We start from the raw sequence: 286,266 nt of genomic DNA, 5'->3' as shown, positions 1-286,266 counted from the left end.
GCTCCTGTTTTAAAATAACATCTTTTTTCGTGCATGAAAACATTTGCATATGAGGTATATACCCGGCAGTAGCAATGGGGATTTGCATATAGAAGAGCAATTACACAGCATATTACATTTGTATTTTTACCAAAAAAAAGCCACAAAGAGAAAAGTAGAGCAGATAGTGTTTATAATACAACTGAACTAATAGGAAAATGATCTAATAGGTTTGACAAAGACTACAACCCTGAATCAGATCATCAATCTGTTGAGCTTCATTTCTAACCTCTCCCTCTCTATTTCTTCTTCTTCTTTAATTAAAATGTAATAGTGAGACCAGATGTGAACAGCTGTGGGCCGTAGTCTCTGGAGATGCTAAAGCCTTAGACTGACTGAGAGCAGAACTGGCAGACGATCATTACCGCCAGAATATTATTGTCAGGTTTTTACAGCTTGTGGCTCTGATCCCTAATAAATCTTGTTGGATTTCTTATGGATGAGCTCATATAAAATTTGGCCCCCAGCTTTAATTAAGTCATGAAGTCTTAATGATTCAACCAAAAAAGGGTGACGTGAATGATAAATTTTCTTTATAGAAGTGATATATATTAGAGAACAGCGACCACAAAGCACAGATATACAATGACCAGTGACTCTGTCCATCAGGGACAGTGAGACCACGTTCCAGTCTCAGTTTCTTGGTCTGTCTCCAAACCTTCTTGGAACGCTCGAACGCATCTTGCTGCTCTGAGCGATGTGTGAATTTAATCAGCGAGCAGTTTGCTCTCTTTATGGGACTGGCTTCCCCTGTTTAGTCTGTCTATTCCTGCCACTGTCACTCTCACGCTTTCTATCCATCATCCACTTCCCTCGAGTCATGTTCGAGGAAATATTATCTTCTGTTACCTCGTCTCACTTTTATACATTTCACTCAAAACAATCTGTATGTCTCTCTCACACACACACACACACAGATGCACACACACAAACAGATTGGTTAATTAAGCAGCAGCAGCGTGAGGCACCTGTTTCTCCTGCTCTTCACACAGTGATGCTGACGGTCACCCTTATTATCACCATGGCAGCAGGACTTTATTGTTTTACACCGTCAATCCTTTATCTGTGTTTGTGTTTGTTTGTGTGTGTGTGTGTGTGTGTGTGTGTGTGTGTGTGTGTGTGTGTGTGTGTGTGTGTGTGTGTGCATGGTGGGGAAGGTCCTCATGGCTTGGCTGTATTCTACAGTGCATGTGTCTCCAGTATGTTAGTGATGCTACTGGAGACCCAGCTCTGTTGGAATAACAGCCAGGACCCAATGCAACTGCTACCAGCCTCCCTCTGGCCATACTGCACGTGTTTGTGTGTGTGTGTGTGTGTGTGTGTGTGTGTTGTGTGTGTGTGTGTGTGTGTGTGTGTGTGTGTGTGTGTGTGTGTGTGTGTGTGTGTGTGTGTGTGTGTGTGTGTGTGTGTGTGTGCGCCCATGCCTCTACCTTAGTTGTTTGACATGTATCCTTCACGTTCCCTTCAGCGACTGACTGGAAAAAAATCAATCAGCACCACTGATTCACTTATTCAAATGTTAAAGTGTAAACAGTGCGTCCCATGTGCACTTAAACATGCACAGGTGAACATAAAGCAAGTAACGGAGAGAGTGGGCTCGCGGTTTGCTTTAATGCACCGAGGGGGTCGTCGGAACATGTAAACAGTTGGTTCTACATAAAGATCTATGGGCATGAAGGAGGATGCTTTTAATTCTTCCTGGAGTGGGATGCCATTACCCTTCTCCCTCTTGCTGTTAGATCAAGGTCGAAGCTCTTGAAATGCAGATTGGCTTGATTCTCGGCATTAGACGGCTCCGTGAACAAGGCAGCTGATAAGAAATATGGGTGTTACCCTGAAGGCTCCAATTAGCTCCTCAGACTAATCCTCCCAGTCGAGTCTTTAGCTAAGCTAGGTCTTTATCTAATGGGGCCAATTTAGAATATTAGTATTGAGCTAGCCGGCTAATCTAATATCTGGCTTTCAGATGAATGATTTGCCTTCATCACATTTATGAGTGATATCAAGCACCAGGTAGCCTGGGGGGTTAATTGGTGAAATGGTGACATATACGTGTAAAATACCGTTGCAAGGTCAAACAAAAAACCTTGTTCCAGAAGCTTTATGTACATATGTGAGCAATGTCACGTTACTTAGGAATACTCTGACCCAGCCATTCAGAGCTAAGGAGACATATTATGCCTTTTGCTCGTTTTTTCTTTTTGTGTATATTTAAAACGTAAAAAGTAAAAAAGCCATGATCGGGGTAGCTTCTCTTATTCACAGAAAACACTGCTCCTGAGGTTCCTCAACAGAAGTCCAGCCGATACTTCAGGGGAATCATGATGTCACATGGCATCACCATGTCCAACACTTGCATAATACACGCCTAGAGGCTAATCTGGCACGCCCGCTAACAAAGCCAAGTAAAACAAGAGCGGAGGCAGATATCTCCTAAGCACACAGGAAGCGGTTGACCCCCAGACTCAGTGGGCCATCTGGCCAATCGGAGCAGACTGGGCTTTATCAGAAGCGGGGAATATGAGCATAATATTTCTCCTTTAAGAGGGATTCATCTGTTTTAAAATGAGGAACAAAACTTATATCCTGTCCTCCTGCTCAAAATTATGAAATTTACCCACAACTCACATCTGGGACAGTGACTAATAGGACGTGTCAAGACTCAAATCTCTCACCATATGTTGAGGTTTTCCCACTGCATCATATTTAGACTGACTTCTTGAAGACTAATGCACATCTCATAGCATTAAAAATGGGCCTTGTTAAATGATAAGAATGTGGAATAATTTGTGGAGACACTTGAATTGTGTTCACAGAATCTTGTTGGTGGTTTCTAAAGTGAATATCTGCGAAGAAAGGTGTTGAGTGCCAAATAATTATTTCACATGTGGCTGTGTCAAAGTGGTTGATTGATTTTTATTGTTGGTGGAGGAAGAAGCTCAGTGGAAGGACATAAATTGATATGGTTTACTTTAATGATGATTATAGTTTTTATCTTTTCCGCAGGAGACAGATGGGAGTGCACAAGAGAAATAAATTGTTGTGTCGCACTTTATTCTCATAATTATGGCTGCTGTTCCAAAGACAGGATCTATAAGTCATGTGTGTCACATGGGCTCATCAACATCAGATCTAAATAAACCAGTCATTTGTCTTTTCCAGCGAGACCATCCACCAAAACTGTCAAATAACAGCTGTTCTCCAATGATGGCCTAATGGGAGTAGGAATGAAAACGGGGAACTTCTTTCTGAAGCAAAATTGAAGTATTTCTTAGCACAGAGTCCACATACTGAAAATACTTGGGATCAAACTATCCCCAAGACAACTTAGATCCATATTCTTGATATATGTCTGCAATCTATCTGCTTATATCTATCTGTTTCTCTATAGTGTAATTTTTATATCGTTGTTTCTGTCTACTCTTTGTTACAAGTCTATCTTTCATCGAGGAGCAATCCCGCCTCTCTTGCTCCACCTTAGGGTTCTTCCTTTTTAATGCCTCCGTGCCTCCAGAGACATTATGTTTTCAAATGATCACAAGACTCACAGATTAGATTTGGGAGGTCAAAGGTCATGGCCTTGTTTTTACAAAAACTTATATTTAGCTTAATAATAAATGTAAAACAGAAAAAAAGTCAGATTGTCTTTATATACTGTAGCTTGGCTATATATATATATATATCCTGGATCCAACAAAGGTCCCTTTTATCTTCAGTTGAGGTATATAAAAGTATATTTAAGATTTTACTGTATTTAACTCTTCATCTCTTACTGACTGTTCAATTGTTTTCTGGTTGTGCTGTGACCTCGCTTCATCACCACCTACTCCTCTTTTTTCTTTTTCGTCTCTCAGCCACATTTGCAGCACCGCTTTCTTGCTTCTTACATCATGCATATTCCATATCTCGCTGCTGTGCTCCTCAGGGGCTCAAATGTGCTTCCCGCTGAACCTTTTGCTGTTGCTGCAGCTTCCAGATTCATATAAAGAGCCCCTCAGAGAGAAGATCCTACATCAACAAATACAACTGTCTAACTGTTTGTGCAATTATGCTTTCACCATTAGAGAGCACCAAAACAAACGGTATGCGAGTTGGCTAAAGCAGAGCTGGGTCAAACAGCTGTGTTAATTTAGTTTGAATGAGTTCAAAACCCTATACGCCATATAGGCATGTGTACATGAGACAGTATTGGGAAAGTTGTCGTTCATACAAGCAGAGAGCACAGCAGACTAAAGTAAACCTAAACCTGAAGGAATGTACAAATATTATCTGGCCTAGTTCTGCTAAGTAGGAAATTATCTCGACATTGTAGCGAGCTGATTTGTCTTTATCCTGCCAGCCACAGCTCTGTCCATGTAGACTTAATTAAACTTTTCAGTGAGTTGTCCTCCTGGAGTTATGCTCCAAATGTCTGCCTCCCTCTCTATTAACTCTGATTTATGGCCGCTGCAGTTCAGGGAAAAGACACAAGGAAAGGGTGAAATCTTGCCCTGTAATTCTTTTTCCACCTTCACCTACATTTATTAGCAGTTCAGCGTTACATTTTTCTTGTTGATTAGTGTTCTTGGCATTTTTGTTTAGTTTTTCTCCACCAGCGGCAAACAAGCGTCACCCAAACATTTTGAAATGCCCTCCTGAGGAGCTAATGGAGCGCAGAAAGGAGGACACACTTCATGTACCTTCAGTTAAAAACTTGCAGGAAGTTAAAACTCACAAAGAAAGTTGTGTGAGGAGGAAACAGAAATAGAAAATAGTTTGAATTGTCCTCTGGATAGCTGCCTATGAGTAACTCATACCCCATTGTCCACAATGACAGTTTTATGTGGTCATTGTGATGTGAACAATGTCGAATGATAAACAGAAGAGCCACTGATTTTGATTATGAGCAATTATTAACTGGCTACACCAGCAGCTGCATCTTAATGGAGTCACATGCTTTTACATGCTGTTATATAGTTTTTTTGTGTAATAGTAAAATGTCCAAAGTTAAAAAGCTCAAAGTCTAAAATAAACAAAGCTCCTCCCGTCTAACAAAGCAGGTAAAGCGAGAGCGGAGGCAAACATTCCTACACACACTGGAAGTAGTTGACCAATCACAACGGAGAGGGCCAGTGGGCCAATCACAGCAGACTGGGCTTTACCGGTAGGGGGGCCTTGAAGAGACAGGAGCTAAAAGTGTTTCAGACAGAGGCTGAAAAGAGGAGCTGCAGCAATGAGGAAAACTGATGTGTTTTCTGAACATTAGAGCGTCAAACCCAAATTAAGATTATGAACCCAAGTCTGTCTTCTTCAAAAGAGACAGAGGAAATATGTATGTGAGGGGCGTCTGTGTTTAGTTATGCTGATCAGTGGTGAGAAAGGCTGTAGACAAAGACAACAGCAAATGCTTCACCCTGAGGGAAGGAGGAGTGGGAGAGGAACGGGAGGAGATTTTGAGGTTCAAGTAAGTCACGATGATCCAGGGAGGAAAAGTTAGAGAGGTGTGGAAGGAAGCTGGGAGGAAATGGGGTAAAACCATAATGAACTGGTTTAACTTCTACTGCTATGTCGCATGTGAAACAAGACAACGCAATTAACCCTGCGTCACATGAGTGCACTGCTGTAAAATATTGTGAGTGACAGTAATGGAATGAGTCGAATGAATGTATCTCTGAAATGAAATCGCAAATAATTACATCAGAATAATGAGCGCACACTATTATGTTAATGGACCTTCGCGTTGTCCCGTCATGCTGTTGTGATTCCTCTTCGTGATCAGGGAGGACGTATCTCGTATTAAAATATGTTCTCTGTCGTGGCTTTTCCAAATCAATTTGGATAAAAGCTTTGGCCAAATTCACATTAAAAGGCATTAGAGAAAAAAACGACAGTATCTATTAGTGTAATGAAATCATTTCACCGTTTTCATTCAAAACCTGCAGACCGTCATGCTTCAGTTTTGAAATAATTGAAGGATTATGTTTTCCTCTGGGCAGTCCTTCCTGCTGCGGTGACCCTTAAAACCCCCACTGCATGATCTCTGAAATACATTGTGTGCGTTTTTGTTCTTGAAAAGCTCATACTTTTGAGAAACTGCATCACCTGATAGCTACTAAATGAAAGTTAATTAGAGAAGATAACACGGTAAAAAGTACAAATTAATCCGTAATTATAATGAAATTGCGTAAAAGCAAAAATACGGAAAGGAACTGATTATTTTATGAGCAAAAAAATAAAATGTGTTTGAGTGTGTGCGTCAGGACCTGTTGAGTGGGTGTTGGGTGAGAGAGAGAGAGAGAGAGGCGATAGTAGGAGGAGCAGGTAAATTAATATAACAGCTGGTTTGAGGTTTATGGTGAGAAATGATTTGCAAAAGGTCATAAGACAGCATCTGACTTATACAAAGGTATACATCTTATTGCCAGTAATGCACGTGCACAGGCATGAAGAAAAGGGCAGAAGGTTTCTGTGTCTGACAGGAGAGTGGGGTGAGGCACAGACAGTCTGTGTTTGTCTGCTGCTTCCGGTCAAATATTACTTGTGAGGATTTGTGCAATCATTTCAAGATCCATGGCTTAGGATGCAACACACTCACTCAAACACACACACACGCACACACACACACACACACTGGATGAGCTCCAGATTCATTACAACAGCACTCTGGCGGGCTGATTGAGTGATCAAAGTTAATCACATTTAATCATCTCTAATCATATGTAATAACCAACACTGAGTGCTCAGGCATGACAACCCTCCACTGTCTCTCCACCGCTCCCTTTTCTTCTTCTCTCCTCCTCCACTCCTTGATCCACCCCCCAACGCAACCACGCAAACACCACCCGCCTTCTCCTTCACCATCTCTTCCCCCCACTGAACCCAACATGAACTTCAGTGAGAGGTGGAGGAGAACAGGATACGAGGAGGGTGTCAAAAAGAGGAGGAGGAGGACAAATTAAAGCAGAGGCCGACAGATGGTCAACCTCAGTGGAACATCGAGCAGCTCTTCCTCTTCCTTCCGGCTCCGCTGTGTAACTCTGACAGCTTTGTCGGAAACGACTAAAGGAGGATGATCTGGCAGTAGCAGACATTATTTTCAACACTATCATCTTCTCTCCAATTTATATTCAGTACAAAGTTTTAAAAGCTGCAGAGTCTTAAGCCTCCTCGTTTTCTTCCAGTGTTTTTTCACGCTTTGATCAGATTTCCGAAGACCCACTGGGATGCGTCTTTAAACTGCAGTTACATGTTATCATAATGCAGTGTGATAACTGGAGCTGGTGGGGATTTAAGCACACAGTGCGTAAATAGTCTTACTGTGTGAATTTATATAGCTGTCACATTGGATGTTATGAGCACTCATCTGATAATAAAGCTGTGGTTGTAAGATGAAACAGCTCTGTACGAGGGTTGGGAGATTGGACGAATATATCATCGATCGTCGGTTGCAGATTGTTTTGGCAATTTTTTTTTGATAAATATTAGGCTGTCTCCTCGAGAATTGATTCAACTCTAACCTAACCTAGGAACTGGCACTTCTTATATATATCATTATATGTATCTATTCATTCATTCATTCATTCATTCAGTCCATCCTGACACTGCTCACAGACACACAAACAGTGTCATCGAACACATCTGTAAACTCAGACTGGGTAAAAATAACATAATTTTGTTTTCACAAACACAAATTACATACGTAATTATTTACATGCAGAGGGAGGAAGTGAGATCTTATCACACATAGTCCAAGGAGTCAGCTTGAAGAAGCATTCAATACCAGGTAGGAACACACAAGCTGTCCACTCGGATCTCCCAGGATGGATGTCGATACCAGGTCTAAAAATCCCCCAAATCACAAAGTATTGTGCTCAGAAGAATGATGTATTCACAAATACTCGTGCACATGCATCGTGTTCGAATCTTTTGCCATCACTGAACTCCTTCAGGTTGGATGTTTTGTCAGATTTAAAGCCCAAATAAGCCAAAATAGGTAATTTTGCATTCTTTGTGGCAACAACCTCTTCTATCATTGCATTTGCTGATACTGGCGACATGGGTACACACACATGCACAAATATAACGTGAGTCGATGGTTGTTTGGCTGACCGTGGCCGACTGGAGCATTTTAACGGATCGCCCAACCCTATTCTGTTCACCTGTTTTTAGTGTCTGTAGTGTAGAAAGTAAAAATGTAAAAACAAAAACCCTGAGGCACAAGCTCAATCTTCCATGACCTTAAAATGTAACATCCCCTGTTATCTCAGATCCCCTCTGTTGTTTTCCTATTCCTCCATGTCTCTGCCCATGTCTCCAGACACAATCTTTATTAAAGCAGAAAGCTGCTTTTAGAGGAACGAAGCGAAAACAAACGTCTCTCACCTTGCAGCTATATTGTCCCTTTTAAAACATTAGTATGCTTCAAATGAAGTGTCTGTCGGCTGGTCAAACAGCCTCTGAGACACCCTCGCCTTACACCATACACTTTTTGACAGCAGAATTGAGGGTCTGGGTTTTTTTCTTTCTGTCTTTTTTGCAATTTCCTCTTTTTGGAAACTGAGCGATCAGCTGGGCGTGTAAAGTGATGAACGGAGATAGATCTTTTTAGTTTCTGCTTTCCCTGACTACAACATTATTTCCATTTGTAGTTTGGTCATGTCTCACCTCTCTCTATGATGGCAGGCTTAAGACCCCCACCTTCAAGCCTGGCCATTCAGAAAAGCTATAAAGACTTTAGATGGGTTCAGACTACGAACAAACAAACGCCCAGTCTTTACTGTGAAGAGGGGTCACTTCTGTCTGGTTTATTTCAGCTGAGATGAGGTACTCCATGTCTGTCTTACTGATCTGTAGATGTGCGGATTTTTGAAGTGGAAAGTCAAAAAAGATGAATGAAGAATTGTAAATTTTGATTAGACGAGCAGAGGCAGACTGTAATTAAGATAACCACCATGTTTCCAAGCACCTCTCTCCAAGTTAAGTGCCTTAATCAAATCTTTAAAAGGAGCATCAGTGAGGGAAGGAAATCAAATATGTGAAACATGAGATATTTGCCAGTATATGTGCTCTTTCATTTCCCAGTTTGGGATCAATAAAGTCCATCTATCCATCCATCCACCCACCGACCTACCTACCTACCCACCCAACCACCCACGCATCCATTTTCGTCTACTGAACAATGTAAATTAATTGTTAAGTGTTTGGTTTTCACGTTGCCAAAATGAAACAAAAGCACAGAGTGTCCTGAAGAGCAAAACTAACTCCCCTAATCCCAGACACGTCTGAGCTCAGTTCATTTTCAAGTGCCTCGCTCATTTCTCCAACAGGCACAGATTTGCTGTGCATGTGCAGAGTGTGTCACAGTTTAAATATTGTTTCAGAGGCCTTTGCTGCCTGCCAAGCTTAATATCTGGGGAAGAGTTGTCGCAACATAAACCTTGTACCCACAAAAAAAACAAAAATAACCGCAAAGGCCTCAGGTTTCTGGAGCCGTGCGTTGAGATCATAAGCAAACAACCAAACAGACATCAGGGCATCTGTTTGTCTCCCTCCCCAGGATGCTTTGCTGCGGTTGGCGGCGGTTGTTGACGCTCGCTCGCTGCGAGTGGCCCTTCGAGACAGCATTCAGGAGCTGCTATCCAGCACGGTATTTGAGCACAAACACACACAAAATGTACACAAATAGTAGAACATGATTGGAATTTTTCCTGATTTTCCTGTCAGCGTTTTCAGCGTAGTGGAGCTAAGTGTCTCTTTCCTGACATGGGAGCAGGAACACAGACCCGGGCCTTTTTGTAAATGGATGAGGCTCATCACTCACTTCATTAGTTAGGATCTGATTAATACTACAAATGAATGTGCACGTAAATGTGTGTGTGTGTGTGTGTGTGTGTGTGTGTGTTTTATTCTAGGAGTGTGTATGTGTCTACATGCTGGAGGGAGACTCGAGGCTGCTGTCTGACGACCCGCCACATGAACTGCCTCTGGAGGGAAAGATCAGGTGTGTGCTGCTCATGTGCTTGTGTGTCTGTGTGTGTGTGTCTCCATGCAGCGAGCAGCAGATGTTTTGTCTCTGTGAATCACCGCTGTGCGCTGATTTGCTCCGACGTCGCTGAGGGCGGCGACACCCTGAAAAGCAATAGAACGAGGGCGAGACGAAGAGAGGGGGAAACACACACACACACACACACACACACACACACACACACACACACACACACACAGCTCTTTTCTCTGCGTGAAAAGCAGGTGGCACCTGAATGAATATGAGCTGCTTAGACCCCAAATCACACCATCAACACAAAAGCGTCACAGAGGGAGATGTCATCATCGAGACACAACACGGGCCCTCGCCGCTTCTTTTATCCTCTTCATCTCTCATCTCTATTGCTTTCTCATTAGAACTCTCCCTTCATCTCACTTTTTCTTTTTTTTCCCCACCTCTCATTACACATCCCCCCTCTGTCTCTCTGACAAGCTCTCCCCTTCCGCTGTCATCTGCTATTCCACCTTGCCACCTCACTGCATCAGCCTGTCTTTGCCCTTTTTCCCCTCTCTGCCCGGTCTCTCCCCGAAGAGCGATGAAGCACTAAGCCGGTTGTGTTTTGGTCTCTCTACTCTCCCCCCCCTCCGCCTCCCCTCACCGCCGCTCCTCTCCCTCTCTCACCTTCAAGCCCTCTCCCCGCGGAGGCGTTGCAGGGCTAATAGCCGAGGTGACAGCGTCCGCGGTCCCTCGGTAAGACATGACGAACCTCTCCGCTCTTAAGTGCTCTCCGAAGCTCCACAACCCTGCGTGCGACTGCGCCTGCTGCCCCGGCACTGGCAAAAACCAATACTACATTATTGATGAAACTGTCTGTTTGTCAGACAAGAACCTCTTTTCCAACACCTCATTGCCACACAAACACAGGATCGCACACACTTACATGCTTATGCACAAGCATGCAAGGACACAAGATAAACATACAACCCAGTGCACTCAATCTCACACACACACACACACACACACACAAAGCACATATTCGCTAACACACTGTCAGTGCAGCATGCAGTCTTGAGGTAGTGGGGATATTAAAAGAGCTACAGGGCACTTTGTTACTTTCTCCCTCCAGTTCACCTGCTTATATAAGCCTGTTATCGAGACCAACACACACACAAAAGCACAAACATGCACACACTCCATGAACCCGTCTGAGAGGCAGAAGGCCGTGTTGGTTGAGCCCATTTTCTATTACATACAAACCCATTAACTGGACCTTGACACGCACAGACACACAAAAGGTGCACAAACAAGATCTGCAAAGAAATCCCTCTCGATTGTTTATCCTCGAAACTGTGTGTTTTACAAGATAAGTGAAATTTTATATATCGCAGTAGGTAGATGCACAGCTCAAGGTTGAAGAGATTCACAATATAGAGATTCACAATATAGAGATTCACAATATAGAGATTCACAATGCTGCTGCACAACTACTGCAATCCTTTTTTAGTGGGAGTAAATTTTATTTCCATGAAACATAGTTTTGTGAAAAGGACGACTCACATTTTGACAAATTAATTTATTATTGGCAAGTTGCAGATGAATGATGATTGATTTTGTACAATTATCATTTGGACCGCAAGTTATATATGCTTATACATATACATATTTAGGACTAAACTCTTATTTAAATGTACAATAAATCATCTATAAAACTCAGATCAAAAATATTTCATAAATCAGTAACTGGCCTGACATTGAACATGTCCTGAGGAAACACACAATCCATCATTAATGGATGGTCTACAATTCAATCTAAATTGAACATATTTATATAATTATGTCACAGCCACATATTCATTTTTAGGTAGGGTTGGTAATTTGTTTCTGAAACACTTTTTATTTAATTTTCTAATAACAGTAATAGACATGACCAATCAGGGCATAGCTGTCTTTGGTACCCTGCTGGTGCTTTCACTGCGGATGTCCAGAGTCTTCACAGTCAACACCGCTGAAGCAGAGACGATAGCCAGAAGTAAGCGAGCGAGTCACGGAAGGGTCGTCTACTAGCAGTTGTCACGGTGCACATTCATGTGTTTTGGGGGCGTAGCTTTGACGAGAGGGTCAATGGGAGGAGGTGGGACGTGTCGGATGCATTTTAGTGTAGTCTGCTCTTGTTAGCGTTTCCAGGATTATCAACCCTATTATTAACTAAAAACACGACCTGCTAATGCAAAATGTGTTGACATTGGTAGAGAAGCACGTAGACGCTGGACGGATGTTGTGGACTGTGGGAGGAAGCTGGAGTACCTGGAGAAAAACCACACAGACACAGGGAGAACATGCAAACTCCCCACACACAGACACTGGCCAAACTGGGATTCGAACCAGGAACTTTCTTGTTGTGAGTTGACAGTGCACCACTGTGCTGCCTAATATCAAATCCACAGCTGCAAAATGTATTTACACATCATGCAACTGAAGTATGCAGGCTCTACCACAATGCTTTCCACACTGTGTTTCACTTGTGAGCCATGTATGTTAAATAGTGTACACAGAGGTACTATTACTCCCTTACTACAGAGTTGTGTATTCTTACAGTACATACATGACCAGGCAAACACAGACCAGGAGCTGCTATAGTGAAGCTTATGAGCTCTGTCATGTGCAGAACCGTAGAGAGAAAATGGTAAAGCAGTTATGAAGGGTGGATTTCAGAGTACAGGTTCAGGAATGAGCATCACCCACATCTATTAATCGTCAGCTGATCTGTATGAGCACCACCTACTCACATATCCACGGACATCGCTGTGGTCTGTTGTCCATCTCCCAGTCTGTGCTGCTGCAGCTGCTGACTGCTGCCACAGGCCTCCAACTCCACACTGTAAACACGGCGTGTGCCACCACTCCAGCTCCCTCTCACTGCCTCTGAGGGTTTCATGTTTCTCTTTTTACATGCTCAGAATAAATTGGCTTCATGATCACGCAGTAAAGCTGATTTGAACAGACATTAGGTAAATGTCAGCTCTATTTCCCACAATGATAAACTACAATGAGAATGAGATAAATGGACATTTTTACATCGAGGCAAAACACAGACGTTTAGCCACTGCTGTGTGCGTGTGTGTGTGTGTGTGTGAAACTATTTTCCTTCTTTTTCTCATTTATTTCCATATTCATGCAAGTTTCACTGTGTGTGTTTACTGGACTGTGACACGTGTTTTTGCATTTGTGTGTGTGTGTGTGTGTGTGTGTGTCATTGGCAGTGGCAAGTCAAGAGTAAACAAGTTCTTGTCTTATATTTTAGCATAAGAAAGCTGCCCTTTGTATCAACTGTAACACAAACGCAGACTTACACCTTTGCCACCATGACACCTGGCTTCACACCTGGCCAGCACTAACACACACAGACACACACACTCACACACAGACACACACAGACAGACACACACACACACACACACACACAGACATATACAGACAGACAGACACACACACTCACACACAAACACATACAGACAGACAGACACACACACTCACACACAGACACATGCAGACAGACAGACACACACACTCACACACAAATGGTCGTATTGATTTCATATAATGTCACAATGAATAATAGAACCATTCATACATTAATTTTTTTTTGTTTTGGTCAGTATCAATGAACACAACGTGTCTGTTTTTGTAATGTTGCTGATTGTTTTTCCATTTGCGCAGATTGTCTTCCAAATCCGCTCTTCCTGTTTGTCTCCCCACTGTCTGAAACCACTGTCTCTCTCTCTGCTCCTGGCTCTGACCAACGTGCTGTAGGTAACAGTCCCTCCCGAACCAGGGTCATGCTCAACATGTGTGTTTGTGTGTGTCTGTCTTAGGAGTATCGCAGACCAGCTGAAGCGATGTCAGTGTGCCGGCCTTCCTCCATCTGAACTGCCAGAGAAATACAGAATCTGCCTCGCAGCACCGTTAGCGGCACACAGAAGAGGTGTGTGTGTGTGTGTGTGTGTGTGTGTGTGTGTGTGTGTGTGTGTGTGTGTGTGTGTGTGAATGGTGCTTGTGGACACACAAATGGAGCAGCATCTGAGTGTGTGTGCGTGCATTTTTGCCTGCCTGTGCGAGCATCGTTCTGTGCATACAGAGGAGCAGAGAGATGTGAGAACAGAGAGAGGGAAGTAGTGAACATGAGATGATGATGGCTGAGGAAGAGGTATGGAGCTGTGTGGGCAGCAAAATTGGACGAGAGAAAAAGCGATGAAAGTTGTAGAACAAGAAAAAAACACCCAGGAGCTCGAGTAGAATTAATAGACTCCACACTCTTTAAATTAAAGAGCGAGAAAATGAGAAAATAACCTTGAGGAATGTAATCACACAAACATCTGAGAACAAGAGCAAATGCCTGAATCATAATAGCTCAATAAATACCAATGAACAATCAATATTGTTGTGGAAATAAGAGTCCAATGTGGCCTAATCATCATTCTGCGTGTTCTGTACAAACAAACACAACAAGCCTGAGTTATTAGACTTATTTCGGCCACGTGGATCTGCTGCTGGTGTCTGCTCCACATCGACCTGACTCGCAAATGAAAGGAGATGAAAGAGAAGAAGAAACTGTGTTATGCAAGGACATAAATTGTTTATTTCTCCATGTTCATTTCCTTTATACACTTCCGTTAGTGTTAGAACATGGAGGGAGATAATAATAATATGAAGAGCACGACAAGGACATGAGGATAAAATTTAAAAAACGGTCTGTTTTGTGTTATGTATTATGAATGCTTGTCCTCCTTCTTTCTCTCTCTCGCTCTCTCTCTTTCTGTCTCTATCTCTCTGTGTCTCTGTCTCTCAGCTGTTGTGATTCCTATCTTGAACCAGGAGCGGGACAAGGCCATCGCTGTCGTTTTGGTGAGACCTTGATTAAAAGGACATTTACTGGGGTTTCAATGCAATAATAAACTGATGTACTGATCAAGTCATAGCTTTGTCTATTCATGAAAATAAACAACATGGGTTCAGTCGATTTACGTCACAGAGACGACAACATCCTGGAAGAGTCATGCTCACGCACTGGATTGGACTGATGTGTGTTTGTGTGTTGCAGGTTGGCTGTAATCCACTGACTGATCAGGATGAACTGCATCTTAACATTCTGGAAAAACACGTAAGCATTCCTATTTCATGTCTTTGTCGTAAATATAAAACAAATGAAACAACTTGGCAACAAGGCCCATATACGACCATCACCATGGTGCTTTACATGTGTTACAGCAGAGGTAATGCACAGCCTGTATGAAGGCAGATCTTTGCCAATAATACGAACAGATGTAGACACAGAAAAAGCCTCTAAAGGAAGCCGCACCTAAATTTACTTAAAGAGTGCAGATCTCCACCAAGGCCCGACCGTCCCCTTATTACACCTCGTTTAAATTCACTAGGTGCAGATTTTCAAGCTCACAAAACGTCTGTCTACTGGTTGTTCTATGTATCTCTGCTAAAAGTGTGTGTGTGTTGTGATCACACACACAAGCTCAGCAGGGATTCCTGTGTGATATTTACATCACCTTTCCATTGGTTTTTGTAAGCTAAAGAAATATTGTCCTCAACTGACTTTGGTGCTCGTCTGTGTCTCCGCGACATCACAGGCCTCGGTGGCGTGCGTGCGAGTCCAGGCCGTTCAGACGTCCTACCAGAGGCCTCCCCTCAGCCCCTCACCCATACAGTCCCACAATGCACTGCTGCATCTCAACATCTCAGAGCAGGACTACTGCGAGCTGGACCGCAACATTCTGCAACTCTGCGGTAATGTCGGCACGCACGCACACACACACGCACACATATACCCTCATATACTCACACGCATATACACACACACAATTTCTGTCTCTCTGCTCACACACACACACACATATGCTTTTACACACACACACACTCTGACACTGTCCACACACTCACACTGGTGTATGAGAAGTGAGGTATGTTAATAGAGAAGCCCATCTGGACAAAAAGCTCTATGAATTTAGATGGACTCTGTCACTGGCACAGGGAATATGTGACATCTCTTGTGTGAAAACAGAAAGCTTTGTAAATACACTGTCTAAAATCTCATGCTTAATGAAAGTGGACTCGCTAATGCTGCTGCTGCTGCTCCACACACACACACACATCCATCTTGTTTACTCCCTGGTAATTGTCAACAAATATGAGTTGCCTGTAGTCCCCTTAGGTTTTTTTTCCGGCCTTTCTTCTTCTTCTTCTTCCCCGTCCAGCACTTTCTTTTTGTCTTCATCTGCAGTCCAGGCATCCCTCCATCTCTTGTCTTGTCTTCATGATTAGTCCCTCTGTTAGCTGGTTGGCGTTCACCCTTCCTCGACCTCGCTGTCTCAGTGCATCCCTCCGCGGATTGCTTTCTGTCCACTCGCGTACATGTTCTGCATTCCCGTCCTTCCCCGACGCCAATCTGCCCTTGCTCCTCTCTGTTTTTTTCTCTCCCATCACGGCCTCTCTCTCACTCCCTTTTCACTTTCAGGCGAGCTCTATGACCTTGACGCAGCCTCTCTCCAGCTCAAAGTCATCAATTATGTAAGTGGTCGAGATCACTCACACACTCCCACATGGTACACATGCACAGTTAAAAATGTACAGCACATGCAAAACATGAAATCCTTACAGCGACTACCCCTCTCTCCCTGTCAGTGCCCATACCTCAGGCTCTTCATCACACAATTACTTCATCAGCATGCCCCCTCCATGTGCATAATATACGTTCCCTGAGAGCGGGGGAAGATATCAGGCTTCAGTTACAGTTTGTGCAGAAACCTGACAACAATTTTAAATATATGAAATGATTCATAGATAAAGACAAAGATATGGAGGAGGGAGAGGTGAAGGTTATACTGCATCAGAGATACAAAGCCTCTTTCAGAGCTTCAGAAAAGCCAAATGAATGTATGCAAAACACTTGTGGTTCGTTTCTCAGACAACTGAGCATAAAGGACTTGATGTCTTGTCTGATTGTTAACTTTAGATCATTATCCTAAACTGTAGGACATTGTCTTTCAACGTTCTCTCTCCTCATTTCATATTAGTTGCAGCCTTAATACTTAATACTACTATTTTTGGAGATTCAGATATTCACAATATTTTTAAAACCCCTCCTCAACCCTTCCTCTCCAAGCGTGTTGAATCTACGGTGGCCTTCAGGCAATATGAAAATATGAAAGGTCCTCTCTAAAGCTAGTAATTGGTTTGTCGGTCTCTGGGCTACTGTAGAAACATGGTCATGCAACATGGCAGCCTCCATGGAATAGAGGCAATTCTTGAAGTAGAAATAAAAAGGCTAATTTGAAAGTAATACATACACAATGATTGTACACTATTGAAATCAGACAATATGGCTAAAATATAGATGTTGTATTCCAATTGTACCATAGATCCTTATAAAGCCTAAACACTGGAGTTTTTCTTTCTTTTTCTTTCAAAAACAGAAAGTCTGAAAATAATGTGTCAGTGTTTATAAAACAATTTGCAGCTAAAGCACTTAACCTGTTCAAATTTTTTGACTCTGATGCATAATCAGCATCTCATTTTCAGCCTTCCACCCATTTTCTTCAGAATTTTCTATTATGTCTTCTGTCAGTTTAATAAGAGAAACTCATTTAGTTTTAACTGCTGTGCTCTTGTAGCAGAAAATTATATTCATTTTGGCTGCATGAAAAAAAAGATTGTGATAATAAATTATTTTTATCCAATGCGGTCTTTTTAAAAATCTATTTATTTCACTGTAAAAATGGTCAAATCTGAGACGGGTGAGGGATTATTATCATCTACCTGCAACTGTTCTACCTTGATGGCTGCAGGAACGTCTCTGTGCGGTCAAACAGCGCTGCTGCAGTGCGGCCGGCCTGTACAACACTACGTCAGCTTTTGACGCCTCCATCATGCATTTGAAGGAAGGGAGAGGCTGTAAAAGCCTGCGGGGGTTTTAATATGTGTTTTGAGTGCGACATGATTTTCTTTCGCCTGTTTATTGTTACAGTTGTAGAGGAAGGAAGGTAGAGAGAGGAGCGGGAAATTGTTGCTTCTGAAGAATCGTCATTTTGGTGGGAAGTGCTCGGGGCAGCTCTTATGAGATTAGCAGTATTTGGGAAAAAGGGGGCGGAGGGTCTTATTATTATATGTGGGTGCAGCATCATAATTTACGTGTGTGACTGAGGGGCGAGTGTGTGTTGGCACCAGCTGTTGTTTATTCCTGTCCTGGTTGTTCTCCATCCAGCTCTGTGGATTACACAGAAGAATATTGTGTCAGGAAACGCTGCGCTTACGTATAACTGTGCGTGGGTTCGTGAGCGTGCATGTACGCTTGTGTATATTGCGTGCGTACTGACATTATTTGTGTCAGCGTGTATAAAGGTGGGCTTGTTTGCACCTCGGGAGTCTATTTCAGGCTATGAATGTGAATGAAATGTTTCCCATCAGAGACAACAGCAGGATATTGGTTGCAACTCCTCAGGACACAGAGCACGGCAGCAGAAACATTCAGATACTCACACACACTTACACACACACACACAGACAGCAAAACGGGACTTTCAATGTCTATGCAGGGATTTAGAGACTTACAATTTCAACGGAAAACGTTAATCTTGTGCTTAAATCAATGCATGATAATGTATTTAAGGTTATCTGCAAGGAAATGAATGTTTTGATGAGATGATCACTTATTAAATACAAGATATCATGAGTAAAAGTTGATGCATTTGGTGTATTGATTATTAATATCAAGATTATTCTCATAAAATTAAAATGAAATGACCCAGGATACACCCACGTATTAAGCAAGGTAGTCCTATTTGTTGAAAAGTATATGAATGAATATATAAATGTAGAGAAGTTGACTGACAATATGTGTAAAAGATAATAATATGTGTATATGCTCAGTTTTATATATATTCCTTCACTCAAACAATTTTAGTCACAATAAAACCAGACAGATTTTAACGGAGATAGTATTGAATTCTTGTCCCTCGCTAACTCCAGTCATTTTCCATTGTCCACTGATCTCTAATCTCTGCTTCACACCTTAGCTACGCTCCATAGAACCTTAAATTAAGGCTTTAAAAACAATCTGAGAGAGATTTTTGTGATTATATATCAAGACTCATGTTGTGTTTGGCTTCTCCCTTCAGCTGCAGGAGCAGACTCACTCGCAGTGTTGTTGTCTACTACTGGTGTCCGAGGACAACCACCAGCTGTTTTGCCAGGTACGCACACACAGACTACACACACACAGACTACACACACACAGACTACACACACACAGACACTCGGTTTGTCATGAAAATCACCCCACGAGTACAGGCTCACATATATCAATACCAGCTATGATCACTAGGGGAGCAAATCAAAACACCCTTTGTCATTAAAACAGACATCATGGGGTCCAGTTTTTTTTGTTTTTCAAGAAAATTGCATCAGGCACATCAACAGGCTATTGATTGCAATGGGACAGAGACTTGGTCCCCTGCGCATGAGTCATATGTCAGTTTGAGGTCTCCACCAGGATAGAAACTCGTACACACTCACACACACATTAGCAGTGACTCATTCACCAAAGAGTATTTGGACATGAACATTTGAATAAACAATAACCTTTGACCTTTGTGACCCTGTAGGTGGTTGGAGACAAAGTCCTGGAAGAGGAGATCAGCTTCCCGGTGAGGTCAAAAAACATAATCATTACCAGTAAAAAATGTACAGATGAGTTTATTTAGGCATTTCATGTATTTGCCAGTTGGTGCTCCTTTTTTATTTATTATAGAATTATTTGTTGACTTTCAATGAGTTAGTATAATAAAGTATATTCAGAAAGGTTTGTCGCAATTTTAATCAGGCATACATGCATTGAAACTCATCTTGTAAGTTTCTTTGACGGACATGAGTGAATAAACCTCCCACATTAAATCTTTTATAATCCCTGGCAGTGGTTATAATTAAGAAATTTGGCCAATAATAGTATTCGTTTCCTCTGGGTTGCTATCAGTCTCCTGTCCTTGGTTGTTCTGCACACGTCGCATTTTTAACAGGCTTTCCATTATGGAGTGAATGGACTGCGTACCCCAGCATAAATGATCTGTGAAATCTTGATAATAGTCGGTGTAGAGAGATATTAGAACACAAAAAAATGCACCCTGGATAGACCATTTGTGCTGATTTAACAAGGGAGCTAATGGACTTCTGTCTGAATAAACAACCTTTGTTTATATATTTTACCACTATAAAATGCTCCAGTTTCTCCATTTCGCTCGTTCTCTCTGCCTCCCACCCTCATTACACTCATTTTCAATCACCCCGTCTTTATCTGTCTCTCCTTTTGTCTTGTCTTTTCAGCTCATGTTTGGACGTTTCGGTCAGGTTGTTGAAAAGAAGAAGTCAATTACGCTTCAGGACATCAGTGCAGTAAGAACACGTCTGCCTGTCTGTCTTTCTGTCTGTTTGTCTGTTCGTCTATTAAGCAACCAACCAACCTACTAACCTACCTACGCGCCTACCTACTAACCAAACAACTACCTACTTACCTACCTACCTACCTACCTACCTACCTACCTACCTACCTACCTACCTACCTACCAACCAAACAACTACCTATCTGCCTGCATGCCTGCCTGCCTGCCTTCCAACCAACCAACCAACCAAACAACTAACCTACCTACCTACACACTAATAACCTACCAACCAACCAAGCGAACAACCTAACTACCTATACCTACCTACAGACCGACTGACCTACGTACCTATCTATCTATCTGATCGTATGTTTTTGTGTGACTTTCTCTCAGGAGGAGCGTCGGCAGCTGTCCAGTATGTTAGGCTGTGAGATCTCCTCCATGCTGTGCGTCCCAGTGGTCAGCAGGGCCACTGGTCAGGTGGTGGCGCTAGCATGCACCTTCAACAAGCAGGGTGGCCAGAGGTATGTATGTAAAAGCATTTCATGAAGACTTCAAGAGACACTCAGTGAAATCCTGTTTTTAACTTCGGAGCTGTTCACAAATCACTGTAACTCAGTCACTAATGGCTTATTGCTAAAGCATTTTAAAAATGCAGGGTTGTCAGTCTGAAGATGATTAGGCTTTTCCTAAATCCTGAAGCACTGACTCATGGAAGATACAAAGATTTATGTGACAGCGGCTCACAGTAACGTCAGGATGGGTAGCCTTTGGGTTTGGGTTTGTAGCAGTGGAGAGTGTCCTGCTACTGTGTCCAGTAAAATCTGCCACTAAGCAGCCGAAGGTGCTGCATGGCCCTCGTCAACAGATACCATCACGTTGGAGACAAATCACCCAGTCTGTCTTTGTGTGTGTGTGTGTGTGTGTGTGTGTGTGTGTGTGTGTGTGTGTGTGTGTGTGTGTGTGTGTGTGTGTGTGTGTGTGTGTGTGTGTGTGTGTGTGTGTGTGTGTGTGTGTGTGACCATGCAGATGGCTATGTAATGATCTAGAGTCAGGTCATAAGTCCAACAGCAGCGGGTGATGAGGCTGCACACAGTATATGTGTGTGTGAGGACCAGTTTAAGTAAAGACCTAATGAGACATTTTGGCTCATCCTCACTTTTTCAAAGAGCTGTCTGAGAGTTTAGGGGTTAGTGTTAAGTTAAAAAGTTATGGTTAGGGTTAGGTTTAGGCATTTAATTGTGATGGTTAAGATTAGGGGCAAGGGAATGTATGTATGCCAAAGAGTGTCCTCATGTAGTCAGGACCAGTAGACCTCATGGGGACCAAAGCCAGGTCCTAATGAAGAAAAATGTAATTTCTGTGCTCCTGGTTAAGGTTAGTGGTAAGATGTGAACAGTGGTTAGGTTAAGTTTAGTGTTAGGCATGAATATGGAGAAGGATAGCTGTGAAAACCTGTGTGTGTGTGTGTGTGTGGGTGTGTGGGTGTGGGTGTGGGTGTGGGTTAGTGTTAGGGGTATGTGTGTGTGTGTGTACTTGTTGCCAGGAGCTATTCTGCTATCTCCTCTCTACAGAAGTCTATAAAAACACACCCCAGCTGTGTGTGTGTGTGTGTGTGTGTGTGTGTGTGTGTGTGTGTGTGTGTTTGTTTAAAATACAGTTTGGACGTTAAACGTCTTTTTAAAATGTCTCTATCTATCTCCCTCCTTGTAAAGCAACATGTATGTCTCTACTTATGGTAAAGAGATGGTATATTAGCCTTTCCTATACTATTTTTAAACATATTTTACACAACCCCTCTCCCCTGCGTGCTCTCCCTCTCCTCTCTGAAGAGATAGATGACAAGGGATCATGTCCTATAATTTCCCGCTGCGCCAGTGGCACTGATGAGAGAGCTGGCATCTCATTACCATAGTAACAACAGCGGGATTATGTTTGCAACTGTGCATAAAACGTGATAAATACATCCCGTGCTTCGAGCTCAGCCATCCAGACTTTGGCAGAGACATCCTGTACATCTTAACGATGCATCCCCTTCCTCGTATAGATTGCATATTCGTATGCGGAGTTAGCCTCTTAGCCGAGGACACAGGTGCATGACGACATATTCTGACACCAGTAGCACGTCCATAACTCAGTTTGGGTGCCAGCAGATGTGAACGCTACACACACATCATCACTGACATAACTGAATCTTGTTTTACGCAGAGCAGGTGGAAAATGTGTGATGATCGTATAAAAACAGCAATCTAAGCCTCAGAATAAAACGTTTATATGTTCCAAACAATCTGCTGCCCTGCCTGAGTCATGTACGATCAAACATGGTACACAGTTTCTCTCTGACAGGCATTTTCACTAATACATGTTTTTTTGTCAACATTTGTGAGTGCTTCAAGTCTTAGTGGGCTGCGTTTTTATTGTAGCCGCAAAAACGGAGACAATTTTCTTTTGTGACACCAAAAAACTCCCTGGTACCACCGAAAAAGAATCAACACTCTGACTTACGGCTCTGAAGACTATCTCTCTGTATTAAGTCAGCCATTAATGATCTGCACCACTTACGGGAACTTCAATCCCCCTTGAACTGAGCCTCCCAGGCCTTTTCCTGCGCTCGGTACAAATCCTGCCTCCTGCCTCCTGCGCTGGGATTCCTGGGAGTCTGTGAGCTCAGGGCCTGACAGCAACACAGTAATATGCCACTGCCCTCTATAGGCAAAGAGAGGGAATAGCAGGCACTTATCAGTGTGGTCACTGCAGATAATTTCCTTCATCTGTCTTCATCTGTCTTCATCTGTCTTCATCTGTCTGCTTAATGCTGTCAAATTCACACATCATTTCATTTGAAAGGAGAGAGACAGCTGCATTCTAAAACTGCAGTAAACAGTTTTACTGCAGTTTTTAATGAATGAAAATCCTTTTTAGTTATTTTGTAATATATTTATATATATATATATATGTATATATAATATTTATATTCTTTATATACTATAAACAAATTACCGCAACTGTCATATAAATATAGTTCATAAAAATGATAATATTTTCCTCTGACATGTAGAAAAGTAAAGTAGAAATATAGATTATGATAATAAGATCTTTAATGAGTGACAGTTTTCTAATGATTATTTTCTATAACTTACTGCCCTGAACCTAAAGATATTCAGTTTAGAATGTGAGATAAGAAGAAGCAGAAAATCATCATTATTAAGGAGCAGTAACATGAGGGATGGATGAATGATTGTGTTCATTAAAATAAATTTCAGCTCCACTTTCTTAAATGCTTTAGAAATGTATTAATGACAACGGAAGATGGCACAAACTATGTATACCCTTAATATGATGTTTGGTAATCAGAAGTCTATTAACCTTGTCTTAGATCATATTCACCCTTTGACTGTGTGTGTGTGTGTGTGTGTGTGTGTGTGTGTGTGTGTGTGTGTGTGTGTGTGCGTGTGCGTGTGTGTTCCTGCGTGCAGACACACAGAGGCAGACGAGCATGCCATCCAGCACTGTTTCTGCTACACTTCAACGGTTCTCACTTCAACTTTGGCCTTTCAGAAAGAACAGAAACTCAAAACGGAGTGTCAGGTACTGTACATGCTCCCTCACACATACACACACACACACACATACAAACACTATATGCATACATGAATATGCACCTGAATCAGAGCTTTCTTTCTCTCTGCTTCTGGACATAGGCACTCCTACAAGTGGCCAAGAATCTCTTCACACACTTGGGTAGGTTTTCCCCTCCTCCCCCTCTCTCGCTCTTTCTTCCCTTCATCCTCGGTCACTGTGGAAGGAAGAGCGCCGGATGATTTGCGTTAATGGACAATATTTAAGTGATCACCAAATGAAACGAATGGCGCTCGTAATTGAATGAGATATTACCGACACTAAAGGTGATTACACCCAGGATCATAACCGTAAAATCAAAAGGGCATAAAAGATGATGGTTCCACCTCTCCGTCCTGTAATTACATTGAGGCATTTAGATTCTTATCTAACTGTACGCACCAACGGCAGAGTAAGTTGCCGATGATTCCTCATGATCGCTGCTGCTAAAAATTGATCCACCGGTAGATTACAAAAGCTCTTAGCGGCTCGTACAGCTGAATAACCGATGCCCGTGGTGTAATCTCTGTTTGTTTTTATCTGAGCTTTGCTGTATTCCTTTCATTTCCTCACTCACCCTCTCCTCCTCATCTCTCTCTCTCTCTCCCTCTCTCCTTCTCTCCATTTTCTCAGATGATGTGTCAGTGCTGTTACAGGAAATTATAGTGGAGGCCAGGAACCTCAGTGATGCAGAGATGTAAGCCGTCTGATTCATCTTCAAAGGGACATTTCAGTGTGTGTGTGAGTGTGCATGTGTAAAGTGTGAATGTCTTTATCTCCATTTGCTAAGGCTATCTTGGCAATTTGTTCTTAACCGACTTGCCTCGTTTAATAAAAGTTAGTTAACGACGTTGAATGAGATAAACCTCTCTCTGCTCGGCTCGGTTCTCCATCACCACTCTGTCGCTCTCCCTCAGCTGCTCCGTGTTCCTGCTGGATCGAGTCAGTCATGAGCTGGTGGCAAAGGTGTTTGACGGAGGCGTGGTTAGCGATGAGGAGGTACGACGTGCTGCTTTTCTCTCTATATTGTAGTGGTGGATCATGCATATTTCATGATGCAGCGCAGGTAATGGAAGTGACACAGAGTAGGGGTAGTGGGTATCCAGACTCGAACACATTACAATTGTACAGTCAGTAACTGAAACCTTTAAGGCACCAGGACAGCCTCTCGCGTCGTCTTTTTTTCCTCTCTGTCTCTTGTGTCAACCATAGATGAATCAAAAATGGCAAAAAAAGAAAGAGATGATAGTTATTGATGTCGCTTAATGACATTAGTAATTATGTGAGTAAGTTACACAGTGTAGAAATACAGATACAATACTGGTAAAAAAAAAAGACATACAGGAATATGTGTGAACAGTGTTGTTTGTTTTCAGCCATGATTTCACACCTCTAATAATTTTTTTTTAATTGTAATGTATTTTAAGCTCAGTAGGTAGACAGTTCCAAAGTTTTGCTCCTTTAACAGAAAATACAGATCATCAAAATGTTGTTTTTTCACATTGCAATGGGACAGTTCCCATTTTTTGCAGAGCTCCACTCAGTAATCAGTAATGGAGCATGGCCATGCAAGCATTTAAGGAGTAGCTTTAGGTTGGAGAAGCTTATGAAGCTTTCAAAGCTGAACATGTAATGTGTTCCTGTGTGTGTATGTGTGCGAGTGCAGAAGGAGTTTCGTATCCCAGCCGATCAGGGTATCGCGGGCCACGTGGCGACCACTGGTCAGATCCTGAACATTAAGGACGCCTACTCCCACCCTCTCTTCTACCGAGGCGTGGACGACAGCACCGGCTTCAAGACTCGCAACATCCTCTGTTTCCCCATCAAAGATGAGAACAACGGTAAGAATACATTTAAGGGTTCAAAGATCTGTACAGGAGACAAGCCAAGACAACACATACAGTCTATATAAAGATTGTATTATATTTATCTCTGGGTTTATATATGATTATTCTTGTGTTTTTATTAGTGATTATAATCATTACCCAAACATTTTTAAATATATGAATGTAAATTATTCTGTCTGTATAACACTACACTTCTAAATTAGCTCTATATATATACCATAGACTGTATATAAAGATGGACGACATGACTGCTCCTCAAAAGTGAAGCCAAAGCCTCTTGATCGCCCTCTGTTGGCTGCTATAGTATAGGTCATAAGACCCACCTACCCCATGTTAGTGGAAGGGACATGGACCAAAATTAAAACACAGAACACTGTGATTTTAGGTTGCTCTGATCACACCTGTCTATGTCTAGCTGCTCATTTTTTCCCCAGTAAGTCTGGTTTTAATGAGTTGTTTGATGCTATAAAAACAAGGTGAAACATTATGATTGACAGCTGAGACTGACTCATGATTGGTCAAACGCGTGTATCACCCAGCGGCACCTCGTAACCTTCCCCGATCCCCACTGCAGAGACTCCAAATGACCTTCTCGGCACAACATGGCAGCGTTCGTATCTGGGATATTTTGGCTTCATTTCTGGATAGTGGGAGGAAGTGGAGACACATTGTCCATCTTTATATACCGTCTATGAAATAACACAAATAGGAGCCTTCTAGATGCTCGTCTGTTGACCTCTGCTGTACATATCTACTCCCCCTGTTCTCCTCTAAAATCTCAGCTACATTTCCTTAAAGCTGCTCTCATAGAATAGCACAATTAAGGCTTGTTACATCGTCTCAAATATTGGTGATGTGGATGTGTTCTATACTTAGAAATGAGAGAAAACTGGCTCCTCAAACTTTACTGTATCTCGTGTGTGTGATTTGTCTCCATGTAGAAAACTGTGTGAAGCTCAGAATATGAGTTAAAATGTATCCTTTCTTCTTTTTATGTGCAATTAGGTTCAGCTCCAGTGTGAAATTAATTTAGGTCAGCAGACCTTTTTGATTCAGCATCTGTTCTCCACCTCGGACTGTTGCGTTCTTCGCCTCATTTTTTCGTCCTTGACTTTCATGTCCTCATTTTTCCTCATTATCATCTTTCTCTCCCTTGAACTCCTTTTCCTCGCCCCTTCCCTTTAATTACTTTACGTTTGACTTTCTTTAAATCCTCGATCCTGCAGAGGTGATCGGTGTGGCTGAGCTGGTGAATAAAATGAACGGGCCGTGGTTCAACCGCTTCGACGAGGATCTGGCCACGGCGTTCTCCATCTACTGTGGCATCAGCATAGCTCATGTAAGTCTTGACTCTATATCCAGTGGATGATTTTATGAGGGGGGAGCCATCCCCTTTCGACCAAGATGACCAAAAAATTTAAAACTTAATAACCTGACAAAACCGCCGCCACCGCCATCCTCAACGAGAGAGAGTGCTGTGTTTGCAGATAGAGAGTTTGTGTTCAGGTAGGCAGTTAAATCTGCTAACTAATCTCTAGGGATCTATAGTTTATTCCTAAAGGTTGAAGCTGCCTGCTCCTGTAAGATTTACGTTGGCGGGACTCAAAGCAGGAGACCAGGGCAGAGACGTGGTTAGAGGCACAGGGTTATTACCAACCACTGTGGTCAAGAATAACAGGAGGACAATGATCTCTCCCCCTCTCTCTTGAATTATTTTGCACACCAGTGGGGTCTTGTAAGTAAAAAAAGCCAGGCTTGACGTGTGTGAGAAACTCATGGTATAAACTCAAACAGTATACGGTATGTATTATACCAGCGGGGCTTATGGGTGACCATCCCCCCTGGTATGAAAAACATACCGTATACTCTCTATAAAATTTTAATTTTCTGCTTTGCTGTGTTGAATGGCCACAGACGTCTGGTCAGGAACGAGGCGTTAACATTTTCTGCAGCATATTTATTGACCACAGCAGTCAACACACTCCATTAGTCCACTTAGATTAGAGTATGATTTTATATAAAGAAGGAAATATGCCAAACTATAATACACATATGACAAATAAACTGCACCATTACTGGAGAAACATTATCAGTTACAAATTAATTAACAGTTTAAACTTCTCACTTTGCCTCCATTACAATCTCTCATTATCTCTTCCAGCAGCAGCAGCAGTGAATAAGTGTGACACATTAAAAAGGGAATAAAAGCAGCTTCTCTGCAGCTGCACATTCATCTTCAAACACACTGACTCATTTTAAACAGTCCTAAGTCATTAACTCAGCTTGATTTTAAACACAGCTCACAGATGGAATATGATGTACAGCATATTAAAGTCATCCTCCATGCAGCTTCAGAGTCATCAACTAAATTTAGCTGCACAGAGACAAATAACCAGAAGCACTTGCAGTGCAGAGGCTCTTACTCCTTAAAACAATGTGGTAGGTCTGTTAGTGCTGTTAAGGGATCAGTCCTGTCTACCTTAATGTGATCAGTTCATCCATCTATTATCTATACTGCTTGTACTTTGAGGGGAGGCTCGCAGGGGGGGCTGGGGTCAATCCCGGCTAAGAGCAAGAGGCATGGTGCAGCCTGGACAGGTGGCTTTTATGACGGAGAATGACTGCGAGTCATTGTCGAGCAGTGTTTATGCCTCAGTGCCGGAAAGAACATTATGTTTTCGAGTTGTCCATCTGTTCATCTCATTCTTGTGAACACATTATCTCAAGAACGTCTTCAGAGAATTTCTTCAAATTTGGTGCAAATGTTAAATTGGACTCACAGATGAACTGATTTTAGTGGTTAAAGGTCAAAGGTCAAGGTCACGGTGACCTCGGGTTCATGGGATATATCAGGAAAACCCATCGGGAATTTACTTACATCTGGCACAAATGTTAAGTTGGACTCGAAGATGAACTGATTTACAGATTAACTGATTAGATTTCAGTGGTCAAATATCATAGTGACCTCATATGAGTCTGGGGAAAAAAGTATGTTGACTGAAACTGCACAGGTTGACAGAGGCACACAGCCACAGGATGGTAATTCTAGTTTAAAAAATGCAATGATATATCTTTTTCATCCTTTTACCAGAGCAAAGTGGAAACATGGATTCAAATGGATTTACGATGCATTGATTTCCCTTGTCTCCAACAATATTTTTAACACAAAACCCCAAAAAAGGAATGAAGATACTTTGTCTTAACAGTTTTATTGTTATATACACAGCTGTGATGATATTTTATTCAGCGTGTCCAATTCACCTTCAAATTAAGTAGCGCCTTTATCTTCTGACCTTTGAATGACTGCAGGTACTCGATTGTTTATCCACAAACTATAAAGATTTTTGATTGGAAAAATAATTGGCTTCTAGGCAGCTCATTAATTATTGAAACATGACCCAATGTATTATTTATCAATGATTGCTCTGTATCATGCTGTGTACAGTGTGATGTGGGCTGTAAAATGCACTTCCCCTTATGGACAGAACTGTTAGCGTTCACTTTGAGTTTTATTGTTTCATACACGAGACAAAGCTTTGAAAGTGGCAAAATTAAAACATACTTGTTAATCATAAATCTCTTGTTTGCCATTTGATAGTGAACACACAAACACTCACATACAGACACACTATAGTGTTTGCAAATTTCAAAATGAAGAACAAAAGAAGAGGGGAAGACATTTTTAGACTATTTTCATTCCCCTTCTTACTTCTGCTGCTGCTGTGACCAATCTGTACATCACACTGTATTGCATCCAACTACTGTATATGTGACAATTATAGTCAAACTGTTGATTTTGCTATAATTTGGTGTTTGTTTCTCTAGTCTCTGCTGTACAAGAGGGTCGGTGAAGCTCAGTTCAGGTCCCACCTGGCCAATGAAATGATGATGTACCACATGAAGGTAAATATCGCCCTCACACGTCGCACTCGCTCTTTTCCGCATGGACACAGTCTATTTTGTGACACAGTCGTCATTATTTCAGTATGACTCAGTATGTGTGCTTCGCAGGTATCAGAGGAAGAAGTGACTAAGCTGCTGGTGACGGGGGTCGATCCGGTGATAGAAATCCACCCCTGCTTCGCCGAGTTCACATACACGCCGCGCTCCCTGCCTGATGACACCACACCCATGGTAAGAGGAGAGGGTGGAAGCAGAGAGACACAGTGTGGAGGAGGCAGATACACAGAAAGGAAATGTAACAGACTTTGTTGTGTGTGTCTGCAGTGTGTCCTCAGCATGTTTGAAGACATGGGTTTCATCAACACGTTCAAGATTGACCGGCACACGCTCGCCAGGTCTGAAAATCAATATATATATATACCAAATATATGAGCCTGTGTTTATGTGTGTATTCTCTGAGTACTTTATGTAGTAATTGTACAGTTTGGTTGCTATAGACAACTTTTCTTAATATGAGAATACTTTTGTGTTTGTAACTGCTTTATTGTGAGTTTACCAGAATTATTCATATTTTCAACACCTTGGAAAGACTTCTGTAAACAGCTGCAAAAAGACTATATTGAAAGGATTTTTAGAATAATAGGAATATAAGTTCTATTCTTTTGCAATTTTTTCCATTCTCTAAACTAGGCAATGGGTGGGTTGAGTTGGGAAATTCCCTGGTGCTACTGCATAAGTCAGCAGTGCAGCAAATTTGGTTGGAACAGTTAGAATAAAGTCATAATTGATATAATTAGTCAACCATAGGACCATAATTAAACTGCTGCTTTGGCATCAGGTTCTGTCTAATGGTGAAGAGAGGCTACAGAGACCCTCCCTACCACAACTGGATGCACGCCTTCTCTGTCTCACACTTCTGCTACCTGCTCTACAAAAACCTAGGGCTGTCCAACTACCTCGAGTGAGTGCGACCACATTTCTTTAACAGTTAAAAAATGAAATGTCAGCTTTGTTTATGTGACTCAAGTGACTGCTGTCCTCTTCCTTTTCAGGGATATAGAGATTTTAGCTCTCTTTGTCTCCTGTATGTGCCATGACATGGACCACCGTGGTACCAACAATTCTTTCCAAGTCGCCTCGGTGAGAAAACGAATGATGTCTCTGTTTAGTAGTGGGTGTGAGATGAAGCAGGACATGATGTAAACATGATACAAGCTGAAACTAGGTTGTAGAAAAGGAAGAACATGGCATTGAATAAAAGCATTAATAATCTGAAACACACAAAGTGAAGCAATGCTCCAAACATAGACTATAAATTAGGGGAGATATAAGATGAGTCTTTCACAGTCAGACATATAGGTATTGGTGTTTATTTGAACTGATATGCGTCGATATAAAAACCTTTATTTTACAGTATAAACAATGCAGAAAAGATGTGCTTATTTTTTTAATTCAATTTCTGTGTATTTGGTTGTATTTGTCTTTTCTTTTTACTTGTAGTTATTTATAATAAATAAGGTATGGTTAAACTATAAAATATCAAGCCTCAATTACAGTTCTTTGTCATAAGGGTTTGATGACGACATCTTTGGAATTATTTGCATTTTTTTAAATATATATAAATATACTTATATAATTTGTTTTACTCCCTGTCTGTATCAGCATCATATCATATCAAAATCTATATCACTCTGGTTCTGCTAAAAATAGACTTTGATATGTTCAGGATGAAGCGTGTGAATAAGAGCCAGGTTCTGGATGTGTTTCGGTGATATCAGAGTGTGAGGTTGTTTCTCTGTGACTGTGGATTTGGCCCAGTGAGACACTAGATGTTATAGTGATTAGGAGCACGCCGCTCTGTTCCACTCTGATCATGCAGAACCCTCCAGCACCGAACTGACACTCACATTATCAACTATGCAACAACAGTCACTGTTTCATTTGATCAATGCGATGTGTACACTAAAGGATTGTGTTTCTTTCGTCTGTGTGTGTGTGTGTCTACCTGCAGCAATCTGTGCTGGCTGCGCTCTACAGCTCAGAGGGATCTGTGATGGAGGTAAAGTCACGTGGGAAGGATGTGGGAGAGCTGATAGAAAACTGTCAAAGCTTTAACAGTGTTTTCATCGTGTACTTGTGTCTGTGAAAATCCTTACTACATTCTGTTAGACTGTGATCCCTGTAGAAACTGTGCAGACTGAACTGTCTTGTCGGTTTTACTGATTTGTTCCCTCATAGTTAACAAACTTCACTCTCGGGGAGCTACTGATACTGTGTTCTAATGCGACATCTAGTGGTCAAAGTCAAACTTGAATTATTTGCAGCAGTGGGAGGCATGTAAATTGACTTTGCTTTTTTCATTACAACATGACTCAACATCACTTTGGAAGTAACCATTTTCCCATCATGCTTTATTCACCATGACAGAGACATCACTTTGCCCAGGCCATCGCCATTCTGAACACTCACGGCTGCAACATCTTCGAGAAGTTCTCCAGGAAGGTGAGATATTGCATCTGACATCTGCACATTACAAATATCTCTGAGTCCTCTCTCTCGTTTGGATTCGATTTTCTGCTTTCACTTACAAGCACAAGTTATTTTAATGTTGTTTTTTTCTTCTTCTTTTTCAGGACTACCAGCGCATGCTAGATCTGATGAGGGACATCATTCTGGCGACAGACCTGGCTCACCACCTTCGCATTTTCAAGGACTTGCAGAAGATGGCTGATGGTACGCCACAGTAGTTCAGTATGCACAGTCACATCTCTACTTTTCCTTTTTGCTCACAGCAGTGAACAGCAAATCCAGGCTTTGTTCAGACGCTTGGTCCAGAGCGGTGACAGTAAAGCAGTGTTTTCTGTTTTCCTTGGATTACAAAGGGCTGATTTCACAAGAGAAAGCATTCAACAAACATTCTATTTAAAAGATGTATTATTATATATTTAGAAGGTCACCATTTGTCTTGATTTGTGAACCCATGTACTGTCATTGACATCCATTCTTAAGCTAAGCAACCATTGTTGATTGTCCTTTGCAGTCTGGCTCATTTCTTGGCACCGCACAAAAGCCACTTTCTGACTCTATATACCTTCATTACATGAGTCATTATGCAGCGATGTGAGTGAAGCTCTCAGTATTCATCACTGACATTCTTAAACATCCTCCACTTTTATTGGACTATTTACCCTTTTGAGCCGACAGTTGCTTACTGCTCTCTTATGCAACGTAATTGGCTGCTGCCTCCAGTGCTTTTTTTTACGCCTGAATGCAGCCAATTATAAGTTACCCTGAGTGGAGTGTGTAAGTGTCAATCACGGACTGACGGGGTGGTAATATACAATGTCAAGGTGCCATTTAAACATAATGTTGTGTTGCAGAGCTTACACAATTTCCTAATATCCCATTATGGCTTTTAATTATCAATATCTATCAAGACATATATGCTTTGAGTACAGGACAATTAGTATTGATCAGTTAAATACAAAATTATACTTTCCTTTCCGTCTGATTTACTTTGCATGACGATGCAAATGCAGCTTGAATAGAGTCATTTGTGTGTGTGTGTGTGTGTGTGTGTTTGTGTGTGTGTGTGTGTGTGTTTCAGACGGATACAATCCCAAAAGCCAAACCCACCGCTCTATGCTGCTGTGCCTGTTGATGACGTCATGTGACCTGTCAGACCAAACCAAGGGCTGGAAAACCACGCGCAAGATCGCTGTCAGTTGACGTCCTTACACCTCTGTCGATACTGCTTATTTGCAAGTGTAACCACAAATTATGCAAACGGTTTTTAGTTATGACAAATAGACTAATCCATCACCATATTAGGGAATAGCAGCTTTACATCCAAGCAGTAACAAAACAGGATATGAATCAGCCCACAGATATTTTGGTTACAGTAATATACTCTATACACTTGTTAATGGCCTCATATCAGGTTCTGTACCTTTTGGTTTATTCAATTCTGCAAATGTGTCCCATTGTTAGAAAACGTATTCATTTAATGTGAATTATTTGTCAATTATTAATATTAATACTGATTGATTATTTAATTGAAATCAGTAATTAGTGTGGTACATAGACTGCATATAAAGATCGACGACACGGCAGCTCCCCAAAAGTGAAGCCAAACCGTCTCGATCGCCCCCTGGTGGCTGGCTGCAGCATGGGTCATAAATCCCACCTCCCCCATGTTATTGGATGGGACATGTACCAAACTAAAAACAGATCAAATAATGTTTCCCTCAAAGATGGTTTCTGCCATGTGAGGTACTTTTTATCACACTAATGAATGTTCCAATATTAATTTTTCCGGTAAGTTTGGTTTTTATCAGTAGTTTGATGCTATGTAGACTTGTAGAAATAGAAGTAGATGCGTTGTCCATATTTATTTACAGTCTAAGATATGGAAGAAGATGCAGAAGTGTAGTTGTTTTATTTTTTGTGATAGTGCAAGGACAATAAAGACGATGAGATGCAGAGCTGTGCAGTAGAAAACAACATTTCAGTCTATATTCCACAACACTCTCTTATGTGAAACTGCAGTCCATTATAGGATTATTTTTAATCTTGGTCTGCCCCCTTTTTCACCCTTAGCCCCTGACCCTTGTCCTAAGTCCAACACCCAAATCTGCAAATATCTTACACCTGCAGCAAATGCCCTTGTAATCCTTGCCCCCAAAAATGGAAAATGCATGTCTGTTGATTTCCAGGGAGGAAATTATTCTGCAATGTCTGGTTTGTATTTGTCCCAATGGGGATTAATGAAAAACAGCAATTGCACAAGATATTGAATAGTTATAAATGGAAATGACATTTTGTCTTAGAGCACAGCATGTCTGTGGTTCAGCATAATCCAGTTACAGTTATGTTTACAAATCTTCTCTCCTAAAGCTCAAACACTCAGATATACACATGTACCAGCTTTGAATTACATATGGTTTTATTTATATTGTGTTGTTACACAGGAGATTCGTGCTCATTTTAAATTTTAATTTAAAATCTATACTTTTAAACTGAGTACTTGTTCATATTAGAGCTTATACTTCAGTCATTAAGGAAAAATAAACTGTAGTCACTTCATATTTGCTGTTTTATTGCGTGACATTAAATAAATGTCAGTTTTATTTCATGTGGAACTTAATCAGTGTCACTATGAATATGAAGCCGTATGAACAGTAACAATTATCTGTTCCTCTGTGTCCACAGGAGCTGATTTATAAAGAGTTCTTCTCTCAAGGAGACCTGGTATGTGTCTGTGTTTTCTGCCTGTTAAATGACATGTGAAATTATTCAGCAAGTGGCCACAGTGTGTGTCATTTTACACAATAGTGGGCTCATTACTCATGTCTGCGTGTGCGTGTGTGTCTAAAGGAAAAAGCCATGGGGAACAGGCCGAGCGAGATGATGGACAGAGAAAAGGCGTACATCCCAGAACTACAGATCAGCTTCATGGAACATATCGCCATGCCCATCTACAAGTGCGTATATATGAGAACATCACATCCTTCCTACACTCATCACTTCAGTCATATAACTTTCTCTTAGTGTAAAGACAGACATGTGTCACCACATTACAAGTATTGAACACTGGGAGAGAAATATAATTTCAAAGGTGCTGGCAAACAGACGATAGTCAAGCAGAAATCTCCTCCCTATATTATATTGTATTGTATTATATATTATGTCATATTGTATTTAGTGTAAAAATGTAAACTATATTTTGTACAGTACAGTTTGTTTTTAATTAATTGTAACTCTTAATCAATATCTTTATATCACAATGGATCAATTTTACTGTGCGTAGTCAGATAGGAGGAACTCATAGTGAATTTTCACCCAGTTCTGCAGTTTTCCTCAGCTCTATGGAGCATTTTAGTGCCTTTCAGCTCAATGTTTTTGATTGACTGTTTTGGTTCACTTCCTCCATCATCATCATCATCATCATCATCAAGTTGTTTTAAGCAGCTGTTTTAGTAAAAAAGATTCAAGAGCACATCGCAGACTCAGCACCAGCTGACAGACAGGCACAGTTAGCAACCTTCTAGCAAACACACTGGAGCATCTAGCAGCTTAACAGCCAGATATGTCCCTCGTGAGCTGGTGGAGGGGAAAACAGATATAACTAGAACGGCACTCAGTGGAGCACATACCTCTGCCAAGGTTCAACAGTCCCCTTAAATTCAATCATCGAGCAGACTGTCCCATAAATATGCCTGATTTTGAAGATCCATGATTCCCTAGCAAATTGGTGAAAATGTAAAAAAAAAAAAAGCCTCTATCTTAGGATATTAAAGAAAGTAGAAAATATAATTCCTGGATCCGTGCAAAATTTTAATTGGTTCATTATTGGCCCATGTCCCATCCGAAGGATTTGCATAATAAACAAAAAGACGGGGGGGAAAAACATAACCTCCTTAAAGAAGTTAATAAGAATGAATATTTCAGTTTTGTTCATTAGGCAAACACATTTTCCATTTCAACTTTACATGGTGATTATGTGACAAAGTTGTGGTTACAGCGTGTTCAACTGCCCTCTAGTGGCCAAACATACCATTATGATTGGTTTTTAATTCCAAAATTAAATGCTGTGTAAAAAGAAGATGATGAAGAAGAAGAAGTTGAACAGTAGTTGAAAAGAAAACATGCAATAATATAAAAATAGTATGTTATTAAATTATAATTTACACATTTTAATCTGGGACTAATGCACAGTCGTCATACGGAAGCCTCTTGTACAAAGTCCTAAATAACAAATAACTGCGTTGTATTTTTTAATGGCTGTCCTCTGTCCTCTCAGGTTGCTGTCCGAACTGCTTCCTGGAGCCACCGAGCTGTACGAGCGAGTGGCAGCAAATCGGGAGCAGTGGACCAAAGTGTCCCACAAGTTCACCATCCGTGGGTTGCCAAGCAACAACAGCCTAGACTTCCTGGACCAGGAGTACGAGCTGCTCCAGTCCCAGGGTGCTTTCGGGAGCGACGACCACTGCTTCAATGGTTGCCTTGACGACGCAGAGGGAGGGAGGTGCCAGTGATGACGGCGGGCTGCCGGCTGTTTCCTGGAGTTTTCTGCGGTCCAATAAGAGGCTGAGGATACCTTTTGAGCGACCTGAGAGGGAAGGGGTCTCTCTGCTGTCAATCTCTTGATTAGCAGGCCGCGCAGAACGGACACGACAAAGCTTCAAACCAACTGAATCCGACGAGTGATTTGAGACGAGTGGATCCACCTGAGCCGACTCAGTGATTTAGATGCTACATGTTGCTTTTGTCTCCAGTTCAGGAAAGAAGAAGGTGGTGACTTGATACTTTTCAGCAGCTAAACTGGAAAAATAAGTTTATACCACAAGATCGTTCACACATTCTGATCCTGATTAAGATTGTAGAAACACACACACACACACACACACACACATACACACACACGTACATGCACATGGTGTTTAGACACACAAAGACGGAGGAAACACAATTCATTGTTCTGGAAAAGGACTACGTCAACATGTACCAGTGAGACAAAGTGCTATACTTTCTGTAAAATGGTTCACAGTATCTTATATTGATTTCAAATGGCTCAGCTTTGTTCACACACAAGCAGCTGCCGACGTCCCTCACCTGATGCTTATGAATGCATGCTGTATGGACACCTCACGTATTTTTCCTTTAAACCTGCGTCAGTGTTGATTTCTCCATGGCTAGGAAATGAATGCAGTCCATTTTTTTATACCATCAGAGCAGAGTTTTGTATTCAAAGTATATTTAATTAATCCATGATCGTCAAGTTGTACAAGGGAGATTTTGTTCATTTCCTCAGAAACTATTTTAGCTCTCACATGTACTGATTCGCTTCTAACCCTTTTTTTTTGATCGCTCAAGGGACAATTCGACAATCACTGATCAATAACCGATCCCTGGCCATAGCAGCTCCATCCATGCATAAGACTTTAACAACATATGCCCTGTGCATATTCATTCCGTCAGCATTTACACCGCAAAACAAAGGCCACTTGACCTTATACCCTGAATTTATTCCTCTCATCATCATTTCCACTCCCTTGCACGTTTTATTTTCACTTTCTTTAATTTTTTTAAGTGACAGATTTCCTAATTAAACAACTTGTGAGAGAGAGCAAACTGAAGCCCTTTAAAAGATCCATCTCATCCATCAGTGTAAATGTGCCAGAGTAGAGCGTGTTCTCCGGAGTGTGTCATATATGGATCTGCCTTATTGCGCATCTTTGCTGCCTTTCTTAGAGCTTTTAATATATAAAAATTGAAATTTAAGCGTCTGTTTAGTATGTATGTTGTATGTTTGTTATAGACATAGTTTAGAGTATCGGAGTGCGGACTGAATGATCGCCATTGCTCAGAAGATGTATATTTGTGAAATAACTGTGTGAAGACCTCAGATTTTATGTCTTTTCACTTCTTTCTATTCTAAGTTATGTATACAGCCACTAGTGGATATTTGGCAGATACAACAGCATTTTCTTTCAGTTGTCAGTGCACATAAATTTGTTTTTTAAGAAGGAACTAGAGATGTAGCCGTCATAGAAATTACTCTTTCCTGAAAGCACCGACCGGTCGCGAATTGCTGCTGCACTCCAAAGGAAATGTCCGGAAACTTAAAGTTCTCAGATTGTGCCTCGTAGGAAACCTGACACTTTGGGCTGTGGGGGTTTTGTGTTACAATATGCCATATTCAGTTTTACCTCACAATGCTTTTAAATAGGAAATGCTGCAGAGTCAGGGAAAGATAAGAGTTACACGAAGAGAGATCTCTGTAATGGACGCCACTGTATGTAGGCAGTGTGTGGACGGGGTGACAGTTACTGAGCGAAAGGGTGGATGTGGATGTGTGGGTGAGAAAATAAGAGAGAGAGAGAGAGCTGGAGGCAGTTGGTTTAAGATCAGGAGAGAAGTGTTTAGTGTAACCACTCGTTACAAAGCTGCTGTTGACAGAGATGAGGCAAACCTCAAGTGATCCACTAGAATTTCTTAAAATATCTCCCCTTTTATGCAGCCCCTGATTAGTGCGAGTGAAGGTAGATGAAAGCAAAAAAATTGCAATCATGGTATTTAAATATATAATTTTTTCTTTGAGAGTGTCTCATGAGGATGAATTAGGGAGGAAGGTTAATTGGTGAGTAAAGTGGTTTGATGTATGGGTTCTACCTACACTGTGAAACCCATTAGCAAGACTGGATGAAATTGATTGATCTGCTGTGGTTTGATACATGGATTGAATATTTTTACTATAAAGTTTTTGAAGGCCAGATTTGTTTGTAAAATAGCCACTTTCTCTTTCTCCTAAGACAAAGTAGTAGGGCCATGTTGAAGGGGAAAAATGTCATTATATTTTTAGAATAAAGTCGTAATTTAAATGAGAAGAAATTCCGTATATTACAAACTAAAGTTGTAAGTTAATAAGAAAAAGTCATAATATTATAAAAAAATATTTTATGAGAAACAAATCAAAATACCATGGGAATAAAGTTGTAATTTAACGAGAAAAGTCATAATATTACAAGAACAAAGTTGTTATTTAATGAGAAAACATCATATTACAAGAATAAAGTCATACTTTAATGAGAAAAAAAGTCATAATATTATGACTTCATTCTTGCAACATTCTGACCTTATTCTTGTTATAGAACAACTTTATTCTCATAATAAAAGGACTTAATTCTGGAGATCTAAGCATGTTTTCCCCTCTTTAAATGAACCTAATACATTGTATTCTCAAGTATTTTCTCTCTCATGTGTGATTTTCCCATTTCTGTTCTTTTTTAACCACTGTTTCATATGTACCTGCCTTTTTCATGTGCAATATGAAGTATCTGCCTCTGTGATGTTGCATAGATTCCTATGTAAATACCTATGCCTCTTGTTAAATTATTCCTTTAGGTTTGGGTTCTCAAACTGCATTTAAGAGTTAGATGATGATGTCTCCATTCAAAATGCTTCTATCGATGCTTTGAGAGTCCAGACCTGTGTCCGTTTTCTATACTGAGTGTGTATCTGTCCCTCCATGTTTGTTTTTGAAAGTCAGGGCTCAATGTGCCAAGCAAACATTTTCTACTTCCTGGCCAAGCTGCAACGGAAAAACAGACGCACACTAAATTAGATTATTTTTTTATTTTGAATGTTGGCGTGTTGACGAGGGCTATATCCATATAAAACTTTTCTGATTCATCATGACCAGGTCTGAAATATGCAGCTCATCCAGGAAGTACGAACCCAAATCTATTTCCCATCATCACAGAGCAGCGGGAATCAAACCTGTGATGTAACGTCATCCAAACGATCACCTGTGACGTCATTGTTAAAAGTGGCAAACGTATATTTGCTGTAAATATCAAAGAGAAAATGTTACTTGATTGTCTTTCATTATTACGATGGGAAGTATTTCATTTCTGTAATGTATTTAAAGTGGTTGCATCCTGTTCTCTCTTTTATTTTCCATGCCATGTTTGAACAACCCCGAGCGTTAGACATTTAGACAGAGGGAAGGAAAGAAAGGTATATGTGTATTTAGGATATACATATGATATTCTACCACGGATCCCAAACGTAATCTGACATGTATAAATAATGCTTATACTGAGAACTAAACGCGGTCATCTGTTGATTTGTTTGAGTTCTGAGTGCTGGTGGTCTTTTCTTGTTCAGGTCTAATGAACGAGGACATTTTCTGGCAAGAAGACAAATGGGTGATATTTTGATTTTTTTTTCTTGTCTTTCTTGGAATAAATCTGGTGAAAGGCTTCTCGGTTGATGTCTCTAAAAAATGCACAACACACCGCACAGTACTGTAGCTTCACCGTACTCTCTAATGTTACTTCACCATGAAAGTGTACCTGGCTGTGTTTGGCTCAGGTGACATTAGGCCTCAGTGACACTGATCTTCTCGTCACAGGGACCTGTTTGTTGATCCTGTCGACCCACACTGATACTGTATTATCATGGCCAGATTAACACACTGGAGGCTGTCGGAGGTGAAAATCTATTACAGTCCACTTCTTATCAGTCAGCATTAGCTCCTCTCCCACACTAATTAAGATAAGACAAACCTTAGTAAAAACAAAAACAAAAAGCATTTGTGTGTAAGAAATGTAAACCATGAAAGTCATCAAAGGAAAGAAATTCAATCTGAGATCCTGGATAAAGTTTTGATTAAAGACATTCCGGTATGTAGAGCCACTAATTGATTCTATATGGAACCACAGTTTGAGAAAGGGGGACATTAGTGTGACATCTCATAAATGTCCACTGGGCCAGAGCCTCTGTATGAAAACTGAGAACTGGTCATATTTCCTGTTTTAAAGTCATAGAGCTAATTTAATACACACAGTTATCATAAATGACTACAAAGAGACGATCAATGACCATAAAGAGACACACGACAATCACAAATACACAATATAACATTTTGTAGTTATTTTTTGGTCTCAGGCTTCTATATGTGGCGGGTCGGGGGACTTTTACCTCCTCTAGTCCACGGGCACATTCTCTCATTATTAATTCATGATCAATTTATAACTTTTACTAGTAAAGTCAGTCACGAATCTGTGTTCTTCTTCTACATCCCTGAAAAATAACAACCAACATATTTCGTTCAGGAGTTGTACGTATGTCCACTGGTCGCTGGACTTGTTGGCCTTGATGAACTGAATGAAGCCTCTTTGATGAAAGATGAAACGTCCTCAAGAAACACATGTCCAGTTATCTATGTACAACACGTGTACAACTCCTGAAGATGCCCTGATCTGATGATGACTGAGAACCTTCACAGATAACCAACATAGGTCTAACAGCCTCAGGAGGTCAGTTGGAGCGCTGATTAAATAAATGCTCTAACAATCAAAACTATCTGCTTAATAGTTGTTATAAAGATATCATAATGTTAGTAATGGAAGGCCACAAAGTACATTTACTTATCTACTTTGCTTAAGTACAATTTTGAGGTACTTGTATTTGAATAGTTTCTTATAATGCTTCTTAATATTCACAGTTTGGAGCCAAATACTGTACTTTTTAGTCCACCGCATTTGTCATTTATCACCGCTCAATTTACAAGATACTTTACAGATTAATATTTTGCCATACAAAACATAGGAAGAGGTTATAAAATACGATGTTGTATTCTAAATGAATGGCCCATCCCAAATGACAAGTAAAGCTGAAAATCTGTTTTAATAAAGGTTTATGGCATATTTCTAGCAAAAATACCAAATATTTGATGATTACTGCTTCTCAAAGGTGAGTGTTTACTGCTTTCCCTCGTGTGTTCTTTAATCATTATAAATTATGAGGTTTGGAGCATAGGTTGGACAAAAGAAACACTACTAGTGAGGTGGAGGTGGAGCAGATTTTCAATTATTCTCTACAGAATTGTGATTCGTTATTTTCTTTATGGAATAATCTGCTGATTATGGTTGATTTGTGGAACAGTGGAACCAGTCCCTTCTCCAGTGAGTACCTTTACTTTTCATTATTTAAGTAGGCCTACATATTCCTGATCATACTTATGTGTTGTCACTTGCGTACTTTTTTTATTAACGACGTGTTTTGAAAGCGTGAATCAGTAGTAGTAGTAGTAGTAGTAGTACATTAGTGATGTATTATTTCGATACTGTGGTACTAATGGTTTTCGTTCAGGTGCCAGAGAAGTTGACAAGTAGTTCAGATTGTTGATTTCTCGCGTGAGTTGGGCTACGTGAGCTCTGCGCAATGAGAAGTGCAGCGCCTCCGCCATTGCTGCATGAACAAGTCTCGGATTTGGCGTCGGGCTGTCAACAATAAACTTGCGGCGCCGGGACGCGGAGCTACGAGGTCGAGTGAAAGCTCGTCGGCTGCTCCACAAACCAGTCGCCACCCCCGTCCCTCCCCGGAGAACACGTTCATGTGAATACAGAGCCCACGGACGAGGCAACCATGTCCAATCTCAGCAAAGGCGGCACCAAGAAGGACACCAAGATGAGGATACGGGCCTTTCCTGTAAGTGCACGCCGCCGTCGGTGCGCTGCCTGCCCGTCAGGCGGCGACTCGACCACCGTGGTCTGGGCTGCCGGCTACATGCTAGCATGCTAACCAGCTGGGCAGCAGAAATGACTTGTCTCTACGTAAACAAAGTGCAGCCGTCAAATGTCCGGTCGCCCTCCCTGTGAGGTGGTCGGCGGGGAAGTTTATCTGTGAACCCCAGAGATGAGTTTTAAATTCAACTTTCACTGTCTTTCACGTTTTAAAACCTCTCAAATCCCCCAAACCGTCGCTTGCAGATGGGCTCTGTCGACATGTAGCCGAGGCTAGCGTTAGCCATGGCTCTTGACACTTGTTGTTTTGGCTGCTAATAGCTTTCTTTACCACATGCACCCTATGTTGCTGTGTCCGAGCTTTACATTCGACTGACATCTCTGTAGGAAGACCATCGCTGCATTTCCAGATGCTTGCTAGAATAAGCAGCGACGTTGCCACAGCTGTAAATGGATGCTAACAAAAATCATCCCAGCTAACCCTGGTTTTTGCTTTGCATTAATGCCCCTGCCTCTGATGGTTCCCAGTCCTGTTTTTGTTTTCAATTCTTTGGTAAAAACCCGTGATGGAGGACTCGTCTCCTCGTCTACCTGACACTCCCTTTGTCTGCTAGTCACTGAAAGACCTCATTTACGAACTGACCTCATTCTGCTTTAAATGAAATGTCAGCCAGTCTGTGACTGTGCATGATCCACATCCTTTGTATGTGAGCATGTTTGTGTCAATACAGTGAGACTTCATTCGTGTGACCCAGTCTTGACAGAGACATAGATGCCATCAGGCCTCTTGACATGCATGTGTATGGACATGTCTGTGGAGAGGGAGCACAAACCGCTCCTCCTCACCAGAGGAGAAGTTCTCTCTCCTGCGTCTGGCTGCTGTGGAGCCCACAAACATGCTGAGGAGAAATACTTAGGTGTAAAGCTTTTGGGGTTTGTTTTTATAATGAGGCCCCTTCCCATACCATTTTCCCTTCCTGATACAGAGTCCTACACCTGTACTCAGTGTATTGGCCGATACAGAGTACCGATCTGATAAAAAAAATCATACATATAATGTATTTTAAAAGTTGTATGCTGCTAGCCCTGTATTGCTGTCATTGTTGTGCGGCCTGGCTCAGGGTAAACCATTTGAAAAACAAATGCATACAGAGAAAGAGTGCCATTTTGTTGTCTAGTTTGACAATGATCAATGAATAAATCTAGGTATACACAACAATTGCTTCCTTTAAATAGCTCGAAACTTAAGTCTTTGCCACGGTACACGTCGCTGTTTTACTTGTGGGACTTTACAGCGTGAAATATTACCAAACTGCCAATATTATAGCTTGTTCTGGTTAAAATATTTGAAATCATTTCTTTGTCACCGCCCTAAACACAATACTTTTCAGTGGCAGTTATGAAGTGGCAAAGAAGAAGTGATTTCCGGCAAAAGTAAATTGCTGTTTTATCTGGGTGGAACTAAAGATGTGGTATTGGATTGTTACATAGATTTCCATACTCGTATTGGAGACATTTCCAATGCTGATATCGGTATTTGAACATCACTAGATGCGTTCCAGCTCAGTGCAGTGCAGAATTACATGTTTGTCACTGTGTGTGGGTGACTAAAACATCATCTCGCCTGCTCTTCCTTATTGTGATGAATCAAACACATTTCCAGCCCGCACCACACAAACTGAAGCTCCCAGTGTTTAAAAGGTATTTCGAAAGGTGTTATTGTGCAGTTTGTCACATCAGTTGGAGCTACTGTGACGCTCCAACTGATGTGACAAAGTGCACAATAACACCCACAACCCTCCTTAGTTTGGGGGTTCCTTGTCTTCCTCAAGCACACTTGAGTAGGACATTGTAGAAATTAAACATCTGACTTCTAACCCTTCTGGGATTGACTGCCTTACTTTATGCCAATAATTAAATGGGTTAATTTGGTTTTAAGGAAGATGTCTAAGGTTAAGTGACAGTAATTCAATAAGAAGACATGATTGATTCTGTTAAACTTGAACCAAACTTACCACAAATAGTGGAGTAACCTACCAGGGATAACAAGGCATCGCAAAACTTTTAAGAATTTTAAAAGTGCCTCTTAACCCACAGTGTTATGCTGTAACTCTATTGTTACCTCTCATCAAAGGCTGTAGTACTGAGGGAAAGCACATTTGTGACATTGAAGTTCAGTCTTTTTTTACTACGTGTTATTTAAATACAACTACTGTCTCCTAGGGGTTGTTTCAAATGAGCTGCGATGGTAACTGCTCTCTGCTGAGCTGTTAGCATCGCTGTAACATTAGGACTTTTTGATGTAAGGCAGTATTTTACCTCCTGACTGATTCTTCCAGACCTTTCTGTTAGGTTTAGTAAAGATCCTGTATTATTTGCTATAATAAGCAGATGCTTCTCCAGGGGAGGAATTTCAGCCTGGGGCAAAAGGGCCCTTTAACAGCACAATAAGTTCACAGACAGCAAAGATGTGGGAGCTTATTAGAGGCAGGGGGAGTATAACACAGATATATTAATGTGGTACATTCTCAATAATAAAGTAAATGAATAAAGAGTGTGAATTGATGTATATGCAATATCACAGCCCATACAAACAGGTTGTGGTTATTAATTGGACTAATCAGGTAATCTAATTATTCTGCATCTCATTCCCTGGCCCACATTTCTAACTCAAAAAAATCTGAGGTAAAAACTGCTCACAAGTTGGAGACTTCTGTGTAGAGAGGTTTGTTTTATGAAAAACGAGTATTGCTTCAAATAATCAAACGTGATAATCATTTTACTATTGGCTGTCGTTTGCAGATGACAATGGATGAGAAGTATGTCAACAACATCTGGGACCTTCTGAAGAACGCCATTCAGGAGATCCAGAGGAAGAATAACAGCGGCCTGAGCTTTGAGGAGTTGTACAGGAACGCCTACACAATGGTGCTCCACAAGCACGGCGAGAAACTGTACACGGGCCTGCGGGAGGTCGTCACCGAACACCTTATCAACAAAGTAAGACTAACTGAGATTATGGGATAACACGGTTGCAGAACTTTAAGTACATTTTGGCAGCACCGGTTACCCACTTGTCTCCGTACAAGTGGGCTCCGTAGTAAACACACAAGTTATTCCTTAGCCATACGAGCCCTTAGTATTTAGAAATGCACATATCAAAATATCTCAATATCCTTAACAAGCAAATGTGTGGTTTTCAGTGAAGAAATAAAAAGATCCAGAAAGGTCCACCAGTGAGGCTTGGTTAATAATCATCAAAGTCATTAGTTGACAGAATTATTGAATAAATACAATTGATTAATGTTTCTGTTTTTGTGTTAAAAAGTCTTTATGACTGATCTGTGACTAAAGTTTGTAATATGTAATTACTGATACCAGTGTTTCCTATTAATTATCTTGACTGTTACGGCCCACCATAGTCTAATTTGTCCCACCACAGTTTCATATTTCATGATAACACAAGAGTTCTCTCATTTGGTGTGTGCAGCTCAATTTGCTGCGTGCTCACTCGCACTGTCGCACTAGGGCGCCTGATCACGCTATGGTCCATAACGTTTTTAGCATTCACGCAGACAGTCAGGCCTTATAGTTTCAGCTGCAGTTCTGGTATGTAGAGCAGTTCTTTCTCTCACGTGAGATCTTATCTTTCACTCTTAAGTCTCTGTGTAGCTGTCACTCTGAATCTGTTGTGTGTGAGAGTGACCTACGTGCACAGCCATAAATTGAATTAATTCTGCGGCAAACACTGTTGGTATAAGGTAGTTAAGATAGTATTGCTAAAATCAAGAATTAGGTCTGCACTGAAAGTATAGATTTTACAATTTATAAATTCTCTCCAATTACTATGATTATAATCACTGATCATTCAAAATGTAATGAGACCTATTGATTGAATTCTGAATTTAAGCGAATTGCTTGAAAACCTTTTCGATAGGATTTTTCTTTTTTAACAATCTGCTACAAGTTCCGTTTTAAGATTCACATAATGATTTGTCCTGTCTCTCATCCTGGTCAAACAAAGGTAACAGCTCAAAATATGGGCTGTTTGCTGGGAATTTATTTTCAGAGCTTGTTACTCGAGTCTTATCTCGTGGGGGTTTGCAAAATTCTTTGAGGATCACCTAGGCCTTGGTTTGACAGATTTAACATTTCTGACCTGAGTTTGTATATACAGTGTCCTTGAGTGGTAATTTAGATCTAGATTTGAGCTGTACAAGGTTACTCCTTCATACAGCTTTAGCCTTGTGTCTTACAGGAGCGCGTATGTGTGTGTTTTTGAATGACGCCTTTACAGAAGGCAGTTTTCTCCAAGTGGGCATTTAGTTGACTTATTTAACTGAAGAGATACGTTGAAAATGAAATAATAGTCTTGCCAAATGTCAGTGAATTCCATTATTCTAAGAAGTATTCAAGGGACAGCAATACAATGCTGACCCTGTAACTATAAGATTAGTATTTTTGGTTTTTTTTCCCAAGTTTAGTTTTTCCTAAGCTGTCACGTATTTGTTGCTGCACATCATTAGCATCAAAGTTTGACCATGTGATATTTGTAGTGGTTGCTTCTGTGCAGATACTCATTGAATGATATTTCAGCAGGCGGCTGTTGTGTATCAGCCAAATGGTTTAACAGCTTAATGAAATGTACATTCTCAACTTGACAGGCTTAGTAAATTAGCAGCGAGGGACTGTCAACAAGAAGCAGATCAAAGAAGGGACACCTGACACTGGAGTGTGTTTTTATTTGCTAATAACGATCCAAATATCACTTCCATTGAAAGAGAGTGGTAGTGGTAACATGCAGCCTAGAAAGTTACAAACACATCTCAGACACTTCAACCAGACACAAACTTTGAAGACAACTCAAACATGACAGTTTTCTTTTGCTTCACAGCCGTTAGATCTTACAGTACCGTACTTTAAGGTTATTCTACTTCTCAGTTGGTTTTATGTTTGGCCTAATGACTTCTGTCGTGAATAATTGCTGACAGAAGGATTTGCAGTGGAGAACTGACTTTGAACAATGATATTATTTGAGTCTCAGCTCAGTTTTCCACACCAGCACTGAACAGCCGGACAGGACACTAGGTGAATTTTGAAGCCAACATAAAATCCTGCTCACAACAGTTTAACTACGGCCAAAGTTTTCGCTAAAAATATATATTTTTTTATAATTGCGTCATAAAAACCATGAGTCTGCATTTTGAGTGTTTGAGTTAGGAATGTTCAGATTAATGGGTCCGTCTTCAACATTCTATGTTGATGTGTAAAGTAACAATATGGTGAGTCTGTGAGGGCTTGATCCATTGTAACATGAGGAGCAGTTGATAATTCATCATCTCTGTTCAGAGACGATGAGAAAAGCAAAAAAGAAGGTCGGTGTGCCCTTAAGAATCTTACTCTACAGAGACTTTAGTTTTCTTTGCTGAGTCACACTGCAGTGTGACTTTTATCAAGCTGTTTGTTGTGTGCCTGACTAGAAGAGAGACAGCTTGAGTTAGAGGCAATTCTTCTGTTCACCAATACATTTTAAGTTGTTTGTTCATGGTCAGGCATTTTGTTGATACTTTAACTGCAGACCTGCACTGTAAGATTCCCCCCCTCTTATGTGCATGTGTGTTTGTCTGTTTCACTCACAGGTAAGAGAAGATGTCCTCAACTCCCTAAACAATAACTTCCTCCAAACCCTAAATCAGGCCTGGAATGACCATCAGACAGCGATGGTGATGATCAGAGACATCCTGATGTATATGGTGAGTAGCTGATGTTTCCCAAGATTCTCACAACACATTTAGGCCACACCCACACTACCATATTTTAGTTTGACATGGCATCACTGTTGCTGCATTTTAGTCTGGAGAGGCAGAAGCAGAGATGTTTGCAAACATTGACACATTTGAAGTCACTTCCTGATTGGTTCTAATCAGTCTTGACACGTTTCCAACACTTTATTTCAAGCCTTTTTCAGACATGACCTCCGGGTAAAATCTGGAAAATTGGCTACGGCGTTTACCCATAGTTCGCCTTTCAGAAATTTTTGCTTCTGCCACGTTTTAGAAGCGTCATCAACCCCCCACTCGCTCGCGGTGAATCCTGCTGTGTTCACACATCGACTTATTCGGATTTCTACAGACTTGATACTTGGAGGCCAGGCGGATAAAGTCTGCAGAAACTATGTTGTCACACGATATTTGCATTCACGCATGCATCTCCTCCAGAGAAAATACGGAGGATCTGCGGATTCCAGTGCATGTCTGAAAGCAGCTTCAGTAACTTACTTTTCACCAATGTTGTTCCTTGTAGTAGTAGTATTTTCTGTAACTAAGCAACCAACTGCAGAGTAGAATATCAACTTGTTGTGTACTGTTTACTTGAACATGAAGCGTTACACAGCTCACTGAAAGTATTCTTCATCAGACTAAGTAATATCACACATCGGTAATATATAATATCAGAATTATTATTGACACTATTGACATTATTGCAGGCTACGTCATTAGAGTTATGCATAAATGTACAGTGTTGTTTTCTTTAACGAGTGTGATTACCACAGAAAAAATTTACAATTTTGTAAAGACGCAAAATCTTTTAGTTATTGCTGATGGGTTGATGTATTCTTTGGAAATGTGATTTTGTTATAACAATTGAACTTTGTAATTTCTACATGTTTGTAATGTTTATACAAAAGAGAGGTATATGAAAGTGGGTCAGGAAGTAACACTGAAATCAATTCAACTACTGCTCAGTTATAATCGTGCAGTTCATGAGGAAGTCATGACACAAACCTAACCAGATGAAAAATGTTGATGATACAATGAGAGAAAAAAATGTTTGACAAGTGATGATTCTCTCTTTTTTGGTGTTTGTCTCACAGGACCGGGTTTATGTGCAGCAGAACAACGTAGAGAACGTCTACAACCTGGGTCTTATCATCTTTAGGGATCAGGTGGTTCGCTACGGCTGCATCAGAGACCACCTCCGACAGACCCTCCTGGACATGATCGCTCGCGAGAGGAAGGGGGAGGTGGTGGACAGGTAGGCAAAATTTCCACCCAGGATTGATTGCATGGAGAAGTAAGAAAAGGGTTTTTAAATTAACATCCATCATAGTCAAATACTGTAATTAAGGAAAATTATATATCTTCATGTGTCACTGGAATTGGACAGGATGCATGATTTTAAAGAGCTGCCTGATAGATTTGTCACAACTACAACAGCCAGGATGTTAATACAGTGGAAACCACTTATAGTGATCATGGATATAGTAATCAACCGTTTATATGGATCAAAAAGCTTGGGACAGAATCGATCCTATACAAATGCTGTTTAAATAATTCAATTATAGTGATCAAGTAATCCGCCTACAGTGTTCATTTTGGGTCTTTTTATACATGTTTGGAATGTAAAAAAGTTATTACTTGGTTATTAAGTTATATATTAATTTACTGTTACTATGCGTCTCTATAATTCGCGCTGCACACTGCCAACCGAATCGAGCCAAACCAAGCGCGCTCTGCCATCTCCTCTGGCTCTCCATACATTTTCTCAGTTTACAAATTCCAGTCAGAATTTTCATGTGTGTCCGATCTCAATGTGTGTGTCTGTGAGGGAGAGGGAGAGAGAGAGAGAGGGAGAGAGAGAGGGAGAGAGAGAGAGGGAGAGAGGGAGGAGGGGAGAGAGAGGGAGGGAGAGAGAGAGAGAGAGGGAGGAGAGAGAGGAGAGGGAGGAGAGAGAGAGAGGAGAGGGAGGAGAGAGAGAGAGAGAGAGAGAGAGAGAGAGAGAGAGAGAGAGAGAGAGAGAGTTCCAGGACCATCCAACAGAAGCCACGCAATTAGTTTATAGTGATCAACCGCTTCTATATGATCATTTTGGCCCATGACACATATGATCATTATAATGGGTCCACTGTAATTACTTTAACATGAGCATCCACAAATGTTCTCTGTTTAATATTGAAGCGTTTCTGTAGTGTCTTGCGTTACTGATTGTGCTGACAACATTTGGTCTGTCTCTCTTTTCTCCAGGGGGGCCATTAGAAATGCCTGCCAAATGTTGATGATCCTCGGCCTTGAAGGGAGATCTGTTTATGAAGAAGACTTTGAGGCACCGTTCTTAGAAATGTCTGCAGAATTCTTTCAGGTTTGTGAGAGAATTTTCCCCACGGCTGATCATTGTTTATTATTTATTTGGATCCCTGTTAGTTGTTGGCTTGGCTACACCTTCCCCTTCTGGGATCCGTATAAAAAATACAATGTCAGTGAAGATCATTTTCAAAACAACTTTTTCTTGGTCTATTTAGATGGAGAGCCAAAAGTTCCTAGCAGAAAACAGTGCCAGTGTGTACATAAAGAAGGTGGAAGCCAGGATTAATGAGGAGATCGAGCGGGTGATGCACTGCCTGGATAAGTCCACGGAGGAGCCAATTGTCAAGGTGGTGGAGAGGGAGCTCATCTCCAAACACATGAAAACTATTGTGGAGATGGAGAACTCAGGCCTGGTCCACATGCTTAAGAATGGCAAAACAGACGGTAAGCGCTCCGTCGTATGCAACTTATACTACAGGTTTTGGTGGAAGTTGGTCATCTATCAGCGATAATTAAATACTCAAAGTAGCAGTATATTTCACTCACACAAAACAGAAAAATGGTGGATCAGTAATGCCCTTACAATGTTTTCCCCTTTCTCGCATCAGAAAGTGTGCTCATATTGTTCAGGAGAACTCAATTCACTTACACGTGCAAATGAACCGTCTCTCAAGCAGATCTCAACTGAGCAGTCATTTTCAGCCGCTAGACAGAGTTTTGTGATGTGTGTCTGTGTACTCATGAATATCCATCCACAGACCTGGCCTGCATGTACAAGCTGTTCAGCAGAGTTCCCAATGGGCTGAAGACCATGTGTGAATGTATGAGCTCGTATCTGCGGGAGCAAGGCAAGGCGCTCGTGTCGGAGGAGGGAGAGGGAAAGAACCCTGTGGACTACATCCAGGTAAGATGCTCTGTTAGCAGGAGACCTTGCAGTGCAGGTGTATGGGTTATTGTAAAAAGCAGGAAAATGAAAATTATCGCTTTACTTGCTTCAACGAGATAGGTCAGGTCAGAAGGAGCATGCAGTCTGTTGAAGCACAGCTGTAATGTGTTTTCAGTCAATGAGAGAGAAAAAGACAGTGGTCCTAACATCTAGCCTTGTTAGAGATCATGCAGTAATTTCCACTGGCTAAGCAGGCATTAGCACCATTGCGTGCCAAGCCTTGATCATAATGCACTTCCCATCAGACCCCCTGAGACTGTGGCCACAAACCATGATGGTCTATGCCTTCATCTGCACTTTGTTGTTGTACTGTGCTAAATAACGTGGGAGGTTATTAAGCGCATAGAGAGAATGCACTATGTTTGAAAGACTCTGTTTTAAGCTCCTGTGTGGAATATTTTCTGTGGTTTGCAGTTTTACTCCTACATTCCTGCTGTTACTCTGATCCAACAGCCTCTGTGCTTTTTATTCTATTAGATCGACCCTTCTCCACTTTATCTACTGTTGGAGCTTTAATTGCTCCTGGAGCTTTAATTGCTGTGTTAAGCTACTACTAATACAAACTTTGGCTGTATCATCCTTGTCTCCTTACTACAGGGTTTGCTGGACCTGAAGTCCCGTTTCGACCGTTTCCTCCAGGAGTCCTTCAATAACGATCGGCTCTTCAAGCAAACTATTGCTGGGGACTTTGAGTACTTCCTTAACCTCAACTCTCGCTCGCCCGAATACCTCTCACTCTTCATTGATGACAAACTGAAGAAAGGCGTCAAAGGGGTAAGTGATCTATACTTGCCTTATATTTTTATGAACTTCTTATTTAGGATTTGATGCCAACACTGAAAAATAGCACCATTTCAAATTTGTATGCCAAACTAAAAAACTTCCTAAAGAAATTCCCTTATTACTAGAGCCTGGCCAAAACATCAATTGGCTTAAAATATCGGATGATAAGTCTTTTTCAGACACATTGGTATCTCTGTTTATTTTTGCCAATATGCAACAATATGAAAACTTTTATATTACAGAATAAACAATGCAGAAAAGCTGTGCATTTATGTTTACATTTTCCTTAAATGTATGTTTGTTTTCTTAATACAAGGTGTATATATTTGGTTATATATGTGTTTTCTTTTTATTTATAGTTATTGATAATTAATTTATGTATATCTTAACAGGATTTAAGTGGTCTATTATCCTGTTCATTGAAATGTGGTGGAGCTGGATCTACTTTGAGTAACTGCTGCAGCACCAGCTGAAGTCATGTACATTTTTGTTCCAATGCTGTTAAGAATATTTGATGCAAAACACAAGACTAAGATCAAATTCAAATCATTGTATTTGTGTATTTCAGTTTAGTAGCTTGTTTTGCCTATCAATGCTGATCAGGAGAGCTGCTGCTAACCTCACCTGCTGCGTCCTCTGCTCACATGACGGATGTATCATGGTCCCTGTGTCACTTTCTGTGTTTGTTTTCTTTCTTCATCCAGCTGACAGAGCAGGAGGTGGAGTCTATACTAGACAAGGCCATGGTGCTTTTCCGCTTCATGCAGGAGAAGGATGTGTTTGAGAGATACTACAAGCAGCACCTGGCCCGCAGGCTGCTCACCAACAAGAGCGTCTCTGATGACTCTGAGAAAAACATGATCTCAAAGCTCAAGGTGAGCACGAGATTTGAGTCAAAGTTTTTCATGGAATGAAAAACCTTAAGCCTATAGATGCAGAGAAGTGGTTATCAAGCTTACATTTTTTATTTGTATCTACGGTAAAGCTCCATATTAAGCATTTAATGTTTATTTGATGTAAAGGTACATGACAAAGGAAATTTAAATAGTAGTTATGTATAATTAGGCTGTGTCCACTTACCACTGTTACAAATTGACAGATTTGTTGACCACCAGTTTTTGATTCACCTTCCTCTGGTCTAATTGCTCAGACCGAGTGCGGCTGTCAGTTCACCTCTAAACTGGAGGGCATGTTCCGGGACATGAGCATCTCTAACACCACCATGGATGAGTTCAGACAACATCTACAGACAACCGGGGTGAGAAGACACAACACGCCACATCTCATTCTGTCAAATTAGAGAGCCCACTTGTTATCTGTAATCATTACATGGCTGCTCTAATGATTGATCATTGCTGTGTTGCTCAGATACACGAAAACAATTATTCAGCTAACTCTCTGTAACCTGGGGAAACACGGTGCTAATTTCCAGTTGTGCTGTGCTGTCACGTGGCTTTTTGACACTAGAATTAGACTCTGGAATAATCTGTCACTGTGTCTAATTGTTATTGTGATTTGCTGAGGTTCAGTTCAGTGACTATGTTTCAAGAATACTTTTCAGCCACAGCTACATCTACAAATTCTATTGTAATTCGTCTTAGCGTGCTCACTCAAACATAAAGAAAAATATACTTCGTTCTTCATATGCTTGTAAATACATGCATACAATAATAGGAAATGCATAAATAAATCTGAGATCCAAAAAGGAATAGAATAACAAATCCTAAATCAAATGATAAAACCTCCACACACGCAAGGACAATTAGTGCAATTTAAGTTTTTAATCTCACTTTGTTTTGCCTCCAGCTCTTCTTGTTTTGGTGGAGTCGTTTGATTTGTTTTTATTCCAATGGCTTTAGCGCATGCTTTTGCTATTTTGCCAAACTTGCTGGTTCCTATTTCTGTTTTCTTGGTGTTTTAGGATGTTTTGTTTATTTTCTGTACTCGGCTATGTTGTGAATGAGGTCTGTACCTCGATTTATTCCCAAGTTAAAATAAAGGGTGAATGAATAAAACTTATAGTTAACATATTGGCACCTGTGGGGTGATTATCAGCAGCAGCAGAGACCCACTAGATAATGTGTATAATAAAAAAGACATCTGCTTTACTGCCCTGTTTTAAAAGCCCACTGAGTAGCCTGTAGTGTTAAATCTAGAGCCTTCGGGAGATGGACAGGTTTTGCATAAGTACTATCCCAGACACTATTCCAGTTTGTTAGTCTTAATACTTTTGATGCCTCTGCACTGGCGACAGCCAGGAGCTGGAGGCATAATGTTTTGGTATGTCTGTCAGTCCCATTACTGTGAACACGATATCTCAAGAATGCTTTGAGGGAATTTCCTTAAATTTGGTACAAATATTCACTTGGACATAAGGATGAACTGATTCGATTTTGGTGGTCAAAGCTCAAGGTCACAGTGACCTCACAAAATACATTTTTCATTTACATTTTTTCACATGGCCTTGCATTGTTTTGAACTCTATATATCAGGAATGCCCAAAGGGAATTCTTTTACATTTGGCACAAACATTCACTTGAGCTTTTTTTTCCATCTTGGTAGCCAAGATCAAAGGTCAAGGTCACAGTGGCCTCACAAAGTATGTTTATGTTATTCTTGAACATGATACCTTAAGATCAGTGTAAGGAAATGTCTTCAAATTTGGTACAAACTTTCACTTGGACTCAAAGATGAACTGATTAGATTTTGGGGCCTGGAGGTATGGAGGTTGAATGTGATATCTCAAGACTGCCTGAGGGAATTTCGTCAACTTTAATCAGTTGTCACTTGGACTCAAAGATAAAGTGATTACGGTTTCAGTTGTAACCTTTCAGTGACCTCTATGATTCTGTAAAAAATAATGTTGAAATATGTACACAGAAACTGCACTGGTTGGTGGAGGCATAAAACCGCTGTGTGGTAATTCTAGTTATAAGCATCTTATTGCCCTGTATAGATCTAGACAGTGTAGACAAAAGATCTACAGGCATTTTAAAATGTCACATAAATGTCTAACATAGTTTTTCCGTATTTATCAAAATTATTCTTTCATGAAATTACAAGATTCAATACTCATTAGTTGTTGTCTGTCTTAAGTGTTGTTGTTTTTTTATTCTACTCACAGTAGTACAAATCATAAATTTACAATAGCTTCAAGCTGCATGCATTACATCACCAATGACTGAAATCTGACTGTGTGTCCTGTGTTTTTCTAACGTAAGGTGTCACTTGGAGGAGTCGATCTCACTGTGAGAGTCCTGACCACGGGATACTGGCCGACACAATCAGCAACACCCAAGTGCAGTATCCCTCCTTCGCCGAGACATGCGTTTGAAGTCTTTAGGAGGTTGGTCTGTTATTATACTTATTACACAGAATAAGAGGTTTATTGTTTATATTTGCATATTGTTTAATATTAGCATGTGTCTGTGTGAAAAGAAAGAATATTCAAGAGCCACATTATGGCCCCGTTCAGACCTGGTTTTAACATCCATCCTGAGAGATCTGATCACAAGGGGACAATGTTAACTTGTCTGGTCAAACCTGTCAAGACTAGAAAAGCGCTATATAAATACAGACCATTTACAAGCAAGAGATAAGGAGAGCGATGTCAGGAGGGGCAGACTGGCTCAATGCACAGCGTGCAGCTCTGCTATGGAATAAGATTTTACCCATTTGAAAAGAAAATAGAAGTCATGTAGTGTTAATACCTGGTCTGAACAAAGTCTATGTTTTGTTTGAAGCTGACCACAGCAACAATACTTATCAGTTCTTGAAGATGTGATCTTATGTCTATTTCACGAAAATGAATACATTGGTGCTATGCCATGTTGTCATGGTGTAAAGAACGAACACTTCAGTTGGATTAATTGTAACACCTTGACTATTCTTAGAGACTAACCTAGAGTGACTCAACCCTGTTTGCAGGTTTTATCTTGGTAAGCACAGCGGAAGACAACTCACACTGCAGCACCATATGGGCTCTGCAGACCTAAACGCCACCTTCTACGGCCCCATCAAAAAGGTACATGCTTCAAAATAAGAATATTATGACCTATTTACAGTGTCACATGAATGCGCAATAGAAAACAACAAGGTGATCTTGTTTTCATCCTTTGTCAATACTGAAGTTTTATTTTTTGAAGTTCAGACATGCAACTGTGTCTAAGCAGTGTTGAGTGTTTGAGAAATACTTAACTTTTAAATGTACTGCTGGAAACACTGTTACATTGAAGTAAAAAATAATAAAGTGAAGTATTGTGAGAAATAATTAAAAGAATAACAACTCATTATTTTCAAGGAGAATGTAAACTGCTCAGCACTGGTAGGCTGCCCTGTGCTGATTTTTCATTTTTAAGTTGTGATAACTTTTTCTTTTGAACATCTATATGTTGAGGTTTTCCAGTAACAGAAAACAAAATGTCTCGTGGAAAGAAATTCTGAACCATGTTTTTAGATTTTGGTCTTTCGTTCTGACTTGGTCCCAGGAGGATGGGTCAGAGGTCGGAGTGGGAGGAGCTCAGGTGACGGGCTCCAACACTAGGAAGCACATCCTGCAGGTCTCCACCTTCCAGATGACCATCCTCATGCTTTTCAATAACAGAGAGAAGTCCACCTTTGAGGTACAGTATTTAGTAACATGTGTCACAGAAACTAGGTTCTATGCCCAAAACAACAAACGACTTTGTGTTGATTGACTGGATGATTTCACTTGGACAAAGTACTTGTCATTTGAGTTTCTCTGTGTGTCACATCTATGGTATTGTGGTCTGGTCTCATAGCCCTGAACTTAATTCCTCCACCTGTAGGAGATCCAGCAGGAGACGGACATCCCAGAGAGGGAGCTGGTGCGAGCGCTGCAGTCGCTGGCCTGTGGGAAACCCACTCAGAGAGTTCTTACCAAGGAGCCCAAGTCCAAGGAGATCGAGAATGGCCACGCGTTTACAGTCAATGACCAGTTTACCTCCAAACTGCACCGTGTCAAGATCCAGACAGGTTCATAAGATGCTTTCTGATTAGAATCAAAAAAGCATTATTTTACATCACTGGTAATGATGTTCCGATACCGATATTGGCATCGGAAATGCCTCCAACACTGCTGAAAATGCCAAGTCAGGCACAGGAGAGTTTGCAAAACTACACAACAATCTGATATATTACGTTTTTTAAAGTTTAGAAGTTTCACCCAGATAAAACAGCAATTTTCTCAACAGAAGTCAAGCTGTACTGCCAATAGCAAGTACTATTTTTAGAACAGCAGAAAAAGAGTTAATTTCTGGTTGTGCAGTGTCAGCTATTTGACAACTTTTCATGCTGGAAAGCCCCACAAGTAAAACAATGTTTCCAATTACAACACTAGTGCAACACTAGTGACAGCAATCATCACTTCCCTACTGGGTTAGTAGCACACAGCTGTTAAAATACAAAATATCGGGTTTTTTAAAATACACTGGTGTCAGATCAGTACTCGATATCAGTCCAGGTGTCAGAATCGGTGTCAATTACAAGAAAATGGTATCGGAACATCTCTAATTACCGATGCATTGTTCTCTATACTTGAATATTATTATACGACATAACTGTATGCTTGACTCAGTCTGTTTAACACTGTCTGATTGGTTACTCCAGAGACTTACTTCCAGAGATTAGTTACTCTGGAAATAGAGGATAATTGTTTTTAGTGTCATTTCTCCTTGCCATTTGCATTCACCTTCCACTCCTGTTCACCTTCCAGTGGCTGCTAAACAGGGCGAGTCAGACCCAGAGAGGAAGGAGACGCGACAGAAAGTGGACGACGACAGGAAGCACGAGATCGAAGCTGCCATTGTTCGCATCATGAAGTCGAGAAAGAAGATGCAGCACAATATCCTAGTAGCAGAGGTCAGTCAGTTGAAACTCAGCTGTTAAAAGGAAAACTTAACCTGATTGTAAAGCCAGAAGCTGAAATAGGCTTTAGTCCATTTTACATATTTCTCAGTACACAGCTCATAAGGCTCTCCTCAGTTAGCCTCCTAGTGTTGAATGATGTGATGTACAAGGAGGGAGGCCAAAAGTTCGATGGAGCTTGAGGTCAATTGAAACGGAGTCTTTAGCTGTTTTCAGACATGAACTATGGAAAATGTCCAGGTACTTTTGCAGCAGGAGATTGTGTGGGTCAGACACTTTCTCAAAACTTGTTTTATTCCAAGTTGACATTTTAATGGCGTCTTCTCCATGTATAACACCTCTTTTTCATTCTGAGATATTTGTACTCTTCCAGTTTCCCGCCCATCGCATGTCACAAACATCTTCGCCAGCCCCTGTTTTACAAAGCAGCTTTAATCGTAACAAACCAAATTAACGCAATAAAAATTCCCAACCCATTTATTTCCTTTGACCACAACCTGCCGCCAGCACTGGGCAGTGCAGTGTAGAGCAATGTAGTAAATGAACAGACAATGAAAGCATAAGATATAAATCAAGGTGATGATGATGATGTTTGGATAAGAAGAGATTGTAACATTCTAACCACTGTGTTTTGTGTCTCTGTAGGTCACACAGCAGTTGCGATCACGATTCCTCCCTAGTCCTGTAGTCATCAAGAAGAGGATTGAAGGACTCATTGAGAGGGAATATTTGGCACGAACACCGGAGGACCGTAAAGTGTACACTTATGTAGCGTAAAACAAGTGAATTCAATGAAAGCTAACATGGAGTTGAGAGTTTTTTGTGGACTGCTATGCTTTGAATGAACTTGGAAGTGCTTTCATCATTGATTCTGGGAAACACTGGGAAGCTTAACTTTTCTTCCATAAATTGTGTAAAAAAAAAAAAAAGACAAACTAAATCATTCATGAGATGGGGGAGTTTTCTAGCAATATTAGATTTCTTCTGCTGAGAGAAATGAAAGGAGGGGATCTAGTTTTGTATAAAAGTCATGTTTCTTGTGGCCTTTGGCGAGAATTGGGTGAGCCTGTTTGCCATTTAACCACGTGCTGTCGAGAACAAGCGTCGACATGTTAAAGCAAACGTGTGGCTACATGGAGACCAAGAAAACATTTGAATTCACTCCCCTGTTTTAAATGTCGATGTCAGTGTGTTATGTTTGTGTTTTGTGGCACAACGATGGCTGTACAGGTTGACAGACACTCTTGGCCTTTTTCTTTCCCGAGGATTTTAAGTTTAAAGAAGAGGACAAAGTGTTAGCTGGTACAGACCTGGTTTACAACAGCAGTGAAAACATTTTGAGCACTTGAGAAATCGTGAAGAGTGCTTCGTTTATGTTGCAAATACGTCTGGGTTTTTTTGAGGTTGTTTTAATTACCGCACCTCACTTCGCTGAAATATTTAATGCCATTTTCAATATTTGTGCCAGGTCTGTACTGGTGGTTTCGGAGATCAAGAGCTGTAGCTTCACAGAAAAATCTCCATAAATGCCGTCTGGTCTCTCATGACACATTTTTCACTTCGGGCCTGCTCTGTGATCGGCCAAAAAATGAAAACGATCTCCTCTCTTTGAATGGAAGGTTCCTCGTGGTGCAGGTTTCAAAGAGGATTTTTTTCATTCTCGACTGCATTGTGAACAGGTGGAACGAGTTCAGCACCGTGTTCTAATGTGTACAAATTGTAAAATAATTATTGTACTCACTGCTAAGGTGGATTGTACAGGGCCTTGTTTTCATCATATTAAATGTAGAATTAAAATAAATGATGGGTTTTTCTGTTTCTTGTTAAACATGTTTCATCAGCAGACCTGCCCCTTTAACCATGATTAAAGCTTAATGTTGTTGGCAAGCCACAGTCAAAAATTTGGATTTAAGTGTAATGTTTTTCATTGCAACCTAATATTCATAAAATAACACTCACTTAATCTTTTAAGTTTTGTTGAAACAGTTCAAAATTGTAGATGTAACTGTAAGTTCATTGTGGAGGCTGTGGTTGTGGCGCTATTGAATCATACACATTGTGTTTATATTTATTTGTTGGTATAAAATGAGCCAAAACAAATATCCCACACCACAAACTACAATAGTTTTTGAAAGAAAAAACTAAGAGAAGTAAATAAATGTAAACACTGTTGCTTTTAGAAGAAGTAGGATGAAATAAGATGGAAAAGTCCACTTTAAACATTTATTTGAATATTTCACAATGTCATGGCTATTTTATATTTTATGTTGTAACATATTGTTTTGTCATATGCTGACCACCCTCTATATTTGAAGGTGTATTCTAGGGCTGCAATGCACCAGCATAACTTCAATATTTTTTTATTATATTCAATTTTTTTTATCTTGATATACTTTTTTATCTTGATGTACAGTTTTTTATTATCTCTACATACTTTTAAAATCTTTACATACTTTTTGAAATTCTTGATAAACTTTTTCATCTTGATATACTTTTTCATCTTGATGTACATTTTTTAAATTATCTTTACATACTTTTTTTATAATCTTTACATAATTTTCTATATCTTGATATATCTTTTTTATCTTGATATACAGATTTTTATTATCTTGACATGCTTTATTATCTTGATTTACTTTATTATCTTGATTTACTTTATTATCTTGATTTACTTTATTATCTCTTGTCAGAGCGTGGTGTGCTTCTGTAACATGGAGCAGTGGATGAGTGTTTAATGCTCTTAACGACCCCAGTGTTTAATGGACAGGCTCCACTCTGCACTGGTAAATCGTCCTGCTCCGTCTGCTCCCCTTTGTCCTCATGTCGTTAGACGCCTGCCATCTGCTCCATGTTATTATTATAGGCGGATTTAGATGTAAAGTAGCTGCTGCTCCCTTTCGCCCACATTCAGCCCAGGAGCTGGTGCTGGACATGTTGCACCAGGTTCGGTTTGTTTGACTGTTTATTTCTCACAGAGCTGAACTTCGCCTCATTCTTAACTCCACGGTGTACGGTTGCCTGGTGACGTCAGCGTCCCAGCACAGAGTTCCTTTTTCTTTTCATCATCAGCAGCAGTGTTAGCTTTAGCATTAGCAGCCTGCGGAGAGACATCAGCCAGGATGCTTTTCACTCTCAGCCCGGACTGCTGCTCAGGACTCCGCCTGAACTTTGCGCCCGGATCCCTCCGCCGCATGTGAGGGTGTGAACCGGGCGATGCTCCGAGGAGCCGCGGTGCTGAGGAGAAGCCGACGATGAGAACGTGGACTCCGGAGCTGAGACTGACGAGTGAGTGAGTCAACAACCGTTAGCTCCGAGGCTAATGCTAGCTAACGCTGTTTTATCTCGCCCACAATGGAAATTAATTCATCCTAAGAAAGAAACACGAGGAGAAGTCATGTTTTAAACCAGCAGCGCAACTTCCTCCTCTAACTTTTCACCACTTCGCTGCAGTGTCTTGTTGCCGCTCCTCTCTTTTATGTTGTTTTCTCATAAATTAGTTCTTACGCTGACGTTAGCCAACAACAGATGTGTTGTCATGGTGACCGCAGGCAAAGGGGGCAGGCGCCACAAGATGGAGACAGATTCTTTCCTGCAGCCAAACGTGTCTGTGAGCTCATCTCTCATGTGCTTCTCATTTTGTGTCCCGTTCAGATCAGACTGCAGCGGGATGTCGTCATCTGCCAGTAAGTTCCATCTCCGCTCTCATTCACTTTTATACCCTCACCAAGTCTGGGCACTCACTACAAACAAAATGTAAAATATAAATGGTCCAAAACTGATTTCTAAGAACTCATGTTACCAAAAACCCCACATCCTACACTTCCCACAATGCAATTCAATACCTATCTCACTCGGTAGAGCCCATGCCTCCACCATGGCCCAACGGTCCTTTTAAATTCAATCAATGATTTGTCCTAAAGTCTAAAGTGCACACAACATACACAACAACTGGCCATGTGGCCCACAGTAGACCACAGTGAATTGTGGGATAACCACAGCTCTGGGTACAGCATCAATGAAGTGTTAGGCAGCTTATCAACTGTGGGCTAAGTTCACTGTGTTGGGATTTCTACCTTCATCAAGGAGGTAATGTTTTCATTAGCGTTTGTTTGTCTGTTAGTTGGAAAAAGCAAAAACTACACGAGGGATTTCCACGAAACCCGATGTGCCATGGTCAGAGAAGAATCCATCTATTTTTGGAGTGGATCCAGGAATTCTTTTTTTTTACATTTTCACAGATTTCCCAGGAGAGAATTCCTAGATCTTGATGAAAATCAGGCATTTTTAGCGACCTTGTGGTGTAATATGGTGCAGCTTGATTTCATTTAAGGGGACTGTTGGGCCTCGGCATAGGTATGCGCTCATCTGAGTGTTCAGACATGGGACACTTGTATACCCCCTGTCAGTTTGTGGATGTGGCACAGACAGTCTTAATGTTAAAAAATGTCTCTTAGCCCGAGCTGAGGTTATCCTGAATACATGATTCATTTTCTTCAGGTACAGTCACATTATCCCTCTTTTCGATGTAGCTGCTCCACTTTCAGCCCCGAAAAATATTTGCTGTCACCTCCAATGTGGGTTATTAACAGATGGTTTGCAGAGAGATCACCGAAAACAGCCTTGGAGACTAAGGCTAGAATGTGTAGTTTTATTAATGGGCCTGAAAGAGGTGATAAACCACACTAGAATAATGAAGAATCTATTTCCAAACACAGTGTTGTTTTAACTGATTAGTAAAAGTTGAACAAAGATGAGCGATGAAGTGAAGACTCCACCTGAAGCAACTGAATATCAAACTAAAATATAAAACACATTCTTGAATGTGTCTAATGTGACCGTACCTTTACAACGAAACCATAAAAGAGGGTTTCTTCTTTCTTGTCATATTCCCCATGAAAAGGAAACTGATCTTTATGTGTAAAATTAGTACAATGCTTTCAATACAATTAGGACAATTATTAAAATCAGTGCCCCTTCAACTAACTTTTGTTTTGTCTTCTGCTAAAACTCCTTCGCTACCTGGTTTTTAACATTTGCATTTGTGTGTGTGTTACAGTTGAGCTCACGACCAGGCGGGTCAGGCCACAGCGGCAGCAGCAGCTCCTGCTAATGAATTTGCATCTTCTAGCCAACCCCGGAGACTCTCTGCTGCTGCAGCACACACTGGACCGCCTGCTGCGCTGGCTCTGCCCAAGCCTCCGCATCTTCCATGTGTCAGAGAGGGCCGCACCATTCAGAAGTTACACCCGCCTCTGTCCCGTGGCAGGTGAGGATCCCCTGAGTGGTTTTTATTCTCTCAGGTCGCAGGTCCTTCAGTTGCAGGGATGCAAAGCCCTGATGCTTGTACATTGAATCTAATTGCACATCCTCTGTGTTTTTTCTCGGGAAACAGAAACAATTATAATTTCCATGTGTGTAAATGCGACATGTTTACAGACTCACCATTTAAACTTTCCCTTAAGTGTGGAACTTTGAACTGAATACAGCATGCATGGTGTAAACATGCCATCCCACAATAAGCTTCCCATGCCTGAATTGCATCTGTTTTGATTTAAGGTTGATTGAGAATAAAACTTTGCCCAAACTGTTCCAGGCTACCCGTCCATGGCCATCACTTTCTTCCTCCATGAGGCCTACGGCGAGGAGCGAATCCTCAAAGTGCTGGACTTCTTCCAAAGGCCTCCGTGGCAGTACCATCACACAGAGAGCTGCGGCAACCGAACCGGGGGGATTCACATCACCTCCACCAGCTCCCCCGCCAACGCCCTGCTACAGCCCTACCTCCTGCCCAGCAGAGACTTCTATAGTTTGGGTGCGGGGATGCCTGTGTGGGGGGTTCGACCGGTGCACTGCGGGGGAGAAATACTGCGTGTGACACTGTACAGTGGATATGACAACTATGAGGACGCTGTGCGGCTGTACGAGACAGTGCTGCAGCGGCAGGCAGAGGAGCAGAAGGCCGGCTTCTGCTGGTTCACGCTCCACACAGGTAAATCTACAAGTTCGTTTTTTGCGGTGCTTATTCTCTAATGAAAATCAGAAACCGATGTTTTATTGTTAAGTCTTGAGAGTGAGCTTCTCTTTATTGTAACAGGTAAAGAAACAGACCTTAAAGTGAAACACAAGCTGCGTCCCGAATCAGGGCCCTCACTTCAGAGGACGTGGCCGATGCGTCCCATGACGGATTTGGTCTTTATGGGCTGTGTAGGCAGCGAAGGCCAAACCAAAATGAGATAGTCTGGTCTACTGAGGATTTCCATGATCGTCATCACCAGCTCGTTCAACCCTGCTGTCGTCTAGCAACAGAGCTGTAGTGGGACGTGAAGAGAAAGCTTTAATGCCTCTTGGTTTTTTAACATGTGTACTGTTAGCTGTTGAGTTGAAGTATGATACTTAAGCACCAGATGTCTCGTCGCTTCCGGCGCCATTATGTCTTCGAAGAAACTGTTCGTCATTGAGGAAGAATTAACCCTGGGAAAGGTTGACCTGTGGAAGCCTTTGTTTCTCGGGGACGGAAGGATGCGCTTGTCGGCTGCATTTGTCAGCGGGACGAAAACGGGACAGCCTAGTCACACCACTGTGACGCGTTCAAATGCAGAATCAGAGGATGCGGCCCCTGAATTGAGACACAGCTAAAATCATTTTTTTTGCAATTTCTAGCTACTTGTTTGCAGAATAATTATCGAATAATATTGATGACAAAACATGTACATTTTACAACTTCTCAAATCAACATAAAACAGAATGGAATCAAATTAGGCCACCTTCAGAGTTTGTGTATTTAAAAAGTAAGACAAATCTCTAGATATATAAACTGTGACATTTAAACAGTAATATGTGTCCCTGAACACCTCCTCCAGTTTTGTTGTGTCTATTGTCTATTTTTGCCGGTTGCTCTCATCCCTCCTCTTCACACAGAGCCAGGGTTGTGCCTGCAGCTGGCATTAAAGCAGTTGTCACCGGGGGTGCGGGTGGAGCCGTGCATCTCCGCCGTGCTGCAGTTCAGTGTGGATGAAATTGGACAGCTGGTCCCACTGCTGCCTAACCCCTGCACACCCATCAGCAACACACGCTGGCAAACTGAAGACCTAGATGGCAACAAGGTTCTTTTCCAGGTAAGTGAAGCCACATCACTCATTTCAACCTGCAGATATAATTGTGGACATAAAGTGGAAACTCAGAATATGTAAATATTATTTTCTTTCTCTGGTACTGTACCTCAAAACTTTTTGATTGGTACCAATGTTAGATTTAGCTTTAATTTGACATTACTTCAACTTGATGAGACGACTCTCATATCCACTTTACATGTGGCTTTGTCCGTTGCCACTATAACTTCTGGTGCAAATTACACGTGACGCTGCTAGCCAGTTAGCCAGTCAGCAGTTTTTTTCCTTCCACTGTTTGTATTGTTCATTCGTAATGGACGTTTATTAATTGTTGTTTGCAGTGTTAAGTGAATAAAACTTAAATACATGACCTCATCTGTGAGCACGATTCGTGTTCAGGTGATTTTCATCGGCAACTCCCATGATCCCACGCTGCTTCATGATGCCAAAGTTACATATTGTACATATTGTACATTTAAGCCGAATTCATGCTATTCACACCACAGAATATCCAGTGATGTTGGAGTTGACGTCCCAAAAGAAATCATATCTAACTTTCAACTGGTATTAAAATCAACTTTTGTGAACAACCCCATTAGATAAAGCAGAATCAATTCAACAACAGAAAAGGGAAAATACATTCTCCCATTGATAGTGAAATAACTGAGGCATGTGGTTAGTGTCTTTCACAGAATAATCTCAAAGCTGTCAGAAAGCCATATGTTGTATGTTAATGCTGTCAAAGTCAATTAACATGCTTTAATCTCTAGTCCGGGTGTAAATCATAATCCCTCTCCGCCTGTCTTCCTGTGCTGCAGGTGAAAATGCCAGCTCAGCCTCAGCGACCTCTGACCTGTGCTTTCCCCCCGACCTGCCCCAGCGTATCCCCTCGGGGAATCCAGCTCAGGAGCTCGACACAGGGCCACAGCCTGTCGCCCTGCAGCCTCACCACCCCCCTGCCCTGGCAAACGCACAGGCAAGGTAAGAACACAAGAAACCAAAGTGTTTGTGGGGTGAAGACGCTCTACTCTGCTCCATCTACAGGGTGTTAAATCTGCTGAGTATATTAAACTGGGCTCAGACTACAGGAGATTAAAAAAAACTGATTTGAAATCGGGTTGCATCACGAACATTAGTAGAATTTTCTGAAAATGTTCTTCTCTCTTAAACATGGCCACACAACAAGATAAGAAAACAATGGCTCCTCGCGTCTCTCATGTGAAAGCAGATGTAAACAAAACAGAGAGTGGCGTAGAGCGACTATTTGCTGTAATGTTCCTTTACTAACAAAAGGAGAAAACTAGACAGTCAGACAGACGCGGTCCACACAGGTTATCTATTCAGGTGAGATTTTAACTGTCAGTTATTTCTGTCAACAGTAGCATGCTAGCTGATGTTCGCCTTGGAATGTGTACTGTTGCTTGGCAGCACTGTCAGCTGCTCCAGTCTCTCTGTCTCTCATTGGCTGTTGTACTCGTCTCATGATAGACTGATGTAATTATCCAGATTTTAAATCCTAAATATTGCATCGTATAGAATAAATATCCTTAACATGTTTGATAATTATTGGCACAGCCTTGATGATTCTGCAGGCAGTTGGGGATGTTTAAGAATGGCTCAGTAACCCGTCACTCTCTGATCATCTCGGCCAAACATCGGTAGGTTCCTCCTCCTGATTCTCGGGGGGTGGAATCTGGAGTAAATCAGCCCAAACTTCCTGTAGTCTGAGCCGAGCTTTAGTTGGTACTTTCTTGTCATAAATCCAGGAGCCTGAGGCATGAGCCAGCTGGAGACGACACTATCACTGGTGCCGAGACAAGTCTCTAAATTACCAAAGCTCTGAGTCAGTCTGTGGCTCCCAGAAGCCACAGAGTTAAATATAATGATTTTTTTCAACTTATGTTCCTTAATTTCACAGTCAGCCAGTGTATGAGGAGATCATCTTTATGTGGGAGGCTGCTGAATGAAAGACTGGAATCATAACGGGACAAAATGATTGAGACGTGGAACATTTGGAAGTTTAAACTCTTAATGTTTGAAATGATAATGATGGGGAGTTTCAAGCCAAGTGGTTAAATTAGCCATTTAGCTTCACTGCCATGCAGTTAAAGTGGGTCAGTCGTCTGCAGTGAGGTTATGTAACTTTTTCCTGCTCAAGACTCATCTCATCTCCACAATAGTTAGGGAGCTGTTGAGTCATCTTGTAATTCACTACAGAAATCAGATGATATTAAAAATGTTTCATTTATTTTAATTAAAACATACCACACACATATTTAATTCGAGGAAACCTTTTTTCTACCGCCAACTTGAATTGACACAACTCAAAGAGACCACACACAATACTTACAGATGTTAAATTACATTGGAGCACATTGCATTTATGATGATGCTGCTTGTTGTGTCTGGCTGCTCTTAGGTCACAGGCCTCTCCTGGACAAGCATCATGGAGGAGGAGGAGGAGGAGGAGGTGGAGCAGAGAGCCTGGGATCAGGTAGTTGCTGCAGCACCCCTCCAGGCAGCTCCTGTTACTCATCCCAGCACAGCAGCCCCGCCCCGCCCTCCTCCTCCAATCAACCTGACTCTCCTCAGCGCCCCTCCATCACCCACTCGCTCTCCCATCTTCTCCTGGAAGAGGACGAGGAGGAGCCAGAGACCAACGTAGACACGGGAGTTCCCATCTCACCTTGCTCTGATGCGACGGTCAAAACCATCACTCGCTCCGCCTCCGTAGACCTTTTAATGACTTTTCACTCGGACAGACCTGCAGCCGTTGGGGCTTCCGCTGTCGAGAGTCTTGCCAGGGAGTTGAGGGAGTGTCTGCCACAGACACTCACACTGCCTCGGGGCCCCTCCAGGACGAGGGGCTCTGCTGGTTTTACAAATGGAGGCAGGGAGGGTTGTAACAGCAGGACTGGCGAAGTAGGACAGAGTCCCTTCAAAGGGCCTGTGGTTGAGAATAGGACTACTGCTGCACTGCTATCAGCACGCACAAACAATGAGGAGCCAGTAGATGAGTTCTTCATCTAAACTCCTGCCCCTGTGCCACATGCTGTGCTAATAATCACAGTGCTATTACAAACATATCACATGGAGAAGATGAGAAGAGGATCTGAAGTTTAACAGGAGGACATGTCGTGTTCTGGAAACCAAAGTTCAGCTGCACGAGTATCTTTCCACTCCAGAGTCTTTATGTATAAACTCTTTAAATGGTTTGACTCGTCCCACATGTACAGTAACAAGATGAGTGCTATAAAGGTAATAAGACTGTTAAATATCTTATTACCTTATATTTTACCTTGTTGAAGATTGTTAATTGTCCATATTACTTTTATGTAGATCATACAAACGATCTGTGCAGCTATTGCTCTAACATGTAGCCCGGTGAATAGTTAACATGAAGGTTATGTTTTGAATGTGTTACCGTCAGCGTTGTAATGCCAGTTTAGTTCTTTGTGACATTTCTCAGATAGGCAATTTTTTATTTTTAGATTACCTTTAAAACAGATAATGATCTTATTGTGTAGGAGCTCTTTGTTGATGAGGATTAGAAATCGGATTTAATCTGATTACTCTTCACACTGCAGCACTGTCAGTCTGTCACAGAACAGAACTTTACCTTTTACCTTTAACCCAGTGGCTTTTCATTGCATTTGTTTAAATGCACATCAAATGATCATTGTTCTCGTATTTGTGTTGTAAAGTAGACATGATGGGCCAAATTATTGTTGGGAAGTACATTTAATTTTCACAGATTATAATGTTTTCCTCCGCCCACTGCTGACAGGGATTTTTAAATGACCAGACAAAAGAACATTTTGATATTAACCATTATTATGTAAGGTGTCTGAAATGTGTGCTCAGCCTGAAGCCTGAGAAATGTTAATTACTGTAAGTCTGCAGTAAACGGAGGGATCAGCAGAGTTTATCCTAAGTGAAAACTTAAGATGCAAGTATTGGACTGATCGCACACACACAACAGATGGCAGCAGAAGACACAAACACTTTGCACAGTGCACAGCATCATTGCAGTGATTAATGCTGTTTAGAGACTAGTCTAATTAAAGATTACATTCTATTAGGTCTGGGGGGGAAGTTAAATAATTTCTCTCTACTTTGGTTTCGTCTCCTACACACATTATGTTAAAACTTTCCCTGTTGACTTAATCTGTGGATTGTGGCCAGTGTCTGAATCAAATGCACATGAGTGAATATTGTACAGTATGAGCTGCTACTGGTCAATATGATATATGACAGTGGATGTGCAGGGCAGCTCCAACATGTGAATTTGTTTACAGTTAATGGGTTTTACTGGAAAAAGGGAAGAATGCTGAGTAAGGAAGAATCAACTGTGACAATGTTCAGAGTCTCAAATGTTCAGTGATGCAGAGAAATTATTTTGGACCAAGAATAAAAGGCAGTTAAAGAAAATGGCTTCGTGTTGTTAAATTATAAAGAAACAGATGTTGCCATGTGATGGAAAGGTTAAAGAATCAGTAATAATGTAACAGTTTTTTTAGAATTCAGTAGCTGTGGGTACAGTGAGTTAGTTGGTGATCTACATTTATAGTGCAGTGGTTTAAAAATCACGTATCAAAAGGTTGGACTTTGAATGCTGGATGTTTTGGACAAAATTCTCATCTCATTTAAGCATCACACTGTTGAAACCATAGACTGAATATAAAGATGGACGACGCCTCCCAAAAGTGAAGCCAAACTGTCTGGGTAGCCACCCGGTGGCTGGCTGCAGTAGAGGTCATATATCCTGCCTCTTCGATTATAGCAGATGGTACATGGACCAAACTAAAAAGTCAAAGTACATGTCAAATAACTTTAGTTAGATGGTGTGTTCCATTTTAGGTGGTTCTGATCACACTGGTGTTAGTTCAAGTGTTCAAGTCTCTAATAAGTTTTGTTTTAATTAGTTATTCAAGAAAAATGATTTGAAACGTCATGATTGACATAAGAGGGACTTCGCTGACGTGGCTCCACCCCCAAACGCTACTGCACAGACTGGCTTCAAATCACGTCCTTGGCGCAAGATGGTGGCATTTGTATCCGGGATATTTTGGCTTCATTTCTGGATAGCGGGAAGAGGCGGAGACAAGTCGTCCATCTTTAAGTCTATGATAGAAACTGTTGTCAGCTTTGTGATAATATTTATGTCTACCTGCCATCACACTTGACTCAACTACGTGTTCTCCTACACTTACCTACACTTATATAATGAATTCATCATCATGCACACAATCACAGGCTTGAGTGAATTATTTCTACAATTTCTTACATATGTTAGTGACACTGGACAAGATGGTTTAAGCACAGGTCTGTTAGTTTCTCTGTCAGTGTGTAAATACTACAGGTGGAAAACGTATGGATTTAAAGGATGAAGTGTCTGTGTAATGTCCCCACATACAACAGTTGTTGATCTGCATGCACAGTCCTGCTATTGTCTAAACTGTATTAAAAAGCTATAATTGCACATCCATATACAGTAATAATAATTCTCGGCAGTGTAAATAGTGTATGTGCTTCAAAATATACAAATCAACGCCTACCCTTTGAGATATGACCTTTTGAGCCAGGCTCCTTTTACAACATATAAACTCAATGTGGGTTTTAGACACCAAAAAAACAAACAGTACCACCTTTTTGTATTTTTACAGTATACATCAACAAATTGCACTTTATCTCAAGCTTACAGCTCCACCTGCTGGTCAAAGAATGTTATTGCTCTGAGGCGTGTTGCTGCAGCCAGTCCAGCTCAGGTCCTGAGCCCACTGACCCTCCCTGGTGACTCGCACCTTGACCGGGTCAAACCTCCAGAAGCGCTGCTCCCTGAACAGATAGAGGCGCCCACCCGGACGTGTCAACGCCCCATTGGTCCCCTGTGGCACCCCAGTCCAGTCCGCCAGCCTGCGGGGGTAGTAGGGCTCCTGGCGCAGGGTTTGCAGGTTGAGCACAGAGTAGCGGGAGCCCTTGAAGAGGACCATGTGACCCAGAGGTGCGTAGAAGAAGGCACAGTCCGGGTGGCGGGGCAGCCCCAGCTCACTGCTCTTCTTGGGGAAGCCAGGGTCCAGACCGCTGCCTGTGTAGCGCCACATCCGCTTCCCTGCAGAGCATGAGAGGAGGAGGATTTATAACAGGACCAAACAGTTCAACAATAAATGTTTTATAATGAAAAATATAATTATAGCAGCTCATGCATCAAATTCATTCAGTATTCAACATTTAATAATACTACTATTAATAATAATAATAAAACTAGCACTTATCATAACTTGGTTACAAATTTACAAAATACATGGGAATAAACCAACACAGAACAAAAATAAAACTAGGGCTACGTTGTAGCACTAACGGGCCCGAGCACAGGCATTTTGAAGCCTGTTGCGGTTACTGGAGAGAGCGATCAATGACCAAGCGCACGTCTCTGCATTGCATGCGTTTTGCGCACTGCGGCAAGGACAAACGCTTCACTTCCTGCCTCCGTCACGCGATTGCCTGCTAATTGCTCATTACGGTCCATTACGTTACCTTACGTCACGTAACGTAACGTAAAGTAACGTAACTAAAAGTACGAAAGTAGCTCAAAGTACGAAAGTAACTAAAAGTACGAAAGTAACTAAAAAGTAACTAAAAGTACAAAAGTAACTAAAAGTACAAAAGTAACTAAAAGTACGAAAGTAACTAAAAAGTAACTAAAAGTACGAAAGTAACTAAAAGTACAAAAGTAACTAAAAAGTAACTAAAAGTACAAAAGTAACTAAAAGTACGAAAGTAACTAAAAAGTAACTAAAAGTACAAAAGTAACTAAAAGTACGAAAGTAACTAAAAAGTATAAAAGTAACTAAAAGTACGAAAGTAACTAAAAAGTAACTAAAAGTACAAAAGTAACTAAAAGTACAAAAGTAACTAAAATACTAAAGTACAAAAGTAACTAAAAGTACGAAAGTAACTAAAAGTAACTAAAAGTACAAAAGTAACTAAAAGTACAAAAGTAACTAAAAGTAACTAAAAGCAAGAAAGTAACTAAAAGTAACTAAAAGTACGAAAGTAACGAAAAGTAACAAAGTAACGAAAAGTACGAAAGTAACGAAAAGTTACGAAAAGTAACAAAGTAACGAAAAGTAACAAAGTAACGAAAAGTAACGAAAAGTAACAAAGTAACGAAAAGTAACAAAGTAACGAAAAATGTAACGAAAAGTAACGAAAAGTAACAAAGTAACGAAGTAACAAAGTAACTAAAAGTAACGAAAAGTAACAAAGTAACGAAAAGTTAAACGAAAAGTAACGAAAAGTAACTAAAGTAACTAAAAGTAACGAAAAGTTACGTAAAGTAACGTAACGTAGGTGGCGCTATGACCCTGAACTAATATTAATATATGGATGTGTTCAGGTCAGGATTGCAATCATAGGTCAGTAGTTCGGAGCCGGTTCGATAATGCAGAGTGGATTTACAAAGTACTTCCTGTTTCATGGCGAATCAGTAGGTGGCGCTATGACACTGAGGAAATATTGACACATAGAGCTGTTCAGGCTTGGTCTCTGATCATGAGACATCAGTTTGGCGGTGATAGGACAATGCACACTGGAGTTATGACAACATCGTCTCCTTTGGCGAAGGATGAACCTTCGCCGCACCTCAATGTTTACACGGTTTGAGGAAATGTTCTGACCATGATCCAATGACTTGACTGAGCTATTTTGAGCTGTATATTGTAAAGCAGCCAGGAGCAGTTCATCAAAGTAAAAACATGTCACTTCCTGTAGCCAGCAGGTGGCGCTGTGATTTTAAGTCAAGATTTCTGTGTAGATGTCATCAGGCTGGGACTCTTGTCTTACATGTCTAGTTTGGAACTCGATTGGAACAAAAATGTCAGAGATACAGAACCTCATGTTTTGATGGCGTGTAATCAAACTTTGATGCCACGCCACGGTCACACCGTGTGACGAAAACGCAGAATTCGTGGTAGTTTATATCTCCATCTTATTGAGATGACATTCACCTCAATTTGAAGTTGATCTGATGAAATCCCTGGGACAAGTTCGTCAAAGTAAAAATGTGGGAAATGGCCAAATTGACCACTAAATCCAAAATGGTCGACTTCCTGTTGCCTTTTTCATAATGCACTGAGAGACTTTTTTGTGCATCTGGTTATGATACACAACTGTCCTCATTTTCGTGAGGATCGGTGAAAGCTAACTGAGGGGCTTTTCCGTAGGCGGCGCTGTTTTGCCACGCCCATTTCAAATTACTCCAGAATATAATTAATTTTGGGGATTTTGAATTTCCTGCAAACTTTGGTCGGAATTTGAGCATGTCTAGGCCCTGAAAAAGCCCAAAAAGGGAAATAATAATAAGAAAAATCCTTACAATTTCAATAGGGCCTCCCACCGTTCGGTGCTCGGGCCCTAATAACCCAAAAAACAACATCCATTAACTCAAAACACGCAGCACAAATTCACTTTGTCATTTTCCCCTTTTATGACACTTACACCAAGATCAGTTATTTTAAAAATAAAAATGACCCTGACAAAGGACAGATGGCTCAGTGTTTTGAGAAATGCAGTCTGCTGCTTGAGACAGTAACTTGTCAGCAGTGTGTCCTTCAACTCTCAGACAACACATGATGGAGGGGAAGCTGGAGATGATTTATGGAGAGTAAACAATGCCTCAGGAGAGGCTTTTACATTTAGCAGATAAGTGAATTCAGAAAACCGCTTTTGGTTTTCAATGGGAAAGTTAATCTTGGTGAAACCTTCAGTATTAGCCTTTAGCACAAAGGTGAAACTCCTTAAACAATTACAGCTGAGGCTGAGGTGCAGTATAATGTCTTTAAATAGCTCTTTCCTACTCAAAAAGCCACAGTAAGAATCTATTTTGGGCTTTAACAAATGCATGGAGTTTGGTTAGAGAGGATGTCTTTAAAAGGAAGTGTGAGTGGCATCAATGAGCTCAGTGAAGCAGCACCTTTGAAAAAATACCACTTGGAGTCCAGTGGGGAGAAGGCAGCGGCCTCGATGGCGGGAGGGAGGTCAGGCCAGCGCTGACGGAGGGGCAGCGGGCTGCTCACGCTGCCTTCAGCCGACACCGTCCAGTACACGCCGGCCCGAAACACCAGCACCGTGCCATTCTGGTCTGGATGCACATACAAAATATCACAAAGGTTAAATTAATGTGTAGATTGACTGTGTAGCAGATTTGATAAAAAATTATCTTCTTTGAGGTCAACCAGGCTTTTTAATGAGATTTCAACTGCATCTCATTGTTTTCATCATCACGATCCCCTCTGCCAAGGAGGTTTTATTTTCGTCTGTGTTTGTTTGTGATTTAGCAGGCTTACGCAAACAATACTCGACTGATTTCTGGGAAATTCTGTGGAAGGGTGCGGCATGACCCAAGGAAGAATCCATTACATTTTGGTGTGGATCCAGATCAAGGGGTGGATCCAAGAATTTCTTTTTTACTTTCTGTAACATTGCGAGATCGGGCGTTTTCAACATTTTGGTTGATTTCTCAGAGAATAATTCATGGATCTTTAGGGGACTGACATTTATGATTGTGCGCAATTAGCAAAAATGCTGATCTAGTGAATTTATACCTGGTTTCATCAGCCCTGGGCCTTGATGGAGGTATGGACTCAACTGAGTGACAATCTAATTTTACAATGCAGTTGAGAAAATGTTCAAAATGGCTTCGTACACCAGTTTTTAAAAGATTCACAGAATTCTCTGTTTCTGCAGGTTTTACTTTTGTTTTTCAGATGTGGTTTTACATCAGTCAGCGCAGCCATGAAGGATGTGGTTGAATCTTCTTTTCTTATGTATAATCCTCTAGTCAAACATAATACATAGTGTAAGAGGAGAACTTGTTCGGACGCTTGTTCTGGGCTCCAACAATAAAACATGTCTAATGTGTAGTTTTCTTTGAGCACTGTGTCCCATTTATTTACATCATAACTGTTAATGTTGTTCATCATCATCATGTTTGTTGTTTTCACCTTCACACATAAGAGGCAGTCCAGTTTCTATTAGCTAATTCAATTCAACACCATGTAACCACACAGGCCTGCTACGTCTCACCTGGAGCTTTCCTATAGACACTTCCTTTGATGATGCTCCACTCAGTGTTCAAATACATTATTACATATGGTCACAAGGCTGCTGAATAAACATAAAATAAAACAAACAAAAACTATATTATTATTATAACACCAATGATGTTTAATCTGGAAGCGTACCCATGGTGATGGCATCGAAGACGCCCTGGCAGTAGAGAGGCTGCTCTGTGGTCTTGTGCCTGTTGTGAAGCTCGGTGAACTCCCACTGCTGCAGGGCGGCGTGCAGGACCTGACCCGGCAGCCTCACCGGGCGCTCACCTGACGGCTTACCTGAGGGGAAAACAAAGAAACCCAACGATGAAACGAAAAGGCCTCAGACAAGTCAAACAGGAGTGGTGTTATCATAGCGGTTGTTATTTAAACAAATAGACAGTCCTGTATGCAAAAAGCAATCGAAGTATTTACTTAACTGATCAGCATGGGAATAAATTACAAGACAAACAGTGGAGACTTCTGCCTAAGCAGGAAAATGTGAACATTTAAATGGAGCTTTTCAGGATGTGGCTGTGCTGGTGCAAACTGATGGTTGACGACAAACAGTGCAGGAAATTAACAAAGGATTCGGAGCGAGCACACACAGGAACCTTAAACCTGTTAAAACTTCAAGCACCACAACAGCATTGCGCTCATGTATTTACGGATTTATATGTCGGTTTCGGACAGAATCCTGGCACATGAGACGAGAAGAATGAAACACAGTCAAAAGCAGAACAAAAGGAAAAGCAGGAAACTCTGATGCATAGGAAGACGCGTTGTTTCGTGAGTCAAGGAGCTGAACAAACATTTGTGTAGGAGGTGGATAAAATCAGCTCACCCAAGAAGCAGAGGAAAACTGGCTATACAGACCACAGTGTGTGTGTGTGTGTGTGTGTGTGTGTGTGTGTGTGTGTGTGTGTGTGTGTGTGTGTGTGTGTGTGTGTGCGCGTGTGTAGAGAAGCAGTTAGATAAGAGCTTAATGTTTGACTTCTCTCAAACAAAACCTCCCTCCTTATTCTCTGTTTACATTCAGTTTACATTCACCAGTGATACAGGAGGCTGCCTGTGTGTCTTTCAGTTGGTATTTGGAATGTGTCGGGTGTTAATATCTATGATCAAGTGGCGAAATTTGGTACGGATCTGGATAATCTCAAAACGTGTATCTGCAATATGGTTGTTTCAGCCTTGGCAGGGTTATGCACTCTCCAAGTGTCCTTAAAGGTAAAGTGTACTACTGTAAGTTACAGTGTACTACTGTTCTTGTACCTAAGGGTCTTAACACTTCCACAACACTAAACTCCCTGAACATACTTCGTTTTATAAGGTAGAGAAATATCTATAAGCCAGAAACTCTTCATGCGTGTTCTGTAACGTGTTGAGCTTCCAGGCTTTTCATGTTTCTCATTACTGAGCAAATCAGATCATGTCTGGAGGCAGACATGTTCCAGCTGCCTCAGATCACAATGCCAACACTAGGGATGGTTCTCACACACGACGCACGCACGCACGCACGCACGCACGCACGCACGCACGCACACACACACACACACACACACACACACACACACACACCTGCCTACAGCTCATATCTTTGAGCAGATGTAGTGTTTTCGCGGTGCCTGCAGTTCTGTCAGCCGTGGTTCTTGTCCATGTCTGTCTCTGGAACTGTTTGACATTTACACGGGAGCAGCTGAAGAAGCGCCTGCCGCGAGGGGAAATCAGGTCGATAAGCGAACAGGAGAAAAGCAGGCCGCACTCTGCTTAACTCCACCTGAGCGTCATCAGCTGAAGAATCCTGGATGAACTTTTTGTGAAGCAATCAAAACAAGTTGTCAGGTTCAGCAAGCAAAACACAAAAGCGTTTTTAATTGCTGCTCTGTAGTGCCAGATACTTTAAATCCCCCCTAACCCTAACCCGTTTAACTGAACTGAAAAATAAGATGTGTGTGTTAGAAGTGGCTCGGCTGAGACAGCGGGGGGGTCAGTCCAGCTCTGAGGACACAAGGCTGACAAATACCATTTTAGGAAGCTGAGGCCAGGAAGTTTCCGGAGGCTGAGCGGGTGGGGCTCCTCAGAAATCTGACAGAAAAGACGAGACCTGTCCACAAGCTCCTGTCGAGCTGGATATCAGGTTTTGAGTTGAATCATCCAGATGATCTTGAGACTGTCCTGCAGCCATAGAAACGTTCTCAGAGAAGACACAGACCGTCCCTCTGCTGCACCTGTACAGCTGCACCTCACGGTCACGGCAGGGAAAGTACTTCATGCATTGTGGTCGCACACTAGAATCGAAGCTATGCACCGTCACAGAGGATGTCAGGTGGTTAAGAAGCTACTTACAGTGCAAACAGATTCAAAAGACATGTTCTTGTGCAACTGCATGAGAGAAAAACACGAGCAATAGGAGAGCTTAACTGAGGCACATGTGGAAACCTGCCTCACACATGCCAGAAAATAACACACACACACACACACACACACACACTCACACTCACACACTCACACACTCACAGTCAACAGAAACTGTTGCATTTGTCATCACACAAAGACGTGTGGAACGCTCCCACACTCTGCAACAGTCATCTGACACAAGGCACCCCCAGGTAAACACTGTACGTGTAGCACTGAGACAACAGATAATAATTATATTAAAGATAGGCTACTGTGTGTAGGTGTGTGTGTGTGTGTGTGTGTGTGTGTGTGTGTGTGTGTGTGTGTGTGTGTGTGTGTGTGTGTGTGTGTGTGTGTGTTATTTTCATGGTCAAACCCACTTCTCCCAGCAGCTACAGAACTGAAACTGATAAATCTTCTGCTGTCGAGGAAAAACTCAACAAACACTCTTTGTGATTTCATGTTTTCACAGAGGCCCTGACGTGTAAAACACAACAGCAAGTAGGAAGACACAAAACAGTACGTCCGTCCAATCAGAGACGAGCGTTGTCGATAGCAGGAGCCTACCTCTTTGCTGTTGTTTTGTGATTTGTTGTGCTTTCTTATTTGCCGTTATGAAATGCAGTTCAGGGCCACTGATGTTTTTCAATTTTTTTCAAGAAAACAATGAAACTAAAAGTGACTGCAGAATGATTTCTGTTCTTTGCTATGGACTTTGAATCACATTCATAACCATGAGCTTTATTTCACAGGAGCTTTGAATGTGTTGCTGGAAAGACGTCGGCTTTATTTTACTCATGTCCAGGTTTTAAAGATGTGTTTTAGCTCTCGACAGACTCTGCCATTCTACTTATTCTCCTTCTGTGTGTGCAGCTGTGGCCTTTGGACGCTTCCTCTCAGGCCTTTTCACAGCTCGGTGCCATGACTGTGGATTTAATGGGCCACAGAGCAGAGGAGAGGTTACTGTACTTCTGTGTTTCTTCAAAGACTGGTCTGGATTCATAACAAGTTACTATTTCATGTAATTGGTTCTGTGTATTCTGATAATAGCTCTAAACTGCAGCCTCTTTTCACCATCTTTAAATGGTCCTGGGTCAGACAGGGAGGCGTTTGTCATCTGTCCACCACTCAGACTTTAAATATGTCTGTGGAGGTGTGATGTTTAACACTCGTCCTGACCTCAGGAACCACACACTTTCCATTTCACAAAGGAAACAGTCTCCTTGGATCTGGAGAAGAGTTTAAAGTAATCCATTTTGAACTCTGCTGGTCCAGGAGTGTGTAACACACTAGGACGCATGTGGTTTGTACAGATCACCATGAAAGGTACCGTCCACTCACCGTACAGCTGCTGCACCGCGATGATGTCGTCCCAGCTCGGCACCAGATTGCGTCCGAGTTTCCTGTAGTACGGTGACATCAGAGCGTGTCGCACCGGGGAGTGCTCCAGCCCCAGGGTGTGTCCGATCTCGTGGGCGGTCACCATGAACAGGTTGTGTCCCTTGTGTCCGTTCAGCGTCCACCTTTCTGCCATGTCAAAATGAGCTTCACCACGGCGGGGCAGGAAGGCGTGAGCCAGCGTTCCACCTGAGGGTCGGAGCGGAGGACCAAATAGGCATGGAGCAATTCAGGTTGTAGCACAGCATGTAATCAAAGTATTGCTTTAATCTGATAATTCATAGTAATCAGATTACTGTGTGTACACAAACAGAAGCTTTATTTATTCAGGAAGTCTCAAGGTTCAAGATCTGAGAACAAATTACACACACAAGGTCACAACTGATCTTGTGTCACACAACAATCGTCACACTCACATCTATCTATCTAAAATCAACACGACCGGAGAGATTGATCTGTGATGATGTGAATCTGTGTGTGGTGTGTGTGACCCTGACCTGGTCCATCGAAGGCGTTGCTGGCCCCGTCGTTGTGGTCGCCCTCGTAAAACGCCAGCCGGATGTCTGCGGGTCCCTCGGGGGCCTCCTGGAAGACCAGGCCCGACACGTTGCTCCACAGCTGGAACGCTGCGCGCACCACCAGCTGCACAGAGCCCAGAGACAGATGGCGAGGCCAGTTCACGATCTGATAGGTCAGGTGGCGCTTGTACCACTTCTCCACTGCAGGTCACACACACACAGATATGAGACATGAAGGTCAACATCTTAGTTATCACAAACTGTCAATCAAAACTGTCAGAGGAACTGCAAATACACTGAAATCACCAGAAACTTACAAGAAAAACCCTGCAGCAATATTCCAACTATTCATCTATGAAACATAATGTATTTATTGTATTTATTATATAATAATAATAATCAAAATGAAGTAGTACGTAAAAACTGATCGATGAAGGATAAACCCAAAGTACTGGACTTGTCTAATGTTCAGCTGAAGATAATATGAGGTTTTCACAGTGAGTTCATCCATCCTGCAGGTTACAAAGTTGTAAACATGTCATTTCCTCGATGTTGGTGAGTGAGTGCGTGAGTCATGGCAGAGGTAGTAACCCAAAGAGGGAACCGTAAAGAAGCCTTTGAGCTGCGTGTTATTTCAATCAACTTATTAACCAATAGGTGGAAACAGTGAACTGAATTAAATGATTTAATCGGTCTAAACTACTTCAGAAAATTTACGTTTATAGGTTATTGTCAATTTGTCAGGTAATAAAAATCTTTGTTGTAATGTGTCAAAACAAACAATTCAGTTGTAAGTTATAGAATTTTTTGCCATTTTCTTTCATTTTATGGGTGCAACAAATTGCCAAGAGAGTAATGTGCAAAATAAAATATGATTGGTTGCAGGCCTGGGTTTTTTATGCAGCCTGGTTTGAATCCATGCTCGGTATTTATATCGTGTTTGTCACATAAATTATCATTTTGTTATCGTTTGTTCTCCAAACAGTTGTGGTCTTTATTACCCACTGGAGTAGTTATGTGTTTACTTCTTACATATCCTGTCTTATAAGTCCAAACAGCAGATGAAGTAGACCCTCATTACATCCATCAGGCCCGAGCCAAATGACAGGACGTCACCCATGTTAGTGCGCAGCTGGGTAAACTATACAGCCATCTGAGTACATGCTTGACTAAACTGTTTATTTCAAAATGTGTGTGCGGTTTCTCAGCTTAGTCGTAATCACGTGTCGCAAACTTCAGAATCTCACATTTGTTTTCGGGGACAGAGCGAAGAGGGGGAATTAAACTCAAACGTTTTAATTTTACACGACTCTAATCTCTTCATATATATATATACACACGATTACACAATGCTGCAATCAGGAAACAACGACAAACACACACACAGGCGGTGAAACAGGCGGCACACATCCACAACAAGCAGACAGGCGGAGAGGCCGCCTCGCAGGAAACAATCATTAGATAATATGGAGCTTTAAGGAGACGCAGCTGTAGAGGCTGGAGTGTGAGAGGAGAGGTCTGAGCTGGTGGAAGAGTTGGTAAAAACATTTTAAATAATAAGGATTTCAGAACTCTGTGTAGAGTTCAATCATCTCTGCAAGTGTCTCAGATTTCTTAACTCAAAAACTAAAAAAAAGATTGTTCCAACATGTTTAGGTAATAAACATATTCTATAACGTATCCTTTAAATTTTCCACATTGACAACAGATTGATAAAGAAATAATGAGACTATTTAGAAAAGACTGCTTATTTGCATACAGAGGTAAAATCTTGACTAGATATATTTAATTTTAATACCGCAATATAAACAATATGAAAAAGACAGGGGAAATGGACGATATAGAGTGCATGTGCTTATAGGATGTAGCCATACACTGTTTATAAAAATGGACGACATGTCTCCACTTCCTCACACTATCCAGAAATGAAGCCAAAATACTGTACGCTGCCATCTTGTGCATTTGGAGTCAGAGTCTGTTCAGTAGGATGAACAGACTCTGGGGATGGAGCCGCGGAATCGAGGTCCCACCGGTATATGCTCCACCAATCGTGAGTCAGTCTCAGCTGCCACTCAGGACGTTTCACTACAAATCTATGGCATAACACACATGATTACAACCAAATTTACCTTTAGACGTACGTCAGTGTGACAAGAAATACGTAAAATTTAAAAAAGCCATCATCACGAACATGTATAACATGTACTTTGACATTTTTGGTGTTGACGTTTGGTCCGTCCCGTCTGCTAACATTGAGGAGACAGGGTTTTTGACCGATACACATACACAAAGTAACACAACGTTAGAACCTCCTTCACTGCAGTAACAACTCAAAAACATAACTTAAAAAGGGTTCTGCACTGTAAAAAGCATTGTACGGGTCAGATGGTTTAAGATAGTGAGATACAGAATAACAGCTACAAAAACTTAGAGGACACAAATGCAGTTACATTTTTATACAAGAGCTTCGTGGATTTACACATACTTTCACATTTGAGGTTTCACCATAAAGTGGCAACATAAATCACGCAAATTCACAGTTGTCCAAATATTTAAACTGCAGTCGATGTGTGTCGGACCCGACGTGGAGGCCAAATGTGAGTGGGAGGTCTGCACAGGTCTGCGTTACCGTCTACAGCCTCAGTCTGACTGCACTTTAGTCACATTTGAGCTGTTTCAATGCCGTTTGTTTTCAGCGAAATAATTATAAAGCAAACAGTCATGTGGAAGATTAGAGCGATAAACAGGAGGTATGTGCAACATATTGTGAAAAACCAAAAGACCTCAATGGCACCGCAGGGACAGGAAAATATCTGTGTATCTGGAGCCATTAAGACGTGGGTCTGGCATGAGTGTGTGTTTCTGTGTGAGTAAACACAAACAGAATTCGTGCCTCAGCAGCAGCTTGAGTTATATAAACGTGATCTTTGGTATTTTTCTTTATCAGGAATATTAGACGGTAACAGAGACCTTGATCATTAAAGTTGTAGTAGAGGGAATAACAGTCATTTCACTGATTTACATTAGTTCAACAAAGTAATAGTAACTGTAGCAGTGATGTCTGTCAGTACAACCTGCAGTCTCCAGTAAAAGTCTGATTTTAGATTTAATTGAATATTGATCAGGTTCCTCTGCTGAACTCAAAGAGAAGCTTGAACACGCTCCCTCACCAAGCTCCATGTGTCATTCCCAGATGAACCACTGTATCGGGCCTGTGGTCACATGGTGTGAGCAGATCTGTATTCTCAGCAGGGCCGAGCTCAGGCGCCTTCTCTCCGTCCCAGACCGCCCACCACAGAGTAATGGGTCCCCAAGGACGACAGGGGAAGCCAGGAAGTCCAATACACAAGACATTCCACGACTTCCCTTGTGGAAGCAATTAACAAGATGTCCTCTATAGCAACAGTGTAGGGAGGGTGGCTTATCACAGACACGAGGAAGTGACTGAGATCAGCTGATATAGCTGCAGTTTTTGTTTGTGGAGGTGCAGGGAGATTTTTGTTTCTGGTGTCGAGGAGGACGTTTGACACACACACACACACACCCACACAGATATGTCTCTGTCTGCTAAGGTTACTTTGAACAATGTCTGCGTGTGTTCGATTTTAGCCACCAGAGCTCTCTCAATCAAAAGAACAACAAAGATCTGGTTTGATGATTGTGAAGCAGCGTGGGATCATGGGAGTTGTTGTTTTCACCAACAATGCTGAGGAAAATCTACGTGACACGACTCAGGCGCAAATCATGTTCACGAATTAGGTATTTTATTGAAGTTTTTCCACGTTACTCAGCAAACAGCAGTGAATAGTCATGATCCATTACATGAGACCAGTACAAACAGTGGAAGTTAAAAGCAGCTAACTGGCTAGCAGTGTGTTTTTACTTCATCATACATTGTATGCCGCAGAAGTTATAGGAGAGACAAAGCCAAAGGTAAAGCAGATATGACGCAATTAAAAGGAGGCTGAAATGAAACATGGACGACCAGCTCCTCCTCATGAGCGACAGCTACCTCCAATAGTTTGTTAAGTAGACTGTAAACATAGATGGTCAACAAGTCTCCATTTCATCCCATTATCCAATTTTGAAGAAATTGTACTTTCTTGATTCTTGTTGTGAGGCGCATTTGGATAAAAGTATCAGCTAAATGAAATGTAATGTAATGTAATAATCCAGATGGGAAGCCAAAATATCCCTGATATGAATACTACCACCTTACACATTTGGAGGAATCTTTGAGGAAACTTTTATTTGAGTACTGTGACTTTTTACTTTGGTCCATGTCCCATCCACTTATATGGAGGAGGCGGGGTGTATGACCTCTACTGCAGCAAGCTACTTGATGGAAATCGAGACAAATTGGCTTCAATTTTAGGGAGCTGTCATGTCGTCCATCTTTACATACAGTTTAGGGTTTGAAGACCTAAAAGTCAGAACCTAAATTTTATAGCAGCCCAGTTGTTTCAGTGTGGCCCAAAGTGGTGCCGAGACTGACAGACCAACATTTTGATAGTAAAGTATTTATAGTAAATCATCATGTTAGAAGCTGGAACTGAGGAATTTAGAAAACAAATCAGTTATCGCAATAGGTGCCAGTTACGTTTTGATTATCAAACTGGCCAATCATTGCAGCTCTGCCGAGCAAACACAAGGAGCTCTTTTCTATGTTCACGCTGCCCAAATTGTGTAGAATTACAATAAATGGTCCAATGTGATGTAAAATGGCAATTAGGTGGTTAACAGCTTGCAGGACAGGGCACAGATCCACAACAGCACACCTCTGAAACAAACAAACACACACACACACACACACACACACACACACACACACACACACACACACACACACACACACACACACACACACACACACACACACACACACACACACACACACACACACACACACCTATCATGCTTACAGCACTTATCTCGGACGAGGGCGGTGGAATGTCAGTTCTGTAAATATCAGTGGGAACCGACCATTAGATTCAACCACAAGTCAAGGATTGTTTTCAGTTTCCATGAAGCACGGGGGCAGCCATGTTAACACCAAAGTACATCACACCACAGCTGAGAGCGAATACACAGGCTCCATTTAGCAGCCGCTGTCAGTGTCAAGGACAAACTGCTCAGACAATTCAGCATTAATCATGAGACAGGTTTGCCTCAGAGCAGAAATAAAAGTGGTGAAACTATATGGATACGTGGACTGATCACCTGATGGATAAATAAATTACTGACACAAAGTCTTGTTTAGTGTTTAGCGTCTGTCAAGGCCGCACATCGATACTTTAGTTATTTGCGTTGGCACGCACCCCCGCCAAAAAAAGGTACAAGCATGAACATGAACACTCTTTTTAGAGTTTTCTTTGCTTATTCTGCAAACCCATCATCTCATTAGTTCAAAGTTCACACAATAAATATTTAATATTTACCATTAAATTTAACTTTCTGTGTTTTAAATAATTAACGGCTTCACATTTGCTTACCGCTTAATCTTTAGGATCACAGAGGGCTGGAGCCAATCCCAGCCGACATTGGCAAGATTAACCAGCCTATCACAGGTGACTATTCTGACAAACAACACCATCAGGCAATCAGGAGTTTCCAGTTATCCTAACCGGCGTGGCTTTGCACGGTGAGAGGAAAGTGGCAGAGGCACGGGGAGAACGTGCAGAAGCTGAGGAGTTCAAACCCTGCACCCCCTTATGCCACAGTGCTAACCGCTGTACCACTGTGCTGCCCCCAATAAAACATGAGACATGGGTCTCTGCTACATGACATCACATAAGATTAATAACAAATATCAAGTGAAAACCAAATTTTGTGGTACCACCCAACCAAATTTCCCCATGACAATAAAACATGACTAAAACCTCTCTGAGACCTATTCTCAATGTAGTTATACGTTCAATATAAACTTCCATCATTGATTAACGCAGCTTGAATTAGGCAAGAAGACTCTACTGCCATGCTGCTGACGACAGTGGATGAGGAATTAAAGAATCAACAAAGTTATTATGAATGTCTGTGTCTAATTTCATTAAATCCTTCGAGTTGTTGTCAGGACATTTTATTCACAACCACAAATGTAAACTTAAAAAGGTTAAAGGAAAGGCATTTGAAGACGTCAGTTCAGAGAAAAGGATCATCTTTGCAAAATGTCTTGATAGTCCATCTAATACTTGTCGAGATACAGTATATCTGTGAGGAACCAGAAGACAGACATTGCCCTGACTGGTACAATCTGGCTGAAATGAAAGGCTACCTAGAAGAAATGCAGGTTTTCTGACTCAGACTCTCTCAAATGTCCCTAACCCTAAACATGAAAGTCTTCAGTTAGCGTCTTCAGGCCTCAGGCAGAAACATATCAGCGGCTTCTCCAGGACAAAGCAACCTGATGTTTGTGTTCAAACACAGCAGTACAACACAGTTAAGTTATCACACTGCTGAACTACACCAGTGGACGCGTGAAGCCTGTTCTTAAAGAGGTTTGAACAGAGGGTGTGAATGTATCGTCCATTAACGCGGCTCTTTGTGTAATAATACTGCCGCCTGTCAAGTGAGTCATGTCTGGGACTGAAATAATGACAGCGAGTTGTTTTCTTTCTCCAGAACAGGCAGTAATCCTGCCAGACAGTCAGTCACTCAGCAAGAAGCCCCCGCTCATTCAGCCGCTGGAGATATCTGGCCACGGAGATACAGCCAGACGGCCGGCTCGGCAAACAGTGTCATACAGTCAGACTATTATGGATGTGTTTACCAGAGGGAACATGTCAGGTACTGACATGAAGAGGAGCGGCAAACGTCAGCCACAACTGCATTCCCTGAACATTAGCCAACCCCGTCAGTGACAGGGAGGAATGTGGAGGCTTCACACACCATGAGGCTGCTGGAGGCACAAGTAGAGAGGGAGGGAGTGGAAATCAGACCACCTTCTCCTGGTGCCGTATGTACACATACTACACTCAGCCTCTATCACTACAGTAGGATACTAATAGATCCGGAGCTACACGTAAAACTAGACACTTTCCACCAGGTTCCACTGAAATCTGTTGAGATGTGTTCAGTCACAACAGCAGCGTGGCTCTGATGATGGTCGATGATCCACTTTACTTCACTGTTGACCCTTTTCCACCAAAGTGAACCGGGTGCCAGTGCTGGTTCAGAGCTGGTTCAACTTGTGAACGTTTAAAGAGACAGTTGGCTTTCTCATGGGCTACAGCCGCCTTAGAGCCACGTTTTACGTCAATGTCTACTTTACTTCCCAGTAACACAGCATAAACAATGGGGGACTTCAGCGATGGTTTTCAAGTGTTGTTCCTGGCTGTGCAAACTTACATTGGCAATCCAAACATCACGGATTCACAGCGGCATGATTGCCCAGGATAGCAATTACATTCAAGCGGAAAGGTAATAATCTAATATATTTTGATTCTTATTAACACCGAACGTGAGATGCGAGTCATTACAGCCTTTTCCCATATGAAGAAGGCAGCAGGAGATTGTCAGGTAACCCTCCAGAGGGTTCAGGTGAGGGGTGGGGTCAGGGTAGAGCATGCAGGATAAATGCGGGACTTGTGCTCAATTACAGTTCTTCATGGAGTCGGCAAGAAATCTGGCTGAGCTCTAAAACACTTCAAATCCTGCTGTCGTTAGCAAAGTCCAATTGCAGGGATCTGCTCAATGATAAATGTTTTTTTACTACTGTGTTTGTTCGATTAGAAAATGATGATAATCCCTGATATCTGGTAGAAACCTCAAGATTTTTTCTAGTGAGTTGAATTAGACGAGCATTTAAGTCCTGAGCTAAATATAACAAATGTTATATTGTGCAAAACCGAGGTTGAAATCTTAACGTGTGTAATTGAGGCTGGAGGCATGTGCAACATCAGACACTCCACCAGCTTTAATGACACCCTGAGCTCCATCTACTGCTTGAGTTTACAAAGGTGGACACTCCCTGTTAACTGTTCTCTCTTTATGACCTCTCGTCAATGACTTTCATCTGTTCCTTTACAAAGGCGTTAGGATGCCATTCACACTCGAAGGCACAAACTCAAAAACCCACATACAAACATGGCGCCTCACAGACACAGTACCTTGTGTGGCATAGCGCTTCCTGCGGCTCTGAGGCCGCCCCGCTGCGGCCCTCTTTCCGGTAAAGATGGCGTTCACTCTCTTAGCCCAGATATGCTGGCTGCCCTCGTCCGACATCCCACAGCGGGGCTCTTTCATCTGCCTCAGGGTGGCGCTGTCAAGTTCACCCGTGACGGGAAGCCGGGACAACCACTGGAAGTCGCTGCAGAGAGATGAAACATTTGTTTGTGACGCTCTTGCTGATCAAGCATTTGGCTTTTTAATCACGACATCAAGGAATTTAAAATACTTCTTGTGACTTAACAATATGATGTTTTACTGTGTTTCTAAGCAATTAAAGATCTATTGTATGTTGATGTTTGAGTTCTCAGCCCGTTGTGCCAGATGCTTGAAAGCTGATCAGGGATTCAAGCGAGTTTAGGTTTAATTTCTGGATCGTAGGAGGAAGTGGAAAAACGTTGTCCATCTTTTGATACAGTTTATGTTCACAATGAAGAGGAGGAAGAATAATAGCTTGGACTTTCATGGTATCAATTATTCAAAACTATTTATAATTAAAATTTTCGGTGTATGAGCTTCAGGGCCATCTAGCTGAGAGGTTGCGGATTGTAACCAAATCAACACCCCTCCTCTCTCCAAGCGTGCACGAGAACAGACGGTGGTCTTCAGGTAATGTAAAAACATGAAGACCCTTTGTTTAGAGCCAGGGATGGTGGTGCAACATGGAGGCCTCTGTGGAGGAGGACCTGGGGATATAAAGGACAGCCTCCACCTCCTGCTCTTTACCTACCAGTTAATTACCAGTGACATGCATCAATACATCAATCAGAGCACACTTCAATTCAAAGAGCGTTCTAAATGGGCATGAGCGGCTTGATACGAAAGATGAGGATTCTGACTAACTGTATGCTTACTAACCCAACACTCAGTCTACGTTTCCAGCTAGAGCAAAGCTTTTCCAATCAGTTTTCATTACAGTACAGTCAGTATATGGGCCAGAGGGCGAGGTTCTTTAAATTCCTGCATGGTTCAGAGAGGGTTCAGGAGAGCTTTTCCAGTGCAGAGGTGAGGGTGTGTTTTACTGCTCTGCACTGATGTACAGCCCAGAGGCACAGCGAGCAGCACCCCCTCCCACCTGGTGAACACAATCAACCAGCTAACTCTACCCGGCAGAGTGTAAAAAGTTCTAAAATCATATCACACTTCTGTAGGACCTTGGATGACATCTTTGAGAAAAGCTTAACAAGGAGAAGAAAATCCCCTACCGGATGGCTGACCGCACCTCCACCGCATTGTGGAGGTGGTGGTCCTGGTGCAGGTAGCCGAACTTCTCCAGAAAAACCTGCAAATCAAATCATACTTGTGAAGTTTCCTCTTCGTAAAAAAACCCTACATTTTAAAGTTGATAAAGTCACATTTTGGACAAATAGCTGTAGATTTCCCAGACCAGCAATCAATCTCACATGATTCTCATAAAAACACATTTGGGTAAATCCCCACAGAGGCAAAACTCCCAGTGAGAATAAAAAGAAAAATGATTAAGGTGTGAAGACAATTTTCCATTTTCCATCTGCATCTGCTGCAGGTTGCCAAGAAAGGATGCATTCATGTAGACCACCCATAGGACAAAGACACCCCTGGGGTGTCCCTGAAAATTCATAGTTATTATTCCACAAGAATTTCATGTAAACATACGAGTAAAGAGTAGTTCTGAAGTTCAGAGGAACACCTATAAAATGCAGCAAAGCAAGAAATGAGCCAAAGGGGGAGATTACAACAGATGTTGTTGCATTGTGGTGTAAGATTAGTTATGTTGATGGTTTAATATTGCAATCTTTATGTGAATGGAGCAGGTTTCGTGTTCAGACAACAGAAGGAGCAGCTATGATTACAGATGTGGTGAAGGTGGGATGGAAATTAAAATTGAGGAGAGAACAGCTGTGTTTCCGCAAACAGGAATGTGCAACAAAATAATGTCCCTTTGTCCCGATACTCATGCTGAAATCTGCCAGAGGGTTTTAATTTATTCATCTAACAACAAGAGTGAAGCTGTGGGAACACATGTAATAGACTGATGCTGCAGTTTGAGGTCCTTATACAGGTTTGAAGAAGGAAATGTGGAGCCTATGGAGGACGTGCAAAGCTATCTGTCCAATTAAATTAGTGCAGTCGTCAATATGTGCGGCGATTACACTGTAAACTGAAAATACTAAAAATAGTAGTTTTTCTTATTAAAGTGGGTTTGGTCCCTTGTTTGTGTCTATATGCAGCTATAAGACTGACATGGGATAAACATGGCCGCTACAGTAACTGTTAACCGAGACAATAAAGAGACCACACAGCATTTAGTCTGTGCCTATAAATACATTTATTTCACATTTGCTCAGGTTCTGACAGTTTCTTTAATAAAAATTTTATGTCAAAATCAGTCGTCAGGGGAATTCCTCTAATAGCTCATCAGTAACTTAATTTGATAGAAAAAAGGTAATGTTGTAATGGCGTCATTTTAAAGGGACAATCCATTATTTGAGGTCCCACACTCACTTTATTTCCACATATAGAAATATATAAAAAGGTTCCAAAGTTAACCATTATTTCTTTAAAATGTGTATTTCTGTTGGAGTTTTAGACGACTCATCGTCATGTATGATTTTCCCAACTTGTCTTTGTCTGTCAATGAATTCTGAAAAATAAATGTATAATATACATTATATTAACAAATATTTATGTATAGGAAATTTACTTTTAAATGCATAGCCCATAAAGGATATAAACTTTTATATTCTCCTTATGTAAAGATGTGTGGTAGATTGAGTTTTCCTGATGAGATAGGGGTGGCAATCATGTTTTATCATTATGGGCTGTGCATGTAAAAGTCTATATTAATTCGTTTTTGTAGAAGTCATTGACAAAGATGTGTAGAGATTATCAATAACACTGAAAACTAGTCTGAAAGTCTAAAAACAAACTCACACAAAAAAATGTAGTTTTCTTTTTTCTTTTTCATTTCTCGTTGTTTTTCTGTGGGGTCTCAAACCAAATGCCTACTAGGTCATTAAAAAGACTTCGTGATTTTTATACATTGTATTAAATCTGAAGCACAGAAAGAAAAGAAATACGAACTGGCTGTTTTAGAATTTAGGAGCATTGCACGAAGAGTAAAGTCATCAGCAAAACAAAGTAGGACACAATCTATTGTGAGGTCTTGAGCATTTTTTTTATTTATCAATTATTTTACCAGGAAGGTCCCATTGAGATGCATCTCTTCTGCCAGGGAGTCCTGCTCAAGATGGGCAATAATCAAAACGTTTGAAATATAAATACAGCAGTGTCAGATCACACACAATAACATTCTATAGCAGATTAAAAACAAAGAACATACAAACACACAGGAAACTGGTGTGAGTGAACAAGAAAATAAACATGTTGAAAAGTGCTTTTAAGACCAAGTCCAGGTCACATCTCTTTACAAGAGCTTGTTTTCCTCAATCATAATCTGCTTAGTTTCAACATAATAAAACCTCTGTGCTAATACAGGCCGCTTTTTAACCATGTAACTCCTGTGGCAGTGTTTTTACCTCCGGGTCTGGGAGCAGCGGGGATGCCCCGGCAGTGTGAGCCGTGATGAGGGCGCTCACAGCCAGGATCCAGGCTGCCCTCATGTCCCGTCCAGCTCCGCACCGCCGCTCCGGAGCTCCGCGTCTCATCGCGGGGCGAACACGCTCTCAGCAGCCCGCTCCCAGCACCGCTCCGCATTTCTGCTCCGCTCCGGGTGTTTTCCTCATCGCTGCCTCTCCTCGCTGTCAGTGAGCATGCTGCTGCTCGTCTACACCTCCATCCCTGCCGGGCAGTGGCGGGGCAGAGGCAGCCAGCCGGAGTGTTGGGCCGGGGGAGAGGGGCAGGGCCAGCACCGCCCCTCTCCCCCCGTCTGAACGGCTCAGCTCAGGGCTGAACACCAGAGGAGAGCAGCTTCCCTCACTGAACATTACTGGACCTCGAGGGTGGAACTCAAATACACAAGTGATGGGAATAAAGTCACAGAAAGCAGGAAGAAAAGATCACAGTTTTTAATTTCAGTTTTGGGAAAGAAAAACAAAAAGAAATGAAAAACAGAACCCAAGTAAAATATTTTATTCGTTCATACAAAACAATGGTACGAAGTCTATCTCACAAAACATTTGCAGCTAGAATCTGAGAAAATTAAAAAGGATGTACAAAGAAATAAGACACAAAAAAAAAAGAAAAAGAAAAATGACCACATGCTGAAAGGAGCCAATCAGCCCCAGAGTCTCTCCTCATCAGCGCCACACGTCTGAGGATTGCAGTTGGGATTCACCAGCCACACAAATCAGAATATCTGATCAAGCATTCCCGAACTTAACCCTCCCTCTTTCACTGGAGAACTGAAGGGCTGGAATGGTTTCCATCTGTTCAACACTTAGTATGGCCGCTCTCTCCTGTCGTCTCTGCGGTCACCTCTGCGGGGACAAAGGCAGAGGTCTGTCAGTGGCTGTATTTCTAAGAGTCACACATGCACTGTTGTCATTGAATAAACAGTAAAAAAAAAATATGAGTTAAATAGGATGGCACTCCCCCTTCATCCAACCACCCCTGCCCATTCCAAATCTGTAATTGGATACTTTTTTTAGGAAAGCACATCATCCTTTTACTAACGTAGCATTTCACCTTTAGTGAGTAGTTATATATCAAATGCTGCAAAAATGACAAAGACCTTTAAGGAGCACGAAAACGCAGAGTGAAGGATGTTTGGTGAGGGTGCAGCAGGAATATTAGACAACACTTTTTACATATTTGATTTATTGGTCAAACCTTAGTCATATTTATGAGTCTGGTGCTGGGACTCCACACTATACAGTTTGGAATTTGGTCTCTAGAGCATGAAGTTTAAGCAACATGATTAAATATACTTAGAACAAATACACACTAAATGCAATAGAGCAGCTTTTCAGCTTTGTTTCTGTAGTCAGTGGCAACCAGCATCAATATTATGCATTTTCCTTTCATACAGTTGTATAATGGCATAGAATTAAAGTTAATACTTATTCTACTGGCCAAAGTGATTAAGTATGATTGAAAAGCTTGTAGGATGTAGATAAATCAATTTAATCAAATCTTTAATTTCTTCTCAATGTTATTTAAACATTTACTATTAATTAAACATAATTGATGAGACATGGGAAGACAAAATGGATGGATTAAAGCAATCAAAAATTAATAAATTAAGTTAATATCTTTGCTTGCTCATTGACTAGGAGTTTCCGATCAGTGGCACTGCTACGACAGGTACAATGATGCTAACTGAAACTAGATCACATCCTGCACTCCAAATATTTTGTAAATACAATTTAGGAAATTTGACACCTTCTTTGTACCTTTTTCAGGCAAGTAATCTTAATGATTCAAGTCCTTTAAAAGCCTGCAGGTAATGAGTATAAAAGTTCAATTATTTTATAGCTCCTGCAATAACAGCTCACTACAAAGATACAATACACGCTGTATGCAAATTCAGCATTTGTTCACTCATATCAGGCAAACTACACCCTCTTCTGGTCACAGTCAAACTACAACAAAGGCAAAAAAGGTCAAACAGGCTCAGACATGCTGAAGGTCGAGCTTGTATGTGAAATGTGAAAAATGTGACAAACCTTCCCCCCATCTTGTAGCCGCCACCTCCGCCGAATCCTCCACCACCTCCATAGCCTCCACGGTCTCCTCCACGGTCTCCCCCACGGAACCCTCCACGCCCTCTGAAGCCGCCGCCGCCTCTGTCACCACCATAACCTCCACGGCTTCCACGCTCACCACGGTCTACAAAACAAACAAAAAAAAAGGGAGGATTGTCATTAAACAAGGGAATATGTATCAGGGTTGTCGCTATCCATTTTTGGCATATTGAAATGTTTGATGGAATTTCTTCAGTATATTTTCAATCTTATGTTTTCAGGATGAACAGCTTCTGCAAATAATTAAAAACTCACCCCCTTCAAAACCTCCATCTCCTGGTTTAGGTGCACCGCACTTGTTGCACTCTTGCCGCCGCGCAAAATTCATGTTGCCGCAGGAGCTGAAGAGAGATCAGATGGACATTTAAACCCCTCAACTCTATAAATAGGGCCAGATGAGCCCCTTTCTACTGTGAATTATTCACAAAAATATGAAGCTCCCTTCTACAAACCTGTTGGGACAGGGCCAGTCTCCTCCCTTAATGTCAAAGTTGGGTCCACCACCACGACCTCTGAAACCTTAAAAAAAGCAAAGGAAACAAGTGTTCAAAAACTTTGCAGAAACACCCAACGCTTGACCTCAATTTGGAAACACTATTTGAGCCCAGGGACAGGTCAGTCAGAACACACCTCCTCCTCCTCCACCGCCACCTCCTCCTCCACCACCTCCTCCTCCACCACCTGCTCCTCCTCTCGCCCCTCTTCCACCACCTCTCTGTGTGAACTCAGTTCTGCGGGTGGCAAATGATACTTTGAGGGGTTTGCCTTGAAATTCTTTGCCTGAGAAAAATCAAAAACAATAAACAATCAGTAAATCTGCTTTCTGAAGTGCACAGAAAATCCTGTATGTGAGAACACAAATGTTTAAGTTACTTGCTTTGGAAATTTTTCAGAAACTTCCTGCGAGCAGGGAACTACCCCTCGCCTGAATGTTCCAGACCTTTTCCTGTTGTGTATTTGACTGACTAGGATCTCGTGCTGCGTTCTTTACATTTGAAAGGAAAACTCTAAAAAAGGTCACAACCTTTAAAATATAAGTCAGCGATCTCACCGTCAAACCATTCAATAGCAGCTTTGGCAGAAGGAGGATCGTCGAAGGACACTGTACATTCTCCCTTTGGCAGACCAGTGATCTTGTCAGTGTAGATGTTGATCATTTGCAGTCCAGTCTTCTTGCTCACCTGAAAGCACAACATTTGAATTAATTTCTACACCCATTTGAAGAAGGATTCAAAAGAATTCGGACACTCAACTAAACATTTATCAACTGGTTCAAAGAATAAGTTAACGGGCTCTGTAGTCTAAGGATGTGATATCAATCGAGTGAGAAGAAATTAGTAACAAAATAAAAAACGGATGATTGTAAATACCTTGATGATACCAATCTGCTTGAAGAAGTCGCCGACTTCCTGAGCTGTGACCTCTTCTCCCAGGCCCTGGACAAAAATGGTGTTGTTGTCGGAGTTGTCCACCTCGTTACCTGTGGAAGAAATCAGAGGAGAGGAGACGTCAGTAATGATCTCAGGAGTGACTGCATTTGAATGATTATAGCTGGAGATCATTCAGGTAGATATCAACATTCTGATAGACAACATTGACTGGACAGTCAGTCTCACCTGATTCATCCCTTGAGCTGTAGTCTCGAGAGCCTGTTAAACAGAGGAAATGATGGAAGGGGGAACTTGAGCAAGGAGCCTTAAAAGCTGCATGGTTTCACACAAATCTTTACTGTAATTACTTCATCCCTATCAATGCATAATGATAGAAAGAAAAGTAAACAAAAGTCCATGTTTACAGCTCTCTGATGGGTGTTACCGTGTTACCGTTGCATCACATACCAACAAGAACAAAGTTGTTCTGTTTTTTGCTTTTTTTGAGCTTACACCAGAAATGAAAACCACCAAAATGTCTCCAGTTTTAGAAAGTTTTCCTTCTTCGTCCTGGGAACACCTCTGTCATTTACAATCAGCCCTTGTCTTCATGCAACAATACCATTATTTTACAACTCAGGCTCCATGTGCTTTACCATATCTGAAGTCATTTATGAGAAATCCTGCCAAGAATAACAAGGTGGTGTCCCTTGGGATCTGGACATGAAAATGGTGGCATTCACTGAGTTTTTTTTTTTTATCCCACTTTATTTTCTTTTTTGCTAACTCAAGTTCTTTCTTCCCCCACCGACACAGTTCTGATGCTCGTCACTTACCACCGTAATTTTTGTAGCCACCACGGTCACCACCTCTGCAGAGGAAAAATTGGAGATATGATGGCTTTTCCTTTGTCCCAACTGAGAGCTCAAAGCTCCCCTACATCCCCATCAGTATGCACTCCTGCCAGGGTGTGCGACTATGGTGGAAACGTCTCACACGAGGAATGCATTAGTCTTTGACATTAGAGATTAATGAACAGACGACTGGGCAGCTCTGACTGAACAATCGGGCAGACGGTGAAGAAATTGATCACGTCACCATTCAAAGAAATTTGGTTCCTTCTCTTTTTACATGACCAAATTGGATACCAAGGGCTGTAACACCAGCCAGTTTTTTTTTTCCCGAGGGGCCAAATTGTTTAGAAGGGGTGTAGCAACTGATAAGCAATCTTCCACTTAGTGCATTTATGAGATCCATTAACTGAGGTCCAAGTTTTAGTTCAATCACTCTGAACACCTGTAGTATAAAATGTAGATCCATGTTAACACAACACACACGTTTGGCCATTGTCAAATATACAATACTTCAATGAAACCTGTTGAATGTGAAGCGGCTGAAGATGTGGCTCCAGGTCTAAAGGCATCGTTTCAGTGGCGTTTCCATTGTTTCAAAAACCGTAATGTGGTCGTTAGCGCAGCACAAGAGTCCACAGTTGAGTTTGTGTTCAGTTGAAAAAGTTGGGCTGCAGTTTCATAAAAACATTGAAAGCAAAAAAAAATCCTCGCTCGTAGGATCCTGATCAAATTATTAAAGTGTGAGTGAAGCTATTGCTGTATTGAAAAGTTTTCTCTGGTTTATAGATAGAAAAATAATACCACTTGGCTTTACACTGTTAACTGCTCTGCCAGAAAGCAAGGCTTTCCAATGGTACCAAGAGGCCTCAAAAACTTCCAAGAAAACGATTTAGTTCCTCAGGAGCAAGGGCAGACAGTAACCTTGGTAAGAAACTCTTTGAATCTCAGATGTGCCATGTTTATAGGTCTTAATAAGGGGGAAACCGCCATTTGATGTGATGGAGTAGATTTCCAGAATCATCCATCTAACTTCAAGACATTCGCATTTAAGTTGAAATGTTGACTCTGAAAATTACTTCCCTCGTCCTGGGTCGACATACAACGGTTCTATTGCAGAATAGATAAAACATGTGCCAATGTCTGCGACAATATTGTTGTAGAACTGGGTCACCGGTGCCTTTAAAGCTCATAATTGAGCAGACATGTTCAGTCTCCATTTACTTTAGATGTCAATCATGGCTGAAAACTCATTAACCACAACTTTCGGGTACATGCGAATATGCATCATTTGATTGTTTTACATCAGCATGTTTATGTTAAAAACTTCACATGGACCAGGATTTGAAAAAAATTAAAAAAAATAAAAAATGTTTAGGAATCTTGAGCAACATGCAGTAGGGAGTGAAAATGATCTGTAGTAAGTTTTGAAAAGAAACAAAATAAAAAAAGACCAGACCTAGAATCTGGAGCAGATTAGTGAAAATCAATTATGTGGATGTTTGCAGTCAACATGTGGTGATGGGCAGTGCAAAAACAAGTCATATCTCAGTGTATGGGAGGTACCTTAGGGGCAGTGGCACTGTGCAACTTACCCCATACCAGAAGGTCCGCCTCTTCCGCCGCGATCAAAGCCACCACGGTCGAAACCACCACTGCGGTCATAGCTGCCGCGATCATAGCCACCACGGCCTCGACCTCTGAAGCCCCCGCCTTCTGAACGATCGCCCTGGTCACGTCCAAACCTGCCCCCCTGACCACCACTTTCACCTAGTGCAGAGACAGATTTAAGGATACCACAACCTGAATTGCTGTTCCATTAATGGGCGCCCACAGAACAGACACATTCGCCCTATTTTATATAAGATCCAGATATTCATACCCTCACTCCATCTTCCATAGCTGCCACCTCCTTGCCCCGGGCTGCCATAGGAGCTTTGCTGTCCGTAACTGGCTGCTGCTGCTGCTCCTCCTCCTGCTGCCGCCGCCGCCGCCGCTACTGGTGGTGGTGCTCCTCCTCCTCCTGGTCCCTGGGCGCCATAGGAACTTTGTTGTCCATAAGAAGACGACTTGTCACCATACCTTAAAGTGGTTTTAGAAAGATCATTACAGTCGGCACAACTGAGATGACAAATATTAGAATCCAATAAGTTGAGACACGTAAGACAACATTAGCAACTAGTCAAGTTAAACTGGATGGCATAATTGATCTGCTGGTTTCCAGGTTGGTTTGCTGTATACTATATTATTGTATTGTTTAATGATCAAAATCTTATAAACTAGATGTTGAGACAGTTAAACATTATACTGTTATTTTGCCATACTGCACGAAATGTCAGTGAAAATGTGAAAAGGTCCATCAATAATGTGGTATTAGTGTCTTACCCAGATGATTCCTGCCCATAATTATCATAGCTCTGTGGCTGTGGCTGAGACTGACCATAACCATCTATGGAAAAAAGAAAGAAATCAAAGAGTCAAATGGAAAGTTTACAATTCTGAGGAATTATCCAATTTCTTTTCAGACATTCCACTCATTAAATATTGTCCCATGGTTTATAAAGACATATCAAATCTAATCAAAATTATTCTAAACTAAAATCACAACGGGAAAGTAAACTAGACGATCACTACCTAACAAAAATAATGTCAGCGTCTCCCATACATGCATTTAGCAGTGGCAGTACACCTACTGAAATATGACCGCCACGACTGAGCCAACTTTTTTCCCCACAAACAAGCACTGGTAGGCCTATCTCAATAATTACTATACCTTCTAATCATTTGATATATAAACAGGAACTTGATACTGTTGGTGACCTAAATAAATTGCGCATTGCGTTTGCATTCATATTTAGATAAAAATGTCAGACATTTAGTGAGTGCCACTTCTCTGTCTGACAGTGAGGCAGAGTCTTAACTCTCACACCCTGGGCCAGCCCCGCCCACACTGACACAGAACAACAGACAGTGAAGCAGCCGGAGGTGAAGTGAAAATGTTTCTGGGTGCACTTTACCTCCGCTACTACAACGCCATCCTAGGAGAAACACTGAATGTTCTAATCTCTCTGGTTTATACAACTACCACATATCACAAATCAAATCAAGTGAAATTTCACAACCGGGTCACATCAACAGTATTGATAAAACCAATACAAAGATTTAAGTTGGGTTTAGGTATGTTATTGCTCCTCGGGTCACCTTCCGTCGCACCTTGCGTCACAGCTGGTGTCGCAGCAGGTGTTGCACCTTGCTGTCCATAGCCAGGATAACTCTGCCCGCTGTAAGAGCCACTGCCATTTCCTTGTCCATAACCCTGTCAGATAGGCCATTTGGACAGTTATCATCACAGAGTGAAAACCGGTTCGACTTTATAATGCTTACAGCCAACAAAGGGTTTGGATCTTACCTGTCCGCCCTGCTGACCGGCATAGGCTCCATAGCTACAGAACACATGAAAGTAGTGAGCTTCCAGTTGTAAGTGCATCAACAACAATACTAAACTATTTATATTGCCCTTTTCAATTACAAAGTGCCTCAAACATAAAAACTAACTTTGCAGTCATGACAAATAATTAACATTTAGTCGCTCTGTTAGCAGTGTTTCAGATTGGGTGGTGTCCTGCTGGATTGGGACTACTTTTTATATCAGATGGGTTTAACCACTATTTAATTAATGCAGGATATTATAAATCTCTTTGTACATGATTAGAACAATCTACACTATATTCTAAGATATTATATTTGATGCCCATGACAATTTAACAAGTCATTAAAAATCTGCTCCTAATGAGCCCAGACCTTGTCTGACGTGAAAGTATCAATATCATTGTCAGTAAATTAAATGGTTTATAGTAAAAAAGGACTACAAAACAAATTCAGTGTGTTTTATTTATAGAAATAAACAAAGCCTAACTCACTGAATTCATGGAATCATCATATTTTCCGTTTTACATCTTTTCATATAAGTAGGGAAAATGATCCTGTTTCTGGTATTTGTTGCATTGTTCGTGTTATAAATCGTCACGATTAAGAATTTGTGCAATGGTACATGATACCAACATAAAAACATATGTAAACAGTTTATTTGGGGTTTTCCGTGTTATCCTCTGTGCATTACCTTTGTGAACTGCCATGCTGGCCGTAGCCTGAGTCTGAAAGAGAAATAAGTGGTTGAAGATCTGTTAAACCGGAAGGGCAACAACGTGTTTGCTAAGGAGTATGAATGTGATTGAGCAGCAGCTGAAGCCGTGCAGGCTGCGAGGCAGAAGTCAGAGAAGTGGGGCAGGCCCGTCACCACGCCGGTCTGTGAAAATGGCGGTCAATTTGGTTTCGGCTCGGTGTAAATGTTGAAACGAAACCAACACCGTCATTCGCTGAGCAAATGCAGCTCGCCCACCACGTCGGGTTGCGTTGAGAGACACCGATAAAACACCAACACCCCGTCATATCACTACATTTCTTCAGGTAGCGCGGAATGTAGCTCAATTAGCAGCACAGACATTATTAGCATCGCTGTAAACAAAGAAACACCGAGATGACACCTCCAGCTAATAGCCACCACACGGCCAGGCTAGTCTACGATGTTCGCATTCACTTACACGTAGCTGTGCGTAAAAATAACAGTAAAACAAAACCACGAAGTAAGCTGAAAACGGAATAAACAGACGTAGCCACACGCTCCGTGAGGCTAGCATAGCTCTGCTAATAAAACACGCACCAGGAAATAGACGGGGCCCTCCCTGCGGCCTCGCGGCTAGCAGCTAAGTTAGCTGCAGCGCTATTCGACCCACTTTTCATTATCAGGCCCCAAAACAAACACAAAACATAAAAAGTAAAATACACGAACCACCAACTTACCAGTGGCCATTGTGCGCCGTTCTGTTAGTACAGTTATATCGTTTAAAAGAGGTGGATTGGCCCTGTCTGTTTGCTGATTAAAACCCTGCTCGACATGAACGCAGCAGAGAACAGAGCTCGAGTCACTGCGGCACTTCCCTTAATGCTGCTTCTTCCTCTTCCGACCCTAACACGGCGCTCCCGTTCGGCGCTCACCCACACTACCGCCACCTACAGTTAACAGTGTGTATGACGAAAGAGAGACCTTACAAAACCCAAGGAGGACATAGAAGCAGTGTTGACATGATTGTAAGAAGCCAAGGCGGAGGATCTAAAGCCCAAAACTTCCCTCATTATTTATGGCAGAGCAATAAGAAAGCAAACGGCTTCAAAATCCGACAAATTCACAGAGTTATGTACATTTTAATTGTGGATACACCTGATACTCATATGTATCTGCCTGCTATTTCCAGTCAAATGCAGGTTTAAATAAGATTTAAAATAAAAGTTAAAGGTTGACGCCTTACCTTTTGATGGGTTAAAATACATATTACACAGACGATAGTTAATAGCATATATCAAATACTAACAATTGACTGATTAAGTAGTTACACTTAAAGCAGTTATAGAATCTTAAGTTGACTTTGATGTCACATCCCTTTAGAACTATAAGTTAACTCAAATTATTCTTCAATGCCACTTACCACCTGTAAATACAGAACTAAGGGGCTTCACTTGGCACAGATTGTACAAACTGAACATCAGCCTCGTAATTTTTCAAATGCACTTGCAGCCTCCTGAAAGCAGATACAACTGGTAAGTAGAATTCAACACAGAGTAACGGGTGTAGCTAAGTACATTTACTCAAGTACAGTACTTAGGATGCTTGTACAAGTATCTTAGGTTTTTTGTGCTATATATCTCAACTCGACTACATTATTTAATGGTGGAAAATGCTTACATTGCAGGTTAAGAGTTTGAAAAATGTATCTTTGCTTTGTGTAATTTTCCGTACTTTACATCTTTCTGATAATAAATATGTTCCCGCTACAGAACAGTTTCAATGCACGACTTTTTCTTGTAATTGAGAATTTTTCCAATGACCGCTGACTCCAAGTTGTAACCTTCACATGTTCTTCTTCTTGGTCACAGATGAAAAGATGAAATCAGAGAAATCTAAGGGGCCACAGAACAAGATCCTGTGCAGTAGCACCAATCGCTACCTCATCTATGAATTTATCGGACAGGGGTGTAATGGCAGAGTTGCCAGGGCAGTGAATACAAGCACTTCACAGGAAGTGGCCATCAAGATCTTGGACAATGAGCAAGAAGCTGAATTCGAGGTACTTGAAAGATTGTTTATGAATCGATTATGAAAACAACTGCTGATAAAATGCTGTTCAACTTATCTGTTTTTCCTATCTCTTCCACAGTCAAAGATGCTTGAAATGCTGAGCATCCTCGACCCCGTCAAACGAACGTGGTTCACTTCATTGAGAAGTTTGAGAATGAAGGAAAAACCTGTCTCGTGTTTGAGCTGCTGGACATGGACCTCTACCAGCTGTTTGATCAAAGACAAAGGAAGCCGCTGACATTCAACGAGATTCGGCCAATGGCTTTCCAGGTAAAGATGATGTGGCCACAAAATCAATCTATCATCAAGTGCTAACATACCTGTATTCTAGATCTGTTTTAAGTGTGAACCCTGGTCAATGGTATCTGCAACTAACCTTTTATATTGTTTCCTTTGCCTATGAAGTTTTTCACAGCTTTTGACTCCCTGAAGCATATTGGGGTGGTTCACGCAGATGTTAAACCAGACAACATCATGCTGGTGAACCACCAGAGTGAGCCCTTCAGGGTCAAACTCATTGATTTCGGAATGTCCATCAACACCCCAGGGGACTTTCATGGGGATATAATTCAGGCTTTGGGTTACAGGTATAGGTCTTCTTTAAACATGTCGGCACTTGTGTGTTTTTATGATCCACCAGAAATTGTCTCAGTCCTCACAACACATGTGGAATGTGATGATGTACTAAACCACTCTTATGATTCTTGTTTCTATAAACAGAGTACCTGAAATCCTCCTGGGCCTCCCCTTCTCTGAGGCCATAGACATGTGGGGTGTCGGCTGCTTGCTCTTCTTCTTATACCTCGCACATCATCCATTTGGCCACCTCTGCAAGTACCAGTCAGTAAGTAACCAAATATATACTGATTTAAAAGGACAGAGGGTTATTCTGCCGTAGACACATGTCCAAACCTGGGGACTTGTTTTAGAATGTTGGCTGATGTGATTCTTTATATTTTCTCTCCAGATGAAAGCAATCGTCGACAGATATTTTGTTTTAAATCCAGCTCCATCCAGAGATGCAGAACTCCACTAAGCTCAGAGACAGGACAGCATTCTTCAGCCTCCTGAAAGGCCTCCTGGAGACCGACCCAGAGAGGAGGATCACACCAGAGGGTGCTCTCCTCCACCCCTTCCTCACGATGGTCCATCCTATGGAACACATGGACAGCCCATAGTAAGTACAGGTACTTGATTTGATTAATTCCTGGTTGAGTGAGCCACTAATCTAATGATGTGTTTGTTTCAGTTCAGGAGATGCTTTGAAAAAGAAGGATATCTTGGACTTGGATGGCCTGGATGTTGAGCTATCCTCAGATGGTTTGGCTGAGGAAGAGACCTGGAAGGAAGAGGTTTCAGTCGGAGCGTGCTATACTGACTTAGACTCAGATGGTCTGGATGAGGAAGAGGTTTCAGTCGGACTCTGACCCTGCTATATCTACTTAGACACAGATGATCTGGCTGAGGAAGAGGCCTGGAAGGAAGAGGCTTCAGTCGGAGCGTGCTACATTGACTTAGACACAGATGATCTGGTTGAGGAAGAGTGCTGGAGGCAAGAGGCTTCAGACAGAGCGTGCCTTGACATAGACCAGATGATCTGTCAGGCATTAGCCGACATAAAGCCTGTCCAGCTGAGAAGACATCAGCCAGTAAGGAGAGTCTACTTGTCTAAGTGAAAGGTGAAGTGAAAAGGAGAATAACGAGCATCAAAAAGTTCTTTGTCAGACTAGTGAGGGACCATGTTTGGATAGAGAAAAACATGAGTTGTTTTGAACAATGTGAACTTGGGAATATTACTAAATGAAATGTAATGTAATGTGAATATCAACAAAAATCAAATCCACTTTCATTTCCTCCCTGAGCATGCTTTGGATGGTTTGATCAAAATAACTTGTTAATATGTGAATACAAGGTTATTGAGTACTAGAAAATGAGCCGATGACAATTTAAGTGCAAAGTGACATTATCATATTGAAGTTTTGTTTAGCCAACAATGTGTATATAACCCAACTCTCCAAAAAGTCAAATACCCACATAGTTGCACATTCATTTGATGTTGATCGACTTATCAATTAATTGATAAGTCATTTCAAATCAAAACTCACTCATGGTCTGATTTTTTTATATATTTACAGGAAATTACAACTACAGAAATATTTAATATTCTTGTCAGGACTGACTAACTGAGCTGGATTCAATATGCAGATTCAAACGTTAGTGTTAAAAACCACTGGCACTCAATCACTGATCTGTGTTTACTAGGTCATTAACATCAGAAACACAGAATTTTGCTCATACTTGATATGAATAGTTGAAAAATATAACATAATTATTATCATATATCCCTCTGCTTGTGGACTACTGGACAGATTAGCATGATCCAAGCATATTGGAGTAAATTATATGTGTGTGAAATTTGGTGCAGCGTGATTGAATTGAATGCGATGGTTGGGCCTTGGTGGAGATATGTGCTCTACTGAATGCCATTTTAGTTTTGAAATATCATCATTATATTTTTGGACTGTGGGAGGAAGCTTGAGTACCCGGAGAAAACTCCACGTAAACACACAGAGAACATGTAAACTCCACACAGAAAGACCCTGGCTGAACCGGGATTCAAACCGTGAACCTTCTTGTAGTGAGGCGACCATAAAACAGAAACAGTCCCCTTAAATTCAATCAAGCACATTAACGTTTAATGTCTAGCAGATATAAGCTACAGTAACTAATGCCTATTTTGTTTACCATTTCATATCACTGTTGCAGCTTGTTATGTGTCATCTTTGTCGTAATCAATGACTGTTGGCCACGTCAGGGTTTCTGTACCTGCACACAAGCTTTCTACTGCTGCCACTTACAATGCATTACCATGGTTCAATTAATCCACTTGACAAGGCCACTAGATGTAAATTAACCTCAAAGTTTAATTTGAGGTTAATGTGTTCACAAAATAACCCCATTAACGCAGCAAATTATTCAAAATTTATTAATCAAAAATGCATGCCTTAATACAATCAAATAATTAAATCACAAGTGACAGTGTCTCAAATTTATTGGACAGGATATCAACATTTTTATTGAGGAATAAAAGATTTGAAAAGACGTTGACGCATCATGGTTCCGATGCTAAGGTAGTACATAAGGCAGTGTTAAAAAGAAAAAGGCACAGGCTGCACTTTAACTGATCGGCTAAACTGCAAGACAGAACAGTTTGATATGTCTGATTTCTCCAGGTAGGGATGCATATGCGATAGGTCTCATATAACACTAAAATACAAATAATGCCAAACAGAGAAGGTCGATTCTGAACCCTTCAGATGCATAAATTAACCGTTGCCATTTAGGAGACTGGACCTCAAACATTTGACAAACAATGCAGGGTACATTACATACAATTCATTTTCATTGTGCTTAAAGGCAGTCTCTTTAGGGAAACAAAATGTAAAGAATCTACGTTTTTCTATATATGAGCCTCCACTTTCTGTGCCTCCCGAAAGGTTTCCATTATTGATTAAAACTAACAGCAACTTATGCATAAAAGGCTATGCTGCAAGTTTGCCACACCAAAACATTTTCCTCACAGAATTTAACAGTTCTTAAAACCATTTACAGGACTAAACTAGATAATCTCTGAGCAAAACTAATATCCACATTCTTTCATGTCTGAAACGTGAGTGTTTATACGCTCATTATATGAATGAAGACATGCTGTGATAGTATGCCTACGATCAGTTTATCAGTTAGAAACACTTCACGAGGGCATACAAAATCTAAAAGTTCAATTGAGATTGTTATTTTCACAGTGGAATTAATTCTGGTCCCTTCAGAGTTTGGACTTGGTGCGTCTCTGTCCCTATAAACGAATGCATTTACAACTCAGTCATCGTCTGTTTGAATAGACACACAGCCATGAAAATGTGTAATTGAAACGTAGTTTGAAAAGTGTCACGACTTTACTCAAACCAGCACGTTCCTGTATCTAATCCAAATGACCAGATTTGCAGTCGAACACCAGATTACACAAATTCATTCATTCATATGCATCTCGGAGGCTGCTGGATAGTAATAAGATACATAAATAGGAAACACAGATTGAAATTGCTGAATGGGTTCATTGCAGCCTACTGAGGTAGGGTTTGCCTCATGATCTTCTTCGACCTGTAGCTTTTCATGAACCAGGTTGAGTTTCTTTATTATGTGTGTATATATAAAAGATATACAATAAAAAGAACAAAAAAATATTTTGAAAACCACCACTTGAGTAGTGAGACTGAAGCTGAGGTTTGAGGCTCTTTAACTCCATACATCTTGTGAGTAGCGTCCCTTGGTCATCAGTTTTTTAATATAATCTGTGGCCTGGGTGCGCACCATGGCGCCGAGTTCTTCTGCGATCTCATGGAAGGTCGTCTGCACATCCTTGGCCATGCTTTTCGCGTCCCTGAACCAGGAAAGAGATCGGTTTAGATGTCTGGTGGTGGTGTCTTTTTTTAGTAACCATTTTTCTGCGTGGAGGATATTTTAATTTAATTTAGAAATGTTAATACCATGGGATAAACCCCTTGAGATGTATCATCCCATTTTCAAAAGTGGCCCAAAATGTATTGTGTCATTTTTTTAATTAATTAATTAAATATTAGAAAGTCCTCATCAAATTGTATATTTAAATGTAATGTTAAAAAATGGCTGGTTATGGCAATATTATTTTTTCAGGACTGTACTCATACTTTTTGGGTTTTTAAGAACAAAAGTAGTATGATTTTTAACTATTGTTCCTATTGTATTATTGTAGCACTATTTTTTTTGAATCACTCCAGGATGCATTACATGCGTACGAATGTGGATTAATTCACATTGTTCCTTTTCAAAATAAAGAAACAAAAGCACATCTGTCAGTGTATGTAAAGTAAAGAAATGGAACCATCTGAAAAAAGGAGTGCAACTGCATCTTATTCTTCCACCAGGAGGTGCAAAAACACCAAAGAGACTGGTTTTCCAGAAAAATATAGATGTTAATTATATTTTCTATAGTTCTTTCTGTCCAGTTTGATTTTGTAAACATCAAATGTTAAAATTTCTTATTCATTCATTTAGTGGCATAATGTACCAACTTGGGGTCAGTAATATTTAGTCCTAATCAGACCTATTTCACACGATGAATACATTAATGTAATGTGACAATGAATTGTTAATTTAATGCTTGTGAATTACCCGCAGACGTAGATGTGAGCGTTTTCCAAGTGAATCAGCTTCCAGAGGACCTCCTTGTTTTTCTTCAGGAGATGCTGCACGTACACCTTTATTTGTCGAAAAGACAAGAGTTGCAGTGAATTTACCTTAAACTTTACCATCACAACTAAATGCTAATCCCACACCCTTAAACCCTATTATAACCTGAACCCTAAAATTGAAGTCTTAACCCTCAAAGCCGCAGTTGCAAGACTATGTGTGTCCATTCAGGTTTAAACCTACACCAGGGTATAAAAGGACGAGCTCACACATGCACATTACATAACACTGACTTGTTGACTATTACTCTAAAAACTTAGTAAGTAAAGTGTAATCACAGCTGGTCAGCGGTGAGGTGCACAGTCATACCTTCTGCTCCTGGTCTCTGGAGAAGGCCACATGAAGCTGTGTTAGGACTCCGTTCTTCTCGGCTTCCTCCAGCTCCTCCTGGTAGATATAATCCTCATTCTTATGCCTGCAGCCAAAAAACATCACCGTCTCTCCAACCTCCTTTCCTGTAAGCAGAAACAAAACAATGATTTTTTTTGTGGAAACACTAATCATTACATTCAGACTCCTCGACAGAGATTTTAAAACCCATCAAGTAATTATCAGGCCCAACATTCATCATGTTTTATAAGTAAATTTGTGCACAGGCTATCTCACACAGTTTTGACTTAAAAACTCTTATGTCTGCATCCTGTGTCTCTGAAAATATGAATTTGTTTACTTGTATCCATCAACTGTAATGTCCTTCCCTTTAAATGCTTTTCTGTGGGCAGTAGTGGATTGTACAAAATGATAGAAATGACCAACCTGTTCAAAGGTCTTGCACCTTATTTTTTTTCCTTCTTTGTTAAAACACAAGATTGAGGAAAGTCTGACAAACCACAAACACACACACATACGTTGCGAGAAAAGAGACGCAACGTACAGAGAAAGCAGAAGAGGTTCCACAATCCCTGACCGCTGCGGCATCACAGTGTGTGTCTGTGTGTATAGACGGGCCAATGATGAGTGTGGTCGAGCAAAGTGTAAAGTCCTGTAATTAGTGTCTCAGTGAGAGGGTGGGAGACAGATGGTACAGAGTGTCCCACACACACACACACACACACACACACACACACACACACACACACACACACACACACACACACACACACACACACACACACACACACACACACACACACACACACACACACACACACACACACACACACACACACACACACACACACACACACACACACACACACACACAATCTGTTAATACCTTGCTGTTTGAGCCAGGCCCGTTCCTGAATGAAGCCCATGAAGGGAGCAATTCCTGTCCCGGGTCCGATCATGATCACTGGGTTTGTGGCTTTGAAGGGCAGGCGGAACTGAGACTTGCGGATGTACATGGGGATGGTGGACTTGTGGCCGTTGTCCGTGACCAGTTTATTCTTCAGCCAGTTGGTGGCAACTCCTTTGTTGGTGCGGCCAGTCTTGGTCTTGTACTCCACCACCACAGCGCAGATGTGGATGCTGTTTGCGTGAACCTACATAACAGAAGAGAGTCATTAACAGCCTTTGATACATTTTTTTCTATGAAATTGAATTAATAAATTACTTGAATTTGTTTTCTCTGCAAGGAGTACCTTAGAAGAGGAAGCAATGGAGTAGTAGCGAGCCTGAAGACGAGGCAGTAGCTCACACAGGTGGTCGATGGGAGGCTTCAAAGAAGGCATATCCTCCAGGACAGCAAGGATGTTTCTACAGGAATCCAACACCCAGCTCTGGTAGAGAGACTGTAGAAAAAAAAATACAATGACATGAGGTAAACGTGGAAAACGTAGAAGAGGGAAGTCAACTGTACAGTGCATCTATCAGAATTAATTATAACACATATGATGATTCATCATCACTCAACACTGACCTTGCCCTCGGAGGAGGAGGAAGCCATCTTTCGCATGTTCTCCTGCTCTTTGGGGTCCGAGGCGTACTGTGCCAGCTCGTAGAGGACGTTGGTGCGAGGCGAGTTTGTGATGTCCAGGTAATGAGTAAGTGCCGTGCGGTAGGTGGTGGGGCAGGGGAAAGGGTGTTTCTTGTTGGATTCATCTGGAAAAACAATGTCATTGTCAGCAGACGAGAAGAAAATATCAAGTATCACTTCAAAGTGTATGTCATGGACCAATCAGATAACTAGAAATATGATACAAACACTCTCAGCCCATACTTGCATTGTAATATATTTTGATTTATAAAATATACACTACCGTTCAAAAGTTTGGGGTCACCCAGACAATTTCGTGTTTTCCATGAAAACTCACACTTTTATTTATCAAATGAGTTGCAAAATGAATAGAAAATATAGTCAAGACATTGACAAGGTTAGAAATAATGATTTTTATTTGAAATATTAATTTTGTTCTTCAAACTTTGCTTTCGTCAAAGAATGCTCCATTTGCAGCAATTACAGCATTGCAGACCTTTGGCATTCTAGCTGTTAATTTGTTGAGGTAATCTGTAGAAATTTCACCCCACGCTTCCTGAAGCACCTCCCACAAGTTGGATTGGCTTGATGGGCACTTCTTGCGTACCATACGGTCAAGCTGCTCCCACAACAGCTCAATGGGGTTGAGATCTGGTGACTGCGCTGGCCACTCCATTACAGACAGCATACCAGCTGCCTGCTTCTTCCCTAAATAGTTCTTGCATAATTTGGAGGTGTGCTTTGGGTCATTGTCCTGTTGTAGGGGGAAATTGGCTCCAATCAAGCGCTGTCCACAGGGTATGGCATGGCGTTGCAAAATGGAGTGATGGCCTTCCTTATTTAAAATCCCTTTTACCTTGTACAAATCTCCCACTTTACCAGCACCAAAGCAGCCCCAGAACATCACATTACCTCCACCATGCTTGACAGATGGCGTCAGGCACTCTTCCAGCATCTTTTCACCAATGTTCTTCTGTGTGATCCAAACACCTCAAACTTTGATTCGTCTGTCCATAACACTTTTTTCCAATCTTCCTCTGTCCAATGTCTGTGTTCTTTTGCCCATATCAATCTTTTCTTTTTATTGGCCAGTCTCAGATATGGCTTTTTCTTTGCCACTCTGCCTAGAAGGCCAGCATCCCGGAGTCGCCTCTTCACTGTAGACGTTGACACTGGCGTTTTGCGGGTACCATTTAAAGAAGCTGCCAGTTGAGGACCTGTGAGGCGTCTATTTCTCAAACTAGAGACTCTAATATACTTGTCTTCTTGCTGAGTTGTGCACCGGGGCCTCCCACTTCTCTTTCTACTCTGGTTAGAGCCCGTTTGTGCTGTTCTCTGAAGGGAGTAGTACACACCGTTGTAGGAAATTTTCAGTTTCTTCGCAATTTCTCGCATGGAATAGCCTTCATTTCTAAGAACAAGAATAGACTGGCGAGTTTCACATGAAAGTTCTCTTTTTCTGGCCATTTTGAGAGTATAATCGAACCCACAAATGTGATGCTCCAGATACTCAACTAGCTCAAAGGAAGGCCAGTTTTATAGCTTCTCTCACCAGCAAAACAGTTTTCAGCTGTGCTAACATAATTGCACAAGGGTTTTCAAGGGTTTTCTAGTCATCCATTAGTCTTCTAAGGCGATTAGCAAACACAATGTACCATTAGAACACTGGAGTGATAGTTGCTGGAAATGGGCCTCTATACACCTATGTAGATATTTCATTAAAAACCAGACGTTTCCACCTAGAATAGTCATTTACCACATTAACAATGTATAGAGTGTATTTCTGATTAATTTAATGTTATCTTCATTGAAAAAAACAGTGCTTTTCTTTGAAAAATAAGGAAATTTCTAAGTGACCCCACACTTTTGAACGGTAGTGTATTCAACACATAAAATTTGTGATCGTATTGTTTACAAGACAAAAAGTGATATAAGCCCTCTGAGCAGCACTACCATTTGAAAGACTTCCTATTGGAAGACAGTTTGGCCAGAATAGCTTGTTGGAATGCTAACTTCAACAGAAGTTCATAAGTGATAGAAAGAGAGTAGACATTGACGCTGCTCCACTACAGGAGCCAGCTCCAAGCGAGCTATGGTTCGATGTTGAACTGTCAAAATGAATTATGGTAGGTGACACAGCTGTTAATGTTAATGCACGCCATCAATTGTTAAAATGCTTCATAAAATGATCTTATGCAACCACTAATTATATTCCTCGTGACAGGAAACTCATTAAACTTATCACAAAAACAGCAAACGATTTATATTAGAGCAATAAGGTGTAACTGCAGTGATATAATATTAACTTCATGTGCAATAACACATGGGGCTGATACTCCCTGATCGACTTATCAAGGGAGGATTTATGGGAGGGACAAGGTGGTTAAGTCAAGGTGCGTGGGGCTGTCAATGCCATACCATCAAGGTTGTTGAGAGAGAAAACCACATCAAGGTCCACTCCAAGGACTTGTCCCAGCTTGTTCACCAATGCAGAGTCATTAATGGGGAAAATGGCCACGTGGTCTCCCGACTCGTATCTGAAACCACAGAACATGATTACACTTTGACCTGTGTTCACAAAGCATCAGGTAGCATTGTGATGGTCCCGGTTTGCCTTGTGTATGTTGTCACTGTGTCTGCCTGTGCTGTAACAGAGGTGGAGCTGCATATAGTGACAGAGCCCCACAGAATATAAACACCTCAGCTTCCAATATGGTTTCCTCTTCCCTGCCTGCCTCAGCATATTTATCCACATACACCCACATTAACACTACTGATACCGCTGACTCAACAAACCCCATCTCTTGTGTTTTATTCTTGTACAATAAATTGTTTTCTTTTAATGGTATTTGGGGTCTTTTCCAGTTTTTTTGTCATGGTCTATGGGAAGTAAGAAAGAAAAAAAAAAAGGAACTGCAATTGCACTCAGTAGAGCAGATACCTCCACCAAAGCCCAACAGTCCAACAGTCCAACAACAGACAAACAAAATAAGCTCCAATGTTTGAGTGAACAAATCATCCCTCCACCAATCTGTTCTGTTTTTGTAAGTGTAATTTTGCTTACAAACAAATATACACACCAACCAACAAACAAACGGACAGAGGTGAAAACAGAACCTTATCTACGGAGCTATTCACATACTGTGAGTTTAATCAGTCTCACCTGATCTTAGAGCCTGTTATGTCCAGTTCAAGGTGCATGAGATGTCTATCACCAGCTTCATTGAGTTTGCGGTTGACAGTGACTCGGGCCAGGAAAGGATTTTTCGAATCATAGGGCCTGTAAAACAAATGGTTGATTAAAAGAGACTGAAATGAATACAGAAAAAATCTATTATTCCATAAAGAAACAACAAGGTTTGGTTAAAAATTTAGCAATGCCTCATTATACACAGTAACCAATTAGATGCAATTAGATGTTAAATGTAGATGAAATGTGAGCAGAGACTAAACACACAACACTTTCATGATGAATGAGTCCTGGTAGTGAACAGAGAACTTACGGCTTTTGGACCTCAAAACTCTTAAGGCGGCCAATCTCTCCTGAGTACACTTTGTTCATTTTGAGGTCAGTGTGCTCCTTTAGCTCGTACTGCCGTATGCTGTGAGGAAAAAATAATGTGAAGTTAGCCTCTTCAGACTCTCTGCATACAACCACAGTAGGACCTATTTGAACTTCTAGAGAGATAAATGAAAATAGATGCTGTAAAATTGACACTTGTTTTCTAGGCTAATGGATGTTAACTTAGGTAAAATGCAGTGTAATGCTTGGACAGGATTCTTGGCATTTGTTAATTTCAAATAGAGATGAGCGGGAATCACCACCTAATTCTGATACGTCCTTATTTAACATATGGATGTTTCACAAAGGTTAAAATTTATTTTGGGTGGAATATCACTTTTAAAACTAGTGTATGTGATGCTAATGTGTCACCGTTGCACATAACTGTCTCGTGATCAACTTATAACTTCATTCTTGGATTAATTTATTTTTTAAACCTGAGCTGAGAGACTCCATGAACCAATTCTGCATTAGGAAACAGAAAAGGGATACTAAAACAGGAATACTACACTAGGGAGTATATATATTGGTAAAATAATGCACAGAAATTGTGGAATGTCTGTGATTGCACCTTGAATCATCTCCTGAGGCTTCCACTCCAAAGTGCTGACAGACGGCCGGCCAGAACTGCTCCCTCCATGAGACGAAGTCCTCCTCCAGACTGAAACACAAAAACACAGTGCGTTTGAATTAACATCCGTTCAAAGGGGGCTGGTTGAAATTATTATTAATTTATTGTTTAATAAAAAAAAAAAATGTCATTGAATTTTAAAGGTCTATGAAATGCTAAAATTGTAAATAATCCTTTATGGTGCATGAATGTGTTCAGTACGTTTAACAGCTTATTCAAAATTCATTTATGTGAACGTCAGAGAACTTTGCAGATCAGCTGCCTTCCATCATGTGCTTCAACCATCACAGACTGTGGTTCATGTCATGTAACTTGTGCTTGACTCTAAACCTCAATAACCAGAGTAAATGAGCTCAGCAATTCTTTTAACACCAAGAAGGAACTGGTCACTTACTTGCCATCATCATCTCCCTGGCCAAGGTCAAAGATGCGCTTGGCTCCCAGTTCTTCCAGCCTTTTGTCAATGTAATTCCCCATTGCATTGTAGTGTTCATATGTTTTGTTGCCCAAAGCGAATACCTAGAGAGAGAAAAGGGTGCAACAAGAAACCATTAGCCAACGACTGGCGACATTCTGAACTGAAGAATCAGTTAAACTGGAACCAAGGATACATGAGGAATGTTATAGGAAAATATACGATTAACAGTTAATCTCTTGTCTTGATCATCAGTTCAACAGAGCAGATATTTGACTACCTCTCTGTTGAATGGTGAAAACATTCTGAAGTAAAAAACTTAAGAGAAGACTATGGATAAAAATACAGATACATACAAAAAACATGACGGTGCACAAGAATTGTAGATTTGAGTCAAGTTCCTCACTCAAATGAGGCCAGGGACGCTGCACCACAATAATGACACAATGGCACGCACACACACACACACACACACACCAGACATGACAAATAACAAAGTCTTTTCTTTCATGACGCCCACAAAGCCAGATGCAGTTCGTTCCTATGAAGCCTGCGTGCTTAATATGACAGCCATGCAAACTAACATAATACAATAATGTTGCGTAACACAATAACGCTGCTTCACCCAGGAAAACAATGAACAAAATTTGAATTAAAATGGAAATGGGACTCACATCCTCAAGGTTCATTAAGGGCCTGTACTGTTCATTGAAATAGTGTGAGCCAGCGATTGAAATTCCATGCAACCTTACCTCTTAAAAATCTCAAAGGGAAATCATTCAGAATCTTCTCAAACCTGATGTGTGGCTATTCTATCATTACAGTGTAGAGATGAAGGTGAGGAGCAAAACTGAAGCGTCACAGGACACTGACAAATGTAGTTACTTGACATCTATATTAAATCTTAATTGAGTTAATGTAATTTTACTGTTTAACAAGTTAAACAGTTGAGTGTAAACTAGAACCCATTACCCAGTTAAGCTGGGCTCAAACTACTTGAGTTTTAAAAAACATTTAAAATTTGGGTTGCATCGCAATAATAATGACAACCATAAGATATTCTTTTTCTATTATCTTTAACATGCCCACACAACAAGATTAGAAAATAATGGCCTATCACAACGTAATCATCCTGATTTTGAATCCTAAATATCAAATGTGTTTGATAATTATCAGGGTGGCCTTGAGAATTCTGCAGAAAGCTCAGGATGTTTAAGTATGGCTATGAAACCCCTCCCACTTCCAGATAATCGGGCAGAACATCAATGCAGAGCGAGGTTTCAGGCCAGGATTCCCCCTCCGATTCTCAAATTGGTCCAATATTCCTGTAGTCTGACCCCAGCTTTGGTTGATCAATATTGCTATTTTGATAAACTTTTAATAACTCAAGCCTCTTTAAAACTATCTAGCATTTGTCATTTTTAGTTTTTTAACATTGGGCTCTAGAGTATTTCCTCTGTTTCTGAACCAATTAATTAACTGAGGAAATAAAGAAAATAACCTTTAGTTTTTTGCTCTACAAAAACTCTTAAAAGCCTGTAAGAATTAGAAAACAAAAAGCTTGACTATTAAGACTCACAGTGTAGTTTAGTCCGGAGAGGTCTTCATCATCGTTTTCCTGCAGCCAGTCGTAGAAGTCCTGGGCGTTATCAGTTGGGTCACCTTCACCATAGGTGGCCATGCAGAATATGGCGAGGGAGTTGTTAATCTCGGACAGACGGGACAGTTCCCCCTGGAACATGAGAAATCGGTGTCAGTAAACGTGCAAGTTATTATATATATATATATATATATGAGTAATCAAAGTATTGTATCTATACTTCTACAAGTATGGCAACACATTTATGGACTAAACCTTAGGTCATTAGATTGTGCACTTTGTATTATTTTGACTGACGTTTCATACACATTTAGACTGGAGTGTGTGTTGTTCTTGGTTTTAATCATCTCTCTTGTCTGGAGATCAAATATATAATTAGAAGAGACCACATTATCCTGACAGTAATTAAGTTATTTTATAATATGACCTGGTATATTAGCATTTTTAGACAATGCAGGAGAGTAAGATTATCGTTGGGGTGTTTATTGAATTATTGACATGCCCCAGTAACAGTGGTTTTTCTTCAGTCTTCAGCACTGCAGTGATACCTCTTCCATGATGCTATGACACAACATTCACTGGCAGCTACTAAGAGCATCATCCAGAAGAATGAGAAGAACCTCTGTTATATTTTACTACACTGGTTTGTGTGTTGTTCCACTCATGCAAATTACCATGTCATACTCCTCTGGATCGGTAGCCATTCCTTTCATGCCATAGCGCTGAGCGTCTTTGGACAGTCTGTTGGCAAATTCCTCCGCTGTGCCCGTCTGGGAGCCGTAGAACACAATGATGTTCTTGCCCTGGTAACAAATCAGCAGAAAATAGTTCACATGCTACATGAAAAATAATTTCCCCGCGACTATAAATACACCCAAACAGTCTCTTTGGTCTGACACAGTTGGGTCACCTGGTATTAATTTATTCTGTGACAAAAGAAAATAACATATCCTTCAGTGTGGTTTCTTTTCAGATGTGTGCCAAAAAGCAGAAGCAACAGTTATGTCTTGTGCTGAGTCAACACGATGACTCAGGAAAGGAATAGCAGAGTGCAAATGCAGAACGTCGAGCTCTCCAAGACAAATGGACAAAAGATTTATTCAAGTAAAAAACAAAAAACAAAAGCCAGTTTGTCTAGTTACTTGAGGCACACATGCAGTGAAGACAAAGTCCAATCTCGAGTATATTACAGGTGGAAACATGCAGCTTCACAGGATAAGATCAAATATGGCTGAATCAAGTTTTTTAAATTTTTTTTAAGATAACGCTTGACAGCTTTTGTGCCGAACAAGCAGCTTCAACAAGACATCATTCTGACAGAGACAATGCAGGTAAGGTTTGTAGTGAGCGAGCTAATAGCTAAGAAAACAAAAACCTGGAATTGACCCTAACCCTAACTGTATTTACATCCTGAGGATTTCCCCATTTGGATCTCTGTTTGGGGCGGATTACTCCTGTGAGCAGCTCTTTTTAAAAACTGACTCTTGCAAAAATCCAATTATGCTCAAACTGACTGACCCAAACCTGGAAAACCAGCTGCAAGTAGTCACAAGCATCTGACATCAGACACCTCGGCACAGAGAAGCCGTTCAAGCCTTCATTAGCGAAGTTAGTGTGGTACATGTGTTCAGTAATTTAGTATGGTCCTGAAAGAATGTTGTAAAAAGCTAAATGGCCCTTGGAAAACAGGTTCCTCAAGCTGCATGATGCAAAAAAAAGACTGAAACTACATTAGATTGAAATTATGTAACACTTCTTCTCCAAGACATAACTTATCTTTACATAAGCAAATACTTCTTATCTGTGCCACAATGTTCCCATAATAATTCATAATAAAGAAACGCTAAGGAGACCAAATTAAATAGCACTGGGGGCCAAACTTCTCTTCTGCCACCATCTCGGTATCTGAACTATTTGCTGCAAAACCACATGATTCAAAACCAAAGTCTTTTCTCAAGGCTGGCTTGAAAACAGAGGAGCATCAAAGTCAAAACAGGGCTTTCAGATATAAAGCTGGAAGAAGAAGTACACTCATCATAGTCAGAGAGCAACAGGGAGGGAATGTGTAGCATTTGATTGAAAGCAATTTTTTGGAATCATTTACTGAGGAAAACAAGGGGTCAACATTGACACTGGTGAACACTGCAAGTTTTCAAGTCTGACAGGCTTCAAAATTCCTTTTAAAACCAGTTCTTAAACCCGAATAAATGTTTTGGAACATCAGCAACAAAAAAGAAAGTATCTATGCTGGAAAGATAAAACCACAGACTCAACTTAAACACCAGTGACGTGAATACGTCAGTGACAAGGCAGCAACGTCACTCACCGTTTTCTTCATCTTTTCAATGAAACTCGTCTCCCTTGTGGTGGATGCTCTGGATAAAATGAAAAAAATATTGTACTCGTTATTAAGCAAATTTGGGTTAAATTACACATAATAAGACTAAGACATGACACTGATTTCCCCAACAGCAGTGATATTGTTTTTCAAATGTTGTTAAAGCAGATTTCAAGGTTGTTGGTCATTCAACTTTTCGACAAGCAGACTGAAAATATTCAGACAAGTGCTTTCAAACCTAACTCCCAATTCAATAGAAAGTTAAGATAAATCCAGATACAAGGACATTGACTTCATTGAAAACATCTGACTTTATTGTTTAGCTGATCAGAGTTGGAAACATGGGCATATTTTCCTGCTACATGTAAGGACACTATTGATGTAAACAAACCAAAACATTATATTGTGGCCTGTAGCAGATAATAAATAAGGAGGTTAAAGTCAAGTGTAAACGACATCAATAACTTACAGTTGATAATGTGATACTGTGTTTGGAGTTCTGGTGATGAGATAATGCTTCTGTTTACATTTAGATCCCTGATAGTACTTTTAACCAGACAATAGGAACAGAACAATGTTAGTTGTCTTTAAGTTCAGAGTGAGGCCAGGTAAAAATCCATGAAAATGATTTTCAATCAAATGATTTAGGTAATTCAGAATACAAAGGTGAGAGAAGAGCAGGGACTCATCAGGCTGTGATATGAGGAAATACTATGACTTGTGAGGTGAACATGGTGTAATTATCTTCTTAAGTTTACATTACACATTTTATATTAATTACAACAGAAGTGGTTGACAATCATTACAGTTCACACACACTATGGTAATCTAATCGCCTGGGTCGGATTGATCCAGGAAGTAATTCATTGGATGGGATCAGATCAAAACAAGTCCAAACACAGTGTCACTAAAAAGGTACACAGGAGGCAAAATCCATTATTCCATCAAATAAAAGGCAACACCACTTCATCCAGCATCAAAGCTCTGAGAGGACAGCTGCAGCAGGAACAGGAATAAAAAGGCGACAAATTTTGTGGCGAATGTATATTTTTGATGATCATAGAAAAGCCGGTAAAGCTGTAAAGTGTAACAGAGAAAGTATATTAATTTAGTTATTACTATAATATTGCATATTAATACTTAACTATTGTCCTCTTCTTTTTAGCTAACCAGCTGTCTCCATGAAGTAGAATATTTTACTGAAAGTGTCAGTTTACATTTAATCTCCAGCAGACGTTGAGACAAATATTTACAAGCTATGAAGCCGTGTGCAGAGAGTTTTTATTGCATGTGGGTTTGATGCCCAACACGTGTTGGGTGTATAGTACATACAGCAAATAATACCCCTATTAATTTATTCATTAAAATGTATTGTTTTCTGAGAGATATTTTGTGACGACAGGTAGCAATGGAATTTTAACACATTCTATTTAATCAATATCTCCAACAATTCCTTTATCAATTTGATAAATACTGTAGTTCACTTATTAAGATGTATCTTCTATTCTCAGCAGTCTATTTTGATTTATTGGACATTACCATTAGTAACAGCCTGAAACTGAACATTGTGTCGTTGTTACATTATGTTACAATACATTATCATTTAGCTGATGCTTTTATCCAAAGCGACTTATAATAAGTGCAATAAGTGATTTGTATTTGCAAATCATGAATTTGAGTATCTCTGAAACAGGATATATGTAATCTGCCAATTCCACTCTAATGATATTAGATTTTAATAGAGGTAATAAAACAATTTAAATGTCTAGAATCATAAAACTATAAATAAAGTGTAATACATACAGGCAAATTCAAATGGAACAAAACAAAAAAATAAATCTTAATGTGTCCAACATGAAAGTAAACCTCATCTGCTGGCGCTCCGTCACTGTTTGAACAATTTGAAACAGTTGAAACAGTTCAGAGCTCATCATCTGTATATATTGTCAATCAACTTTCTTTCATTCATTAATTCATCCATACAGGAACGACACCTTTTCACGGTGAGTCAGTTCAGTCCTCGCAACCCAGAGGTAATCTTATGATGCTTCCATAAAATGGAAATCAGAGCTTGTGCTTGTGTTTGATTACTGAATAAAGTCAAACAATGCTTTAAAATGTGTAATGATGGCCAATGAGCTTAATGACTCAGCTTGTGGAAAAGAGGGAGAAAAAAAACTGACCCAATAATTAAATTGTGTTTGTGGTCTCATACATTTTATCACCATATCTTACATAACCCAGTGGGAACATCGAATGGATTTTGAAACCACTATCTTCGCCAGTCTGTGATAGAAACTAGCAACTACAGCGTGTGTAGAGAGACAACAGTTCGACAGTTACAAAGATCTGTGCGATCAAACTTAACAGCAGCTGTTATCAAATGTTTAACACAGCTCCAGGCATGCATCAGTAAAAAAAAAAAAAAAACTCTTACTGTGCAGAAATTCATACTTCACTGACCTCTCGGCAGCATCTCTCCTGTCCTCAGGCAGGGAGAAGACACAGCCCATGGCATGCAACCCTGTAGCTCGTCACTACCTCTAGCACCTCTGGCTAGGCCACGCCGGGAACCGCCACGCTCAAAAATCAAAAGCAGGTCGCAGGACAGTCTACAACCACACAAGATGAAAAAAAGAAAGAAAAGCCAGTCCAGAAAGGCAGCAGGACACTCGCAGGTTTGGAAGAGCTGCCTGCCTTCACCTTAGAGGCACCAACACGATCTGAACTCTGTCTCTTCCTGTGCTGCTCTCTGAAATCAGCAGCGTCTGTTCCTTCCACACACACACACACACACACACACACACACACACACACACACACACACACACACACACACACACACACACACACACACACACACACACACACACACACACACACACACACACACACACACACACACACACACACACACACACACACACACCAGTCTACAAGCCCTGTCAGTGTCTGGCAACCACTGAGGACACAATGGTGGGAAACTGACTTTCCCATAAAATGTAGCCGAGCTGCAGACCCACACTTTTGACTCACACAAACACACACTGAAACACTCAGGGGCTGAAAATGCCTTCCTCCTCATCCCGCCTCTTCCCCTCTCTGCTCTGAAAGGTGTTCAGGACGAAAAAGTCTACGAGATCCATTCTGAGAATTTGGCTAGTTATCACAGCAACTCCCCGGTGGAGCACTGAAAGAGGAGGAGGTGGTGGTGAGGGGGCTGTGAATGGTCGTGTTTTTTTCCTGAAGTATCCCCGCCCCCATCTCATTGGAGGAGAGAGAGGGGAATGTCATTGCTATAGCAACCTCATTTATCATAAAAGGATTGCATTTGTGACATGGCTCTACTCCAAAAGCAGAGCAGCTCAGCCCACACAAGCGCACACACACACACACACACACACAAAAGAATAACAGGGGAGTGGGGAAGGAAGAATAAAAAAAAAAACTTGGGGAAAAGAAAGGGTTGCTTGTCTTTTGCCTCAACTTTCCACCTTTGGAGAGGACTCACAAATGGAGCTCTGGCTCTCCCTCCTCATTTGTTCTCCAGGGAACTTTCAAAATGGGTTCAGGGCCAAAAACAAAAGCACAGGAAAGACATGGAAGACTACGCCCCCTTCATAACAGTTAGGTAATCACTGCTCCCTTTGAGGGGAGGGGGGACCAGCCTGGCTCTTCTGTTGCTCTGTGTTCCCTTCCTGTATTCCCGCCCTCCACAGATGCACATTCTCCATAAAGCAAAACATGTTCTCCAGGGGTCTTTCCCCCCTTTCCAGCCAACCTCCTGTTTTGAACACAAATGGATCTCCCTCACTAAGCTCCCAACACCGTCTCCGTTCACACAAGACCTCAGCCACACAGCGAGCATGAGCGCTGCTGGCCCGTGACTTTACTCTGGTGACCGAAGAAAGTATGTTGTGGTTGGGGAGGGACTATAAATGTGGCCAGTTGAACGGGAGTCCACTTTAACCTAGCCAAGCCTCCATCACTCACTGATAAGTGATCAGAGAGAGACAGACAGAGAGACAGAGAGAGAGAGACAGACAGAGAGAGAGGGAGAGACAGAGAGAGAGAGGGAGAGACAGAGAGAGAGACAGAGACAGAGAGAGAGAGAGACAGACAGAGAGAGAGAGAGACAGAGAGAGAGAGACAGAGAGAGCGAGACAAACAGAGAGAGCGGCGGGGGGTGGCAACAAAGGTCGCAACTAGTGGAACATTTACAAGAGCCTGAAGCTGTGCACCTTTACACACATGCTTCAAGGCCAATTTAGTAACAACTCTGCAGGGCAAGATATGAGAATATTTACATCATTAATGGCAGTCAGATCTGCTCAAATGAAATGTTATAAGAGTCAGTAGAACTCAGAATAATAATCTATAAAATATACATGATACAAATCCCCCCCCTTAGGTAGTAGTCGCACTGGCCGCCGGGGACATAGGGATAACCGGGAAAAAGGCCGGTGCATCAGTGTCACTACCCCCACAGCGGTCGACCCCAGATTAAATCCAATTCATAGTTTTTATTCTTACCCATAAAACAACTCTGATTTTTTTCTCCTTAACCTACAGTAACATCTGAATTGGAACCTGATTACACTACAAAGACCTTTTTAAATAAACAGAGCAAAACACAACAGGAAAAAATATTACCCAGGTGTACCCTGATGGATACTCACGGTACGTCAAGCTTCTTGAATTCAGGGATGGGCTCTGTCTTCTTGCGGGACATGAACCAATAAACGACCAGGCCAACTATGAGTGAGAAGAGGAAGAGGTCCAGGTTGCTAAACAGAGGCTCCTCTTCTTCTGCCATGGGATCGGTGTGTGTGGTGGTCTCACTGTCCATGTCTGCCATGTTAACACTGTACATGGGGACAGTAAGAGCACAGAAATTAGTCCAGTTAAAAACAACGTAAACACTTAAATAGAGCTGAAACTGACATGCGACTCATTGATTATTTGACAGGATGTTGATCGGCTTTGATAGCAATCCATCATTTCTTTCATTTATCAACTAAACAGTTTAGAGTGTATGCGCCCTCGATAGACATTATCTGACTACAGTCCATTTTTACTAATTTCAATGAATGAGTTTCATGTCTACAATCTTGTTTTAAAAAAATCCAGCTGAACAACGGGGACATAAAACTCTTTACGCAGTTGCTGGGAACATTATGATTTCCAGCATATATGAGCAAGATTCAACATGTTCTACCATACAATGACAGCTTCTGTGCAGGAATTAATGGACAAATGGCTCTACCGAACATTCTACGGCATTGTAAGCGACTGCTCTCTATACTTGAGGAATCTATTTTGAAGCAGCAGCTTGTCTCACAATGAGCACAAGAGGACTTCATGTTCCCAGCTCTCAGGTTACTATTTGGTTAAAGCGGGGAAAATAAGGAGATCCGGATTTCTCTGATCCTTGGGACCTGCTGTTACATAGCTACAAGTACAGTTGGACTGAGTTTTACTCAGCGATGTTCACACACTTACAACTTTACTGCTGACTCACGGATATTAAGCAAACAACTTCAACTACCATGCACAGAGGTAACTGTGTGCCACCCAAGTAAGTACAGGAGTCACAGGGACTTCATTGCCTGCAGTAAAACCTAACATGGTCAAAAACACACTCAAACTTAAACTTCTAAATAAAATATTATAATTATAATTTAGTTTTTTAACATTAGCTAGACAGCAGATTTAATAATACAGCAGGTTATTTTCATATAGTGTGGTAATCAATAGTTTCTAACTAATCTGTTAGGGTTTTTATTTTAATTATACTAGCTAGTTTGAAAAGGCAATCTAGTTATGTCATTAAAATTTATTGTCCGACCAGTCCTGGATTTTAGGGCCAATACTAATATTAAGAATGACTACATAAAACAGTTGAGTTGAAACTGCTTTAGAGAAATGTTGTGTCTACGTCATGGTCATTTGGGGTAAATAATATTCTATTATTTTGTCCACTAACGAAACATCTCTCTTTATCAACAGTACATCAGCAACAGTTATATCTAGATGTACCTATTAAGTTTGATCCCCATGGAAACTCAAGGTACTAGGGGTGTAACAGTACATGTATCCGAACTGAAAATTTCCAGTATGGGCCTTTCGGTTCGGTACGCACACATACCAAACAAATACAGCGTGTCCACGTGCTGAACTTATTGGTGTGTGTGTCTCAAATTCCGAGGGTAAACTTTAGCAAAGGACCGGATGTGCTGTAGGCTCATCGTCATAGCGACTGCAGACAAACAGGAGTGTGAAGACCCTCCCTGATAATTTAGGTCCGCTGCGTAGGAACACTTCAGTTTCACAGTTACAATAATGACGACGGACAAAGAACGAGTGGATTGTACAGAAGCCGACATTGCGCAACTGCTATCGGACATGTAGCTGGTAGCACAACGAACATGCCTACTTGTTTGAAACGATGTCCCACTAACATTGCATAATTGCATTTTTGCTTGAAGATATATGTAAACATGCCTTATTCAAATGTCTAAAAAAAACTATATCTGTTATATAGTTTGACTTCTGTACTTGGATTATCCAAGATGTTTCCAACAATGTTTAAACCCAGAGAAATCCACAATTAAGTCATTGGGAATAACACTAACATTAGTGGGACATGGAAGGAATGAGTTGCGTGCAAACCAGGCTCCCCGCGGCATTAAAGCTGCCGCTTGCAAATTATTCAGACCGTGTCAAAGCAATAACGAGCGACATCTGTGTTTTCATAGTAGCGGACATGCGACCATTCTCTGTTGTTGAGAACACAGGGTTGAAACACACGCTGAAAGTAGTCGAGCCCCCTTACGAAGTTTCCTCTTGTCCGCATTTCAGCCAGCGAGTCATACCAGCCCTTTATAAACCTCTGTCCCTAGCGTGCGAGTGTTCTCCACACCGGAGACATTGTTAGTGCCAGCAGGGCCCTCCCCTGACCGGGACTCCAAAACCGAGGTACGTAGTGAACCGTGATTTTTTTTGTACCGTTACACCCCTAACGGGTTCCAAGCTGAAGTTTTGGTCCCTTATAATTTATCAGTGTCTTCTATTTGTTGCCATGCCATTTCCATGCAGACCGTTCTGCTTAGTGATTTCCCAGCAGGATCAATTAGCAGCGCAAAGTGAAAACAAAAGTGGCTCCTGTCTCAAGTTCAAAACCCAATTAAGTTAGCAGCTTGGTAGTAACATGAAAATTATACCTTAACTACACAGCAACAGAGATGATGTCTACGAGTTATTTCACAGGCAGCCTCTGTCAAAGATATGAGGGAAAACAAGGGTAAGCTGTAGAACTACCATGATGAGTCAGGCAATTAATCTGCAACTATTTGAAAATAATTTATCCTTCTTGTCTTCTCTTAAACGTACACTATGTACCTTTGGCTGGTGCTGGTCTCTATCAAAAAACCAAGGACTTTGTTTGATGACGTTGTGAAGCAGCGTGGGGTCATGGGAGTTGTTGTCTTAACCACCATTGCTGTATAATATCTACCTGATGCAAATTATGGTCAACCGGTGCTCAAACTGGTTTGGAAAACTATTGTGTTGAGTTTCTTCCGGTTTCCGATCCACTTATTTAGAAATTCTCTGGCATCTGTTTTCTCCAGAACAATGGCGACATTGGCGAGTGTTATCATGTTGGAGTTGGAGCTGATAGCTGTTGAAGAGCAATTACTTTTTCTTAGAGAAATGCAACTTCGAAAGAAAAGAAAGACGTTGGAGATGGTTTGTACGACCATTAAACAGATTGAGGCGAACGGGAGATTTCGGAAATACCGTCTTGCTCTTGCGGTGTTTGGGGAGGTGAACTTCAGGGTATGGCATTGGGTTCTGCGTAGGGTACACATCTACGCGTAGGCTTCGCTGGAGATATGTCGAGAATTTGACGCAGAAGCATGAATTGTGCTTTACTGGAGATCCGTTAAAGTTGCAGTGCGCTGTGCTCTCTCGGCCACCGTACACCCCTCTCTGGCACCGTGAGTAAAGTGGTCATGTTGCTGGGGGCTCAGGTGAACGCCCACTGTTTAAACACATGATAAATTCAACATCACATTAGGTTAAACAGCCATTTATTTGCCTTGGCAGCCAGCGGCGCTTTAAATGAGCATGAAACAGACATGGACGAGCCGCGGTGTGAGAAGCTGTGGCTGTGGCACCGGTTCACAGACAGTCAGCGGGAAGCACCACACATCAGATTCATTATCCAAGAGTTATCCAGGAACTGGTTTGGTTTGATTCCCCCTGCTTCTACAATTACTCTGATAAAGTCATCAAGATGACCACGATAGCCAGGAGGAGTGGACTCAGGGCGCCGGCTATTCCCTGGATCGTGACAACACTGAATGGGAACGTGATAGTGTAAAAATAAGGAATAAGAAAACTGACACAGGTTAACTCTAAGGCAGAATAACAGTCTAAAACATGCTGTTTGTAAATAATATTAAATATGTTAAGCCACCAAAGAAACGGCTCGTCGGACTGTGACATAAGTTCGCCTCAGTTTGCGTAACACAGCAGTCAGCACTTATCCCAAGCTAACGTTTCACTTAAAAAGCGGAACATTTCGCCTCCATCTTACCCCTACAGTTTCACAGAACGTGTCTTCCTCCCCGAGGCTCCGTCCCCACAGACTGCCACAGACTAGAGATGGACATAAGTCATATAAAGATGAGTTTGAAGTTCCTCACCTTCTCCTCTCCTCTTCGTGTCAGGCTCACAATGCGCTCCATGCGGAAGGGAACTTTACGCTTTGCGGGACGAAACCATCTGCAGCGTGTCGGCGGGGGTGGAACACCTTTGCACTTACGAGGCCAAATAACTTTTATAAATGCATATTTAAACCTTTGATCATTTCAAAATATAATTTAGAAAGAGGTACTCGTCCTCTAAGCGACCACTGGATTTATTCGGTCTCGTCTTCTGAGTCTGGCAGCCACGTGTTTTGAGTTGGGCTGCTCCATAGGCATGCAGCTTAGTGTCAGCGTGCACACGTAACCTGTTATAACAATAAACCCATGTGAAGGCACTGCAGGCCAAGGGTCGTGGTTTATGTAATCCAGCCAGCATTTTGGTGTCTGTGTGTCCCTGACAGGCTGAGAGCAGAAAGACAGACTCATCGGACATGTCCTCCACAGCTTAAAGTCTGTTGATGTTCACAGCACCAAGGACACACGGTCTGATAGCCCAATATCGGGAGAGGGATTCTCCCTGCATGTACCCAGATGTCCTCAGACTTTTTACTTAATGCACCATTTTCTAAATGCTCCATAAAGTTTAAGTCCTGTATTCACATTCTTACTTACATAGATAGGTTGTTAGCAGCAACTTGTAGTGAAGTCAAAGAACTATTTCTGCAGTTAAAACTTAGAACTGAGAATTGATCTGCCTGCATGCTCAGTTGGTCTTTGTTGTAAAAGTTAAAGTTAAGAATGAAAAACTGATTTTCTGAAGTATTTACAACAAAATATACTGCAAAAACTGTGTAGAAGATACTATTGTTGAAGGTTTTTACAGAATAGCCATAGTTTTATCACTTGACTCGAACATTTTGTTCAAACATTTGTTTTAATATCATATGTTGTGCCTCTGTCTGTTTCCTTATGTTGTCTGTGTTTTTAGTCTATCGTAGTATATAAAGCAATTCAAATTCGCTCCATTGATGCTCCAATAATCCATAAATTCATAGTTTAAGCAACATTTGTTGCGAATACTATTTTCTTAATGGATGATTTTACAATTTTTTCCACCATTTACAACCAGTAAGAAATATTAGGTTTGTGATCTAAATGTTGTAGTCACTGGCGGAAATGCGGCTTTTAATTACTGACTATGGGTTTTGTGTGTAAGATTTCAATGGAAAACAACTAAAGATAATTGTTATGTAGTAAGAAATTGTTGAGCAGTAAGGAAAAAAAATATAGATGGTCAAGTAAGGTTCTGGAAAATTGTATTTACCAATACATGAGCAAATGTACTAATGTACCAACCTGTTCCACCTTCAGCTCAGGCCACATTTTACGAAGTGAGCGAAACACATAGAGAAAATAATAGTTCAGCGTCACATCTGCCGAAAGAAATGATCTGCATTTACATTTCTGCAGGGAACCAAAATTTATTTGAACCTGAAAGAACGGTGAAAAGGAAATGAAAAAAGACGAGCATGAAACGGGAAGATTTAGCCTTTAGCCCCTCACAAAGTTGAGTTACTCTGGTCAGTTTAGTTTGCATAAATGAAATGTAAACATTTCTCAGGGGTGTGGTAGAAACCAGCAATGTCTTGTAATAAAACCAAAGATAAAATACAAAACACACAAAATTAACAATACAAATTATATATTAGTATTAAAGAGAAAATTGGACAAATATTTGTATAACAGAAGAATACAGAGGGTGATAATCATATGAAATAATAACAGTATGAATAACAGAATCTAAAAGATCTTCACTGGAAATTAAATGTTAAGATATTAAATAACAACTAAACACATAACCTGAGGTTGCACTTATATATTGGAGCTGTTTTCTGGTACAAATAAGAACACACTATAATTTAACTTTTAATGATGATTGATTAATCATAGCACACCTTTATATTTATGTATCTACTGTTCATGTTTTGTAGTAATTGCCAGTAGACTTATTATTACTTGCCAGGATAATATTAATGAAGATATGAGCTTGTGAACATGTGAGACAGCGTTTTGTGGACATGCTTTATTTTATCACGTTGTATCACAGGGTCTTCTGTTTCTGATTCCTGCTCTTGAGCTTCTGTCGGACCACTGCGAGAGTGGTGAAGAAATTTCCCATGAACAGAACGAGGAAGCAGAGACCGCACATCAAGACCTGTCGTCACACCAGAGAAACAGAAAACAGGAATTAGAGAACAAAACAATTGAGTGAGCAAAATATAGTTGAATCATTGTCATTTTTTAATGGAGAAGATCAGGAGAGGGTGAAGTGAAGTATGTAAATGCAAATGCAAATGCAAATGCACGAGGGTGATTTAATAAGGGAATTATATTTATGCAATAAAAAGTTGGTACAAAAGCTCACTGTGATGTAACACTAAGTTATCACTAATATATTTCACAAAGTACATTTCGAAGACACCGTTCTTGATATAAAACATTAAACCTCCCCAAGTTGTGATTCTGCAAAGATAAACAGAAACAGTAAAACCTAAAGTGTTGTTGAAAGATCTGCAAGAACAAGGTGAAATAGTGAGTGACTGTGAAATCACTGACCTGCCATTCTTTACAGTCTGAGAGCTGAGACATTTTGAAGAGGGAGAGGCCATTGAAGAGCTGCCAGAACTGCAGGACAACAACACAAGGACTCAGCAGTTGGAATGTCGAATAGATGAAGAGGTGAAGGTGAAGCTGTTTTCCAGATTGCCTAAAACCCTTCAATTCTGTTGTCATTCCTAAATATTCAGGGTAATCGCCGCAGAATGACATCAGCATTTTTTTTTGTAAATCAGCTTGTCTGTGTCATCCAGTCTAAACCATGACTATGCATCTCTTTAATGCAAACTAAGCAGTACATTAGAGGGAATTTCTGAAGTTCACTTGCATGTCAGCGTCACACACTGTACTCACATGACCAAAAAAGAGGAAAGGCAAAAGAAACGTCAGCCCTTTCCACATCCACGACTGAAATCCCTCTGAAAATAGAAAGCAAACAAAATTTTAAAAAAAATAGTTTCTGTCTTTACTCTCGGTAACATGTTGGTTTGTTCAATTCTAAGCATGACTGCACAAAAACTACTGGATGGATTACCACAAAACTTGGTGGGAGGATTCATTATGATTCAGGGAAGAACCCATTATATTTTAAAGCTCAGCTTTATCTTTTTCATTTTCTTTAACTTTGCATGATAGGATGTTTTTCTATAGTTGTATTGATTAAGTAGATTTAGTGGTTTGATATATATGACTGTGGTGCAGCCTGTGTGGATATAAGGGACAGTTGGACATCGGTGGAGGTATATTTGTATGTTTGTAACCAGGATGACAGAAAAACCACTGAACCGATTTCCATTCTTCAGTTTTGTGGATGGGGTTGGCATGACCCAAGGAAAAAGAACCCATTAAAGTTTGATACGGATCCATTGGCAAACCTTCCTGTTATCCTCAAATTTACTAACCTTGGGCTCATTGTGACACCAGCAATCCCCCAAAAAATATTCATGTTTCAGGTACTTAATGTTTTTTTGTTGACTACTTAAACAGCCATTCATAATACAAATTATGTGAATGTAGAAAATCATGCAAATCACAATAAAATCTCACCAATTGACATAAAATTGGAAGAAATTATCTTTGTTTGGATATTAGAGGATTTATGTTATTTCTAAGTAATTATTTTGTTATTTATAACATTTGGAAAGAAAAACTCATTCTATTATCAAGGAAAGTAACATATATTATGTTTGGAGTCAATTTGAACCCAGGAGAACCAAACACAATTTTAATCATTTAGAAATATGTTATTTTTTAAAATAGAATATCATCATCCTCAGAACAACTGTTAGGAACACACAACAGTCATTGACTAACAAAAAACACCTATAAAAGGTACATTTGAGCATTGGTATTTGCTGAACCCACTTATCCCACTATTCTTCCTTGTTTCTCTGTTATCAAAGCGTATGACATGACAGAAAACATGGAATGTCTTTGGATACGTGGTGGCTGGAAATATGGCCCCTGAAGTATTCCAACTACTTGTTTTTCCAACTGTACATACATGTGCCTCCCCTCTAAATTTTGTAATCTCATTTATACACCTCTCGAATGTTATGAAGAGCACAAATGGCGATTTTATGTCTTGGACATGGCTGACAGCAGCATATCTGATGGGGCCTGGAACCGTTTGGTTTACATTAGCAGCAATAAGTCGACCCTGTTGTTGAGAAGTGGAGAACAGGACCATGATCACTTTTAGAGATGTTAAACAGTGAATTGGGTCGGATTGACCCAAAGGATTATAGGAGGGTTAAACATTGTGAGATAGGTTTTTTCCATATTTTCATTGAGTTCAGAGAGAATAATTAATGGATCTTGAAGAAAGAAAACTGACATCTTTTAGTTATGACTGTGTGCAATTTTGTTTCACCAGGTTCACTGTTGCGTTATTCTAGTTAAAGCAGGGACAATGAGGAGCCACAGACATTATTAACATTATTAACATTTTTACAAAATATTCAGTAATGATAAACTTGACTATGTGCATCTGTCCTCGGTGTCCTCGGCGTGTTACTGTGTCGCTCACCCACGGTCAGATCCATGTTGTGTCTTTCTCCCAGGGCTCGTAATCTGTACAGGCATCCACTCTGATAGTAGCACTGCAGACACTGAACAAAACCTGCACATTCCACATGAAAGACATTTCAGGTTAGATTATTTTTTTTGTAAATTTTAACCATGAATGTGGAAAGTACGTTGACCTTACTTTGATACAGGGAGTAGGCAAGGAACTGGTTCCTGAACATCTTGTAAAGGTTCCCATCCGGCCTTGTGTGTGAAAGAGCGGAGACTTATTATTATACAAAAAGTGGACTTTAGCAAGAATTGTAAGTATTTAAATGTGCTTAACAGTGTTTTATTGTTTCTTAGTCTGTAATTTAGGTTTTTATCTTCCTCTACTCACCATGTCAGCATCACACCGGACAAAAAAGCTGCGACGTAGTGATGAACAACCCACCAGCCTTTTATTCTATGATGCAAGACACATTTCATTTGATATTTTACACAAAAGATAAGATCAGATTTATTATTAAGATTGATTATTATTAATCCAGATGGAAATTATTGTCCCAGATATTGCTCTAAAGTTAGTATATCAAAGACTAAAAACAAAAAAGTATAAAAAATAAGTCACATATGTTAATATCAAGTGTATGAGGAGTAAATGCAAGAGGATTAGTGTCTAGGTAATAACACAAGTAAGATAATTAACATAAATGTAAGGGAACAGACTAAAAACTAAACCAGGAGTGGTCAGTTGGAGCAAGCCCGAGACTGGGAGATGTTGGTGGACGTGGACCAGCGGCTCACAGTCCCATCGAATATTGTCACTAAGACCTGATACTCTGGTCCAACACCTTGCGCAGCGTCTACTTTGTAGAAATGACAGGACCCTGGGAGGTGTACGGGAAATGTAACATTTTGACCACAGTATGTTCATGTTCATTTCCCCTTTGATTGATCATGATTGAATCTCATAGAATTTAACCTTGATCATGCTGTATCCTGTACAACTGAATGAATCTTGGCCTGATTGCTTTAACTAAGGCATTGTTGGTTTCATGTCATCAGAAGATCCTGACCTTTGACTTTGTAACAACCCCAACCAGAGTGGGAGGGATGAGCCAAATGTATAAAGACAAAGAACTGTTTCCCATCGGTGTGCATATTACAAACTAACCTTTGTCGTATGCACCATGCTCTGAGCATTAAAGTGTGACAATACTGTAAGAGAATTGTGTCTCGTTCCTCGTTGTAAGAGTGGGATTGTAGAAATTGCCACGACAGAGGATAATGTTGATGAGGCGAATGAGAGGAAAAGGCTGCGGTATAAGCAGACATGGCATTTGAGGCAGAACAACGTGGCTGGAAAGCAATAGTTTGCCTCCCTAAGGAGGTTGGCAGCAGGGGTTTCAGTGCAACATCCGCCATCAGGTTGCTTAGAGATCTGGGGATCCATGAAGCCCTGTGCCAGATATTAACAAGGGATATATTCCATTTTGTACTGTGTTTAAAGGGGACAGCCTTTAGTTTAAAAAGGCATAGAGGGAATGATGTCTGATCTACTGAGCATGGCTTTCATAGTGCTGCCATACAAGCCAGTCAGATTTACCTTTAGCCTCAGCATACCCTCAAGTTCGGCCTGTATCGTTGATTACAAGACCAAAACACTTGATGAAGCTAAGGCAAACAACTGACGTTATGCCCCTAACATCTGCTGGTGGCCACTAACACCTGCTAACATCTCCTAGTAGTTGGTAACTTAAATTGTGCAAAAGATCTTCAAACGTAGAAGGGATATTCATCATCTTGTCCTTTATTTGAAAATGGCAGTGACAAAAAAGCAGTAATTAAACTGACTTGATCAAGATTACTTGGGCAAATAAATAATAAGATGGTTAATTGCCACAAAAATAAGTATTTTTCTATAACAATAAAGTGGAAGGGCTATGGGGGGGGGGGGGCTATGCATGATATATGTAAAATTATAAAACTGTGACATAATGAAAGAGTAGAGAGAGTAGCAGGACTGACCTGGAGCCGTTTGTGATGAGAACACTTTCCCTGATAGTCAATGTGCAGTAGTACCACACCAGCAGGAAGTTGAGGACCGCATCAAGAAATCTAAAAGTCAGGGACATAAGACAAGTGCTTGATTTATAAAGTGTCCATGAAGACTAATGAACCCATTGCAATGTACAAGGCTGGAGCGGCTGTGATGTATGATGCATACCTGTAGCTGATAAAGAAATAACATATGCAGGAACACAGCAGCAGGATGACGGTGGAGCACAGCTTGAACGTCTCGTATTCATCTTTGTAGGAAAATCTGACAAACATGTGATATGTTCAGGATTTTCTACTGAAATAGGTGGCAATTGATCACCCGAGGAAATACTCTGTCTACATTTGATTTAATTCATTGAACTAAACAAATGTTTACGTGAAATAAAAATCTGTATTTTTAGGCTGTGTGTTGGTTTCAAGCGCCATTTCTTACTTTGACTGTTTGCTGAGAAGAGTGACATTCACGTTTCCAAGGACCAGACTCAGATACAGCCTGCAATATGATGAAATCATTAATTTCACCTTATCTGATACAACCAAGGAGTTTCTATATATTTGTTATCACAATAATGACTAATTCTGTGACTAAAAATGCTGTCATCACCCATTTTTTTGGGGAAGAAAAGATTCCATTTCAAAGTAAGCATTGGGTCTCGTCTTCATTTTATCTTTTATCACATCCATGTTTTTCGCTGCTTCTTCTGATGTTCCTGGGCTGCATCTGGTGGAAGAAACAAGAGCACAAGATCAGTTTGTCTCATTGGTACAACATAACATATAAAATCCACATTTCTTTACTGTATTCATACCTACATATATTTGTTGATATGACCATGTGTGTGTTTACACCTACTTCTTCACCAGATGCGAGATATCCTTCAGTCTTTGTCTCTGATGGGAAATGGAGGAAGAGCAGCTCTTTTGTAGTTTGGAAATTTCATCCAGTTTCTGTAAGTAGCTTCTGTGAGTCTCCTGAAAAACACAAGAAGATGGCGTCACATCGATTACCAAAGAAAATGTGTTTAGTTATAACCTGAAGCACAACCAAGGTAGTTGACATAAACAAGGTATTAATAATGCATGGCAGTTTTAGAGGAAGCTTGATTACAGGCTATTATAACATGTTACATTACATTACATAACATTTAGCTGACGCTTTTATCCAAAGCGACTTAGAATAAGTGCATTCAACCATGAGGGTACAGACCCAGAACGGCAAGAATCATGTAAGTACTAGTACTAGTACTAGAGCTACATGTAAGTGCCATATAAGTGCAACTAAACTTAAATATATAAGTTGAATATATATTTATTTTGTTGGGACGATGGTTATTAAATCATCATCTTCTTAACTCTGTCAATGTGTGGTTAGATTAGCATAACAAATATAAGTGTTTGAGTTTCAAATTCAGTTACCTGAAGTTTTTGATACTCTTCCTCCAGGCACTTCCACTCATCCAGGATGTTTGTTAATTCTTGAGGCATTTTTAGGTTAGACATTTCACTGAATTTCCCTGATGAAATACTCCACAGCAACTTAAAATAAAAACCCTCGGAGGCAGCTCTAGTTCTTTAAACATCGAGAAATTACTTGCACACAATGCTGTAGGAATTCAAGGTGCTTATCACAACTCTATGGTCGGTTTATTACATGAAGTGGACTTTGACAGGAACAAGTTTTTCACTTGGACATTGCTCTGTGCGGATACTCTGTGTTATCTAATTGATCGGTTATCAGAGCTAAAAGGAACTGGTTATTGTATTATATTCAATGTAAAGACTAGAAGTCTATATTTGCACACGACCTGTAGGCTGTCTGCTAGATGTTGATTTTGTGCATATACCTCCCAACATGTTCTCTGGTGGACGACATCCGTAACCAACTCATTAAATGAGGTGATAGAGTTTAGTGGGATGATTTTTCTTGTTGCAATGCACACATCACAAACTGGTGGAAATAAATATTTGAAATTGTATTAATTTAAATAGTATATTATGAAAAAGTTACATGTTCTTTTACACGTCCCGTTACATTATTTAAATCAAACAATAACAGAGGGAGAATTCCACACAAAAATCTAATACAAATTAACACAACCTCTGCAACAACTCAGGAAATAAAGACTTTTAAATGTGGTCTGTTAAACATAAGATCATTGTCATCAAAGGCTATTTTAGTTAATGAACTAGTCTCAGATCATAAAATAGATTTATTGTCCCTCACTGAGACGTGGCTGCATCCTGATGAATATGTCAGTCTAAATGAATCTACTCCCCCCAGTCATGTAAATACACACGTTCCCAGAGAATTTGGTCGAGGAGGTGGAGTTGCTGCTATTTTTAACTCCAGTCTATTAATTAATCCTAAACCTAAACTAAGCTACAACTCATTTGAATGTCTTGTTCTTAGTCTTCCACGCCAATCCAAGAAACACCAACAGCCAATCATATTTGCTGTAGTTTACCGTGCCCCTGGGGCTTATACTGAATTTTTAACAGAATTCCCTGAGTTTTTATCAAACCTAGTCCTAAAGACCGATAAAATTATTATTGTTGGTGACTTTAATATTCATGTTGACAATAATAAAGATAGCCTTAGCGTAGCATTTATTTCGCAATTAGACTCAATTGGTTTCAGTCAGTGTGTACACCAACCTACTCATTGTTGTAACCACACACTTGACCTTATATTATCATACGGTGTCAAAATTGAAAATCTAACAGTACTTCACCGCAATCCAATTTTATCAGACCATAATTTAATAACCTTCGATTTTCACTATCAGAATATATGCCACTAATAATGAACTCATTTTCAAGATGTTTACCTGATAGTGCTGTAGCTAAATTTAAGGAAATAATTCCGATTACATTTAAACCCGTACTATCCGTCGATATAAACAACAAATTCATTAAAAACCCTAGCTCCACTGAGATTGACCATCTCGTCGATAGCTCTGTAAAGTCATTACGACTAACATTAGACTCAATAGCGCCTCTAAAAAAGAAACATATAAAACATAGTAAATTAGCTCCGTGGTATAATTCCAAGACACATGAGTTAAAACAAGTATCAAGAAAACTAGAAAGGAAGTGGCGCTCCAGCAACCGTGTTGAAAATCTCCTAGACTGGAAGAATAGTGTTAAAGCATATAAGAAGGCCCTCCACAAAGCAAGAGCTGCCTACTATTCAAAACTAATAGAAGAGAATAAAAACAACCCCAGGTTTCTCTTCAGCACTGTAGCCAGGCTGACTGAGAGTCACACCTCCACCGAACCCAGTATTCCTCGATCCATAAATAGCAATATCTTTATGAATTTCTTTCATGATAAAATTATAACCATTAGAAATCAAATCAACCATCTCCTGCCCTCAATTGGCACTAATACCCCATCAAGAATAGAAAACTCAGAAACGGCCAAGAATCCTACCAATTATTTAGACAGCTTCTCTCTGATCAGCCTCGATCAGCTGACCAAAATAATCTCATCTTCTAAACCAACAACTTGTATCTCAGACCCCATTCCTACAAAATTACTTAAAGAAATTCTGCCCCTAATTGACAGTTCATTACTGAACACAATCAATCTGTCATTATCATCAGGATATGTACCACAGTCTTTTAAAATAGCTGTAATCAAACCCTCCTCAAAAACCCACCTTAGACCCAGAGGTTTTAGCCAATTATCGTCCGATATCTAATCTCCCTTCCTGTCTAAAATCCTAGAAAAGTTGTAGCCAATCAGCTGTGTGAGTTTCTCCAGGAAAATAATATATATGAAGACTTTCAGTCAGGGTTTAGAGCCAATCACAGCACAGAGACAGCCTTGGCAAAAGTCACTAATGATCTTCTAATAGCTTCAGATCAGGGGTTGTGTCTGTCCTCGTTCTGTTAGATCTTAGTGCAGCATTTGACACAATTGACCATAATATTTTATTACGGAGACTAGAACAGTTAATTAGCATTAAAGGAACCGCCCTAAAATGGTTTAAATCCTATTTTTCAGACCGCTCCCAATTCGTGCAAATTAATGATGAGTCATCTGTGTGCACCAAAGTTAACCATGGTGTTCCACAAGGCTCTGTGCTCGGCCCAATTTTATTCTCATTATATATGCTTCCACTTGGAAACATTATCAGGACACACTCGGTAAATTTCCACTGCTATGCGGATGACACCCAGTTATACTTGTCAATAAAACCTGAACAAAGTAATCAAATAACTAAACTCCAAGCATGTCTCAAGGACATAAAAACCTGGATGACCCGCAATTTTCTCTTATTAAACTCAGATAAAACAGAGGTTCTAATACTTGGCCCTAAACACCTTAGAGATACATTATCTAACGATATAGCTGCGCTAGACGACATTGCCCTTGCTTCCAATGAAACAGTCAGGAACTTGGGAGTGATCTTCGATCCTGATTTATCCTTTAATTCTCACTTAAAACAAATTTCTAGGACAGCCTTTTTTCACTTGCGTAATATCTCCAAAATCAGACATGTCCTTTCTCAAAAGGATGCAGAAAAACTAATCCACGCTTTGTTACATCCAGACTGGATTATTGTAATTCCTTATTATCAGGCTCCAGCAGTAAGTCGTTAAAGACTCTGCAGCTTGTCCAAATGCCGCAGCACGTGTCCTGACAAGAACCAAGAAAAGAGAGCACATTTCTCCAGTATTAGCTTCGCTACACTGGCTTCAGTTAAATCTAGAATAGAATTTAAAATTCTCCTCCTCACCTTCAAGGCCCTTAACAATATGGCACCATTATATCTTAAAGAGCTGTTAGTACCTTACCAACCCACTAGAGCACTGCGCTCCCAGAATTCAGGCTTACTTGTCGTCCCTAAAGTCTCTAAAAGTAGAGTAGGAGCCAGAGCTTTCAGCTATCAAGCTCCTCTCCTGTGGAATCATCTCCCACTTTCAGTTCGGGAGGCAGACACCATCTGTACGTTCAAGAGTAGGCTTAAACCTTCCTTTTGATAACGCTTATAGTTAGAGCTGGTCCAGGCTTGTCCTAGACCTGCTCTTAGTTAAACTGCTATAGGTTTAGAAGGTCGGGGGACACATGACACACGGAGCTTCTCTTTCCAGCTTCTCCTTCCTCTTCTCAATCTTTATCACATCAAAGTAATTCATATCCCATCAATACATGTTACTGACTTGACTTCTTCCCCGGAGTCCCTTTGCCTTATTGTCCGCAGACCCAGGGCCGCGGCTGTGGCCACATCATGGATTAGGATCTGTGGATCACGTATCAGAGGTCGTAATGGTGGATCCATTATGGCGGACTCTGCATCGTGCTGGCTGATCGTGATAACAAAGGCAGATCCTTTATCGTGTTGGCATCAGATACTGGTAGTGGACCAGCGACCGAGGTGGCAGCTGATGGTGGATCCTAATGGCGGCAGTGGACAATAACTGTGGACTATAGTGGCATCCGATCTTGATGGTGGATCATGATCTTGCTGGCTGCTGACCATGGACTATGATTGCAGCAGGACTGCTCGATACATAGTATTTCTCCTCAGACACTTGACCATTAATGACATTAATCCACCAATTCACTGACCTTCAGTTATACTTCAAAATGTTTACCCTAATCAATGCTGCTAAAACCTTTATCTTGATGTTCTCCTTTACACTTGACATCCATTGCACTTCTGCCCGTCCTGGGGAGGGATCCCTCACATGTGGCTCTCTCTGAGGTTTCTACGTTCTTTTTTTCCCCTGTTAAAAGGGTTTTTAAGTAGTTTTTCCTTACTCTTGTTGAGGGTTAAGGGCAGAGGATGTCACACCATGTTAAAGCCCTATGAGACAAATTGTGATTTGTGAATATGGGCTATACAAATAAAATTTGATTGATTGATTGATTGATATTTCATTGTTGGACTGATAAAAATGTTTGCACCTCATCTTGAACTGTCCAATATAGGATGCATCATTGATCTTGAATTATGTATTCAAAAGTTAAAGTGATGTTTGATTTGAATAATAGTTACTAACATGTGTTTGATGTGTTGATGACGTGCATATTATTTTTCCAATATGTGACCACAATGTGTATATTATATGTATAGTACTTCACTTTGAACTGCTCTCTTGTTGTTTTTGATCCTATATAAAGTTGTTAGTGTTGTTGTTGGACGCTCAGGGTGGCGCATGCGCAGTGAGTTTCCAGCTGCACCGGAACAGTCAGCTGTGGAGCCGAGGACAGGTCACATCATCACTTCGTCTCCACACAGACAAGCCTCCTGCTCAGCTCCATGGACTCGGACTAACCTCACCGGCGACCCAACAAGTCAGGCAACACCAGAAGACGAAGGAGCCCAACACATTTTGATGACAAAGGTAAACATTTCACCTTGAGAGCTCGACAAGCAGCTCAGCTAGCGCTAGCCTCACCTAGCTCGTGCGCTAACGACGTTATTTGTTGACGTGACAAACGTTGACGCGTTTGTTTGGGAGAGTCCACGTTTTTAATGATTCTTAATATTTTATATTAATACAAACCTCCGCTCCAGTGCTGGCACCAATGCAGCTCAGTGAGAACCCGAGGAGACAGTGAATGATGTGAGTGGAATATATCAAATACTTTTAGCAGGAAAGTATTTGTTCTTTCATTTCTGACGGATCATCACTGTGGTAAATGTACAAATGAATGTTGGTGGTAGAGAAACAACACAACCTCAGTCTTTGACTCATCGGTTTCAATAGAACTAAAGTCCAATACATATCCATTTAAGGATTAAACATTGTGAAGCACAATGAGGAGGTATAACACCCAATGTGTTGACCTCAAATTTGTTTATTTAAGTTTCATTCTCTGTCCAAAAGAAGAGTTTAAAGCCACAACTCTCACTCAGGAGCAAAAATCTGTCTTTAAACTTAAAAGGAAGTTATAAATTCAACAATAGTTAGTAGTTGTAGCCCTATTTCGGGGGTGTGCCCTAAGGCTTCAGCAACATTTTCTTTATATGAATCAATTGGAAAATACTTGCTGTCACTCTTCCTGAATTTCTTTATTTTCAGACTCGACTCAGCATCTCTCAGTCGAAACAAAGATTCACCTGTGAGGCTGTTGAAATAACATATTCACTGAGTATGACGTTTGTATTTGTTTTGCAGGCGACTGACAGGAGATGTGCGCTGCTCTGTATGTCCTGTCGACGGTCACGGGCTACGTGCTCACCTCGGCCCTGCTCATGAAAGTTCCCACTCTACTGCACCGAAGGAAGCGAGAGAATTTCCTCAGCAGACACATTTCCCACCGTGGAGGTGAGTCAGTGGCACTCCTTCAAATTTCAGTTTAGTCACAAAGGGCCACTCAAAGAGAAGGATGGCACGGCAAGTTGTCGTCAGAAAGTGATTTTGTATATGAAGATGCTAGGATTTCAAAGTGTAATTTATCTGAATAGAGTATCAACGTTTGGTGATAATTACTAAGTAGTAAGTATGAAGTGGTTTGTAACTTTTTAAAACTTTTTTGACCATTGTGCTTTTACATTACATTACATATCATTTATCCAAAACGACTTAAAATAAGTGCATTCAACCATGAGGGAACAGACCCAGAACAGCAAGAATCATGTAAGGACATTAGCTTCAAAAAAGCCAAACAACAAAGTTCTACATGTAAGTGCAATATATAAGTGCAACTTTATTATGATTTTATTGTTTTTGACAATGGTTATTAGACCCAATGTGCTTCTTAATGGGAGCTAATTACTTGTACATTTAGCAATAATATAACTGTCTACCTATTCCAACTCTGTTAAGAATTTAATATTTTATTTATAGATGCATTTGCATGGTTTTGATTGTATTACAATTTATTAAGTACTGTTCCTTATCAGGCAGGACTGTCCATAGCTAACAAAAGTCTGTGTGTTTGCTTGTCTTGCGTTGTGTATGCTGTTGCAGCCTTGACGTAATCTTAAAAAAGAAAAGATTAATAAAATGCCATATGCACTAAATAAAAGGTTGGAAACTTGAAAGTTGATTAGCTACAGAAAGCACAAATAAAATGCCATCATAGGTTCCCCAGAAGATCATGGGTGTCCCTGTGTGATCTGTATCAGCAGTGAGATCAGTGTTCCAGCATTTGGTGAAACAGTAATGCAGATATGAAAACCCCAGAGTATGATATGTAGTGTTTCCTTTTTTGGCATTGCAGGCGCCGGCGAAAACCTGGAGAACACCATGGCAGCTTTCAAGCAGTGAGTATAAGCCTGCATGTGTGTGTGTGTGTGTGTGAAACTTAACTGGTGCTTGTACTTGAGAGTGCTGAGTGTCATCTGAGCCCAGTAGAGTAAAGTTTGTGACCTCAGTCTGTAAAGTTTGTGACCTCAGTCTGTAAAGTTCTCTGTCTTCGTCACAGGCAGTGAGGCCACATCAACAACATTTTAGTTTTAAAATGCATCCCTTTTGCTATGCTCACAACTGACAGCTACACTATTCTGGTGTCTTCTCACCCCTAAAATGGAGAAGTTTGGAAACGCTGCTGGTCCCATTTTAGTTTTTGAACTCTGGGGAGTTGTTGTAGTAGGGACGGGCATGATTTGACTACCAGCCATGACTGTAAAGTGTCGCTTACACATTTCGTCAAAAGCAGTTCCACCTTGTCATCATTCCAAGAAAAGAAATCCTTGCTCTTTCACCATTGCCACTCACCACCCGAGTGCAAATAGACAATCTAAAACGTGTGTGAGTAGATTATGAGACATAGAAACATGTATTACTTTTGTTACAGAGCTAAAACGCCATTTTAAAACTAAAACATATCGGTATAAATGTAGCCTTCGATCACTGGTCATAAAGGTTTAGATGATAAAGTGCTGTTATGTCTGTTTTACGAGTGTAAAGTGGTTTATGATTTTAGAATGTGTGTTGACCTCAGTGACCTCGGTGCTGAGATTAACGATTAAAGTCTCTGGAGTCTCCCAGGTATTGTGATAAATACAGTGTGTGTCCTGCTTGTTAAATCATGCAGCGCTGTGGATCTGGGCACAGACATGCTGGAGTTGGATTGCCACCTGACCAAAGACGAACAGGTTGTGGTTTCTCACGACGCCAACTTGAGGAGGGCGACTGGCATCAATGCTGAAATCTCTGACGTCACCTACGCTGTGAGTTACTGCTCTGAAATGTCTCTTGAGTCATTACATTTCCATATCTGACAGAGAGATGCACTATATGAACAAAAGTATTGGGACACCTCTTAATCATTGAATTCAGGTGAATCATTCAGTGTATAAAATCAAGCACCTTGCAGTTTGCCCTGAAAACAATTGTGACAGAATGGGTCGTTCCAAAGAGCACATTGAATTTGAGTGTGGCACTTAAATAGGATGCCACTGTTGCAACAAGTCAGCTTGTGAAATTTACAGAGTTACAGAGCGGGGTCGCTGAGTGCTGAGGCGCATAGTGTGTAAAAGTGGCCAACGCTCTGCTGACCCAATTACTACAGTTCCAAACCTCCTCCAGCATCAACATCAGCACAAAAAACTGTGCGCTGGGAGTTTCATGGCATGGATTTCCATGGCCGAGCAGCTGGGGTTGTTTTTCAGGGGGTGGCCTAGAGCCCTTAGTTACAGTGCAGGGAAATCTTAATGCTTCAGCTTACCAAGACATTTGGGACAATTCTATGGTTCCAACTTAGTGGGAACAGTTTGGGGAAGGCCTTTTTTGTTCTGTTCCAGCAGGACTGCGCCCCAGTGCACAAAGCAAGACCCATAAAGGCATGGTTGGGTGAGTTTGGTGTGGAACAACTTGACTCGCCCGCACAGAGCCCTGACTTTAACCCCATGGAACACCTTTGGGATGAACTAGAACAGAGATTGCGAGCCAGGCCTTCTCGTCCAACACCAGTTTCTGACCTCATCAATGCTCGTCTGGATGAAACAAACATTCCCACAGAGACGCTCCAAATTCTTGTAGAAAGTCTTCCCTGAAGAGTGGAAGCTGTTATAGCTACAAAGGTGGGGACAATCCCTATATAATGCCTATGGATTTAGAATGGGATGTCATAAAAGGTCCTGTAGGTGTAATGTGTAGGTGTCTCAATGCTTTTGTTCACATAGTGTAACTACAGTTATGTTATTTTCTATACTCGCATGCTAAGAATTGTGTGGCTGTGTATCTTACTTTTTCTACACACCTATATAATATTTGAACAGTTAGATAATTTTGTTTTACTTTGCTGCCGGCATTAGCATGTAAAAGACAAGAGGTCAAGAGGTTCACCTATATTTGAGTTAAAAACCAAACCATGAGAAATCTTGTGACCAGACTTATGTGAGGGAAGTTGAGTCGAGTTCTATCCCAAGTCATCTGATTATGTCATGTGGAACTATCACCTGATTAATAAAACAATGCTGTTATTTTTAGTTATACACATCTTTGATGATCTGGTCCAGTGTTTGACTAATAGCAGCTGCTTAATACAGCCCCTTTTTCCATTATTTCTCTTAAACCTACTTTAGGGAAGTAATCATTTGGAATATAGGACGAGATGTTGAATATCCCCATTTTCTAAATGATTGTTGTCCTACAGTATATAAAGCCAAGTGATGAAGCCCTTGTGGCATAATAACCTCCACCTAAGCTCAAACTCTATCCCACCGTGTTAAAGAAAGTGAAATAAAAACATTCCTGTATCTGCCTGTTTATCTGGATCTGCTCCAAAGTGTATTGAGTTCTTTCTTGCGTTATGGCCCACCCCTCCACAAAAAAAACTCCAAACATAAACCTCCTTGGCGGAGGTAAATACACTGATAAATGCCACAAACTAATTGGAAACCATGATGATATTCACAGAAGATTACATTTATGTGACCTTCGGCCTCATAGTAGAGAAGCACAAAGTTCTTCACATTAATCTTACTTTGTCATGTCCTCTCTGGGTTCCTGTCTCGTTTGTAAAGACTGTCAGTACCGTGAGCGCCCTCTGGCTCTCACAACGTCTGAACCTGCTCTGAGTGCACAGGCTCTGACTGGAGGCTGTCATTCTTGTCTGTTAACCACTGACTGCTGTGTGCTCTTCACAGGAGCTCCCTCCATACCTCTGCAAGCTGGGAGTTACTTTTCAGAGGGGTGAGCATGACATGCACATGAATGGTGTAGTTACTTCAACACTCACTCATATACAGATGTTTTTCTTTAGAAACATCACTGTCAGTGTGCTCTACAGCGTGAACAGCTACATGTACAGTACATTCCAAGTGCTCTATGTTTTTATTGGGATAAATACACAAATATTGTGTCTAATTGGACATGTTACAAATACAATTAAGTTTACAACCTGTCATCTATCTGAAATATGTTCAGTTAATTATGTGAAGCCGACTGTTTGACCTGTCCTTGTCTTTGCAGAGTGTTTCTGTGAGGGAGGAGAGGACAAATGCATCCCTCTCCTCAGGGACGTTTTTGATGCCTTTCCGAACACCCCTGTCAACATTGACATCAAGGCCAACAACAACATGCTCATCAAGAAGGTGTGTGTGTGTGTGTGTGTGTTCTCTTCTGGTCTTAAAACCTCCTATGAAACCGTTTTCTCGTGTTTTTTCTCTTTATTTTTCAATTTCAAGTGTTTATCAAGTAAACAGACTTTACTATGTGTTTATATATATATGTGTGTGTGTGTGTGTGTGTGTGTGTGTGTGTGTGTGTGTGTGTGTGTGTGTGTGTGTGGTCAATTAGTTTTACGAAATGAGGAGAAAAAAGAATAAAACATGTACATATATTTTTGTTTGTAAATAAAACGGTATGGAATGGTAACATTTGATGCTGTACAAAAAATCCTTATTTGTGTTTTACTGCTGTGTTACATGTTTTTATTGTTGGAGTTTTCAGTTCTAGTTAAACTTTTCAGGTCTCAGAGCTGGTTGTGAAGTACGACAGAGAACATCTGACTGTCTGGGGAAACGCCAGAAACCAGATTGTCAAGAAGTGTTATAAAGAGGTAATTTTATATGAGCTGCGTGGCCTTAATTCAATGACAATAAGATGTAGAGTTTATTCAGTTTGCTGAAATTATTTACTTTCCTAATGTCAATATTATATGCTAAATTCCCATTTGCTCCAATAAGTTCAGGAAGGGATTGATAACAAATAACAATGTGCCATCAGTAATAATATAGTTTTTATTTAATATCCTTATAGTGGGATGAATAAGTAGCTGTAGGAAAGAGGAGTACTTATGTTCTGTAATGCAGGATATTGAAATATGAACAATGATTTTGTATCTTCTGTCTGAGGGGAGTCAGTATTTATCTTCTTGTTTCAGGTATACAAACAAACACATCATCTCGTGTCTTTATAAAAGTATAGACTCACTGAATCCCCTGTAAACTGACCCTGAATCCTGGTTTCATGTTTGTGTTTTGCAGAATCCTCGGATTCCAGTGTTGTTCAGCTTTCCCAGAGTGTTGCAGCTCTTGGGCCTCTTCTACACGGGCCTTCTGCCGTTTGTTCCCCTCAAGGAGCAGTTCCTAGAGATCCCTATGCCCTCCATTATCACCAAGTGAGTTCATACTAATGGGAATGAGATCTGTGGAAAGAGCTGTTGGAGAAGGTAGCACTGCGCTTTACATTTAGTTGTGACTCAACATTTCTTGTGGGGAAGACAATCAAAAGACTACAAAAAAGAAGCGACTGGAAAAAAAACAGGCAATAAATATTCAAAAAAGAAACACAAAAATTGTATACGGTCTTTGGCTTACAGTTCTCAGAATGGTCATCTGTATATTACTGGTTTCACATATTTATGCTTACGATACTATCAAAAATGACTGAATTAAAATCCTTTCTAAAAAGGTTAAATTAACATTGGCAACATTTTTAGCTGCTGCTCATTAATTATCAAGAGAAGATGGATCTCAACAAGGCTAAACCACAATTGGATTTCCATTTATGGTTAAAATAATAATAATTTAATCTTGTGTTGAATTAAGCTTAAAAGTTCATCATCGACCTTGGATATGAAAAAGTATTTTTACAAGGTCCATTTACCGTAAAACTTCCAGACCTTTCAGTCACATCTTGTGGCCTTCATCAGCAGATACGACCCATTTAGATACAGACAAACCTCGTACAGAGACAGGAGGGTTTTCATGGGACTCAAGTTCTGCACTTAACTATTTTGAACTCTACACACAGATGGACGCCAAAAAAGTGATTAAAATAATTATTTAAATCACCAATAAACAGACCCTGTGCTAGTATTTAAAAATTTTTTTATTATGTACAAAGATAATTCCTTACTGAAGTCAGAGATTTGATTTGATGTTGATGAGCTACATGCTTTTCTTGCATTAAATGTACTCACCTTCTAACTGTTTGCAGCAAGTCCCCTGTGTTTGTGTTGTCTTGGCCACAGAGCTGCTCTAAACAAAGTCACTCACTGATTGAGTGATTAAAAGAAACTTTCACACCCTTTGCCCTGATGGGGTGTGTTAGTGGATCATAAGGATAAAGGTCACAGAGCAGATTAAACATGCTGAACATTCATTAAGGATTAAATGATCTCCTCTATTACAATTATGTTGTCACTCAGTATTTATGGTTCACGACAAAGCTATTAAGTACAAAATTCACCCCTGAAACACTGACTCTGTTATTGTATGTTGACAAATTATCAATCTGTTGTGTTAAATGTGCACGACAGATATAATGTGTTTAGTATTTGCTGTGAACATTTTCCTTCATTCTGACGTATTTACGTCTACTTTAGTTAATGATTTCCTTTATTTCCTAGAATGAATTTTAACTTGTCTGAACTCAGCTGTTGTTGTTGTTGTTGTTTGACAAGTTAATTTAGCAATAGGTTATCTTTTTGCGTGTCACATAACCTGATAGGTTACGCAAACTTTTGATCAAGTCTGAAAGTAGCAGCGACATTAGTGGCTTTTTTTCCACAATTGAACAATATTTTCTGTGTGATTCTGCAGACTGAAGGAACCTGACAGATTAACAAGGAGCCTGAGAATCGTCGCCTGGCTTGCAGACAGGTGAGTCGCTCACTTGGTTTGAATCTATAATGATTTATAAAATAATAGTTCCATACATTACCATGACTAATGCAGAACCTTTACAGTTACTATTAATCTTCACGCTACTTTTGTTAATCTGTTTACAGACATGCACTTAACTCCAGATTATCCCCTTGAATTTATCCAGAGACGTTGTATGCGAAAACGCAAATGTCCAAATCAGTTCTGTGGAAAATCTCCGGATTCTATGCCAACCCCCTAGTGAAAACTCCAGATAATGTTTGGACCCTATTGTGTTGACACTCTCTGGAGTTCATGTCTGAAAACGGCTTTATACTTGTGGTTTCTGTCAATGAATATTTTTCTCTTTTAGATTGCTGATGAGGAAAACTCTGTTTGAGCATCTCACTGCAAGAGGCATACAGGTAAGATTGCTTTTGTATACACTCTATAGTTGTCCTCACAAATGAGAAAAAATCCTTCCCATTCTAAAAGTAAACAAAAGCAAGCACATCCAAACTTTGTAAATATTTGGTGCTGGACAGAAGTGATTTAAATCAGAAGATGAGGTAGGTCATGTTTCAGGCACAGGCCCCTCTTTGGACCCAAAACATCTTCTACACAACAGCTGACTAAATATATAAATATATGCATTTGTCTTGTTGCAGTTACTGGAAAATGTCTCATGTTGGCCGCGAGTGCTGCTGTTAAGAGGACAGTAACATTCTTGAGCCTCGTGTGACTCCCTCCGCTGTGTGTTGTGTGTTTTTCACCGTACGAGTTCTGCGTCTGGTTCAGGTGTACGTGTGGGTGCTGAACGACGAGGAGGACTTCCAGAGGGCGTTTGACTTGGGAGCCACAGGAGTTATGACAGATTTTCCCACCAGGCTTAAAGACTTCATGGACAGGAATGGCTTCTCAAAGCTCCAGTGACCTGCCAGACTCTACCTGACTAATCTACTTGACTCTAATCTGTATTGTATGTGTATCTATAAAATGGGTCATAATGGCCATTGAAATATGCCGTTTCCAAGTCTTATCAGTCTTGAATATGGCTTTTAAATTTTAAATATTTTAAATTTTTACTGATGTAAAGATTTAATTTAATCTTTTTTGACTGCCTTCCAGTAAATGACAGTTTGCAGTATTACTGCATGGCATATTGCGCTAGTAGAATCACCAGCAGATGCAGCTTGATGTTGAAATGTAATGTTAATTTATCTGTTTGTTTTTGTACAATCTGTCACATGCTAATCTAAGCCAGTGTGACACGGTACTCGTCCAGATGTGTGCATACGTGCCAGATTCAGACAAAACATCATTAATACGGGCTACTGCTCAACATTTACAGTACGTTTGAACAAATTCAATAGAACCGTGGATTTGTCTCTAAAAACGTCTGTTTTATATGATATTTGTTAAGATGAAAGGTACTTTGAATGGATACATAGTTGAATATTTGTGTGTGGTTTCCCGTTTCAAGATCAAATTGAAGTGAGGTATCATTCGCCATTAATGGATCTGAGAGAGAAATTTTGCACACAAAAAAAGGACTTGATCTTACTTATGTTATTGATTTATACCTCTTTCCCCTTTGTTAATGTGATCCTCAACAGCAGTGAATTTAAATTGAACTCATATTTAAGAAACACGTTTAATTCATGGGTTTTTAAATGTTGAGTGATGGCTGTATTCAACACCTCGCTGCTACGCAATTTGAATGAGTAAAGATTATTATAAAGGATGACAACACCACTGATGCTCTGGTTTTCAAACCTGTGACCCTGCAGTGAGGCTAAGTAATGAATGTAGTATTGGCTGAATGTACTGTGTATTGTTTGGTATTGTACTGTCAGAACTGTGTTGAAGTTTTAATTACTTCACTTTGTTCATTTTGTATTGAAATGAAATCTGCACAAGTGTAAATCTGATTTCTGATATTTATACTTTGTATTGAAAACGACTTTACGTCACTATAATTTTTCCAATGGAGAAAGACTTGTGATCAACCAATCATATTTCAGATCTTACACAAATTATTACACTCTAGTAGTGAAATACAATACCTGTGCAGCATTGTGTGTGAATTTGTTTTTGCATGAAATCAATATCTGAGAAATTGCTGTGTTTGAATATGTTGAGTTTGACAGGACCAGTGTGGACGTGTGGCCTGTCCAATGTGTGTTGGTGGTTGAAAATGTGAATTTTTATCAGTAAAAAAAAAAAAGGTTATATAAGTTGTGTGTATGTATAATAACCTAGAAATATGTAATATTAATAAAACGAATGGGTTTTTTGTATGGAAAAATATCTGGTAACTACCTGCAGACTGACAGCAGGTGGCAGTGTAGACTGGAGGGATTTAAAGTTTTTCCCAGCAGCGAAAACGTGAATGAAGCTGGACACGTTTCACTCCAGATAAATCTACAGTCGAGACTTTCTTACTCTCATTAATTTAACAAGACTAAGGTGCATTTAAAACATCTTACGCGACCAAACGAGTCTCTGCCATAAACTGTTTATAAAAAGTTTCTGCTGGAGTCTGTTCTTCATAGAGATAAGTTAGGAAAATGTGGGTTTCCAGTGATTTCATTGGTTACTCGTGTCTACGTTTCCACCAATGAGCACAGTGTTGCTATGGCTGATCGGTTTGTTGATTGGCTGAAGCGGCTGTCAGTTATTCATCAAGCCAACTCGGCTTAATCTCTGGTCAAGATAATTCACTGTGTGGCGGAGTGCACTTTATTACTTTATGGTTCGTATTTAGATAATGGCTCCTATTCACAAAGAAATTCCTAACACAGGGATTTTCTACCAATGAGACACATTGTAATGGTAAATCTCTTTTCATTCACTTCACTGGTAGAATTTGTAAAAACAAGTTTGTCACAAGGGAAAAGACATGAAACTAGTCTTCAATTCAATTTTAATTTAGTGTCAAATGAGGTTGAGAACTTACACTGTTACACTTACACTGAGAAACCACAACAGTTCCCACAACAAACAAGAAGTTGGGGGAGAAAACAAAACTGCCTCGACCTGTGGGGTGAGAGAGATGTGGGGGGAAAGGTGAAGTGACAGATATAGGATTTTGCTAAATCAGGGGCCCCAATTTACACAGAGGGGCCAATTGCTTGTCCAACATCCGTGAACAATTCCTAATTCACTAAGGTGAAAATATAAGAGATTCCCTTTGCTCTATAGCTGTGAGCAAAGTCACACGTCATGGAATATATATATATATATTGTCTCACTCAAGTGCGTTAACGTAAAACATGAATGCAAAAGCCACAACACAAGTAGAAAAATTTACAATTCTTAACAAGTTGTATCTAGTGTTAGTTAGTTACGAGTTTAAAGACTACTTAGTTTTAAGACTACTTACAAGACAGAGACACTTCGGAGGCTAACCAGATTTCAGCTGTGGTCAGTGCCCCCCCCTGGTCCCGCTTCTGGATCCGCCCCTGGCAAGAGAAGGAAGAGAAAGGGATACAAAAAGATGAAAACAACAATTTCAATCAGCTTTATACAGAGTTTATCTGTGTGCTATAACTAAAGGAAACAAAGAGTCATGTCAAACATACATGTGCGACATGGAGTTTGGTTTCTAAAAGAATATATATTTATATATGAACTGCAGTAGTAACTAGGAGGAGGAACACAAAGAACATTTAGGCTAAACACACGGTGTAAATGACAACGCTTCATGTTGAATTTGAAGGTGGGGGGGGGCTCACACACAATTGGTCACCATTTACTTCTTTTGCAATTGGATTTGGCTGCAAGGCTGTTTACCCCTTAAACTCCAAAAGTATTTTGTGGACTCAAACATGTCACCTACAGTCCCACACCCCCCCCATCGGCATAGTGAGTAGATCATAAATAAAGCTGACTCTGACTGTCCAACTGTGTTCCTACGAACCCGGAAGTAGGCAGCAGCGCCCCCTCTCTCTCCGGCTGACTGGTTCATCCCTCTCTGTCTCTGTCTCTTCTAAACTGAGCTGAGCTGCGCGTCAAAACATTGCGTCTCCTGCAGAAGTCGCTGGGCCGAGGAGAAGCGCCGGAGACTCGCGGCTGGAGGCATCGCGGGCTGTGGGGTTTGCCACTGACACGAGGAAGGAGCTGCCACATTTCCTGGCTACGTGGAGATCCGCAGTTTTTTCTCCCCTCCAAAGGTAAAGTGATTTCCCTCTGCGCTGCGCTGGATTTGTTGTTACGCACGTTCCTCACGTCGCTCCACGAAGCCCTCCGTGGAGCTGCAGGCTGTGCAAGACTTTTTCTGAGCATAGATCGCATGTACACGTTTTGTAAATAGACAACAAAAGGACAAATTGGGGTTTTATATGTTGTCAACACACATATGTCCAAACTCTTCCTCGTGCGTGGACTGATGCTGTCTCTGTGTGCGCGATGCGTCCTCTCTGTGGTGGACCTACGGGATCTGCTGCTTGTTGTTAGCACGCACGCTGTTCGTGGTGGCAGCCGTGCACGTATGCGCCATCATCCGCCGTGCACGCGCCTGGCAGTGATTGCGCGCGTCAGCTGTGATCAATGCGGGGTTATCACGTCACGATGTGGTCGTGAACACTGACCACCTGATTCCCATCGATGTGTCAAAGTCAGTGATGGTGTTGAAGGATTTGCGTGTGCGCGTGCGCGTTTCCAGCATTGCTGAGCTGAGGCATCCCCACCATCTGTGCTCCGTGTGGTGGCTGAAGTTCTGCCCCAGATAAAGTGCAGCACTGCCACTGACACTATAATCATCCCCAATAATCACACACACACACACACACACACACACACGCACACACGCACACACACACAGTTGTTCTGTGTTTGTTGTGTTACACTCAATAGATGATGTGACACTCATTCTATCAGCCTCTACAAGTCAGTGACATGTAGACTTGCCGGTAAAAAGTCTGCAACCATCCACCTCCAAGGAAATCTACAAAATAAAGTCTCTGAGTGCAAACGGTTCAGGAGTGCACAGCCTTCCCTCTGTTTTCATTGCAGAGCGAGCATATAGATAGTTATTGATCACGTTAGGGGTCAGTACTCAGTGATCGAAGATGATGGGGTCAGAGAGCTGGAGGCATTGAAAGGTGATCTACACCACAGAACTTGTTTGCATGAACAAAGTTGCGTAAGGTGTGTTGTGCCGACCATCTCTCTTTTATTACATCACCTGCTTAGTTTTTTGTAGTTTTTTTTGTATCATGACAGTGTTGTCATGTGTTAGCAACAACTTGGAAATGAGGAAAGTATGAGTTATAACCACAATGATCAAGAAGTACAATGAGTGAGTGCTTCTTTGAGGAGTTGTACACGTAACAGCAGATTGTGTGTCAAAATCAGCTGAATGCTACGGTGGCCGAGACGCCTCGCACAAGCTGAATGTAAGAGTTGCAACACTACTGCAGAAGTGACAACACTAATACAAAAGTGACAACACAACATCAAAACCACAACACTAATACAAAAGTGACAACACAACTGCAAAAGCCCCGATACAAATGCAAAAGTGACAACACAACTGCAACGGCTGCACAACGGAAACACAACCACAAAGCTAGTGAGCAAAAAATTATGTTGACAATGAAAATTATGCGATCAAGTAAGCCTTTGTGGTCATGACCGTTCTATGGCCTTTGCATTTGTGTTATGGCTTTTGTGGTTGTCTTGTCACTTGCGCTGGTGTTGTGGCTTTTGCAGTTGTGTTGTTTTTTTGCATTCGTGTTTTCCATTAAAGCGTTGGTGTGAGACATCTCAGCCGCCGGAAAAAACAGGCATCACCCTCCATAAAGCTGCTGTCGTCTGTGTGCACGACCAATAGAAGAAGATACGAATATAAAACGTGGCAACAGTAACGCGCACACACACACACACACACCTGGGATGCAGGGGCATTGCCTCCTCAGTGAGATTTGATATGAGTGAGAGGGGGCACAGGGGAGTTTTTTTCCTCCTGTAGTCGGTGATGTCATGCTGCTGCACGCTGTTGGTCCTGGTGCAACACTGAATGGAGAGCAGGGTGAAAGTACACAACAACTGTGTCGGTGCAGCTCGTGGGCAGCGTACGACACACAGCTCATTTGAAGCGACACACACACACACACACACACACACACACACACACACACACACACACACACACACACACACACACACACACACACACACACACACACACACACACACACACACTGCTCCTTCATTCATTTTGCCTCCTCCCTGTCCCCGGCTGACTCCCCTCCTCTCATCTCTCTACCCTCGTATCTCTTCCTCCCCTCCATCTCTCCTGCTCTCAATCATTGTCGTAGACAGCAGCAGCGGCAGCATCAGTGCGTTACATAACAAAGGATTTTTTGTTGGGATACAAGGGCCCTTTCGGCTGGTGAGATTCGTGGCACGTAACCTTTTGTGATGACACCCATAAATGACCAGAATGGACGGCACGGCGACCTGAAACGACCCGCGGCAGCACTGACGAATAGCCAGAGTGACAGCAGAAAAAAATGTATACACAAACATGCCGAGAGGCGTAGAGACGGACGAGGAGACGACACAGGCCAGGCAGTCTGAAAGATAAACTGGTAGAAGATGGACAAATACCAAAACACACACACGCTGTGAGGTTACGCAGACTGTCTCTGTCCTGACGTGTCTGATTTGATAAACATTTCCCTGCTGCTGGAGCCTGTCGGGATCTCTGCGATATCTTCTTCTTGTCATCTGATTATTTATGTAATTTGTTATTCTGTCAAGAGTTGTTTTTTTTAGTGCAGAGCAGCCTGTTTGCATCAGCGTTTTTACAGCGTGCCATCAGCAACAACCTTTACCCCGACAAAATATGTTTCCTTGAAAAATGAATTTCAAGTGTGTCCACCCACCGAGATGTGCGCTGTCATACTGTTCTTGATGAAATGTCAATCAGCGTCACAGTTCGGCCTTGAACAGGTCCAGGACATTGTCATTCACTTCTCATCTTTAGAGCTGCCTGTCTCCCTTTTGTTGTTGTTCTGTCATCACGGTGAGAGAAACCAAACTATATTTTTAATTACAGATGTTTATGTCACTGTTATACAGTGTCAGAGTTTATACCTCTTAAATCAAAACCATGGCTGCAGCTACTTTTCATCGCTATTCATCTGCTAAATATATACGGTTATTATCCATCCATCTATTATCTATACCGCTTATCCTCTGAGGGTTGTTCCCAATCCTAATTGACATTGGGCTAGAGGTGGGTTAAACCCTGGACAGGTCACCATTGTGTCGCAGGGCTGATCAACAACAACCATTCCCATTCACACCTATGATCAATTAAGAGTCTCCACTTAGGAGAACCTGGAGAAAACCCACAGAGACACAGGGAGAACATGTAAACTCCACATAGAGCTCTTCTTGCTGTGATGTGGCAGTACTAACCAGTGCATCTATAAATCTATATATTTATCTTTATCTGCATCTGTAGGACAATAAAATGTCAGACAAGAGTAATATTAATATATTTTTAATACAATAAACATCAAACGCTTATAACTAAATAAATTGTTTGTCACTTGTGCTTGAAAATGACTTAATCCATTGAATAGTCAAACATTTTAGTTGTACAGTAAACTAAACTCTTCGGCTCAGGCCTCCACTTCCCACACAGTGACGGCATTAGAATATATTTTTAATCACATTAGTAAGAAGCATCTGTCCTCATCCGAAGCCACTTACCAACACTGCCGCTACTGTTGTTTGGGCTTTAATGAAGTGATACCTCAGAGAGCGACTGCAGACCCTCAAGAAGATGTGTGACACGTGTAACGCTGCCCTGCTGGTGAATATCACTCCGTTAAAGGCACATTAGCACATTGGGAGAGGGAGTATGTCAACACGCTGGCAGCTAACTGTAACTGCATCCCTACTGCAGCTAGTTGGAGTAAACATCACGTCTGTCCCACCATGTCGTCAGCTGTGGTGGATACCATGTTTACATTCAAGACATTTTGTCCTGAGCGACTAATGCAGCATCAGGGGCATTGCAACAGGGTAGACAAAGCAAGCAATTACCTGGGGCCCCCCGAGCTGAGAAGGGGCCCCTGAGAACAGCTGATTACATCCAGAGCAACAACAATTGTGTGAGAACTCCATTAAATCCTATAGCCCCTTTTCCACTGGTCAAAACACCTGGTAACATCTAGCTTTTGTCTGCAGTGGGAATGGATTTAAACAGCATTCACTCCCAGGTCAAAGGATTCTGCAGTAGACAGGGGTTTTAATCGGCTCTGGCTATGATTGGTGATGGAAATTAGACACTCGAGTGAAGGCGCTAATTTGGCAAGACAGCGAGGTGAGAGCTTCTTAGTTTGTGATGTCGAACATGATGCACCGGGGGAAAAAACTGGAAGGCAAACTCCTCCACTGGCAATGGGAAAGGAGTCAGTCATCTTTTTTTTAGTGAGTTTAGTGGCTATGTTTAGAGGTGGTTGGGGCTTGCACTCAGAATGTACTTTTATTTATGTGTATGCAAAGTCTGCCCTTTATTTCTAATTTTCATACTAAAAGAATCGTTTGAAGATTGGAATAGTTTGGTATCATATGTTTCTTGCTGGGGCACTTTGGGTCCCTTTATGCCCTCAGCCCCCAAAGTCCCTGGAAACGCTCCTGTGCAACTTTAAAAGAAGAAGCCTAAATTGAATGTGATCGAATCTAAAGCTCAAGCTTATCTTCCTTCATTACAAACAGCACCTACATCTTAAAGTTTAATTGTAATCAGATTGCAAATTATTACAACAGATAACAAAAAATGTCCTTTAAATATCTTTATTAAGCTCAAGGTGATGTCTTCAAATGTTGGGGGAAGCTGGGGCCAATCTGACGTCAGGCCTTGAGGTCGGGTGACAGTGCTAACCACTGCTCCACCGTACCGACCAGGAATCAATAATTTGGAACAAATCTGTGAGGAAGCTTCATAAAGTTTTTCCTTGACTCACTCTAACCAAGAGGACAAAATATACTTTGACTTAAACGTGTGTGTGTGTGTGTGTGTGTGTGTGTGTGTGTGTGTGTGTGTGTGTGTGTGTGTGTGTGTGTGTGTGTGTGTGTGTGTGTGTGTGTGTGTGTGTGTGTGTGTGTGTGTGTGTTGGGGGGTCAGCTCTGACAACTGCACTGAGCGCGTCTTTGTGCCTCAATCCCACACCGCTGGCACCGAGTCAGAGGAGAGAAAACAAGGGCACGTCTCTCTGCCTTATTTATTTATATCCCCCCGCTCCTTCCCATTAGCACTGGAGCCTTTATCAGCCTCCGTCCGACACTAAAAACAATCGCACTGAAGAGCAGTAAAGTAATGAGGCTGCGCTCGCTCGCTCGCTCTGCCTCCGAGTTGTTTGTCCTGAACTCACAGACGCCTCCTGCTCCCATTCAGTATTTTATTAGTTTTTCCAGATGGTTCAGTGAAGACAGACAGGAAGGAGAGGGGACATAAGGGGACCAAATATTGTGAAGGTGATGAAACAACTCGTCAAATTTACAACAGAACTTTCATATAGAGTCAAAGTCTTGTGGATGACAAGAAATACTGTTGTCAAGTCTGAAAGGTCAAGATTTCTATATGAATTCAAATGAGAAAGAAGAGTAGTTGAAATAGTAGACAATTCAAAAGTGGTGACAATTTATGTATTCTGGAGTAATTTGAATTGGGCGTGGCAAAATGGCTCAAAAGTCCCCCCCCCCCAAAAAAAATGCAGCCCTTTACTTCGCTTTCACCGATTTTCACGAAATTCGGTACACGCGTGTATCATGACCAGACGCACAAAAAAGTCTCAAGGAGTATTATAAAAAAAGCAACAGGAAGTTGTCAATTTTGGATTTATTGTAAATTTTTGCCATTTTACACGTTGTGTATTTTAATGAACTCCTCCTAGAGCTTTCATCAGATCAACTTCAAATTCGGTGAGGGTCATCTCACCATTGAGATTAAAACCACCTTGATTATTTTCATAATCAAGGTTTTATTATACAGGTTGTTGTATCTGTATAATGTCAGTGGTCATAGATTCCTTTGATGTCTTAGATGTTGCAAAAGTAAAAAGTTTATACAATCTGAAGAGAAACAAGAGTTTTTTTGACCTGAACAGATCTATTAGTCTGTATGTAGTGATAGTGATAGCACCTACTGGCAACAGGGAGTAAGCCTCATTTTACAATTTAAATTAGATTAAAAGCCCTGTCACCCTTGTTCCTAAGCCTAGTTTGTGAAATGGCGAGCCGATCCTTGGATGAGGACCTCAGGTTGCGACTGGGCACGAATGGTGTCAGAAGATCAGTGATGTGCTTGGGTCTGAGAAAGCGAGCCTTAAATGTTAAAATAAGTTCCCCGTAAGCCAGGGACACTAAACTTGGGGTAATGTGCTGTCCCTTGTTTGTTGTGGCGAGGAGTCCGGCTCCTGTATTAATAATAATCGGGAGAAAATAAAAGCATATATTACAATCTCAAGATTAAAGTTGACTTATAGAATAAAACTACAAAGACAACAGCTGCACCACAACAAAGAGAACAAAGGCCTCTTAACTCTTTAGTAGTTTTTACTGTATAATCATAGCGTACCCCTGTCCTATGGCCCCCAAGCCTTTGGGATGGGTTCCCAGGCCAGCTTGCTAATCTTCTCAGTCACCAGGGCATACCAGCACAAGTATTTTAAGGGCTCGGTCTATTTGGATATCATGGAGAGAGCATAGCCTGATCCTCGCAGTTGTGCTACGGTAAGAAGATTATCTCTGCAGCCTCATAGACTTAAACACAGAATGTGAGCTAGCGTTGCCGGCGGTGTGCACTGAAAAGACCTGCGTTCAACAGGAGACAGTGCAGAGTGGAGACCAGTGGACAAGAAATTGGCTGCTTTTACTTAAAATTTTCAGCCAATACTTAATTGACCTACTGGTGAATTGCTTGATTTATAAAATGCCACATTGTGTGAAATCATCATATTTTCCCAGATTGCAAGGGGACATTTCCATACAATGGTCCCAAAACAAGAAGTTGTGCAGTAGCAATGGTATTAAACACTGGAGAGAAGCAGGAAGCTCTCACATTTTGTATTTTAGCTTAAACAAGATAAAGTCTACAGGCGTGTAGCTCCGTGAGGCTGTACTTAGGCACAGCAGGACTTTGATAATGTCAGCATGCCAACACGCTCACAACCACATATGCTAACATGGTAATATTTGCTTTCCATGTTAAGTGTGGTAGTTTAGCTATTTAGCACTGAAACATGACAGTTTTGCAAGAATGAAGTCATAAACTAAACCTGTTTGTGTCTGACCATGCTTTTGTATCTTGACCGGCTATGACTATGTTGTGTATTGGTGTGTTGGTTTATTGTGTGAGAAAACCTGTACTGAGTTTGAATGAATCTCCTGTAGTAGATTTCCCTTCGTGTTTTCAGCTTATTAATATTGCACCCTGTCTCATCACGTCATAGCTTTTCGAGGTTTTAGGAGTTTGACAGATGCAAGCAGGCTGGAGAGTTCTCAGGGCAGACTGTAATCCCATCAGCAATTATACACCTGTGGCTCAGTGCGCAACATCCGCTTAAGGAAGGAGCTGTTACACAACCATGTAACCACTAGGTGCTGTTTTACCCCCCAGGTGTTCGCCTCCCGACCCACCGCCCACCACGGCCCTCACCTGTGTGTTGCGGTGCTTCCCTTGTGAGCCGACCTGGGCTGGCAGTCCGTTCTTGCACCGCCCGCCAACCCCGCCCATGGTCAGAATGACGCGCTCCAAGACCTTCCAGGCGTACCTGCCGAGCTGCCACCGGACCTACAGCTGCATCCACTGCCGAGCTCACCTGGCCAACCACGATGAGCTCATCTCCAAGGTAACCCGACGGCATCGGCAGCGCTCCGCTCCAGTGACTTGACTCACCTTACCAACAGTGGTAGCCCCTGGAAACCATTGAGACAGGACTTACATTCAAGCAGCTCAGCTTCAGGTTTTGTTTTACTTAAACGTAAAAAGTAATTCACTTTATTGTGTTTGTCTCTTTTAGTTTACAACACTTGACATGAGTTTAGAGACTGGCTAAAGATAAAGGAAAAGTGGATTAGGATTTATAAAAATAAACATCAGGCTGAACACCTGTATGTATGTGTCAGCTGCTGCCTCACTATTGCCTGAACATGGATTATGTTATAAACTGGTTAGTGAATTGGATTATGAATGCACCATCCCTTTTTCCATGAGCAATTATGACAACATACTCACCCGTGCATGTCTGCCCATCACAATACAGCTGCCAATAATACCTGCTCTTGTATTGGCAAATAGACTATTTTGCTTGTGGTAAAGCTACTTGAGAATAAATCCACCATGGTGACATCAGTAGAATATTAGTTGTTACTATGAGACTAGTCAATAATTTAAAGTAAATATTAAGAGGTTTTTTCCACTGGTTTTAAAGAACTTTGTGTTGAATGTTCAGTGTTTAGGATTTAGTGGCATCTAGCAGTGAAGTTACAAATCTCAGCCAGATGAATAACCTCTTGCCAATCTAATTACAAGTGTGTAGGAGAACTTACATTGGCCATCAGGTAATGTAGAAATGTGAAAGGCCCTCTCTAGAGCCAGTGTTTGGTTTTGTCCCTTAGTTTCATGTGATTCCATACTAATGAAAAGATAATTATGACTATTATATTTCATTTCTGCTGAAAGATCCCCAACATCCTCCACAAAGTAAAAGGCCTGTCTCAAATAAGAATGTGGCTCAGGCTGAATTTTACTCTCTGAACCAGTAAAACTAACCAAGCCTGAACTCTACATGCATTCTGTTTTTTCTGTCCTAACCTGAACCAAGCCCAGATTAAGTTCATGATATAATATAATGATATAACAATAAGCTGCGCTGAGTTGGTGTTGTTGGTGTAAGATTTAGGTAAAAGAGATCTATTGGCAGAAATTGAATATAAACTAATCCTAATGATGTTTTCACTAGTGTGTGATCATCTAAATTGTATGAATTGTTTTTTTACAGAAGTCCAAACTGGACAAACTAAACACCTTTTGAGTTTTTATGACAACTGAAGGCTACCACATGTTCTCTGTCATGTTTGGAAGGGGAGGTTAAGGTGAGGGGTATTCCGCTGCAACATGCAACTTCACCACTAGATGTCACTAAATTCTACACAGTGTGCCTTTAAGTTGATAGCCCAGTCTACATGACAGAACCCAAATGGAACCCAAATATCATTTCAAAATGTTTGTCCCATTGGTCCCGACGGGCTTGGGTCAGGTATCCACACGAAAATCTCAAATCTGCAGTTTCTTCTATAAAGGAAACAAACCTATTTGTGGAGAACACACTGTATGATAAAGAAGATTCTTATTGTTAACCCCTATCTTTGTCTCATCTTGTCTCTGCAGTCATTCCAGGGCAGCCAGGGCAGAGCCTACCTGTTTAACTCAGTGTGAGTATCTGTCCAAACCAAGGGTGTAACTTTGGGCGGTTCAGGTAAAATACTCTGGATAACTCCTAAATTATTATTAGAATAATTGTTTGATAAACCAGAATTAATCAGTTAATACGTGATATTTGCCAGATAATACCAACTAACTTGTATGCAAAATGTCAACAATAAAATTGGGGTTAAAAAAGGGATTCTTTGTTCATGTTGCAAATATAGAATATTGAAAACCAACAGTCAATATTTTTCATTCGGTGTGACGGGATGACAATTGGGGGGTTGTACAGGCCGGTTTTGATTATTGGAAGCATTTAGATCCTCCTGTTTAATGGCTTTGCAGGTGACTTGTTATGGGTTAGGAAAAACATGCAGGACCCAAAGTGATCTAACATATCCAGGTGCTATGAAGTGGGTTTATAAAGCAGGTTGTTCCACAAAGACGTGGTGTTGTTTCTGTGGCTCTGAAGCAGATGGAGCCAGCCTGTGCCTCGCAGCGCTGTCATTATCAAGCTGAATTGAGTGTTGAAATTAGACCATTTGAATCTATGCTCTGCGGCCCGGTGCCCTATCAGTATGCGCTGGGCGAGTGGGCGTGAGGTGGTGACTCACTCAGAGCTCATCATACAGTAGATGCAACTGAGCAGTTTGAGACACTTTCACAAAGTGAAGGTTTTTTTAAACAGTTTTTCACTGTCTCTGCCTGTGTCTCCTTCCTTTTCACTGATTCTCCCACTCTCAGGGTGAACGTCGGGTGTGGCCCTGCAGAGGAGAGAGTGTTGCTCACAGGCCTGCACGCAGTAGCAGATATCTACTGTGAGAACTGCAAGACGACCCTGGGCTGGAAATACGTAAGTGTCCCTCGGCTGATATGATGCACGGCACCGCAAACTGCATCCAAGGTTAGAGGACGATAAACTGGGAGGCTGCTGTTATGGCACAACCTAATTTTATTTTCGCCCTTATTATGTTTGGACCTCCTCTTCTGTCAGGGTCAGTGCGGCTGTGGGCTGAATTATTAATCAGATTTCTCAGAGCAGATGGAGACAAGAAGGCAAAGTCTTAATTTATCTTAAGGGACTTGTGATGAGTCTTGTGGAAGTAAAAATATCTTGATCAGGTCTTGATTCATCACTTCATATGTCTCGTAGGTCAGAAATACATTAGTGGCTTTTATACTAGACATGGTAGCTGTGTTTTAGAGCGTAACAGGCTCTGGTTAATTTCCCATTCCTTTTCCTTTAAAAAGAGTTGTAAGCCTGCAACCATGTCGACCAGCTACAAGATGAATCGTGGCCAGAAAACATTTGTTTTGGAGTGAAAACATAGGGGAAAACGAAAAAAAGGTACAAGACTGTGTATAATTATTTCCAGAGTGTTGAAACAACTTTCCAACGACTTCCTGTGCGTTTCTTCTTCAATTTAACCTTGTTGTTAATATAGTGTTGCTATCTAGTGTGTAGTTTAGTAACATGGTCTAGTAGTGTTAGTGTTGTCAGTGACATGGTGCAGTGCTTCATTCCCAACTGCAGTCACCACTCGGGCGTCCATCAATGCATGATTTTCTAAGTTCCATTCCATGGTAACAGAAAGGTTCACCAATCAGCAACGTTGCTATTACACCGGAGGATTCTGGGTAGTGTTGTACTTTCCTTGACATTGCAAGTAAAACATGTTTTTCTTACAACGCAGTCGATGTTATACAAACTTGTGGCCTCATCGTTTCACATCTCTTAGCTTGTGGTAGGTCTACCTTGGATGGTTAAAATATTATGGCTGATAATCATAAGCTCTATTCAAAACATGAATAGCAATTTGACTACTGGAACCATGCTGTTGAGCTCCTTTTCATGTGGCTAATTTACATCACAGCCATCACTGCTCAGTGTCAGTAATTGTTGATTAAACTCACTTACAGTGTTAAATTAAGGTTGACAGCCTGGCTAATATCAGAGCCTTGCATACAGTGAGTGTCTGTTTATAGCATAGTATAGCATATCAAAATACACGTGCTATATTAATTTAGCACAGATGGTATTTAAGGAACCGTGGCAGGGAGAGCAAAACAGAATCCACACGTTAGCGGTCATCATATATCAACAGATTCGAGCATGTGCAACTGTCATCACTGAACCCTGTCAGAATGAAGGTGAGAGTTTACATTATAGGGCACCCTCATAGATTTAACACACATACACAAACATATGCACACGCCTTGTTTTTTTTACTTCTGAGAAGGCTCCGGTGACCAGCTCTCCTTGCCTGACCTCTGACGATCATGTTCACTGCTACGTGTCTAAACCGCCAACCCGATTCTTTAACCTCTCTGCCTAAAAATAGCTTTTTTTTCCTCGTGGTGCCTGGAAAACACCTGGTAAACCAGCTTCAAATGTAGCTACTCTTCTGTGTAGTGTCTATTCCTGTCAGGACCCCACAAGGCAAAGAAAACAGATCACATGCATGCACACGCTCACAAACACTGGCTAGGATCTTAACGGAGGCTTGCTGTTTATTATCACTTGCAGCAGTGTTGATTTTCTGCACTCGTCACAGTTCTATTGAGAGGTTTGACCCACTGCACTTCTACAACGGGAAATCTGATAATGTGCGTCTGCAGCTCGCAACCAAAATAGCCCAACACAAAACAAGATGCAGATGCTCCACGGTGAAAGTGCGTTTGTTTCAGCCTGTTGTGTGATGCCGTTTTCAAGAAAGGCTTTCAGAGAACGATTGGGCTGTAAGAGGGAACACAATGTCGGTAATGGACTTGGACAGTAAGCAGAGGTCATTTTCTGCCATTTTAACAGCATTGATTTGCAGCTCTGCTGTTTAGTGTGTGATCTGAAATGGCAAAAAAAGTTTTGGCAAAATTAAGCGGTGTCAAAAATAATGCCCACAGGTGTAAATGTTACATTTTTCACAATGAAATATTAAGATTTAAAAAAGTTATGCTAATAGTTAATCTTAAAAGTTATGCTAATTGCTAATCTTAACGTAACCAAGTCCAATGGAAATATCTTGATGTTTACAAGTTTTTATATAAACCATAGAACACATTAAGCTTTTAGGTTTTCTATTGGCATCACGTTTGGTTTTTAACCTTGTACTTTTTATTACAAGCTATTTACTCTTATTAGGTTTATATCATTAAGCTAGGCTAATGATGGTAAAGTCATGCTTTTCATAATATGTATATGCAGTTAGCATTGGATAGCCTATGATAAGGATAAATTAATAAATAAAGGGTGAAAATGTACAATTATGGGTTAAATTGATATATGCTACTTAGTGAAGATAATAAGTATGTGTGTTGCCCAAACTCTGGCTTCATGTGGTTTACATTCTCCAGAGGAGTTTTGGATTACACGCCTAACAATACATGTTACAGCCTGCTAAAGTAGAGTAGACTATATCAGTGTTGGAACTGCCTGTGGCCTTTTTTCTATTTTTTTCTGTGGCAGATTGTTTGTGGTTAGAGACTCATTTCTGCCAATATAAGGTACGATGATCCAATCACTTTTCATTCTGCAGACTCCTCAGTGTTTAGTGACTGACGCTTGTATAACAAAGAGCCACGAGCAGAGACAGGACAAAAAGGAGTCAAGGGTTACAAAGAGTGTTCTGGACTGTTTTTTTTTAGGTTGCTAGTGTCTTTCCCCTTCATTATCCTGCCCTCTGTCAGAGATATAAACATGTTAATATCCTCAGTCCATCTGTCATTTGAATTAAATGCTGTCCCTCTTTCTCTCCTGCCTTCTGCCTCGCCCTCCAGGAACATGCATTTGAGAGCAGTCAGAAGTATAAAGAGGGCAAGTTCATCATTGAGCTGGCCCACATGATCAAGGACAACGGCTGGGACTGAGGGACAAGCACCCGGGACATGACTGACCGCAACAGTGGAGGGGGGGTACAAATGGATAGAGGAGGGGGAGCAGGGGGGGAACGTGTGTGGTGGGTGAGTGTGTGACTTTGGTTTGGCTGATTTACCATTAACCTTTGTAACTCTCTGCCAATCCCTCCCTACCATGGCTCTTGATGTACACACACACACACACACACACACACACACACACACACACACACACACACACACACACACACACACACACACACACACACACACACACACACACACACACACACACACACACACACACACACACACACACACACACACATCAAGATCCCAAACATCCCAGCTTGACAGACTAGGCAGGCTTGTATGCAGCTAGCAGGACTAGGTGACTGGCCAGCAATAGTGATGTCTTTTTTTCTCGTTTTTTGTTTGTTTCTGAAACATGATTCGATAACTCTTAAAAAGGTGATAACACTCCTTTTATACCTTCTAGGAAACATTGACATTGTCTGAAGCGCTCCATCTTGTCTAACAATGACGTTAAAGCCAGTTGTTGACAGGTGATTCAGTGGAAATTTAGCCGGAAGGAGGGCAGTCGGCACGGCACGGCATGGCGTGGGTTCATTGGCCTGAAGCGCTGATGGACATTCACTCCGTAGCATGAATGAGATGAGCTAAAATCCAGCTGATCGGGGCCGTGCCAGCTGGGCCAGTGATGAGGCCTGGTGCTGAGGCTTGGCACGGAGGCCTGAGCAAATGGGCGTGGGGAGGGGCGGGGGGGCTCACTCAGCTCAGTATGGTGGTGAGGAGAAGATCCTGATCCAGTTATGCAGAGGCTTTATGGCATTCTGGCCGGGATCCACTCCACGTCTTGCTGGTGATGCAGTTGACGACGAGCAGAGTGAGCCCACAGCGAACAGAACGACGGCCATTGGCTCGTCCTAAAACCTCGCAGGAATTTGCTCTCGCAGCAGCAGCAGCAGAGCAGCTCCCCCTGGGGTTTATTCTTCGTTCGATTCGTAGTGTCATGTAAAGTGATCTCGTCATCCCTCCTTTGTATGTCTGGTGCCGGCGGAATCGCTGCGTCCACCTTTGTTTCTTTGTCACATAGAATTATACAACATAAGCTTGTCTCAGGTGAGCGACTTTCGCTGGGATTCCCAAAGGTTTCTGTTGTTGGTCAATGACCATCGATGACGAGGCTCCATCAGCTAGTGGGGGCCCGCCAGTGATCATTCAGACACAAACACAACCACTGTTATCAGACAAAAAACAGACTTACTCAGTTTGATTTGAAAACACAAATGGCCAAAGCATGACTGGTTTCATGGGCTTAGGGAAAATGAAAATAGTAAAAAAAAAATCAACTCAAATAGTAAGTAATGATTTTTACTGAAGTAACGAGGTATAGACATGACCACAGAGGTGTGCATTAAAGATGCATATGTATAAACAGGTAATACCCATCACTCTTAGGCTCTATTTCAGTCTGGGATGGCGGTTGTTTAACTGCTGTTACACCGACTTTCACTAACATAACAAACCAACTGGGCAACATTGTGAAGCAATGCACTAGATAGATATATTTTATAATTTGTTTGTACCAAGACATTATCTTTTTCGGTTTTGCCTCAGATTTAGATCATTTTTCACGTTTTTTCCACCTCAGTTGACTCACTTAATAGTCCTCATGCATCATGGACCTTTGAGTTATGATACCTGGGTAATATTTGTGGCAACATTTATGAAAATGTATTATTTTCGAATTAGATTTAAAACTACAGCTTTCTGATCAGATTTGTTCTCAGTCCTCATGTTTTTGTGGAAAAAGAGAAAAACTTCACGTGTATGAGAGTTGCACTGAAACCTTGTGCTGTAATACAACATCTAATGAGATAGATCACCGCTCATTTGAGCTGTAAGAGCCCAAAAGCATAAGAGATTGTAAAAACAAACTGAGTTGCCCTGTCACATGTAGTTTCCTGTTATTGTGAAAACTGCTCTAGAAGTTGCCCTGTATATGGTGTTACCCTGTTAACTCAAAGTAAACGGTTAACTCTCCTCAGTAATACTCAGCAGCTGCCCGCTCAGTCGGAGGCTACGACATGAAACCCAGCACAACCAAAGAAGCCACCCATCAACAATAAGTTGCCCAAACAAGATGAATCTTGTTTGGGCAAAGTGTTGCAGAACAAGGGGGTGTGTGTATAGCTGAAAGCCAAGGTTGTGGATAGCCTTTCTCTGTGATATATGTAATGCATTATGATTTTGTAAACAAAAAGATCTTAATATATGAATATATTCTATTTACTGTATTCACCACGAGGATTACCATTAATGTCGACCTCTGTGTTACAGACTGTAAATAGTGTTAATGTATTGTGTTTTATCTATGATCCATATGATAATGAATGAATATGATTTAGGACATGTCATGCTTTCTCTCTGGTACCCCACATTGGCTGTACGATACTACTTTTATACTGAAAATGTTTCAATTTTAATGTCTTTTGTAAAGGAGGATGCTGATGTTGACTATATATCATTGGATCTTCATCTAATAAAAAGCACCTTGATATCTGTATGGAATATAGTTTGTGTCTTTATGTGCCACCCTTTCATGCTGGGAGTCAGATTTTGAAAAGATTTCTCGCAAAATTAAGTCATAGTGGCCAAGAGTTTAAGTCCCTATGGGCTTAACACTGGAACCTACATTTCCCATCATGCATTTTGGTTGTCTTTCATTTAGTACTTCCTGTCCAGTTAATGACGACATATTTCAAAGTTCACCAAGTTCGTAGGGCAGGCTTTTTATGTTTTTGAGATCATGTTTATTTAAAGCAAGACCAAATTATTTTATATTTAAGTTATTTTAAGTCTGAAGGATTTGAAATGTGTAACTGACATCAGTTTATGCTGTTTTGATCATCACACACACCTTACACAAAATCTAAACATTGTAAACAAAATATGTTCTACATTTAGATTTAGAATTTCGCTACAGTCTTATTTATATTTTATTACAAACTAATACTAAAATGTTGGGTCATCAAAATAAATATATAAGAAGTGGGTGGAGCTAAGCTACCTTGCGATGCTGATATAAGCAGTAAAATGGGAAGTCAAAAAGTTAGATTCTGGTTGTAGCTCAGTTTTGACCAAATACTTTTTAGCAAGTTTGCTAATATCAGCCATAAGCTTCTGCTCATACCAGACAAATGGAAGCTTTTGTTTTGAAATTGAGCAAAGGTCTTAAGTTGCTTACGACTTTATATCTGTAAGACAAAGATTGTATTATCTTGATTTAAAATTTAAAAACATCTACATCATGTAGTTCGTGAGCTCCTTTATGAAGCCAAAAGATAAAAATGATTTGCACAAATTACAGTTTCAACAGAAAACCTGCTGATCTTTATGTAATACTTTGGATTTGCAAAGGAAATGTGAAAGTACAGCTTCCACACACAAATTTCTACACATTCCTGTGTAATTAAATGCACCGATAATAATAAAAAAAAATAATGATGAGAGAAATGAGTAATTTGATGTAATTATGAGGTGGGTGTTTGCATTGAGGCTTCATCAGAGGACGTGGGCACAAAGCCTGCTGCGACTGAGTAGTGATATCAGATGGGGACATTTTATTATCCCCATGGTAACAAGAGCACCAACCGTTACTATAGGGTAAAATAGTACTGTTCTGTAAAAAACAAAACGGCCAACAACAGCAGCATCAGTGCAGTTACTTGTTTTCTTTCAGTTTTCAAATTCACTTAAACAGAAAATATCAAGAGGGTGAGTGTTGTTTTGTGTGAGTGGATTTGAAGATGTGTGTGTAAGTGTGTGTTAGCGTGTGTTGGTGTCTGTTGGCATGTGTTAGCGTGTGTGCAGGGAGGAGGCTTATGAGTGGGTGGTGTAAGAGTTGCACCTGTTAGTCATACATGAATCAAGCTCTTCATGCTTACTTTCCTCCTCATTCGCACCCACTCTTATCTTTGTTTTTTTATTTCTCCTTTTCTTCTTTTGTTTTAATCCTTCGTCCCTTCCTCTCCTCCCTCTGTCCCCAGTCTCTCCCTGCGGTGTTGTTTTGAATGATCCCCCTGGGCTTGTGTCTTTCTCTGTCTCTCCCTCTCCGTCTGACTTGGCTAACCCACTCCAAATCTCACTGCAGCAGATGGTGCTGTGTTTGCATTGGGCCAGGTCTCCTAGCAACCCTCTCTCTCCCTCTCTCTCACCCTCTTCTATCTGTCTCCCCTAAAGCAGGGCAGCGGAGGAGTGGGTGTCATGCTCTGTCTGGGTCTACTGTGCCCACCCCTCCTCTGTCTCTTTGTTGACGTCTGTGTTTATGTCTGTGCCTCTGTCTCTTTCACTCTCTCAGATGCAAGTAGGGCAGGGGGCTGACTGTCTGGATTACTATACATGTGTAATGATTAAATTTGATGTGCAAAATAGGCAAAGCAGGACATAACCACCAATGTGATTTGTAACCCCAATGTGACCTAGATTTGTTCACGTATGTTGTGATGGCAGGCAGCGATCACATCTGGGTCATGATGGGTTTAAAGACAATTTTTCTCTCTGTGTTCATGTTGTCGCTACCTGCTAAAACCTACAACTGTGTATTTGTGCAGGTATCTCTCGAACTTTAGAAAAGCTTGTTACCGTCCTGTGAGCAACTCCTCTGAAAACACACCATTAAGTCTGCGTGTAGAGACACGCAAGGCTGCAGATACAGCCTCTGCTCACACTTACACACACACAGATAAAAACATTAAACACACACACACACACACACACAGATAAAAACATCAAACAAACTACAGCATTATTTCTGTAAACATTGTAACGATACAGTACAGTATAGTACTGTTAGTAAAAATGGCTTTGATGAAATGTCTTTGATCTTGAACATTCTACACATATATATATAAGAATGCAGCTTCTTACTCACATCATTTCCTACTGATCACCTTGTGGCCTACCATTGTGAGGAGGAAAAGACTTCAACAGCTGAACAGTAAGATTGCTCCTGATTCAAACTGATCACCATGACCTTCAACAGAAGAACTGCTAGACAGGTCAAAGCTCAGGATAACTGCATGGACTGCCGGGCATTTCAACGAGAAGTCAAATATCTTGAACTTCTGTTGGTCAAGGAGAGGGCCAGCGGTGAGTGGAGACTCCAGCTTTGCCAAGCACTGGAAAAGTTGGCTGAACTACAATCCCCGGAAGAAAGCTACAAGCGACGGGGACGAAGAAACATGGCAGCCTGAGAATTGGGAGGAGGAGGGTGACTGGGATGAAGAAACACAGCAGCCTGAGAATTGGGAGGAGGACAGCGAAACCCTCAGCACCACAGATATCACCACCGATGAGACCACCGAGCAGAACCAGGAGAAAGACCTCCACAGACATTACAAGGAGCTGCAGGAGGCTCATATAATCAACCAGCAGAGGTTTGCTGTGGAGCTGCAGGCCGAGAGGAGCACAAATAAGGCTCTCCTAGATTACCTGGAGAAACTAAGAGCTTCATACAATGAGATCAGTCAAAGGTATGAAGCTGACAACCTCAGAGCCAGGCAGCAGGCCACCCACCTGAAGGCTGAGCTGTAGAAAGCAGTCAAGTCTCAGATGCAAACCTTCCAGGCGGAGCAGTACGCTCTCCGTCTGATGGAGGAGATGACATGTCTCCACAAAAATGCTGCTGAGGAGAAAATGCTTCTGCAGAGAGAAGTGGAGGAGCTGACTTCTCAACTCTCCCTGAAGAAGGAGAGAGAGGATCTCAAGCATCAGGAGTGGCAAGAGGAGGAGAAGGAGGAGAAGGAAGAAAAGCAGGAGGAGGAGGAGGAGAAAGAGAAGGAGAAGCAAGAGGAGAAGGAGAAGCAGCAGGAGAAGCAGGACGAGGAGAAGAAGCAGGAGGAGCAGCAGGAGGAGGAGAAGCCTATGGATAAACCTGCATATAAAACTATACTAAACAACCAGCAGGAGTCCCTCCCTGAGCTATCTGTGTACAAATTGTGTTCAGACATGAAAGTGGTAATGATATCCTCAACTCTTTGCAAAGAAACAACACACTCCCAAAAACGTTTCCATTAAACTCTTTCTATGTTTTTATTCTTCTGGTCCTCAAACACAAACACACCCGTTCATATGAACGTGCACACAGAAGCCTCTAAAGTCTAATAGCTCATCGTTATCATCCACTATGCACAGACACACACACAGAACCACCACCGTGACACTTTAGTACTGCTGAGGGAAAAACACAAGCTAAATGGCAGCCACAAGCCTGACGATGACGCCTCCGTCCCTGATTAATTGCTTTAATTTATTTTTCCAGCTGCATCATACAGACAACACAAGCGCTTCATCATTCTCCTTCAAGTCTGTTGCCCCGCAGCACAAACAACTGAGAGCTTCACGAGGACGCTCAATCACCTTTCTGTGCATTTAAAGTAAATAAACCTTTTTTTCTAAAAGGTTCTGTTATTCACCTAAGTGGCACCAGATATTGTCGATCAATAGGAAGCATGAAATGTCCACGGGGGATCGTCTGCAGCAGCATCTAAAAGCTGCCTTTGTCGCTCAGTCTTCTTTTTGTGGGGAATCATCGGCCCCTGAGGGAAGCAGAGTGCCGACTGCTTGTTTGTTTACTCGGGTAGAAGTGCCCACAGGCCTCAGCAGAGAGGGGAGGGCTTTTTTTTTTTTTCTCAGCCCGTGACCTCATATCTGTGTCAGGCTCTCAAAAAGCAGGACAAGGCCAACCAGGCCACAGTGCAATGTGCAAGGCAAGCACAAAGCAGTACATTGAAAAAGGGCCTCAGTGAGGGCGGCCCCAGTGATGACACCTTGCTGTTCAGAGGGCTGACACAGATAAACCCTTCCATCAACAGTAAGAGTGTTCAGGTGGTTTCACAATACAAAGGCTGTTCCTTTCAGGCATCCCTCACTGCCTCATGATGGTGGAGCTACGATTCTCCAGCTGGACTCCCTTTGCATCACAGATATAAGAGCATCTACAACCTCTGGATTCCCTCAGTGGACAGTCAGGAAAGAAACTACTTGGGTATATCTCATTGTTTTGCTTATTACCTCTACTATGGGGGTCATGGTTTCAACACTGTCCATTTAAACAGATTTCCATAAAACTCGGTTGAAGGATGGGACTCGAGCCAAGCAAGAACCCATTACATTCTGGGTCAGAACCACATCAGTGGGCAGATCCAGGAATTAAGCACTTTCTTTAACATTAAGAAATATGGTGTATTTTGATATTTTCACTGATTTGCAAGGGAATAATTCATGGTTCTGATTTATTAAAAATTATTAGGCACGTTGAGGGGACTGATCTCTATGAGTGTGCCAGTGGGTGCAGCTTGACAGAATGTGAAGAGACTGTTGGGCCTTAGTGGACGTTTAACAAGAGGGCGTGCAGCAGGGCTCAGGGACATCACAACAGTTTTGAAAGTCAAGGTCCACTGTATGAAATCAGTGTCCATTAACTGGACATGGAAATCCGACGCCTCCAGTGTACACACACTTTTTTGCATCTATGCCAGCTTACTCTCCAGGGAAGAAGGGGACATCTTGTGCCCAGTATTTTAAGTTTGAAACGAACAATATTTGTATACGATCCTATTTTGCTGTGATGGTTGCTGTTTATTGTAGTGGTATTAATACAGATGAGAGGTCAAGGTTTCCCACCGTTTCCTTTGGTTTGATTCAGAGTTATAAGATCCACCAATGTAACGTTAAGAAAAACATAAATTTGCCCTTTCCCTGAAGAATTATTAAAACAATTCAACACACGTGACTCTCCTCCAGGACAATTGCACAAACAGGAAAGAATAGGGAAAAACAAGGTTTTGCAAGCTGTTGTGATCTGGGATGAAACATGTGTGCAGAGGACACTGACGTGAACAGCTGTACAGCGCAACTTAGTCCTACACAGATACACAAGCCTGACATTGTGCAACCAACAGAGTGATGCGTGTTGACATTATTACACTGACCTGTCTTGTGTTTTTTATATGTTCTTTTAGCATCTGTCACAGCTTTATAGTCACACATTTATTCACCCCTGTGCCGGTTAGGAATTTCCATTAGACTGTGAACTATCAGCCTGTAGCCATCAGTGTACCTGCTGATTTAAAGTATGTATATTGTACATGTGAGTGTGGTTGTGCTTGTGTTGGAGAGCAGAGGGGAGACAAACAGACCCACCACTGCTGCTGCTGCCAGGAGACGGGCTGTAAAGCAGCCCAGCTCAGGACTGCAGAGACTATAAATAGCTCGGCCTGCCTTTCTCATGGGCACCACCCACCACATTACCCATGTGACATAACAGCAGCACAGAACAAAACAACACAGCACCACTGCATACTGTAGCACGTCTTAAATCAGACAGGGGGGTTTAACCTGCCCACTGCTGATGGAGGACATCGAGAGAAGTGTAGGCAGTGGGGGAGAAGAGAACAAGCAGTGCTGACTGGTTGTGATGCTCAAGGCCAGAAATCTGCTTTTACACTCACACACGCCAAGACGTTCACTCAAAGACGAGTTAGCCAACAACATTAAAGACTAATATGTGAGGTACCATGCTGCTTCTACTGTGTTTCCACTGTAACAATTGGTGCATTATAACAAAAAGTGAAAGAAAAAGCTTATGATTTGTATATATGATGTAAAATGTCCGATAAGAAAGCAAAATGTATTTACAGACTCAATTTTCCCCATGACACAGTATGGAGCACCAAAACTGACTAAATGTAGTAAAACTCTGATTGCTAAATGATGCTATAATGATATTGTCATATACTGAATGATACTGCCAAACATTTGTTCCAGTCTTGTGAGGAGTTGAATTTTTTTTCCAACTTAACGTTTAATCAGACTTTTTGTAAAGCACATCTTATACAAAGTGCTTTACAGGCCCCCAGCCCCATCCACACACTCAAAATGTTACAGTTAACGAAAAGATGTTGGGTTTTTGGATGTTCCTCAAATACAATTCAGTTACAGTTCTTAAAAATACGTCTCTGTTTAATCAGAAATAGTTAGCATGCTAATCCATAACGAAAATATTTTTCTTCTACACTAATTTAATCTTTTGTTTTATAGTACTTTTTATTGATGTATTTTATTATATATTTGACTTAACGGATAACATTTTACATTTTGTCAGATTCAGGACTCCATACACTGAAAAGTAGCTGTTGGTTCTTCTATTGATGTATTTAATTATATATTTGACTTAACGGATAACATTTTGTATTTTGTCAGATTCAGGACTCCATACACTGAAAAGCAGCTGTTGGTTCTTCCTTTTTAGGCTTGAAACGATTCTGAACCAAATTATTTTGGTCCACGTCAGTTTACTCATTTTGGTTGATAACAGTGGCTTTGTTAGTTTTTGTTGCACGTGTTAATAAAATGGGACAAATCACACCATTTCTGTTTTATCACTGTACGGCTCCCCAGCATAGCTTGGCCTAACTTAAACCTGAGTGTCTCAAAGCAAAGCAAATCACAAAGCAGGGACGCACAATACAATAGGTCCACTCCAGAATTAGCTTAATCGATCTCAAAATCAAATTGAAATCTGGTGAATTATGGATTGTCCAGTTGAAGTTTGACTGATGTTTATTGACAGCTGTCACTGGTCTGTCACTCTGAATAAAGTCTCACTGCTACAAATACAATCAACACATTTGGCAAACGTCTGAGAAAAGAACCTTCAACTCAAAGCAATGTCATTTACCTGATCCCAAAATCTCACGTCACTACAATCAACTACTTGCCTCGGTGGTTGAACTGTTCCTCAGCTTGTTGTTGTTTGTCCGTCAGGATTAAACCACAGAAGAAGAAGAGGTGTTGTTGTTGTTGTTCAGGACTCCTGCAGGTTGAAGTGTTACCATGGAGCCAGTTAACGAGTCACACCTGGTCTGTGTACCTGACACCAGGTGTGACTCGTTAACTGTGAAAATAAGTGATATAACAACGTTTTTCTGTCGGATAAATATTTACTCGACTGTTGTTCACTATCTCAGCCAAAGGTCGTATGTTTACACTCCCGTCCGTTTGTTGGCGCCAATCCGGACGAAAGGAATTTATTTCATCACTTTTATTTACTTGTTGTTGTTTTGCATTTAACTAATTTCCCAGAGGATAATTCTTGGATCTAATCAGGCACATTTAAGGTACTGATATTTATGAGTGTGCGCAATTTGGTGCGGAACTAAATATCCAGATCTAGCAGGTTTAAACGTAGTTTCACGGGGGTAGGCTTTTTATCAGCTGCTGTATGGTAACAGAGAAACCAGTTACTGCCATCAATTTCTAGTTGAGATAACAATGTGGCCTTAGCTATAAGACTTGAATTCAAGGACTTCTGGGCCTTAGCATAGGTTTGCTCTCTAGTAAGTGCCATAACTGCCAAGGAGGTAATGTTTTCTTCGGCAGGATTATGCAAAAACTACTGGAGGGCTGGGGCATGACCCAAGGAAGGACCCATTAAATGTTGATGTGGATCCGGATCTGGGGGCAGCTTCAGGGATGTTTTTTTAAATAACAATCACATTGTGAGATCGTTTATGACGTTTTCACAGATTTCCCAGGTTCTTGATGAAAAAAATCCGGCACATGTAGATGACTGATATCTATGAGTGTGAGCACGTTGGTGCAGATCCAAATGAGAATCTGGATCCTGTGAATTTAAATGTGGTTTCACAAGGGGACTGTTGGTCCTTGGTGAAGCTATGCACTTGGCCATTTTATTTTTTTTGAGTTGTCAGTAATGCCAAGGCTCTAATCTCAATAGGTTTTCTTTTTTTTAAACATCAAGAGAATCTTAACTCAAAAGCTGATATACTTGCGTGAGAGTGACAAACAATAAAAAAACAGAAGAGACAAACAAGAAAACACGACATTAGCTCCATACTGTTTGAAGTAGCTTCTATCTTACTGTCTCAGTGGGGCTCTGTTGCACTGCAGCAACAAGGAAATAAGACTCTTATCAGATGTGGTTGATCCTGGAGCACACTTTAGCCCAGATTATGGATTTCTGTAATCTCAGCACAGTGGTTTCAGATTACGTTGATTCATTTACTCACAAGTCCTGCAATGCCTTACAAATTGTGTGTATGGGTGGGCGGGGGGATGCGTGTGTGTGTGTGTGTGTGTGTTTTGTTTCCAGTGTAGGAGCAGCAGCAACAGACTTATACAAAGTTCTATTTTTTTTTTGCAACTAATTTAACAATAATTTATTTTCCGTTCAATGCCAACAAAGCACTTAGGATCTTACAAGTCAATGCTTTTACTGGGAAAAAAAATCCACCTCCACAATAAAATCAATTAAGAACATTAGGATTTTAGCTTCACTCTGATGTAGATGTGAGGTTATGGGCCCATGTAGAAGACAATTACTGAGCAAACACACACTTTTCATCCAATCTCTCTCTCTCACACTAACACACACACACAAACACACAATAACTTATAGTGAAAACACTGTCATTAGTAAGATCATTCAACAAAGTATTTCTAAAAAAAACAATCTGAAATGATGCAGCTGCTTATTTAACTTGTTGGAATTCCTCGAGGTTTTTTCACTGCATGTTGCATCAGCTGGTAAAAGGATTAATACAACCGTTGAGGTAATAAATCAATGTCAGTGTTATGTAATATCAAGCCTTTCCACGAATAATAAAAGGAAGAACTAGAATTACGATCCAGTGATTGTATGCCTCTGCCAACTAGTGAGTGTTGACCTCATTGTGACCTTTGACCTCTGAACACATCAATTCATCTTTGAGTCCCAGTGAAAACTGATCATTTGTTTGTTACCAATAGTGACTAATCCTGAATACTGCAATTTACATTATTACACTTGTAAAATCTAGTTTGAATATGGTCTGGATATCCCCCATTCTCTCGAGGTGTTCCTAATATTTCATGTTCACAAGGAAACAAAATGTGTTTTTTGTGAGGTGACAGAGACCTTGACTTTTGACCAACTGTGAAGAAATTCTCTCAAACGTTCTTGTCAAACGTTCCCAACAACATACTGTCTGGGTCTGTCGCCAGCACTGAAGCATAAAAACATAGAGGAAAAAACAGGAAAGAGGCACAGCTGTTATGTCCAAAATCTGAATCATCTTAAATGGACGTTTAGTTGTCTCAGCGATCCGATATTTCCTAATCACATGAACTCAGCTGACATGGAGCAGAAAATAACAACAGTCCCACATTGGTCCGTATTAACGAGTTGAAATATTTATTTTCAAAAACTGAAAAAATAAAAACAAACCCACCAACAAAGTTTTAGTATATCATACAAAGACATATTCCACTGTTGCTATGTGAGTATTTGTTTCTCTTTGACTACAGTGTGAGGCAGTTTGAAAGGCTGGCTGAGCTGGTAGGACTACAGACACAGACCCGAGAGAAGAGAGGGGACACAGACAGAGAGAGGGAGGTTAATAAAGAATATCTGGGCAAGAAAAATACAACTAAACATCACTCAAGGTGCATTCATCTTCCAAGACACTTGTAATACCAGCAAAAGTGGATGAAATCCTTCTTCTGTGGTGTTTTAATTTGTTTTATATTCCAGATGTTTCTAATGAAATTAGCTACTGTTTTGCTCGTGTGTGGGAGAAATGGCAGGACACAGCTAAAATCATTATTACATACAAAGACCTGGAGCCAACAGTACTGCAAACAATACTTGAGTTTGTTTGAACCAGGTTGGGGCAGCAGATGGGTGGGGGTCACATGGGAAATATACTTCAAAATGTCTAATAATAAGAATTAGAGGCCGACTGAGTTATCAGTTGGTCGATAAATTGATATTGACATTTGTGTTTGCCAATATCCAAACAGATTTGGTTGGATTCCGAACTGATTTTACAGAATAAACGATGCAGAAGAGATGTGCATTTATGTTTATATTTTATGTAAAAAAATATTCATTTTCACAAGTTTTGTATGTTTGATTGTTTATGTCTTCTTTTTATTTATGGTTATTTATAATAAAAGTTTTGGGTTAAACTGTCAAATATCAAGACTCTTGGTCATGAGGGTTTGATAACGACATCTTAAGATTCAACTTTTAAAAAATCAGTGGGGCTATAAAAATATATTTTTTTGTCATTCAACCATCTGCTTTCCAAGCTGTTTAACCCCTTTCTTTTGTGTTTTTAAGAATTATTTGCAGATACTATTTGACCAGTGTCTGTAAAATACCCAGTGTCACAACTTTGTAGAGCTACACAGCTAAAGCAGAGCTTCAGAGCTACGTATGTTAAGACACAGAGAAAGACAAAGAGTCCAAGAGAATCATTATCCAACAGAAAGATAGAAATAAGGTGTCGGTTTCAAAACGGATGCCTGCTCATCTCGTGGTTTTTTTTTGTTTTGTTTTTCACACAAAGGCATGATCAGTCTTCTCACAGTCCACTGAAAGTCAGTTCATCAGTCTCAGTAGGAAATTCAGTTAAATAAAAACCTGGTACGGAAGAAGTAAAGACTTATATTAGTTATGTGTGGTGTTGTTGGGCACCATCATGTATTCAATTAAACTGAATCTTTAGATGCCGTGAAAAGAAATCCAAAGATTATTTCCAACAGTTAAAGGCTCATAGTTTATATACACAGCTACTTGGTCTTGAGGAAGTTGAAACACTGCAGTCTGTGCACTGCATTCTTCAGGGTCCACTGTGGTGCTGCCAACGCAGGCCGTTAGTGAAGGATTTATAAAACTGCAGCCTGTCTTCAGTCCTGCAGGATTTATGAAGAGGCAGGTCGATCTTTAACGTTTCATTAATAAAGGCTTGTGCAGCAGGGTGGCCTCAGATTCATAAAAGTCTCACATTCAACTTTGATTTGAAACAGTCAAACTTTAAAAGATTTACATTTGCTCCTTCCTGCAGATTTATGAGTGGGCGGACACTCCCGTCTCCTGCAGAACCCTAAAAGGATTATCATCCTCACCGGGAGCACGGCCGTCCTGCTGGCGGGGTCGTTACGTCTCAAGGAGGAGCCGATACTCGCCATCTGTCAGGAGACGACGCTGTTCGCAGTTCATTATAAGTGACTGGATCCCAGCTCCACCTCCAGAGCTGCTGCGGCTGCTGTGACAGCTTCATCGTGGCTCTGCTTGACTAAAAATATGCACCAAGAACGGGTCTCCAATTTAATCTGAAAACTTTGCTTTTGCTGCCAGACTCGAAGAAATAAAAACTTTATGACGAGTGTTGTTGTTTCTATATATATATATATATAAAAAGGGTTTCCTCCCACTACTCTCCTTCACGAGAGCTCCAGAGGGGCAGTATGTGAGAATGCAAATGTCAGAGTGAGAGGCTCTTGACATTCACTGTTTCCATCCCGTAGTAAAAACTGGAGAGACTGTTCGAATGGGCCCACCCAAACAGCAGGAGATCCTCCGGAGGATTCACCGCGAGCGGGTGGGAGTGTTGATGAAGTTTCAAACACGCGATAGATGCAAAAATGGAAAAAGGGGGATACAAATATGTCAGGATGAAAAAGCGGTGCCATACACATAGAAGACACAGACGCAAGGCAGACACCGGTGTCGATCTCCGCAACACAATGTTTAAATTACCTGCTGCACCCCGACCTGATCGCTCTGGAGATTTCTGTGTTATTGTGAGAACCTCCTGCTGCATCGTTCATGTGTGAAAGGCAAACTCCGGAGAAAGTCCAGAACCAATTGTGTGGAAATTCTCTGTGGTCGTGTCTGAAAACTGAGGAGAGAGGAAATGATTTGACCTCCCCATGATGCACCGCTGCTGCCTTTGACCTCTGACGATGTAGCATGAGGTAGTTGGCAGTGTGAAAAGGTCACAGGGAGAAGACTGTTACGTGTGCTACTTTTCCCTGTTCTTTATTAAAAGAGTTTCCGGGTAAGCCTCTGCTAAAATATGAAGAAACCCCCCAAAAAAGTAAATAAAGGAGGGGTGCGTTCAGGTTAACAGTCACGGTCGTCACAATGGTGTGGTGGTGAAAAGGCAGAAAGTCCAGTGAACCTGCTCGTGAAGCGGTACGGACTTAACAAGGTGATAACTCACAGTGTGAGAAAAACCAACGGGGAAGGAACGAGGGAGGAAGAGAACGAGCAGAGAGCAGCTCACGACGAAGACAACAAAAAAGGAGAGCATGCATGCCATCTATGTTACACAGAGACATGGTTCTGGGGGCTGGGGAAGGGGGCGCACACAGTCACCGATCTGCCCCTTCTCTCTGCCCAGAGCATGTGCAGTGCATCCTGGGATGTCTTGAGTTGACGCTTGTGCTCGTGTCGCCTCTGCTGCGACTCCTTGGTAGTAAAAACCGGGGGGGAGGAAGGAGAAGAAATAAAAAGAAGACAATAAATACTCGGCCGAAGTGATCAACTCCATCACTGCTTGTCTCCGTCCTGGGAGAGAGGAGGGTGGAGAGGAGGGGGGAACATGAGGCTGTGAAGTCGGGCTGCACTGTAGGCTTTTCTCCCCCCCACCCCCCAACTCCTGACGTACATTTCCTCCAACGTCCCCCTCCTCCGCTGAGCCCTTGGTGCTGTCCTTTAATGGAAGCTTCCGGACATGGGTGGAGAAGCAGTTTTTTTTTTAGAAAAGAAGCACCTTTCCATTTGGCTTAGAGAACAAACAAACAGAGAAGAGAGAAGGAAACAAGGGAGAAAGAGACGGAGAAGAGTGTGTATAAATAGAAAGAGGCAGACAGAAGCCGGTCTGATGGTCGAGGAAGGGGACGAGGGAGCGGGACGTGACTGGTCTCAACCTGTGCCTGTAGAGAAAAGATGGAAAAGACAGATTTTAGTGTATTTTTACATTTTCTACTACAATGTTTTTTTTTTTACTAAAGTGTAATTATAGCACAGTTATCCTCACCCTCCTCCACCTCCCCCCAGCCCTCGGCTACACCGGCCAGCTCGTAATGCTTCTTCCTCAGTTCACCGAGACGCTCTCGCTCCTTCTGCAGACGAGTCTCCAGCTCCAGGACCAGGACCTGAGGAAACAGGTAGAGGACAATCACACACACTCTTCACCTCCTGTGGCCTCTAATGTCCCCCACGGAAAACCCAACGTTATGAAACAGAGTTTTATGGGTTACATGGGAGAGAACAAATATTTGAAAATCTTAACAAGATTTTCTGTAAGAGTTTATAGCTGAGCACTTTTTCTTAATTAAAACATTATATAGTACATGGTGTTGTAGCACAGTTTAAAGATGAGTCACTCCAGAGGTGGTCCAACTCATAAGCTTTGCATCATTAGATTCACTTTTTGTATTAAGAGGCTACTATTTTAGAATTAGAATTATTTGAACTCTTTAAAACACACAAACGTAGACCAGGCTTCATGAGGTTACACTGGGGAGTGGTGAATAAATTAATGCTTGCTATTTTCTTTCCTTCTATTTCCTGTGTGTGTGTGTGTGTGTGTGTGTGTGTGTGTGTGTGTGTATACTTAAAACCGGTTAATGATCATTATTTAAACAGGTTTGAGTAAAAACTCCTAAAATACACCCAACAATATTTAAATACGAGTCCTTTGTGCATTTACAACAATGGACTGTGTGTGTGTGTGTTTGTGTAAGTGTCCATATAAAATTCAGCTCCTCAATGGATGAAAAACAATCAACCTTTAGATTCTAAAGTGGAAACTTTATTTCCTTTAAATGAGCCAAAATCACATTTCACCTTCAAAATCTGTACAAATAAGATTTTCTAGTGTTATGGCCCAAAGCAGAGTTTAGTTCCTTTTGCTTCTCTACTTGATTTAAAACAGATTTTTTTAGACTCCCAGTTCAGCTCCGTGGCTCATTAAGATATATATTATTTTAAGGTATAGGATGTCTCAGTGTCTCTCCTCCTGTTTACCTGTGCATCCATCTCCTGTCGTTTGATCTGTGTGAGCGTCATGCTGGAGAAATCCATCGTGTCTGGAAACACAAACCAAAGAAGAGAACTTTCGTATGGAGCCAAAAACATTTCTATAATCAATTTTATAGGTTAAACAGAAAAATGCATTTTTTTACTTAAGAAAGAGAGAAAGAGTAAAAATTACAACAAGTGGACTTCTGCATTATAATTAATTTTAGTTTAAACTATTGTCAAACTTTTGAACTGTGGTTATGAGATCGATTCCCTCACCTTTTTCTTCAATCTGAGACTTCCCAGACTTGGTGGAGGCCACGACGGCTGCGGTGGCCTGTGTGACGCCGCGGGACGCGTGCTGCAGACGGTGCAGGTTGGTGCTGTCTTTGTCTGCTTTCACCTGCAGATGGGAAAACAGACAACAAGACAAGAGACATGACATCTACAGCATGGGACTTTTACCTGTATTAGTTCGACAATACCTAACAATTTAAATCACTCAGTCATAGTTATTTTCATGTGTAAATCTCCAGTATGCATTCACCCCCTATTAACTCACTATACGTTTATGGATTAAAAAAGGACTGTTGCGTGTTTGCTCCACATTAAGTCTTTTCTCCACTGGGAGAGGTAAAAGTACAGAAATACATTGTTCACTCACCTTGGAAGCAGCCACCAGCTGTGCAGTGCTGGCAGCTATTTCGTGTGAACACACCATCAACTCCTCAAACTTCCCTTTGCCCTGCACCACCAGATCAGCAGCGTCCCTGCAACCACGCACCACATTCAATAAGTCCGTGTTTTTTAAAGTTGAGGACAAGAAAACTTGACATGATTTATAAATGCGAGTTCATGTTTAAAACATTAACTTTTTGTTTGAGTGTACAGTTCATTTCTTCCATCCTTTAGTAAAGATTCATATTGATCGCTGCATCTTGAAATACACGTTTCCACTAACTCTTTATACAGTGATGTGAGTAAGAGATAGTCAGAGGACGACTGGTACTTACACCATGACTGTGGCGCCCCATCCCACTGCTTTGGAGGCAGAGATCAGACCCTCGGTCCAGCGGGAGTTCTTGGCATAAAATTCCTTCATGGAGGCTGCCCCCTGGTGGACAAAAGAGGCAACATTCAAACAAATGTAACATGACACACTTTTTTTCACTCTTGGGTATGAATTGAACGCAGAGGTTGGATCTCATGACTATTTTCACTACAGGTACATTTTCCGATTATTATTATTTGAATATGTCCAAGGTGACATTCAAATGTCTTGGTTGGTCTGACTGACAGTCCAAAAGCAAAAGTTTAAATCTACGCGAGTTTCACACTGAGAGCTCCTTAAAAAAAAAAAAATCCTCTCTGCACCTTCTCACAAAATGTGCACTTCCTAAAACTGCTATAAAACACTATATATATATTAATACATTTTTTTGACTTTCAATCACTTATTTTGTTTTCAAAAATGAGTAATTTTCCATATACTAGATGTTAATGAGATCCTGGCACATGTCACTGATTAGCAACAACACTGACTTTCATGCATGATGACACTTCAAAAAAACTTAAACTGCTATAAAACACTATAGATAATATTATTTTTCACTTTTAATTACTTAATTTTTTATACCAGCATCAGTCCTGATCAGACCCTGTGATAAATACAGGATTTCAAATAAAGATCTCTTGGATCATGCAACAGACACTCGATGCATACGACAGACCAGATGTCTCTACCTGTAAAGTTTGAAATGTAGTGTAGAATCGTCGTTTAAGACTAAGTTTGCAGATGTCCCCTTATAATCAAAGAAATCATGCAGATGATTCAAAATATGATGAGAAAACTGTTAAAAGTCACATAAAGGAGAACTCACCCTTCCACTCTCCACGATGTCCCTTTGCAGGTTTTTGGAAGAAACGACGAGCTCCTTGATCGCCTGCATCAGTTCTGTGCACGAGGCCAAGATCCTGCAGGGGGCGACAGAGCAGAGCACACAAGCATTATAACTCTTCTGTAGCTGCTGCTGATGCTGATATCTCCATTTCATACTGGGACACAGAACGTCCTCAAGTCTGTGGTGCTTTAAATATCTTGCACGCAAGGTTTGTAGCCTCTCAAAATAACAACAGAACAAACATGGAGCTGCTTCATTTAAAAAAAAGAATTAGATCAAAACTGAAAGTGATCAGCCTCCCCACTGTCTCCACACAGTCTAGTTATAACAGGACCGATGCACCACTGACCTAAATACTCAAGGTAGTAATGCAGCTGCAGCAGCTTAGTTTAGTTTCTTTTCAGAATTATCTCTCCCAGCAGGTATTGAGAAAACAACACTTTACATTAATAACTAGATCAGAGGCAGAGATGAGAAAGAGCAGTGCTGGTTAATTGGCTTAATACAACAAAAACACACGGGCGTAATGAGTTATACACCAGTTTCTCTGTGTCTTTGTGGTTTGAAAATGAAAGGATGCAACACTAATGACTAGATATGCTCATTGCTCGAGGTTCACAAAGCTGCTCAGAGAGAAATCTAAACCCTACAGAGTGATTCATGTAGCACTGGATGGTTGAGTCCAGATTCATGTGCATTCAACAAATGACTCTGATGGTCAGGTTTGGAGCAAAGAACCAAGTTTCTGTCCAATTATGTCATCAAGAGGTTCCTGGAGCTGTTAACAGCACGTTGTGAAGAAACACATTTAGTGCCAGACATTGAGGACTTGCCAACATGTTCAGTGGAGATGCTCCAGGGAAACGTTTTCAGACATTAACTCGAAAGTGGCTCTGGGTATTTTCAGGACTTTGCATTTCACATACGAAGAATGCAGCAGGAGATTGTCTGAGTCAGACGCGTTCACAATGGAGACACTGCCAATCTTTGTCAGTGTCTCCCACGTGTATGGCTCCTTCGTCTTTCACCCTGAGATATTTGTATTCTTTGTTTTTCAGTTTCGCGTCTGTCGTGTGTCAGAATTGTCTTTAACGCGCCCACTCGCTCACTGTTAATTCCCTGTTGTATTCTCACATGGGCTCACTCTGGCATTTTACTCGGGGGTGCTGGCTGGAAAAGTTCGGGAAAACGTCCGAAGCAACTGACTTGGATTTTAAGAAATTATCTGGACTTTCAGTGCCCGTCTGAAAAGCAGATTTACTGCAGAAACATATTTCAGGTTTGCAGACAGACATTACATTACAGGGCACATTCGCTTCAGACTTCAGTTTGCACGGCCTTTGTGGCTGAACTGATGAAATTCTCACACACACACACACACACACACACACACACACACACACACACACACACACACACACACACACACACACACACACACACACACACACACACACACACACACACACACACACACACACACACACACACACACACACCATTTGTAACAGTTGAAATTGTGGGCTGCTCCTTTAAGACATACTGTGTTGCCTAGATACAGCAGCAGACTAATTTGGTGGCGTCATGTTTTCTCACAGGTTTGGTCTCAGAGAACCTGTTGCACTTTTGCCTCTCAGCTCATATTTGACGAGTTCCAGGTACTTTTGGCCTCTACTGTGTTCATGTATGATAGGTGGTCGCTGTACGAGCAGGCTTGCCAAGGTTGATGTGCAGCTTATGTTAATAAAGCTTTATTAAAAATACTAAACATGTGGAAACTCCAGCACCTGTGGCCTGAGGTTTTGGTTAGTGTCTGCAGCTAAGCTAACTCCACCAGGAGACACGGACACTCTGAATGCCGTCAGGGGCAATTTGAGGTTCAGTGTCTTGCACAAGGACACTTCAGCATGCAGACTGGAGGAACCGGGGATCGAACCACCGACTTTCTATTTAGTGGATGACCTGCTCTATCTCTTGATCCACAGCCGTCCTACTTCTGCATTTATCCTGATGTTTTCTCACAGAAGACAGTGGTGTGTGTTTTCCAACTTTTGAACTGAAAAGTTTTCTGTTTGTCTCCGGGGGTCAAACCCCGGAGACAAACTGCATCTTACCTCTCGTTGACCTCCATCTTGATTCCTGTATCAACTGCTCGAGACTTGTTGAGCATTTCCTGTTGGAAAACACAGAGAAAAAAACACTTTGAAGTTAAAACGGTTTTAAAATGAAACAGGGGGCGATGTTTTCACACAGCACGCAAAGAACAACACGCTCACACACACAGCGAGTACATTTAAATACACATCTGCCATCAGATGAGCAAATCTAAACACACACACACTTAAGCACCTCTATCCTGGCAGCAGCTGACTCCACAGCAGCAGAAGTGGAGGACATTTCCTGCTCCACGAGATCTCCCAGCTCCCCCTGCTGCAGCTCCAAGCCCCGAGGACGCAGTTTCTGAAAACACCAGAGAGACTTGAGTTTAATATTACAGCAGAAGAACAGGACCTTTCGCTGGGATCCAGATTCTGAGGTCGTAACAGCGACATCATCATTATCATCTCAGCAACAGTGTGACCCGTGTTGTGTCTCGGCACCGGAGCACAAACCTCTGCGGTGGCCAGGATGGCCTCCAGAGCAGCCTTCAGTCTGCTGTTGTCGGCTGCAGCCAGGCTGTCGCGCTGCTTCATCTGTCCCAGCAGAGCCAGAGCCTCGGCGCCACACGCCTTCACACTCTGCGACAGGGCTGACAGAGACACAGACGAGGAGGATGCATGTGTTAATTACACTCACGTTCATATGAAAGGACCATGTTGTGTCCTCTGTTAACTCCGATGTGTAGCGGTGCAACTAGTGGCTGCAGCTGTAGTGTTAATTATACTGATGTCCCCTCAGGCCAAGTGTCATCTACCAGCCGCTCTCACAGGAGGAAGAGAGGAACTCAAATTACCGTTTTTAGATGCACCGCATCCAGCTGATATGCATCAAACTGTACACAAGATTTAAAATCCTCTATTGAAATGTTTTTGTGCAGTATGGACAGAAAAGGTTCATGTCTAACCCTCTCCATCGACTTCCTGAGCTACCGCTACAGAAGCAGCTTCAGTCCGACCCAGTTTCAATTCTCTGTGTTTGTTATTTGTTGCAGTAATAAGAGAGCGTTGTTATATTTGGGCATGTTTAGTCTTCCAAAGGCTGCTAACATCTCCCAAGAGATTAGATCCTGCAAACATTACTTCTGCTTTGAATTGTGCATGTTTTGGCTGAACTTCTCCACTGAAGACTTTTAAAGGGCTGTTTCTTAGCATGATGCAAATGCTGCAGCAGGACATTCAGACTAACACAAGGTTTTACAACACTTGACCTGACAGACCTGTCAGAACATGTACATGTCTGAGCAGACTGACTCACCCACAGATTAATATCAGGAGACCTGGAGATTAAACTCTATTCATCTCCAGCTCTCTCACACGCACGCATGCGCGCACGCACGCACGCACGCACACACAACTTACCATCAGCCTGCTCCACTGGCACCATGTGGGAGGTGGCACTGCCCTGAACGATGGTGTCTCCCACTAGGTGGCCACACTGGGTCACCACTCGCAGCAACTCAGATACATCTAGGTAGACATGAATACAAGTCAATAGAAATCTGTAAGAATTTACTGACCCACACACACACACACACACACACACACACACACACACACACTCACTTAGTCAACATTAACACAAACACATATATAAAACCCTGGCCCCCTTACATATGTATACTGTATTTATATGCACATTAGGCTCTGCAGCTGATAGAAACCTTACAACAACTAGTATAGTGTAGTACCTTTTAAAATACAAAGCGACAAGTGTTATTTTCATCTTGGAAATTCCCATCTAAATGTGTTTCACTTCTCATAAACCTTCTCGTACAGATCTCTCATCAAAGCCACTTTGGTGCACACATAGACTGTACATGGTGATGGACGTTTCCACTTCCCCTCACAGTCTAGAAATGAAGCCAAGATATCTCAGATAAGAACGTTGGCATTTTGTCCATTTGAGTCTGCGCAGTAGCAATTGGATGATGGAGCCACGGTAGCAATGCACACACTCCACCAATCACAGGTCAGTCTCAGGTGTCAATCATGACATCTTACCAAGTTTTAATAGCATCAACGTAACGAATAAATGAACTAATTAAAGCCAAAGTTGATGAACACTTGAACAAAAAGTGTGATAAGAACTATCTAAAATGACAGAAACCATCACTTAGAAAACTAACTTTACTTAGTGTGTACTTTAACTTTTTTGTTTGGTTCATGTCCCATCAATGGACATGGATGAGGCAGGGTTTATGACCTTTACTGGCTTCAGTTTTGGGGAGCTGTCATCTTTATATGCAGTCTATGGTTGCACCTGCTCAGGACAGTTTTCATCATTATGTTTATATTAGAGTTTGGTGACATCCTATCTTCAACCAGTGAGTTTTAGTATCTGTGGTTGCTTGGCAAAATAAATGCTTAGAAGGCACAAAAAAAAAAAGCTAAAACAGCTAATTATGACCTATTTTATAATGTTTAATAAAATATAATGTGTCCCTGAAAAAGCCAAACTCACCTGTGTCGTCTGCTGTGAAGGCCTCGCTGGCTGAATGGAGTCGATCCATGCACCCTAAAGAGGCCTGACATCTGGATGCTAGATAATCTGCACAGAGAAACACAAACAGACACGATGCATTACAGCGGGAGCTAAGAGACAAACATGAGAGCATGCACACAAACCTACACACACTGCTAATTAGTGTTCTTCGGGGGCGTATGAGCTGCATTGTTCTGTGTTGCTGTAGAATTACAGCTCCTGACCTGCAGAGCTGGTGCAGCTGATGTGTGCCGGGTCGTGAATCTGAGCCAGCGAGTCCTGGATGATCTTCTCCGCCTCCTCCACGGCTCCCTGCAGACTGGACCAGCGAGCTGCGACCAGCTGACTCTCCAGCGCCTGCTCCCGGGTCTCCTGTGGATGCAAACACACACAGACAAAGGTGAACCTACGACATCATCATTTATTAAAAACGCTGGAGGGTCTACGTGTTAAATAACTATTAATTGGACACACTGGATCTTAGTGGTTCTGTCACTTCTATCTGCTTGATTGATTGCAGCTAATTATAAGAGTTCAAATTCTTCACCTTCTCATTGAGCTGATTCTGCAGGGTCTCCGCCGTCTTCACCCCGCTCTCCCTCTCTGTCGCCAGCGAGCTCGTGATCCGCTCTAGCTCCTCTCCCTGGGCCGCCAGCTCCACCTCCACCTTCGACAGGGACTGCACCAGCTCGGCCTTCTCGGACTGCAGGGCGGTCAGCTGCGTGCTGAGCACCTCGCCCGACTGCACAGAGGACATAAAAGATGGAGGGATAAAGTGAGGAACGTGACCGAGTTTGGATGGTGTCGGGGGACGATGAACAGACAGCAGGACGTGGTTGGGATAATATGCGGCTGTCAGGACATGTCAGGATGTGGTTTTGCTGCGAGTGCTCTGACCTCACAATAGAAAACATTTTATCTGCAGCCAGTGATTACAACAATACTGTCTCCATTTCAGTTTGCGGAGAGTCTCCAGAGACGGTTGGGTTTACAATCAAAGGAACTCTGGGAAGTTGTGGTTGCACAACTCGGCTGTATGCAGCAATCGTTAGTTACGCCATACAGAGTGAGGTTGCATCACATTCTGTGCACTCGAGGCTTGTGAAATGAAATATTCAGACTGTTTAGGATCATCGTGTTGTAAGCAGAGTTTGGTCATGAGGTGTGTGCATGAAGAACAGGTGAGAGACTTACAGCCTGGACGCCAGCAGGTCCCACACAGACGGGGGGGAGAGAAGCAGAGAGATAAAACAAGAAACGAGAATTGTTAAGGAAGTTTTTTTTTTAAGAGACAGGAGCTGGTGAGAGCTGGACACTGGAGACAGGAGCGATAGAACATGGGCTGGTGTGTGTGAAAAATGAGCTATTGAGATTCAGAGAGATGGAGGAGGACAGGAAAAGTGACAGAGTCAATGAGAAGTAGATATGAAAATAGAGAGAGAGGAGAGGGAACTGTGTACGGAGAGAAAAACGAGGGGCAAAGGCAGTCACAAACACAGACTGAATATGAAGATGGAGACATCACAGCTCCCCAAACATGAAGCCAAAGTGCCTGGATCGCCCCCTGGTGGCTGGCTGCAGTATGTCATAAGTCATGCCTCCTCCATGTTAATGGATGTTACATGTACCAAACTAAGGCTACATCCACACTACATTTTAAAATTCCTTTTTTCAATGATGACGCAATGATGATCACCTGCATTTGCTTCCTGATTGGTTCTTATCAGACACAACTCCACCTCCAGCGATGACGGCAAAATATGTAAACACTTACTGTCCCTGATCTTAATTTTCACCAATGTTGTTCCTTGTTTGTAATATTTTCTGTACGTAAACAACAACTTCATACTTCTTATATACATTCTATGTTCACAATCAATCAGTGAGTGAGTGTGAGCGAGGAAAATACAGACCTCTTAAACTTAATTTCTATCATTTTTCCCCTTTAAAATATTTTTTTGTTGTGGTTATTTCTCATAGATGCATAGAATAAATCCTTAGCGTGAGAGAAAAAGAGAAATGGAGGGAATGATGGGATGGATGATAGTTTGAAGATTAAAACATGCACAAAAACAGTTGTGTGACTGACATTGGAAAATGTTGTTTGAGTGTGGTGGAACGTTTCAGCTTGCAGCCTGCACTCGCTAATAGACGCTTGGGTGTGGTTTACCATCACAGTCAAGATCCAGGATCTGTTAAAACCTATTCTTAAAAAGTCTGACCCTGGATACAGATCTTATTATATTACTTGTGTCTAACTTTCCTCAGTTATGGTAAATGAACGGTATTTATATAGAGCTTTTCCAGTTTTATAGACCACTAGCAGCACTTTACGGTCAAATTTACCCATTCAGACGTATACAGTGCTACTATGTGCAGCACTTTTTTTCTTTCACACACCAGTCATACAGTCACGGGCAATTTGGGCTTTAGTATCTAGTCAAGGACTCTGGTACGCAGACTGAAGGAGCCAGGGATTGAAGCACCAACCGTCTGGTTAGTGGACGACCCACTTTACCTCTCGAACCACACTCTCATGTAAAAGAAGTTATAAAAATGATCCTGAAAACAGATCCCAGGTAAGACTGATTCATGTGGTGACTAATGCTTTAAAATGAGATCATCAAATAACTGATGACTAGGAAACGAGTGCTATCCTGTTACTAGATTCTATTCAGACTGTAATCCATTAGGATTATCCAGGTCTAAGGTAAAGCATTTGATTTCAGTTTCTTGTTAGTGGGACAGAATATTGAAAATGAGTTTGGTAACTTTTCAAAGGGTTTAGTTAGCAGAGGTAGGCTACATCTACACCAATAGGTTTTCATATAAAACAATCTCCGTCCACACAAACATTTCAGCTCTGTGTCAGTAATAATCTCCGCCCATACTAACACACCTGATAAGTAACATCACATGACCACTCCATACCATTCACATAGACCGGGAATGTGTGTGTTGGTGTAAACAGGAAGCAGTCGGTTGCTTAGATACAGAAAATACTATAAACAGTTAGAGTGAAGAGTACGAGGGATTCTTCGATGAGGTGAAACTGTTACTGGTGGCAATACTTTGCTTTCCCCAGCATGTGAGGTAGTTGCGTTGTCACTGATGAGAACCAATACAGACGTTTTTGTTTTTAAACAAAAACGGGTTCAGCAGCCTTTCCAAACTTTTAGGCGCTCATGGCAGAGTAGTGTGGACGGCAGGCGTAACCGTACCAACACGTTTTAAAAAGAAAACCTAGTAGTGTGGGTGGAGTCTTTCTTGAGTAAGAAATGTGAGAGGAGATTAACCTGTTGTGAAGAAACCATGGTGGTCTTCAGGGAGTCCAGCTCCGTGCGGCTGGACACCAGCTCTCTCTGGAGCTCCTGGAGCTGCTCCAGCTGGTCCCTCTCCTGAGCAAAGACACGTGGAGATGTCACTTCAGATAGATCACGTCAGCTCAGGTTGAAAACACTGATTTAAAACATTTCAGCAGGGATAATAAGAACACAGGAATTTTCAGAAGACTGCACAGGGGGCCCCACAAATCTAATCTGTGCCTTCCTATTTTCCTCACTATCAGACCTCTGTATACATGCACCCTACAATAATAAGGTTTGAGTCCTTCTCCACATCTTTGTTGGACCCTCAGAAAATCATTTGGCTGCAAAAGGGGTAAATCATTTTTAATGTTTGTCAGTGATAAGGACTTTCTTCTCCTCCTCACCTGTATGTCTGCAGACTCCTGAGCTGCTTTCACCTTCTCCTGCATCTCTTTCCTCACCACGTCCACCTCATCCTGTGCCGTCTGAGCCACCGTCATCTGCCGGGTCACCTCTGCGTTCTACACGTACACACACACACACACACACACACACACACACAAGACATGAAGAGAAAGAAAACTAAATTATCTGATGGTCTAAGAAGAGAGATCTTAAAGGAGACATATTATGCTTTTTCACCTTTTCTAGTGTTTTATTTATTATTTCTGCAAAGTTTAAAAATTCCTGTTTCTCATCAGTAGTCCGGGTGATACTTCTGGGTAATTGGTCATGTGGCATCCTAATGCATTGTCACATTTGCATAATGCACGCCTAGTGGCTAAATTGACACGCTCCCTAAGAAAGCCAGGTAAGCAGATGCAGATATTTTCCTGAACATTAGAGCATGTGAACATTTCAACCAATAACTTAAATTAGAATTATGAACCTAAATATGAGTATGTCTCCTTTACTCTAACTTGGAAGCTGAAGGTTTTATTAAGCAGGTGAGAGTCAGGTATCTTTCTCACCTTCCTCAACAGGTCTGCATGACTCTGAACCAGCTCTGTGTACTTCTCCTTCAGTTTGGTGTAGCGTTGCTCGTTGGCCTGAGCTTTTCCTGGTGAGACAGAGACAAACACGATTATTTGCTGCGGAAGCATCATCATCATCATACAGTGAATGACTTCAGCATGTGAGGAAATTGCAGGTTTAGTTTTTCGTGTGACAAATATTACATCTTTCGGTACCTTCCTACCTTTCCTGGTCTTATTTTGATCAGAGAATTTCTCTAGTGATTTTATATTTTAGTTGCACAGAAAGTAATTTGGATTATGTCTGTTCTAAGTGTGTTCAAGCACACGATAAAACACATATACCTTTCCAAAGTGGGTTTTCCTCACTACAATAAGATTAGCAACCACGTTTGCCACAACTTTTTAATATCTACAGTCAACACTTTTCAGCACCTTAGCAATTCTTTGATCCATATATCCAAGAGAAACACAATAAGGGGCTAAAATATAAAACCATGCATGTTAGAAGTGCTTGTTTTCTCAAAGATATTGAAATAATGTCCCTGTTGTGTACAAGGGTCTATGGTGGAACATGCTCCTCTGTAATATAGCACCAGTGAGAGCTTATTTAACTGCAAGATATTTACTCTCTATCTCCGTCAGGCTTCGCTGCTCCTTCTCCGTGTCCTCTCTGACCCTCCTCAGGTCGTCCAGCTCGGCCTTCAGGAACTCGCACTCCCCCAGAGCCTGCAGCCTCAGGTGGCTCTGCTCGGCCAGCTCCGCCTCCAGCTCGCTGACACGCCCCCTCAGCACCTGACACAACCGACCGCTCTGGAGATGGAAGGAAAGGAGAGGGAGAAGTAAAGATGATTCACTTCTGCAGACTACGTGTGATGTTTTAGGATTTGCAACAAGGTGTAAAAAGGAAAGAGGGTTCTTCGATTCTTCACCTCCACTCTGAAAGACTCCAGCTCGTCTTTGAGGGCCTGGATCTCCCTCGTCAACTGTTCAATCAGACGATCTCTGATGGACACAAACAACATATCTCTAATTGATGCACTACATAAATAGACAGCTGAAACTTTGCATCAGGTTTTACAATAAATATGATTAAAAAAAAGATCCACAGATATCTGTGCTGTACATTCAAACTTAGAGAAGATAAACGTTTTTAGATATTCCTTATTGTATATATGTGTATATGTTTTGAGAGCGTGCACATGACATACTAAATAGGTCTTTGTCCACTTTAAAGTTCACACAGACGTAATGTTACGACCATATATGAGGGAATGTTTGTTGTAATTTGGGTTAAAGAGGTCAAGCACAGGGAGCCTAATGATTTAAGCGATAATAAATTCAATAGCATTTGGGGCTTTGTAACCGGGGTACTGAGTGACCAGTCTGATTATGAACGAGGCATTTACATTTTTTTGTGCAAATGTGACATTTTGTTTTAGATTTCTTTATTAATTACTTATAGTGCAATACTTTTATTAAGTTATTTTGCTTCTTGCAGATTCACATATCACCATGGCAGTTAAATAATCTTTATAAAAAAGATCAATCTTGAAGTGATGTTGTGGAGAGCCTTACTTGTCGTCTTTGCGCATCCCGTTCTGACTGTTGAAGTTGAACGGGTCTATGGCCGCCGAGGTGCCAAACAAGTCGTCAAACTTTGTCTCCACGGCAACCTGAAGGTTTAAAATAAGAATGTTAAAGGAAAACATCTGAAAATCAAATTAAATATAGTCATAACTGGTACCATTTTATTTTGGGTTGAGCTTTAATTAGCAGGTAGCCTGGCTTATATTTTGGGTATTGATTTACATACTTTGATTATGCAATTTGTAGGAAACATAGTCATTAACTTAAATTCATCATAGTTCTATAGAGCAGGACTAGTTTGGATTTACAGCTAAAAACAACATTTAATATCCATTACACCAAAACTGCTCATGCTCAGTCTGTGATCCAGGTGTTCTGCAGCTGGATTGTGGATCCAACATGGATCTCATTATAACATTATTATATCCAATATCATAAGAAGACTAAAATATTTGTTATTTTTCCCTGAGTGCCCTTCAAAATGCAGCTATTTGGAAGTCAATATAATAAACATGATGACATGCGAATACAAACCAGATGTTTAGAGTAGTTTTACCAATAATCTAAGAAATAAGTGGTTTCATGTGGGAGTTTCAGTGAAGCAGGTTATTTCCTGATTTATCTCATCCTCTTTCCCTGTTTGTGTCCAAAGCTGATGTTTTCATTGAGGGAATTTCAGGAGAGAATACATTTCTGATGATTGATCACACGTCGCACTCCGTAAGACGAGGACAGTTTCAGAAGCGATGCACAGCGTTAAAGATGGCACCATTCAGGGACACTCGTCTTGTGTAGTTACCGGCAGTGAGGGGACATCTGTGTCCACCAGGTCGTCCGTCTCCACCATGTGCTCCGACTCGGGGGATGACGACTCAGCGGGGATCACGACCACGGGACTGATGTGCTCCGACAGAGCTGATGCGCGCAGGAAGTTGGGAGGGTTCTGCAAGGATCAGAAGGCACAAGTCTGATCAGTATGTATTGTCAAATGTTTTACTGTATCCATTGTGAACAACAAAAAAGCTGTTGCATTTAATTAACCAATTTAGATTATTTAATTATGTCAATATATGCTGCATATGTTTGACAGGGATTAAAACTGGAAATCTACAGTTTGGATTTTTGGGGGTTGATGCTGATATTAGAATATATTAACGATATATCGGCTGATATATACTATATACTAAATGTAATAGACCTGATAATTTACAGTTTAACCATAAACTTTAGTATAAATAACTATAAATAAATATAAATCTATTCTGTAAAATATGAGTTTTCATATCAGCAAACATGAACATGTATACTGATATGTTGTTCAAATGCTCAGTGTCCATTTATACTTCTGTTTTACAGCTAAATTACCCATGTACTTATTTTAAACTTGTTTTTTATACATTTCAACCTCTGAGTTTGTTGTACAGATTTCTCCTTTACAATAATAAAGGCTATAAAAAGTAAACAGCGTGTCTGAGAGAGATCTTGTGTGTGCAGTAGGATGAGATGCAAAAAGAAAAATAAAAGCATTAAAAGCAAACTTGACTGTTATTTTGTTTACAAAGGGGCATACAAGGCAATAAAACATGTTGAAAATATGGTAATTTGAATATTAAGAGCCAGGATCACGCAGGTCAATGATTACATTTCTATCATTGAAACACATACTGTGATAGCCCATCAGTAAAACAGAGGATGGATAAAAGAGTTTATATGAAAAGAACAGACATAATAAGAAATTGTCAAATGTGAATTAGAGTAAAGGACTGCTGAGCTCCAATGAAGAATGAAGAGTTTGAAAATGACCTGTGTTTAAAGAAAAACCATCAGAGCATTTTGTTAAGAAATGATTTCAATTGTAAAACAGAAACCTGACATAATGTTTCGGTCATGGGTCGACTCTGGGCTTAGGTGAGGTTAAATATGAGAATTAGTGACGGCCGTCCTCACCTCAGGCAACTGTGGGATCTGAATCAGCCTCTTGAAATACTGCAAGTTACTGGAGCGATAGAACAGACTCTTTAACCTGGAACAGAGAGAGAGAGAGAGAGAGAGAGCGAGAGCGAGAAGAAAAAGAGGAGTGGTGAGAGAATCAGAGAGAGGGCAGAGGGAGCAGAAGACGTTTAACATTGAAAATTCATTAAACATGGTGCTAAGAGCTCAGTCTGCTGGGTCACACTCGGTCAGAGAGCACAGTGCTGTGACTGACTGTGTGTGAGTGAGAGAGTGAGTGAGTGTGAGTGTGTGTGTGTGTGTGTGTGTGTGTGTGTGTGTGTGTGTGTGTGTGTGTGTGTGTGTGTGTGTGTGTGTGTGTGTGTGTGTGTGTGAACGTCTTACTTTTTAAACTGTTCCTGGAAGCGATCTCTGTGGCCCTGGAGAGTGTCTGCTGGAAGGCCTGGAGGTGAACACAAACACATCAGTCCTCGGCCCTGCAAACTGCTTATACACTACCGTTCAAAAGTTTGGGGTCACTTAGAAATTTCCTTATTTTTCAAAGAAAAGCACTGTCTTTTTCAATGAAGATAACATTAAATTAATCAGAAATACACTCTATACATTGTTAATGTGGTAAATGACTATTCTAGGTGGAAACGTCTGGTTTTTAATGAAATATCTACATAGGTGTATAGAGGCCCATTTCCAGCAACTATCACTCCAGTGTTCTAATGGCACATTGTGTTTGCTAATCGCCTTAGAAGACTAATGGATGATTTGAAAACCCTTGAAAACCCTTGTGCAATGATGTTAGCACAGCTGAAAACTGTTTTGCTGGTGAGAGAAGCTATAAAACTGGCCTTCCTTTGAGCTAGTTGAGTATCTGGAGCATCACATTTGTGGGTTCGATTATACTCTCAAAATGGCCAGAAAAAGAGAACTTTCATGTGAAACTCACCAGTCTATTCTTGTTCTTAGAAATGAAGGCTATTCCATGCGAGAAATTGCGAAGAAACTGAAAATTTCCTACAACGGTGTGTACTACTCCCTTCAGAGAACAGCACAAACGGGCTCTAACCAGAGTAGAAAGAGAAGTGGGAGTCCCGGTGCACAACTCAGCAAGAAGACAAGTATATTAGAGTCTCTAGTTTGAGAAATAGACGCCTCACAGGTCCTCAACTGGCAGCTTCTTTAAATGGTACCCGCAAAACGCCGGTGTCAAGGTCTACAGTGAAGAGGCGACTCCGGGATGCTGGCCTTCTAGGCAGAGTGGCAAAGAAAAGCCATATCTGAGACTGGCCAATAAAAAGAAAAGATTGATATGGGCAAAAGAACACAGACATTGGACAGAGGAAGATTGGAAAAAGTGTTATGGACAGACGAATCAAAGTTTGAGGTGTTTGGATCACACAGAAGAACATTTGTGAGACGCAGAACAGGTGGAAAGATGCTGGAAGAGTGCCTGACGCCATCTGTCAAGCATGGTGGAGGTAATGTGATGGTCTGGGGCTGCTTTGGTGCTGGTAAAGTGGGAGATTTGTACAAGGTAAAGGGATTTTAAATAAGGAAGGCTATCACTCCATTTTGCAACGCCATGCCATACCCTGTGGACAGCGCTTGATTGGAGCCAATTTCCTCCTACAACAGGACAATGACCCAAAGCACACCTCCAAATTATGCAAGAACTATTTAGGGAAGAAGCAGGCAGCTGGTATGCTGTCTGTAATGGAGTGGCCAGCGCAGTCACCAGATCTCAACCCCATTGAGCTGTTGTGGGAGCAGCTTGACCGTATGGTACGCAAGAAGTGCCCATCAAGCCAATCCAACTTGTGGGAGGTGCTTCAGGAAGCGTGGGGTGAAATTTCTACAGATTACCTCAACAAATTAACAGCTAGAATGCCAAAGGTCTGCAATGCTGTAATTGCTGCAAATGGAGCATTATTTGACGAAAGCAAAGTTTGAAGAACAAAATTAATATTTCAAATAAAAATCATTATTTCTAACCTTGTCAATGTCTTGACTATATTTTCTATTCATTTTGCAACTCATTTGATAAATAAAAGTGTGAGTTTTCATGGAAAACACGAAATTGTCTGGGTGACCCCAAACTTTTGAACGGTAGTGTATATATTGTGGTATTTATACATGAATATGTCAAAGAGAAAGCTAATTCAACTACCTAATAAATCTTATTAGTTCATCCTTGAGTCAAATTGATTGATGTGTGTGTGTGTGTGTGTGTGTGTGTGTGTGTGTGTGTGTGTGTGTGTGTGTGTGTGTGTGTGTGTGTGTGTGTGTGTGTGTGTGTGTGTGTGTGTGTGTGTGACTCACAAGAGTGCAGCTTAAACAGCAGCTTCACGGTGTAGTCATACAGGTGGCTGGAGTCCAGGATGACTTGGATGAGGGGAGCCAGGCGACACTGACCTGCTGCCGTCACCGACACCGATCGGGACATGTCAAGAGAGCTGAACACTGGGACAGGAGAGAGAGAGAGAGACACACACACACAGGGCAGATCAATAGATGTATTAACATGATCTATATCTACACATACAGACTCGTGTGAGATGGTCAGGTACAGTTATAAACACAGCAGGAGCTGCCGTACTCCCACACATACACATATCAGGGATTATTGATGCGAACACAAAGGCCCTGTTCACACCTGGTGTTAACATCCATCCTGGGAGATTTAATCACAAGTGGACAGTTCAAAGTTCTACCCACTCTGAGTATAGAGATGTGTCCGATGGAAGTGTGTTTGTGTGTGCGTGTGTGAGTGTGTGAAGCGTAAAAATGTATTTGACTCATTGTGAAACTACAGCGGGTCAGAGAGGACGTTAGTTGAGAAGCGGTCCATTATATATGACCCAGGACGTGGTCACATGCGTCCTGAGATCCGATCACTTGGACCACGTTTGGTGGTCTGAGCGATCGGATCTCTGGACGTATTCAAAACGCATTTGGGTGCCTTCAGACCTGTAGTTGAACTGACCACATGTGATTGGATCACTCAGGACAGGTGTTAATACCAGGTCCGAACGAGGTCAAAGAGATATTCATGCATGAGGCTCATCAATCCCAACTTTTTCATTAATCAATCAGCTTGAGCTGCTCTCTGATCACTTCCCTGCATCGGGCAACTAGACCTGACTAATGAAGTATGTGAAAGCAACACACAGCTCAAAAGGCAGGTTTATGTGTAGGCGGAAAAAAATGGAGCAGCCACGTCAAACACTAACGCGCTTGTTAGCGACTCTGCCTCCATCGTTACACCACGCTTTCATTTCCCTGCTTTGCTGCCTCACAGCATCTCCAGAGCCAGAGCCTGTGTGTGCGCTGCAGAGGTGTGGTTTCCTGCACAGCTTAACACACACAGACACACACACATGAACACACAGTCACACCTCAGGCCTGGAATCTTTACTCTCAGATGACGTGATGCTTTTAAAATACCCCAGACCGGGGGAGGAAGCTGACAGCAGCCTTGAGAAGGGTGTGATTTAACAGACCCATGTGCAGTGGATTTTTTTGGGGGTATGAAGTCAAAAATTGGTCATAGAAAATATTAAACTCGGGATACATGGAGTAAAAGTTGCTTATTTTGTCCTGGACACAAATGCAGAGATACAACTTTGGTCAGTATCTCCATTTCTCTAGAAAGAGGAAAGAAGGAGGAGGAGGGAGAGATAATATCATCATTAGGAGGCAGAATGAAGGGCATGATAAATAGAGTCCACAATGCAATTTCCTGCCCCTTCCTTTTTTAAAGGGGTGTGTGCAGCATTTACAGCTTTTCTTCTGAGCTCCTGGGTCACATCCTAGCCGTCTATTTTTAGCTTCAGGCGTACTTTAAGAGACATTAACCCGCAATGACTCACCCAGACAACAACAGGGGAGAGGACAGTGTGTGACCACTCACAGGCTCGCAGCACTCAGACGAGGAGGAGCTGTGATGGTACTGATGATAACATCAGTCCACATCCGTCTGTCACGGTGTTTGTCTCTGTGGGAAACAGCTCAGACTGTGGCTGCCGCTCTGTCAATGGTGTGAACATGTGTGTGGGTGTGTGTCTGTACATCGTCACTGGTCTGCCGCAGACATGAATAACTTACCACTGAGGAAAAGGTTGAGCTCACACTCCAGGTAGTCAAACATCTCTACGGTCAACTGAAAGCTAGAGAGAGACAGAGAGATTACACTTTTATGATGCTGTTAGTAAAATACACATACACAAACAAACACAGTTGTGTCTCAATGACTCCAGAGGACATTAGTTGACCGTAATGAGGACACTCATTGGCATAATGCATTCCCTAACCTTAACCATCAAAACTAAATGCCTAACCTAAACCTAACCTTAACCCAATCTTAAACCTGAACCCAACCCTAAAATCAAGTCTTCACCCTTTCTGAAAATGTCCTCACTCTGTAAGGTCTAGGCTGAAAATGGTCATCACAAAAATATAAGTACAAATACACACACAAACATTGTCTTGTTTATGCAGTTTTTTTTCTGTTAATCATTCTCAGATGAGTTTTCTCCTGTTTCTTGTTGGTGAACATCAGAACAGCTCAGGCAGATTAAAGTTTGATCAAATCTCTAATCTAAAGTCTTTCTCTAAACATTAGCTTTATAACAATACAGAGTTCCTTCCTGTGTTCTCACTGTCTGAGTCACCTTCTGTCCCATTCTCCTTAACAATACCAGCAGCAGCTCGCCACACTCACAAGTTGTTCACGTCGTTCTCTCCCGCCTCGTCAAGCTGTCTGTTTGACATCTGCAGGTTGCCAGGGAAACGAGGGTTCTGAAAGAGAAGAGACACGAGAGGAGGCTTTAACATCATTTCACACACAGCTCAGCTCTACAGCTACTTCTCTGCACAGGTAGAAGACAGTGGATTATTTAGGGTTTTTTACAGCCGTCAACAAACATGGTATATGGTATATAATTCATGCATCTCGATGACCTTGATGCAATTTGTTGTGGATCTATATATAAATCTGGATCTTGTGAATTTAAATGTGTTTTCATAAAAGGTACTGTTGGGCCTTGGGCGGAGGTACGTGCTCTTTTTAGATTTCTTTGCAGGTTTAAAGATAATATATACCACAGACGACAGAAGCCGATTGTTGATTAACTGACCTTAATGAAGTGTGTAATGAAAGAGTTTTTATTATTTCTGTCCCTGTGAGCTCAGGAGGTGTTTTATTTGATGTACAGAGCCTACGGATCAAACTGGATGGTGATATGTAAGAATATATTGCAACAAATTTGGCAAATACTGACAACAGAGATGTGAAATATAAGTAGATCAGAGGGTTAATACTCCACAAGTGTCACATTTCACTTTGGAGATTCTCCAGTTGCGCCCTACCCTCGGGGTAGGAATTACCTTCCAGCAATAACTAACCACATCGTCCTGTGATCGCATCAACACTGGTCCCCGAGCCACTGTGCTCAGCTGTCTCATAAAAAGGCCATATTACAGATTCTTGAGAGGCCATTAGTGTAAAAGCCAGAATTCTCTATGAACCCCCCCCCCCCAAAGAGACCCGCTGGCACTAAAAGGAGCGTCTGAGACAAAGATAATGAGTGGCGAGGGAGGGAGACTGGCGCTGGGTTTTATAAGCTGGGCCGACGACTCACTTTGATGTGAAACTCCATTTTGGTGATGAGCAGTTTGAGGTAGATGCTGCAGAGCTTCCCGTAGCCTTCGCTCAGGTGACCCTGGGGAATCAGAGGAGAGGAGGGGGGCAACAGAGAGACGTTAAGAGAAAGATGAGGAGAAACGTGATCAAAGCCAGAAAAATTAATTTCCTCCTCCCTTGCAGGGAAGAAAGTGATTGGCTATTTGCAGCCAAGGAACACTCTCTTACTGCACAGGCAATAGATACGGTGTGAAAACAATCATTCTGAGAGTGTGAACAAAGTTGAACATCCCCAAATATTCGGCCAATTGCCTCTCACTTCCTTTTTTTCTCTCGAGCCTGGGAGGAGATGACACAGAGGAAAGAGGCCGTAGCCTCCGTCAAAGGGACCAAACTTCCTGTATCCTCCTGCCTCTTGACATCAGCAAAAACTGAGTCATGAAAAAAAAGGAGCATCGAGGCTTCCGCCCGAGTCACTGCTGCTAATCAAAACAGTAAATATAATCCATGAGCTGAGTGATCGCTCAATTGAGAAAAACTCTCCTCTATTTCTAGTGGTGTAACAGTCAATGTAGCTCTGTGTATTAAAAAAAAAAACTTTCTCAGGTTCTGACTAAAAGTAACAGGTTCACTGAAAAACAGAAGGTGATTTTAGCTTTGATCATCACTGAGGTAGACGATTTAAAAATAGTACTCATGCGGGGGTTGAGATGAATATCAGTGAGCAGGACAGGTAATATTAAAAATAGCCCACTTGACTAAATGTTGCCCCAGCGGAGAGGCAGAAGGTCGTATTCCTCAGACTGAAGCTTCATGCTGCGATGTCACTAGATGAATATCAAAATCTGTGTGTTCTTACCCACATCCTGCTCATATCTGTTAAATCAGCCTTGTTCCTCATGGAGTCCTTAATCACCTGCAGGGACGACAGCAGACACAGAGCGCAGGGGAGAAGAATTAGAAAAACTAAATAGATCCGATGAAGTATATTTGACTAGATGATGATTCTGTTTTCTGGTTTTGCAGTCGTCGTTACGTACGTTTGGATGTCCGTCTCGCAGCAGCTTGTGGAAGACGTGGCAGAACTTCCAGCAGAGCACCGCGTTGCTGGAGAGAGGGAGCCGGTTGATGGCTGCCCAGAATGTGTGGGCGCCTTTTTCATGATGGGTCCCCAAGATGCAGGGTGAGAGCGGCAGTCAAGGATCAAAGGGTCAAAGTGCACGACATTGTTCTGTGGTGTTAGTCTGGATCGTGGCCGATATTACATTAAATCTAATTTTTACTTCTTTTTTTTACCGCCTCGGACCATTCTGTGAGGCCAAATCATCTTGATGGCTCCCTAGTGGCTGGCTGCAGTATAGGTCATAGATCTTGTCTCCACCATTTAAGTAGACAGTAGAAAATCAAAGTACATCTCAAATACATTTTTCTCAATAGATGGTTTTGGACATGTAAGGTAGTTCTTTTCACACTGATGTTTGTTAAAGTGTTAATTTTTCTTGTAATTTTGGTTTTAATTAGTTATTTGATGCTGTAAAAACAGGACGAAAAGTCTTGATTGACAGCTGTGACTGAAAAAAATACGGGAACTCGATAAAACAGCTCCACACCATGATCACTACTTACTAGTTACTAGTTATTACTACATACTCTTCTTACTGCTTTCCTAGTGGTGAAGTGGCATGTTGCAGCTGAATACTGCTCACCCTTCTCTTCCAAACATGGGGTGGCTTCAGTTGTCATAAAAAGTCAAAAGTGGTTCAGTTTGTCCATTCTGGGCTACTGTAAAAAAAACATGGCGGCCTCCGTAAAGAGGAACCGCTCCAGATGTAAATATAAAGTATTTAAATATAAAGGGCTCATTCTAGTTTAAAGAAAACAACAATTCGTACAATTTAGATGATCACACACTAGTGAGAACATATAGGATTATTTTATATTCAATTTCTGCCAATAGATCCCTTTCACCTAAATCTTACACACTGAACCTTTAATATAAGTTTTAATAGCTCCATTTCTAGAATTTTATATCTCACAAAAGCTGTCTGTTCCACACATGACTAAATTAGCTCTGCAGCAGAGGCACGGGGTTACAACAAGTTTGTTGTTTTGACCTTGCACTAACATAACCCTACAGCCACAGAGGAAACACACACACACACACACACACACACACACACACACACACACACACACACACACACACACACACACACACACACACACACACACACACACACACACACACACACACACACACACACACACACACACACACACACAACAAGAGGATATTCCTGGCATGTTTCTCTTTGACAGCGACCTCCTGTGTGTTGATGGCCTTATTGATGCTGACAGCCTGTGAAGAGGAAAAGAGGAAGAGGAGAACAGATGAGAGAAACGGAGAACACAAATCAGCACACAGCGTTTTTTTCTCATCGATTGCAGAAAAAACGTTCACGTGTAAAGTGTTCCATTTGAACACAGACAAGCACGCATGCACACACGCTCACACCTTGTATAACCACCTGGGGAATGAGAAGCAGCAGTTTTTAGTAAAGGGTGATTGACCCATTTTCTGCAGAGTTGGTATTCAAGGCAGCGCCTGAGAGGCCTGAGCTGCTTTTTAGGAGCTCGACAGCCTCAGAGGCAAACAGCTGTCTGAGACGTGTGTGCCATCACATCTCTCTTTACATGTCCCACCTGCACAATACAGCTACCAATTCAAATGAGAGAGGAGGAGGAAAAGACAATGATACGTTCATGGAAAAAGGTAAATATTCAGAGCCATTTACACCTGCACTAAAATGTGTTTTTGATGATCTGATAGAGCTCGACAACATTAAAGTACAGGTGTAAATTCACGCAATTTTGTGATCAGATCCGACAACAAAGTCAGGGGGATGAGGAACGCACTGGGACAGTTTTGAAACGTAAATGGAACTGCTTTGTCGTTCCACATAAAACAACGATGTAGGTGGAAATAATAATCACATTCAACTGTTCCAAACCACTGACGTAGCAGCAGCTAGGCAGCTAACAGGCGTTAGCCAGTAAATACCGGACATAGCCTTGTCCTCACTCCTCTATTCAAGACACCTGTTGGTGTGTAGACCAATCAAAATGCAAGAAAACACTATAATCAGGCAGCTTCATGGATGACTACCATCTTCTTGTGCTATATGTTTTGTTGTTTTGTCTGGTGAGTTCCCTTATTTCTTACCACAAGATGATTTTCCTTTTCATATTTATAGTAAAATAAGTAGTTAAGTCTTATGAAAGGTAAATGGTCTTATCGACCAATCAAATGCTTTGAACTGTAAGTCACATTCAATCACATGGGGATTCAGTGTCTCGTCTTTACCTCCTGAGCCATAGTGACATAACTTTAGCTTATTTATCTCAAGATCTGTAAACATACTTTGATGTGTAAAAGCAGTGGAGATTAAAGGATCATTAAAAATGATCTGGATGTATCCTCTGGGGACAACCAGTCTGTACCTAATGTTACGGTAGTCCATGCAATAGATGCCAAGATGTTTTTCTCCAAACCAAAACTGTTGATCTCAGTTGCGGGAAAAGTTGGGGGATCACCACAGTCAGTGGTATTCAACTTTTTCTTTATGTCCCATCAAGGACATGTTAGGACAGCTGCATTATGAAATACTTATGAACACTGTGTTCCTGCTTTAATTTCCAGATTTGCATTGTTTCACATATCAAGCCAATTCAGATGGTTTTCAAAACGAGGTGTTTCTGTAACTGCTGGCTGACAAATCATATCACACGAGAGGAAAATCACACCATGATTATCATGATTATCACACCCCCTAAACTCAGAAACTGAGCCTGAAACACCAAACTTAAAATAATAACGACACTTAAAAACAAACACGCATTTTGTCTTATATTTTCCTGCACGGTATCATGAACTGTGAGCGTGAGGTCAGCAGAGGACGGGAGGCCTGTTTCATAATCTCACTTCCCACAGATGTCCCGAGTCGGCTCCTCCTCTTCCAGTATGTGAGCTGTCAGGACTGGAAGTTCACCGACAGGAGGAGGAGGAAGAGGAAGAGGAGGAAGAAGAGAAGGAACGGAGGGAGGAGGCAACAGAGTCTGCTAAAATTATAAGTAAAGGCAACATCTGCAGTGTCCTTAGAGCAAAAAAACAAATATGCTACACCGTGTCACAGACTAGTTTGAAGTCGAACATGTAGGAAAATCACTCAAGAATAAAAGCTCAAAGCTCAAAGCAAATATGGGATTAGAGAAAAAGAATTGACTTCAAAATTCAGATCCTGTCTTCTATAGCCCAACTGTGTGATCCCCATCACATTTCAGCTTCAGCTTGTCAAACACAAGTATTGTCTTTATAAAAAAAAAACATCTAACTTAAAGAGAGAAATTCAGTTGAAGTAATTCCCTAAAGCTGAGGGAGTGTGAGGAGCAGGAGGAATGTGGAGCTGGCTGCTGTTTCGACATCTCAGACTCTGAATTCCCTCTCGTCAAACCCATCTGTGCTCACGTACAGTATGTAACGCTGCCGAATACGAGGAGGAGACACCACAACGTGTCGTAAAAGACGGAGGGCAGACCGAGCCGCCACGCCTGAGATTTAACAGGCACAGAATTGGCTACACACGAGTTTTGGAGCTACGAGTCCAACACCTGTCCTGTTGGATCAGCTACACAACCTGAGCCGTGAGTGTGTGTGCGTCAGTACTGTAAAGGTCAAACACAGCCGGGTTCACACTGTTCTGTCCTCACTGTGCAGCAGTGAGCTGAAATAAGTCTGTTTCCTCTGACTGAGAGCAGAAAGCAAAAGGTCACCGGGTTAAAATCTGAGCATCTGCTTTCTAAGAAGTTATTTCCTCCCTGTGAATAAACTTGGCTCTGGGCTCGTCAGCACAAATCACAAGTGAGTGGACTGATAATTGGACCCAGTTTTCATCCAGGGAAATTCCTGTCAGGCCTCTGCAGTACTCCCTGCAGTCTTATCTCTACATGAACACTGTTACAGTGCAGGATGCATTGAAAAGGACAAGAGTGTGTGTAGATGTAGACCTCAGTTTGAAATTTATTGTGAAAACAAAGATCTCTTGCCCAGCTCAATAGTCATAAAATCAAGATAATCAATGAGCTAATGACTGTATTTCAAACTGCCTGTATACAAAATAAACAGAAGGAAGTTCTGATTATTCCAGAGGACTTGTGAACAGCTGTGAGACAGAGAGATATTCACTTTACTTTGATTATTTAATGTGCACTTTCTGTATTTCTTTCATTTACAACACAATTTCATTATTTGTATCATTACATTGACTTACATAACTTTTTAGTTTAGGTTGTGATTTTAGAGATATGATGTTTAAAAAATACTAATAAAGAAAACGTTCTATCTCTTTAGGTCATCATTTGTTCCCATAAACCAATAAAACTGAATATCTTGTTGTTAAATCTCATTTAAAGTTCATTTTTTCATTTATAGTTGTTTAGAAGACATTTAAACACTTAGCATGATGTATTTTTGCAGTTAAATGCATTTGCACAAAAATATGACTTCAATCTATTCATCATTTGAGCTCCATTTCCATTGGTAGCACATACAACTACAGTTCGAGTCTCTCAGTATAAGTATTATGTATGAATACCGAAATAATAGTTTTTTCTCTCAACTTTGAGAAAGAAATTTCAAAATCAACCTCAGTAAGTATTTTTACAGTCTGTTCACATCTGGGGGAAGTGACTATTGTGTCACTTCCTGTCACTGCCCTATTTGCTAATGTGTCGTAACAACAAATGCTGACATTATCTCATGTTGTCATCGGTACAAGGGTCACAGGAGTTAAAATATCACAAGGCTTAAATGTTTCGACTTTTAGTATCGGCTGGTGGCAGACGTTAATGTCGTTTAAAAAAAATATCAATGTCATCACTTTCACATGTTTGTGTCTTACGTCCACATAACTAAAGAGATGATTGAGAAACGCCCAGTGTGACTGGTTCCCACATGAGGATGACCCATTTAGGCCACAGTGAGACTTTGTACTTTGTGTTTGGGTTGAATAAGAGCTGCCAGCTGCCGAGCACTGGCATTAACTGAGGTGACTCGCTGGCATCAACAGCCCATTAGCTTCTTGTAGTGCGGCCACGCCACACCAGCCGATGAAGTGAAATGAAGTTGAATCAGAGTTGAGAAGTGAGTGATGATGGAGATAAAAAGTAGAGGTAAGACTCCTCCTTAGACTTCAACAGAAACCTGTGTCACTGTGTCCTCTGAGATCTTTGCTCTGCCATGCTTTCTGTTCACCCTTCCCTCTTTTTAAGGTACGCAGTAATCAAAATAACCAATCAATACTGCCCAACACAAAACTCCTCTTTGTATCTTGGTATTTACAGGAACATCTTTTTCCACCCCCTGCAGCTTTGCTTTCGAACAAAGTGTTATTGATAGTGTTGAAAGCGTGTTAAGTCAGGCCTGGCAAGCCCCAATCGGCCGCTCTGTGGAAAGGGGGACATTGATATGCTGATCGTAGCCTGGCTGTGTCCACTGAAGGGCCAGCGTCGAGCACAGGGAGAGAAGAAGCATCGTCTGCCTGCTAAGTGACACAGCCTTCACCCACTGGCTCACTTCCCCCTCCTCTGCCTCGCTTCTCAGAGGACACGCTTACATGGACAACAATGTTCTGATATTAACCCCGATTGAGACAATAGTCCGGATAAGACACTGACATGTAAATGTTCTGATCATCTTCACCCAAATAAGGTCATTCTCAGAATAAGCAATAATCAAATTACTACCAATGGAGTATTATGCCCTTAGTCACATTATGAATACATGTTTGCATATGTATACCTCATTGTCACATTTTAACATCCTATTGGAGTTCTCACAGACATCGATATGTACAGCAGTTCCCAACTACTTGATGACTCATGTCTTGGGTTCAAGTGTAAAAAATATTAGAAAATAATGAGGAGTTGAAACTTTTGCTAAATTAGAAAGAAAACACCCATTAATTATCAACTGTGGCAGCCCGCTGTATTTTAATTTGTCCTGCCACAGTTTCACCATGAACCAAAAGAGATCTCTAACTTGGTGTGTGCACTGTGCAGCACTATTTGCAGCGCTTCTTGCGGTGTGCTCGCTCTCGCCACCGCATGCTCAAACTATAACAAGCTGATGCATGGTCCTGCTATGGTCCGTAACATTTTCGCCATCCAGGCAGAAAGTCAGAACTCATAGTTTCAGCTGCAGTTGTGGCAAGCAACCAACTCATGTATACATCATAATCAAAATAATGTCTTATTCAGAAAAAGGTCAATAGTCAGATTACTGGTGTCCATGTAAACCTAGTCAGTGACTCCTGTGACCGATTTGTGGAATGACAATCACATGCCTTGGGCAATATCATGTAAGTCCTAAAGATACATGCATGTCATCGCATCATGGTCACTCCATGGCAGTAGGAGAGCAAAGACAGCGCTTCTGGATATTTCTGTCTTCGCTGTGGCACAAACCCTCAGCCAGTGGTCGATCAATCACGAGAAGATGACAGTGGAAAACCTCCAAACCAGAGCGAAATGAAAGGGGGAGAGAGTGAATTCAGAAACACTTCTTCTTCCTGGATTGAAATATTCTCATGGTGAAAGAGACGGAGGAGGTATCCTTGTGTGACCCTAATGATTTAGTGTGGGAGTGGAGTGATTTATCAAATCTGTGGTAGATCTAAGTTACAGTTCTATGATTATCTGACCCCAGTCATTTTAGGAAGGAACTTGATAGACTGAGCGTTTTAGCTTCTCACTTTTATCAAATAATATTTACTTATCTGAATCTTTTTATATAGAAAGAAATATTCTGCACTTAGCATTAAATTATTTTAAGTACCAAGAGTTAAACCTTAAAGGAAAAACTTAATAGACCTTATAGACCTTCACCAACATGGTGATGAGTTTAATAAGAGCATTGTGCTACAGATGGAGTTTAACAGGGTACACCCAGTCCAGATTGTCAACCTATCGCAGGACCAACATATAGAGACAAACAATCATTCACATTCACACCTACGCAATTTAGAGTCTACAATTAACATAGGCCCAAAACTGCATGTCTTTGGACTGTGGGAGGAAGCCGGAGTATCTAAAGAAAACCCACTTAGACATGGGGAGAACATGTGACCGCTACAACGAAAGACTGGGACACAACTGGGATTTAAACCAGTAACCTTCTGGTAAAAGAGCTAACCATTGTATCATCATGCCATCCCATGCCATCTCCAATACATTCATTATCTGATGTTGCTGTCCATCTTGCATTTTAAGATTGTGAAGTGTGCTGGTAATTGCACATCACACTCCTATCGGACTCCATCCGTGAATAGATTATTCCAAACCAAGACCCTTTTCACAGTTTGCCTTGAGATTTTAGTTAAACTCAACAGTGGTTCAGGTGCCAAATAACGGGGGCGGGCGGCAACAGGGCTACTGCTCAGACTTGTCGAGCCACCGTGCTGTCCGGAGGGTGGAGTAAACAGCGAGAGGATGAAGGGAGGAATGAAAACAGGAAACATGCCTGTTTGTGAATGCAGCAGCACTGTAATGCTGAGGTGCAGCAGTGGAGGCCTGGTCATTGTGGCTGAAGCACTGGGGGTGGAGGCAGTGTTGGTGCTGTTGTTGGTGGTGGTGGGGTGGGTAGAGACACTCAGTCAGGCTTCCTGTCTTGGCACACCCTGCACTGGCCATTTCCTGCCTGTTGAAAAATGCCCAGCTCTAACACCCGCCTCTCTTCATCTAAAAACCTTGCTCAGTCAACCCAGACAGTCAGTCAGGCCAAACTCCTCATTCTTTCATAGCTCTCCTATTTCCTGCCAGATGCTTCCAGGTGTCCTTTAAGAAAAACTATGCTTCAAAACAACTTATGCTGTATTTTCCCAAACTCTGTCCATCAGTTATGAAAAAAAATGTACTCGACAGAGTGACTGCTGAGACCCGGGAAGAAAGTCAGATTAATATACATGGAGTATTGTTATTGAAACAAAAGATTATCTAAACTAGTTTGTTTGGATGCAAAACTGAAAGTGAGCCCACTCTACCATTCACTCTTGTTAGCTCCGATAAGGAGGTTGTTTGTCTGTATGTTCACAGGATTTTGAAAAAACCACTGCAATTTTTTTTTTCCTTGAAACTTTGTGAAGGGGTGAAGAATGAGCCAGGGAAGAACCCATTCACTTTTGGAGTGGTTATGATTAAGTAGGCAGATCTAAGAACTTTATTTCACTTTCTTTAACATTGCGAAATCGGGTGTTTGCCTTAGCGGAGGGATGCGCTGTCCGAGTACCATTGTAGTTCACTATGCATCTTATTATCTGACTATTGTCGTTTGTAAACCTGCATTTAACTGAACAAGGCAAATTGTTTCCTATAAAATGGAGCAATATTAGCAATTATTCAAATTTCTGTAAGTCCAATATTCACACTTTGAGCTCTGTTTTGGTCTCTACCCTCTCCTGAGGCATAGATCTGGCACGCTAGCTGTCAATTGGTGAACTCGTTGAGCAGGCACTCTACAGTGACTTTGTAACAGCAGCAAAGCTACAGCGAGTAAAACCAAAACAATGGGCTGAAAAGATACTATAATGCTCCACTGAGCTGTGGTAGAGTTACACTGAAAAGGAAAAATGATGGGCTCATTGGTTCTCGCAATGTATTTCACCAACTAGTTAGCAAATATGCTAACTAATAATATAATAATATGTTTCACAAACTCAAAATACATTTAACTGAAAATAACACAACTCCCCTGACGGTTCAATATGCACAACCAAAAATGAACTTTTGGAACCGAAAGCGCCTTATTCCAGAGAGCATTTAAAACAAATAAACACCCACCCTCACAACATGATACAACAGCATGAAATGACACAAATGCTTCTTTTTTTTAAAAATCAGATAATAAATGGAAAGACATTTTGAGCCCCAACATTTTCCAAAAGTGACTCCACCCAAATCAAAAGGTCACTCCTGTGAAAAGAGGACTGTGTGTTGCTTGTTTAAGGAGCTTTTGCATCTGACACGAACATCCGCTCGCACAGAGCAGTCACTCCACACCTCTTGAGAACGAGCCTGACTGGAAAAGATGTCTTTTTTTAGAACTATTTTAGGCTATTTTTCCTGTGTAATTCAATGCACTCAAAAGGGAAAGACCCGAGTGGGAGAGCGAAAATTACAAACTCAAAAAGGTCACGTTATGGAGGCTTCACTGGAGGGAACTGAGGCAGTCTGCATATTGTTCTGAACAGAATCTGCATTGCAATTGATGATAATTCTGCTCATAAGTGATGGTGAGACGGCATTTATCATTCTAATCATAATCAACAGCCTGAAAGCTGATTGGCTAGAATTATTTGTCAGTGACATTCAAGCCTCTCAGTCTGTAACCCGCTGCTTGTCTTCTGAATAACAGGGCATTTGGTGAAGCAGATAAACTCAGCGGGATGACACAGTCTCTGAAGGGCCCATTAAAACACGGAGGTTCAGGATATTTGGAGTGAGTGATCTCAAAGCACTCGGCTTCTGTTCTTCCTGTGGGAAGAGGTGGAGGGCAACAGCTGGTTGAAGACACACACACACACACCTCTCCTAAAAAGTGTCCTTTCTGCAGCCTTATGTGAAGGAGCCTCGGCTTCCTGTATGACCGGGGATGTCATGATGATGCATTATAAAAGCTACAGCCTCTTCTCTCATTACTCCACAACACACACACACACACACACACACACACACACACACACACACACACACACACACACACACACACACACACACACACACACACACACACACACACACACACACACACACACACACACACACACACACACACACACACCACATAATCACAGTATTTCTGTGAGTCTGTGTATGTTCTCATGAAGGATTTGATGATGGATAATGTAAAGAAAACTCCAAACACACTTTACTTCTTAACGTCACAGAGGCAAAACTTGTGATATGCTGTGAGATTTATGAAATCTGTGAAACAACCTCGTCTTTATTGATCCACAGCTGAACAAATAGCACTAAGAGTAAATGACGAGGATAATCATTTCCTTTATAATGCATTTTAGTTCAAAGTTGCAACTAACGTTTATTTTCAGTTTCAGTTAGATTACTCAGAAATGTGATGTGAAATGTCATAAGTGGCTGAATTGAATTTTCTGATCAAAAAACTTCCAGAACTTAAAAAAGAGTTTTACGGAAAACCAACAAATATTCAACTATGACAAATTGGCCGTATTTCATGCTGGAAAGTCCCACAAGTAAAACATTGACGTGTTTAGGGGGCACTAGAGTTGCCAGTTGCATCACATGCAATCTCAAAGTATTTAAAGAACCATCAGATGAATGAGGCGAAGAAAAAAACAGTCCAACTGCAGCAGCAAACTTTTGAAACCGCGTCAAAACAACACAATAAATTAGACAAAGACGCCGCCCCAAAGCAAGAACGATAACCAACAAACTTGTCGAGTTCATTGTTGCGTATTTCTCGATTTATGTATTTGTGGTCTATTTCAATCATAACTGTCAAACTAGATAATAAAAGATGTTGTATTTCATTATCTGTATTTGTTTTTCCAAAGGGTTTAAGCTGAGCTGAACCATAAAACATTGATAGCAGGGCTATGAAAATAAAGTTTATTATCAAGTTATTTTATGCGTCACTAACTTTTGTGCAGTGTGGGAAAATAGTTTCCTTGCAAAGAGTCTCCCGAGCTTTGTTTTCATACCACTCTGCCTCACTCCGTTCCAAAACAGCCAAAACATGGTGGCAGATGCCTCAACCACGGAGAGCAGCCTTGAGGAGATCTGTTGAATCTACAACACCGAAAGATTTCCCACTAACACCAAGAGGTTTGAAAAATTCTGTTCAGCAGTGCAAATGAATGAGGATCCACTGGAGGACAATTTCAATCACTGTACACCTATGTCTGCGCTTCCATGGCCCAGCTGACCTCATGTGGGCAGCTGAGATGTATTTCACAGACCACAGAGGGATTTTCCTGTTTCACTAACAAAACTGCGCATCTGGTGCCTCTTCTTCACACCATCTATGTGAGCTGCATCTTTTATTTTCCTCCCTAAATGTATCCGACCATCCCTTTGCTGGGGATCTTTGGAGGAAGAAAAAAAGGGGGACTCTGGAGTGTGCTTTCATGTCACCCATGCACCCTCCCCCACACCTACACAAGGGCTAAAACTACACCCATCCATCCATGTTGGCAGTGAAAGGCCGGTCTTGTTGCTTTGGCTTGTGTGCACCTGCTGCAGTGCACGCTGGACACTTCAGCCAGTCTGTTAGCCTCCAACGCATCATTCAGAGCACTCCGCGTCACAGGAGAAATACATGTTTAACCTTTAAATGTGTAAAAAAAACATTGTTGAATAGTTTTTATTGATCTGCTTGTGATGAGTTTAGATTCACAACTTGTGTCTCTTTAATATGTGTAACCCAGTTAGGGTTGGGCGATAAACACTGTTAATAGCAATTATCGCAATTTAACTTTCATCAATAGCAATTTTACAAATGTCCCATATAAATCAATACACTGTTTATATATTGTACAAGAACAGTGAGGAGATATAACACATGATTGTTCTACTTCAGATTAGTAAAATGTTTTGCAGTTTATCAAGCGTTTGTCCTTCTCTGCTCATAAAGACAATCCACTTTAGAGAATTTAAAGAGTTTAAATCCACAACCTTCGCCCAGAAGCAAAACTCTTATTACGGTACTATGGCCACTTAAAGGGAAGAAAAAGCTTGAGACTTCCTCTTTATTCTTGTAAAACTACGACTTCACAACCATCACTGTGTTTAGGACTGAACCACTTGGCCAGAAACTTTATGTTGCAATATTACAAGAATAAACACAGTGATGGTCACACATTGAGACACTGCGCCTTTAGGTTTGTCGCCCACTGACATCAAAACAACCTGTAATTGACATTCATGGCACATTTAAGCTGCCGAACTTTTTCCACCAACCTGCAGCTGCGCACTGAGCCAAAAAGACAGAAAGCTGTGGCCAACAGAGAAGAACATCTCAGACGTTTTTCTACTGTCCTGCTTACTATGAACTGTGTGATGCTCTGTTTTGTAAGATGAAAACAATATTGATCTTGTACATATGGATGATGTGCAAAGACTGACATGGCTGTTTATGTATGAAACATATAAATTAGCCAAATATCTGGAAAGCCTATAGGAGAAAAGAAAAGCAGCTCTTTATAAAGGTAATTCAAAGATATTTATTTTATGCTGGTTTATGAATCTACTCCTTTCCCTTATTTTTTTCACATGTTTTGTCCGTTTAATCTCGGAAGAAGCTGTACATGTCTGAAGGTTAGGGATGTCTTGTAATCCCAGAAGGGATGGGCCAAAAGCATGGAGAAGTTTGGAAATGCTGCTGGCTCCATTTTTTATTTAATTTAACTCCAGAGCAGCATTTTAGTCTGGACCGGCAGAAACTGAGATGTTTGGAAGGGATGAGGTCGACACTCACAGCCGCCTCCTGATTTGGTCTTTTCGGTCACAACAGAGATTTCACTGATTTGTTGGGCTCCTATCACTGGAAGATACTAACCGACATTAGCCTCGGCTACCGCTGTAGAACGCAACATAGATAATCAATTACAAGCGTTGCCGACCCTGTCTGCCCATTGACTCCTCTTTGCTAACAGCTGTTATGCAGTCAAATTCTGCATTTTACAATGATACAACTGCTTAGGAGACAAGTTATTGTTCAAGGTATCGCACATGCCCGCTGTATGGGAGTGGTCACGGGGTGTGTCTTTTCAGGCATGTTAGTATGGATGGGGATTAAAGGATTGAAAGCACTGTTTTCAAACGGAAACGCCGTCGTATGGATGTAGCCTTGAATCTGCACCTTACTGAACCAGGAATTACATGGACATTGAATTGGCCCCTCTTAGTAAACGTGGCCCCCGATTTAGAGAAATCCTAGATCCGCCCCTACTGTAGAGAAACCTTTGATCACTGAATCTTCAACTAAATGAAAGAGGATCTAAACCTTCAGTGGGACCCCCCCACCCCCCCACCATTCAAGGACCCTGAACCCAGTTTACAAAGCATGCAGGAGAGGATGTCCGCTCAGACCTTCTTCTCCCCAACAACAAATAAAACCTTCAGCTTCTCTGTGGCTGCACACAACAAGTCTCTGCTTGCATCGAACACAACTTTCATGTGTCCGCACAAACTGTGTGTGTGTGTGTGTGTGTGTGTGTGTGTGTGTGTGTGTGTGTGTGTTTGCGCGCAACTGGAGCTCCTGGACACCACCCCCACCTCCAAACACACATGCAGACCCTCGATGTGTGTGCGTGTGTTATTTTTGTAATAATGTTGAGCACTTACAATCTTACTGAGATCCATGATGGTCGGAGCAGCAGCAGCAGCAGCAGCAGCAGCGGTGAGTGGATCCTCGCAGCCCGGAGAGGCCAGGAGAGGAGCTCCGCTGGTTTGATCCTTAACGCGCAGTAATTAGAAACGGGAAAGCGATTGAGGCAACCAATGCATTTGGGAGGAGGAGGAGGAGGAGGGGAAGAGGAGGAGGAGGTGGAGGGGCCGTTAGCTCAACATGTGTCCTGATTTGGTATTAAAAATGCCGCTGCCCTCTCCTTCCTTCCTTCCGCGTCTCTGCTCCTTTCTCTGCGGGCCCTTCACGCTCCCTGCTCGGCGAAGACTTCCAGCATCCGACCGCCGAGGAGCCGCGGATCCGTGAGGGGGGAAAACACAGCGAGAAGTGCCGCTGATCGAGCCGCTAAACCCCGCTCCTCTCACCGCTGCTCCGCTTTACAAACCAGCTCCGCTCACGTGTCTATGTATCAGGCTGAAGCCGAGGCAGGAGGACACCTTTATTTTGCAAATAGCCCGCTCTCCTGGTAGACAATAGTAGCATGGAGCCCGCAGAGTGGGACGGCTCAAAGCCGGGGGTGCCAAAGCTGGGGTCCGGGGACCGCCGGGGGTCCTGAGGGGAGGGGAGGTGAAGGTAGGCGGGTCCAGGAAATAAGCAAACAGCTGAATATCCTCTGATGCTCCATTCATCTGGAGTTAGCCCAGATCAAGTGATCGAAAGCTGCAACCAAACTATATTTTCTTACATATTTTTCAATTAAATAAAAAAACAAAACAACAATCAATTGCTTAATCAATAATCTTAAACCATAACTAGAATGGTTCTCAGTGGAGTGCATACCTCCGCCAACGCCCAACAATCCCCTCATCCATCATGTCTTAGCCCTTAACTTTTTTCTTCCTGGTTGTATTGAGTGAAACACTAAGATATTTAAATGTTTTGGCAAATATGTGGTCATCCGCTAAGGTCCAACAGTCCCCTGATGAAAACACATTTAGATTCACCAGAGTCTGATTTTTATTTTGATTTGCAACAGACTTACTGCAGATAAACTAACAAAAACAAAATCCTTGAGGACGTTACCAAAAAAGTTTGGAAAATTTCCAGGGTGAGTGACATTAAAATCTCATGTTTAGGCAATATTTGGCAGCTCTTGCTTCAAAAAAGGAGGAACAATTAATTGATAATCTAAATACCTAGAGCCCATACCTGCACCAGAGCTGAACAATCCTTCAAATACACACACACACACACACACACACACACACACACACACACACACACACACACACACACACACACACACACACACACACACACACACACACACACACACACACACACACACACACACACACACACACACACACACACCTTGTAAATTAAAGGAAAAAAGTAAATGGTTTGATAATCTAAGGGATGTATAGTCCTAAATCTTAAATATCAGCCGATTTAATATATCGGATTTTATTTTTTTAATCCATGCATTATTTATTCCCTGAAAAAATAACAAAAATGTTGAAAGAAAAGATTCTCTTCATCCTTACCAACATTTGAGGATGAAGAGAATCCATCAACCAATCAACAAACAAACTACCAAACACAGGTGAAAATGTAACCTCCATGTTGGAGGTAACTAAACCGGAAAAAATAAAGAAATCTAAAATGTTCCATGAAAAGCTGTGAGCTCATCCTCCTCTCAATCTTGCTCAGTGTGTTTGCCCCCAAAGTACCAGAACCAACACAACAAACACACCACACAGGCAGTACAAAATGTGACCATAACCACAAGTGGCTATTTTTTTAGAAAAACCACACACACTGTGTGAGCAGAGTTGCTGTGGTCTTATAAAACACATGGAGCCTTTAAAAAGAGAAAGTTCCAGAGAAAATGGGGAGAAAAGCTCAGTGTTCACCAGGAGAGCAATTCTAGGTAAGTGATGCCCCCATCTGGTTTCTCTGAGACTGTCAACAACAGAGTGTGTGTGTGTGTGTGTGTGTGTGTGTGTGTGTGTGTGTGTGTGTCAGAGTGTATGTTGCGGTCAGTTAGACCTTAACAGTTGTTTTATATAATGTATTTATTATAGCAACAATTTGGTTCATTATGTGTTAACATGCCAGAAGTACTAATGTGAATTATCCATATTAATACATTAACATGATACAAATTATCAATAGATGATTAAATCAAGGATATATACGTATAGCTTGAAAAATAAATAATCATGTTTATCATGTAAAAGTGTTTTAATAGATAATAATGCTTTGTTTGCCATGTAGATCCATTGAGAAACAGAAAGACAAAAAGAACCTTGTTTAAATCCAAACAACTGGTTTTTTTCTGTTTAAAAAAAAAGAAATCGCAGGACATCAGCTGATGAACCGAGGCCGGGACCGACACAATAACCAATATGCTACACATTACACCATCGGGGCTGCACGTTATACCTCCGAGCTGCTCAGCATAAACAGTTTGTCTCAAGACAATGCCGGCTCTTTTCCAACAAGTCTCTTCACTTCCTGGTACGGCGTGGGCCCTTCGCCGAGAGCAGCCTCACAGAGCATTTCTCACATACAGAAGTCCCACTCTGTCTTTCACTCAACCACCCGGGAACTCTGATACATGTGTGATAAAAATATAAATGTCTAACAATTCCTTTGTAGGAAACAACTGTTGGTCAGACAAACAGGTGAAAATGCTGATAAGTGATTACTCTGATGACCCGGTACATGGTGCAAAGTGCAACTGTTAAATGATCCCATTGTACATCTGTGTCATCTCCTCTGTACCTTTAAGGAGAGGAAATGATGCAACAGGTGAGTGTGACTCCTGCTAACCTGAACATATAGTGCCTGAGACAAAGGTGAAGTTTGAACGTCACAAACTGTGCCATGTTGACGTCACGTACTCTTTATGCCTTTGAATGTTTAAACACAATGTTTAAACCATAGACTGAATATAAAGATGGACGAAATGACAGCGGCCGAAAAGTGAAGGCAATGCGCCTCGATCCACACTTGATGGCTGGCTGCAGTATAGGTCATAAATCCTACCTCCTCAGTGTAAGTGGATGGGACTCGGACCAAAGTTAAAAAGTCAATGTACTCAAAGATGGTTTCAGTCATTGAAGTTTGTTCAAATGTTCATTTTTGGCAAGTTGGGTTTAAATGTTTGGGGGAATGTTATAGAAACAGGGTGACACAGAAAGTCTTAAACTCTAAAAAACTCTCTTAGACTCTAAAATTGTAAGGCCACAAATACCTAGGACTACTGTTATAAAAAAGGATGATGCTGTGTTTGTGCAGTTGTACTTTTCAAAACTTCAAAAAAGGAGCTGATGACAGCGATTGGTAGAAATGTGCTTTGAATAACCTCCATGAAGCTGTACAGGTGAAATATGGTCTTTGTTGAGCAAACACGGAGGTTAATGTCCTGTGCGTTAAAGTCCCGAGGTTACAACATGTACTTTTTCTAGAATGACTTAGAAAATAAATCCCAACAGGGAGTAGATCAAGCTTCAACGCTACGAGGATGTGGTGTAGTGTGAATACATTATGATGAGTGGTGGAAGAGGGCAGGAAACAACAGGTCCCTGATCAACCGTGGGTGACAAACATACATCTTCATCATCTGTATACTGTGGTATCCCAAAACAAATTTACTTGTGATGATTTTAAGCTGAGTTTCCATTCTATCAGAAGATAGAGGCTGAATTTCAGTTTGTGTCATTTGTAATAGCAATAAATGAGCGTTCATTTTAATTCTGACATGTTAACAACAACCCACGCAGTATGGCATGATCAGCACTAGTGCTGGCCAATAATTCATGAATCAGTATTGTTGTGTATCATCTTTCAGCGGAATGATACAGGTCAAAGTACAGGTATTGCATTTTAGTAAGTTAGACATTATTTTAGGTGAGACTGCTCATGTTGCAGGCTTCAGACTGACTTTTGACCTCTGCCGCACAAGAAAAAAAAAAACATCACCCCATCTCTGTCTCTCTCTCTTTCCGCTTTACTGTGCTGTAAAACACAGAAGAGAGGTCCAAAACAATCTGTAAATCAGAGCCATTGTTAACGCCGCCAGGAACTCATTGCCGGACTTTGTTCCACTTACTGACCTGTCACTCACGTCCAGCTCTTTTATTCTCCGGCCAGTCGGTGCAATGAGGCCACAAACCGCCGCCTGCTGTTTCTGCTGCCTCAGTGCTTTTGATGGTCGTGCTTTCATGCCTGCATGCTTGTCAGTGTGTGTGCTGCATGTATGCGGATATCCCTCCATAACTTCCCCAGCATTTTAAATTGCAGGATGTTAACAGACGGCTCAAGGAAGAGTTGAGACAATGGGTGTGGGAAGGGGAGAACGGCCAGGAGCAGATAAAGGCAAAGGAGAAAAGAGAGGCAGAGGGAAAGGCTCGTCTCCATCTGCACTACTGAGTCTTGTTGTGTCCGAGGGCCACGGCCACGCTCCTCCCCTGAATTCCACAGCTGCCAGGGCACCACACAGCACTAAACCAGGGTAATGGAGGACGAGGGGTGTCCATCAGATACTTACACCACTGACTCATAACCAGGGGTGCTTGGGCCAGGGGAGGATTTGGAAGAGTTTAAAAACTTATAATAATATAGATACTTATACTTATAGATAATTCCAAATAGATACAGTAGTAATATAGTAATAGGGGTGTGATAACTCTGAAACAAAAAACAAACTGTGATTCCAAAGTCCAAAGTTTGTCCACGGTTACACAGTAAGGTTGATGCTGTAGTAAGGTTGATGCTGTAGATAATAATGATCTAATACTTAGTCAGATGCTACAACTATAAACTGTCTGCTCCGTGCAGCAGCAGACCGGAGTCACAGCACAAGTTGAGAGGAGAGTTGACTGAAAAGCAGATTAAACCTGATGCCAAGAGTCAACCAGGTCAAAGAGCACGACACACAGCACAACACACTATGTTAAAAACATTAGACTATGGCGGGCCAACAATCTACATAATCAATGTGAAACACTACACATACCTTCAAGAGCATGTCAAGAATGAGGCTGCCAGCAGTGAAAAATCAGTGCTCCACAGATACTGAGATGACACGTCTACCATAAGGCATCCCTCGTGCACAGTCACACCAACAGCCAAACTTTGTATAAAAGCATGAATGACGCGTCTCCATTTCCTCTCACTATCCAGAAATGAAGCCCAAATTTCCTCACCCTATTTTTATCACGTCATTTTATCACACGTTAAATAACAAATTAAAACTAAACTTACCAGAAAAATAAACACTTGTACAAACATCAGTGTGATAGGAACTACCTAAAATGACAGAAACCATCTTTGGTCGATATATCCCATCCACTAACATGGGGTGTGCATAATCTATGACATATACTGCAGTCAGCCACCAGGGGGCCATCAAGGCGCTTTGGCTTCACTGATACAAACGTGAGTGATCTCCGTTTAAACAAGTAACAAGGAAAGAAGGAGGAGGAGGGGGGGGGGCAGGCAGTCTAATTTTAAGGCTTTAATTGTGTAACATACAGAGCAGTGTCACTCTCTGGCTCACACGCCTCCATCTCCCTGCGGAGGAACTGGTGCCCCAAAAGTTTTCTACAAGCACTAATTATGGTTTCTATTGGCCCGGAGATTACTACCTACACCAGCTCTCAAATGAAAAGGCTCTTCTGGCCCCTGACAGCTCAGAGACTGTTTTGCCATCGAGGAGCGAGTTGGCATCTCCGACATATTGGAGCCTTGAGATAAAGATTATAATACACATCATACATGCAGAGTTCAGCACTGACTTGTTATTTGCTTGTTGGTTTTCTCAAAGCTATTGTGAACACAGTAGAAGAGCAACACATGCCATGGTGATCCCCGCTAAACTCTAAATGAAAGAGTCAGCTGCTATTATGAGGCTAAACATGTCATTAAAAGCAGCTCTGTGTGCTGTGCGGCTGCCTGGTTCATTCTTTTTATAAACCAGTGTGGACACTATGTCACAGAGGGTTTTGAACACACCCTGGTTGTTTACCCAACTCAACACAGAGATAGGCCAGCACTTCTCAGAATCGCTGTTTGACGCAACTGTGACTTTAAAGTAGACGCTGGTGTCTGCATCGCACACTGCGAGGAAGAATACTGGATCAGGGTTCATGTTGAATGTAGGAAGGATGAGAAACACTGTATGTAAACTAGAGCGTAAAGCCTGTTTCAAACATGAATTATCCCGTTCACGTATGAAGAACGCAGCAGGAGATTGTCCATATCGGGGTTGTTGCGTCTGGGTCGAGCATGCAGGAGGCGAGACATGACATATAAACTCTGCCAGTTCATTCCTCTTGTGTTGTTCTTTCACATAACTAAGTAGACATGTAAAGAAATAAGTTATATCAAAGTATCCCAAGGGAAATACATAACAATATATTCCATCTTACAGGGCTTCCTTGGCTGAGAAAGAATTGAGCTAAAAAGACGGGCGATGACCGGAAATTTAAGACAAACATAGAAGTTATGCCGACAGACAGACAGTCTGTTTTTCTGTAGAGGAGGTGAAAGCCACTAACCCAGCAGATTTAGGATCAGATGAGATTATCTCTCACTGATCCCTGTAAAGTAGACGGCAGATTCATTGATTCCTGCAGCGTCTGCCACAACTCTGTCGAAAATCAACCCCCAAGAAAAAAAAGAAAAAAACCAGATATCGTGTGTTGACTGGGAAAACAAATCCCAATCAGTGATTTAAAGACCCAGGAGACAACCTGCGATTACAGAAGAGAAATTAGCACCATTAGTGTCAAGGGAACATGAATGTGTCATGCTGACGTCTCTAGTCATGTTGGAACACTGATATCTAACTGCAAATCAAAGTTGGGCTTGTTGTGTCTTGCATGAATATTTTCACCCCCCCCCCCCTTACTGTAAAGTGAGCTGTGGGCTCAGTTTAAAAAGACCTGAGATAATTTAGGCCTTAAATGAGGCAGATGCATACAAAAATGTCAGATCAGGGCCAAATTCCTCCTTTTTTTTTAACTTCAACTGCCACGACACATGATCTGAGAACTGCATGCAGAGACATGTCATGGGAAGGAGCTATGATCATGTGATGCGTTGTTTTCCTGGGGACCATTTTTAACACGACACACTTCTAGGTAAGTTCCCTGACAGTGACCTAGTGACCAGGCTTGGCCCGGGACATGTAAAGTACACGCATGTGTCTCTCTCTCTCTCCCGCCCTCTGTAATCCATGCTGCTACTGTCCCGGATGCATGGGAGAGGTCTGCACGGATGCATGGGTGAGGGGGCTGTATGAGACCACGTATGAAAGTTGCCAAAAACCTGCTGTGTGCTTTTAGGGGCTGTGCTGTTGACCGCCGCCGTCCGGTTTAACAGCCGCTGTAAAGGGAGAAGCATGTTGCAGCAATGTCATGGCAGTTTGACTGCCTGGATTCATCTGACCTACTTTCTCCCCCCCCCTCCCCTGCATATGCATAGTCTACTGTGGGGAGGGGAGGAGGCTCGGACCACCAGGCAGGGCAGGAAGCAGCAGGCTCCACAGCCATAACAGCAGCCTACATACATATGTTCAAGTGGGAGAAGTCAGACTGGAGCTCCACACAGCATTCATTATTCACCAGCAGCCATCAATACACATATAACACTCATGTCCTTATCTGCTCTGCTTTCAAATGAAGTACCTCACTGCCAAGATCTCATCAAACCATCATCTTCATCATCACAATCCTCATCATCATCATCATCATCCTGACTGACCCTGCTGGGACTGTGAGCCTGACAGACGACACTGACAGGGAGCTCCAGCATGCCTCCCTGTCTGGATTTATACTGCACAAATAACCCAACAACACCGTTATCTCAACTCAAAGGGCCATTGACCTACATTTCAACAGCTCTTTTGTTGTGCACTGGACTCATTTGGTGTCTGCTGATCAGACACACGCACACACAGAAACTCACACACACACACACACACACACACACACACACACACGAGAGAGAAAGTCACACCAAAATAACCCACAATCTGGACCAAGCCAAGCTGCATGCAGGCTGCAGGCACAGTCAGATTAAAGCGTCAAACCTGGAAATCAAAGTACATAAAACACACACGCGCGCGCACACACACACACGCGCGTAGTGATTGTGTATATCTCACAATGCACAGTTTAGTTTCAGGAGCTGGCAGCAAACAGCTCTGACATCATCCTCCTCAGCAGGACCCCCTCTTCATGCCCACGCTTTCTTTCATGACAATACCACTGATTATTATGATTATCTCCCTCTCTGGATCCGTACCTGCCCCCTCTCGAAGCTCTCCTTCTCCAGCTCCAGGCTGTTGGCTCCCCCGGTCCGTCGGATCACTTTGGGGATGGCGTTGGGGACTTGCTGCATGGAGCTCTTCACTCGATCCATTGTCGTCTGAGGCGGAGAAACACGCCGCCGCGAGAGAGAAGCAGAGGGAGAATGACTTCTAACGCAGGCTGTAAAAGAGCAAGAATGAAAATAAAGGCGTGCTGGAGGATCTATGGCGGGCAGCAGTCCATGCTGAGCTGGACCCGTCGCCCCGATCACTGGATCGTTTGGCCTCTCGGTCCAACACCCAGTCACTGACAGCAGCAGCCTGAACGGCACCAGCGTCAAGTCGGGCAGGCTTACCGGAAACACTGGCTCTCCGCTTTCAAAATAAAACACATTACTAGTGCAGTGTCTGTTTGTAATGTGCTGTTTGTTTGACTTGTGGCAAAAAAAAAATGTTTTGTGTGCTGAATGTTGTGTGCACAGCTTTTTACAAACACCCGGTGCAGAGTGAACAAAGCAAATTTTGTGTCTATCCTACCTGGTTTATCTGCAATGAAGATTTTAATAGTCGACGTCTCTAATAAAGTAAAACTGCATTTGCTTAATCAGTGTTCACATGTGGGGTTTATTTACACTTTTGAATGACGTGCTTACCTGCTGTCGACAGGTATCGACAAAATGGTCAGACCCAAGTGCTATAGAGTGCTCGTCGCCTGTTTATTAAACTTTTACTCACTTCCCTAAGCCATTAACAATGAACAAGCCAAGTGTGAAGTGGATGAGATGGGTGGTTCTCAAGATAAGCGTTCCAAATACAAACAGACAGATGTTTGTGGTTAGTTGGTAGATTTGAACATTTAATTGTTTGTGTTTTAAAGACTTGAAAGCAACTTTCGTTCAACAATATTTACAAACAACTGTATATTCATTTTCCCCCCTTTTCTTCACCTCATTATTGTTGTTCTTGTTGATGATGATGTGGTGAAGTCTAGTTGTCTCTCTATTGTGGTGTGTCTTTATGTTTGTCACTATTAGCTCTGTAGTCATAATCAGGCTTACCTGTTAATAATTAACTCTCAAACACAATGAGTTACAAAGGAAATGTGATAGTTCCCTTTTTTTCTTGACATTGGTAGTTTTAACTTGAATATTACAGGAAATTGTTGTTTTGATCAAACAACTTTATTAGCAATATCATTTGTACAAAGACGTTGTTCACCTAGTGCTGATCTGACATATGTGTTTTTGAACAACACTGTAACGTTGACGTTAAAGACTGATATTTACTCCTAAGTGAAGGTTGTGGTTTTAAACTCTTCTTTATGAGCAAAGAATGACAACGCTTGATAAACAGAAAATTATTTTACATATCCAAACAAGGTGCTAGAATAAGTCAGACATGAGGGGAATTTAGTTGCGAATACAGGTGAATGTGTAGAACAATCAGAAGGGATGTATGGAAATAACACAGGGGAAATACAGAACTCACAGTATTTGTATTTAAACAGATTTTTGAAACCAATGATGCATTCCTGCACAAAACACACAACCTCTATTAAAAGCTTTTCATTCATAACGTTCCTCGGAGGATATGACTGAGGTCACTGTTCAGCTCTATGCTCAGGATGAAGACTGTCACTGTTACCTGGGTATTTTCTCTCTGCCTCCTCCTGCTGGCCGCCACTGGCTGCCTACTCCTGCAGGGCTCACCCACCAACATCAGTATTGTGTCATGAATTTGATTTTCAAAACTAAATCAGAAGTCTCATCATACTTTTGTCAAATCTTGTGTTACATGTCGTGTAAGTCTTTACAAGACTGTCCACGCATCTTTAGCTGGGCTGGGTGATTCAGACATGTTCAGTCTCACACAATTTATACACTTTTTCAGAAATGTTGCTGTATATGAAATAGCAGAGGCATATTGAAACACAAAAACATGAAAATATGGAGATGCATAAATCATATACATTGAAATTATGCTTGTTATTAGACAGCATCATTTAATTTGCTGTTATTTCTAGAAACCACTTTATGCACAATAGCCCATTTTCCCAACAAACGCAAACATTACCATTCATTGACAACAGAGTAGTAAATACCATCAGCTCTGTGGGAGGTGAAGAATGAACAGGCTCTCATAGCCATGTACAGTCTGCATGCTTCAAGTCTGCCCTCTGCTGTTCATTCATGGAACCCAAAAACAAAGCTAGTGTACAAAATGTTGCCTAAATAAATGCAGTGGCACATCAACTATATTAGCAGAGAAAAGACTCGTCTGGGACTTACAAAATGCCAGTGGGTGGCGCTATCACTACATACAGACCAATGTATGAATCAGTAGGTGGTGCTATGACCCTGAGTTAGTTTCGACATATGGAGCTGTTAATCCTTTGATAAAAGATAAAAGTGACCCGGCTCAGTTTTTTTAGGGCCCGAGCACCGAACAGTGGGAGACAGTGGAGGCCCTATTGAAATTGTAAGGGTTGTTATTATTATTATAATTTTTTTTTTCAGGCAAATGAATTGGCTTTTTGAGGGCTTTAACAGGCTCAAATCGTTCCCAAAGTTTGCAGAAAATTAGAAAGTGGTGAAAATTTACGTATTCTGGAGTAATTTTAATTTTCTATATCTTTGCAGTGAATGAATTTCATCATTCAGTATTTCAGATATTCCCCCAATTAACTTTTGATTACGTTATTGAATATAAATCATGTTTGTATCAATACCCTTCTTATGCACAACATGGGTCAAAAATGACCCATATTCATTCCCTGTGTTATTATTTAATGCATGAGTGTTTCTTTGCTATATTTTTTCATTAAATAGTATTCATTAAATATCTTCTTTTTGATTACCACAAATCATCATTTTCCTTTTTCCTTTCTTACTTTATAAACAAACGTAAATTATGTATTTCTACATCACTTTTACACACATGGGTAACAAATGACCCATACAGTATGTATTCACAACGGAACACCTTCCATTCATTTCGCACACCTGCTTTTGCACATCTGATGCATGTAAGTCTTATTTTACAATCCATTACTAGTGAGAAAGAGAAATATGTACAATACTAACTAGCTGTGAGCTAGCTAACTTCTTTTCTGGCTAGCTAACCATAGCTAGATCAACAAAATAAAACTCCAGAGTGTTAGTATAGCTGGTCGCAATCATTTCATACTTGGTCATAAAGATACTGCATGAAAAACAGGATGAGGAAAATCTTGGTCTTGATTCTGAGTCTGAAATCTCTGATGCTGAGGACTTAGAATATGTTCTACAGGATCAAGCTGGAGTTGTGGGTGCGTCTTAGAATCCAGCTCTCCTAAATGAAGAAGGCTCCTTTGATGACATAGAAGGCTCATCGTCTATCTCATCAACGGAGCTATAAAAAGCTATAAAAGAATAAAGCAAAGAAACTTATATTATTAAGTTTGTATCAAGGGGCTAATGCTTGGACTCTGATCATAGGTGAGTATTTATTTGCTGATAGCACAATGCACACTGGAGTTACAACAACTTCATTTTCACGCTGATCAGTAGGTGGCGCTATGACCCTGAGTTAATTTGGACATATTGAGCTGTTCAGGCCGGAACTGTGATCATAGGTGAAATTGTTGGTGCTTACTGGACAATGTACAGTGGAGTTAAAAAATACTTCCTGTTTCATGACAAATCAGTAGATGGCGCTATGAACCTGAGTTAATATTGTCACATGGAGCTGTTCAGGCCGGATAAATAAAGACATAATAAAAAAATTAATACACTGCACATTGTTACAGTAAATACAGTGTTTGAGACAATGCTGCTTTAAAAAAATGTATAGTAACTTCCATTCATTTCCACTTACGTGAATAAAAACATAATAAAAAAGAAATACACCAAAACAGATTGTTACAGTAAATACAGTATTTGAGTCAATGTCAACTTACATAAATAAATACATAATCAAAAATAGACTTCACACCTCATTGTTACAGTTAATACAGTATTTGATTCAATGTCATCGTACATAGATAAATACATAATACAAAATTAATCCACTTCACACCTCATTGTTACAGTAAATACAGTATGAGCACACTGAGGAGGGGAAAAAAGAGATTATGAAATCTCGCGAGATTCTCGCCGTAACGAAGCACTGGGGCTTGGTCTTGAAGTTTTCAGATGCATCTGTAGATGAATCATAACAGCGTCAAGATGTCGGGACGATCAGGCCGCGCCGAGACCCGGAGCCGCGCTAAGGACGACATCAAGAAGGTGCTGGCCGCCATCGAGAAAGTGCGCAAATGGTACGTACGCTGCGCGGAGGGCAACATGGAGGGAAATGTGTGATCAGACCGCGGACTGTTATCTGCTGCGTGAGCTCAACTAACTTCAGTCGGAAAAGTTCAATGATTGACGGCACTGTCGACCAATCAGTGCCCGCGGTTGACAGAGGAGGCGGGGCTAGCGGAGTTTCCCCCCCTCTCTCCACCGAGAGCTGTCAATATGGCTACAGCCCCACATGCTGCTCGCCGTGGTGCAGCCTGCTGTCACTCCTCAATGAAGCCAACACACACTCACACACACACACACACACACACCCTTCTAACGTCGTTTTCACACGAGAGCTATAAGAGAGCGCGATGGGAGATGTGATCAGCTGTCGTGTGTGTGTGTGTGTGTGTGTGTGTGCACAGAGCCGGTACATGTCAGTGGCAGATTAATGCTAGTAAAGCAGATACGGTGGTGTTAGAGCTAAGCCCAGCTGCTCTCTAAAATTTGTCCAACTCATGCTAATTCCAGGGAGAAGAAATGGGTGACGGTCGGAGACACGTCCTTACGCATATTCAAGTGGGTGCCAGTGACGGAAACCAAGCAGGTGAGGGCCTGAAAAAAATGTGAAACCCAAATGAAATCTTCGTCGCTGTTCAGAAATGTCTGACTCGTAGAGATGTTTTTCGCCCCGGTCTCATTTGAGCTGTGTCTGCTGTCAGATATATCGGACCAAATCCACAGGTGGAGAGGTGGCGAGAGGACTGAAAGACGTGGTCCTGGAAAACACAAACTCCTTACTGGATTTTACTGGTGAGGGTTGAGGTTGGCTGTGATAAAACGCCAGAGCCCCGGAATGTGTAATGACAAAGACATAAACGTGTTGTGTCTCCAGATGAAAACAGCAACCAGAGCTTTCTGTCGGACGTTTACCAGCCTAAGATGGACAACAGCAGCAGCACCTCCAGCTCGCAGCAGGTCAGCCCCCCACATACGTCCAGCCTCCGAGCTGAGGACTCCCAGCCACCGATGCTGGGCCAGGAGAGTGTGGACGGTATGTGGACAGCTCTCCCCAGCATCTCTTCTTAGACTTGGGTGTTAACCCCTGTTTTTTGCAGTACTGCCTCCATGTCAACGCATCAATGAGGATATATTCTTTGTGAATGCAGAGCCGGTTCACCCAGGACAGGAGTTGGCTGACGAGCCTCCTACTCTCATCAAGGAGGACCTTCTTACATCGGGGGCTGTCAGACGGAGCAACCAGGACACACAGGTCCACTTTCTGAAAAAGGGTTCAAGGCAGACCTAAACATTCTCCTTCATTTCACAGTTGTGTGATGAAAAACTGATGTTCACGTGAATTATTGAACTAACCTGTTTTATGTGTTTCCTTTTTATTGAACAGGAGGAACGGGATGATTCAGGGGCGCCTCCTTTAAAGAAGATCTGCACAGGAGAAAACACTGTTCTCAGATAGCTTATTTATTACTCATTTTCTCAAAGTGGACACAAAGTCTTTGTGCAGACCTGTCGTCAGTTGTTGTCAGATACGCGTTCAAAATTATTCAGAGGTTCTCTTGACATATTTTACCCAAATTTTATTCATTTCATTTCAGCAAATTACTAAAAGTTAATTACCGCAGAATCTTTGCATACTTTTAAACGACGTTAAAGTTTTGCTTTGTTACGCTGTTTTCTGAAGGAATGGAGATGATTTTCAAACTTTGAATGTCTGGAAAAAAACTTTCTCTCGTTTACTCTTTATGCACTTGACCTTTATTTTTGCATGTTTCCGTATCTTATTGCATTAGTTTTCTTTTGGAGATTTATATGCCATTTTGGCAATATTTCAAATGCGTAGCTTTACGCAGATGGATGTTTAGATGTGCCATTATTATATTAAACATGATGTCCTTTTGAAAACAGCTCCTCTTTTGGCTTATCACTTGCAAGAATAAAACCTTTTTTGAAATATTTATATTATAATTTGCCCATGTTTATAACTGAAGGTGTTTTGTAAACCATAATAAATGCTACTTTCCATGTCAATTCATTGATGCTGCATTGGTTGGAATTTATTCACCGTAATATGTTGAGGAAATCACTATATATAGTATATAATGAAGGCAGGCCCAGGTAACGTTTTGTGTAGTCAAGTTAAAGATGAAGCATTGGCAGTGTGTTTGGAAATCACATAGAAAGCTTTTGAGACCTGGATGAAAACAGACATCATACATTAATTTTTCTGAGGATGTCTATAAGCCAATTAAACTTCCTCCATGTCTGGTGAAAACAAGCCTTGATTTACACTAAACCCAAGCAGCTCCATCAGCCCAAGGAAGATGTCGATAGGGGGACAGGATTCTGTACAGGGCCAGAAATATACTGACCAAGGGGGTCAGAGTAAAGATGAAAACAGGTTCTCAGCTAATAACCCTTTAACAGTGTAAAACGGTCTCCAGGACAGCACCAGCAAGAGGAAACCATCCCCCAGCCCTATGGAGAGTTGTCCATTGGCCTAGGTCCTAACTGTGTTTCACTGCAGGTGTAATAAACCCTCATCCACACCCCTCATGACTGCTGAAAATATGATTGTGACCTGCCTGGCATCTAGGACTTGTATACTTCCAGAGGCAGGAAGCCGGCAGGAAACAACACTGCAGAGCCCTGGACACAACCTTTCCTTACTGCTGCTGCACTCTATAGGCACAACAGAAAACTGTACACCAAAAAAGCCAAGCACATAAGATAAGATAGGATAAGATACTTAATTAATCCGGACGGAATTCTTCTGCCAGATCTTGCTCCAAAGTTACAACACCAAAGAACACTATAGTACTATGAAAAATAAGTATAAAAATGAAGTGTAATGAGGAGTAAGATGGGACTAGTTCTACATTTTACAATACAAGTAAAATAAGCCACAAAAATATATGAATAAACAAGAAATTAGACAAAAATGGAAAAGTAGTATTGGAGATGACAAATGAGAAGTAACATATTACATGATAGTGATTGTAATATTGCACATGATATTAATATGATACAGTACATTATAATGATGGATGTGATCATTTATAATAATAAAAGTAATATTGTAACTATACTGCATGATAAGGAAACTGTCATATAGTGCATGTTGTTAATATGAAAATATAAATGATAATGGAGGTAAAACTGTACATTTAATTTTTTTTAATCACAAATATAGCACATGATGATGAAGGAGTAATATTGCACATTATATTAATATTATTCTGTACATACAAATAATGGAAGTAATATTGCAACTATAGCACATGATAATGTAAGAGTGATCTTGCACATTTAACTAAGCAGTAATAATGCACATGCTGTAAGTTTATCACGTGGGACAATCCATGACGGAACAACCCTTTAACACAACAACATTTACTGTTCCTACAAACTATATTAGTTTAAAACTCATATTATGCACATGCACGTACTGTACATAGGACTACTGTGTGGCCATCAGGTTCCTAAACTTAGTCCAACTCAGGACTAACAACCCTCTGCACATGTTTATATTGAAAAATTTAAACTGATAAACACACGGTGCAATAACTATACAAACACATGTGTAATAACTACTTACACACACTCCATACAGTTAAAGTCGTTACACACCTTTGAATGTATATAGTCTTAGTTTTGTATTGTATTTGACGTTTTTTTATAGTGAGCTCTTTTTACCTTGCTTTTATTTTAATTTAACTATTGCACTGCTGAGCTGACCGGTTTCTTCTTGTCCAACACCTTTCATTGTACTGTTGACCCTGTGTTAACTGGATATGACTAATACAACTTGAAACTTGAACTACTGTGTATAAAGTATCTTATGACGCAACTGACATAATATTTATTGAGTAGAATCAACTCTCCCACACTTTTTTCTTAATGGTCAACTTGTATAAAGATATTTCCCCACAGGCATGCATATAATCGTACATAATACATAATAGTACATAATGTACATAATAGTTAGATGTTTATTTAACTGTCTCACCTCTGTTGTTTTTGCTGTAGGTACACGTGTTCCTCCCTCAACAGTGTCACTGGTCCTATGTCTACATAAAGTGGGAACCAGTAGAGAACTAAATTCACTGTGCACGAACATATTTGATCATTAAATGAGATAACGTTGATCTATAAAATCAGCAGCTGACCTCTGTTATATGCAACGTGGGCGTGGCTTATGTGATGAGGGCTGAGCTTGTCTGACAATAGACAGGCCACATCAGCCAATCACAGAACGCGTGGCACCAACTGGCTGAGGGCGCTTCATTGAGGATACCAATGAACGTCGCTGGGGGGCGGGGCTTGCGTGCGACGCCGCTTGCTGCCGGGGAAACGGAGAGAGCGGTGGGTGTTGGGACTCGAGCCGGTGCACTAGAAACTCCCGCCATTTCGGCAAGGAATTAACCTCTTGATTGATCCAGGCTACTTTTATTTTTTTTAATGTAACGCGGGCTAACGCTGGTATCTGACAGGGAGAAGCCCCGACACAGCGAGCAAGCAGCGGAGTTACCGGTGGAAGGAAAGCGGGCCTGGTTTGCACACACTTGGGACTGAACAGCGCGCCAGACCGCCCGCCGAGCGCAGCTTCGGCTGTTGCCGCGAGTTTGATTTCGGTTTGGTTTTTGCATCTCTTCCTGGAAACCCGGAGCTGAAAGTTCACCAACTATCTCCAGAGGCAAGTCCAGCGCGCTGTTTACATCCCAGACGAAGCGTGGAAACCCCCGTCACACCGCTCCAGGAGGAGAGAAGAAGGATGCAATGAGGCGGCTGGCACTGTTATTGTTTTGCAACGAGATAGCGATCCAGCCTGCTAGCTAGTCGGCTAGCTGCTACACGTTGGGTGCCGGGCCTGCCGGCGGTAACGTGAGCCGTGCTAACGTGACTCGGGACGTTTGGATACATGCTAAAGACACATTATTGTACATTATTGTACTAAATCGTCGCTAGAAGTTCTGGTTTTAACGTTGGCACCCGTGCCAGCTGTTATTTTGAAATGGCACCGCTTTTGGGACGGAAACCTTACCCGCTGGCTAAGCCGCTAGCCGAGCCACCAGGCCCGGGAGAGGAGGTCTTCATCATCGAGCACAGCAAGGAGGCCTTCAGGAACAAAGAGTATCCTTTAACATGGTGTTGATGCTCAGTCTCGACGTTGCCGGAGACAGTCGGCATGTGATATATCTGGCTTTGTCTGCCTGGATAAATTAACCTCCACACACTTAGATCCGCCAGGTTGTAAGACAAGCTAACAAAGCTAATTTATTATCACCATATCTCTTTAACGTTTCCCCGCGTGTGCTCACTGAACACTGGGTGACAAGCTCTGCTAGCTAACGCACCTCTCTGCTAATGTACCCGTCATAGCTAGCTATCTCATAATGGCAGAGAAACACATTTTAAACGACTTTTGTGTGGTTTACGTGTTTAGTTAACTACACAGAGTTAGTGTTGACGGTCGTTCTTTCACTTTCACCCTCTACGGCCCTGCTGTCACTTAAAACTCATAGCTAGCACAGTTAGCTAGCAAGCCGCTAACACCAGGTTTCCAATTATGTCACAATAGCCCGTCGCCTGCTCTCACGGGCTGGAGCTAGCTGCGCACGTTAGCTCCCAGGCGTCAACTGCCGGTACATTTGTGTTTTTGAGTTTGGACAAGTGAGGACACCAGCTGTCGCACAGTAACTTGTTTAAAACAGGTTTTGTAGCTACGCTTGTTCAAGTGTAATAGTAATGAGGTGACTTTACTCGCTCGTTTATTAAGAGATGTTTATATGGAAACTTGAAACAGCCAGAAGGACTATAAAGCTAGCCGCGACAGATCAAAGTGTCAAACGTTGTGCTAAAGTAGTTTAAATGACGAGTTAAGTTAGCATAGCTTGTAGCATATTTGGATACATGTGGTGACGGTTATTTTAACCAACCAACTGCGTGTATGTGACTGTAACATTAAGATCTATCTTCAGTGCTTACAGAAGTGGTCTCCTGTCTAATTTTACCAGCTCCTACTGTCTCAGCTGACTAGGTCTTGAATCTCTCTCACTTTATTCTTGTGGTTGTTTGTTTACAGTCAAACTATTTACTCACATCAACCCAACTCATGGAAGTGTTTACTGTTGTTTTGCCTAAATGTATTCCTTAATTAGTCTTCTTCAATTAGTCAGGACCGTTTCCAATCCTTCCTCAGCGTCGTCCCATATGTTCCCAGCTATGCATTGATTATTACATCATAACTGCTTTTCGAGTCTCAATGACCAGTCAAAGCTAATCTCTCATCACACATCACTCATACACGGCCATCGAGCAATTTTGCGCTTCAGTGTCTTGCTCAAGGACACTTTAGCATACACGAGACTGTGATCAAATTGCCCTCTAATTAGTGGAACTCCTCTATTAGTGGACCACCTGCTCTATCTCCTGAGCCACAGCAGCCAATTTGTTATATTTTGTTAAGACAGGTGCCCCTTTGTCCCGGTCCCATATAAACTGTCAACAACAGTGTCACAAATTGGTCAGCACCCTGCGTGTGTTGCTTGTCATCATGAGAATGCAAATGGATTAACTGTGTTAATTGTTTCCATGTTATTATTGGAGTTTACCTTGACCAAAATCACTACAGTGAGTATGAGGCACGCTTGGAGAGGTACAGTGAGCGTATCTGGACATGCAAGAGCACTGGAAGCAGCCAGCTGACGCACAAAGAAGCATGGGAGGAGGAACAAGAAGTCACCGAACTGTGAGTATCGCACCAAGCGTTAACATGTTCACAGCTCCATCGGGCCATCGAACTAAGAGCCATTTGTCAGCTCCCAGCCAATTGCAGTCCACAGCCATTACACATTCATATATATTCAGATGTCCAAGCTCCGGGTGTTATTAAATAACTAAACGTTTGCTGGTTATTTAGATGCACTTGCACAAATATACAAATGTGCTTCTTTTACTGAAGCTTGTTAGTATAATGAAAGAGACATTATCCCACAGTCAAGGTCACAAGGCTTGCTGCTTTGCTATGATTGGATAGATCTGGTGCTCCTCCTCTTATTCTATTTAGAGGGTGTGTGTGTGTGTGATTGAGTCATCCTTGAATCTGCAATGTCCTGGTGAGAGTTTACTTATTCTGATGTGCAAAAGGGAGACATTTAGACAGTATATTAAACTAATCTAATAGACATCTTTCAATTCACTTATTTACAGCCAGGTGTACTTGTGCTGTACTGTATATGTGCTGTCAGGAAGGGGAAGGTGACCTAAACCATATAGGTGAACCAAAGAGATATCGCAGCAAAGACAGGGAAGAACCGAGCAGAGCAGTGCGCAGCTGCCCAGATCCAAGTCACCCAGGATCACAAGATGCATTTAAGCCCTGTCTAATAATATCAGCCCAGAGACTTAACTCCCCCTGCTGGCCACTCTCATCCCTTTGTTGTCCTGTTATGTAATGCTGTGGTCCCTGTGATGACTGCAGGGCAGAAATTCAAACGGTGTGAATGAAATGTTGCCATGAATAGAGCACATCATACCCATGAACAAATCCAATTTATGTCCAACATGGCTAAACTCTTGGTAGCCAAGCTTGTTTTTAATTGATGACAGAACATTAACAACAATCTCTAACTTTATATGTGAGAGACACAAAACAATAGTAGTGCTAAAATTGTATTATACTCTGGTTATATTCACTTTTTTGTACTAATTGCTCCTCGTGCTCTGTGTGAAGGCTTCAGGAAGAATATCCCCAGTGGTTTGAGAGGCCCGTCCTGGAGATGGTCCACCACAACACTGTGTCTTTAGACAAACTGGTGGAAATGGCCTGGGTTGAAATCCTAACCAAGTATGCTGTGGATGAGGAGTGCGACTTCCTGGTTTGTTTGACTCCTCACATTTCTAAACTTGTTGGGTAACTTTGTATTTGGATCCTGTAATGTCTTCTACAGGAATCACACCCATAGCATTAGCAGTGTGTTAACATGTTGCATTCACTGAACTGCTTCAGGCATTGTCTTTAGAGAACCATAAAACTTTTTCTTCCATTTAGCCATACCAACTAATAATATATACTTAAATTTGTAGCTGACCATGTACCAAAGCAGACAGTATGGTTTTGTATTTATATTCTCCTTCACTCTCAGTCATTTATTTCACCCGATTATAAAACACTGCAGAGTCTGTGCTGAAAATGTAATGCAATAGAGAAAACTGCATGAAATCTTAATGAAACCCCTCCTAGTGGTAGGACAGTGGTAAGCATTAATTTGATTGGAAACTTCCTGAATCTTTTTTTCTGTAGGTGGGGAAGGACAAAAGTTTGCAAGTGAAGGTGGTGAAGATCCACCCCCTAGAAAACCCGGAGGGTGAGGCAGGGGAGAAGAAGCTTGAAGGTGCCTGCGACTCTCCATCCAGCGACAAGGAGAATGCAAGTCAGGAGAACCAGAGGAAGGAGCCTCCTCCCAGAGAGGACGACAACAGGAGGGAAAGTCTCAGTGAGTCCAAATTAATAAAATTACAATCAGAGTTTTAGGCTTTCCTCTTAATATCTTCTTTTAAAATAACAATGCTTTACTTCCTATCAGGTGACAGAGCCAGACGTTCTCCAAGGAAACTTCCCACTGCCATGAAGGAGGAGAAGAAGAGGTGGGTTATGCCCAAATTCCTTCCTCACAAGTACGACGTGAAGCTCATCAGTGAGGACAAGGTCTGTATCCTGTCTTCAGCAGTCAACCAATGTTTAGATGCATTTTCTAATAGTCTTCAACTGATGACAATTATCTCTGGAAAAATGATCTTTTGACGATTGTTCATTCTTGATTAAAGAGATTTTAATCCTTTCACTCCTGCTATAGGTGATCAGTGATGTACCTGTAGACAGTCTTTACAGAACGGAGCGCCCTCCAACAAAGGAGATCATGCGCTACTTCATCAGGCACTATGCGCTGAGACTGGGCATGGGTGAGAGTGCTCCCTGGGTGGTCGAGGATGAACTGGTGAAAAAGTTTAACCTGCCAAGCAAATTCAGCGACTTTCTTCTTGATCCACACAAGGTAATTCACCCAAGGTCTTTTTCTTGATGTGACTGTTTTTAAAACCTTCGCTTGTTTTTGGCTCACGCTCTTCTGTTTCGCTACAGTTTTTAGCAGAAAATCCCTCCGCGAAGCGTAAGAGCTTGACATCTCCAGAGGGTAAACCTAGCAAGAGGCTCAAGAACTCTGATACGCCAGGAGAGGATTCAGGAAGCGAGATGGGAGAGAAGAAAAGGAAAAAGAAAGATGCTATGGGCCTGCCCCTTAGTCCCACCATCTGGGGCCACATGCAGGTTAGTTGTCTTCTAGGCACAAAGTCCTGTAAAAATATTGCTTAATGATAATGGGGTGTCCCTTAAAAATCTAAGTGTTAATTAATGAGGTCATGTTTTCTGTATTTTAGAAAATAAAAATGAATGGCTCACCGCTGAAGGTAAAGAACTCAGGAAGTCCAAAGAAAGGAGAAGGCAAGGGCTCTGCGCCCTCTACTCCCAAATCAGGCAGAAAGTCTGTGGACAAGAAAGAAGGAAAGAAAACCGGAAAGAGCGGAGATAAGAAGCTCGGTGTTCTCAAAGCTTCTAAAAAGGACGGCAAAGCTGGTGCCAAGACACCGAAGATGAAACAAATGACTCTGCTGCATCTGGCTAAGAGCACCTCTGCAGGGAGCCCGAAGAAGAGGGTCCGAAGCACTGGCATGGGTTCACCTAAACTGGGGAAGCCACTGCATCCCATGGCTCTCCACCTCCTCCGCTACTTTAAAGAGAATAAGGGAAAAGATGACAAAAAAAATTCCCTCTCCTCTCTCATCTCCAAGGCTGCAAAGACCTTATCCCCAGATGATCGCGGCCGTCTCCCGGAGGAGCTCAAGGAGCTCGTGCAGAAACGCTGGGAGCTTCTGGAGCAAAAGAAACGCTGGGCAGCCTTGAGCGAAGAGGAAAAGCAGGAAAAGATAAAGAAGCGGCGCGAAGAAGTCAAAGAGAAACTGCGGGAAAAGGCTAAGGAGAGACGGGAGAAGGAGATGTTGGTCCGCCGCGAGCAATCACGTCGATATGAGGACCAGGAGATTGAAGGCGGCAAAACCCTGCCGGTGTTCAAGCTTGTAGACATGCCGGAGGGTTTGCCCAACACCTTGTTTGGGGATGTTGCCATGGTCGTGGACTTCCTCAACTGCTATGCAGGGCTGCTGATGCCGGACGATCAGTATCCCATCACAGCAGTGGCTCTGATGGAAGCGGTGGCTGGGGAGCGGTCCGGCTTCCTCTACCTGAACCGTGTGCTCGTAGTGCTGCTCCAAACGCTGCTGCAGGATGAGCTGGCAGAGGGCTACAGCGAGCTGGATATGCCCTTATCTGAGATCCCTCTCACCATGCACTCTGTGTCTGAGCTGGCAAGGTTGTGTCTGCGCCCCTGTGATGCTCATGGTGAGGAAAGTGGCCAGGGCTCCGAGGACTCAGGGCCCATGGGGGGTTTTGATGATGTGGTGACAAGCGAGTTCCTGGAGAAGCTTGAGACTATCGAGGTGTTTGAGCTGGGCCCCGAAGAGAAGGTCAGCCTGCTGGTGGCACTTTGCCACCGCATCCTCATGACCTACTCGGTGGAAGACCATGTCGACGCAATGCAGCAGCGGTCGGCTGAGCTGTGGAAGGAGCGTCTGGCCATGCTGAAGGAGGTCAATGATCGCAAGAAGGCTGAGAAAAACAAGCGGAAGGAGATGGAGGGCAAAGGTAGGAGACCATCACCATAGAGCTTTAGCTGTGGAATAAATGAGAAGATTCAATACTGACATTGCATTATTACTACTCAGGGTTTCTTTTATTCCTACCTCCAAAATGTAAATACAAATTGATACCAATACGTAGATTTTTTCCTCTGGTCTCAAAGGTGAGAAGAAAAGAGATGGTGTTCTTAAGAAGGAGGTCAAAAAGGAGGTAAAGGTGGAGCCGGAGCCAGAGCCAGAGCCAGAGGACATGATCAGCTCAGTGAAGAGCCGGCGACTGATGTCTATGCAGGCCAAGAAGGAGAAGGAGGAGATGGACAGGCAGAACAAAGGTAAACTTCATGGCAGGTTGTGGACCAGTGAAATATGTGCCCTTTTCCGAAATTGCATTAAAAAAAAAGTGGTTTGCTGGTTTGTTCTATTGTTAGACAGGACAATTTAGATTTTGTTCGTAATTCATAGTTTGTCCATCTATAGGATATTTTAGTAATTTCTGTTACTGACAGGAAGACAGGAAAGATTATCATTATTATATTTTTCTATGTAAGTATACCTCACTCTCTATTTGTTACTGTATTACCCTGACTCCAGAGCGCATGGAGAAGGAAGCTGAAGAGGAGCGCATGCGTAAACAGAGGGTTTCTGTAGAGAGAGCCTTCCAGGATGGAATCACCAAAGCCAGACTCGTCATGCGCAGGGCGCCACTGGGCACAGACAGAAATCATAACAGGTGTTTACTGCACAGTAATAGATTTTGTACGTATACAGATTTTAATAGCTTCAGTCATTTTTAACTTTCAAGACTTTCTTGTTTTTCTTCAGATACTGGCTTTTCTCAGATGTGGTTCCTGGTCTCTACGTTGAGAAAGGCTGGGTGCACGAAAGCATTGACTACAACTTCACCCCTCCGCCTGAAGAAAAACCAGCTGAGCCTGAGGTGGAAGAGGAGGAGGATGGCGAGTCAGCCACTACTAATGAATCACAAGGTACAATATTTCAAAATAAATGTTTTTTTTCTAAATCAATAATGGTGCTTCCTTTTCTTTTTATGTTTTCCTTGGTTTGCTGTTTTTTTATATACATAGTTGAATTTATATTTATAATAACTTGCTTAGTTATAAACATTTGTTTGTATCTTTTTTTTTTAAGATGTAAAATTGTTTTTGTTGTAGGAGCGGAAGGAACTGAAAAGGATGATGGCAGCATAGATGGTGCTATTAGTGAAGGAGCCCAGCAGGGGGCAGCACCTGACATCTGTATAGAAACCACTGTTCCCAATCAGGGACAGAATCTCTGGTAAGAGCTGAGCTCGTCTTTTCTTTTTTCATTTTTTTTCTCTTTCATTTGATTGATTTTACTCCTTTCCTCTTTTATGCTGTCATTGCCATATTCTAACTTGTGTATCCTTTTTTAAAACCAGGTTCATATGTGACAACGCAGCTGAGCTTGAGGAGCTGGTGGAAAGTCTTCATTGTCAGGGGGTCAGAGAAAGCGAACTGAAGGCAAAGATACAAAACAGGTAAAAACATTGTACAGGAGGCAAATTGTTCAAATTGTGCATGACACGGCGAAAAAATCTAAAAGAAAACAAATATCTCCCGGTTAAAAAGCGGTGACACAAACGAAGACATCAACGAAGGTGTCAAGAGAGTTTGTGGTGATAAGAGCCGGCACCTGTAAAAATCACTTGATCTAGGCAGCAGAGTTAATACATCACTTCTGGCCTCTGCTTGCTGCACCCGGCTCCTCCACCTCTCGCCTGAAGATTGAAGGCGTCTGTGCAGAAAACCTCCTGCTGTTTTTGTGCATGTGTAAAAGGCAAACTCCATAGCCAATTCTCCGGATTTTACCCGCAGGTGATGTCTGAAAATGGATTAAATGTTAAATATATCTCTCCCTTCCCTGTGTAGGTATCAAGACATCATCCACTCCATCCATTTGACCCGCAAGGGCAAACTGGGCCTCAGGACTTGTGATGGCTTCGAAGAGCTGCTGAAATACCTGCGCAGCGACATCCAGGAGGTGGCTTCACGGCTCCATAAGGGAGGTCTGGGATACTTGGAGGACAACGTAGACATCGAAGAACAGGTGACTGGTTTATCTCATTTCAATATGGGTATAGTTAAGATGTCAACTGTTTATAGACCCAGCCCTTTAACAGCACCCTCATCAGTTCTTATTCTTTTTTACGAGACCAACAGAAACAAAATACGAGTTTCAAACTGCCACTGTGTTAACCCAAACCTGCAACTGTAATTCATAATTTTGTTAATCTTCTGTACACAGTTGAAAGACACAGAAAGCTTGAAAGACTTTGGCGAGTGCATCATCACCATCCAGGCCTGTGTAATCAAAAAGTTCCTGCAGGGATTCATGGCCCCCAAGCAGAAAAAGAAGAAAAGGCAAGGAGGCGAAGAAAACAGCAAGACTGAAGAGGTGGATGAGGAGAAGAGACTGGCAGAGGAGGCCAGGGTAAGATAAAGAATTGAAGTGTTTGTATCTGGTTTTGAGTTTTAGTGTCATCAAAAGTTAATTGACTAGTGTAATAATAAGGTTCGTTGACATGTCGGTTTGTACTATCGTTAACCACTTAAATCATCAGAGCTCTCATCTGTGTGAATTTAAATGTATTTGACCATTGATCTTATTGTTTTATCCTTTTGTGGAGCACTTTGTGATTGATTGTGAAGAAAAGTTATTTATATATATATATATATTACTACATCACTGAGTATACAGTAACTGTATAAATGTTGTCTGTTAATCTTTTGTTATGTTGACCTTTTCCTCATAGGTAGCCACGGCGGTAGAGAAGTGGAAGACGGCGATCCGAGAGGCCCAGAGCTTTTCCCGCATGCACTTGCTCCTGGGAATGTTGGACGCTTGCATCAAGTGGGACATGTCTGCTGAGAACGCTCGCTGCAAAGTCTGTCGCAAGAAAGGTAACGACTGACCTCACCTGCCTTCTCAGTCAGAATCTTACCCCACAGGTTTTGTTCTGTGTTTTCACTGTACTTACAATTGGCTAAAAATCACAGTAACATGATCAACTACAGTAACATAGTCAGCTCCAATTCTGTTGGATTTTCCTTATTTATGATGTTCCAACTGATTTGCTGGCTTCTTGTTTTAACGCCTCCCTATAAACATGGTCAGTCTGTTCAGTTAGTGAAAAGATCGCTCCACTGCCCAAACAGTCTTCTGCTCCTTGTCCAGTGCTCAGGCAGAACCCATCTGTGTTGATGCTGTCAGAGTCTAGACCCAGATCCAGACAGGGCAGCAGGCTCAGAGCAGAACAGACAAGTAGTGTGAGGCAGGTCAACATAAAGAGCTGGCAGCTCCGCACCCCATCAGGTGAATTTGTAGTGATAAGATGATAGTAAACACTCAGTTACGTGCACAGCAACATGGAACACACAGGAAAAAAAGCTCTTTCAGGAAGTTAAGACCCGGACAAGTAAGAATGAAAGAATGAAAATGTGGAAATACTGAGTAAATATTAGGTCAAACAAAACGGATTTTTAAAAAATGCCTCTTCTGAAGCCATATTTTGATTAATACTAATCTTGTCCAGGTGACGATGAGAAACTCATCCTCTGCGATGAGTGTAACAAGGCCTTCCACCTGTTCTGCCTGCGACCGGCACTCTACCGAATCCCTGCTGGAGAATGGCGGTGTCCTGCCTGCCAGCCCACTGTGGCCAGACGAGGCTCTCGTTCAAGGTAACTGTCTGTCCTCACGTTTTTCTGAACAGTAAAATCTGCTCCTGTCAAACTACAGACCGTCTTTGTCAGTTGTCTAAGATTTCAGAATGAAAATCTCTCTGTTGCAGGAACTATAACCAAGACACAGATGAAGAAGAGGATGAGGAGGAGTCTGAAGAGGAGGACTCTGACGAAGATGAAGATGACGAGGAGGAGAATGATTACAAAGCCATGGGTCACCGCTGTGAGTATCGAGGAGAGGAAATGAAGTCCAGGTTTCACAATATTGTCTCATCTTTGATGATGGTTCACTTAATCAGATTTAGGAAAGAATTCAAACAGTTTCTCATATCACACATTTCAGTGAAGTGATGGTGATGAATATGACCAAATGTTCCAGTCTATCAGGTTATCAGTGATATTTTATGTACCCACTCTAAACTGGAATCATCCCTGTTTCATGAATGAATCACATCTTTAAAATAATAAATTAATAAGATTAAGACAAGTCCCAGATTTTAAAGCCTGAGTTGGTTTTGTAGAACGTTGGTCCTTGCGGCTGAAGTTTGGGAATGAGAGGAATGCTGATGGGGAATTTGAGCCCCCGTCTCTATTGTCTGTGTGTTGTCATGTAGCAGCGCTCGGGTCTGGACGTTGCTTTGAAGCCACGTCTCACTCTGACTTCACTCAGAGTATGTGGCAGGACGATCCCCTCTGTCAGTTCCAGCCTGCACATCAACAATTAAGAAGTTTAGTGCATCGAGGCCAAATAGTTCAAGAGAAGCTGGCACTGCCCCAAGAACAGAATATTTCTCTCATTTACAGACTGAGACTGTGATAGTTCACTGACAGTGCAGGTCTCAATCCACAGTGGCCATTGATTTGTTTGGTCCACTTTAAAATAAAAACATATCTGACAAACTAAACATTAATGAACTTGATTCCATAAGCAGAACTGCAGCTTATACATGCTTTTAATTTCTCACCCCTTAATGTTTCTGTACAGTGAGACCAAGGAAGAAAAATAAGCAGTCCTCATCTCGACAGAAGCATTCAAAGAGCAAATCCAAGACACCGCCGTCTTTTAGTAGTCAGAGCAGCAAACATAGGGCTGGTCCCAACAGCCCTGCAGACATCGACGAACTGGTAAGTCACCACAACACTCTGCTACCATTTGTTGTCTAGTTTTCTTTTGAGAGTATTCAGTTTTGATATTATTGTTTAGTGATATGTGTTGCTTGTGTGGTTTCTACAGGTGCGACAGAGTTCCCAGTCAGGCGTGCGGAGGCAGGCGCTGGAGCTGGAGAGGTGCGAGGAAATCCTCAAGAAACTGACTAAATTCCGCTACAGCTGGCCTTTCAGGTGAGTAACGACTATGTTCTATATGCTGGAATATTCAGTGTAGTGATAATACTAAGCAGCTTTTTGAACCTTTTTTGTATTTCTTTTTTTTTTTACTTTGGAGCAACCCCACGATTAGAGAAGTTTACATCAGCTGGATCCGACTGTAACTTGCTCAAACAACATGGGCCTATACGTTTTACTTAGTGGTCTGTTTAAACCAAGAACGGTGGTCTGGCTATAATGGACTCAGCAATGAATCCCCTCAGTTTGTATACAGTCAAGATTTGGCTTGACTTCCATATGTGAGCCAGTTGTCCTCATTCAGGTAGAAATCTAAAAAGACTTTCATTTTGCATCAATGCTTATCATCATGAGACACTGTCACCACTACATTAACCTTTTTAAACACAAAAATGGTCCACTAGTAGATCTTTTGCTCACTGTGATGTAATTTCAAATGTTTCATATCTCTAAAATCTGTACAAACTAAGCTAAAAGGATATGCAAGTAAATAAACCATAATAAATAATAAAAGTAATTAAATTGTGATTTTTGTTGATTTCAACATGATCATGCAAACAATAATCTGATCTAATCAACAATCAAAGGCCTGTTTTCAGAGGATTCACATTAAGATGCACTGTATTAAATCATAATATGTTGCTCTTCTTGATGAGAGAAGGCCTTTTGCAGGTTGTTATATTTAAAGTAATACAATTAAATCATTGATTATTTTCTAGTGAATCGAATGACTGAGGAAAGCTACATATCATGAATTCCTATGATCCTCTGTGTTTAGTCTAACTGTGCTCATGCTCTGCTCCTCTTTCAGAGAGCCTGTGTCCCCGGATGAGGCAGAGGACTACTTGGACATCATCTCCCAGCCCATGGATTTCCAGACGATGCTGGGAAAGTTCAGCCAAGGGGCGTATCGTCACGGCAATGACTTCCTGGAAGACATAAAACTGGTCTTCTCCAACGCAGAAGAGTACAACCAGCAGGGCAGCACCGTGCTCTCCTGTATGGTCAAGACGGAGCAGAGCTTCACAGAGCTGCTCCAAAAGCTGCTGCCGGGTCTCAGCTACCTCCGCCGCCGCTCGCGCAAACGCATCAGCCAAGCTCCTGCTACATCCGAAGAAGACGAGGAGGAAGAAGAAGAAGAGGAGGAGGAGGAAGAAGAAGAAGAAGAAGAAGAGGATGAAGAGCAGGAAGAGGAGCCAAAGAAGAAGATGCAGAACGGCAAATCAAACAGGAAGAAGCCCAGAAGCGTTCGAGGACAGAGGGATGAGGAAAGCGAGAGCGATGAGGACGATGACGATGGCAGGAGGAGAAGTAAGCGGTCCTCTGCCTCCTCAAGCAGGAAGGATTACAGGGAGCAGGACAGCGATGGCGAGCGGGACACACGGAGAACTCGTCAGCGGGGGGGCCGGGGCAACACTGGTGGGGCGAGCAGCGACGAGGACCGGTCCAGCCAGCAGCGACATTCCAAAAGGCAGAAACGCTCGTGAAGTCCAGGGTGTATTTTGTCGTCTTCTTTGCTTTAAAAAATTAATCTGTCCCGCTTCAGACCCTCCCCTCCATCTTCTCCTCCCACAGCCAGCGGGGCTCAATCCTCAGAAGGACGTTTTTTTGTCTTCTTGAATTTTTGTTCATATTTTTGAACGACGACAAGAAAACTGATTTATATTTGTAATGTTTAATATTGGTGATGTTTTTGTTCAACCAAGAAAAGAGATGATGGAGACGTTTTTATAGCTCTTAAGACTATTTGATTTGACCTCACACACCTGCTTTTTTTTTCTTTCTTCTTTTACTCCCCATACACCAGGACCGTGTAATCAGAGCTTCATTCATAGGCTACATCCACTCTACCATGTTGTCATTAAATGCCTCAACACTGCTACAGATACGCCTGGCGTCCACAATACTCAGGAGTTTTACAGCTGCTTAAGCCGAAGTTTTAGTTTGAAAACTCTGGCGCTGCATTTTCGTCTGGACGGGCAGAAACAGGGATGTTTGGAAACGATGACGAAGACACTCCACCACTTGTTGATTGGGTCTTTTCAGTCACGAGGTAGCCTTTGCTAATTTGTCTCCTATCACATGACCCGCATCCGGAAGAGAACAATTACAATCATTGCTGACCCTGTTGTTTTTGCTAACAGCTGTTGTGCAGCTTAATTCCGCATTTTACAATGATACAGCTGCTTACATGCGTAGGAGACGAGCTATTATTCGAGGAAACCGCAACATTTCCCGTGTCCAGCAGCACGCCGATACCCAGTGTACTTGAGTGGTCATGTGATATGCATTTTCAGGCGGGTTAGTATGGACGGAATTAAAACTTATTCTGAGCCAAAATGCTTGTGTGGACACAGATCGTTTTAGTTTGAAAACGTAGTGGATGTAGCCATAGTCCAGTTGTAAAATGTTTTGTCGCACTCACCTTCGTTACATGTCAGTGTGTTTCACTCACCAACAGTGTTTCTCGTTTAAAGAGACGCTGTCGACGTAGCTGAAGCCCTCTTTCTTGGCTTAGAAACAGCACTGACCTCTACAAAACCACGTCACCTGTAAATCGCTCCGACTAATCATCTTGCCACCAAGATCATCTTTGGTCAAATGCAAGTGTATAGATAAACATGGTAGATATTACTAGTTGTAGTAGTTGTTTTCCAGCTCAGACTCATGGTCAAAAGCTGCGTCGAGGCTGCCGATCACACATGTAGTCACATCACTTTAATGCTAAAAACAGAAAAAAAAAATCATCCCAGCTCTTTGTGCCAAGATAGTTGGGGTTTTATTAAAAAGTGGGACCCGACTGTAGTTTTTGTCTTGGTGCGTAGAGCGGACCAGCCTTTTTGTCCTCTGTAGTGCCCTGCCACTAAAAAAAAGAACCGGTACCTCAATGCTCCGTCACTTTGCACTCCTCTTGTGTAAAGTGCACCTATTATGCCAGCAGCTGCAGGACCAGACTTTATTAAAATTTTGTGCATTGACATTTGTAAACGTTGTTTAAAACAACAAATGTGATGTTTGTTAAGAAAAATGGGCATTTTTTGAATATTTGATATTTTTTGCACATTTTATTTGGTATTGTAAATGATAAACTTGTTGATCTTAGTCACATCCAGTAAAAGTGCCAGGTGTAACCGCAGCTCTCCTAGTCGATACAGAGAACACTTAAGAGCTATTGTACTTTTTGTTGTCGCAGCAGAAGCTGTCACGTGCTTGTACATTTTGTGACGAACACCTAAATGACCCCATGTCGTTCCTTCATGTGGAATAAGTGACAAACTGAACGGGTTCAATCAGCTCCATAGAGGTAAATGAAGGGTTTTCCAGCAAGTCCTGGTTTCGGTCACCAGGTGGTGCTGTCCTCCTACTCTTTGTCCCAGCTTTATCCACCTCCAATGATGCTGCTGTGTCACCTCACTGCCACTGTGCTAGTGCTAGTTCATTTTGAATCCTCAGCTTGTTTGCTTTTATTTTTGAATCAGACAAAAGTCACTAAATTAAGTGCGTCTGTGGCGAAGTTGCCAGCAGATTGATAAGGCAGTGGTTGGTTTCCCCTCTTCTGTCTGTACTGTATTGTGCTGTTCTCATGTCTTTATCTAGTGCTGTTATCATCGAAACTTCACTGATTTCCTGATTTTATTTGCCCACCGATTGCGCCCCCTCCCCTCTATTTGTTTAGGTTCAGCTTTGCTCCTGACACGATTAACAATTGATGCATTCACTGTTGTGATTGTTTGACATTTCAACGAACAAAAAGGTGACTGCCCCCCTCTCTCTTAAAACGAGACCTGACTGTAAATGCTTTCTTAATTCTTGGAGGAACTGCTAAAGTCTTTTTACACTTCCTTTTTTATATATATATTTATAGTCTCTAAAGTTGGGTTTGGGCAGTTTCGGAGGATTTACAATGTAAAGAATTTCCAATAAAGGCTATGGACGAAGACCGTAGTTCTCCCTGTTTTATTTTGTTTTGAGCTGACGAGCATCCCCAGGTCAGTCGAAGACGAGACATCACTGCCATCTGTAAAAACTTGTGAAAGACAATGAACAGGGAGGAAAACGGGCTCTCAGTGACCACCAAGCGATGTCTAATTTTGCTTTTTAATAAAATATCAAACAGATTTCTTTCTGGAGTTGAGTCTTTTCTTTGGAACATCTGCGTCTTCACAAGGAAGCTAAAGCGGTCATTGCAGAAGACAAAGTCGTTGGGAAGTCGAGCAAGATGAGCAACCTGGATTACAGCTTCCAAAAACATTTAGTGGAAAAGGTTAGTGGTTGAGTAAGGATGTAATTACACAACCTGGACTAAACTGATCCAGCTCTTATTTTTTTTTTGTCTGACTAAGGTGCAACTTCATCTGGTTTTTGTCACGTTTTCACAGGACAATGTCAAAAAGACCAATTCCATTTTGGCCAGTAGAAAGCAGAGGACACAAGTGGCACCAGATATTTACACAAGGTCATTAACATGTCTAGACAGCCACCGAATGTGGTCTCTAAGGTTGTTTATGGACCAAAATAATGATTTCACTGCACTCAGTAGTTGGAGCCACTTTCTCAGGGAGCTCTCTCCACAAAAATGTGCCTGGACAGGTAGTGGGCGGCAGCAGCAGAGATCCCCAGCGCCTGACAAACACTGAGATGGAAGCACGAGGTTATGATGTATGGAGCAGAGGAGAGAGCAAGGAGGACAGTGGGATCTCGTGAAATATCTCGCAGGGAGGCGCTGACAGCCTGTGAGCTGTCTGTAATTTGGCAACAGGTGTAGGAGCTAAGATGGATCAGAGGAAAGGTCAGAGATGAGGAGAGTCAGTGGAAACATAGCACTTCATTAGTGAAACATGGCAGCAGCTGATTTCAGATGCAATAAAGCAAAAATCATGGTTCACTTTTTATTGTCCTTCAATAAATTGTATTTATCTGAAAAAAATACACTGAATAGTTACCAACACCAAGAAGGTTAAGTTGTCGTTTGTGTGATTGTAAGCAAGATTACTCAAAAACTACAGAACATTAACACAATGTGGATGTGGTATAGGTCCAGAAAGAGCCCATTCAATTCTGGTGCACATTTGAATCAGGATGTGGATCGAGCTATTTTTTTCTCTTTAACCCTTCGAGAAAGGGAGTTTTTAGGCATTTTTGTTTACTTCGCAGGGAATAATTCATGGATCTTGATTAAAAAAAAAGTAAAAAACAAGCATTTTTAAGGTACTGATATTTATGAGTGTGTGGAATTTGGTGCTGATACACATAAAAATCTGGACCTTGGCCTGGTGGATGTATGTGCTGTCTGCGAACCATACTTGTTTATGTTTTTTTATCATTGAAAAAGTTTGCAGATCCATGATCTTGACCCAGAAAAGACTTTAGAGGACATTATGATTATAAGCCCTAAAGCATTGGAGGGAAATCCCAGATTTGTGTCTGTTGTGTTGCTACTAAGGCTTCACACACTCTAAGACAGAATTCATTGGGTCAGCGAGTAAAGCTTAAAATACACATTTTCACACAATCAGGTTTATTACCATGTTTTAGTCTATTGTCTGTTATCAATGGTCTATTGATAACTTATTTTAAGAAGTTGCTCTCAGTGGAAATAAGAATCTTAATATATATATATATACGATTTTGAATATAACTCTTTCCCTTCACTAAACAGAAGAGAAGAGTTACATCATCTTGAATATCTACTGACAATTTTTCAAAACTAGAGTTTAGTAAAGTTTAGTAAACATTTTATTCAGTTTAAATTATCATCGGTATAAAAATGTATTGTATATTTACCTGTCTATTTTAGTTAAAGTTTACAGATTCATGAGCTTGACCCACAGGAAAATACGTATAAAGAACATAGTGAGATAAGCCCTGAGGTGTTGGAGAGAAATCACACATTTTTGTCTGTGTTGTTGTTGATAGTGAGGATTCACACTGACTCAGCCGCTGTGACAACCAGTTTTGGTGACTAACTGTTTTGGGAAACGCAGCCAAACACAAGCGATTGTGCTTTATACCAAAATGGCCTCTGCATGATTTGAATGAACTTCTGATGAACTCTGGGAAGTAAATCACTTCGCTCTTAGGAGGTTTAGTCTCTTCAGCGTGAAAGAATTTGTTGTTGAATTGAATGAAATACAATACAGCCATGATAAGCTATATTAACTGTGCAGAGGTTTGGTGGGTCTATCAGGGTGTCTCCAGGCTCATGAGACATGTGAAGTATTGTTCATTCCTCGTGCGGTGCATCCTACGCTCTGAAACATAGCTGAGACGAGCATTAATCACCGGACTTGTACTCCCTGTGCAGGTCAAAGGAACCAACATGTGGCTCTGTAGCATGAAAAAGCTCCTGAGGATTTACACGTTGCAGGACTGAGAGGTGCAGAAACACTCCCTGTGTCGTGAGTTCCAATTTTCTCAGTATCTGATTTATGGCCACGTTAGCTTCATACACTCTTGCTATGGCCATATCAGTTGGCCCCAAAGACTGTAAATAAAGATGGAGGACATGACAAATGGCCAAAAGTGAAGCCAAACCATCTTCATCTCCCCCTGGTGGCTGGCTACAGGGAAAGGTCATAAATCCTACCGCCTCCGTGTTAGTGGATGTGACATAAAGTCAAAGTTTTTCTCAGATTGTTATTTTAGTTAGTAATTTTCTTGGTGAGCTTGGTTTTAATTTGATGCTTTAAAAGCGGCGTGAAACGTCATATATGACAGCTGAGGCTGACTCGTAATTGGTCAAGTTCGTGGATCAGACAGAGTTCGATACAGCCGCTCCACACCACGATCACTACGGCACAGACTCTGGTTCCAAGTGACATCAAAAGTGCATGGCTGGGACACCCATATGCATGCTATTTCGGCTTCATTTCTCTTAACAGGAGGGAATGGAGATGTGTCGTCCATCTTTAAATACAGCCTATGTTTGATATCCCAACAACCATTAGAGAGATTGTCTCTTGTCAGCGAACAGTTGCTCATCTACTCATTCAGCAGTTGTGCAGCATCATTATCATTTATTTAAAATTTAAAAGAAAACTTTGTGTTTTCACTTTATATTTCCGCTCTTTGTTTTTGGTCTCCACCAACTCCTTGAGGAAATGTATAGCTCCTAAGTGGTTAATGCTCTGTTCATTAGCTAGTTGCTAAATGGCCGTTTTTTTCGTAAGTGCTGAGCAATTAGTGAGTGTGTCACGTAATGTCATAGAGATGGACGACACATCTCCTCTTCCTCCCACTATGCAGAAATGAAGCAAAAATATCCTGTGTACGAAAGTTGCCATTTTGCGTATTTGAGTACTGCACAGTAGCGATGGGGGGATGGAGCCGTGTTAGCAAGGCCCTGTCTCAATCAGTCTCAGCTGTCAGTCATGAAGTACTTGGACTTTTTAGTTTGGTCCTTGTCCCATCCTTTAACATGGAGGAGAAGGGGATTATGAGCTATACCTCAGCCAGCCACCAGGAGGCGATGAAGACACTGTCTTCACTTTTAGGGAGCCGTCCATGTTGTCCATTCTTACATATAGTCAGAGTATATAACTTACAGCCACTTCATTAAGTGAAGGTTGTGTGTACTTGTGTGAGTTCAGATGACCCTGAATGACCTAAATGAATGTAAGGAGATTGATCACTTTTCATGGTATACACAGTTTGTATTTGTTTAGTCAGTATATACATGTGGAAAAAGTTAGAGCTGTTGTACATGGAGCACATTATAGTGTGTATGTATATATTTACCAATGTCTGACACTGAAATGTATAACTTCATACTTTATAAACCAGGCAACTCTGTTTACCTGAATTCGATGTGTGATTTGGAGAGAGCTGTATAGTTCACTGTGAGCGTAAGGTCACAGTTTGAACCTGAGTTTGTCCACCTCTTGTCAAACAGCCAAACTCTGACATGTTCTGATAAATGGTTTAACACAAGAGACACCTGACATCATCAAATTCCTGTGAAGCACAGTGAGCCGTGTCAGTGTTTTACCGCCAGATTCTTTCTTTAATGAAACCAAATTTACAGTCAGCATCTTCCAGCGGATTCCACATGGTTCAGATAATACTTGTAAATAATTCACGTTGCATGTCTGTGTTTTTTTAACTTCTTGTATCGTGGCACTTTGTGGTTTGACATGACATGACAAATGAGCAACAGAAGATCAACTCAGGACACATTCAATTCCTTTAACGTGTCTGGATGCATCAACTTTCACTGAATTCTTGAAAAACATTGTTCAGCAGCAGCAGCAGGTGCAAACTGTGGCCATGTGCAGACTTATCTTTGAACCCTGTGCAAACTGACAGCAGCAGAGTAAGACCGAGTCATCCACCCACTGTGTGTGTGTGTGTGTGTGTGTGCGTGTGTGCGTGCGTGCGTGCGCGTGCGTGTGTATGACAGCAGAGCGGTGCAACCCACCCTGCAAATATTTACCTCAGGTCCAAGTCAGCTCAGAGGGCATTTGGCAATGAGGGAACAAGTGTGTTTCCCACTTATTCCACCAGACATGATGAGCTGTGAGAGAATCTAACACTGAACACACACACACGTCTGACCACAGTAAAGCAGAGGTGTGTCATTGGATATATATACATGTATAGGCAGGATTCCACCACACATTAGAGACTCATCTACGTATAAAGAGGTGATGAAAAACAAAGGTACATAAATACATTAATCAACTGTCATTATATATTTATAACTATCTGATATAGCACTGGAATAATGAAAATAATTATTATTCATTTTTTGCTACATTTAAATCCACCCGTGGGTTAGAGCGGTTGTCCTCTAACTACAACGTCGGCGGTTCGATCCCAGTCTTCCCCATTCTGAATGTCGAAGTGTCCTTTGCCAAGATACTGAACCCCAATTTGCCTTCTCATGGAGAAAAGTGCTGCACATAGATACACTGTATGAATGTGTGTGTGAATGGGTGAATGTAAAATCTGAACTGTAAAGCGCTTTGAGTCATCAGGACTAGAAAGGGGCCATATAAATACAGACAATTTACCATTTAAGATTTTCCTATTGATTTCTTCCTTGTTACTTTATTTCCTCATGTTGTTGGTATATAACTATTAGACTATTGCTAGAATGTGCAACTGTCATTATGCAGTTTCAAACGATGTAACTGACACAGCATTTACTTCCAGGGTTCCTTTACGTTGGCATGGCTGTTGAACAATACAAAAGCAGTTGTGTTGTGAATGGCGTTGAACTGTGAGACCGTTAAATACATCGCAACATGTGGACGGTGAATTCTTTGTTTACATTTTTTTTCTCATGTCCTACAGTTGTCTCCCTTGTGCTGTTGACTGCACTGCCCCGGTTTCTGGAGGTACTACACTATTTCTTCCGTTTGGTCCATATGTGTAAGCTTTCCGAAGACAGGCACAAATAAAGACGAAAAGAATGCAGAGCACATACAGAAGGCTACGTACTCTTTTCTTAAACGTATCGAACGTACAGCATAAATTAACCTTTAGATGGCCCAACACCTTTCTATGACACTTCAAATTGTATCTGTAATACCTATCGTCTACCTTTGGATTAATCTAGAAATGTAATCTCTATCAAAATCTTTCAGCAGCCTGAACAGATTATAAGACTTGCTGCAGTATTGACACGTGTCCCACACCCGGTGCCATCTCGCAACTTGTCACAGCGAGTCGAGCTCTGCTGCTGGAGTTGATGTTGCGGTGCATTAAGGGAGTTTGGAGCTGTAAGCGTAAACCCGATTTGTGTCATACCATTGCACACTTCAGAATGAGCTCAGTCAGTAGTCGATCACACTGGCAGCTGCAGGAATGCATACAGAGAAAATGAGGACGAGGAGGGGAGAGAGAGAGAGAGCGACCGAAAAATCCTGACTGTCTGCCAGAACAGAGAGAAGTGAAGTAACATAATCATTCATGGAGCATAAAGGTGACCTGAAAATCGTGTGCCAAAGCCAACTTATATGACCGCGGCGGCGACATGCCCTAAATCTCTCCCTCATTTCCGCTGCAAGTGCAAGTACAAATGATTGTTAATGCATTATTCACAAAACAGAGCCTTCTCCCCCAATTTTCTCCACTGATGTGCGTCCTCTCCCTTTGATGATATAACCACAGTAAAAAGGGCAGAAAAGTGAGGGAGTGCAGAAATGGAAGAGTTCAGAGGATGCCGTTTCTCCTGGGACTACAGAGCTCTAATCCCAAAGGGGATCCTCCGCTCTTCTGAAACAGTTTGAATCTTCCTGTCGATCAGGCTCCAAACAGCAGCATTTACATATCAGTCATATCCCCTCTGCCATGACTGCAACCATCAGTGCCAGGATACACACATGGCCTGCGTACACCATATCCTCTGGCTCGTTTTCATCAGACGGATAAATGCAGGGTATTCCTGTACATGCTCCTTACGTCTTTATCAATGATCTTTTAATTTAAACATTTACGTGAAGGCGGAAATCTAAAAAAAGCGTTGCAGGCAACGTGAAAAAACGAGCGGAGAGAATAACCTCAGAATCACCCAGCGATGTCTTTGAACTCGGGGATCCAGATATGGCAGCAGCAACAATTGGATGAGCGTGTTACGGGGAAGATGAAAGGGAGTCAAACTTGTAGACGTAATAATTGGGCTGAAGCCTTTCATGATTCATACAGAGGCTTCATCGTACTGTTCAGTCAAGCCAGTGATCCCAAATGTTGAATAGGCTTATACAGTATATCTCTGGATTCTTTGTAAAGCTTAGAAGTGGATGATAAAAAGCCAATTAACTTCCTCCTGCTGTTTCGAGCGTTGCATAAAAGGATGGGTTTTCTTAAAAATATGATAAAATGTGTTCCCTCTCAACACAAGCACCTGACATAGAGCTGCATTTTTTTTCAGTTTTACCACTGGCTCTTGTTTACGCTATGAGCAAATGTGTCTTTTTTAGAAATGTTTTGGGAAACTTGCCCAGAGTTAAAAGAGAAGCTCGTAATACAGCCACGATAACGTTAGCTTAGCTTAGCCAGTGGAAAACAGCTAGTCTGGATTCATCCAACAATAACAAAATATACACGAAATTTACGAGCTCAGTATTTCTAGCCTGCACATTACACCCAGAGACTTAATGAGCTAATTAGTTAGCTTTAGTAGTGCTGGTTGGGTATTTGTGCTAGCTTTGGGACCAGTAGACTGAGGCTAGCCCCTATTTCCAGTTTGCTGAAGGAAACAGTTTGACATCTTAATATCCACACAACTCTGCGGTCTGTTAAATGTTTAAGAGAATAGGGCTCGAGCCAGCAGTTTGCAAGGTTAGCAGACTGGAAACATGGAAAAACTACAGTTAGCTTGGTTCTCGTGCGCCAGGCAGAGAAATAATTTGCACATAACCAGATATTAAACCTCAACATATCATTTATACACTTTTTTGTTTCTGTCAAACAAAAACAAATGACTTACAAGATATTAACTATAGTGAGCATCAGAGGCGTGTTGGTCAGGCAGCTAGCAGGCTAATTAGTTTAGCGCAGCTGACATTTGTACCCAAATACAACAAAAGTCTAAAATATATAAAATGAAAATACCAATTTAACAAGGTTTATGAGTTTTTAGGTTTTGTATGGATTTGAAAAACAAAACAAAACATATAGCACATAAATTGGGGAACTATGTTTATAGGCAGACTTTGTTAGCTTTGGACAAAGCTTGGCTAAGCTAACCATCCGCAGGCTGTTTCTTAACACTGTAATCAAACTCTTGGCAAGAAAGCAAATTAGCTTTCAATATGTCAAACAATTGCTTTAAAATGATATTTCCATGTGATATGAAGTGGTTAATATGGCGGCTGACTATCCAAGGTCTTACCCAACTGGGATTGGCTCCACTCTGAGGATAAGGATGGATGAGTGTGTTAAAAAAAGCAGAGCTGGAAGACGTTTAAAATCTTGACCTGAGGAGAAATGTGAAATGATCTCCAGCAGACCTGTTTCCCAAAAGCATCTTTTTTTTTCAAAATGAAGTTGATAACAGCAAACTGATCCTGCTGCTGCTGTCACAGCTCATGTTTCTCTGGAGTGTGCATGTGTCTAGTGAGAGGCATGGCAGCAATAAATAGATTAAAGTGTGTAATGGCCCAATAACCACCCTCCACCATGGTTGGGTGATTCACTTTAAAAAGGGGGCTGCAGCTGTCGGGGCTGACTTAAGTTCAGATTTTTGTGTATTCTGGAGACTTGTACGAATATATGTGTATTTTTGTGTGTTTGTGTATCTAATTCTTTGGGAAAGAAAACAGACATAGAAAGAAATAGACAGCATACTGTATATAATACATATTTAAATGTAGGCATGTGTATAAATGTGTGCATGAATACAAATGTCTGTGTATGTGTATGTGTGTTTGTGTGTGTGTGCGTGTGTGCCAAGGTGTGCATACGTGTGCATGTGTCTTAATAGCGAGCAGTCACAGGGCTCCTGACGGCTCCATAAAGGAGCCTTTGAATGGCTTGGCTCTGGTAAATTCATAACAGATGTGGGGGAAAGAAAATCCACCCAGGTTGAGTGGCCCTTCACTGCGAAGGCGACAGGAGTCCAATCCAGGGGAGGCAGACGGACGGCAGACAGGAGCCAGGAGAGAGACACACACACACATGTTGGTCGAACGCCAATCAGCCATGAGAGAACTCTGCACGGCATCGAGCAGGAGACAGGAGTTTTTCTTTGAGCGACTTTGGGTTTTACATTGAAAATAAGTCTCCCTTTTCATTCCTTTGAAATTCCCTGTTTCTTTCTGGGCAGCTTTTCCATTCAAGCGTTCAAGTTCAGGCCAGGTGCATGCTGCAGGGATGGCCTCCACATACTGGATCATGCCCGCTGGTTCCCTCCGGACCCAGGGAGTCTGGTGCGCTCAGAGGCCAGGCTTGATGCCACCTTTCCTGGCTCTGACTGACGCCAGAGGAGGGCAGGGGGAGAGACTGGCGCCTCACCGCCAATTAACGTCCTCTCACACTGAGAGGACAGCCAGGTAACACACGATAGGGCCGCGCTCTAGAAGCCGGCAGGCAGACAGTCAGGTGGGGTGAGACTCATTAACTTATCCATGCGCAGGACATCTGTTACTGACACCCGAGGAGAGCAGGGTTTTTTTCAAATGGTGAGTGGGTCACTGGAAGAAAATGAGCCACAGAACCATCCTACCACAGTATCATAATGAAACCTTAAGGTAAATATAAAAACTAATGTTTTCACATATAAATAAGTGTATAAGTAACATACATTTTTGGGTGCTGAGAAATGCAATACAAAAAAAGAAAATAAATTGAATGTCCCAAGAAAAATGCCACAAATTGAGTAAAAAGAAGCCTTTCAGCCATTCATTATTATTATTATACATTCAGTGGGTTGATTATTTGCAATATGAAGATTCAACTTAATGATAATTTAGGAGGCTCCAAATTGTTGTTTTGTTAATCTGTGTTGCATTACTTTGCAAAAAAATTTCTAAACTCATAAAGCTATGACATCTAATTCTCAGTAAAGAATAGAAAAAGCACATTTCCTGAAATGTTGAACTATCCCTTGTATCCAGAAGAACCCATGGTGACACAGATGTCACAATACCTTTAAATGTTCTGGAAAGATCCCTATTCAGCTTTATTCCCAAATTGAATTCATGAAGTTACTAAATGACATAAGCTGTGTCTCAATCCAGGTGCTGCATCCTTCGGAAGCTGCTTTTGAAAACCGAGTGTGTCACGGCGGTGTGACTGTCCCATTGCTGATGCTCCTTCAATGCTGCCGACAAATGCATCCTTCCATCCCCGAGAAGCAAAGGCTCCAACAGGTGGGTTCTTCAAGGACCAACCTATCCCAGGATTCGTTGTGCTTCACTGACAAACTGTTTTCCAAAGAGGTAGAAGCGATGAGATGTCCAATGCCTGAATATCATGCTTCAACTCAACTGAACAGTTAATGTTACACATGTTAAAAAAAACCAAGGGGCATTAAAACTTTCTTGATGTGTCCAACTGCAGCTCTGTTGCTAAGCAACAGCAATAAGGGCGGGACAAGCTGGTGATGCAAAACCATCTTTCTTCAGTTCGGCCTTCGCAGCCCACAAAGACCACCTCCTCCACTGGCCGCGAAGACTGCGTCCCCCTGAATTGAGACACACCCATTTGTGTCCCCATGACAACATTTCCAAAATGGCTGTCTGAATGGTTGGCACGTGTGACGGAACCAGCTAATTCTAAAACACTAATTACTACTAAAGGTACATTTCAACCCATTTAGACATTTAAATGCTTCAATAACATGTCCTATATAATATTAACCTGCTCCGACCACATGTCTTGAATAAATGATATTAAATCAAGTTAAGATAAGCCTTACAAGATGAAATAAGAAAAATGTTTAAGAGCTGCTTAATTAAGCAGTGTAACCTCAGCCCTCGGCCAAAAAGGCCTGAAGGCCGTGTTTAGCAAGTGTGATGACTATAAATCTTGAAAATAAATCAATTAACTCCTCTTTGCTAAATATAGATATCTACATATACATTTTTTAAAACTCAGACTTGACCAATGTGTAAAAGTTCCCTGCTCAGTGTCAGTAAAACCTGACCCGGCTTCAATTAAAAGAAACCTGGCACATTTATGAAGTGAGGCCAGTGACGTTCATTCTCACACTGTTTTTTCGGATAGATCTAAGGTCCAGCTTTATTACCTGCGCTGTTACAAACAAGGTGTGTGAACAATGAGCTTATTTTTTAGTTTAAAGCGATGAGAGAACCCATGTGCCAGCTCATAAATGAGGCCCCCGCACTTTGTATCCGGAGGCGATCGGTAAACACAGCGTGATCTCAGTCTCGCTTGTAAACCTGCTCTGACTGGGACAAAAATCTGCAGTGGTGTCGAGATGTACTTTAGTTTACTTTCATGTTTCAGGAATGGACCTCGAGATAAATACAGTCATCAAAAAACCACATAACAGGATGGACGAATGTTAGAAATGACCCTCCGGTGTTCCTGATCCCTTCCTGTGTGTCCTGTGCCAGTTCACAGAGACGGGTTTGCATGCAAGGGTGCTTCTGGAAAACCAGACTCTGGAGAGTAAGCAGATTTTTTCTCTAAGCAATACGCCCTCCTCTGTACGTGGGGGCACTTTGTCTGTAACTCAGGCTGTTCCATTTGACTGCTACTGAAAACAAACAGAGAGAAGGAGAATTTCACACCCTGAGCACCTCTCGAGCGGATAAATCAGTCTGTATCTCCTATCTGCATCTCCTCCTCCTCTTCTTCTGCTTTTGTATGTAGCTGCTCTTCCTCTCTCTGTGCCATCTGTCTCTTCTTCTCCAGTCTCTCTTCATTCCACGCTCAGATGAAGCTCTGGGGAAAGACAAAGCTGAGGAGGGGGTTGGCTGTCGGGCATCGCTTTCACTTTTAATTAAAACTTCACACCCAAATAAATGTAGCCGAGTATCACACCCACTCATATCACCCTATGAAAAGAGCCCGCTGGGGCCAGATGTTTGCCTTAGCGAGGATAAATATCTAAGTGGCAGCTTTCTCTGTAAGGGAATCTGCTCCCTCTGTCGTTTTGTCGGATTAGCTGGGGTAAGGAAAACATGGGGATCGTGTTCCGTGTGTTTCCCACTCTCGGGCCGCTCAGCATAAACACCACGAGTTCTTGGCCTTCCTCACATCCGCCTCCTCTTCAGCTCCTCCACAGCTCTCCTCAGGCCCCTGGGGGTTCCAGCGCCGGGGTTTGTTTTAGTAGCACATAGCCCCAGAAGAGTGTTTGGTTGTGTTGTGTGTCACACTGGGTGAGTGTTTGATTATGTTGAGTGTTACATGGTGCGGGTGTGCATGAGCAGAGAGGCGGGGGACGCTAATCCTTCTTCTGCTTTGTCCTCCGCTGTGCAGCTTTAGTCTTTGCAGGACACTTCACACTGGAGCTGTGGAGGAACTCATGGAGCCGCTGCTGCTGAGAGAGGGGGGACCACTGGGCTGTGAGGGTCTCTCTGTTGTGTGCACAGGAAAAATGAATGAGTGAGGACTCCTTGAATATGAATGCCTAGAAAGAAAGGATGAATCAAGGCCACTACAGGTTCTCAAACCGCTTTCAATGATACGTCTGTTTGGTCTGTTTTCAAGGGCCGTGCACGCGCTGCAATGACTTTCATTCTAAAGGACACAGCTGGTGATACACTATGTTAAGACTAAAACCCCAAAAGTATTACCTGTATCTAATGCCTGATTTATGTTATTTCTCTGTGACAAAGAGCTCCATTATTTTCTTAAAACCTTTAAAATAGAATCTATGATGATAAATGTGGACGTTGTAGTGTTAGGGCATTTTCACACTTGAAATTCTGAACCAAGGTTCATGTCTTTGTTTACATTAGATCCGGATAGTCTTGGTATCACATTGCAATTTGAGGAACACTCTGACAAGTTCGTCCTGTCGTCATCACTTACGTGGGCTTCGTGTATTTGACATTGATTGGTTCGTAGATGGGTGCGAGGCACATTTCACACCAGTTATTTTGCTTCAGACTAAATTGAAAAGTCTGAAGGTCCAGACCAAACAAGGTGTGATATCTCCCTAAGTCCCACTTATACACTGTCTTGCTCTCATTAATATTCACAAGCACACAAAATGCATCTTAATACACCTCTGAAAATAGTCCCCAACAAATGCACTATTTTATCTTGTTTGGAAAATTTTTGCTAAAATAGAGTTTCCTGGTGTCTGAGAAAATGACTTGCTTTAAAGATTTTTTAACCTTCCTATGACTTAATGAGATTTGCACTGGGAACCTCACACATAGAGAAATTATGAGGCACTAATACATTGGCTGACAGACGGTTGTTTCTTTCTTTTTATGAGTCAATGAGTAAATTACAGGAAACAGCATTCATCTTCAATTCGATGTTTAAGCTCACAAATGATCACAAAGGATAAAACATGTGTTGTTTGTGTGGGGCTGTTTTTGTTGTAAATTGACAGTGCACACTTTCCTGATGAGTAAGCCATGTTTAGCCCTGTTTGGCTGCGTTGAAGAAACCAGGCTGTGTAGCGCGGAACACCTGGCCCAGTTGGGCTCTGGTTTGGGGCTACAGCCCGACCCCGCTAATAGGCACTATAGAGCCCCCTCTCCTCCTCACAGACACACACACACACAGACACACACACACACACACACACACACACACACACACACACACACACACACACACACACACACACACATTAGCCTAGAACCACGTTCCACTTTATGAGACTCTGCCCTGGCCCGTAAACAAGCCCAGATGCAACCCCAAAACATGCACAGGAAATGTCTCATGACCAGAACAACACAAAGATCCTGCCAGCTCATGCATGATGGGGTGTGAACAGGAAGGCTGATCCTTGCAGGTTTTTCTCCCCCTCTGCTCCACAAGCACTTATTATCCTGGGGGGAAAGGGCCGCATGTGGTACTGCTGCTCTAGCTCTTGCTCCGCATGCCAAATCCTCGCCGGCCGCCAAGATCATCACAGACCGCTGCCTCGCTCCTTTTCCACAGCCTACAGTTACAGTGTGTACACAAACCACAGTTTATTCAGCACTGCACCGGACCTGGCATGTCAGCTTTGACACGCCACAATAGGAACAATGTCTGCTCCTGCACAAAGAGTATCTCTCATGCAACAAGGTTTTTATTTTACTTGTAGGGGGGCTGAGACCTTGACAAAAGGTCCAGTGTTAGAGTGAGTGTGGCCCCAGCTGGTTTCCTTTACTACACAGACTGGCTAATGTACAGTGATCAACTTGAGTCAACAGTCCTGGGCAGAAAAAGAAGGGTTTAATTGATGATAGGAATCTTTTTTTTTTTTTGGTCAAATGTGGTTGAACTGCCCTGAAACGTCTCATTTAATTTTGTGTAAAACACAAACAACCCTGGACAAACTCACCGGCTACTTGCATAATGTGCAAAAAGAGTTAGTTAATTAAAAAGTTAATTTAGGCGAAACCAAGAACAGGAATCCGGACTAAAGAATGGTTTCCATGGGTGATACAAGGGGTCTCCCACGCTACACACACACACACACACACACACACACACACACACACACACACACACACACACACACACACACACACACACACACACACACACCCTAAACTCCACACAGACTCACAAGCCCCAAACACACACAGCCTCTCCTTAATTAGCCAATTACACCCCCCACGCAAACTTCTGAGCTACTTCACAAAGGACTTTTATACCTTTAGAAAGTCTGGTCGAGTAAAATCACTCCACTGTTTGAGACCACATACACCCCCCTCACTAACTCACTTATTTATTACATATACAAGATTATAAATGTAACTTTTAAAGAAATAGTTTGGTGTCTTCAAACTGAGAAGATTAGAATATTTTTCACGTCTGTAGACTGTATATAAAGATTTCCGACATGACAGCTCCCTAAAAGTGAAGCCAAAACATCTTGATTGCCCCCAAGTGGTTGGCTGCAGTTTAGGTCAGAAACCCTGCCTCCTCCATGTTAACGGAAGGGATATGGACCAAACTAAAAAGTAAGTTTGGTTTCAATCAGTTATTTGATGCTATAAAAACGTGAAAAGGTCATGATTGACAGCAGTGACTGACTCATGATTGGTCAAGTACATGTATTAGCATGACATTAATGCTGTGGCTTCATCTACCAACTCGCAACTCTGCAGACAGACTCCAAATGCGAAAGATGGCAGCATTCGTATCCAGGATATTTAGGCTTCTGATCCATCTATAATCTGTACAACAAGTATGAAGCTACAGCCATAATAACAATAATTGTTATAACTTTATTTGTATAGCACATTTAAAACAGCTGTTACAAAAAATTATAAAAAAACATCAAATGCAACAGGCAAAAATAATGCAATAGCATTTAAAATCAAATACACTACAAAATCTAAAATCAAGAACAGCAAATATAATAAAACATTATCATCTATAATTAATGGCAAAGGAAAAGGATACAATGAACATAATAATAGCTTAGAACAATCAAGTGAAGGCCAAAGGTAAGTTTTGAGGGATGATTTAAAAACAGACTGAAGTCCTGAGTTATTGGCTTCCTCTGCGAGTGTTAAACTATTCTAAGCAGGTAAACCACATTAGATAACAGGCTGCTCCAGAGCCAGCAGTGCTACATCGCCAAGTTTGCAGTGGGCCCATTATCTGGAAACTTCATGAATCAAGAGTGTCAATATGAAACAGAACCAAGTCTTAAGAAGAGGAAGGGGGGAAAGCAGACAAGAACAAACTTCAAAACTCCAAAATCAAAGAGTGTGAAATGCAGTGGAGAATAGCAGATCCTTACCCTGAGCCCGGGGTGGGAGGGAGGGGATCAGTGCGTCGGCTCTGCGCTCTCTGAACACGGAGCCGAGGGGTGAGCCTTTGATGGCGGAGCGTGACATGAGCACATTTAGGATGGGGTTGCAGCGACAGTGTGACAGCAGACGCACTTGCCAGACACACGACTGAGCCCCGGATCTGACGGGGTTCTGATCCACTCTGCTACCTGCTGACAGACAATTTAGTGCCTGAAATCGTGACTCACATCAACTATCCCGCTTTAACTGTCCCACTGGGGCCTTTCCTCTTGTTTTAAAAAGCTTGACTCGAGAGTTGAAAGATGCTAAGCTCTCATACCCTCGCACTGAATTCATGTCTTCCAGCATTTTCAAAGTGCCACGGATTTTAATGTTGAATCTACACCGCTGCTGGAGCTGCACTATTGGTTGATCATTCTTTAGTAATTCAGTCGAGGGCACAAACAAAAACCACGGGGGTTTAAAGATGTTCAGGAGGGTCAGAGTGGGTTTCAGGGCTGAACTTAGACTCCCACATCCTGTCCTTTTACACTCCCTCCCTTTAAAGTGTTTCTAAAAGCAGTCCTTGCACGGGTTTGTGCTCTTTGTTGATGCTGTTTTCACTCTTTTTTCCCGTCCTTTGTAACTCCTGCTCCCTCTCTTTTTCTCTGGGGAGAGACTCTTTGGTACAAGAGATTAGAGCGGGTGCTGCCTAGCAACTGAATAAAAATGGCAGCTACAAAAGGGGCGCTCTCACTCTCCAACGTCTGACCTACATAATCCCAAGCCTCTGATCGTGCAACACAACAAAATGATGAAAGGCCCTGCTGGGATTTAACCCTCAAACAAATACTTGTCATCGCTGACCCCCTGGCTCAATGAGCGATCGCGCCTCCTGTGAAAAACACTGAAGGGTGACTTCTGAAAATCTTGATGGTGCCTAATTAGAAAGGAAGAAGAGGCTGTGAACACAATTGGAAATGAGATGAATGCATTTGAGGAGATGGCAGCAGAGTGGCAAAGGAGATTAACAGTGATCACAGCAATGCTGTTGGCTTCAGAGAGCGAGAGCGAGCTGCGGAACCTCCCTCTGTTCACTGATTCATCTCTCCTTCAGCCACAGGCAGACAGAGCACAGGAATGAGCACAGAGGGATGAGAAAGCTTTACTTCTCTGTCTCCTGCTTGTTGATCAAAGGAACTGAAAAACCACATGGAATGAAAAGATACAGCAAAAAAAAAAGATGGAAACTTTTTCTTGAAACTTTCTCCACCCGCAGTGTTTCGTAATATCATCTGAACAGCCTTTAGTGCTTGGTACCACTTTGTGTTGCGCCCCCGCTCCTGCCCTGTCTGCACCCTTGACACCTCTGACATTACATTACCACTGCATTTCCCAACAATACTCGACAATACGTGCATTCAGTCTTTGCAGGAACAAGATCTAGATGTAATCTAGATTGTATATGAATCACTGTGGAATAAAAGTAAGACATCAGTCACTGCTTGAAGAGAGAAGATCACTCTGCCTTACAGAAGCCTTTTCATGCCCTTCACTATAAAGCCCATTGTATGTTATGATTTTAACGTAACAAATGTCTCTTATTGTTCTTATGTTTTCATTTTGAACACTTCTCGAGGTAAAGAAACTCCATCCATCCATCATCAATTCCTACCGCTTATCCTGTAAGGGTTGGGGGAAGCTAGAGCCAATCCCACTAGACATTGGGTGAGAGGCAGGGTACATACACCCTGTTCAGGTTGCCAGCATATCACAGGGACAACAAACAGAGACAAACAACTATACACTCACATCCATGAGTCTCAAAATATCCTAAACCCAGTCTGCATGTCTTTGGACTGTGAGAGGAAGCCGGAGAAAACCCACTCAGACACATGGAGAACATGCAAACTCCACAATGGAAGACACCAAAGACCTTGTTGCTCTGAGGTAACAGTGCTTACAACAGCATCACCATGCCGCCCCAATTCAAATATAATTTGATTTCTTATGTGCATGTGGAAGCATAACCAAGAGGCTCTGTGTTATAATGAAACAATCCAGTCCCAATCCCAAAGTAATTTAATCCAAAATCCTGATGTTGCCACCAGTTACATTCCTGAAATGTGTGTCACAGTTTATAGACTTCAGTGTTTGTATTTATACCTTTTACACCTTGTTTTGAGGTTAAAGTCCTGTTTAAGTACCGCTCCAATTACAATTACAATGTTCTGTTTTTTTGTGAATGTGCAGAGGTAGATCTTTAATGGCAATGGAGGTGAAGACAACAACTCCCATGATCCCACTCTGCTTCATGACATCATCAATCTAGGTCTTTTGTCATTGTTTTGATTCAGGAAACCCTAGTGGGCAAAGTTACATATTTTACATTGGATAAACAATATTTGCCTTTGCCAAGGAGGTTTGTTAGTAAGCAGTATTACTAAAAATCTACTGAACTGATTTCAAGGATATTTTGTGGAGGTGTAAAGATGACCCTGAGGAAGAAACCATTAAGTTTTGGTGTGGATCTGGACCAGGGAGCGGATCAAAGAATTTTGTTTCACTTTCTTTAACATGGTGAGAGAGGGCGTGGGTTTTCAAAGAGAGAGCATTAATTAGAATTTATTTTTATATCTCTAAACACGTCAGAATGGGATCATAACATATTTTAGTTAATTTAAGTTTATAACAAGATTCCAGGTCTTTTAAGCTGATGTTTAATTTATACTTCATTCTGATTTAATTCAAATTATTTAAATGTCATTCCCTCTTTGGAGGAAGATGAAAGGGTGACATCTGGATGTCTGGTGATTTACGTCCTTCATCTCACATCAAGTACATTTCCTCTTTTCAGTAGCAGTTCATCTCCACTGCAGTGTCCAAACGATCAGTCTGTCAGTTATGGGGCTTTATGTCTTATTTCTTTAAGTGGACAAAACACAACTGAGTGTTTTTTTTTTTACGAATGAAATTCTCTTGAATGAAGAGTCATATTCTTTTAATCTTGTGCAGCAATTAGCTTTATTTGATAAGGTGACAATTGGATAATAAAAATGGAAAAACAGAGTCATACCGCTAACAGTTGGTGTTTTGCTGACCGAATATGAAAAATGAATCCTGACATGTGGATCTTAGACAAAAAGGAGAGGTGAAGATTGGTTTATCTTATTCTATTTAAACTCCTGATTAGTGTGTTTCTGTTGATTAGGTAACATGTGATTTTGAATTGAATAAAAAGCCTCTGCAGTGCTGCTCAAATTCCCAAACACTGAACGATCCTCTGTTCCCTAGAGCAGCCTCTCAGCCTGCGTGCTTCAAATTTGCCTGACGTGATAAATGCTGCAGAAAAATTTCAGCTGCTCCATCTCTTCAGCCACTTCAGCACACTTGACACTGTATTTCAACGTAGAGCCAAATTCTCCCTGCTTTTTAACCTCTGGAGCAGATTCTTCTCAGAGGTCACCGTGTAAATGTTTACGTCTGCGTAGTGACCTGGGTCAGCATTTGTTACGTGGTTATATGTGTGTTTGTGTCCTGTTCTAACAGCGAAAGCAGCAGAGTACTACAGGGTGTCTGACTGGAGTCCGGTTGCGTGGAGTGCTGAGCTGTCTGAACTCTGCTGCTCTCTGACTGCTGCATTTTCATGGAAAGCATCTCTTTGGGGGCCTGCAGCTTTTCAATGCGCTCATTTACACATCAAAACAGCACAGGAAAGGGATAGTGCTCAAGGGGGGCGAGGGACTGCAGGAGGAGGGAGGGCAGAGTAATGAAGGATGCTTTATTTTCCCTTTTCCCCCCCTCAGGGGTGGGCAGGGGGTTTAAGTCTACGAGGGAGGCACATTGATGCCATAATGATCGCCTTTAATCAGACCCATGACCAGATGGAGGGATTTCTCCTCGGCAGACAAAAACATGGTGTCAGCATCTAAAGCGGGATAACCGCTGAGGCGTTTTTACGCCTGAGAAAGAAAAAAACAAATTCCACAAATCCTGGGTAAATAGTATCGCTCTGTGTTTCTTCAGAATCAACAAATACACAGTTCGCCTCGCGGGCAACCAAATAAAATATTCCTGAGAAACCTGTGAGGAGAATGTGTTGCCTTTTCTGGGAGTAGTCTCAGTTTGGGCCCCAGACAAACTCGCTGCACAGTGCGACTGATGCTGACACTGTTTAACCTCCTGAGCCAGAGGAGAAGAAAAACAGAGCAGACTCTCAGCCAAACTAAATCTCTTGAATGAGAGTGAAGCGTATACTCGCTCCTGAAATTGGACGTTACGGGAAGATGGGGTGGGGTCTTCTTCGAAACAAGCCTGGTGTTGATTGGCTGGCTCCGGCTCTGTGGGCCTCAGGTGTGTGTGTGTTTGGTCCAGGTATTTCAGATTTTGTGGGGACCTAAACCTGTTTGCACAGCCACATTATGGGAACTTGTTTCCTTATGGGGAAAAAAACATGAATAATCAAATTCTAAGTAAATCTCCAAGAAATGAATGAATGAAAATCAATGAAATATGCTTAGAAGACAAGACTGTGTGTGTGTGTCTGTGAGTGAGTGTGTTTGTAGTCATTTTTGTTACCTTTATGGGACCTTTTCCTTCATAAACACCAACCCTGTGAGGACCAGTAGACCTCACAGGGACCAAAGCTCGGCCCTAATGATGCAAAACATCACTTCTGAGCTCCTGGTTAATGTTAATGGTCAGATGTGAATTGTTGTTAGGTTAAAGTTAGGGTTAGGTATCAATTGGTCTTGGTTAGGGATAAGGTTTTAGTTAGGCTGTCCACAATGAATGGAAATCAATGCAAAGTCCTAATAAGGACACACACAATGTGTGTGAATGTGTGTTTGTGTGGTCCAGGTATTTCTTATTTTGTGGGGACCTAAACCTGTTTGCACAGTTGCATTTTGGGGACTTTTTAAGGAGTAAATCTCCAGTAATCATTGTAAGTCAATGTAATGTCCTCTGAATTCATAGAGGCAAGACTGTGTGTGTGTGTGTTTGTGTGTGTTTGAAGGAAAGGTGTTCCCGGCAGCCACATCTCTGGCGCCAAAAGGAACCACAGCTCAAACAAACTCTGTTTTTGGAATGAAGCGTTCTTTCTTGCCTCTATCTGAAGCCCTGATTCCTTTCCTCTGCGTGTGAGAGAGAGAGTAAGGAGCTAAAAATAGCCGTCAGTGACCTGGAAATGTAGAATTCATATTTGTGGGGGAAAAACAGAACCAGGGCAAAGTCATCGTGTTGCAGGTCATTTCTGTTGACCTTTGTAATCTTTAAAAATCTCTCTCTCTCTCTCTCTCTCTCTCTCTCTCTCTCTCTCTCTCTCTCTCTCTCTCTCTCTCTCTCTCTCTCTCTGCAATAAATAAAAAAAATAAATAAAGGGGAAAGGGAAAGAAAACACAGGTTTAAACAGATGTTTTGCTACAGAAGACAAACTTGCCCCCTCTGTACCACCCTGATGTCCTTAACCCTCTGCAGCTACCTCCTCCCTATCTAATCAGTGCAGCCCGGCACAGGTGGAACAAGCTGGTTTGTGTCTCACACAGCAAGTGTTTGGTCTGTCTGGGTCATGTCACTGGAGTGTAAACTGGGGAGGAAGCACGCGCCCCCGCTCAGGCACCCATGAACTGGAACATGTGGCTGAAAGCACCACCAGCCGAGTCTCCGGCTGCGAGCGTGCTCCAAGCAAAACAGCCCCCCTTTTTTTTAATAGTTAAATGTGATCCACACGGTGTCAGAGTCCAGGACTGGCAGCGCTCGCCTGCCAAGCCATGGACATCGTCTACAATGGCTGAGTAATGAAAACAAAAAAAGGGGAGGATGTTGGTAGTTAACCCACATCTTGTTCTGCAGGAGGAAGGAATATGTAATTTAAGTTAACTCAGGCGTTGCACACATCCACACAGTGCGGCACAGAGTCTGTGTGTTTGGTAAATGAATACTAACGTGGAACAAGCTGTAGTAGCATGAATCATATTCAAATTGCTGGAATGCAAATGGTGGAAAAATGAAAACAAAATAGCTTCTAACCTCCGGAGATGTCAGCGAGCACACGCCTGGTTCATGCCGCTGAGGTTCCAGTAACGTAATGAAAACAAGCTCCCGGTCATCACACTTTTTCCATATTATCACTCCCATGTGTTACTGCTGCTGCTGCTCGTGACACAATATCACACAGTCATAGCAAACAATCAATTACACTACTGTCAAACACTGTGATTTCCAGTGTTTACTGTGAAACAACTTGCTGTGTGTGGCTCCAGTTTATGTTGGCACTTAAAATGTTAAATACTAAAAACTATTTATTTACACTTTTTAATGGACCATTTGAGAACATGGTGGCTCTTGTGCTCTATAAAATAGACTTTTATGACTGAAAAGTTAGTTGCAAGACACAGTTTGGGGTATTTACCTAATGAAAATAATGTTATACAAACCATTTGTACAAACTCATGGGAGTTTCTGAAGAATTTATGGGTGCATTGTTTCTTAGACCAGACAAAACTCCCAGTGTATCAAATTCATTCATTTGAGTATGGAAATTTGGATGTTATGTGTCCTGGAATTCCCTTAATTAAGAAAATGCACTTCCAAAAGCCACAAACCGCACAGAAACGTTAATATTAGGTTTATAATCCATCTACTAGATGAACGACCACGACTCTGAGTGCCTGTGCTCGACTTAAATCTGTCAGTGAAACCATGCAATAAGGCTGAAATCCACTTCAGATGCGTCGCCTCACATCAAAGTGATGAGTGTTTGCTGGAGGATCAAATGGAGCAGCGAGAGGGCAACAACAGTGATTCTGCGGAAGGATTAAAACAGCCATTAATTAAATATACTCCTCCGCAAGCTGCCGCTGCCATTTTTTTTTTTTTAAGACTGTGATGCAAGCATGAATACTTGCCACGGTTTGTCACTCTATTCATCAGCGATTCTCTTTGAGGATTATTGTTGGGGGACGCCTCTGGGATGTGAAGCATGCACTTGGAAGACAACACATTTTGGCGGGGAGCTCCCGATGTACAAAAAAAATTGTAGATCCCAGGAGAAGACTGGCAGGAAAATCAGGGACGGAAATGAGCAATCATTTGTGACTATTAAACCTCAGTTTAAGTCTGTTGAATCGGTTGAATATTCATTCAAGACACATTATAAGTGAGACAGTCAAAACGACAACAACAATAACACCAGGCAGCGAGTTGAACATGAATTCCACAAATTTATTATCCACCAAAAAGGCCAGAACCAGAGTTCTTAGAAAAGGCACTTAATTTCCCTTGACCTTTAATAAATGTATCTAAACAACAAATCTGATAAGAGGCAAGGTGAACTTTAAATTAAATATATTTACAATAAATAAAACTTTTATACAGATTTATACAGTAAAACATGCCACTTTCAGGAGGAGAAGGACAGACCGACATTTCCCAAGATGCCTCCCATAACAGTCTCGTTTTTTTTGCTTTGCAACACTGGGCATGTTTTCTCCACAGAACACTATGAACAGAAAAATATGTGTAACAATACTGAACGTTTCCCTTTATGCTTTAAATACTGTTTATAGCTAGTATCTCATGCCTGTACCTGTGTGTCCCTTGGCAGCAGCAGAACAGTTCACTTCAACCACTCTTCTTCTCATAAAGTCTTTAGCAGCTCCTTACACAGGGCATTAGGTGTGTGTGTGTACGTTTGTGTTTTCATTTTGCAGCGTGTGTGTGTCGCTGCGTGCTCCCTCTCAGACGTGTGTGGGGTTGTCTGAGTGCAGGTCAGTCTTGGCCATGTGCAGAACCACAGCAGGAGACTTGTAGTGGCAGTGCGTGCTGCCACAGCTCACGCCGCTGCAGGGTTTCCTGCTACTAGTCCTGTCCGTCAGCTTCCTGCTGCACAGGCCCTGCCAGGTCTGCAGGGTCTTTGAGCTCCACACCCACACTCCGCTGGTGATGCCCACCACCAGCGACATGAAGATCTTGAGCATGAACACGGCCACAGTGGGTACGGACACCTGCAGCGAGCACTCGCCGCTGTGGCCGTTGAACGAGCCGCACTTCATCTGCAGCCCCCTCAGCTTCCAGTAGTCCATGTTGAGCCTCTCGTAGAAGTAGCAGACTATGACGCAGGTGGCGGGCACCGTGTAGAGGATGGAGTAGATGCCAATTTTCACCATGAGCTTCTCCAGCTTCTCCGTGTTGGTGCCCTCCGTCTTCATCACCTTGCGGATGTGGAAGAGAGCCACGAAGCCCGTGAGGATGAAGGAGGTGCCGATGACCAGGTAGCAGGAGAGAGGGATGAGGACGAAGCCTGTTAGGGCCCCTGAGTCCATACTCCCTACGTAGCACAGCCCTGTCAGCTCATCGCCAGCCACCTTCCTCATTGTGAGGATGATGATGGTCTTTAGAGCAGGGATGCCCCAAGCAGCCATGTGGAAGTAGTTGCTGTGGGCTTCGATAGCCTCGTGGCCCCACTTCTTCCCGGCAGCAAGGAACCATGTCAGGGTGAGGATGACCCACCAGATGGAGGAGGCCATGCCAAAGTAGTAGAGGATGAGGAAGACGATGGTGCAGCCTGTGGACTCCAGCCCCTCCTGGATGATGTAGAGCTCGCCATGCTCACGGTCGCAGGCGATGTTCTCCGCTCCTGCCACCGAGCGGATGATGAAGGCCACGGAGTAGACGTTGTAGCACATGGAGAGGAAGATGATGGGCCGCTCTGGGTACTGGAAGCGGTGAGGCTCCAGGAGGAAGGTCAGAACAGTGAACGCGGTGGAGACGAAGCAGAGGATGGACCACACCGTCATCCAGATGAAGGCAAAGTCCTTGTCCTGTCGGGACCAGAAGACGTCTACAGCCGGGGAGCAGCGAGGCGCACACGACTGGCTCTTCTCCACGAACTGGAACTTGTCCGGGTTCTCGCAGGAGCCCACGCTGCCTGGCAAGCGGGCGCCGCTGGTGCCCGGCTGCCTGGGGCGAGGGGGCACCGGAAGCATGCCCTCGCCCTTCTTGCCCTCCGTCCTGGTTTCGTTCTCGGGTGCCTCCATGCACAGGGCGTTGGGGTCGTTCCTGGTGGGCAGCTTGGAGCAGTCGAGCGAGTCGGGCCAGGTGTAGCTGAACTTCTTCATGATGGGGGCGCACCTCTCCCTGGCCTGCTCGCACATGGGTCTGCAGGCGGGGATGGAGGTCGACACCTTGTCCGTGCACATGGGGGCGTAGAGGGAGCAGAGGAAGAAGCGGAGGTGCACGTCGCAGCCATAGGCCACCAGGGGGGCGAACTCGTTCAGCTTGATGGCAGCCTCCTTCTGGTCGTCGTGGTCCATGAAGTTGGGCATGCGGGTCAGGTTGTAGCCGATCCCCTCGCACATGGGGATCACGATGGGCTCGCACTTGGCCGGTCTGCCGCGCTCCAGGTCGTAGGAGCCGATCTCGAAGCTGGAGCCTGAAATCACCAGCAGGCACCAGAGGAAAATCACCACCTTCAGCGCGCAACCATCCATGCTCATCGTTTTTTTTTTTTTAGCGAAAACAGAGCTCTGTCTCTTCAAACACCAACATGAAACAAGGGGAAAAGTCACAATCACGGGGTCGCTTCCACCGACAGATCCCCGCTATATCCCCATGGCGGAGGCAGGTCCGAGCGTCGCCTTCACCGCCTCAAAAACAGTCCAGAAAGACCCAGCTCCACACGCACTGGCACGCTGTTGAATTATTGAATGTGGAGCTGAGACGATTAATCCCACGGGGAGGCGAGAGGAGGGTCCGTGGGCAACGCGTGACAGTCGGAAACTTCGACAAAACAATGGGGTGAAATCCCAAATCGGACGCGGGGCGCTGAGAGTTTAGAATCCGCCAAGCGAGCGTGAGGCGCCGCGGAGGAGAAGCGGCCGCAGCGGGGTCCGGAGAGCTGTGCAGCGGCCACTGTCTGTCCGTCTGCCCGCCTGTCTGCGTGTGTCTGCTGGCTCCGGCTCCTCCGCTTTCAGGCTCGACACTGAAGTTTGAGAGCCGCTCAGTGGGACTTCAGTCCGGGGGAGACGGGGAGGAGGGGGCGGGGGGAGGAGGAGGAGGTCGCTCCGTGACGCTCACATTTCAGCCGGAGCAAGAAGGAAAATTATCAGACAGATGCTGGAGGATGGTCAAATACCTCCGACATTTCTGCCCCGAATATAACTCCCAGTGCTGGAGTAGAAGTAGCCACAGAATACTACGTGAAATACTACATTACAAACGAAACACCTCAATTTGACAATGTAAATGTACCTGCAGAAATGTGAGTAAAGTATGGAAATTATAGTAAGTCAAGAATCGTACACTTACTTGTAATGTAGTTTAATTGTTATTTCTACTCAAATAAAGCATGTAAATACTTCTTCTACCACTGCTATCTTTGCAGAATGGCTTTATTGGGTAATCACTACTCATGCAAAGTGGTTTGAAAGGTATCTCTTTTGCTAAAGGTAAAGTACAAATATGTGAAATCTACGCCAGTATCAGTAAAAGTACTGTATTCAACATTATACTTGAGCAAATATGCAGGACTGTAGATTAACCTTCGCAGAGCTACCAGAGAAAACGTGAGCAACTAACAGACCCCCCCCCCTTTATAATCTGATTAAATACAAAAATGGTTTAACATTCGACACCATGTATGGCTACTATCAACTAAACAGCGAATGATAAAACAAATGAAAAAGATAAAGATTTGCACACAGAAGATGCAAGTTGAAATTAACAAACATGAAACAACCACTTGGATCCTTTACCATATTATTTTATGTGTAAAACTGTATTGTTCTGTATTAAAACTACATTTTGAGAAGTGGTTTACAAAACTCTAAGATCAGATAAAAATGCAGGCCTCTTTAGAGTACAACGTTCATTCAATCAGATTAATACAAACTACATAGTGAACTTGGGTCATTTGAGGCCATTGCCAAAGTGCTCATTATGCAGCCTCTGTCATTGTTGTACCCTTTTATATAATATCAGTGGATACTGATGCATGAATGTCTCAACTGATTTTAAAACTTTATAGAGTGTTGCGTAGTTTTAAAAAAAACTATATTGTACACTTTGTACATAAACTCCTAATGTACAAAGTGAACTGCAGTGATTTACAAGTATAAAATAGCATAAAATGGAAATGCTGTTAGTGACATCATCATTTTAACCTGTAGGATACAGTTGAGCCATCAAGTCTACTGCATAACAATGAATTTGCTCATTGTATTAAGAATATTCATGTGCTAAGTAACTACAAATGAATCCGACATTTGTATTTACATACAAAAAGTTATATAAAGTCAAAATACTTGAGTACAAAACATGTCTTTGTTACTTTTAGCTAAAGTATTTACTCAAAACTTTGAGCCTCCAGTGCAACATCCAACATATGGTATTCTATTAAGAAAGAATCATACTAACAATCACCAAATGGAGTTGAAATTATTATTATCCTTTACTAAGTAATTCAGAGGAGAATAGACAACAATAAAATAGCAACAACATCCCTCCCTGGATCTATAACAAGAAATCTGCCACTACAGCTCAAACACTGACTCATTTATTTTACTCCAGTATAAGTAAAAAAGAACCCACTCTGGTAAGATGATAGTCCCAGTGGTGTTTGAATGTTGCTGACTCATAATTACCCTGTTGCCATTTCTGCTAATGTTTTCATATATAATGTTAAAAGCACAGTGCTCCTCCAGCTGGTGGGGGTTTCACTGCCTTGCTAACGGCACTTCAGCAGAGGCAGGTGCCTCTGGGTGGACCAGCTGAAGAATGATGCCTCTACAAACACAGACACATGCACATACAATGTGAAACCATAAATAATATAGGTTGGTGTTGTATTTGCACGATGAAAAAGAAACACAAAGCAGTGTGTATAGAATGAGGCATAACAGAGAACAAATGAATGCAGGAGTGATTGTGCTGAGCGGAGGACTATTGTTTCCATCTAGTGGCAGAATGGGGAGCGCCTGCAGCTCCACAGCTTCCTCTGAGCATCTGATCTTTTCTCCAACAGGGTTGGAACTCTTGGATTTTGGCCGCTCGCCCTGCAGGCTGTCAACTACATACTATCTCTATTAGCCCCTGTGCTCAAACTCTGTCTGCTGAGGGCGGTTTTTCACTTGTCTGGCCTGAGAACAATTTGGGTTGTCTAACATTTAGATCAATGCTGACAACACGTTGACAATCCTGTGTAAGGAGAGATAAGCATAAAGCAGTGGACTCTTGCATACGTTATTATATATGTATATATATTTAAGATACATCATATTTATTTAAAGCTGCTGTCAGACTTGCACAACAGTCTGGGCATCTTTCTGAAATCTGCCAGAGGGGCTGTACAAATGTCTGAGTCCCCTGAATCCACACATTTTAGTTTTAACATGTCATTTGTTTGTATGGATTCCATAAACAGGATTAATGTGTTAATTCATGAGCTTTGAATGTATCACATGGAGGAGCTGAAGGCTGTGGTTGCTAAGCTATGTGGCAGAATAATATCACAGTAATAGCAAATACCTTTTCTAACTCTCGGCAAGAAAACAATTCCAAGATAGGGAACAATCTCTATAAAACGACTGCATCACACAATATTTTGATCTTGTCCAATGAGGTGTGAAAATACTGCTGCTTAAATACCACACTTTGTTCTAACAGTCTGTAAATTTACCCCTGCCTTCTGAAAGGAAATCTCCGCGTCTTGTGCTTTCTAGATGACAAATTGGGCTAGGTGAAGACTGTGTGTGCAGCTTTATCAGATTTGGCTTCAGGTAGAAAAAAAACCTCACTCCAACTTCAAATTAAGGCTGATCGAGCGGGGGAGGAAATACATTCCAGACTCAGAGATGATATCTCATTGTGCTTCAGCGCTGGGACTTTTGGTGAATCAAATAGAAATGCTTTGACTGAAGTTCCATTACTACACTCCACTTAAACATTTCAACTTCACACTTGAAAGACAGGGGGTCATTGGAGAGGGCCTGGAGAAGCCTAAGAGTGCCCTCAGATTATTATCAGAGAGATATCGCTGTCCAAGGTAAGACGCACACATCACTAGGGATTAGAATCCAAGTCACAAAGCCTCTTTAGGTGGGAGCACTTGAATCAAAGTCTGACCTTCAAAGCAGTTTGGATTATAGTTGACTGACCCTCTTCTGTGGCGGTCCAACTAAGAAAAGTAACAATCATGAAGCAACCTAGTTACGTTTTATTTGCTCTTATGTTAAAATCTCTATTTCTATATGGTAAATTTGAAGGTTCCATCTTTGTCAGTTAGCTTAACATGGCGTGAAAATAGTGGTAAAAGCTAGCAGGCTTTAGAACTTTTGTCTTGTTGGCTTTAAACAAACTAAATATAGTTAATGAACGTTAAGGCCTTTGCACACTAGCGATTATATCGCATGTATTAATATTTTGTAACCAAGACAATGTTTGACATCCGCAAGGGACATCTAACCAATTAGAATGCGTGTTGTTGACAATGTCACATTTTGAAGCAACAGTAGTAGAACAACTTCCTCATCCACCCAGTCTGATATAAAGTTTATTTGTTGATTTATCTAATATAGCCATTGCTCACGGTTATTTTTGTCTTTAAAACTATATGAATCTTATAATGAATCGCTGACTTCCGTCATGCTAATGTGAATAGTCAGGTGTGTCGAAATTTGCTTCTGAATTATTCGCTATTTAGTGCTGTTTATTCACATCAGCTTAGATGCACATAGGTCTTAGGTGTTAGCTGTTTCCAGTCATCATGCTAAGCTAAACTAAACTAAGCTAATCTAAGCTAAACTAGCCAGCTGCTGGCTCCAGCTGTATACTTAATGGACAGAAACTGTATGAGAGGAGTATTAAACTTCTCATCTTGCACTTTGCTATTCTACTACTCTACTATTTCCCAAAATGTCAGACTATTGCCCTAAGACATTTGGAAACAATGGTAAGATATTGCTAGCCTGGCTTGGTCTATGAGTCCAAAGGTAACAGAATCCAACTTCCAAAATGTTTAAAGCTCTAATCATCTCAGGAAGTGACTGTGCCAGGCCAACAAAATGTCTGCCACGTAACCCCAGTAAAACTAGCTTATTCTGTTGGTGTTGGACAGAATCAGGGAGCTGTTTACGTCTATTTTCAGTTGGTAAGCTAACCTAACCTGCAGTTTTTTTGTAGTTTCGTGCAAATATGAGAGTGATATTAATCTTATCATCCAGCTCTTGGCAAAAAGCATTTCCCATATTTTATTTAATCCCCTTTGCTACCACTTACTGGATTGATTAAAAACCAACAGTCAAGTATGTTAAGTATGGGTGACTTTTATTTCTTCCATGCGTTCCCAGGATGATACGCACAAAGAATAAATGGCACTGTGCTGCCGATTAGTTAGTTTAGGAGACACAAGGTCTGACCGCACCACTGCTCTGTGTCCTGGGCCCTACAATAGAATACCATTGTGCTCTTTTAGTTTGTTTTTATTTCTCCTAGTTGTGTTATTTCTTATTGACCTGAACAGTGGATGAAGAAAGACTTTGTGTGCAAGTATTTAATATTTTGATTTGGACACTCGCTGGCTTGCAGTGAGGTTGTTTTTAGAGGGTCAGTGATATTTACTTTGCCATTTGGTGGAGGAAATGAATATATGCTATTTATTTCTCCCCCTGCTGGCATTCTCCCGCTCATAGTGCTGCTGTATGTCAGGACTCTGTATGTCTTTGTAATGACTACCCTCCACAGAGAACCCCCCGTCTTTTATTCCACGCATTCATCAGGCAATGGTGCAGTGTGGGCCTTGTAATTACTACCTCTCACTTATTGGTTATCGTATATCAGGCACACAGCTATAAACATCCCGTGGAGAACAATGGCAAAGGCCCGCCACAGCCCGGCATGACATTACTATCCCAGAGACACGGGCTGTCTGAGATTGTTATAGGTGAAATAAGAGACACCTCACACTTAAAGCAATACATCTGAACCAGTGTACTGCCTTTGACTGGGAGTATAAAGGCGAATTGTTCAGGCTCGGATCGTGTGATTATCTCTTTGTTCATATTGTGTAGTAATAATCTGTAATTTATGCCGTGCCAGGGGAATGAGCTGACACAGGAGACGAGCGAAAGTTTGTGCAGCAGCTGGAGTTTTCTTGTTTTCTATTCACCAGGCTACAGAGTAAGGAGGTCTGTTTAAGTGACATTGTTCCGTTCTTTTCAAATCCACAGTTTGTTATTTGCTGTAATGAGAGCACAGTGTGCACAAAACGTCTCCATTTCACTGTTATGCAATTTTATGTCATGCTATTAGGTGACTGGACTGAATGGGCCTGGTTCATCACCTCAGTCCAGCTGTGTTACTCATCGTCCAGAGTTTTGAAAATAGATAATGTTCTCTACAGCTTGTGGCAGGTAGCGAATGACGCTACTGTCCTATCCTCAAAATACCAGCATTAGTGGAGATAAACAACAGACATGCATAAAGACGGATGACATGACTGCTCCCCAAAAGCAACGCCAAGGCATTTTAATTGCTACCTAGCGGCTGGCTGCAATACCTACAGCTATTTGTGATTTTTATTCCTCCATGCTGTAACAGCCCTAGGCCGGAGATATATGTTTTCGATATGTACATACGTTCGTCCTATATCATAATATATGATACAAACATTCAGTTTAACTCAAAGATGAACTGATTACATTTTGGTGGTGAAAGGTCAAGGTCACAGTCACCTCATGTCATGTGGACATACAATATCAAGAACAGGGATGAACTGATTCCAATTAAGAAATCAAAAATATTTTTGGCGTCTTGAATTTGATATCACAAGCCTGCCTTCACAGACTTTTAAAAAAATTTTGGATTCAAAGCTGAACCAATTAGATTTCAGTGATTTCAGGTCAAAGGTCACTGTGACCTCATATGAGTCTGGACATTGTTTTAATGTACACTAACTGTTGACAGAGGTATATAATTACTGTGTGGTATTTCTAGTTTTGAATTTAATCTGGTGGTTTTGTTCCATCGATATATGTCTGATCCAAAAGTTTTCTTCATTGTAAAACTACAGTTTCATACAGTCATTTCTAAAACTATGTTGTCTCAAGCTACATTGAGTACAGCATCCTTTCTGCAGCTGTTTTAAACTAAACATTCTTTTCCTGTCATATTTATAAACTATTGTTCGACACTCAAGCACAAAGTTCATGTAAACCAAACATTGAACATGGAAACTAACTATCTGGTTAGACAACATTTTTACAGCATGGCTTTCAAGGACAGTGGCTACTTGTTGCTACAACAGGTTTTGCAAGTTGCCAGACGATGGTTCATATAAATAGGATATTTTATTTTTCACAGTTCCCTGTTTGGAATGGGAGAAAGGTTGAACAGTACTCTAGAGATTTGAAGCACAGAGGAAGTGTAAATAAGTGTGATCCCAGCAGGGTGCTGGGCAGTGCCTGACCAATGTGAAAGCCTTGGTTTATGATGAACAGCAGATATATTTAGGCATGAGCCTCAAGATGTTTAGGGATAAAGATGAAAGTGTTTAGATTTAGGTTTGGATCCCATTTAAGACGTGTGCAGAGCTACAAGTGTCATCACAAAGGGCTTTTATCCATGTCCACCTGCACTTAACATTTCCTGTAATTCCAGAGCCTGTTATTTCCTCAATGCAATAATTGCACCCAGCGCTTCTTGCCACCCCCCAAGTCACCTGATCATCACCTGCCTGCACACCTGCCTGCACACCTGCCTGCACACCTGCCCCTTATTCCCCTACACAGCTCCTTCTATAGTGATTCACCAGCAAAGGTGTCGTGCCCAGGACAACCTTTGACTTTCTCTAATTTGTCCCATGAATTATTCACGTGGAAATTGGTGAAAATGTCAAAGGATTTCTCGCAATTTAAAATAAAGTTATCCGCTCTCTTTTCAGGACATCCTGAAGAAGCGTTAGCGGTCTTACGTGGCCCATGTCTCATCCTACCACCAGTTTCATTGAAATCCGTTGTAGTTTGTGTGTAATCCTACTGACAAACAAACAAGCCAACAAACAAAGAGGCACAAACATGACCTCCTGGGTGGGGGTAATGAAAAGGTCAGAAAGAAGTGTTCAGTATGGATTAACATCTTCAGCCCTTTAGCCGCGTCAGGAAAATGAAATAAACGAATGATGTATCCGTGTGTTTATGTATGTCTGCATGCAATATGCGGACGTGTGTGTTTGCACTGGAAGGCCGACGCTGAATGGCTCAATTTGCAATAGTTAAACATTTCGGCTTTGTTTTTAGAGGCTGAAGTTTCTGGGCACACTCAGGTCCACTCTCAGACGTCCTTGGGGAGCAATGCAGCTGAAAGCAATACTCCTGCGCGGTCATGGTGGAGAGGGGTGGGGGTGTTTTGAATGGCTGAGGCTTTGCGCGGAGGGAACGTGGGGTCAGAGGATTTAGAAATATTTAAAGATAACGTTTTTTGGGGAGGGAAGACTAAACAATGATATTTTGTTGTTTAAATTGTTTGGATTTCTGCGGAAGGATATGAGAAGAAACAACATCTGTTTGCCAAGGTTTAACAACAGGAGATGATATATGCTTCTTTCCCAGTACATGAACACTCCACACTGGTGAGTGCTGGGATTGATTGTATTTCACTCTGGGCTGGAGTGGAGCTATAGTGAATGACTTTAGACTGTCAGCCAGGGCCCGGCCTGGAAGGACTAAAAATGGACTGAGGGGGGTGGTGGAGTGAGCAAGGTTAAAGGAACAAGTAGCATGTCTGACTTGAAATAACACTTGCAGTTGCCATTTATTTTGTCAAGGCCTGTCAATCAGTTTTGTAAATTGTACTTATAGGAAAAAACACGTTTATAGGTTTACAAGAATCTAAAACATGTTGTGTTAAACTGTTGACTTTCTTGGCATTTGAGGTCAGTGGCGGACTTTCTAAATCGGGGGCCATAAAGAGGGGGCCGCAACTTACAGAGAGGGTCCAATATGTCCAACATACGTGCAGAATTCTTGATTCTGTAAGGTGCACATTTAAGTCATTTATTTTGTACTTTTAGCTCCATAGCATTGAGCAAAGCCCCACTTAATTGTTCCTTGGTCCTTACGGAAAAACCTTTATTCAAGCGTTAAGTCGCTTTAGAGGTGTTGATTGGCACATTTACCTTTAAATAGCATCAGGCTAGCTTCCCCTTGTCTCCAGTCTCCACGCTAAGCTAAGCAAACCAGTTGCAGGCAGTAGATTTGGAATTTATCGAACAGAGACAAGAAAGGTTTCCCCCCAAAATTTTCAAATGTTAATGTTTGAAATCCATGCACAGAATCTTGAAAAGCAGAAAATAGTCTTGCATTGTTGTTTTACAGCAATCAAATCACAAGATAACTTAGAATCCCGTGTTATATTCTAGCTATCAAATGGGTTTTTCATTGTAAACAGAGTCATGTATAATAGCTGTTGGAGAAAATCCCTCCATGGAGCATAGGTTCAAATCCCAGCTCTTGCAAGACCAGTTTCTCCCTCCTCTCTTTCACTCTTCCTCCTCTTCTCCTCTGTATCATTGGAAAACCTAATAAAATACTGAGGGAGGGCGAACTGCTCGCTCGTCTTTGAAAAAAAAAAAAGCAGGGAGAGGATTACTCCTCACAGCTGTGCAGTCAAGAGGCCATATCTAAGGAGCCTGAGCAGAGAGGTCAGCCCTGTCGCGGTCTCACACTATCCTTTAAATCAATCACATTGAGGCTGTGAATAGCAGACCAATAAGCTCAATTAACACCAAAATACTCTGAATCCGTGCCCTTCGGCTGCCCGTCACCACCTCTTGGCAGAGGCCTCTCAGATCTCAGGACATGAGACGACACCGACAGCCCCAACTCGCCATAGCTCCCCGCCCAGCTGCGTCCTCGCAGCCACGTACGGCCCCTATCAAGCTATAGTCACATAACTTAAGCCTGCACTCACACACAAACAGCCTGGTGCCTATTTATACATCACATCCTGGCAACGCACATGGGAAAACAAGACCCCCTGCACTATCAGTGTATCCAGTGTTGTCTGCCTCTAACTGTTCTGTCCCCCCATCTGATGTTGGAGGGGACATAAGATAGCTGCCTCGGATAGCTGAAAGATGGCTGCTTCAGATAGCTGGAGATACCAAAACAACTTCATTATGCATTTGGCTGCAGCGAGCAGTTGTTGATATTTCAGACATCGCATTCCCTGCCGAAAATTCCTGTGCGTGTAACTGTCTCTGGTGTCGTGTTTTCAAATCATTATCAAAGTGAGTTGGCTCCAATTAAACAGCAGGACAGACTGATTTAACTCTGCCTGCAGCGCGATACGCTCCACTGTAAAATAAAAAGACTCAAATGACTCACCGGTCTTTATTTGGATCCTGATGTAATTGTGACCTCGATCAAAAAAAGACTTCACAACACAAATAGACAGAGCAGCGTGATAAACATGTAGAGGGCAACATACCAGGAACACCTCGCGATATAATTTGCAACATTACAACATCAGGAAGCTTTTGTTTGGGTGCGATAGACGGTCTTTCAGTTACAGGTTGTACTCGGATTGCAACCTTGGAAAATCTTTGGGAAATTTGGGTTCATGCATTTTCCAGAGTTCTGCTTTCCCATCGACACTGGTGTTGGCCCTTATTGCCAAAATCTCTCTTGAATCTCGTTGTCTTTCCAAAATGAAATCTTCTATTTTTTTTTTAAGGAAAACCTCCAGACTTCTGCACTTGTCTGAAAGCAAGTGCAGAAGTTGAATTTTTTTTTGTCCAACACAGTAGGTATTATAGTCAAGTTATAGGTTGACTTATAAATACTTAACTAACCAACAACCAACCACAAAACTAATACATGTATCTTGAAATGAAACAAAACTAAGCACAAATGATTTGTTTAAAAGATGCAGCATTCTCCACCTGTCAGACGCTGTTAATATAAGACTCCCAGTGAGAGCAGAAAAACTCCTCAGACGCTATCAGGAGAAGGAAACCAGTCTGTTCACGCAGGGCTCTCCCACCAGGACGGTGTAAAGTTACAGACGAACATATGTGCAATTTCTGTGTCATGTTTCATTTTCTCATTTTCAACAGACCACAACAGACCAAACAGAGTTGTGTGATCAAGATAGAATGCTCTGCACTTGATGAATTAAGATAAAAAAAAAATGTATAGGACATGTATTCAAGGCAGGAAAACCTTTTTTGTATTTGTTTGTTGTTGTTAAGGGACCATGGTTGCATGCTTTCCCCTCCTCTCTCCCCCACATTTAATGTCCATTTCCAAACTACAGAGACACAGGACTAAAATAATCTTTAGAATAGTGTTTATCAGAAAATGTATAAAAAAACTCAAATGTGTCTTTTGCAATTGGTGCAGAGACAAAACAAATACAATTCACAATAAGGTGTAAATAGGTGTTTTGCAAAATAATTTTAAAGGAACAGTTGGACATTTTCATTGATAATGATGAGCTCACTCCACCCAATGATGAAGAATGTGACCATATAAGAATAATATGCCGTTTATATAAAGCACAACTTTTCCTTTTCCAAAATGAAAAGAATGCAGGACACAAGGGATCTGATTTGTCTGGGAACATTTACATATCGTACATTGAGCCTGTCTCAGATACTGTACATGGAAGAAAACAAACAGAAAAATTAGATATATTTAGTAAGTATACGCTCTACTGAGCGACATTCTAGTTATTATTACTACTTTATACAGTAGTTTTGCAGAAGATTTCCCAAACCCTTTGTTTCCTAATTTTGTAGCCTATAGATATTTATATAAATACTTTGATCTTCTGTCCTCCTTTTCTCTCACTGTACTAAAGGATTTTAATGGTACCCTGCTTTAAATTGCAGGCTGTATTATAATTGATTTTACTGCGTCTGGATATTTTCGTACAGGTTGTAACTCATCTATAAATACAGTTTACATACTGTCACAGATCTGTGGGTGATGTAAGTGACCCCCCCACTATCAGTGTTCTGTGTTGATTGTCAGGACTGACTGTCGGTGATCAATCCCAGGTCAGCGGCCCGGCATGGTACCTCCTGTCTTATCATGATTAGACTTGTATCTGTACCAGCATGGCACCAGGAAGTGTGATCCTCCAGACTTGTTTAGTTTAGAGCTCCTCACAAGGGGATCAGCAGCAATCACACAGCCTGAGCCAAAAATGATATGTTCAGACGTAAGATGGGTTTAAAATCAATTTGTTGTTCCCTCCGCTCACTTAGACACCACATTTAATCACGCTGTTCTGATCTTAATCTCGTTAATCTGCATATCCCGTTTCTCAGGGAGCCTCTGATGGGAAATACAACATGTGCAGGCCACAGAGTCACCGTTCATATTTTAACACGTTGACTCATTCTGTGCCGCTGCCAAATGTGTAGATACGTCCATCAGGAGGAGGAGGAGAGGTTTGGGCTCCATTATAATTATTGTGATGAAGCACAAATATCTGCAGCCATTTGCCGTTTGAGTCCGAGCAGTTCGAGCTGTCAGCCGAGCTCCAGCTGAAGAGAGACAGGGGCTCTGCGGTGATGATGATGAAGCACAAATACCTCTCGCCATTTGTCATGTTTTCATGTGTTTGACCATTTCAATTACATGCTGTCAGCTGGAGAGAGAGAGAGAGAGAGAGAGAGAGAGAGAGAGAGAGAGAGAGAGAGAGAGAGAGAGAGAGAGGGGAGAAGAGAGAAAGAGAGAAAGAGAGAAAGAGAGAGAGCATGCCAGGGAGAGTGCAAGTGACACATGTTGCACAGAGTGAGTGAGTGAGGGAGGACACATGGTGGGCTGACACCGAGATACATAGTGAAAGAGACAGAGAGCAAGCAACATGTGAGAGAGAGCTGGCAGCGGAGAGAGAAAGTGGGGGTTATATAGAGAGCGAGCGCAGTTGTAGGACACACACAAGGATATCAACTATCTTTGACCCTCCACTGCCTTCTAACCCCCTCCACCTCCTCTCACCCTCCTGCCCCCATCTGCCCACCCTGTAAAAGCCTGAGCACTGGTACGTCAAAAGTGGCCTAAATATAACCTGTGGATGGATGAGGGAATCAGGTGGACTCTCCTCTGGAAACACTCCCCGTCTGAAGGGTGTGTGTGTGTGTGTGAGGAAGGGAGGGGGGGTCTTGAGTTATATTCTATCTATACTCGTAAAGCCAATTAAGTAAAAATATTAATTTTGGGCCATACAATTACATTTTTTTGGGAATTGATCATCTTTATTTTGTGTTTTATTTATCAATAGAGCAGTGGAGGAAACAAAGTACACTGACTCAAGTTCTGCACTCCTCAGATTCATCCCAGGTTCGGAACCACTAGACTAAACTACACATCAGTACTAACAATACAATACACTGTAAAATTAAATATCAGTGGAGTCATATACTTTTACTTTAGATACTTTAAGTACACTTGGCAGATAAAACG

The 286,266-nt window shown here is 41.7% G+C and overlaps 13 protein-coding genes and 1 long non-coding RNA gene across 27 annotated transcripts in view; 7 read left to right on the top strand and 7 right to left on the bottom strand.

Moving 5' to 3' along the window:
* The window catches only part of LOC118105897 (cGMP-dependent 3',5'-cyclic phosphodiesterase), a 152,032-nt gene extending 111,455 nt beyond the window's left edge, over positions 1-40,577 (top strand). For both annotated transcript variants that reach the window (XM_035153913.2, XM_035153914.2), the window contains exons 3-31: positions 9,575-9,664; positions 9,930-10,018; positions 13,876-13,985; positions 14,850-14,905; positions 15,102-15,161; positions 15,643-15,799; positions 16,527-16,579; positions 19,186-19,260; positions 19,672-19,713; positions 20,387-20,455; positions 20,836-20,966; positions 23,919-24,030; positions 24,144-24,183; positions 24,694-24,757; positions 24,978-25,059; positions 25,727-25,901; positions 27,134-27,246; positions 29,733-29,810; positions 29,919-30,041; positions 30,135-30,205; positions 30,649-30,771; positions 30,863-30,950; positions 31,822-31,869; positions 32,238-32,312; positions 32,444-32,543; positions 33,418-33,530; positions 35,022-35,060; positions 35,187-35,293; positions 36,613-40,577. In XM_035153913.2, the coding sequence (XP_035009804.2) occupies positions 9,575-9,664; positions 9,930-10,018; positions 13,876-13,985; positions 14,850-14,905; positions 15,102-15,161; positions 15,643-15,799; positions 16,527-16,579; positions 19,186-19,260; positions 19,672-19,713; positions 20,387-20,455; positions 20,836-20,966; positions 23,919-24,030; positions 24,144-24,183; positions 24,694-24,757; positions 24,978-25,059; positions 25,727-25,901; positions 27,134-27,246; positions 29,733-29,810; positions 29,919-30,041; positions 30,135-30,205; positions 30,649-30,771; positions 30,863-30,950; positions 31,822-31,869; positions 32,238-32,312; positions 32,444-32,543; positions 33,418-33,530; positions 35,022-35,060; positions 35,187-35,293; positions 36,613-36,847 (2,718 nt within the window). In that variant the 3' untranslated portion in view covers positions 36,848-40,577. The remainder of the gene's footprint in view (positions 1-9,574; positions 9,665-9,929; positions 10,019-13,875; positions 13,986-14,849; positions 14,906-15,101; positions 15,162-15,642; positions 15,800-16,526; positions 16,580-19,185; positions 19,261-19,671; positions 19,714-20,386; positions 20,456-20,835; positions 20,967-23,918; positions 24,031-24,143; positions 24,184-24,693; positions 24,758-24,977; positions 25,060-25,726; positions 25,902-27,133; positions 27,247-29,732; positions 29,811-29,918; positions 30,042-30,134; positions 30,206-30,648; positions 30,772-30,862; positions 30,951-31,821; positions 31,870-32,237; positions 32,313-32,443; positions 32,544-33,417; positions 33,531-35,021; positions 35,061-35,186; positions 35,294-36,612) is intronic.
* A 1,955-nt stretch (positions 40,578-42,532) lies between these two features.
* Positions 42,533-60,344, top strand: cul3b (cullin 3b). 2 transcript variants are annotated; one of them, XM_035154517.2, is made up of 16 exons: positions 42,533-42,809; positions 45,647-45,844; positions 48,484-48,597; positions 49,719-49,879; positions 50,869-50,983; positions 51,144-51,372; positions 51,687-51,832; positions 52,472-52,648; positions 53,362-53,532; positions 53,808-53,915; positions 55,879-56,003; positions 56,585-56,681; positions 57,148-57,279; positions 57,466-57,652; positions 58,392-58,537; positions 59,189-60,344. In XM_035154517.2, the coding sequence occupies exons 1-16, from the start codon at positions 42,747-42,749 to the stop codon at positions 59,318-59,320; spliced, it is 2,301 nt and encodes a 766-aa protein (XP_035010408.1). In that variant the 5' UTR covers positions 42,533-42,746; the 3' UTR covers positions 59,321-60,344. The 2 variants fall into 2 exon arrangements, with proteins under 2 accessions (XP_035010408.1, XP_035010407.1); XM_035154516.2 differs by having other exon boundaries at positions 57,145-57,279.
* An 868-nt stretch (positions 60,345-61,212) lies between these two features.
* On the top strand, positions 61,213-70,083 carry LOC118105920 (protein FAM124B). Of its 2 annotated transcripts, none has more exons than XM_047339527.1 (7): positions 61,213-61,832; positions 62,195-62,226; positions 63,600-63,809; positions 64,137-64,532; positions 65,462-65,658; positions 66,471-66,633; positions 68,072-70,083. In XM_047339527.1, the coding sequence occupies exons 1-7, from the start codon at positions 61,795-61,797 to the stop codon at positions 68,680-68,682; spliced, it is 1,647 nt and encodes a 548-aa protein (XP_047195483.1). In that variant the 5' UTR covers positions 61,213-61,794; the 3' UTR covers positions 68,683-70,083. The 2 variants fall into 2 exon arrangements, with proteins under 2 accessions (XP_047195483.1, XP_035009853.2); XM_035153962.2 differs by having other exon boundaries at positions 61,214-61,828.
* A 1,206-nt stretch (positions 70,084-71,289) lies between these two features.
* Positions 71,290-92,127, bottom strand: mmp28 (matrix metallopeptidase 28). The gene is made up of 8 exons (XM_035153963.2): positions 91,741-92,127; positions 89,428-89,504; positions 88,165-88,364; positions 80,039-80,260; positions 79,485-79,730; positions 75,897-76,046; positions 74,627-74,794; positions 71,290-71,764 (listed from the first exon to the last, which is right to left on the bottom strand). The coding sequence occupies exons 1-8, from the start codon at positions 91,867-91,869 to the stop codon at positions 71,370-71,372; spliced, it is 1,587 nt and encodes a 528-aa protein (XP_035009854.2). The 5' UTR covers positions 91,870-92,127; the 3' UTR covers positions 71,290-71,369.
* A 151-nt stretch (positions 92,128-92,278) lies between these two features.
* taf15 (TAF15 RNA polymerase II, TATA box binding protein (TBP)-associated factor) lies at positions 92,279-101,145 on the bottom strand. Of its 4 annotated transcripts, none has more exons than XM_035153964.2 (16): positions 100,988-101,145; positions 100,248-100,281; positions 99,537-99,570; positions 99,329-99,443; positions 98,513-98,576; positions 98,010-98,209; positions 97,723-97,897; positions 96,113-96,147; positions 95,523-95,555; positions 95,277-95,386; positions 94,958-95,087; positions 94,537-94,686; positions 94,359-94,425; positions 94,162-94,247; positions 93,829-93,991; positions 92,279-92,640 (listed from the first exon to the last, which is right to left on the bottom strand). In XM_035153964.2, exons 1-16 carry the CDS (start codon positions 100,995-100,997, stop codon positions 92,601-92,603), a joined length of 1,446 nt encoding a protein of 481 aa, XP_035009855.2. In that variant the 5' UTR covers positions 100,998-101,145; the 3' UTR covers positions 92,279-92,600. The 4 variants fall into 4 exon arrangements, with proteins under 4 accessions (XP_035009855.2, XP_035009857.2, XP_035009856.2 ...); XM_035153966.2 differs by having other exon boundaries at positions 94,573-94,686; XM_035153965.2 differs by having other exon boundaries at positions 99,341-99,443.
* Positions 101,146-105,290: 4,145 nt separating this feature from the next.
* Positions 105,291-126,893, bottom strand: porb (P450 (cytochrome) oxidoreductase b). 5 transcript variants are annotated; one of them, XM_035154259.1, is made up of 17 exons: positions 126,782-126,796; positions 125,871-126,114; positions 122,750-122,935; positions 118,059-118,107; positions 116,407-116,535; positions 115,712-115,864; positions 114,112-114,236; positions 113,658-113,747; positions 113,028-113,126; positions 112,688-112,804; positions 111,943-112,061; positions 109,468-109,649; positions 109,190-109,339; positions 108,823-109,090; positions 107,916-108,061; positions 107,529-107,614; positions 105,291-106,758 (listed from the first exon to the last, which is right to left on the bottom strand). In XM_035154259.1, exons 2-17 carry the CDS (start codon positions 125,939-125,941, stop codon positions 106,614-106,616), a joined length of 2,115 nt encoding a protein of 704 aa, XP_035010150.1. In that variant the 5' UTR covers positions 125,942-126,114; positions 126,782-126,796; the 3' UTR covers positions 105,291-106,613. The 5 variants fall into 5 exon arrangements, with proteins under 5 accessions (XP_035010150.1, XP_035010151.1, XP_035010152.1 ...); XM_035154260.1 differs by lacking the exon at positions 125,871-126,114 and having other exon boundaries at positions 126,782-126,893; XM_035154261.1 differs by lacking the exon at positions 125,871-126,114 and having other exon boundaries at positions 126,673-126,803.
* Positions 126,894-128,811: 1,918 nt separating this feature from the next.
* On the bottom strand, positions 128,812-134,896 carry LOC118106274 (ion channel TACAN-like). Its single transcript, XM_035154684.1, has 12 exons — positions 134,828-134,896; positions 134,265-134,383; positions 134,016-134,132; positions 133,845-133,904; positions 133,578-133,673; positions 133,379-133,468; positions 131,748-131,813; positions 131,550-131,611; positions 131,370-131,462; positions 129,695-129,759; positions 129,341-129,409; positions 128,812-128,939 (listed from the first exon to the last, which is right to left on the bottom strand). The coding sequence occupies exons 1-12, from the start codon at positions 134,894-134,896 to the stop codon at positions 128,826-128,828; spliced, it is 1,020 nt and encodes a 339-aa protein (XP_035010575.1). The 3' UTR covers positions 128,812-128,825.
* A 4,685-nt stretch (positions 134,897-139,581) lies between these two features.
* On the top strand, positions 139,582-149,646 carry gdpd1 (glycerophosphodiester phosphodiesterase domain containing 1). The gene is made up of 11 exons (XM_035154058.2): positions 139,582-139,767; positions 140,545-140,694; positions 141,593-141,635; positions 142,409-142,544; positions 144,465-144,510; positions 144,790-144,911; positions 145,289-145,378; positions 145,806-145,939; positions 147,366-147,425; positions 147,781-147,832; positions 148,206-149,646. Exons 2-11 carry the CDS (start codon positions 140,559-140,561, stop codon positions 148,338-148,340), a joined length of 954 nt encoding a protein of 317 aa, XP_035009949.1. The 5' UTR covers positions 139,582-139,767; positions 140,545-140,558; the 3' UTR covers positions 148,341-149,646.
* A 670-nt stretch (positions 149,647-150,316) lies between these two features.
* LOC118105973 lies at positions 150,317-151,338 on the bottom strand. Its single transcript, XR_004695170.2, has 2 exons — positions 150,793-151,338; positions 150,317-150,446 (listed from the first exon to the last, which is right to left on the bottom strand). It is a non-coding gene; the product is annotated as an uncharacterized LOC118105973 (long non-coding RNA).
* Positions 151,339-151,425: 87 nt separating this feature from the next.
* Positions 151,426-178,996, top strand: LOC118105972 (protein yippee-like 2). 2 transcript variants are annotated; one of them, XM_035154059.2, is made up of 5 exons: positions 151,426-151,582; positions 159,049-159,280; positions 160,822-160,865; positions 161,602-161,710; positions 178,647-178,996. In XM_035154059.2, the coding sequence occupies exons 2-5, from the start codon at positions 159,164-159,166 to the stop codon at positions 178,851-178,853; spliced, it is 477 nt and encodes a 158-aa protein (XP_035009950.1). In that variant the 5' UTR covers positions 151,426-151,582; positions 159,049-159,163; the 3' UTR covers positions 178,854-178,996. The 2 variants fall into 2 exon arrangements, with proteins under 2 accessions (XP_035009950.1, XP_035009951.1); XM_035154060.2 differs by lacking the exon at positions 178,647-178,996 and adding an exon at positions 164,632-167,299 and having other exon boundaries at positions 151,428-151,582.
* Positions 178,997-179,607: 611 nt separating this feature from the next.
* On the bottom strand, positions 179,608-224,709 carry hip1 (huntingtin interacting protein 1). Of its 3 annotated transcripts, none has more exons than XM_035154055.2 (32): positions 224,365-224,709; positions 203,907-203,970; positions 202,652-202,794; positions 202,471-202,527; positions 201,610-201,690; positions 200,691-200,767; positions 200,075-200,136; positions 198,290-198,430; positions 196,361-196,418; positions 195,974-196,049; positions 194,826-194,969; positions 194,015-194,112; positions 193,369-193,441; positions 193,066-193,249; positions 192,434-192,522; positions 191,867-191,983; positions 191,451-191,552; positions 189,349-189,351; positions 188,702-188,896; positions 188,379-188,526; positions 188,134-188,220; positions 187,032-187,139; positions 186,126-186,262; positions 185,863-185,973; positions 185,628-185,686; positions 183,493-183,586; positions 182,626-182,726; positions 182,277-182,382; positions 181,892-182,015; positions 181,619-181,680; positions 180,627-180,744; positions 179,608-180,522 (listed from the first exon to the last, which is right to left on the bottom strand). In XM_035154055.2, exons 1-32 carry the CDS (start codon positions 224,479-224,481, stop codon positions 180,512-180,514), a joined length of 3,147 nt encoding a protein of 1,048 aa, XP_035009946.1. In that variant the 5' UTR covers positions 224,482-224,709; the 3' UTR covers positions 179,608-180,511. The 3 variants fall into 3 exon arrangements, with proteins under 3 accessions (XP_035009946.1, XP_035009948.1, XP_035009947.1); XM_035154057.2 differs by lacking the exon at positions 224,365-224,709 and adding an exon at positions 216,045-216,623; XM_035154056.2 differs by lacking the exon at positions 189,349-189,351.
* A 3,782-nt stretch (positions 224,710-228,491) lies between these two features.
* On the top strand, positions 228,492-230,683 carry bcl7bb (BAF chromatin remodeling complex subunit BCL7B b). The gene is made up of 6 exons (XM_035155396.1): positions 228,492-228,665; positions 229,162-229,237; positions 229,353-229,443; positions 229,526-229,684; positions 229,800-229,903; positions 230,036-230,683. Exons 1-6 carry the CDS (start codon positions 228,553-228,555, stop codon positions 230,105-230,107), a joined length of 615 nt encoding a protein of 204 aa, XP_035011287.1. The 5' UTR covers positions 228,492-228,552; the 3' UTR covers positions 230,108-230,683.
* Positions 230,684-232,987: 2,304 nt separating this feature from the next.
* On the top strand, positions 232,988-248,587 carry baz1b (bromodomain adjacent to zinc finger domain, 1B). The gene is made up of 21 exons (XM_035154462.2): positions 232,988-233,781; positions 235,283-235,399; positions 236,384-236,528; positions 236,954-237,146; positions 237,237-237,358; positions 237,507-237,704; positions 237,791-237,976; positions 238,087-239,407; positions 239,565-239,732; positions 239,992-240,130; positions 240,223-240,386; positions 240,573-240,696; positions 240,821-240,919; positions 241,311-241,488; positions 241,687-241,872; positions 242,195-242,342; positions 242,975-243,122; positions 243,233-243,348; positions 244,111-244,250; positions 244,360-244,466; positions 245,281-248,587. The coding sequence occupies exons 1-21, from the start codon at positions 233,663-233,665 to the stop codon at positions 245,954-245,956; spliced, it is 4,794 nt and encodes a 1,597-aa protein (XP_035010353.2). The 5' UTR covers positions 232,988-233,662; the 3' UTR covers positions 245,957-248,587.
* A 22,413-nt stretch (positions 248,588-271,000) lies between these two features.
* fzd9b (frizzled class receptor 9b) lies at positions 271,001-273,820 on the bottom strand. Its single transcript, XM_035154998.2, has one exon. The coding sequence runs from the start codon at positions 273,292-273,294 to the stop codon at positions 271,537-271,539; it is 1,758 nt and encodes a 585-aa protein (XP_035010889.1). The 5' UTR covers positions 273,295-273,820; the 3' UTR covers positions 271,001-271,536.
* Between the last annotated feature and the right edge of the window lie 12,446 nt (positions 273,821-286,266).

The sequence above is a fragment of the Hippoglossus stenolepis genome, chromosome 4, assembly GCF_022539355.2.
Source record: "Hippoglossus stenolepis isolate QCI-W04-F060 chromosome 4, HSTE1.2, whole genome shotgun sequence".
In the NCBI taxonomy this organism is placed as follows: domain Eukaryota; kingdom Metazoa; phylum Chordata; class Actinopteri; order Pleuronectiformes; family Pleuronectidae; genus Hippoglossus; species Hippoglossus stenolepis.
The sequence above is the reverse complement of the archived record's forward strand: the minus strand, read 5'-3'. Positions and strand labels throughout refer to the sequence as shown.

Coding starts and splice junctions, on each gene's coding strand:
- baz1b (XM_035154462.2), top strand. CDS start 233,663: ATGGCACCGCTTTTGGGACGGAAACCTTACCCGCTGGCTAAGCCGCTA. Junction 233,782..235,282: donor GAGGCCTTCAGGAACAAAGA/GTATCCTTTAAC, acceptor AAATCACTACAG/TGAGTATGAGGCACGCTTGG. Junction 244,251..244,359: donor CTGCAGACATCGACGAACTG/GTAAGTCACCAC, acceptor TGGTTTCTACAG/GTGCGACAGAGTTCCCAGTC.
- hip1 (XM_035154055.2), bottom strand. CDS start 224,481: ATGGATCGAGTGAAGAGCTCCATGCAGCAAGTCCCCAACGCCATCCCC. Junction 201,691..202,470: donor CAGATATGAGCAGGATGTGG/GTAAGAACACAC, acceptor CTGATTCCCCAG/GGTCACCTGAGCGAAGGCTA. Junction 200,768..201,609: donor AAATGGAGTTTCACATCAAA/GTGAGTCGTCGG, acceptor CTTCTCTTTCAG/AACCCTCGTTTCCCTGGCAA.
- mmp28 (XM_035153963.2), bottom strand. CDS start 91,869: ATGAGACGCGGAGCTCCGGAGCGGCGGTGCGGAGCTGGACGGGACATG. Junction 80,261..88,164: donor GAAGCGCTATGCCACACAAG/GTACTGTGTCTG, acceptor TGTGACCTGCAG/TGGAGAAGTGGTACAAGCGC. Junction 79,731..80,038: donor CAACGCCTTCGATGGACCAG/GTCAGGGTCACA, acceptor TCCGACCCTCAG/GTGGAACGCTGGCTCACGCC.
- LOC118106274 (XM_035154684.1), bottom strand. CDS start 134,896: ATGCCTCAAGAATTAACAAACATCCTGGATGAGTGGAAGTGCCTGGAG. Junction 131,612..131,747: donor TCCGGTGTGATGCTGACATG/GTGAGTAGAGGA, acceptor TTCACACACAAG/GCCGGATGGGAACCTTTACA. Junction 129,410..129,694: donor CTTTCCTCTTTTTTGGTCAT/GTGAGTACAGTG, acceptor GTTGTCCTGCAG/TTCTGGCAGCTCTTCAATGG.
- LOC118105972 (XM_035154059.2), top strand. CDS start 159,164: ATGGTCAGAATGACGCGCTCCAAGACCTTCCAGGCGTACCTGCCGAGC. Junction 159,281..160,821: donor ACGATGAGCTCATCTCCAAG/GTAACCCGACGG, acceptor TTGTCTCTGCAG/TCATTCCAGGGCAGCCAGGG. Junction 161,711..178,646: donor CGACCCTGGGCTGGAAATAC/GTAAGTGTCCCT, acceptor TCCTTCCTGCAG/ATTTATGAGTGGGCGGACAC.
- cul3b (XM_035154516.2), top strand. CDS start 42,747: ATGTCCAATCTCAGCAAAGGCGGCACCAAGAAGGACACCAAGATGAGG. Junction 45,845..48,483: donor CCGAACACCTTATCAACAAA/GTAAGACTAACT, acceptor TTTCACTCACAG/GTAAGAGAAGATGTCCTCAA. Junction 52,649..53,361: donor TGAAGAAAGGCGTCAAAGGG/GTAAGTGATCTA, acceptor TTCTTCATCCAG/CTGACAGAGCAGGAGGTGGA.
- bcl7bb (XM_035155396.1), top strand. CDS start 228,553: ATGAATCATAACAGCGTCAAGATGTCGGGACGATCAGGCCGCGCCGAG. Junction 228,666..229,161: donor ATCGAGAAAGTGCGCAAATG/GTACGTACGCTG, acceptor TGCTAATTCCAG/GGAGAAGAAATGGGTGACGG. Junction 229,238..229,352: donor CAGTGACGGAAACCAAGCAG/GTGAGGGCCTGA, acceptor GTCTGCTGTCAG/ATATATCGGACCAAATCCAC.
- fzd9b (XM_035154998.2), bottom strand. CDS start 273,294: ATGAGCATGGATGGTTGCGCGCTGAAGGTGGTGATTTTCCTCTGGTGC.
- gdpd1 (XM_035154058.2), top strand. CDS start 140,559: ATGTGCGCTGCTCTGTATGTCCTGTCGACGGTCACGGGCTACGTGCTC. Junction 142,545..144,464: donor TCTCTGACGTCACCTACGCT/GTGAGTTACTGC, acceptor TGCTCTTCACAG/GAGCTCCCTCCATACCTCTG. Junction 145,379..145,805: donor TCAAGAAGTGTTATAAAGAG/GTAATTTTATAT, acceptor TGTGTTTTGCAG/AATCCTCGGATTCCAGTGTT.
- porb (XM_035154259.1), bottom strand. CDS start 125,941: ATGTGTACCCTACGCAGAACCCAATGCCATACCCTGAAGTTCACCTCC. Junction 122,936..125,870: donor AACACCGCAAGAGCAAGACG/GTATTTCCGAAA, acceptor CCCCATGTACAG/TGTTAACATGGCAGACATGG. Junction 118,108..122,749: donor TTCAAGAAGCTTGACGTACC/GTGAGTATCCAT, acceptor CATTTTATCCAG/AGCATCCACCACAAGGGAGA.
- LOC118105920 (XM_047339527.1), top strand. CDS start 61,795: ATGAGAACGTGGACTCCGGAGCTGAGACTGACGAGTGA. Junction 61,833..62,194: donor GAGCTGAGACTGACGAGTGA/GTGAGTCAACAA, acceptor TGTCCCGTTCAG/ATCAGACTGCAGCGGGATGT. Junction 66,634..68,071: donor CTGGCAAACGCACAGGCAAG/GTAAGAACACAA, acceptor GGCTGCTCTTAG/GTCACAGGCCTCTCCTGGAC.
- taf15 (XM_035153964.2), bottom strand. Junction 99,571..100,247: donor CAGCATGGCAGTTCACAAAG/GTAATGCACAGA, acceptor TGTGTTCTGTAG/CTATGGAGCCTATGCCGGTC. Junction 94,426..94,536: donor TGGCGGTGGAGGAGGAGGAG/GTGTGTTCTGAC, acceptor GCTTTTTTTAAG/GTTTCAGAGGTCGTGGTGGT.